This window comes from Sinohyriopsis cumingii, chromosome 3 (genome assembly GCF_028554795.1).
Source record: "Sinohyriopsis cumingii isolate HCF-2022 chromosome 3, ASM2855479v2, whole genome shotgun sequence".
Classification (NCBI taxonomy): Eukaryota; Metazoa; Mollusca; class Bivalvia; order Unionida; family Unionidae; genus Sinohyriopsis; species Sinohyriopsis cumingii.
The window spans coordinates 123,745,668-123,990,642 of NC_142963.1; the positions used below are offsets into that span (position 1 = coordinate 123,745,668).

Consider the following 244,975-nt stretch of genomic DNA (forward strand, 5'->3'; position numbering starts at 1 on the left):
AAAGCAAATAGCTAATGCAAATGAGAAAGACTTAATGTGTATCTATATATATAGCATGCTAATTTTAAATTTATCACTATTTTGTTGAACTGTTTATATCACAACATCATTTCACTGTCTTTATCCTTAGAAGTAAAAGAGACAAACTTTGGCTTTGACAACATTGTTACCATGGTCCTGGCAAGCAAGCTATGGTGCTTGACTGACAACCATATTACCACTAAGATTCCTCTGCTTCTTTAATCCTGTAGGATTTGTGAGAGCAATTTTTTTTTAAGTCTGTTTCCAATGTATTGACTTGTGCTAGCCCTAGTTTGTATATCATATGAGACTCAAAGCCTATTTGCACATGTTAGGAGACCAAAGCCAGGGTTAGGCAGTGTAACCCTTTCCATGTCTTGCCTGTTCTCCTAATGTAGTATGATCAGGTAATGTATTTAAAGAAGCCAATATTTGGATTAAAATCTGTTTCGTTGAGAGCACATACCTGATCAAGATACAGGCAAACTCTCCCAATCCCTTACCATTAGCATCCTTGGAAGAAAATGCACAGCCACTCCAGTAGTAACTGATGATTGATGGGATTTTCCACCAACCCCATTATCAGAGGGAAGATCACTTTTGTCTGACTTGGATTTTGGCAAACAGATGACTATCCAGCACCTTTTTGCATAAAGAAACCTAAAGAAATGGTTCACTTGCTAGAAGGACTGGATCTACAAAGAAGTGGGTATATATTATGGAAGAAAATATTTGTTCTCTAAATATTGTTTTTTTTTCTTTCTTCTCTATATGATGATAATATAATCTCATAAAAATTTTCTTTCATTGTTCACCTGTAGATAAATCAGCAAAATTAAAATTGACAGTAATACCATTTTCTTGTTCCACTTCAGCTGCAGGTCAAGTTCCACAGACAATACCCATGCCAAACACAACCCTGACCCATACTACAGTCCCCTTCGCTGGCAGTACAATCAGTAGACAGGCACGTCGTCTTTATGTTGGAAACATACCATTTGGTGTCACAGAGGTGCGTCTTTCTGGGCAAAGTTTTGTTGTTCAGCCATTGGTTGTTTGAAATTACGATGCTTATACAGGTAATTAAAAGCCGCTGCTTGTACAGAGATGTCAAGTAATCATTGATTTGAAAAGTAGTAGCTACGACTAAATCTCTGGAACTTAATTGGATTTGAACTCCCTGCCTACTTCCCCCCACCCCATCAGGCAAATGTCTTAAAGCAGCCTATATAACTTTGAGAAAGTTTATTAAAAAAATATCTACAAAAGGATATTATGATGACTTCATAGTATTACATTAAACCTTTTATTTTATTTTCAGGAGGCTATGATGGAATTTTTCAATCAGCAGATGAGAATGACAGGCCTGGCTCAAGCAGAGGGCAGTCCTGTAATTGCTGTGCAGATAAATCTTGACAAAAACTTTGCTTTCTTAGAGGTAGGTCACAAATTGGTTAGATTATGTTTTTATACTTGTACCTTTTTACAGATAAAGTATAGGTATTTATTTCAAAATAAATGTTCCTTGCTTTGGAATGTCTTATTCTGCTGTTGTTTTAGAATTTGTAGACTGTTCATTTGTAAGTTTGACTATATACTACAATGTGAGATGTTGAAATGAACACTTCTGTACGGTCAAACCTGTCAATAGCTGTCTTGCATAGGAAAAGGCGGAATTTTTTTGCACATGTGACCACAGTTCACAGGTTCACCTGTTAAAATTGATTTTTGAACAAATAGCATTCACCAAATATTGTGGTGGTTGTTATTGTTTTGATGATGATTATAATTTTTATTATTATTATTATTGTTTTATATGCACTGTACATAAAATATACTCCAAACTGAGTTTGCTATGAAAATATTATATGATTGGTCAGGTGCTGAACTCCTCAAATTCAAAAGACAGCTGGCTTATGAGATACCTGTGATGAACAGAAAATCAAAAAAAGCCATAAATATATGGCTTTTTGTTGTGACCCATGAAACAAACATCATCTGCCTTCACAGACATGTTTTGAATATTAAATGACCCATGACCCAAATGAAAAAGGGTGTAACTCGTATCTCTTCTCATCAGAGATAGCTTTAATTCACTGGCAAATAGATGAAGATATTTAACTATGCCTGTCATGCAGACGAATTGCTTCATTCCTCTCCAGTAAGGATAAAAAGCACATTGCTTTAGAAATCAACATGTTGACACTTTTGAAGTTGACTGACACTGTAACTGGAGTACAGTAAGTACAGTTGAGATATGAAATGCTTAAACATAGTTTATATGATATGCATTTATCGAAAAAATGCCTTGCTCGTCAAACAAAAGTGTTTAATTTGCATGCTTGGTGTGGTCACTGCTGATAAGTTTCAGTGACCACTTTGGGCAGGGTGAAAGTATTGTTTGGTTAGGAAACACCTGAACACACACCTTGGAAGGCAAGTGACCATTAAAGATGGGGCTTTGATGTAGGACATTTGCTGGTTGGGATTAGAATGGCCATTGTGACCAGGTGACAGCTAAACACAGGTGACCATTAGGACAGGTTTGACTGTACATGCTAGATATAAGAATTTTTATCACATCATTTGTCAAGAATTGAGTATTAGAAAAAAAATATTTGAAAAAAAAAACATGCTTATGACTGCTTCTACACTCATTCCATATATCCTGTTTGTTTTACTGAAATACATTAAAAAGTGCTTACCTTTAGGTTTGTACTTTTTTTAACATAAGCTGTGCAATTCATTCTTTCATTGTTGTTTTTATTACGTTACCAGTATTTAAATGATAGATTACAGTGTGGAAGATGTGTAGAAGCAAAGTTAAGGGATATCAAATCAGATTCAAATATGTAACTTTTTATCAGCAGCAGTGTAATTCATACATCTTTTTACATGGCAAAAAATGCTTTTGGAAAAGGCATAACAGAAATATGTGTAAATTGAGTAATAATATGTCAGAGTTGGGTTAATTGTAGACCTAAACACTACTTCCCAAAGTCAAGTCAAGCAGTGGGAGGGAGCAGTCAATAAATTTGTCCTCCTCCTCCTGAACGACTGAAGCCGATCACTATTCATCTAGTAAGTTTACTCAGATTACTTATGAAATTTTAAACTTCATATTCATTTCCTCAGTTTTGTGCAACAGCAAAATGTTCTTAATGTATTATGAATTCATGTATTTTTTGTGGATTTGCAAAAACTGGCATGTGTCAGTTCTTACTTTCAAGGATGGATTAAGTTCAAATTTTTTCTTCAAATACATTTTCCAATCTTGTTAATATTAGGAATATAAGCTTTACTATTCTCAAAATCCAAATTTCATAAATCACATCTATATGCTATATAGACAAATGGAAGAAACTCTTACTACGCCACCCCCTTCACCACTGCTTTCTGGCACCAGTTAAGTTTTTAGCTTGATACAAAGAACATCATGCGTTACTTTGTCGAATCCTTTAAGAATCGTCTTGATTTTTAACCATCTAGTCATAAATATGGTTAAATTTTGTGTGTTCAAGAGTCTTTAGAGGATATGAAATGGGGTGCAGGTTAACTGAGTGGTCTAAGGCTCTCATCTTTATTGATCATTTACACATCTTGCCTGTGTCGATGTGAGTTCAAGTTTTAACTCGATCAATGTATTAATATGAGAAAGCTTGCCAGTAGCCTTAAATAAGTTGGTTGTTTTTTCTGGGTTTTTCCTCCACCAAATATACTGGTTGTATGTCATGTGCTGACAAACGGCATTAAATCACACAAAATCAAACCAAAGGATTGTAGCTTTGTTGGAATCTTTTGTTTATATATTTTCATATTTTGTTCGAATTTTGTGGTCTTTGTTTTATTTTTATTTTTCTTCAAGCCTTGTATGTTTTTTTTCTTCTTTCAAACTTGTAATTTATACTCTTTTTAATTCCAAACATAGTTGAAAATTAGATTTTTTAAATACTACAGGTGATGTTGAATTTTCATGTTTCAGGTTGTTATTTTGGTCCTTTTTTCTTCATTGTTCATGTCTTTTAAGAAGCAGTGGCAATGAAATGTACTAAGTGCCAGAGGTACAAGGCCAATAAGGATAATCATGAATCTTTATGAAATGTACTTTTACCAAACCATGTAGCATTTGGTTGGAGAGGATGGCATCTTCCTTCCTCAGAAGAGCATCAAGGTGAGAGAAGGCAGATGAAAGTGAAGCATGATTTGATTTTTCTGGAGTCTGATATGTTAGGTCTTCATCAAAACTTGCCTTCCCACATCAGTGAAGTGAGTGGATGCTTTGTTCTTCCCCTGTCCACCAATGATACACAGGAAAGGGTCATCAGCTACAGTCAAGTCCGCTAAAGGTGAATAATGTAGCATCTTTGGATGACATCAGACCAAATAGTAATGGAGGTGATGATGTTGAAACTGATCAAGGAGACAACAGTGCATTTTTATTGGGCAAATTGTTTTCCCTTACCTCCTCCCAGTTGGTATATATTGCTGAAGTGTTTTCTCCATGTGGGCAGATCTCCAGCAGTGGTTTTGGGAGATTGTTCTCCATTTTTTAAGCAGCTGCTCATTGGACAAAAAAGGCCACCACCCCTACTCTGACAGAGCATGGCCTTATTTTTCAGATTGAGGCAGGACACATGGAGTTTGATTCTGATTAAGGTGATGTACATGTGCAATCATTGTTGCTGCATGAAAACATACCAGTTGTTAACCATCCATCAGTTTTCTGGAAGGAACATGCTACATGCCAGCCATCCATTCTGTTATATGAAGAGTCTTCTGGAGATCCAAAGTTCTTTCCAGTTGATCACCAAGCCTTTTTTCTATCCTGTCATTCAGCAGTCCTTCAGGCTTTCCATGCATCATTCCTTCCTGCCTTCCAACTAGGTGAAATATGCATTTTCTGTTGACAACTTTCATTACTGATGGCAGACCCAACATTTTTGGCTGACCTGATAGGGAAATACCTTCAAACTGATAAGGACTATATGTTTATTGCTTCACCTGTTGTATGTTGATATGAAAACATTGCCAGACAAGGATAACCCCACCAGCACAGCATTGGTAAGAAAAACTATTTTGATGATTCCTGCCAATCTCACAATGGAAAGGATGGAATTTAGTTTTAAGGCTGCTGATAAGAAATATATACAATATCTTAATTTGGTCGGGTTGCCCCCCCCCCCCCCCCCATGTATACATGATATATACAGTGTATGAAACTCACCAACAAATCTTACAAACCCACAGGTACAGTAATATTACTGGTCCTGTCCATAACCATTTGATCCTACATTTCATCATCAGACCTGCCAACTCGTATGATTTTGCCGTGAGTCTTACAAAAATTAGCTTTAAAGTATGAACTTACCGCATACAAGCAAAAACTACGGAAAAATGATAGTTGCCATAAAAATCTGGATAATTGGTTCATCCGTTTTTTATATGGATCCGGGTTTCATATTAGGATTAGTGAAATAAGTCAGGGAACCAGACTTATTTTACAGCAGCACCCCAGACGCTTTAAACTGCACCTGTTTGTTCATGCAAAGTGTCTGCATGATCAAACTGTTGATTATTATTTTAAAAAATTAAATGGTGTGCAGAAAGTAATGCATGTTTAAAACAAAAGGGGGGAAAATGTGTTAAAAATTAACACAGAAGAATATAAAAGGATTATTCAGATTCTTGTGAATAAAAGCTGGAAAAGACACAATTATGTTTATTGGACATCATGTGCCAATTAAAGTATGTCTCATGGCGTACTATACAAACTTTTCAGTTGAACGTAAAGAATATTGTCACTGCATTTAACTTTTAATTACGTTTTTCAGGTTTACAGTAGTAGTTCTTGATATTTTGTTACACATTACTGAAAACTGGTCAATCTTATGGGGAAAAAAATCAACTGCCTTACTGAAACGGACTCGTCAGGGTTGGCATGTCTGCATCATAGATGACAAGTGTAATCAGTGACACAGATGGAGCTAGACATGAACATCAGCCTTTAGCTTGATGACTTAGATAATGAAATATGAAAAAAAAAACAGAAAAACACAAAATAAGATATTTACATCACAAAACCAAATTTATTAAGTTATGCTTAACACTGCCCTGTTTACTGACATTGTTGATAATACTTAATGTTCAGCTGATCCAGATCCAAACATAACTCATCTAGAGACTGGGCATCAGAAGCTGTTGCTGCCATTGATGACCTGACTGAACCAGAGTCAGAATAAGAATCGGGATCCTCATTTTCAGGAAAGTGGTTGTTTTCTGTTTGAATTTTACAACTGCTTTGGTGGCCTAAGTGGTTCGAGCATCCGCTTCAGATGTGGGAGGTTGTGGGTTCAAACCCTGACCATGTCATACCAGAGACTTATAAAATTGGCACTAGCAGCTGCCTCGCTTGGCACCCATCATTGGTTAGTGTTAGGACTAGACAGCCTGGTGTCAAGATAATGTGACAGGGTTGGGACATGATGCTAAGTGTCTGCAGCATGATGTCCCAGTGTTAGACATCACTATAAACTGCGACACTGCAGACATAGCAGTGTGCCTGAAAATATTTTAAAGCTGTATTAAAATTACAAATCACACACAGAGTTATTTCTTATGTCAACCAAATATTGTTGAGTGTGTTTAATGTTTACTGGCCCTATCTGATAAATATTGTACCCAGATGTTTGCATCCCACTCAGTTTTCCTGCCCGTTATATCAGTAGTATAGCATTGTCAGCACTTTTTATAAGTAAGCACTCTAATTTCATCAGTGTCTGTGATAGGATGTCAGCTATAGTGTAAGCTGCATATCCCAATTTAATTAGTTTTTAGATTACAACTTGTACAACAATTAACATACTATGCCCATTAAATTGTGGAGGGGTCTGCAAAAATCTTTTGAACCAAGAAATTTTATTTTTCTCAAATAATATAATGGATACAGTGTGGTGTTATTTTCCTGCAAATCAGTGCATGATACTTTTCAAGCTATTATTAACAGACATTTTCAAAAGGTCCCAGGCCTATAAATTGTTGGTCCCTAATATAAATTATGGTATACTGTGGTATGTATCATGGTATGTTCAGAAATACTGCAGTTTACCATGGTTCAGAATTTGTTGTGGTATCCAGCTCTAATTATCACTGAAGCATGAAAATTAAATCTGGTGGATCCAGTTGCTATGTCCCAGACATCCACCAAACCTTTTGAGATCACTACAATCTCCTCATGTCAGCTGTAGTGTAAGCTGGATGTTACGCTTTGCTAAAGTTGCCTGAATTTTCTTTTTGTTCAGCATGGGAAAGTCATCCATTTACCTTGTCTTAGTGCGTCTTAGTGTGGTCGTTATGGATTATGTAACCATCTGTTAAGTCCTATTTGAAAGATCAGTTTATACTTCAAATAGGAAATTCAGACATTCTTCCCTTTAAGGTGTTCAAAGTTAGGTTGTATACTTATGCCTTTTCCCCTCCTCTTGCCTATTCACCTAATGTTAATGTAATTGTTAATGTAATTGGGGAATGTATCTGAAGGAGAAAGCAAATTTTTGTATTAAACGGTGTTTCTCTGAGAATACCTACCTGTTCACATTATAGCAAACCTTCATACATTGCACCACAAGTACTCATTCATTGCTTAGCTTAAGTTAGTGCCATCTTAGTGGAGGTGAAGGCAAGATAATTGGTATGAATATTTTCCTTTTTATCTAAATTTGATATAGACATGACATTTTTATGGAATTGCTTGATTCAAGACATATCAAAGCTTATATTCATAGTGTTAATGTGATTGGGTATTTTTGGAGAAACATAATTTGCTGAAGAAAAAAAATTCATTCAACAAAGGAACATTGTTTTGTTGTTTCTTTTCTTCATGGTTAGTAGCAACCATTAAATTTGATTTTCATGGAGAATTTTTTTTAATTCACATACATTTGAATATGTGCATAAATATTACAGATCACTCAGAAAATGATATAATACATTATAATTGCTCACCTGAATTTATAAGATACTTTATAGCATATGTTTTTGGCAGATGTTGAATTTGGAGATATTTTTTAAAAAACAAGGAATTTGATTTTCGTTTGTTTCATTTAACGATTATGGATCTTGACAGATTATAATTTTAAAAGGTAAATTCTGATAGAATTTGTTTTCATAAGCTCATTTTAAGACTGTTAAATCGTTCAGTTTTCTCCACCACTAAAAATGTCTAATGTACAGTATTTAGAAAAAAAAATGTTTGGTGGGGTTTTGCTTGAACAAATTTTTTAAATATATTTTTTATAATTTAGAATGTACCATATCAAATTCTAAAAATAAAGGATGCAAGTCAGATTTGTAGTATTGTCAGAATACTTTTACTGTTAACTGTAAATGTTTTAGAATAGCTTCACTTTTTTAAGGTTTTTAGAAAATGTAATATAAAGGTGAAATAGACACGAAAACTGCACATTAATTTAACATGAATGCAGAATGCTAGAGTGCATATGAATATCATCTCATCAATATGGGCAGAAAGAAAAACATACTCATCTCTAGATTCATTTTCTACATTCACATCCTGATAATATCGTGTAGGTTCAAGTGAGAAATATTTATAATGGCTTGCAGAGGAAATGATGTAAATTACTGATAATATTATTTAGTTTTCACATGTGTGTTTATTAGAAGAAATTAATTTCAAAGTTTGGCTGTACACAAAAGGTAACATTTATGTTCATATGAAAATGTAGATGAAACTTGAACATTTGTATCTGTTGTATTTTAAATGTTTAATTCCTTTTCAGTGTTCACATACCCAAATGAGTGCAATATTATTGAAATAGATGAACTTCTCTAAGCAAATATACTATTTATCTAAGTGTAAAGTTAAAAGTCTGATTAGTTTATGATGATTCACCAAATTGATCGTGTACCCATTATCTGTTGTAGGTATACTTTCAAGAATGTTACCAAGTAGCTTCCAATGGGGTTTTTGCCAAACTACATTTCAAATGTGCTTTTCAGCACACTCTTTACAACGGAAGGTGGTAAACATCAGTTTTCAATGCACAGGAGAGTTTTTTGTGCTTTAATTCCACCTGCTCAGGAAAGATTTATTGATAAGCAAATTGAATCTGAATGTTCTTTGCCAGCTTTACAAGTATTTATGTGTTGAGAAATGTAAGGTATGAGGCAACTCTGTTGTCATAATTTGGAAATGTTATAAAAATTTAAACCATTATCAACCAATCCCTAATATTAATATTTCTCCCCATGCTTTTTAGTTCTACTTGTCCTAGAACTAAAATGACTATGCAGTTGCCTGTCATCCATCCATCTGCCATCCATGTTAGCACAAGTGTTTTTGTTATCACTTTGCGGATTGCCATGAAACTTTGTACACACATTCATCCTAAGGCCTAATTGGTCCTCAATCCTACTCATCCTGAATGGATTGTCACATGAACATTGAATTTTTGCTAAAAGACTTCTTATGATCTCTTGTTGGTCCTAAATTAAAATTGTACTGATCTTATCTCCAACATTGCTGCCATGGCAGCCATCTTGTTAACTTTGTTATTGTGCCTTCACTTGTTTGGATTGTACTATCATATGAGGTTTCCACCGAAAGACTTATTATATTTAGTTAATCCTGAATAACAATGGTACAGATCCTGACATAGCCACCATGTCAACATTCTTTTAAGTCATGTTATCACTGCTTTTTCTGAAAAATCTTATTGACATGATGTTTTCACTTAAAGGCTACTTATAGATATGGTCCTAAATGAAATCGGTAGCAGTTAGATCTTCAGTCTGGACACCATGTCAGTCATCTTGAAAATCTTGTTATACTTCCTTTCTCTGAACGACAGTCATAGTGATACAGTGATTTCACCAGAAGACATATTATTATATGCATGTTATAGTTTGGTATTTTACAGCACTGCTACACAGTTAGGTCATGTGTTGGTCCCAAATAAAAATGGGGCCAATTAGACCTCCAGTCTGGCGATCATGGTAACCATCTTGAAATTTTTTTATAGTTAGTTCTTTTGAAGAGATGGTGATATAGACATAGGGTTTTCACTAAATGATCTTTAACTGCTCCGGTGGCCTAGTGGTTCCAGTGGCCTAGAATAGATGATGGAGGTTGCAGGTTCAAATCCTGGCTGAATCATACCAAAGACTTGTAAATATGGTACTTGCAGCAACCTCGCTTAGCAATCAGCATTAAGAGATTAGTGTTAGGACCATTCAGCCTGGTGTCAGGATAATGTGACAGGGTGGAACATGATGTTACATATCTGTGGCATGATGCCCCAGTGCTAGATGTCATTATAAGCTGCCACACTGCAGACATGGTATTGATATAACTTAAAAAATTGTTAAAGCTATGTTAAAACCCCAAATTATAAACAAAATCTAAATTGCACACACACACACAGAGTCATATGATTTCTTGTGATATTTAATATGTCCTTAATTAAAATGGTGCTGATCAGATCACCAGCATAATGTTCATCTTGAAAATCATCACATTAAGGTCATATTGACATGATGTATTCACTTGGACACTTATCATGATATATGTAGCTGGTCCCAAGTGAAAATGTTGCTGCTGTCACCTCCCAAAATGTGAAAAATCCCATTGCAGCAATGTCTCCACAATGGATGGTCATATTGAGATGAGTTTTAAACATTTATTAATGGAGCTCTAGATAAGGATATAACAAATTGGTCTTTTATGTCCTGGTTTGGAACTATGTTCTTTAAACTTTATGGCATATTTTGAAAAACTGCATACACAAGAAAACTGGCACTACTTGTTATTAATCATTGGTATGTTAATCATGTCTTTTATGCATCAGATGTTGAAGGCACCAAAACTAGTTTAGGATGCAATTGGCTATATGGCTTTGCTTGATATTTGTTTGTAGTGTTCTAACAGTCATTTCAAATGTGCATGGAACATAAAGTACTTGAAACGATACTGTAGTTTATATTTATTGAATGAGCCATCATGCAACAGATAATGTACTTATTTCAGGAGCAATACCCTGGCAACCTTGGACTAAATTATTCTATGTAATATGAATGCATTAAAAAATTATTTTAACTGTTAGTCAAAATATCTCCTTAAAAATATGCTGCTTATCTGGATCTCTGTATAGGAGAAAGAAAAACAGCTCTTCTTTCTTGCAATATATAGTTGTTCCTTTATTAAAATGATGTAACAGCTCCATTGGCCTAAGTGATCAGAGCGTCCACCTTAGATGTGGAAGGTCATGGGTTAGAACCCGGGCCAAGTCATACCAAAGACTTGTCATAATGGTAATAGAAGCTGCCTCGCTTAGTGCTCAGCATTAAAAGTTAGTGTTATGTTTATTTGGTCTGGTGTCAGGGTAATGTGACTGGATGGGACATGATGCTACATGTGTGCAGCATGATGCCCCAGTGCTAGACATCACTATAAACTACCACACATAAGATTCATCATTTCCCTCTGATCCCAAATTCTTTGGGATGCACACAATTTCCATGGAACAAAGAAAAATGCTGAGAGATTTTCAATTTCGAATTGTTTACTATAATTGGCAGAACAGATTTGCAAGGCATATATACTTATGTAGCATTCAAATTTGGTGGTAATCAGGATAATGTGACTAGGTGGGACATCATGTTACATGTCTGCAGCATGATGCCTCAGTGCTAGATACCACTATACATTGCCTCACTGCAGACATCGTAGTAATATGACAAATTGGTAAAGCTATTTTGAAAATCTAAATCACATAAACACACATTAAAATGATGCTGATCCAACTTCCAAAAATGTCCGTCTTGACGGTCATCCTGAAAATATTTATGTAATGATATTTTTTTTAAACAAATTTGTTTTCTTGGAGTTCCTGAAGAATATCTTATATGATTTCAATTCTCTGAAGTAAATAAGTAAAGTGAAATAAAAGAACAAAAGAAAGAAACTGACAGACTCGTTGATTTCTCTTCAGGCAGGAGTGTGTCCTCCCCTTTGGTGTACTTTTGTTTAAAAGCATATTCCCATAACCATCTTTCATCCATTATCTCATTACCTTAACCTGCAAGGTGAAAATGCACAAAACTTAGAACTTTGTTGTCCATGATGGTAAAATTTGTAGATTTTGTACAATTGTGGCAACAAAAGTAAAAGATTTGCAACTGTCTTACATCACATTTATGATGGGTTTGCTTAATTTCGTGATAACAATAACCTTGCTAAAATTGGTTAAAATTGTTGGCAGTGAAATTTCACTTCAGTAAAATATGAAAGTGATGTTAACGTGGTATTGTGATAAGTTGGAGACAGCCCACACCTAGTAATTCTGTCGATTGGTATTCTACACAAAATTGTATATCTGTTATGGTTTTCTTTTCTCGTAAAAATATGTTCCTCAATCACATTGCCATTAGGGATATAACCTAACTACCTTCCAAATCCAAATAGTAAGACCCCCCCCCCCAACATCTCTTCAGTCTATACTATATATATATATATATATATATATATATATATATATATATATATATATATACACACACACACACACACACACAAAGGGCTATAACCATTATACATTACTTCCCCTTGATGCACCCAGGTGTTGCTAGTTTTAAGCTTTCTCTTTTGATCCATCAACTTTGTGCAGAAACATCATGAGAATCAATTCAGTATACTCCTGAATTTCAGCCATCCATAAGAATTTGGAAATGTGCAACTTTACTGTTTCAGAGAGAGTATTGTTGTTGCATGTTGTATTTCACATTAATCATGCTCTCTGTGTGTTCTCACACACTCTGCTGATAACAGAACAGGTGTTCCTTTGGTGTCAGACCATTCAAATAATTCATTTTTAAATGCAGGTCACTATGACTTCTTCGTTAAACTTGCCTTGGTGGGATTTTGACATATTGATTGCATGTCTTTACACCTGTACATCCATCCAAACCCTAGGTACAGATCGATGTAAGTTTTTATTTTAAGTCTGATATTAAACGTTTTTGCTTTCTTACTTAATAATAGGTAGATTTTTCAAAATGGGAACCTTTTGTTGTTTGTGTTTCATATTTTGAAGAAAAAATAAATATTAATGTTGGTGTTTATTTATTGATTCAGATTTGTTTGCCTAAAGCCAAATTTTACCTAAAAGATTTTACATTAAAGTAAAATTGGGCAGAACTTTTGATCATTATGACTTTGACAAGGGAAGCATTATGTATACAGATGAAACAGTTCTTTAGAAGTCCTTTGAGCAGCATTTATTACTGGTTGAAAGAAACCAACAATATGGTTCTCTTGAAATTTGTCAGTATTCTTTTATTGATGAAGATCATTACTTTAAGGTCTAGACATAAGGTTTCGTTATGTACACTTTTGATTTTGCATGAAGCAAACTGTTTTAGATCAAATCAAAATTTACTAGTATTTAACTTTATTGTTCCTTCCAAACTGGGACTAAATATTTAAACCTTTCTTACTGCTATACACTGATGCTAAAGTATGAAAATTGTCTAATTTCAGTTTCGCTCAGTGGATGAAACTACCCAAGCCATGGCTTTTGATGGAATAAATTTCCAAGGCCAGTCACTAAAGATACGAAGGCCACGTGATTATCAGGCACTTCCAGGAATGTCAGAAAACCCATCCATCAATGTTCCAGGTTCGTAAAAACAAAGAGAGAAAAGCAAATACAAAACTTCCTGAAGTGCTGAAAAATGCCAAGGAAGTCTTAGGAGTTTTTTCCCATCCAACCGAAGATGCAGGGTGGTGTATAATGATTATGTTGTCATTTTGTCCACGCATCCATAGATGAGTACATTTCCACAACATAACTCTTTCTCTGGTCATTTCTCTTTTTTAAACTTCCTATGTAGCTTCCCCATTGGTGGAGGCAGAAGCATATTAATTTGGGGGCTACTAGGTTCATGGTCAGGGTCACTGGAGCTGAAAATATCATTTTCCTTTCAGTTATTTCATTTTCATGAATCTTCATTTTCGACCTAAACTTGGGCAACGGTCGTTCCTTATTAATAGGTCAATCTGTCTAGTTCTAACATTGTAATTGGGGTTCGGATGTAAAATTTGTAAGTCTAGTTTCCTTAATCAGATTTTGATCAAATGTCGTAGGTAGTCTATACTTGGGCAGAGGCACATCGACATTGATGCTCAAGGCCTAAAGATCATGTTAATCAAAATTGTATGTTTGGTTCTCTTTCCAAATCTAAGTCCACTTTCCTAAAGTTTTCATTGTCCAATTTTTTAAAACGTATAGTTGCATTACATTTGATTAAGGGCAGCTCCTTGTTAATTATGTGGTCAGTAGATGAAAGGTCAGGGTCACAGGGCATACAATTGCATAATTATGTTGATTTTACTTTTGTAATAGTTACAGTCCATCTGAGGTGTTGATCCTTGCTTCTGGTGACTTGCTTTTTTTTAACCTTTAAGTGCACAACTGGCATAAAGCCTTGCTTTGGATTTAGAGTTCCCAGGATCCCAGATGGGTGAACAATCACTTAACGATTTAGCAATGCAGATTGTAAAGTCTAATTATGGGTAACTTGTATTAATTTATTAAAATGTACAGTGGTAATTGTTTTTATTTTTAGTACTAATTGCTGAAATATAATGTAGGAACTGACTGCAAATGTTACTGTTACATCGGCATCATTTGTTGTAATGATGGGACCTTGATTAAGTTGGACCCAGCATTCCAGGATTTAGAGAAATAGTAGCCCCAGGATAACTATCTCATTATGATAGGCAAATAAAAGCAGGTTTCCCTAAAAACTGCAGTAGAGGTAGAATATTTTTTTTTATAGTTTACTAAAGAAAATTCCTGAGATTTTGTAAAGGAAATACCCCTAAAAATGTTGTGGAGGAACATGGGGCAAAAATTGAAAATGAGCACATCACAGAAGCAGCATGTTATAAAATATTAATAACTTGCGTCATATTCGAACAATCTGCACAGTATAGAGCCATCCATCATGAATCCTGCTGACAGACACCCCTGGAAGTCGTCTAATGTATGGCTTATGTACGCAATAGGGCAGCTCAACACTTGCTCTCTAGTGCCATGTCTGCATCTTTTAATCACCAGTTCATGGAAATGCATTCCTATCCATGCTATAAGACCATCAAAAGGCCATCCACAGACCACAACAATTGCCCTTTTCTAACCTCTTATTCCACAGCCACATGAAAGTGGTCAGGAAACACGACACCACTTTGCAGGCCCAACAACCCAGATTTAAGCCCTCATTTCCAAAGAGAGACCAGAGTAATAGGAAGGACCCTTCTAAGGCACATCAAACTGGGAAACCCTACTCCAAACCCTTTTTCTGGCAAGAGTGGATGTTTTTATTTCAAGAGTCACCAATGTCAGAGATGGAGAGTGGTTTTAACCATTATCTCCCTCCATGAGCCTTTCCACAGAAATTATACTTTGCTCTTGCTGCCCTTTTTTGAAATCCTACTGTGTGTGGTGGGGGTGGATAGGGGCTTCAAGACTTTATCTCAGAATGTGAGACACTCTGCCCCATCAATCAGTGAGACAGTCTGCAACAAGAAATAGATGCTTTCCATATGCAGTGTATTGGAAATTGCTTACAACAGGAGGCTTTTACTCTGAACTTTTTCTAATCCCCAAGGCCAGTGGCAAGCTCTGACCATTTATGGATCTAAGTTGTCTTAACCAAGGTTCAGAATGTTGCAGGAATATTAACATTTCTGATTTGAGCAGAGTTTCTCCAATTTGTTTACTGAAAATCAGCTTTCAGAATTGTGATCTCTTTTTTTCACGTTTAGTGCCATGCCATCTTCATAGTAAAATGACATTTCAAATTCTAAAAATTTTACAAGGTAAAAATATGTTGTCACCAGTAACTTCTTTTTGGGTTTGCAATAATTTTTGCTTCACACTTCCATATACAGTATATGCAAAATGAGTACCAGTCTTTATTCTTTAGTCTTATGGGAAATAGCAACTAGTTAAGAAAGAAAACAAGGATTTTGAGTCACAATCATCCTTATTTGGAAGCGTGTTCCATTATGTTTCCTATGATTTCTAGTCATGAAATTGAGAACTTTGTGCATTTTGCAAGCAGAATGCAAATTATATAAATGAAATCTAGTACATGGATCAATTGAGCATATAGAGGCTTGTAAAGAGATGCCCACAAATATAAGCTTCTTAATGGTTAAAGCAGAAAATGATTCTTGTTGAAAATAATCTTACTTTGTCATTGATAAGAAGATAATCTATATTTGTAGGGAATATGCTTTGGGGCACATTTTGCAATTCCAACATAGCCAACAACTGTGAATACTTCTAGAATTATACAGATCTTCTTGCTAAAGAATTTATTTGCTTTGCTGATTAAAACTTTTATATCTCATTGATATCACCTGACAACATCAGTCAGAAAGTTCATTTACATCACATCCTTTTTCTGTTGAGGGGATACAAGATGAAAAAATATCATTTTCTGATGTGGGGGAAGGGGAATGGAATTTACCTCCACACCCTCTGCCACCCACAGACATCATTCACCCCTTGAACAAATTTAATTTCCAGTCATGATTTAGAGGAGTACATATCTTTTCATTATGAATGGCAAATAATAGTATACTTTATTGTAGCTATGTGTGATAGGTTTTCCTTCAAAAGTTTTCCATTGTCTTTGAATTTATTTTTTAAAATTCTTGAAAATACTGGTAAAAATAAACCAAAGTTGGCTTCCAGTGTTGGCTTGCTTTGTAATAAAATAATCTTTGATAGTGTCAATTGAAACAATAGGTTATTACCCTCTTCCTGGTGTGTTTATTTACCACCCAAGTTATTTGTGAAATATTGTTAAAATGGATATAATACACTCATGGTTATTTTGCACCATAGCACCATAACACCATCTCTTCTGTTTTTTGCTGGTTGCATCAAGTAATCTAATTTTATTTCTCTCTGTCTCCGTTGTTTGTGATTTTCTTTGATCCATTTTTCAGTTTGATAACATATTCAAACCTTTGAGAACATCCAAACATAATTTATTCATATTCACATCATTGATCAACAAGTCCATGTAGTTATCTGACATGAGCAATAGACACTATGCTACATGACAGGACCATGCAGAGTTTGGATAGTGGATACAGTTGTCTTTTATACATAACTTGCTTATGAAAAGCAAACAAAAGTGGAATAAATGACAGCTGTACAAGGTTAGTTTCTCTCAGTTTGTAATCATAATAAGCATTTTATTTACCTGCTTTATTGTATCAAAATGTTTCTGCTTAATGCATATGATTTTAATTTGGCAGAAACTGTAGCATTTGGCCTCCACTGGTTCCTGATAGGTTCAGTTGGAAAGAGCTTACTTTGAAGTAATGGCTGATGGTTATTGGTCAAAGAGAATGAAGTTAAAACGGAAATATATTAAATTTCTATTTGAAGTCTTTATAAATAGATTTTGATGTTGCATATACTTTACAGGAGTGGTGTCTACCGTTGTGCAGGATTCACCAAACAAGATCTTTATTGGTGGGGTGCCTAACTATCTGAATGAAGACCAGGTAAGCTGAGTTACTATTGTGTTGTTATGTTGTGTTGTGTGGTTTAACGCCATTTTTCAGCACACGATAGGCTATACATGACGGCCAGTAATAATGGTGGAGGAAGAACCCAGGAAAACCCCGGAAAGAGTTATGTGTATTGACTGACTGTTCATACCACACAGAGGTATAAAGTCATCTCAGTGAAATGATTAGTATTTGGAGTATTATTTGTTGATTGTTTATGGAGAAACCAAAGATAATGGGGAGAAAAGTAATTAAGTCCACTCAGAGTATTAAGCTGACAAATAGACCATTTACCAGTTTATAACTGTCCATTCAGTTTTAAAAGAGATAGGGAACTACAGTCACAGAAATGCAAACTGACCTCTGTAGGAGCCTTGTTATCATGGATAGCTTGAAATCCTGTTGAAGATTATGGCTACTTTAGATTTCTTAAATCCGTAAAGCTTAATGGGTTGGCAGTGCATCAGTAGTTTAAAATAATAAGTTTGTCTATAGTTAGTGGGGAGATTATAGTCCTGCTTGTTTAATCAGCCTTTTATTAGCTTGAAAGGGTGCATGTCTCCTTGCTTGAATCTATTATAATTCTAATTAAGTGTTGTATGATTGAAGAGTTAGCCAGTTGTTGTGGGGTTTAACGCCATGTTTCAGCACACGATAGGCTATACATGGCAGCCAGTATGAGTGGTGGAGGAAGAAGCTGGGAAAACCCTGGAAAGAACCACAGACCCCATGAGAAGCTACTGGCAAGCTTTCTCTCAAACCCACATTGGCCGAATCTGAGACTCAAACCCATGCAGACAGAGGTGAGATTGCAGTGATCCGTAACATAGAGCGCTATAGACCACTCAGCCACTTGGGCCCCCTGTTAGATATGACTAAAGAATTTGCCAGTATCCCTATTGGAGGCAACCAAGATCAAATTCTCTTAAGTAGTTGCTGTGCAGCTGGAAATAGCAAATATTGATAAATGCATGGTCATACAATAAACTCATCTGGTCTTACTGACAGGCGAGTTAAAAAAAGAAATATATGGCTCAAGTAGACCTGTAATAGCCCACCTATCTACAAATAGTTAAATGTAAAATTTGATGACCAAAGAATCTAAGTGAACAGAATCCTTTCAGTAGAAATTTCTTCCAATGTTGTTGATTTATATTGTCTTGTTGGTTCTAGATAAAAATGGTGCCAATCTAAGATCAATTACAACCAATACAACTGGTAATTTGAAAATCTTGTTATTACTGAAGAATAGCAGATTGTTTCAGTATTCGGCAGTTAAAAGGAAGAAATGGTGTTATGTTGAATTTCAGTAAATTCTTTTCAGTTGATAGAATAACAGTCCCTTTGGAGGGCTCTGCTTACCATATTTGACAACATCCTGGCATAAAGACCTTTGAGTTTCAACCAGATGATGTCTGTCCTCCATCTGATATAGTCAGTTACCAAACATAGAAAAAAAACATTTGGATGACCTCTTTAAAAAAACACAAAAACACCCAGCTATATAGAAAACTGCTATGCAGACTTGACCAGATTTTACAGTAGGCATCTTGGCATGAAAGCTTTTATAGTGTTTACTGATTATGCCATTTTTCGAAAAAACTTCTGAACACATTGTGGCTGCTAATACAGAAAACAGAAAATCCTTTCAGTGACTTTTTCTTTTGACTGAAGTTGACATTAAGAATCTTATTTAAAGACCTTTTAATTTTATACAAATGATGCATGTCTGCCATTCAGTATAGCTGAAGAGTGTAAAAGTACAAAAGAAAACACCAGTTAACTAAACAACAGAATTTGGCCAACAAAATCTTGACAGTACATTCTACACAACATTAATACATATTTCTTGACCACCTACTCTTGCATTTCATGCATAGGTAAAGGTTAAACAGGTGAGTGATCTCAGGCCAGTTGTGCTTCTTTTGTTGATGTGTCATGTACAAAATTTCATTTTTTGATTGATATTTATCACTTTACAGATCAAGGAGCTTCTTGTTTCGTTTGGACCATTGAGGGCTTTCAATTTGGTGAAAGATAGTGCTACAGGCTTATCCAAAGGTTATGCCTTTTGTGAATATGTAGATGTCACCATTACAGATCAGGTAAAATTTACAGTATTTTTTAGTGCATCATAAAGTTTACATAATTCATGTGCAGTGACTTCTTCCAAATATTCCAACCTAGCATGAACCCAGTGTGTTTGAGCCATATTTGGACAGCTTTGGTGAAAGTTTTTCCAGCTTTTCTCTCTCGGTAACCCCATATTCAAATCACTTCATATTTAGAATATATTATCAAATAGTTCCTTCTTTGATTACCACTTCTGCCCCATTTCTTTGCCTTTGGGTCAGATATTGTAATGAGTATACATTTTGGTTAGTTTTCTTTGTTGCTTAGGTTTTCATTGCTCCATCACCAGTTCACTTAATGTTTGAAATGTAAATTCATCACTCCTGTTATCTCAGCTCCAATCTGTTCCTGAATTCTGTCCATGGGTTTGGTCACAGGGTTAAGAATTATATTGGACAAGTTTTGGTTGAAGTTTTTTCCATCACTTACATTTTGTAACTCCTTACCCAATTCACTTCACATTATGAATAAAATTTGATATACAATTGTCAGTACCACTTCTGAACCTTGGTCAGGAATTATAATGTAGACATTATATTTATGAACGTTTTTAATTTCAAGGTTTTGTTGCTTCACTTATATGTTCATAACCTAACCCCTCCACTCATTTTTTGTTTGAAATATAACATAATTATAAACTTTGCTTCTTTTGTTACCTCACCTGTTTCTGTGATTCTACCTTGTGGTATGACCATGGTTTCATGAATTGTACTGGGAACACATTTTGAGTACAGGTTGTGTTTGAAGTTATTCTCTTTTCTTTTTAACTAAATCACTTCATACATGGAATAAAACATCACCAGACAAGGACCTCATGAATTTTATTTTGTTGTTGGGTCAAGTGCATGGGGACAGTATAGCGACACATTTAGGTGACAGTTTTGATTGCATCTCTTACTTTCAAAAATTGTATGATCCCACCTTTTCCACATATACTGCTGTTGTCCCCTTGGTTACCTCCCTAGTTGCTGTCATTGAGTCAAGAAGTAAGGCACTTTTGGGTTAGTATTCAAATATTGAAAGAAAAAAAAAATCATTTCACTTTGTCATTTGGGTGATATATATGTATCATTCTTTCCATACCACTTTCCCCCAGGGTTGGACCATGGGTTCAAGCAGTATAAAAACCTTTTGATTTGCCATGATTATTATTATTATTATTATTATTATTGAAATGGAACCTTTTCTAGTTCAGTGAACATAACATCTTATATGGCATATACTATGATCACATTCTCAACTCTCACTTTCACCACTCCTGTTCCAGGGTGATATTATTAGTATTTTTGGTGGTGTCATTGTTGTTGTTGTTATTAATATTCAATGATATTTAATGAATATAACATGATCACATTCTTTCAACTTGTACAGTTTAAAAGTTATGTTACCTTTTCGTTATATTTATGGGTACCCTATTTGGAATATGTAACAAAATCACATGATTTCCATACTTCATATAGCATTCCTGTCCATTGGGTCATTCCTCAGGCTGAGGTCATGGATTTATGGTGCTATGCCCTTTGATATATATTGACTGCTTGTCTTGGTGCATATAATGTCTTTCTTAAAACAGTACTTAGTATCTCGCCACCTTTTAGAAGAAGTTTGTGCCAGTTTAAAAAAAAGTATTCATTTGCCACAAATAAACTGTAAACATATTTTATGATAACAAAATGTGAAAATAGCTTAAAGTTTATATGTAGTTATGTAAGTTATTAAGAATTGTTATGCGGTTTTCAATTTAAGGTGAATTTTGCTTTAGAAAAACTGGATAAACTTGGGTTCTCTTGCAGAACAGATAGGCTTAAAATAACAGACAAGAAAGGCTTATGGGATTGTCTGTGCCTTTACCTTATCATGAGTTTGTTAATACTACTTCTCCTAAATAATCTGGAGGATTGACATGAAAATGATTACACATATACATACTAGTTGGTCCAAAATGCAAATGGTGGTGCTCAGACACCTTGTGCTGATATCACCTCCGATTGTTCCTAATTGGATTGTCATATTAAATGGAATTATAGCATATATCACCCAAAATACTTGTTTTGCTGTGGTCAGTACAGTATGCAGCAACAGTTGTGATTAGTTTGATTATTTAAACTTGCTCCATTCCTTAAGCTCAAGATAGCCAATGCAGCATTGGTCACATGCTGTACAAAGAGTGCCTATTTCTTCAACACCAGTGAGGAAGCATAATACTCAGACATGAACTTTCTATATTTTAAAGCGGAATTCCACTTTTCTCCTGACTTGAATCAGATTTTTCTTGATATAGTCCCTTTTTTTTCTCCTCATCTCCGATCTGGTTTTTTAAAATATGTCTGTCCAGTTCCATTCAGCAACGACCCATGTAAATTATTTGTTCCATATATTAGTTAGCACATGACTCTTGTAAAGGGTATTCTGATTGGTCAATGGATTAAATTCATCCAATGAATCATCATGTATTGGAAACTGATTGCAATGGAAAGAAGAAGCATGCTTGCAAAACATGGCATCCCGAATTGTTGAGAGAGAGCATGACATGAAGTTTACATAAAGGTTTAAAAAAAGGTATGGGAATGGCTGGGGTGAAAAGTTAAGGGAAATTTAGTTGGTCAGTTTATAAGAAAACTGAACACTAGAGGAATGTGACCTCTGAAAGAAAGATCTGAATTATGGTAATTACGGTTGGAAGAGTTTGGAACAACACCAACAAAAGAAGCTGCATACGGAAAAATCAAAGCTCAGAAGGCATCTGGAAAAAGTGAAGTTACAATATAAGAAGACAGATTTCTTGCATGAGAGAACAGATGTAGCCCTCTGTCGGAATGTGCGCACTGCATGTCACTAATACAAGCACCAGCTTGAAAGGAAAAAGGCTCTCATTGAGAAGGAAAAGAAACGATGTTACACTGAGGCAAAAAAAGTCAGGTCAGTGGTGACCAAAAGGAAGGCTAAAGAAATCTTTTCCAAAACCACAAAAGAGCTCAACTGGCATATCAACAGGTTGTGTCCATTGGAGAAAAAGACAAGTGAATGTATGGGATTATTTGTATATAGTTGATATCCTTGTGTCTTTATTTTACAGATTTGTTATGAAAAGAGATAAGTATAATATATTTGCTGCAAAAATTGACAAATTATTGACTTAATTATGATGTGAACACTGACATGCACATGAAATAACTTCAGCATCAATAGTATTTGAGAACAAATTGAACATTTTTTGGTAAGTTTATTAATTTTTCTTATGATTTATTTTGGTTTATTTTATGATAATAAGTTGCACCAGGAGCAATTTTTTATGAGTGTAAAATGCATTTTTGGCTGGGGGCCATTTGCCCCCTGGTCCCCCGGATTGGGGTCGAGACCCCAATGGAGGAGGTGTGGAGAAATGGTCGCTTGGCATGAATTTTCAGTTGTTGCAGGCTCCTGGACAGTCGATTTAATTACCTGTTTAACCCGCTTATATGTAACTTTCTTATAATATGGACCACTTGTGAGGCTCCCATGAACAGCATTATGACGGATAAGCATTCTCAGGCACACACACACATGTACACACCATTTAACTGTTATTTTAAATATACATGTATATATATTTTACTCTACAGGCATGTGCTGGTCTCAATGGAATGCAGCTGGGAGACAAGAAACTTATAGTACAGAGAGCCAGTGTCGGTTCTAAAAGTGGTCAAGTCAGTATACCAAATTTTACAGACTTTTTATTTTTGAATTTTCTTTGCCTGTTAGCTGAAGTCAGGATGATCATGCTTTGATCATAATAGCTTTTGTTACTAAGGTTCCTACATTTATCAAACATGATGATTGAGTCTAAAATCTTGTAAAATCCTGTTTTAGTAACTTGTAATTGGTTCAGCCCCATTTGTTTTAATAGCTGGGTAGATTAAAAGGAGAAATGTTTCCCACCAAGCTTGCCCAGGAAAATACTGGTCATTTTATCAATGAATCCCTAATATATCAGACCTACCAACCCTTATGATTTTGCTGCGTGTCTAACGAAAATGCCCCATAAAATACAGACTTCTGGAATAAAAGGAAAAACTACAGAAATATGATTGTTGCAGTAAAATCCGGATAATTGACAGGTCCTTGTTTGATTTTGATCCAGGTTTCATATTAGCTTAGATGAATTAGTCCAGGAACCAGACAGTAGTACCTCAGATGCTTTAAACTGGAGATCTTTTTTTCATGCAATGTGGCTTCATGATCAAAATATTGATAATAGAATTTATTTATTTTTAAAAATGGCTTCCAGCTACTGATAGATGTTAAAGACGAGAGGAAACAATAAACCTCTTAAAAAGTCTTAATCAGAACAAAAGAATAAAAAAGAATATTCCGATTCTTCTGAATAAAAGCAGGAAGGGACACAGTTATGTTTATTGGACATCAAATGTCAGGTTTGAGAATGTCACATGGCAGGAGATGCATTTGCCATCATCAGGTTCAGTGAAGGAAAAATATCCAAGAATTATGTCAAGTTGAGAGATAGTAACAAGCCATTGAGCTGGATAGGGTTTGGAACTAGAGTATGTGCAGCTGTACTAGAGGTAAATAAGGTCAGTTTGTACTTTACAAACTACTCAGATGAACATAATGTTTACTGTCAATACAAAAACAATTTGGAGTACCTAACTTTTTAAATATGTGTTTTCCAACTTGACAATAGCAGTATTTGATATTTTGTTACACCTTACTGAAAACTAGTAAAACTTGCAGAAAAAAATCAACTGCCTTACTTAGATAATCTTGTTAGGGTTGGCAGGTCTGATATATTTGCACAAGTATATTGAATACAGTAACCAATCAGATCAACATTAGAAAAATAAACTCCATTTAGTCTTGAAACCAGTATTCAGTACTTCGGTACACCATTGCAGTTTGGCAGAAAAATTGAGAAAATATGTAAGCGGGCATCACAAGAACTGCTTCTTCAGCTCACCTTAGAAGAGGCAGAATGATACTCAAAGGCAACTATTTCATCCCCGGATCTATACATACTTGTTTGGGATTTTCTGTACTGGTGTGCCCAGATAAATGTAACTTCCCAGATCAGATGTATTTGGGCAGGCTCAGTGTCCTGGCTGATTCATTGTCGGGAATGGGTCAGTCCATTTACACAGAATCGTGCATCCATACAATGATAGTTTAAATGGATTTGTGCACCTTGGGACACCTAAGGATAGATCTGTTTGTGCTTGGGATCACAATATGCTCGCTGTAATCTCAAAAGTCGCAGATCCAGAAATGTGGGCTTTGAATGCACTTGCGATCAATGGGAAGAGTTTTTTTGGCCATGGCTGCCTACCAATGTTCATGGTACCAAAAGTAATTCAAAAGTGAGGAGTTAGCGCAGAATGATTCTGATAGCCCCTCTCAGGTGGAACAAGTGCTGAGTGAATGATCAAGTCAGTCTAACAATAGGCATTCCCAGGAAAATACCCCCAAGATCCACCCAAACAGCCAAATTTGCAGGTGTTTCATCCATGCCGAGACAGGCTACTCCTTCATGCCTGGCTCTTTTCAGGAGAGTCTTGCAAACAATAATTTCAGCCTTCTGTCACACTGGAATGCCCTCCACATTGAAAGTGTTTGAGGTGAAGTGGCTGGTTTTCAGGCCCTGGTGCAACATCAACAGCATTGTCCCATTGAGTGACTCAATCCCTGGATTGGCTGACTTTTTATTTTTCTTTCTCATCAGGGAGAGAAAGTTAGCACCTATTACAATCAAAGGTTACAGCTCCAAACACATTTAGGCATCATGGTGGAGCAGATATAGGTGACAATAAGGATTGTTCAAACCTGTTAGCCAATTTTGAATTTAAAAGACCAAAATCTATCACTCTATTTCCCAAGTCGCTTAGTTCAGATCAATTCAGGCCCTTAGACAACACCTCCTTGAATCTGCTCCCATACAAGACAAGTTTCTTGATAGCTCCAGTGAGTTGCACACCTTTTTAATGGACCCTGAACCAGTTCTAATTACACCTCTCCCTTGATAACTCCCACACATTGGGGTCCAAAAACACAGACTGCACTATATGCGAGGATACGAGTTACTAGGACCTAAACAAAATCTGCTAGACATCCAGAGAACTGGTGGTTGGTGGGGGGGGACTGGGCTGTTTAATGACTGAATCCTCGTTTTATAATCAAATCAAGAATAATTGTCAGTAAAGCGCTCTTTCTGATGAAGTTGTTCGTTATTTTCTATAAATTACATTTATTTTCAAAATGTCCAACATCTGATAGATCAATAACATGATTCCAACTGGTTTCAACAACGAACACAGTACGCAAAAACATTCATGTATTACATCAATTGTTTTTTGTTTTGTTGATTAGTCTGGTTTCCAGAGTGATGTGTAACAGTATTTTGTGAAACAAGGAGTCTGGGAATCAGGGAACCAGACTAACTGTTGATACTCTACCAAACAAGATTCCTTTTTATCAAAAACATGCAACATTTATTTCCCGAGACAATCATATACATCAAAACTCAAATTTTGTATTGCTTATTTTGTAAAATATTGATTGATTTGATTTTATTGCAAATAATAGTGAAACTAATTATCATCCTTGAGGATATCTCTACATGCAAATTCAGAAATTCTCTGAAACTCCTTTTCCCCACAGTGGTCTGTATCTGTGAAACAAAGCTCATTATTTTACGAATACACATTTGGCTTGTTTGCCTTGCTATCTTTAATTACAATTATGATTGAGTAGGGTAATTTTAGGTAGTTTTATTAGAGTAGGGTAATTTTAGGTAGTTTTATTAGAATACATACACAATAACATTTATAACAGTGAATGATTGATCAACTGAAATGAGTTACCCGACATAAACGAGGGCTGCTGGTTTAAGCATGTAGAACTTGTATGCCTTTTAACCTTTTTATTCCGCCTCCTTTATTTGATTCAAAAGACATAATTAACGTGATAATAGAAAAGGAGGCCCACTTTTTATTTTGTGCAATAATACAACAAATGCTTCCACGCATCTGATATCAAAACACGGTGGCCACTTAGGTTCTCAGAGAAATGGTCGTGGACATAGCTGTTAATGTAGATTGACACACTTTACATTTAATTACAAGAGGACACATTGCATGTATGATAACACTTAAAAGGAACTAAAAGAAAGAACTAGAACTTAAATTTCAATTGATAAAAAAATTATTGGTATTTATTTATTAAAGTATTGCCTCCACTGGGCATAAGCGACATTTTCATTGATCAAAATTTGCTTGAATATCATTAATTGCGGTATACTAAGAATGTAGTGTAGAAAGAAAATGTAACAAATTATATGACTTCTTATTAAAAATTGATATTTCATAATGTTGAATAAAGTTTCCAGGTCCTATCTACCGTTTTTGACGATAAAACAAGTGATATATCAAAGTTTCTACAGTAAAACCTGTCATGAGCGACCTCTGCTATGAGCGACCACCTGTCATTTCCGGCCACAATCATAATGCACGGATTGATTTTACTATATAAACGCTCTGTTATGAACGACCACCTGCTGAACGCGACCAGCGACCGCGATTTCTTGGCAAAATATGCATTTTGACACTGCTATGAATGACCGCATCGCCAAAAAATCAAAACAGATTGACACCACTGACCTTAACTTAATCCTTTGTAAACACTAGAGCTCGCGATAAATGTAGTATGCAAACAAACTGCACATTAAATAACACTATAGTTGAACAACCATATATCGGGATAAACACCTCTAACCATCATTTAATCCTTTGTAACAAAGACTGCATAAATAGCAAAGATTGCTCTGTTAAAGTATTTAAAAATAATTTGTTTTGCTACAGTACCAGTTTTGTGAAATTTACAACTCCAGCGTACGGTGTCATTTGTAAACCGCAGTAAACCAGACTAATGTACATGTCATTAACCGCCATTGTAGTGCTGAAGTCATGTGAATAGCCAGTAAGAGTAACATCAAAGGGAGTAATGATGGATATACGCAGTCAATTTAGAGGTTCGTATTTTTTGTTTATCTTTATGAAAACTCACAAAACGCCGGTAGTCCTTATGTCCAAGTGAGAAATCGTTTGAAAGGGCTTCAGTGTTGGTTTGAGTACGTCGTTTGCTTTCCAGTTAATCCATAATGCCTGGAGGGTGAATGAGCTTATTGTCTTTAATACTAGTAAGTGAGAAACATTTCCGGATTTTTTTAAAATTATTTTTTATTTCTTTTGTTAGTGTTTCACCGAGCCACAATCTGTTTACGTGGGTGCAGGTAGTCGGAACATTTGTTTATCGAGCTATAACGCTGTTGATTTAAACTTCGCCTCAGAATAAATGTATTGTTTCTTGATGAGTTAATTATGTCTTTTGGTTTCATTCATTGGTACATAATATATATTTATTTCACAATTCCCCAAAACCTGATCAAAACCAATAGTCTTTATAACGTCAACACTAATAACAACGGCAGAATCTCCGCTGAAAAAAAGAAAAATTTTAACACTGGAAGAAAGGATTTTTTAATGTCATTGAAAGAAATGAAAAAGGCGAGACCACTCGCAAAATAGCAGTCAGCTTAAGCGTCGGTAAAACGCAAGTTCAAAATGTAATCAAAGACAAGAAGTCCATTAGAAACGAATGGCAGAAAGATGCACAAGCACAGAGGAAATATGCCACGGCACGACGGACAGTTTACGGAGATCTGAACGAGCGAGTATGGGAGTGGTTTTGTGTTGCAAGGAGTAAAAACATACCAGTAAGTGGAAAGTTGATTCAGGAAAAGGCAATAATTGAGATACATGTTCAGACCAAGTAGCTGAGTAAAACATGTCAACATAGAAGTATAATGGATTTCTTTTAAAAAAACAAGTGAATAAGTGTATAAAAAAAGATATATACATCATATCTAACTGTTCATTTTTTGTACATATTAATGTGATGTTGAAATACAAATTTTATTCTCGTTGTTTGATAGATGTATATCTTTATTATATAAAGATATTTTGAGAGGAATGCATGCAATATTTAACAAGATTCATGAATAAAAGATATGATACATGTACAGTGAGTATGGGTATTATTTATTTTTCAACAATGCTAACTATTGACCCTGAAAACCAGTCCATTTTCACACACCTCTTATGAGAGACCACCTGTCTTGAGAGACCGCTTTTGGTTGGCAGAAGTGGCGGTCTCTCATAACAGGTTTTACTGTATTACCAATTTTGATCGTGATTTTCTTCAAGTTCAACAAATAGGGATCAATTTTTTGGTATTTAGTGGTTTAAAAAATTAAATCTGTGCCTGACCCCATGCTTAAAGCAGGTTCGTGAGTTATCAGGGCATGAGTTATTGAGGGAGTGGTGTACATGGCTTGGTGTTCCTGATAATGGAACCAGGCTTCGTAGCAAAAAGAACAGGCAGCTGTCAATGGGAAATCAAAGAATCATATGTTTGATCTCCTCATTCATTAAAGTAGCCAGTGATGCAAGACTTGATCTGAATTCTATAACACTATACACATGGAAAAATTAGACAGTTTGGGGGGTGGGGAGAGCAAGATGGGGAAAGAAGAAATAACTGCCAGACCATAAGCATCTTGGCCAAAATGGGTAATATTCGCAGCATACTAAGTCATCTCAAGAAATCAGCTATGCCACATGAAAATTTCAGCTTATGAATATGACATATCTCTGCAAGTCTGATCTCAAGATTATCTGCATGATCCAGCTTCACATGGACGAGAACTGAATCTGGTAGGTCTGGTGGCAGCAGCCCAGACTTTCCCCAGACTGGTCTAAAGTCAGCACAGTCTTATTGCAGATGTAGAATCATACATTCACTGGATTAGCCCGATGATTTACTTGGTAAGAAACAAAGCTAATGCTTCCCTCCGTCAGTTAACACGAGTTTCTGGCTTACAACTTAGGTGACCATCAGTGGTGCTACTTTCTTATTACAAGTGTGGTTTAACAATATACAGGGAAGAATACTTCTTCCCATCATAGTTACCATGGGGTAGGTAGAATACTCAGCATTGCATCCTATTAACTATTTACCTAATATTAATGTTATTTGGGGAAAGTATTTGAAGGAGAAGGCAGATTGTTTTGTAAATTATGTTTCTCCAAGAATACTTTCCAGATTACATTACTAATAAGCCCTCCCATACCTCCCTGCTAATGTAAGCATGCTCAATGAAGTACTGCTGAAGCAAATCTGGTAAACAATTGTAGCCACCTAGATGTGGTAAAGGATTGTAAGGGAAATAGAAAGAGTTTCTTCCCTTGTTCTGTACGGAATATAGATGGGAAAGAAGAATTTTCTTGTCTTTCTTTGATTGCTGGATTCAAGAGGTAATGGAACGTCTTCCTAACATTAATGTGATTGGGTAAGTATTCTTGGAGAAACATACTATGCTAAAAAATTTGCTTTTGATCACTATTGTCCCCTCTCACTTCCCTTGTTCACCAAATGACATGACTCAGACAAGTTCGAACCTTTGGCTAGAAACTCGCCAAAGCTGCTGTCTTAAAATACTTTTTTGATAGCCCCAGCTTGCAGGGTGAGTGAATTGCATGCCATTTCATTCTATCTGGACTATCACCAGTTCCAATTGGACAGTTTGTTGTCCTAATGACATAAATGGGCTTCGTAGCAAAGAACAGATTGCCATCAGTGGTCATTGTAAAGGTGGTCATTCACTTGCTTACTTCAATTAATGCATTGAGATTGGCAAATGTACAGGATCCAGTCCTTTGAAAACAGTCATATGTTCTTCCAGTAATGGTGGGGTAACATGACACAATACCTTAGGCTTTGGTGTCTTGGCTTAGTTACATTCACCCTGATTCAGTTCTTTGTTTATACAACTGCTTATGAGACTCTTTGCATATTGACTGCTCCGGTGGCCTATTGGTTAGAGCATCCGCCTCGGATGCAGGATGTCTTGGTTCGATATCCGGCCAAGTCATACCAAAGACTTACAAAAATGGTACTAACAGCTGTCTCGCTATGTTCTCAGAGTTAAGAGGTTGTGTTAGAACTGGTCAGCTTGGTGTCAGGATAATGTGACTGAGTGGGACATCATGCTACAAGTCTGCGGCATGATGGCCCAGTGCTAGACATCACTATAAACTGTTACACTGCTGACATTGTAGCGATATGACTGAAAAATTGTTAAAGCTACGTTAAAAATCCAAATCACACACACTTTTTTGCATATCTATATGCCTCCTTTCCTAGAGTCTTCATTATTGATTTTGTTTTTATGTTGTAAATGGTATGGGCAATTTAATTATCAGACTAGGGCATGCTTTTTGCTCATTGTTATACCACTTGTTTTGCAAAATTGCAGACGCCATCTACATTGGAGTATATTCTTAAATCAGTTGATACACTGTCTCAGTGTATTGTGATAATTCATACAGATAAATGGATACAGATTTTAAGTCAAAAGTCTGGTCTGGTTAAATTAGTTTATTATTGTTTGAAAAATCCTAAAATCCTTGTTACCCAGAGTAAAATTTTTATAGTAACTTAAACTTCTTTTTTGAATAATCTTTCATATTCTTATCATATTTGTGTCCTTTACAGCTGTCAGTCCAACTACAGATCCCAGGGCTGAATCTGAACCAGGGTACAGATCCTCCCACTGAGGTGCTAAGTCTGATGAACATGGTCAGTCCAGATGAACTGGAGGATGAGGAGGAATATGAAGGTACAGCAATATACAAATCAGCATATTCTAATAGACATTAAAATGCAGCATTTAAACATTGTTATCTTTCCCATTCTTAACCGCTCCAGTGGCCTACTTGTTAGAGCGTCCGCCTCAGATGCAGGAGGTCGTGCGTTCGATCCCTGGCCGAGTCATACCTAAGACTTACAGAAATAGTACTAACAGCTGCCTCGCTTGGCGCTCAGCATTAAGAGGTTAGTGCTAAGACTGGTTGGCCTGGTGTCAGGACATCACATCACATTAAAATGAAGCATTTAAACATTGTTATCTTTCCCATTATTTTAAATTACATTGAACAACTTAACTGTTTTAATTTCAAGACATCACTTAAAGTTATGTCTAACTTTTCTGAAGATACTTGCTTGTTTTACTACAGCCAAACTGTGTACGCTAAATGAATATGGGTCTATTTCAGTTCATAGTTAATACATGTTTTTGTTCTGTTTATGCTAAAAGAAATATCTTGGATGTAGCCATATTGGCCTGGTTCCTTGGGTGTGAAGTTGCTACTTTAACAATAAGTTTTAGCTGAACGAGAAGAGTTTCCGCTCTTTCATTTTGATGAGCCCCTTGACACTAAATATGTTCAACCTTGAGTATTGGTAAGGCTTTTTAGTTGTGCAGGAAAATTATGTATTATTGTTCTCCTTTTCTTGTTCAGTATCTATAAATGCAAGTCAGTGCATAAAATTGTGCTTTTTCACAACTGCTTCAGTTCAGGCTAACCTTTAATTTGGTTTTCATTACTAAAGCAGTGTTTTTCATATGAGCCAGTTTGATTTAATTTTTTAAACATTTTATACTTATGTTGCATCGGAACTCATCTTTTGACAGATATCCTTGAGGATGTGAAAGAGGAATGCTCTAAATATGGTATTGTCCGAAGTTTGGAGATTCCACGACCCATACCAGGAGTTGAGGTGCCTGGTGTAGGAAAGGTAAGATCATCAATCTCTGTAACATGTATAGGTTGACTTCCCCTTAATCAGCTAATATCAGAGATGCTCCCAGGGTGCATGATCGCTTGATTCTTGCAAATGTTTTATGAATTCACACACTTGGAAAGCAGTGTTGTGCATGAACTCCTGCAGATTAGTTTCAAGTCATGCATATGAAAATGTAATCTGTGCAGTATACAATTTTATTCATTGATTCACCCTTAAAGTGCTTGTTGCTACATAAGCCTCTAGAAATATTGTAGTACTTGTTGCAATATGTATATTTTCATTTTAGTTTCCACATCTGGTTTCTTCAGCTTTACATGAATGGTTGTTAAACTAAATTTGATTGGCACATTGGGCCTCGTAACAAGCGTTGTGTTATAGTTTGAGCCTTGTATCAAGGAAGTGTTACAAATACGCATTTATAATAGGTACTATCAAGAAGACCAAAATGGCTGATTCCCAGCATGATTCTCCTTTAGATGACGATCTTGTTCAGCAAGTACTGACTGGTGATAGTGATGATGGCAATTTATTTTTAAAGTTTGAAAATATATTAGATTACAGGGGCTGGGAAAGCGTTAATGGAGACAACAGTGAGTGATTTTGAACTCCAAAATGGTATTAAATACAAGACCAGTGTACATGCCGGATGGACAGAAACAGACTGCATGCTTCTCAACCTCTCATTTCAGCAGTATTTCAAAATTAAATGTAGAAACAGGAGACAAACAAAGCTGAATTAAAATACAATTTAAAAGTAGGGTGCAATTTTCATTTTTTTTTTTCTCGTTGCAATTTAGCCCTGGGGGGTCATGTGCTACAAAACCATATAGCCCTAGCATAAATGTTATGATAAATCTAATAAATCAAAATCTAAAAATGAAATTTAGAAGTAAAGATATTTATTTGATCAAAATACCTCTGTTTTAACAAGTAGACTATGGCATTAATGGACTTTAAATCCTTATACAGTATTTTGGAACAGTAAATCTGTCATGGTAGTCAGTAGAGTGCTAATTCAAGAAAGTTAAACTTTTGCAGAGCTTATGTTAGTGAAAAATCTTATTTTAGAGCAGATTTATCTAAAAAGAAAATGCATGTGAGCTGTGGATAATTGTAAATAACAACCATAAAGAACAGTTTTCAAAACATGTTCCAGCTTGCTAAGCTAGCTACATAGATGCCATATCAGATATCAGACATGGATAAGGAACAGATTAAGATCAGAAACAACCAAACGATTAATGCCTATGCAACTAGAGGCAACATCTTTTAAAGATTTAGATTTCAATAAGGGTCTTACAGTGGAGCAGGACTGACTGTGACTGAATTTGTTGATATTCTTTTTTTGAGGTTGCAGAACTATTTAGTTCTGATACAGTTGTTGTATGGATCACATGGGTGCTTGCAACTTCAGGGTCAGTAGCCATGATGAAGAGTTTTGCCCTGCACCTAAGATATCTAATGGGCATGTTAACTCTGACATTTCATAAAATATTTGCATTTCTAACTTAGGTATGCTGGAGTTTCTCATGAATAATATAGATGGTTTAAGTACTCAGCTGTTTAAGAGAATATAAGGACAGAAGAAATGTACTTGGATTTCTGGAAATTCTTTTAGGCCATTGTTGCTTAAGTCATTTGGAGTGATTCTTGTTAATTTTTGTACTGTCTGATGAAGAGTTGTGTTAAGTATCTAGATTAATTATTGTCCTGCATGAATGCATCATAAATCGTTTTCTTTTTTCGTTTCAGATTTTTGTTGAGTTCAATTCAGTAATTGACTGTCAAAAGGCACAACAAGCTTTAGCTGGCAGGAAGTTTTCAAATCGTGTTGTTGTAACACAGTATTATGATCCAGACAGATACCATCGCCGTGAATTTTAAACTCAGATCAGTCATGTTTTATAAAGAATTCTCATAGTTTCCAATTTATTAAGACTAGGAGGAAAACAGCTTTCAGTTGTCTTTTGTCATGAAATGCTTCACTAAATGGAAAATTCTTATTATGTACTTCGGTCTCAACATAAGTATCCATTGATGATAAGTATGGTTTGAAGCTGATAAAGGTTATCTAGGAGTTACATACCTTTGAATATTTTATTGGTTACCTTGGCATATTTCACATGATAAAAGATTTTTAAGCAAATGCTTCATCAAGTGCAACATTGAACCCTTCACATCATTGTCTTTCCTGTAAAATAATATGTAAAGATAATATCTTTTCTTAGAAAAACATCCAAAGTTTTGATTTTCCCTAAACTGAAATTTTTGTAATGAAAATTAATTTGTTTCATGTTATTGAAGATCAGTATAAGTTATATAACAGTTTTATTGTCATTTTATGCTAAGTGTGTTTCATCTACAAACAGTCATGCATACATTTTTTACTCCAATAAACTTTGGAATTAAGTTTTGAATTAGTGCTGTTTTTCTGGCCTTAAGACCAAGTGAGTTTATGGTTTGGCCCTGCATCTGTCATGCATTGTACTGCCATCAATATTTGCTATTGTGACCTTCTCAAAAACCTACCAAAACAGTTCTTGTTTAATAAATTCATCATGAAGGGCATTCAGGTTTTCAGAAATAATACCAGTAATTTCCACCATTACCAAAAATGGTAAAAACCATTTAAACAGCTTCTCAGTAACTGCTGGACTAAATTGACCCAAATCATCCTGACAGGAAGAGTTTTCAAATTTATGCAAAAGATGCTTTGAATTTGACCATTATTACTAAAATTAGAAAAGCCATCAAATATAGCTACGATTTCTACAAAAAGAGAAGCCTTGAAATTAATTTTTCTCCAAAATGCTGAATAGAATATGACTGGGTGTGTGAGATGATCTGCCACTGATACTAGAAATAGAAAAAGCTTTAAACAACATGTTCTTCCAGATAACTGAAAAGAATATAATTAAATTTGTTTGAAAGCATCCTGGCATGAAACCTTTCAAATTTATACAAAATATATCAATTCACCATGAAATAAGGCTTCTCTCAGGCATTGAGATTTATACAAATAATGCTGATTTGCCCTCAAATGTAGCCACCATTACTGGAAATAAATAAACATTTAAATGACAAGATATCCTGGCTTTGAGGGCTTTCGGTTTTTATGCCAATGATGCCAGTCCTCTCGTTCACTGAAATCTATAGTGACTTATTTCTGATATTTGTATCAAACTTATTAAAATAGTCTTATGTCACCAAGATCTTAGCATATTAATGAGATGATCTTGCATATGATTGTCTGAGCTTCTTATTACTTCAAAATCAGTATTTCTGACCCTGTTTTAAAAGAACCTTTAAATAGTCTAATATTGTCAAGGTGTTAGCCGATTTTTAGCTGTACCAGTCATAGGCCAGAAGAACTTGCAGATTGTCCATTGTCCATCTATTGGTACAAGTTAGCTACTTCTGCTAAAGTACTTGGAATATTGCCATGAAGCTATCCACACACATTCAGTGCATGGTTAAGTTGGTCCTAAATAATAGGGGCCACAGATAGCCCAGCTGTCTCATGTGCTCACCATTACAGATCTCTCACACATCTCAGCTCTGTATCAGCTTGATATATGTGAGAGCTTGACGGTAAGTGTCTGTACATCAATGGTTCTTCCGAGTTTCTTCCTCCATCCAATATATTGGTTGGCATGTATCACTATCATGTACTGAAAAATTAAATTATAACCAATAAAACTGAACCTAAATACTAATGGTGCTGCTCTGACAGGCAGTACGAGTGTTAGAGTGGTCATTTTGAAGATCTTATTGCTACTCCTCATGAACAGATATATTGATGTGGAGTTTTCACTCGAGATTTCTTATGATGTCTGGTTGGTCCTAAAGGAATGTGGTGCCAGTCTGACTTCCAATATGGCAGCCATCTTGGAAATCTTGCTGTCACTACTCTGATTGACATGGTATTTTCACCAGAATTCAGTTGATATGTCTGGTTGGTCCCAAATGAAAATTGTGTTGATCTGATATCCCATATGTCCTTCACAGCTACAATCTTGAAAATTTTGTTATCGTTACTCTTCCTGATTGGAAAGTCAGATTAGCATAGTGTTTGCATCATAAAATATTTTAGACGTCTAGTTGGTTATGTGGCACTAATTTGATGTCCAATATAGTCAGCACACCAGGCATCTTGAAAATCTTTTTATTGTTTATCCTTCTAAACTGAAACATTGACATAGGGTTTTTACCAAAAGACCAATGATGATGTTAGACCTGCCAACCCTTAAAATTTTGTCTTATTGAAATTACCCTTAAAATGCAGACTTATATAATAAAAGCACAAATTACTGAAATAAGATTGCAGTCAAATCTGGATACTGGCGTGTCTGTATTTGAATCTGATTCAGGTTTCGTATTAGAGTCAGTGGAGTTGTTCAGGGAGCCAGACTAACATTAAAGGAATAGCTCAGACACTATAAACTATGCGTATTTTGTGACACGAAACATTGGCATTTTCAGACTTGCTTATTTAGAATTTACTAAAAATGGCATCCAACAAGTGACACATTTTCAGGATGAAAGGGGCAATGAGCCTTCTAAATTGTTTATTAGTACAAAAGAAAAACAAATAGAATATTCAGATTCTTCTGGGGGAAAAAGGCAAGAAGGGCAACAATTATTGGACATTGTGTGTTCATTTGAGTATTTCTTGTGGCAAGAAAGATGATTGCCATTGCCATGTGTAATTTAATTTTTCTGAGGGTTACTTCAAGCTGAGAGATAGCAAGAAGCCATTGAGTTCCATAGGGTTTGGAACTGCAGTTGAAGAACTGTACTGGCAGTAATTAAAGTCTGTATACTTTGCGACTTTTTAGTTGAACCCAATGTTTACCGTCACTGCATCAGTCTTGAATCACACTTCTGGACTTTTAAATGCATATTTTCCTTATAAACAATAGCAAGACATATATTTTGTTCCACTTTACTGAAAACTTGTTAGGATTGGCAGGTCTGTGATGTTCATTAAGTCCTAAATGAAAATTGTGCATCTCAAGCATCCAATATGGCCAACACAGGATATTTTATGGGATGTTGATCAGACTGGGTAAGTAGGTATTTTATCAAGATGCTGAATGATTATGAACAAGTTCTGTGAATACTAATGAAGTAATTTTGTGCCTGATTGGATGAACTTGTTGCCACATTGGAGACTGAATTCCAGTTGGATTTTGTTCCACCTTCAGCTTATATTATCATTGTAGTAGACATATTCTACAAGAAATGAGATCAGTGCACATGAATTTGATATCTTGCATCTGATTGGCTGGGGTTGTTACCTGTCTAGATCCAGAGACTATATTTCTCATCTGATTTCTAGAAACTTAGTACACCTATTAATGTTATCAAGATCTTTAGATGACTTGGATTATGAGTAAGGGACTTTTCCTATTAATGATGACCTTATCTTTAAAATGATTTGTATCCAAATATAGTAAAATGGGCCAAATCAACATGATATAAAGAGTGGATTTGGATTCTTTTTTAAATAAATGTAGCTTTAACAATTATTAAGTCATATCACTATTAAGTCTGCAGTGTGGCAGTTTATAGTGATGTCTTGCACTGGGGCATCGTGTCACAGACATATAAGTCATTGGTATGACTTACCCGTGGTTCAAACCAGCGACCTCCCGCATCTGAGGTTGACACTCTAACCATTTAGGCCGCTGGAGCAGATATAAAAAGAGGGAGATAGTTAAAATCAGTTGTGTTCCTACAATACTACTTAAGCCAACTTAGTGAAATGGTCAGTTGTTAAAGCCATAAGGCTGCCATTATGTGGAAAATGTCATATATGCCAAATGAATTATGAAAGAAATTTGTCCTAATCATTGTTGGGGTTTCATTAAAATAAGATAATATCAACATTACATAACATTATCATATATGCCAATCATTACTCTTCTGGCATAATCATTAATCTTTTTTCACCAAAATTACATCTTATGCTTGCCAGTATATGGATTACACTTTTCCAGTAATTAAAAAAATAAATATGGAAAGCAATGAAAACTTGTGTTTGTCATTTATAATATCATCTCCGTTAATTCCACTCATCATAGACCGCTCCAGTGGCCTAGTGCATAAAGCGTCTGCCTGTGATGTGGGAGGTCATGGGTTCGATCCCCGGCCAAGTTATACCAAAGACTTGTAAAAATGGTACTAACAGCTGCCTCGCTTGGTGCTCAGCATTATGAGGTTAGTGTTAGGACTGGTCGGCCTAGTGTCAGGATAATGTGACTGGGTGGGACATCATGCTACATGTCTGCAGCATGATGTCCCACTGCTAGACATCACTACAAACTGCCACACTGCAGACATCGTAGTGATATGACTGAAAAATTGTTAAAGCTACATTTAAAAAAAATTTAAATCACACCCTCTCATAAAAAGAATTGTGAATATTATGAACAGAAAGACTGCCATGTAAGAATAGCATAAGAGTTAATTTGTTAATCTTAGATCTACATATACTTTCCTAATTTTCTATTTATAGCATCTATATGACCCATTTCCAAGAAAACAGATGGGTTTCTTTAATTTGAATCTTTTCCTGATAGATTCATTGTTTTTATAGTGAAGTTAGTTAGACGACCAGTCTGTACTTTTAAAGAAAATGGCACTGGATGTTAAGCAAAATGGGCATTTATGGTTCGACTTGTGGATAAAAATTCTTTGCTCAGATTGTTCTTTTTAAACTTAAAACATGTCGGATCAGAAAAAGGATAAATCAACCCTGCTTTTAAAATTTGTTATAAGGAATATTTGAGTGATACAAAACAGCACTCGGTGCACTTTGTTATGAACATTGCAGAATTGTGGAATTACAATCATTCGGCAATAGTTAGACATGTAGACTAGTTAAAGTGAGTGTTGAATACAAATAATTTTTCAGTATGTTGTTTGTATTCTGTTTCTAATCCACATGGATTTTGCCAATTTTTCCAAGCATTTTGATCTGCAGATCCAGTTTAGTAGCAAAAATAAATGTACATTTTTTTGTACAGTGTACTGTAATTATGGCATATTATATATTAGCTATGATGTTATAGCCTCATCAAAGTAGGGGTACAGATATTAGTATTAGTAATATATAGATTACACTTTTCCCCTCTCTGGGTTGGTACGTATGTTAATGAGTGATGTAGTTGATCTTTATGTGTTACGCTATTCTCATTTTATGTTTGATATGATGCAGTACTGTGCCTAACAAAAAATGTGTGAGTTCGCATACTACTGTTGGATCAACCAGGGTTGGCTGCTATGGTATATTTACACCAAATGCCTCATCACTGAATAACCTACATGTTTTGATGTGCCATAAAACACCAAACTAAATCAAAAATGCCTACCATTGCCTTGAAGGCCCTTCACAATCAATTACTAAATATAAAGAAGCCTTCAAATTACTTGTCCAGAATTGCAGAGCAGAATTTGATCATATTTGATAAAAAGCAACCTGGCATGAAGACTTTTCAGATTTTTACAAATGATGCCAATCTGCAATCATAAATGCACACAGTAAATACAACAAGAACTCTGAGCAACTTCTCCAAAACGGTCTGATAGAATTTTGCCAAAAATGACAACAGTATGGCTTGAAGACCTTTCAGCTATATACAAGTGATGCCAACCCACCTTCAAATATGGCCATCATTACTGAAAATAGGAAAACCATTGAACAGCTTCTAGAAAAAACAACTGATTTTACGTAATTAGACGGAAAGGATATTGGCATGATAAGTTTTTACATTTATACAGTCTGCCATAAAATTTGACTGCTGTTACTAAAAATTGAAAAACCACTGTAATGTTTGCAAAATTTAGATATATGAGATGATGCTAATTTGCCATTAAATATGATTGCCATTACGAGGAATAAAAATATGTTAACAGTTTTGTATATCAAGAAATGTTAAACAGAATTTGACCAACTTTGACAAAAGCCATCCATGATATAAAAGTCTTTCAATAAGTGACCAGTGAAGCTGATCTGCCATTAAATATGGATGAAGACAGAAACTTTAGAAAAACATATGCAGTCAACAGCAGGAAACAAATGAATGAATTTTGACCAAATTTACCAGAGAACATCAAGAAATGGAGGGCCTTCACATTTATACAAATTATGTCAATCAGCTATCAAATGTTGATGTTACTGATAACAAAAGAAAAAAACCCACATGAAACATCTTAGAACCACTAAAACATTTACGAATTTGACAGAAAGCATCCTGGCATAGAGGACTCCAGTTTATATAAGTGATGCTGATCTGCAATCAGTTGTGTAGAAAGGGTTATACTAGAACCCAATGAAAATTCCATTAGCCATTGACATGTAAAAAGTATCACTATGGAGAACTTTTGGAAATTTAATATTGGGATCCCTTGGAACTTTAACATTTTGGGACACTATAGGTAAATAGGAATTGAACATGAGCAGTTTATGGGACCCTTTGAAAACTGGACATGAGCAGTTTAGGGGGCCCTTATGAAATTTAACATTGTAGGATAATATGGGGCTCTATGGGATGGCATGTAGACCTATGGGAACTCCACGTTAAAATGGATTGAGGTTTTATGGCACCTCGATGGTTTATAGACACTGGTGCTTATGGAACCTTAACATTATACATGGATCACTCTGGTGGTCTAAGTGGTTAAAGTGTCTGCCTCAGATGCCGGATGATGCTGGTTTGAACCAATACCGAGTCATACCAAAGACTTCTGAAAATGGTAGTAACAGTTGCCTCACTTGGCACTCAGCATTAAGAGATTAGTGTAAGGACTGGTCAATCTGGTGTTAGGATTATGTGACTTGGGTGGGACATGATGCTACATGTCTGCATCATGATGCCCCAGTGCTAGATATCACTATAAGCTACCACACTGCAGACATTGTAGCGAGATGACTAAAAGTTAAAAAACAGCAAAAAAATCATTACACACAACACTATAGATCTTATGGGATTTAGCATGATGGAACATATAGCTACATTTATCATCACCAAACTCATTTTGACAGTTACCAGTATCAAAGGATTTGACAGATACTCCATTTGCAAACAGTACATCTACTTTTAACAGCAGATTCTATCAGAATTCATGGGCATCCACTGGACTTTTTTTTAGATGGGCATCTAAAATCAAAGAGACCAGGCTAATACAGCACAATGAATTTTTTCAAATAAGGGGGAGGGGTAATTGCTCATCTTACCCATTTCTCACCACTACAGATGCCCATGAGTGAAATTTGTGTGCAGAAACCAAATTGTGTTCTTTCAGCAGCAGTCTTCTTTTCACCAAGTCTAAGCCACCTACAGAGTTTGATCCCAGGTTTGTGCTGTAGAACTAATGTTATTGTAAAATAAAAAAATTTCTCTTTCATTCACAGCGACCTTGACCTTTGACTTTTCAAACCTGTAGTCAACAGGGTCCTTCCTTGTCCCTTGTGCATGCTATCCACAGTTGGGCAACCACAGATGATGAAAAATTCAAGTTATTATATGGAAACCATTTCTTATTTCAATCACAATGACTGTGAGCTTGAACCTTTTGACTTTGAAATTGATAGGCTTTCTCCTCACCTCAAGGGCAAAGATTGGTCACTGTACATGATGGAGAACACTACCATGCTCACACCATTTTTCATCCTTCAGTCACAATGTCCTTGACCTCTTCCCTCTGAAATCAATAGGGGTCTTTAAATTGCAAGCCAGTTATTTTCAGAAGCTTTTATGCACAAAACAATTCTGCATTCACCCACATTTTTGTAACGTCTACTCATACAGGAACATGGGTGAATGTGGAAATTTTTATGGACACCGGCTGTTAAGTGTTCAAAATATGGTGTTTCCATACTACAGAAGAGTACTGACATGATGGTTAGAGTCCAGAGAATTTTTCTGGAGTTTCAAAATATCATTCAAGAGGCAAGCAGCATAGTGTTACACTATATGAGACAAAAGATACTTTCAAGAGATTGTACCGGGGCCCCGAGTGGCCTAATGCGCTCTCCGTTACGGATCACTGCCTTCTCACCTCTGTCTGCGTGGGTTCGAAATCTCGGATTCAGCTAATGTGGATATGTGAGAAAGCTTGTCAGTAGCTTCTCGTGGGTCGGTGGTTCTTTCTGGGGTTTTCCCGGGTTCTTCCTCCACCATTAATACTGGCCGCCATGTATAGCCTATCGTGTACTGTAAAATGGCGTTAAACCTAACAACAACAACAGAGATTGTACCAATCGATTGAGGGAACTGAATTGGAACAAGCTTAACAAGAAAAGATGGTGTTTTTCTAAAGTCCTGTTCATTTGTTTGTTAGGAAAACTAGCCCAAGATGGAATACATGATGGATTGAAGTTTATATTTTCAGTTGATAGACGAGAAATGGGAACTCGTCAGACACTTTAAAATCATGAGAGATCATGCATGAAGATTTCATGTTAGCGAAGTAAGAAACCATTGAGTTTGCCAAATTTGTATTCGGGTTTGGCACTTTTAGAGAACCGCAAACTTAACTTTGACACAACAGTTGTAGGTCGAATGACCTGGCTGCATATGACCCACACATGAATGTTTAGGAGCATGGACCAAGAAAATATCCAGAAGATGCCACTCTCAGCTTTGCCAGTCACAAAACCAAGAATTACAGATACCAGTATTGAGATACGAAATACAACTTCATACATAATGGAAAATGAAAGGAACCACACTCAATTATCGTTCTTGTCAAGGTGCAAACTTTGCAGTGCTGAAACAATCCTTTAAGTCAAGAAAAGATAAAGACTATAACATCAAAAACCCGTGCATGATCCAGACAAGGTTACACATTTTTTTCAGATGACCAATCATTGATAAACCATTGCTGAATCTAACAGAAAGACAATGGTGACACAGCTCACAATCAGTTCTTGGAATGTGTGCACACTAATGAACAGTACATCAGCACAGTGACCAGAGAGAAGAACAGCTCTTGTTGGTAGAAAGCTGGCCAAAAATTCAATATCCAGAAAGCAGCCATAAGGGAACTTGTCCAGCTGAGGATGGACAACTTAGCAAAGTAGGAGCTTGCTACACTTTCTGATGAAGTTGTCGAATTAAAGAAGAATGACGTGAAGCAGGTACCATTAAATCAGTTAGCAAGCTTACAAATCTCCCAAAGACATGAAGCTATCATCAGTGGCAATACATCCACCATGACCAACCCAAGATGAGATAAAGGACACATTTTATGAAGACCTTGTATGTCTTATAGTAGAAGTACCAGAGGCAGACAAGCTCATCATCCTTGGTGACTTAAGTGCTAGAGTTAGCACAAATCACCAGACATGGCCAGTTGCCATTGGCAAAAATGGCTCAGAGAAGATATAACAAGAACAGACTCCTGCTGACGAAATGTTTTGAACGTGGCCTCACAATCACCAACACAGCCTTCCACCTGCTAAACTACAGCAGAACATATTGGATCCACCCACACTCCACGCAATAGCATATCATTACCTACGTCATCAGAAGAAGAGACAGGATGTCTGAGTGATGAAGCACATGAGAAGTGCAGAATGCTGGACTGACCACAGGCTTATAGTCTCCAAGCTCAATATTGCAGTTCAGGCTGGCAGATGATCATAAGGCAAAATAATTCCCAAAAAGGACTCTATCTTGAAATTGAAACAGGAGAATTTGAAACCATCTAGATACAAAACCTGATGCAAACTCTAAGCATATTGAGGAAAACAGGGTATCCTTCTGAGATTCAGTGTAATTAGCTGCACATCAGACCCTCAGTCCCACCATATATAAATATGAAGACTGGTTTGAGAACAATGCTGGTCTACAGAAATTACCGAGGGAGAACTGTCAGCTATAAAAAGCTTGTTTAGAAGACAACATTTTACCATATAAGAAGGCAACTTTCAACAACAGCAAGAGGACTGTCCAATGCAAACTCAGAGTTGCAAGACTCGTGGCTGAGCAATAAGGCTGATAACATTCAGTCATATGCAGACAGGAATGACATGAAGAACATGTATGATTCATTGAAGACTATCAGTCATATACATCTGCAGTACTGAGTGCTGACATCACGGCCTTGCTCACTGACAAGAAAAGCTACTACAAATATGGACAGAACACTACAACAACATCCACAATCAGAAATCATATTTAAGTGAGGAGGCAGTTGATAGACTGTCGCAAGTGGAAATTAATAGATCATTGCTGTTCCTCCAACTCTGACTGAAACAGAGAAAGCAAATGACACAGCACCTGGAACAAATCCTGTGCCATCAAAAGTCTACAAAACCTAAGGGTGCCACATGGTACGAAGATGGACTGAACTGTTTCAGTCAACGTGGACTGAAGGCATTATACCTCATAAATACAAGGATGTATCCATTGACTACTTGTACAAACAGAAAGGCAACATACAATCCTGCGACAACAACGGAGCATCTCCTGCAGTCAGTAGCTGAGAAAAATCCTCGCCAGCACTCTGACGATTCCGTTGTGCATCACACTGAGCAAAGGCTCCTGTCTGAGAGTCAATGTAGTTTCAGGAAATGAGGGGCTACATACAATGTGAAGCTCGCTAACTCTATGAGAAATGCCAAGAACAGAACTTTAGCCTGTTCATGACATTGATCGGCTTGACAAAAGTATTTGGCACTGTCAGCCCTAAGGGATTATGGAAAAGCATGGCAAAGTTTGTTTGTCCACACAGATTCATCCTAATAAATAAGCAATTCCATAATGTCATGCTCGCTCCACAGGTGCTCGACGCGAGCTTGATATTGAAGAAAGCAATATTATGAAGGAAAAATTCATACCGAGTGACAAAATTACCCGAGATTACACCCATGACCCATTCTGACATAGGACCCTGTCTATCATACTATGAAAGAGACAGTATGATAGACAGTGTCCTATGTTAGAACGGGTCATGGGGGTAATCTGAGGTAATTTTGTCACTTGCTATGAGTGTTTTCTTTAGATTACTGCTTTATTTCAACATCAAGCTCACGTCGAACACCTGTGGCTCGCTCGTGTCCTGAACGGCGGTGAGTAATATGAACTATTCGAAGTTACCAATGTAGTCAACGAAAGGATGTGTTGGCCACAACTCTAGCCAGCATGTTTTCTTCCATACCTGCAGTTGCCTTATGTGACTATGACACTGGGATTGATATCCGATACAGACTGACGGAAAGCTCTTAAATCTGAGCAGATTATGACCAAAGACAAAGTCACTGTATTTGCCGTCGACTGTTCGCCAAATTTTAAATCTGAGTCTAACAACAGAGTATGGATCATTTCTCTTCAGCTTGTGACAATGTCGTTCTCTCAAATAGGATCAAGAAAACGGGTGATACACCAACACGCACAAGGAAAGCCTTACATAGAGGCTGCCATCGCAATAAATGGTCAAACCCTGCTGGCAGTGGATACGTATAACTATCTCGGCAGTACGATGTCACGTGCAGTTTACATTGATGATGAAACCAACACAAGAATTCCTAAACCAAGTGTGACCATTGGTAGACTGCGTGCAGATGTGTGGAAACGCAGAGGCATCCGTCTGGAAACTAAACAGAAGGTCAACGAAGCGATTTTGTTGCCGACGCTGTCGTATGCATGCGGGACGCAGACGTCATGCCAAGAAGCATCGGCTGCCTGAGAAAACGTATATGTATAAGATGAGAGGACAGGGTTCCAGACACTGAGGTATTCACACTGACATGCATTCCAATAATCCATGCTGTGCTGATGAAATCAAAACGAGATGGACAGGCCACGTTACCAAATGTTACGAGAATGACTACTAAAGAAGATCTGCGGTGAGCTGAAGGATTAAGAGCTATACCAGGGTAGTCAGAAGATTCCCTCTGGTCATGTTTGAAACACTTAAACATTGATTCTAAGTTTTGTGAATCGCACAGAATCGCTCCACCTGGCGCAGTTTACTCCATTCTGGAGCGACAGACATTGACCAGAGGAGAATTGCGGAGGTAGTGCAGAAGCACTAGCAGCGTAAATCTTTGAACTGCAGCATATTTTCTATTGATGAAGCAACCCAAAGTTGCATCTCTTGTCCAGTGTTCCACAGAAAGTTCAGAGCACATGTTGGCCGGATCAGCCACCCGCGTACTCACTGAAACCAAATTAGTGATATCATGGTCATCTTCGAACTCGATGGACGAACGGCAATAGTAAACCTTTGAAAAAATATTTATACGAGAAATTAGTGCGAATTCCCTATCGCAACACCGTACCTTGCAGTTACAACCGAGTGCATAAAAGGAAGTCTCCAAGTGAATATATCGTTTTAACCACTAACCTGGAACAAAGAACCCCTTCCCTTTCCAAATATTTCTTCGAAACAGTGAATTCGGACAATATGAAATACCCTACGGAAAGTTCTATGAAGAGTGTAATAGCGTGCCTTACGACAAGTGTGTGATACTGTGCCATATCACAAATATGAATCACGATCTTGTCCATCATAGAAAGTCTTGCAACCATTCTGCCAAACTCTGCGTGTTATCATCAGCGTCATCTCTGTTACAATCCACTATTTACACCCTGGGCCGTTGCAGGTTTTCGCATGTTACGAAACGGTTGCCCCCACCTCAAAATAATGCATCAAATTCCGTACATTTGTGCACTCAGGCTTCGCTTTTTGGGTGGTCACCTGTATCTCCCGCCTTTTAAGAAGGCCATGTTTATACCACAAACTAAATTGAAACCGATTGTTCAGAACCACCCACACACCCCACCTAATCTTATTACGGAGAATAATGGATAAAAACCGAATACTTTTTCGTGTGGCTTTGAATATATATTGTATTTTTCCAGTCCAGTGAACACGTTTAAAGGGAAATTACCGAAACATCTCAAATAATACAGTCCTAGAGGTCAACTAAATTAGAGTTTGAGTACAAGCCAGAAGGGACAAAGGGCAGTGTTTCAGTTGTGACGTGCAAATTCTCGAACGGACACATTATGGTACCCCTTGCCATGAATACTCCCATAATTTCAGCCTTTCTCGACCTTCACTTGGTCTAGTGCCTTATTCTTGTAAGTATACATTCGACGTAACATGGGTAACCATTGCTATCTTCATGATATTAAAAAAGGATATTTAGGAGGAAAGTTGTTGTCTAGTGGTTCTCTACATTATTGCTTTAAAGTAAGACTTTATTGAGGTAATGATGGCTACTATCCCAATTTATAAATTAAGTGTAAGATTAACAACAAAACAATTACCAATTACATCTTAGCAAAATCAGCCACAATGACCGAATCTCTCTCTCTCTCCGAACCCAGTCTCCTCTTTCATATCGGTGTAATGCCCGAATTAAAGTACCCATACAATACATAATTCATATAAACATTTTAATAGTATAAGGTACTATTAAACCCATACCATCAAGCTCCGCCACACAATGTCGCAAAAATCGAATCTACATAACACCCGGAAAATACTAAACTGATCTAATCCCAAACATTTTGTTCAATAATATAAGGTGGTCCTAAGCCCAGACCACCAGACCCCGCCGCACAAGGTGACATATTAAAATAAAACGTATTGGAATTCACTGTAGGGTCCCATTAAACTGACCCCAAATCTAGTAGACGTATAAGATGGTATAAAAACCGTATTATCAGGACCCATATGTACCAAAATATAGTAAAGATCGCTGACTTAATTATATGATAAAAGGTGGTTACAATCGCTGTTATATTGTCAGATAAAACAATGTTGCTTGAAGGTGTTGGTGGACGATTGAGAGTCATTGATGTGCCCGTATAAAAACGTGTTTTCCGAACATGGAACTAGATCATTCATGCTGCTATAATGTCGTATAATCATGTCAATGTTACTCTAACACCTGGTCAGATTAAACAAACTTCAATCTGCATCGAAGAAGAATTCTGAGGCAATAATAATTCTGAAATCGGCGGCGTTGCAGGGTCCAAATCAATTATCGTTGACTGAACTCATACCTTAAAATGACGCCAAGAAATCAAGAACTGGAGTTCGACTTGATCTTTCTGAGAATGCGATCAGCGACACAACAAAAAACGGCGGTATATTTACGTTTCTCACCCATGCGACAGAGAAATCTAGCTGTTTTGCGAAACTTTTCTTTTCTCAGTCTAGTCATCTCAGACCAGTCGTCTCAGTCAACGTGTGCACGTGCTAATAACTACCTTTAAAAAAGAAACCCTTGTTGTCTTCTGCTGTGATTGACCTAGTTGTGTTAAAACCAAATAACAACAACATCAAATATATAACAAAAACATAGGACCTCACGGTCAATCCATCTTTGAGAACACACCATACAAAAACATTTCGAGAGAGACAAAGACACACACGCATACGATGTCGAGCTTTTTTGGTATTATGCTAGTTCGTTCCACACAACATTGTCACTTTTATCCTATATGCAGGCCTAGCTCAGTACATTTTCAGGTCAGCGTCATTTAATGTAGCTAAAGCTACCAAACTAGTTTTAAATACTTCGTGTGAAACAAATTATATACTGTTAGCTACATTTAATGACACTGACCTGAAAAATGACTGCTACAGATAGGATAAAATTCTCAGTGCTGTGTGAAATGAACTATGACAGAAAACACTGATCCATGCACATAGACCATTGACCTAAACACTTCATAGCCTCCTAACTCTCTAAACAACTAAGGAAAACTTAGTAACAGCCAGAAATATTGTATGTCAAACATGCTTTATTCTAATTTTGTAAACCAGCCCCCATTGTGACCCAGTTTAACCAAAAATATACCTACAATATTTAATGACAACTAATGCACTTAACCAGCCAGAAGGAATTATTTAACCGTCAACACATTAATCCATAAACAAATTATACTGTAGCACTTGCCATATTTCCCAGACAGAAAAATAAATTTTCAAAGTATCCGTGAACTTGAAAGTGTAGCACATGGTTATCCGCTAGTGTCCGTATTTGGAGGATCTTTTATACACGGGGGTAATTTTACAATCAATATTAAGGACAAAACAAGTATGTCACAAAGAGTTTCACCTCCTCCAAAGAAAAGGAGAACTATGTAGGACTCACAGTGCTAATTCAGTTCCCACAGTAAACCTATGCAAACACCATGATATTAAAAGTTCAATAACTTAAACTGTTTGAGTGCTCATGGTCAAACCTATATTTATCAGTATAAATGAAACCTGGATGTCAGCTTCTGTGTAGAGGAAAGGATATGAGCCGCGGCATTTTCTGGACCTGCATGTGTTTGAAACATGTACTTTCAATTCCGCACCAAAGAGTCAGGTGTTCCAAACTCAAGACTGTTAAAGGACTGAAATTCCATCAATAAAATAATGTCTCTATTTTTCCACTTACAACTAGGGATAAGCTCTCAAAAGATTCTTTTTCCTACAACATAACTTACATTATTAACAAATCCTGGTCAGCCTAACCCATATATACTCTATTGTATCTTGCTGGTTCCCATTTTTCCATACCATTAGTACCGTGTGTCCTATACGATGGTGACAAAGATCTCTAATTACTCATGAATAATCTAATGCAACATGTTACTCTTTGTTACAGCTTGTACTAAGTATAACTACAGTAGAGCTGAATACCCGGTATCGTTTCATTATTTATAATATAACTTTTCAAAATTGGAACTGATGAAAATGAAAGTTTCTTGTAATAAATATTAGTTATTTATTGTCAATTTTACATAACATCCATATATTAAACGTGATAATACCTCATTACTGTGTCACTTTTTATGTTGTTTTTTGTCTTCGCTCACGCGTATTAACTGTGTACTTCGGATGCAAGGGTCACACCACAGCCCTCATTAACAAATTTGTATTAATGAGCCGCATGTAAACATTTGCACGTGAACTATATTACACCGGTGAAAAGTTTGTTTTACTTTAAAGGAAATATTGTTGAGAAAAATAATCTATGTTGGGGTTTGGACCGAGACACGGAAATCCCAGTCAAGGGGTTACATTATATGTCTCCCCACTCGGAAAGCCTCGTGGGGAGACAAATAATGTAACCCCTTGACTGAGATTTCCTTGTCTCGGTCCAAACCCCAACATAGATTCTATATTTCTAGCACCGTTACCAGCTATTTTCAGCAGCTGATCCAGCTGTTGCAAAAGCAACTGATCTTGGTGCCATTAGAACAGCTGCCAGTATGGCTCTGAAAAGCAACTGGACAAGGTATGAAGACCTCCGAAGAAAGGGACACGGTATAAGATTACCAGTAACTCGGTATGGTCAAGGTCTGAGTCTGCCGGGGACGTTTCGCTAAAACTCCCCATGTCCAATTTTGATTTACTTGATGCTGCTCGGTAATTAAAGATAAAAAAACTTCAAAAGTTTTTTCATGCGTGATCAATTACCAGAAAAACCAAATCATGTTGAAACCAGTATCATTAATCTCGATTTAAGTTTCCGCTCTGGCACTCATTGGGTTGCATACGCAGCTGATCCACATGGAGTTGTTTTTCTCGATTCGTATGGATTGGCACCACGAAAAGAACTTTTACGGTATAGTGGCTCAGCTGGTGACATACCAATCTGATATTCAATATTACCAACACAGACAACAACGGTCCACCAATATGCGGTCCATAAATGCTTGTAGTACTTAACGCCGTGTCAAGGGCATCAGTGCCACCGCATAAAGTCGTGCATGAGTATACCGAACGTCGTTTTAAACAGGTTAAGGGTTTATAATGGTAGATATTTACGAAAGATCTGCTAAAGACAAGCCCTATGGTGATATTGATTAATCAAATATTTGCGACACGAGATGAACTTACTTATCTTTTACGTCTGGCCGATGTGGACACAAATGAGGTTGTTGTTTTTCAGGATTAACAAGGACGGTTAAAGACGAGACATATCCCGATGATAGATATTATTCTGCGAATACCATGCGCGACCGAAGATAACTTAGTGGTGTTTACTAAAATAGGTAAAGTTAATGAATCGAAGGAATCACTTCTAACAATCATGAAGAATTGGAGACATCCTGTATGGAGATCTCGACATGAGCAGAAATACAATTATCAATGCGAGAGAACCAAAATCAGACGATGACATAAAAATACGTGGACAACAACAACTTCACGATCAGAACTGAGATCAGTAAGTACGTTGCTAAAACGTCGATGCAATGACTGGCGAACTCAACATGAGCGGAAATAGCATTACCAGTTTGAGAGAACCAGAATCAAATGATGACGCCACAACGAGGAAATAGGTTGGCAACAGCAACATTCCGATGATGACCTCGCTAATGACAATCAATGACGGAATGACCACGTTCAGATCTGGATATGCTAATCATGTAACGGCGTTTACAAATGTTCGTAGAAACATAAATAGAACCCTAGATAAATAAAAAAATTGGAATCCAAAATTCATCAACACCAAGCTCGCTGAATTCACACACAACTTGTTGATCTAGTAAACGTTAAAACAACAATCGAAATTATTAACAATGAACTCACTAACATCAACTCAAGAATCATTTCGATAAACACTGAACTCGATAAAATCAAAAAGATTGCCGATGATGTAATTCACACAACTCCGTCCATCAAGATGGTACCAAGATGGCCGCTATCGCTTAACTGGCTTGAGATAGCTGTTTTGGATTTTTGTGCCGTTTTTCATGATATATGTGCTTGTTGTCTGTCTTCGTCTAAGTTATTGTGTTCATCATGCATTGGCTGTTCTGTTATAATGTATTATAATGTGTTTCTTCATCTTCTTGTTTTGGAAACGAGAACAATTAGATATTTTTAATGCTATTTTGGTCCACTGCTACAACTTCTTTGTTGTGGAACAAACCGCCATCACGTGATATTTGCCAGTCCACCTATTTATCATATGATGGACCCTCATTAATTGCTTTAAATGACCACTCCTTGGCTCTCCATACTACACAGTGCACTGGACTAAACGACCTGGGACTACATTCTTCATTGCTCAAATGTAAACTGAAGCAAGAAAAGAAACGTTGTTTCAAAGCTGGCCGACGTAGAAAAGGAAGAAGAATTTCAGTTATCGCCCTTTCCGCCACAGCAATTTAAAAACTCGACCGTTAATTTAGATAACCTAATTCAAATCCCTATTAAATCGTCAACCTTTGTGTCAACTATCCAAAAGATACCACTGCGTATCGCATTAGTCAATGCCCAACCAGTAGGACCACCGGAAAAGCGAACAGAAATACTTAATTTTATCAACGATCAGAATATAACCGTCTTTTTATGAAAGAAACATGTCTAAAAACATCAGGTGATGAGCCCAAGTGCACGGATATAACACCGACAGATTACTTCATCAAGTCGCTCCCCCGCCACTCTCGTGGTGGTGGAATTGCTGTCATCGCAAAGAACTCCATGATCATCCGTCTTAACTGCACTACAACCTTCAATTTCTATCACACATCGTTTGAACTAGTCCAAACCACACTCACACTGGAATAAAGGTCAGTCCATATTTTCTGCCTCTACCGCCCTCCTCCTAGCAGAAAAAACAAGCTGAATGCATCTCTGGTTTCGGAGCAGTTTTCGAATCTCCTGGAGTATGGAAATTCTATAGGTGGCAACCTGATTATTCTTGGAGATTTAAATTTTCGCTTTGACTGTACTGGAAACCCATACACATACAATAACTCCTAGATTCCATTCACGTTTTTAACTCAGTCAGTTAGCCAACCCAATCATAGACATGGTCACATTTTAGACTGGATTCTTTATATACCTGATGGTAATATTCTACAGTCCTCCCTGGTGTTCCAAGAACTTGCATCAGATCACCTCTGCACTGTATGCCATCTTGACGTATCAGTCCCTAACCCTCCACCTTTATTTGCTACTAAGAGAAACCTCCGTATGATAAATATAACCCAACCAATGCATGACATCCAAGCAAACCTAACAACTTGGTTACCTCCTACAGCAGAACAACTTGATAACTGCTTCGTTCATTGCTTGACAAACGTGCCCCAGCAATCAAGTGCAGAGTATCAATTAAAAAGTGTTCTCCGTGGTATAGCAGTGTTAGGCACTAGCTTCGCACTGCTAAAAGAGACCGCCGTAAAGCTGAGAGGCTTTAGCTTTCCACCAGACTCACTATTCATAAGCAAATATATTAAGCCGCTAAGAAAAATGTCACAAACATAGTCGATGCAGAGAAATCAGTAAAAAAAAAAAATCACGAAAAGTTGCAGCTGCAAAGAACTCTTCAAGATTACTAACAAGTTAATGTCAAGGAACAAATGTATACCGCTTCCAACTACCTTCTCTCCAGTCGACCTTCCGGACCTGTTTGCAAATTTCTTCCTTGACAAAGTATAAACCATTAGAGATAATCTTGACAATACAATTTCAACTGACTCGTCGTCACCATACAGTTGTGTTACAAAATTTCAGCGGCAAACGTTAGCAGCATTTGAACCTGTCTCTACAGATTTAGTACGTACAATCGTGATGAAGAGTGCACCAAAGTCACGTGAACTTGATCCTATTCAGACATCACTGCTGCTTGAGTACTTAGGTCCAATATGACCTTCACTAACTGATGTTATTAACACCTCTTTCTCAAATGGGGAATTCCCATCATTTTTCACAACTGCCATTGTAAAGCCTCTGCTGAAGAAACCAACACTAGACCATAGCGATTTAAAGAACTACCGCCCAGTTTCTAATCTCCTTTTCATGTAAAAAAAATCTTAGAAAAAGTTGTTTTATCCCAACTTTTTTGTCATCTGAATTCAAACAGTCTTTTTAGCAATGTACAGTCTGAATATCGCCCTTGCCACATTACTGAAATTACTCTCCTGAAAGTAGCTAATGACCTTCTCTCTGCTTTGGATAGCGGAAAAATTACAGTCCTCACCCTCCTTGAATTGTCTTCAACATTTGACACAATAGACCATGATATATTACTTCATCGTCTCCAGCATGTATTTGGCATTCACGATACAGCCTTATTGTGGTTAAAGTCCTACTTATTTCCAAAGATCTATTTCGTGTGGGAGAACTTACGTAGCCCTCCAGATATTCTCCGACATAATAACGAGCCAACAGGTGGTAGTCGTCCTATATCACATCGACGATTTCTGTAAATCTGGTCTGTGACGCAGTCGATGGTAGCTATACATCGTCTGGGCAAGCATTACAAGGGCATGCCCAGCAGGGATATGTTCTTTACAGCTTTTCTCCGGATGTCCCGCCGGATCGTTTGATTGTGTCGGTGGTCGCTAATCATGTTTATTTACGATGTCATAATCAATCACCTAGCGGTAATTTATTGGACACACGTGGTGAAGTATTAACCGTTAGTTTGTATGTGCGTGACAGGCCATGAAATGGCCAGACGTGAAACAACCCTCTCTCTACCAATAAAAAAAAAACTTTTTGTCATTATTTTTTTATCGTTAATTTCTTTGGTCATTGGATTATTCATCCTTGGCGGATTCTGCGGGAATTTTAATATATTCCGATACAAGTTGTCTCGCACGAGCCCTTACAGCCGCTCGAGTTTCATATTGTCGAGACAAATTTGATTGTATTTTCTCAACGGCGCCTGCCAATGGAATAAATTTAGCTATATCATATTGTTCGTGTAAATCAGCCAATGATCATTTCATTTCGCTTTGGAGTAATTTGATAAATCTACACTCAGTCGCTAGTGTTTATCTACCTTCTTCACATCGCTGCTGTATCATCTCAAAATCATCGACAATCCTGCTACAACTGTTCGATCGTAGAGATAATCTCGTTAATAGTTTCCTGTCTATTTATACAACACATGCATTTCTTTCATAATTGTTTTTTTAATCGAGACCAATTCGATAACGTGTTGCTGGACTGTGTAAACTTATCATGATGAATCCATACGGGGTTTTCTGACCATGTGTAAAGAAATCTTTAAACTTACCTATGTCCGTGTCGCCGGAGACCATGTCTGATGAATGTTTCGCAACGTATGTGTAACAACTCCGTTAAAAATAACCAAAAACTTAGTTTTACCTGATCACGTTGGGAATCTGAGTGTAAATGACATCTGTGTTTTAACGTCTGACCCGTGCAAATATTCTAGCTGGATTTGCTTGTTTGACAATATAACATCCCCGTTAAGATCCTCGACGGATGGGGCTTCATCGATATCTGTGATAAATTCAAAAACATCGTCCTCGGCCACTAAAGATTCATCAAATTCCTTAAGAACATTATTATATCGTTGGTCATCCATGGATGGATCTGCTAAATAATTATTTCCAATTTGAGCCACCTCATTATCAGATTGAGCAATAACTGGTTTTTACCCGACTCAGATGGACCAATTATAATATTTCGAATGGAACTTGGTAACACTGGATGGTGCTTTACCGGTGCTTGCTCACCTGTCGCTGAAAAGTCAGTCACATTCATATTGTACAGATATAATATTATTTATAATCATGAGTTTATATTGTGGTTGATGCAACAGTCACTAGTACAAAATTTCTGAGATCAGCCACGTTGAAAAATAACTCCCCGGCACTTACAGGTGAAAGTCTAAAATGCGGCAAACAAAAATATGTTTTGTGATATAATTGCTAAGACAGTCGGGAAAACAAATGGAACGCCATGGGCTAAGTATCCTGGTGAGAAGCATCTCCCAGGATATTATTATTGTTGTCCTGGAACTCGCCTTGATATTAAATTTGATGAAAAAAATCAACCAAGACCAGGCGAATTTCCGTTAAATGCGGTTGATCAAGCGTGCCATGTTCATGATGTCGCGTATAAAAATCCAGATCTACAACAACGACATATTGCGGATGTCAAACAGATTCACGCGCTGATTTCGAGTTTTTAAAAAAAACGTACGAGAATCACACGCGAATTGGTTGATAAGATCGGCGATGAAAGGGAAAATAGTGTTGGGAGCTGCCAGATAAACATCAACAATTACATAATGGAGTGGATTTGCTATAGTCCAAGAGGATATTGGAGAGGTAGAGCAGCAATTGTTGTTGTTGAGTTTAATTATAGTGGCGTGCGCACAATTGTGCATGTGCCACTTTTTTCTGACTGCACCGCAGCCTGCTAGTTGTTCCTGGGGAAGGGAATGGTGCCACCTCCCCCAGCCTTATGTAGCAATTAAAAAGCTCGCCGATGCAGCAATTGTCACATGAGCTGTAGTAGCAGATTGGTTGTCACGACAGGCTATATGGAAAATTTATCTTCCACGTCCCAGAACAATTCATCATGGACGGTTTGATGTCAGCATACACAACGAAATTCATCAGGCAGATATCTTGTTTCTACCGCATGACCGACATAAAAGGCGCACATACAAATACGCGTTGACTGTCGTAAATGTTGTAAATAGATAATAATAGGCAGAGCCGCTATCGTCTCAAACAGCAACTGATGTCAGCGTTTGAACAAATTTATCAGCTTGGACCCCGTCCACATGTCGGCTAGTCCGATAAATCAACCCAACACATCTGTGTTGATACTGATGGACGATGTTGTGGGTCTGATGTCACCTGTTCATTAAAATGTGCAATTTTGCTGCATGCAAATCATTCCGGAACAAATCCGTGTACACTTTAGACAAAGACCGGTAATTGGTAACAGCTATATCAAGCGCGAAATTCAAAATAGCCACAGGACAGATGGTTGTGGTATTCCAGGTAGATTTACAAGTCGCCAAACATATAATTTGCTCAGGAAATATAATCTACATGTCAACAAAAGAACCCTTCAGCCGACGGTAGCTATACCGCCATGAGAAATACCGGTAAGTGTATAACATGTACACCGATGTGTGCAGACAAATTTAGATGCAGATAATTTCAGCTTTTAATGAATAGGTGATATCAGCCCCTCACACGAAAATCAATATCATCATAGGTGAAGGGCTGATTTATCGGCCTATATGTCGGCCTGCGATGGCTACAACTGCTACAGGTTGTTCCTGGCAAAGAATTTCTCAGTTCAGTAACGACGCTGATGCAGCAAAACAACGTTTCAAATCAGACGTGGACACACCGCGAAACATCGCGATCAATAAATCATTGAACGATTTAATCAAACACTTGCACAACGACGTTTTGGACATCAATATGCCCAAAGATTACTGCACGTTCAGGACAGATCTCGTGAATTGGTTGCGAGACTACCTCGTGTAGCGGCCGTGTTAAACAACGAGGTCACGAGTAGAATTAACATTAAACCTGTCGATGCAATTGTGAAGAAGAAGAAGAAGAAAAAAAAAAAAAAAAACACATACTACGACGACAATCACCGGATCAGCTACAACAACCAGTGCTGAGTAGTAAAGTAACTGTGAGGCATTTATATGAACATGGTGAACTTGAGGGTGGTTCAGTAAGAGCAACTGATCCCGTGTGGAGTGTAACAACACATTAAATTTACAGCGTGGTAAGATCCACTACGCAGCAACCAATCTACAAAATAGATTCAACAGGTCATCAACGTGGATTTGTGCGTGAACAATTACAGGTAATTCCTGAAAACACCCAGTTACCACCAGATTGGATACAGCGTTACAGACGCTATCGCCCCCTCCCCGCGTCAATAAAAAACACTAATAAGAATCACATGTATTGAGGAACGAAGCTCCTCTACGCCTGTTACATTCAAGACATGTCAGTGTGAAATTTTCGCGTGTGTGACCGAGACATCAATTAATTCTGTCTACCGTAAATTGTCGTACGTCATTAGGAAAATAATGCCGCAACATTATTGTGTTATAGAAGGCACAGTGGTTATTTTGTCGTTGTTTCAGCATCATGACAAATTCCACATCCAGCTCAAACTGTAAAAAACATTGTCATCTTGCGAATAACCAGCTAATTTTTGTCCACTGCGTTGATAATTCCTTGTGACTTTGTTGTTGGTTGTGACGGCGGTAGAGCAGCTACTGCTGGCAACTCTAACAGGTTGACAACCCTGTGTAACTGGAATATTTTTGTTACTCTCAACACAGCCAGATAAACTAAATTTGACCATTCAATGCGATCATCGACAATCCAGATATTGGTATCTGATATTGTTAATCCCTGAGATGAATGAATTGTTATTGCATATCGCATAGTTCAGCATGATGTGTTTAACGACAACGCTTGTTGTACAGCCTCTACGGGAACCTCGACGATATCATTAAGAACGAGTTCTTGTCTCATGCCGGTTCCATGAATGTCAACGAATATATTTTGTCTGCGTGTATGTGTTGGTCGATAACATAATGGAACTAGGTGATCAGGAAATTTGTCCTTGTGATGCTCAAATAATTTACGCCGAAGTGAATCACAGACGTTTTACCTGGATACAATTATTAGATCATTAGGGCGCCATAAGTTCCAGACATCTGACATTGGATTCTCTGAAATTACGGTAATAATTATTTCACATTGAATTTAGGTCAGGTTGTCTGATTAACGATTTCAGTTGTCGTAGTTTTCATCCCGTGAACGATGGCCGTACAAAACTTCTTCATAGTGGCCAACATAGTTGATCAACCATTCGTGTGGTGATTCACCTGTAAACGCGGGGGCTGTCCATGATCGCCACACATGATAACTGCAGTAGATTTTGTTGATAACCAATCAAAAATGTCTGCAATATTTCTTTGGATACTGTACAAATCTCATCCCAGATAATTATTCTCGTAATAAATTTCTCACTCATTCGTTCGGGCGTCTATGTATAACCTCGCCAATTAACAAAACTGTGATTCACGTTGTCTCATCTTTCTGGCAAGCCGGTGAGTTGGCGTGAACACAATCATGTCAGAGTTTTTTTTAAATAATCCGATCGCGCGTGTTGTTTTACCAGAACTACCTGGACCATTCAGATAGACCGTTGATCGTTTACTGACGGTGAAGATGAAATCCGTGATAAATTATCGTTGCGGTAATAAATATCGTGTGTTTTAACGTCAACCGACTCTGAATGTTTACTTGTTTGTTCGTGTTTTATTTGCCACGACTTCCAGTTTACACCGATTGTGTATTCTTCGTTACATGGCCCAAGAAGGTCCATTTTACAACGACTAACATAAAAAGAAGCTTTGGCGACTTTAACAGCGTCATTATTAAATCTATTAATCATCGATAATAGGTTTATTGATCAATAGGTGAGTATTGATGATCTTGCATGAGTAAAGTGAGAACAATTGCCGTCGCGGTAGCTAATGATCGTGCCAATACATATACCATCGTGTGTTGTTGCATTTCTCTGTGACACCAGTACACCTCGCGCCGCTGTATCTTTCAATACAATATTTTATTCTGCTGGATTCATAATTAATATCGTACAACGACGTGATATCACTGGTGTGAATTTTCCAATAATTTTTCTGCATATTTCTTTGTCATGTTGTGGTAATCAAACATTTTTTTGTTGTTTGAACGAAATTATCGCGGATTTTATACTCAACAATGTGAGAATCTTTGCTTCGAGAATGTATTGTAAAAACACCATTGGAGCCCAACCCCGCTGATTTTTTGCTCAACATTCGTTGAGACTGACACTGGTATCAGGATTATTATTAAAGTGTCTACCAAACCAAATATGTATCACATGATGAATACTCGCTGAAAACTCGAATGATTCAATCTCGGCAAATCCAGTAAGATTGATATTTAGTAGCGGCCCTTTTTTCTAATTATTTGCAACTCGTGTCATTCAATGTGTTGGGTGCCCGAATCGTTCAAAATAACGATGACACTCGTCAAGTCCAAGTAAAGCCGCCGGATAACACAAGATTGTGATACATCATCGAGAAATTCTTTTGGTGTTTGACGCCATTTTTTTGTTGTGCGATGTGAGATGCAACGGATGAAAAAGTAAAACGGTTAACGAGTAAATCGTCGTTGTCGCCGTCATATTTAACCCCAGTCTGTTTCAATGCACGTTGGAGTGATTCCTTCCGATGAAGAACTCCAGATGGCGAAATAAACTGATCGAATGATTTGTCGTGGAAGCTATTTGTGCAAACGTCTTCGACGCCGCCACTGTAAATTAACGAGACCGATACAGGGTCGTTTCTACTTATGTTGTGAATTTCCTCAAGAATATATCCGTTGTAAAATCGTATTGTTCTTTCTTGTGGAAATTTTGTTATTGATTCTGTCCAAGGATGAAAATTATGGTCTATAATGGTTATTAGAACACCTTTGCTACGATAATTACCAGAGTCGTATAAAATCTCATTGGTTGTTGTTTTTACAATTATTGGAATCTTTAGTGTTTTTTCAAGCGTGGCAACGTCATTTATTTTAGCTCCGTTAATAAGAGTTTTCTCTTTATTGTTTTTTAAATTCTTGATTCTGTAAGTCCGTTTCCTCGTGTCGAGTTTGCAAAATGTTCTCTGACACGTTGAGCCACGCAATTTAGCGAGCCTGTTTTCAAAAGAGCAAGAGTAGCTACGTTTGGTTCATTCATGTGATAAATTGCGTGAACAACAGCTGTAGCAGGATAAGCGTTCTTGCAGTAGGTGTTGTCTATCCCGATAAATGTTCCTGGTTTGGTATTTTTGTCCAGTGTCCTGGATAACTATTGAAGCTGATCGTGATTATTTTCTTTTAACCTGATCCAGTTTATCACGTATGATCCATTGTGATCCATCTGGTGTTTATTGCTCAGCTATACATTTTATCCTGAAAAAAATATTCCTTGTTGTCTTGTAGATGCTGTATTATTTTATGAGCAACATTTTGATTCATTGTGGAATCTATAAAAACATGAGACTCACCATCATTGATAAATTCGTTCTTCGCTATTTTCATAAAATCATGCAATTGTAATTCGAACGGTGGATGTTTCTTATCTTTGGTTAAACTGCCAAAGTCGAACTTGGTGATGTAATCTGGTCCTATTACCGATAATCCTTTTTGTTCTCGTTCAAAAAATTTTTCTCTGCTATTCTTTGGTTCTTTTTGTTTTTTTCGTCTCTCAATTTCACTCACCGTTAATAACGATTTTATCTCATTCCGTAATTTTTCTTGTGCAATTTTCGACCTTGGGAAATCTGGTTTTATCCCGGTTAGACTAAAATATTGTTTTTGCATATGTTTTGAAACTTTGGAATTAGTTATTCTTATATATAAGAAAAATATTTTCTTCAATTGGACTTTATCCAATAATATAGTATGCATCAGGCAAAACATAGCTGCCGATGGCTCATGATCGGATCAGTAATTCCTTGTGGAAAGAATTGTCATGGAGAATACTGTAGATATCAAATGGCCAGTGTTCGTTGTAGCTGTACTGAACCAAAACCATGTCTGAAGTGTGAGGTGGGGGTCAAGAGGAAGACCCGGTTATGTGCTTCTTTCGGCGGATGAAAATATCGAGCCCTTAAGCGATATTGTGAGATACAAAACGCTTCTGATGACATCAACATAAAAGACGCAAAGGATTATCACAAGAAATATTCCTTTGCTGAAAAATAATGTTACATTAGAAGAAGAAAAAATTATACAAATGGAACAAATCGAGAAGGAGATTGATCTTGATGAATTTAAGAAACATCCACTATTCGTAAATTATGAGCGAGTAGAGCTTGGATCATCAGAAACTGTCGTTGCAAAAACCTCTTGGAAATATCGGTAACATGGGCTACAATGATGATAGGTATAAGAATTTCCGGCAGTGAAGAAAATGAAAAAAATATTATTCGTACAGATTTTTTTACGAATTATTCAGTGGTGTGATTGACGATGGTTTTGTTATCGACCATATCAACTCCGAAAGAAACGATAATCATCTTCGAAATCTTCAAGCATCACACGAAGTGAAAAATATAAACGTGGAAAAACTGGAAAACACAAATATACACACAAGCCAATTAGATGAATTAATACTGGAACCGGTGAAATAAAAGAATTTAAATCTATTACAGCCGCTGAAAATATTTTCATATGCATCCAAATTTAGTGTAGCTAGTCGCAATGTATGTGTAACTAACTTAGCTACATCAGAATTGTTTAATTAAAAAATAAAATTTCAGTATATCCAGTAACGTAACGTATTTTTTCAGCAACAGCGAATTGCCGGAATTACCTGATCTCATTTATACTGATAGTTTAAAAATTGCCGCGGTCACGTGACTGTACTAAAAATACATACGTACGTAATAACTCACTGTGATTCCCAAATGAGGTCCCGTGGTTCAATATGCTAAAAAATACCAATGCGATATAACTCACTTGAATTTACAGGTAAAATAGATTATTCTACGTTCGCGGGAGAAATCTACCAGTTACATTAATAAAATACTTAAGAAATAAAGTATACAGTCTAAATACGTGTGTATGTTTAATGTCTGTCAGTCTTTTCAGCAAGCGTATGCTCATATAATTTATTTCGTCGTATATTCTTAAGTGGGACAGTGGCTGAATTGGTAAAAGCGTTCAGACAAACTTTCGATCGGACTTCATGGGTTCAAGTCCAAAAACTAAAAACGCGATATAGACATGTAATGGGGGTTTGCGATAGATGCTATTTGGTGGGTGGGATATACTTAAATGGCTAATTGTAAACTTGTAAAAAAAATAAAAATAACCAAGTACAACTCGCCTGGCCCCTCTCTGATCCCCAAAGAGCGTTCACTTTAAAGCGCACGAGATTCACTTGAGGGTGGGTGGGTAGCGTGCTTGGTCGTAAATTAACAACAAAATTAAGCATGGACAGCCCTTTGAATTTCTTAAATTTCGTTTCGCACTTAGCGATTCACCAGAATGTGTGTTCACGCACAATGGAAAAAGAAAAATACTCTGAAACGATCCAAAATTTGCAATGGGGAAAAAGAAAAACATAACAGTCACCCAAGATTTAAAAGATATTCAACGTCATTCAGCCTGGTCGTGGGAACTGGTCTGGCCGCCATATTCCTCTGTAACCCCCCCCCCCCCCGCCCATGTTGTTCACATCAAATACAAATATTAAAATTTTATAGCATATATGCGTCATATATAGTTTAAGTTACTGTCCGTTGGTCATTCCAACGGTTCCATGTATTTCTTTTTTGCGTCATTTTTTCCACCTATGTCTGGCGCCCCTTAAGTCGGTTGACCCCCTGTGCTTCTGCAAGGAAAATTTTGGGTCAGTAACCCGATACTGAACTAACTCCATCTCTCTAACTAAAATTTATCTCGCCGAAATCACAGTCTATGTATTGTTAAGCAATTAATGCACATGAAACATCATTCGACACTACGATCCCTGAATAATAAGGAGCTGACCTGCGGAGATCAGACGCGGCCCTTGACAATCCCTTTCCTCCCTAACCTCGTCTGGACATGTAATTAGTATGGGTTGCATCCAGTAAAGTATTGGTGGGCGCTGAAAAGCTACTCAGCGGCGAGAAAGTGAGTAATACGGACATGCCCTTGTCAAACGTGGCCTCTAATGGACATTGTTTCATCGTTAAATAGTATGCATTTCATCATTTAACCCGCCGTGCGTGACAGAAGGGTACAACACGGAAGATCAGTTAGTAAGTCAGTCTTGCCAAACATCGCTAAATTGACAAAGATGAAAATGGATAGCCAGCTCTGCAAAGTAGGTAACATGATCTTTGTTATGTCACCCTTTGACAGTGTGCAACATCTTCCGGATCGGGTGGAAGAACTACAGGTCTTCTCTAACCTTCGGCACTCATAGACGAAGATGGTCTCCTTGAATTCGTCAAAGGGGCTCATCAGAGAAGTGATATATGAAGATGAAGCTGGTGAAGATCAAAGCAGCATGGGCCAGGAGAAGAGGGAATGGGAACAGCAGATGAGGGAGTGAGGTTTTCAACGCCTCAACCAAATCTGGAAGAGGGTACAGGAAAGGTTGGGAATAGGGACGAAGAGCAGCAGCAACAACAGTCGACATCAGAAGAGTGGAAGATGGAGACAAAGGAGCATATTTTTAATCTCATTGTCTCCACGAAAACAGCATGGAGTTGAGACGGTGGAAACAGTGATTTGCTAAATGGTGAGGTCTGACTGGGGAAAAAAAAGCCCTGATCATGGTGATCCAGATGTTATTGAAAAGAGAGTTACTACTCAAAAGCATTACCACTACAGGTATATTCTCTTTATATGTTAGTGTATGTGTATGTCCATGATTATATCTGGTCACAACCAATTAAATCTTATGAATCCCCTGTACCCCTTCTTGTGTGTGATAGTATGTTTGTGGGTATAGTGTGTATACAAACACCACAACCATTGCTTGTATGTTATATTGTGTGATTTCATTACCCAACTTTAACATCTTACCCCTTTGGTTGGATAGTAGATGTGAGATATTGGATTGTTGGATAGAAGATGGCAAAGTATTGGTCACTACACACAGAGTGATGGATAGTATATATACGTGGGTGTTTGATGGCAATAAATACTGATGATGGATTCTAATCTTAAGTGCGTGTGTGTTGGATATTAATAAAAATGTGATTGTTTTATATTAATATATGCATCGTAATGTTACTTCCCTAACGGACCAAAAACGGACCATAATGACTTAATGGCGGCGTGCTGTTAATTCCCGTAGATCCCCCAAAATCACTATGGTTGAAATCAACAACTTCCAACAATGTAACATATATAGCCTCAGTGTTAAATTCTTGTAGATGTCCATATTGCTTCCAATATACACATGTGGCGTAATGTTAATTCCCGTAGAGGATTCAGTCGCCACATATTATTAATTTCGTAGTCAAGGTATTGATTTCCTGCCATTGTTGTATGTTGTAGTTTACAGTCTTCTGTATACGCCCTATGGATGGGCCTCGTAGTTTCCAAAATTTCATATTTTCTTGATTATATTCTTTAACAGTATTAGTTTTATAAATTTTCACATCTATATTCAATTATTTTTGTTTATATTATTAACTGTTTGGATACTGTATTTTTACCGCTTGCACAATGCAAATGCGTATCACATATTAAATCATCAGGTATAACATGTTGTGCTAGAAGCTGACAGCGTAGTTAACTCTTGAGTAAGCATTGAAAGTATTCGTATTTCACAATGACAGGTTAAGTTCGAAGCTTTACGGTGAACTCCGTTAGTAAATTTACAGAATTTCGGAGCAATACCTGGAAATATGTAGAATCATTGCATCGATTTGTTTATTCCGGTGCAATGTGTTCAATCAACTCTTAATGCCTACCCATGGTTATGAAACTTCCGGTAATTCTGTAGGCGGAAGAAGATTTGTGAGTAATTTAACTCCTCTTCAACTTCTCAGCTTTTCTCTCTCGCTCTGATGACACGCAGTTTGAAAGATGGGGTCAACAAGGAATAAAGAAGTTCTGATTGATCTTTTGCAGCGGGAAGGAAATAATGTCTGTGCCGACTGTCGAGATGAAGGTAAATGGCAAATTACTGAACATGAGGCTTTCACGTTCTCGCGCGTACAGTCACTCAGATGATATAAGAATCCGAATCGACCCTCGTGGCTTGTTACTCAGAGTTATTGTATAAGTTGAATAATTTATTGTGGTATCATTACATGAATAATATGTCATGCAGAGTTTTTGGCTATATTTACTGTCTGGGACAGCCATGAATCCTACAATTTAAGAGTCTACCCAGATATTTATGTTGTTTATGTCGACTTCTTACTACCAAAATAAACAGTGTTGTTCGTTTGTTCCTCGGTCTACTGACTGGGGACCGGGAAGACAAATTTTTAGGAATATCTCACGCACTTGGCAGCCCATATGGACAATTTCAACAATGGGATCAAGTTCTGACTCAATTCTATTCTGACCCAGTTCCGTTTAGTCGTACATGTAAGACGTCGACGATGATATTTTTGTTTGGACGTCAGGGTCACACTGCCTAACTAACGGCGCTGTGTGGCATGTTTTCATATAGACTAACATAATAACAAAAGTCAAATTTTCAGGAATATCTCACACAGCTGGCAACTAAAATAACGATGCTTTTCTACAAGGTAATGTCATAATGTTTTAGTCAGACTTTACTTAATCTGATGTCTTTTCTATAATAAATTTAAATTCTCACAAAAGAAATGGACCAGTTTTCAAGTTTCATTGGTCTTGATTTCAGTTTGCTGGAAAGCGATGAAAGCCAGGAATGCCAAAATCGGGTTAAGTTGAAATATTATTCTTTAACGAAACAAATAAAATATATTATGCCTATTGGAACTGTAAGTATATCACCCACATGAACCTACCTCAGCTACCGTCACATTTCAACAAATTTAAATGTATGTCTACGGAACATGAAAATGTGTCTATTTGTTAGTCTCAGATTTTGATTCCACCAGAATAAAAACAGCACATTAAGTATATTAATACATATCAATTTGTGTAAGAGTGTTGATATGGTCTGCCAAGTGTGTGAGATATTCCTGAAACTTTGATTACTCGTTCCAATGATAACTGACATTGGAACACATTATCTAAGCCCAGACGTAGCACTAAAACAAAATGACCATGTACTATGTCTTACAATGTAGGACTAAGTGCCATTGAAATATATTTCAGCTGGTTGCAATGCGATGGTAGCCAAGAAATACCAAAGTTGGTGATGTTTGAGTATTTTTAATTATCAAAATGATGAGAAACATACTGATGTTGATGGAAGCAATTAGATTGCTTCATTTTGGTAAAGAAACTTATCTCTCATTTAACCTAATTCGGTATTCCTCAACTCCCATCATATTTCAGACAGCTGAAATATATTTCAGCAGAAATTTTAAAACATGTCCTCTTGTTTGTGACAGAATTTTGTTAGGAAAAAGACGTCTTGATATGTTTAGTCTGATGAAAGCAATGAGACTTCAGTTTGTGGAAAAGTTTCAATATGGACTGCCAAGTGCATGAGATATTACTAAAACATTTGTATCTAGTTGCCCCTGTCAGTCAACAGAGAAAATGTTACTCAGTGCCATTTATTCTGGAACATAGACATTGACCCAAACAACATAAATATCAGGGTATACATATTACATTGGAGGAATAGGCTGCCATGTCTTGTAATTGAGAAAGACAGTCTCTGCATACCAAATATTTTGAAAGCAATGTACCTGATCTTCAGTTTTTCAAGTTAGTGTAGGTAACATTGGTATATTCAAGGCTAGTTCTACAATGTAAGACATCCACCCTGATCTTTATATTGTTTGGGATGCCATCTTACTTCTTTCCAGGTCAACTGACAGGAAGCATTGGCCAAATTTTCAGGAATATCTAACACAATAGGCAGCCAGAATAGACCTTTTTCCTTATATTAAAGACAAATTATGTTGGTAGGAATATATTTACTCTGATGTCTTTATTTTTGAGAGAATACAATTTTGACACAAGCAAGTAAATGCATTTTCAAATTCTGTTTACATTACATACGTTTCAGTTGGTTGAAATGTGATGTTAGCTGAGGAGTGCCAAAGTTGGTTTAATGAGGGATAAACAACAATATTACATTTTTCTTCATTTTGTTAATGAAACATGTACTAACTGCAAACAACATAAATATAAGGGTGGATATCTAACACTGTAGGACTTAAATCAAGCTCTGATGAAAGGCAGAGCAAATGGAGCAGTTGCTTCAGGGTTCCTCACCTATTCCTACCCAGCTGCAGAGGGGATAGTCACTGCAGCACAGTGAAATGGTATTTAGGGACCTGCTCTTTTGTAATAGCTCCAGGGGGTCCTACCACCTTAATCTGGCCTGGGTGTTATGTACATTTATTTTGTGTGCTTGACTTTTGTCTATGCTTGAGGGTAGAGTGGTATGGCCTATCTGACTTTTATTATTTAAAAAAAAAAATCTTACTGATATATGTGTTCAAGGTCAGACCTTATTTGCAAACCTGAAATGTTCTGGGAGTGAACTTTTGACCCACATGCTGTTCATTTTATTGTGTCCATATTTTATAAAAGGTTGTAGTCAACAAAATTGTTCATTCCTCCTTTAACCCTTTACCCATTGCAAGCATGTTTGGGTACCTCTACTCCGTTTGCATGGAATCGCCCTTGGACGCCTCTACCCGATTCACATACAAGTACCTTTCGATGCCTCTACACTATTCTCATGGAACCGCCTTTTGACACCTTCTGTAAACATCATCAATTTAAGCGGGTTCTTGTGGCACCACTTTTGGGGGGAACCCCCTATTAGATACTACATTCATTGCTGACCATTATATCAGATCACGTAGTCGCTTTTTATGCTCTGGTCAAAATCTGCTTTTTAAAGAAAATGGGTCATATTCTCCACTCCAAAATGGAGGTTGCGGATTTCATTCATTACTGAGTTTTCACAATTAGAATCACAACTATGAAAGCTTCAGTAACTTAGGTAAAGGCTCTGATATTGATGTAGGCAGCAATTAGTTTTTATAAATTATCAAATTCAGATGACTTTGTGATGTAGATGCAGACATAGAACTTGTAAATTTCAAGTATAAGATATGGCAGCTACGGTGGGTCATGTGGCTCTACTGACTTGACAGTGAACGAGCTCACTCAAGATTTTAAAGCACATAAAAAAAAATTCTGTGAAAAATAATTACACAGTTATGTATGTGATTGAATATGTAAAACATTGAAAAATAGGAAACATTGTTATTGTTGCAGAAACATGGAAAAAGCGAGATTTATCATGTAGAGAGCACATGTCAGTTATAATGATCAGACTTTATTCTTAAATTTTTCCATACATAATAGTTGTGTACCAAAAATGTAAAATGGTTAAAATTACTGTTAAACGTAACATACACTACACTGCTTAACAGTTAACAGGCAGGCCTATGTGTATGGAGTCAGATAGGTAGCAGGTGTTCTATTTATAGTTCACTGCACTGGGTAACTTTACTACATGTATATCGAAGGGCTAAAAAGCCATACACTCTAAAGGTAAAGGGTTAAGTTTAGTCTTTGGAAATATTAGCTGTTGTGTTCAGATAAAATTTGAGATGAATCTTTATTTATACATGTACATTATTCATTGGAATTACAAAGTGCTCATTGATATTTTTGGACAAAAACATTACCTTGGGATTATTGTGAATTAATTCAAATGACATTCTGGATTATATCATTTTGATACATAAGAACTATTGGTACATGAACCTATTTAACACTTGGTACATCAGCACATTCAATATTATATGATTTAATTTGAGCATTTTATACTTTATGATCATTTAATTCACAATACTTTAAGTTACTTTTAGATTTTCAGTTTTTTAACTTTCAGAAATAAATTTATTTGTTGAATTTACAAACTTGTTGGTTTGCTTCTTTCAGTTACTTAGTTTTGGTGAAAACTTAACTGTGTGGTATTATTATTCATATATGACAATGTTTTAACTGTTCAATCACGTACACAAATAAAGCTAACCTGAAGATTTCATCCTCACACTATGGACTTCATCAGCAGGCCGATTTGATCGCTACTGACTGTTAACTTCACTCGATGGAATGGTGAGTGATATTAACAGATTGTCCCATATATATGACAGATTGTAACTGCCCCTGTCTCTGTTCAGAGTCAGTTTGTGCACATGTATATATATCAATTCTTTAAACCAACCCCCCCCCCCCCCACCACCACCACAAATTAATATCTGGGACAATCTGTTAACATTGCTCACCATTCGATCGAGTGATGTTAACAGTTTATGTATGTGATTGAATATGTAAAACATTGAAAAATAGGAAACATTGTTATTGTTGCAGAAACATGGAAAAAGTGAGATTTATCATGTAGAGAGCACATGTCAGTGTGATAGTTACATCATGTGATACTAACAAAATCTGCCTTGACATGTGCTCTCTTGCTTGATAAATCTGGCTTTCTCAGGATTGTTTGCTGTAACATGTTTCTGTTTGTTCTTCTCAGACTAAGAATACCAGGGTACATTTTATTACTGCTGTAGTTTCGTTGTGTATATCAATAAATTAAAAGAATGTTATACTGTACTCACAATTTCAGAGAAGATAAATGATGGCACTGCACTGAATTTGAGCCTGTCAAAAAGGCTGCTGTTCTCAAAACGTTTCTAACTAGTTTCAGTTGTCAGATAATTTAATTTCATTTATGTGGCTTATTACAGCAGATTAAAGCTAAAAATCGAATAGGAAATCTCTATTGCCATTTTATCAGTGGATTACATTCTGTAGAAGACAAAACCAAAGAATACACTAAATGATATTAATTGGTTACAGCATTCTTTTCTAAGGGTGCATCTAATAATGTACAATTAAACACGCAGATCCTGTCCTGTAGTAAATTAAATAGTTTATTCAAGAATATAAGGGTGTATGAAAGAAAAAGAAGAAATATAAAATATAAAATAAAGCTTAAAGAAAATTCTTAAATGTCACCTATAGTTTCTGTAAATAATGATTATTATTATTATTATTGGGAAGATTTTAGTTTTACCTGTACCTAACCATGCATTCAGTCTGCTTTCAAGCAATAACTGCCTAATGTTTATTTTGTTAAGGAAAGATGAAGAAAAGAAGAAAATCAGTACTGTGTAAGGTTAGCTTTCTGGGTGGAATACATGGTATTTTTTCAGTTTATCAGTCAACTACTGTCATATTTTCTTGCTTTTACTTTATTACTGGTAATGATAAATACAGTGTATTATGGGCACTTTAAATATGTATATCATTATTACAGGGACACTTTATTGTCATTTTGAATTATTGCGTCATTGTTATTAAAAATCATAAGTTTTATTTTTATTATTATTATTATTATTATTATTCACAAAATAATGTGATTCTGGTCGGCTGATTGTCCCTTTTTCTTGTTGCTGACCCTAGCAGTTTTGTTTCTCTCAGTACCCTACCCCCAATTCCAGAAATTGATTTGTGCATCTAATTGAGCCTGTTTAGTCCAGTACTTTATGCACATAGTACAATATATTTACTAATCATTATCATGTATATAACACTTCATCTGGAACTAGAAGAAGAAAAACAAAAGAAAGCAAAACAGACAAAAATATGTTTTTCATTAAAGAACAATCCATTATTTACTATACATGAACACTTGTGAGTTGTCTGCATTGTGTAATAAGAAATTAGGTTAAATTGTTTCCAGATCTTACTGTGATGTCAAGACCTTTAATGTAATGTATTTAGTTGGAGATGTTTCTGATTGAATTAGCTTGGGTCATTGGGTCCAAGCTCTATTTAGTTCTCAACAGTTGTTGAAGTAAAATCAGTTTGGCATCTAAGGAAGCTGTTGGTTAAGTTCTCAAAGAAATTCTATGAGGCTGGCATAACTGCTTAGGTTGGTTTGACACTTTTCACATTTGAATAGAAGACTCGAGAGGGCATGTCATATTAATGATTACACTCAGATTGAATTTGTATGCTTCATCATATATTGTGTTATTTAATCAGAAAAGAAATTGTTAAAGAAAATCTTACAATTTATAAAATCTTATTGAAATTTGCAAATTTCATGATCAGAATTCCATGTACTAATCAAAATATTCATTGATCTGTAATTTTCACACTTTGATCATGCTTTCTTTATGTTAAGAAAATAGGAACCTATTTATGGCATTCTCTGTATATAAAAATAGGCTGATCCATGCCAGCCATTGCATTATAGGTGGGTTTGCGAATAATCAGGGTGTGCTAAAATCGAGTTTACATGAAATGTTCACAATAAATTCATGGTTTAAATCAGGATCAAAAAAATGGAAACAGTGGCCTTGCCAAATCAATAATGAAAAGTGAAGAGTTTGAAAGGGCATTATGGGTAAAAAGAAGTATAGATATAATTTTCACAATATATATTGAATAATCTTTATCATGAAGAACGTTAGGTTCTATTTTTATATGATCTACCAAAGAAGGCTCTAAACAATTTAAAACAATAAAGACTAGAGTGTTGCAAATGATTTTAAAACTTATGCATACAATGGCAGTTTTGGGGAAATGTACATTCCATATACTAGTGAAAAACATAAATATTCCAAAGATAGTGTTTGCTTTTACTATCATTTATGCATCATAGACAACAACATTTTTACTTTTACCCCCACTTCTGATACCAAAGTTTGATTTATACTCATTATCTGACACCAAGGGAATTTTGACTCTAAATCTTGCATCGCTAGGGGAAACACTGGCATACATGTACATGTATATCACATCAAACAATTTTAAAGGTGGCATTTTCATACACGTTTTGCAAAATATTGTAAAGCTAAGTCACATTTGGTCATTTTGATACCTAACTCTTGTTGATATAAACAAGAAATTTTCAAATTTAGTCAGTGAAGTTTATTCATACTTTATTGACTTTTTAAATCTGGGAGCTCATTTCCATACTATATTCACTCATCAAGGCTGGCAGCTCATTTCCATACTATATTCACTCATCAGGGCTGGGAGCTCATATTCATACTATATTCACTCATCAAGGCTGGGAGCTCATTTTCATACTATATTCACTCATCAAGGCTGGGAGCTCATTTTCATACTATATTCACTCATCAAGGCTGGGAGCTCATTTCCATACTATATTCACTCATCCAGGCTGGGAGCTCATTTTCATACTATATTCACTCATCAAGGCTGGGAGCTCATTTTCATTTTCATTTAAAATGGTGGATGATGAGAATGTTATCCTGTTTTTTCATACTGAATCCAAGCATGTTTGAATCAGAAAGGTTTTATATATCAACAGTTTCTTAGATATGATAGATAAATTATTTTGGAGTAGATGGGTGAAATTTTGATTTTTTCTAGAATAAAAATTGTTTTTTTTTAAATGTGTGTATGCTTGTAATTAGCATAATATGTCTGCATTGCTTGGCTTCAGTTTAAAGCTACATGTTCTTTCTGATACCACACGCTTGTCTCTGTCAAGAACTATGATGATGTCACAGGGCCTGCAAGAATGGTACAGCCTCTTATACAGAATTATGTCTTTTGGCCATAATGAGTCAAACAACCCATGCAAAACTGTGTTTATTAAAGTACATGTAATGGGTTAAGATGGTAATAGAACCAGTCCCTCTGTTTTAAAACCTAGATTGCCAGTTGGTGCTTCAGAAATTGCATTCATCCAGATAACATTTCAGCTAGTCCTTAATAGCTGTTTCATTTACATTGAATCAAATCCTCATTTTCAATGATATAAGCGATCCCACAAATTGAGGTAATATTTTTTAAAAGGTATACATATTTAATTGTACAAGGCACATAACCATCATAATTTATATGTTCACAAAGAGTGGTAATAATAAAGGCTAAAATTCTCATATAGTTCAACTAAGATCAACAGCAATCAATTTTAGTTTTGTGTTTTAGCTGAACAAAAATCATAACTTTCCACACAATGGAAAACTTGATGTCTCAGCGTCTCCTATGTTGATAGTTGGTGAATTTCTTTCGTTTTGCGACAGAAGTACATGCCAGTTAATCATTAAAACCCTGAAACTGGCTAGTGATAAGAGGGAATTGGACCAGTAACTGTACAAGTACATTGATGTGTAATTACCTTTTATTCCTTAATATTAACACGATTACTTTAATTTTGTAAAACGTGTTCAAAGGCATACCTATGAACTTTTCAAAAGCCAAGTAAGGAGACTGAATTAAAAAAACAGAGGTTGGGACCAAAAATAGGGAGGTTTTTTTGTGGCATTTTTAAAGCCTTGTTTTCACTAAATATTGATTGATCTTCCTGGTCCAATATGAGTGAAATTCGCAAAAAGACTCACTGTTTCTCCCTGTGATGTGCCCTTTTTTCCCCCATGACGTGTCCTATTTTCATGATCTGGTCAGATGTGGTCAAACTGCACAATAGCTAAAGATTAGTCTTAAATAAACAAGCAAGAAAGTCACCGCGACTAATTAAAAGTTAATCCTTATCCATGCAACTATTTTGTGAAAATGCTGTAATTCAAAGAAACCACATTCTACACTTTTGTGTGTTATGCAAGCACCAGCAGTTGATTGGCAAATAAAGGATTCCCGAAACTAAATGTACCAAAATAGCCAGCCTCATGGTACCGTACATGTGGCAACTATTTTCCCCTCTTTGTATATCTGACTGTATTCCCTTATTGTCAACTCGTAAAGCATTTAATATCGTTTATTATAAAACATGTATTCTGAATTAGTTTTTTTTGAGGACACATATGCTGTGTGGTATGTATTTTCATTCCTTCTTTTAATTTAACAATGGTAATTATCGTTGGAATATATGGTATAAAAATGCCAGTTGTTCACTCATGTAAGTTTCTTTTGTGGGAATGGTGCTACAGCATTCGTAGTGATCATTCTTGGGGTTGAACTTAATTGTGGACGATTTTATTGTGGAGGTTTACTCTTTTGTTCTGGTTTATTTTTTTTTTGTATTGTAGCAGTTAAAAAATCATTAATTTGCGTGAATAATGTTTAAACTTTACATTTTATTTAGTAATTAATTCACCACAACAATAATTCACAGGTGATACAACAGAACATGTAGGACTTTTCTTGTTTAGAAGAAATGAAAATCAAAGACATAATGTAATAATTGGGAGAGCAGCAGGGAGGGCGTACAGACCAGGTGGCTCAGATAAATTTAACCCTCCTACCAAACATTTATCCGTAGAAGCCTCAGAAAGCAGAAATAACGCCTCCTACGTAAATTAATCCGCAAAATTTCAACCCAAAGTGCATTTTTAGGCATAAAAAAAAACAGCAATTTTTTGGGGGGGGTATTGTAAAATTTGTTTGTGCCATAATTGAATTTGGGTTGCGGATATTAATTTTATTTCACAATAAAACAATATCTTTGAAAATAAGATGAGCCGGAAAACTAGCACAGTTGGAGAACCTCATTCTGCCAGATTAGCGCGAGAGCAATTAGCGGCATTAAAGAAGTTTATTCCGACAAAACAATTATTTAAGAAAAATGTTCGTGGTTACGAAGATATGCAACATGGAATTTTAGAAACTTCGGCAAAATGGTTGAAGCCAGTTACTAAAACAATTGAACAAACTGTATATGGTGACGAAAAAGATAAGGAAGATGAGGAAGCCAGAAAACGTGGAATTTTTCGTGCGTTGAAAGGTATTGAGGAGCAATCACGAACATTACCCGATCGATTAGCAATAGCAGCAGCGGCAGCGCAACAGGGTGGACAACCTGCAATTGCCTTTAAAGTAGGTCGTAAAGGAAAAACTGAAGCAAGACCTAGAGGGAGAAAACCTGGAGTAAAAAAAAGGAAATTTGATATCGATGATTTAAGAGAAAATTTCACTGATGAGGGATGGAATATAATATCACAACCGCTATCTACGATATATAGTTTAGATCAATTTGGTCAACTTGCTGAAGATATGTTCAGTATTCGAAATGATTATTTGTCTGATATAGGAAGAGGAAGATATCCAACTCGTAAAAGTTGGTTTAGTATGTTATTTAGAATTTATGATGGAAAAACGCAAGCGAGTGAAAGGGATCCATCTTTTAGAAGATTTATGGCAGCAGCAGACGATAGATATGGTCATAATAAACAAATGGCGGAAGAAAGAAAACAGCAAGAGAAAGAAAGAAAACAGCAAGAGAAAGAAAGAAAACAACAAGAAAGAAAAGAAAAAACTAAAACACGAGGGAGAAAAGAAACATCACAGGAAGATATTCAACCACAGGAGCCAATAATTCAACCAGAGGAATTAGGAGCTAGACCAAAAGAAAGAACTCCACCTCAGAAAAAGGAGAGAAAATCGAAAAAGAAAAAAGATCAGAGTGATGAATCCAAATCACCCGCTGTTGATTTGTATGAATTCGATCCTAATTTATCCGCCGATAACTATTTGAGGAGTGGAATTTCGCATTTAATCAGTAACTATGATTCAACAGTTGGAATGGCTGCGGATGATTCTGAAGATAATAAAAGATTTTTTTTGAAGGGAGAAATTTTTGATAAAATCACTGAAGATGCTGAATGGCTGGCGGTAATGTATTTTGGTAGTTTGAAAAAACCAGTAGTTTATGGAGATAAAAGTTTTATGAAATTTATAAGGGATGTTGGTAACAAAAGAAGAGAAATAATAGATGAGAAGTATAAAATTCGTCAATCACCTGCAATGGCGAAAGAGGCATTTATCCCCCAGTTTCCTCCTCCTTCCTTCTATACCCCTTCAGGACAACCACCTGAGGGTTTGCCACCTAAAAGTAAAAGTTCACCACCTAAGGGTTCACCACCTAAGGGTTCGCCACCTAAAAGTGATAGTCCTGAATCATTCTCCTTTGATATTCGCCATCCTCCTCTCTCTCCTACATTATATCCAAGGGATCCTCCAGTACCTCTCTGGGGCCGCATACCTCCAGAACCAACATCGTCAAACTGGAAAGGTTTTACCGAACCATTATTTTACGACCCTAAGAGTAAAAAACTAGAAAGACACCCGGCTGGGACTCCCCCATCTCCACCAGAAATATATTCACCACTGACGTCGTCAGGGACATCACCAGGGTCATCACCAGGGTCAGCAGAGGAGAAGAAATCTTCAACGCCGTCAGACGATTTATTCTACGTAACGCCATTGGAATCTCCAAAACCGGATCCATTAGGAAAAGGATATGGAAGTGGATATTCAGTTTGCCCCGACAGTGTTGTCAATGATGTATCTCGCCTCGAAGTATTAATCGGAGGAAAGCGAGCCGGAAATAATTCCCGTGAGATAGTCAACGAAGCATCAGATATTTGTCAGCGATTATTCCGTGGTGGTATCATCGATTCTCACATTTATAAGGAGTTTGTCGATGAGCTTATCGATTAAAACAACATAATTGAAATAATATGATTATTCACAAAAATCAACGCAGACCAAGACAGGTCCGCATAGTAAACTCTCGATTGCCAGTATACAAATATATTCACGGTAATGGATTCGGCGATATCGTTGGAAGTCTTGTCACGCGAGTAATACCTAAAATTGGACCCGTGATTAAGCAATTTGGGTTGAAAGCGATAGGAAAGATCGGCGAGACTGCCATTTCTGGTATCGGTAATTTGGCCAGTAAAGGCTTCAACGCTATCAAAGATAAAATATTAAGTTTAGTACGTAAAAAGCAACCCGTCAAATTACCCATTACCAGAGAAATGCCACCTGAAGTCAGTAAGGCCATAAATGATGCGGCAAATAAAAAAATAAATGATCTAGCACAGGAAGCTGCTATAACAAATCTAGCGCAGGAAGTTGCTAATACAAATCTAGCGCAGAATGTTGCTAGGACAAATCTAGTAAATACAAGTTTCGTTTCAGGTGATGGTCTTCGTTTTAGACGATATTATTAATAATAAATGTTCTCACAAGTGTCAAATGAAGTATTTAACATGGATGAACCAGTAGGTATGGATACATCAATGCGAGATTTCCAGTATTTCTCGTACGAGGTAGTTGAGCCAGATTCAAGAAATCGAAAGGAAATTCAAGTCCACGATACAACAAGATATTTTCTTCCATCTGAGGCGTATATCGAATTTGTTGGAAGGCTTGTTAGAGCCAACGATACCAACTTTGGAGCAGATTTTAAAGTTGGATTTGTCAATAACGGCATTATGTCATTATTCAAGAGTGCCACTTACATGATCGATGGAAAAGAGATTGAGTCAATCACGAATAATGTTGATATAGCAACGACGATCATAGGATTAGCAAGATACTCGGATGATTTTACCAGATCAGCCGGTCCTAGTATGATGTTCGCGAAGGATAATTCTAATGAAGCGGAACATAATCGGTATAACATCGCTGTACCAAATGATCCAGGTGGTAATCCAGCCACCCAGATGGCTTTAATAACTGGCGTCAATGACAATTACAATCTCGGATTTGCCACGCGAAAACTTATGTTGGTTGGTCCGAGTTTAAGATTTTCCTGCGCAATTCCGTTATCTCATATTTTTGGATTTTGTAGACATTTCAGAAAAGTTATTTACGGAGCGAAGCATACGATATCTTTCGTTCGAGATGTCAATGATGACAGAGCCATCTGGCGAGGTGCAAGTGTAGATCCCCTTGATATCGGCAAAGTTGTCCTTGAAAGAATTACCTTGTGGATGCCAGCAATAACACCATCGATGATCATAGAAGAAAAATTATTATCATTTATGAATCAAGGTGGAAAATCCGTTATGTCCTGGCTGACAACTATGACTGACTCCTACGATATTGATATTAACGGAATATTTACCTGGCGAATTGCCTCACAACAAGGATCCTCCGCGCCAAGACATATCTTTGTTGCCCTTCAATCTGTAGATAGAAATGATCAACTGCATAGTCACATGATATTTGATCGATTTGGGGCAACAAACATATCATTAAGAATAAATGGCCAACAGGAGCCAACCGAGGAAATAGCCATCGATTATACCACCAATTCCACGGCACGCGCGTATCATCGATTACTAAGTTTTATGGGACGCGATCAAAATATTGATACCGGATTGCAAATATCACAACTAGATTTTAATACACTCTATCCTATCTATTATTTTTCCCTGGAACATCTCGATTTAGTAAAGCAGTCGGTTGTTGATATTCATTTCAAAGCCAGAATTAACACAGGAGGACCAGCAAGAGCAATCGCAGTAATTCTCAGTGATAGAACGATGATCCTGGAGGGTATCAGTGGTAGAATGAGAGTCATCGATGCACCCGTAGAGAACATGTAACAAATTCTAAATTTAGATTAAGTGATTATTAATATGCCATACGATCACGTCAGCGTAACTCTGACCCCCGGTCAGGTGAAAAAACTTCAATCAGCAACAGCAGCGCGACGAGGTTTAAGTTTAACTTTGAAAAGTAATCAACTTCACGGTGGACCTAACAAACTATCGTTAACTAAAAATCAACACGGACATTTCACCAAAGCCAGATCGGCAAATACTGGTATTCGTCTGAATATCTCAATAGGTGCAATCAGAGATATGATCAAAGTAGGTGGTTTTTTTCCATTGGCCGCGCTTATACCAGCGTTAATAGCAGGTGCGAAGGCAGTAGGATTAGGTGCACTTGGTGGGGCGGGTTCTGCAATAGCAGGAAAAGTTGTTGGAAAAATTATAGGAAAAGGATATCGTAAAAAAAAGGGCGGACTTCTCCTACCCCTTCTTCTCGCAAAAATGATGACGCAGCAACAACGACAAGGATCCGGCCTTTACCTAAGACGACCCCCGTACGGATCCGGGTTAAGTCGAGCTTACCAACCTCAAATTTAGATTTAATCAGTGAAGTAAAAAAAAAGAAAATAAAATTTTTTAGAGGCGTATTTATGCGAGATCAACTACCGGACAAACCAAATCCCACCGAGACAGGAATAATAAATCTCGATAAAAATTCTGGTCCTGGCACTCACTGGGTTGCGTATGCGATTAATCCTCGCGAAATCATTTACTTCGACTCATACGGATTAGCACCGCCGAATGAATTTATCAAATATGTGTCAAAATTAAAACTTCCGGTTTGGTATTCAACACTTCCAACACAAACACTAGTAGATCCACCAATATGCGGCCGGGAGACAATTAACGTCCTTGATGCAATTTCAAAATCATCTCGTCCTTTTCGCAAAATTTTATTTGAATATACCGTAGATAAATATCATGGTTGACATTTACGGTAGGTCTCTCTTTAGGAAAGAAAAAAAAGATGCAGTCGACATCGATACATCAAAGTTTGCAACCAAGAGTGATATTAATAATCTTTTATCGCTGTCAGAAGTTGATCCTGGTGAAGTTGCTGTATTTCAAAATACAGAAGGGCGATTACAAACTAGCAACGTCAAAATAACTGACATAATCAAGCGAGACGAATACCGCGATCACATTAGTCAATTTACTCGCCAATCGGAGATGGTATTAAAATCTATTGCTGATATCGCCGATATTATAGCAAAGTTACCCCTGAAGGCCGATAAAACATTACACGACGATCTTCAGGATAGAATGACAAAAAGACTTAATAGGCTAAATAACGACCTTAAAAAACTTGACGATGTTTTAGATAAATTTAGCAAAAAATTTGACGAGAATATAAAAACATCCAGTGATACTTCCTCCGCCGCAAACGAACTAGCAAATAAGAAAGCCGATGACGATCTTAGCGAGAAAATAAAAAAAATCAACGAGGAAATTACTAATATTCTTGCCGAAATTAACGAAGTAAATATCTCGATGAGTCAGAAAATCGATAAAACATCAATCGACGATCTCAACAAAAAAATAAAAAAAATCAACGAGGAAATTACTAATATTCTTGCCGAAATTAACGAAGTAAATATCTCGATGGGTCAGAAACCATCGATCGACGATCTCAACAAAAAAATCAACGAGGAAATTATTAAACTCGGTAATGTTGTTGTTCCTGAATTTACCAGAGGGATTAACGCGATGCAAGTACAAATAAAATCCATCAACGATGAAATTAACGTGGTACGTGAATTAGCGCGTCAAAAGGTCGATACATCAACGTACGACGAAAAAATTCAAGATTTAAACACGAAACTTCTTGCTGCAACAGCAAAAATTGATCAATCCGCCGATAAAACTGGTCACGCCACTGACGTAAAGCAATTAGGTAAGGAAATTATCGAAATAACCACAAAAATATCGTCAATGAACCTTGGAAGATTATCGCGAATTTCTATACCGGATTTGGTGGTAACAAATAATGTTATCTGTAGAGTACCGTTTGTGGTAAATACACATAAAGGTATATGGACACCTGGGGTTGATCCGTTTTTACTTCATGCGCCAATTATGGGTATATATCGAATATATATTATCTCCAGGATGAGATTTAGTATAAAAATACATACTAAATTTTACGATGAATATTATCCTGGTTTTACTATTGTATACTTAACAAATTATGAATCGATTTTAATCAATCTAGAACCACCAAATAGAACTATAACAAAACCAATTCATTTTTTTGCAATTTTAGAATATTTATGCGAACTACCCCCGAAATTTGAAGATTTAATATTTCCCATTTGATTTGGAATAATAAATAACTAATAATGACCGCATCGGATTACCGTTACAATCAGGCGAGATCATGGCAGGATTCGTTGCGAAAACAACTTGACGATTATCAAACAAAAATAAATAAATACCAGCGCAAATTAGTTATCATTGATGTTGCAGTGTACGCGGTATCTGCTGTGGTCGCTGGTGCAGGAATAATTCTATCCGCGGTAACAATGATAGCGCCAATCGTTGCAACAATAATAATCTCGTCAACAACAGCAATCGCGGGTGTTCTTAATATCATCGCAAAAAAGATATCCTCGTGCACAAGTGAAAAGTTATCTTCGTACAAAAGTAAACTAACTAAGGTAAGTGACGCGTACTCGAAGTTATCATTGTTACTTTCTGAAAGTCTCAACGACGGTATTATATCCGATCTAGAATTTTCTTCAATGATTAGTATTTACTCGGAGATTGAACAAATGAATATTAATAATGTCCGAGTTAGCCAAGATCGTGACAAACACGACACCGCCAACAACAACGTTAATATCGCTAAGTTCAACGAAACCCGAGTTTAGTATTAATTTTTCAACACCAATTAGCGTTAACGAAATTGCATTAACACAATTGCGCGTCTACAACAGCTGGCCTAATGTTAGATCGAAATCATTTGGTAATTTGATGCCAAATAATTCACTTGTTTTTGCAAATAAGAATAAACCCGATGGAACACCCGATTGGATCGTCGTTGGTATACCAACGGGTAGTTACGAAATTGATCAGCTGAATAATGAGTTTACTACCAGAATATCAAATTTAACCGGCGATGCTACTCCGGGAATAAAGATATCTTCACATGATCCAACACTATCGTCAATGATAGAAGTGAAATCACCGTACGTGGTAGATATTTACCAATCATCGATCAGGAATATATTAGGTTGGCCCGAGGTCGCACCTCTGATAAAACCAAAGAAATCGGATGTTATTATTCCAGGTTGGTATGATGAAACCCTTCCAGAACTACCGGAACCAAAAAAGGAAGATTTTACAACCGACGAAGGATGGTATGGAGATATCAAACACAAACCTTTGATCCACAGCGCCATCAATCTCATGAATAACCACAAATTTAACCTGGTAATGTTCGCTTTCACTTTTATTAACGAAAGAATTCTCTCATGGTTGCCTCTTCCTAAAATCCCCCCAGATGTGAAAATCTTCGACGCTACCCACATTAACAGGATAATAGCCCCCATAGACGGTATCTTGGTAAGAAGAACATTAGACGAGTTTATTCAAGAACACGAATTACAATTAAATTTATTGCGAGGATCATTTCATGAATGCATCCTAAATAAATCTGGTTCATGTAGCGAAATTATAAAACACGTGAAAATTTTAAATCAACTTGCAAATGATATTGAATATTATCATGATATGTTTATTCGGGCGATAGTCGACGATATATCAATTGCCGAATATGTTCTTCCTATCAGCAAATTCGAGTTGATCAAGAACTCGGGTGAGAAACAAAAATTCATGAGAGTATTTGAATTAACCGAGGAAACACTGCCAAATTTCAAATTTCCCAATTCTGATTTTGATGCGATGAGAAAATCCGTCACTGATACCATCGATGATTTATTTCCGAAATTACATGCCTCATGGACCAAAAAAATACATTCAGAATTAATTCTTAAACACAATAACGATCCTGACAAAGGTGGACGACATATATCGCCGTGTATCGTTAATATAACGGAAGTTATCGCGATTTATCTTCACGCGGATGTTGTCGAGGGTAGTTATAATGTTGATTCGTCAGTGTCGAATCAAGCGAATCAAGGATTTATTTTATATTCATTTTCACCTAGCGCATCTCCCGGTTATTTGATAATCAAGGAACCAATGAATCCGTTTTACCTGCGATGTCATAATCGATTTTTGTCAAGAATAAATTTCAAATTAACGGATCAGAAAGGAAATTTACTTGATATACGAGGAGAAACTGTAAGTATCAATCTTTTGGTGAAATCGTGAGAATCTCTGATTTTTAAATCGCAAGTGAGATTTTCCAAATCTGTATCCCAGAAATATTTCTGGGGGAAAAAAATAAATAAAATCCAGGGAAATTTTCAAAATTAATCTTTTTTTTTTGTTTTGCGGAGATATTCAATTATTCTTCGTCACTCTCCGAATCAAATATTATTCGAGTGTAGGAAAATTCGATCCACGAATCAGCATCATAAGAAAATGTTGCGTTATATTTTCCTTCCGCCACTCGTTGTACCGAATGTGAGTCAATAACGAAATGTTTTGCAGCTGCACTCATCGACTCGAAAGCAAGTTCTTCACCTGTTGCTTGATTCACTGATTTAACAGCCCTCGAATAATTAGGAAATCCACGGGCATTACCCCTTGAATTTTGACTCTGCGTCACAACTCGAAGGTTAGATAACTCGTTATTAAGTTTATTACCGTCAATGTGGTCGATAACAAGTCCAATTTCTATCGGTCCCTTGTAGCATTCGTATATGAATCTGTGATTGTAATAACATTCTGTTCTTTCCATTCTTTTATGGACTGTAAATTTGAGATATCCCGAATTACAAATACTACCAACACGATGTTTCGTTCTAGCATTTCTGACGTTACCATCTTCAGATGCCTCGTATCCCATGATCGTAGGATGTGATTTATACTCATGTGTGATTTTCATTGTGGGAATCGCTGATTTCATTTCCATATATGATATTCTCTTTGTTTAAATCGAAATTTGCTTTGAAACGATTAATATAATCTTCTTCGCATTTTATTACCGAGGAGGATCTTTTTTCATAATATCTTCGTAATTCACGATATTTTTTTCCTCCACAAGAGAAACATAATCTTGTTTTTCCTCGAATACCAACTTGGCAAACTAAACATCGTTGTGGTCCTTTGTTACCTCGTCGAATTTCGTATATGTGAGCGCCACAATATTCACCTCTACAGGATTTGTTACATGATTTTGTTGATCCGACTGTTATCCATGAACATTGCTTCATTATATTTAGATATTTGTCTAAAATATAATAATGGATTTATTTGATCTTGATGAGGCAGAATATATCATTCCTGAAGTTGATAGTGCGAAGAAGGAATTTTTTGATGATGGAGCGATTCATGTTTGGTCGACATGGAAAACTAACTTTGTTGATGCTACGATGAATTTGGAGCGAGCGAAAAAGATAATCGAACATATAAAAAACTCACACAAAGAAGAGAGATTTATTTTCGGAATAAAATTTATTGCACAAATGCCCGATGACATTTGGATTATTCGTGATAAACGAGATCCGGTACGTGGCGGTAAGAAAAATGTTGTTCTTGATAAAAATTCGAAACCGGGATTGCTGCTGGGGATTGATGGTCCTTATTATGCTAGGGCGTATCCTTCTAGTGCTGTTGTTTATGGAATTTATCGGCTGAATAATAATCCTGATGTGAAAAATCTACCTGCGATGAGGGAATCGCCGATGATAAATTGTGTAGCTGAGCGAGTTATCGAACATATGAGGAATGCCCGTCGCGGATCTGGTCTGACTCAATTGAGATTGGATAAAATTAATTCATGGGCAAAGACAGTTACTGATGGCGCATCAATCGATGATGTTGCTGCGTTAAGTAAGAAACTTAAATTTCCTATTACGGTTAAAACACTATCGGGTGAAATATTATATTCATCGCCGTATAATTCTCGAGGAACACCAATCGAAATTGTTGATCATAATTCACATGCGTGGAGTCAGTCGGTAATGATATTCCCGCGAGATCGTGTTGTTAAGTTTTATCCCGTGGAATCTGGGAAAGATAGTTCCGATGCAATGTTTAGGTTTATCAAACTATTAGCCAAGTCCGATCCAATATCGATTTGGTTATTTTCTAGCGAAGAAAGATACGATCAGTTTATCCTGCCACGAGGATATATTTACCGTGATGAAATATTACACGAAGCGATGAGAAATATCGCGAAGAAGTATTCATCAAATCCAGATCGATTACTGACAAATTGCTTTACTGTTCCGTCTGTTGCCGCTCACGCCGCGAGAGAAAGAAATTCGTGGAAACCTACAAGAAATGAATTTCTCAATGATATTCAACTTAGCTGTATCGAATACGGCCATGGAGGATTATGGAATACCAAATATTATTTCGAGGATATGATTTCCGTTGATATGAGCGCATGCTATCCTGGAAGTTTCCTTGGGTATGGCGATTGTGCAAATTACTTTGCTAAATTCGGTCATCCCACCAACGAGATGACTAGAGTTGCAATTAACGGACCGTTACCCGATTTTGTAATGACAGGATTCGCTCATGTTACTTCATTCGAACTTGCTGAAAATTTGCATAAAATTTGTTATATTTGGTTTGGTCGGCATTTATCTCAGCGAAGATGGGTCCCTACGGTATTGTTGAGATTTATGTTGGATTCGTCGATGTTGATATCATTGACGGTAAGTGAAGCAATTATATCGTATAGAAAGCAGACCGAGGTGTGGTTGCCGACAGATTGTGAGAACGCGAAAGATATTGGAAGAAAAATAATTGGTAAATTTACTCAAGGAGGATCAGTTGATCATAAACATCGCCACGCTAGGTTATTTATCAATGATGCGGAGATGGATTTTATTATTGCCGATACGGTATCGCGTGGAATATTTTGCAGTAGAGAAAATATTATTATTGATGGAGAAAAATTGGGTACCGTGATCACTTATCTCGATGGAGAGTCAGCGCAGTATACTCATTTAAGATCATCAATGCTCGCTTATGTAAGTATTAATTTGCTGTCGATGATAAATAAATTTTCTGATATCGCGGTAAGGGTTGCAACGGATTCATTTTATATCAATAAGAAATTTCAATGTAGATTGGAAAATTTAATCACCGATGGAGATTGGGGAACCTGGAGAATAAAAAATGAGGATATTCTAGATTATTGTGAGGACGCGGATGTAGAAGATTGCGATAAATTTCATAAAGATAAATGCGATGAAGTATCAACGGCTGCATCTGCGTTTGATCCGATTTCACGAAACAAATTTGTTTATCTTAATGGTCCTGGCGGCAGTGGTAAAACAACACGAGCAATAAACTTATTTTCAAATTCTGATATGATCGTGTTAACTCCAACTCACAGATTAGCGCGAGAAATAAAACAACGTGGCGTTAGTTCTTGTACGTATCATAGTTATTTCAAGTACAGCGGTGGATTGTGGGATTCAGCTCGAATGGGAAATAAATATATCAACAAGATTATAATATTTGATGAAATTTGCACAGTAAATTTAGTTATACTAAAATCATTCCTAAGTTGGTTGGAAGAAAAAAATACTGCAGTAATAATGTGCGGCGATCATGGTCAACCTGATCCTATTGATGGTGAATCTCCTCACAGGTGGCTTAGAAATTTTGTAGATTATTATGAAGAAATTGACGCTGATTATAGATCTAATGATATTTTACTAACCGAATTTAAAAAAATGATTCGGCTGCAACCTAATAAGTTTCAATGCGATGTAATGAGAAAAATAATTGACGAGACTCCGATGGATAATTTTCTAACTTTGTGGCGTCCTGATCATTTGATCGTTGCTAGCAGAAAAATTATTCGCGATGTTATTCAGGAAATATTATTCAAACTTCATTGTGATAAATTTCCAACATTGCAGGTACCATTATGCTATAGGCCCGCTGATACTAGAAAACAAAATATTAATGTTACTTTGCCGTGCGGAGAAGAAAAAATATTAGTTTTGAATGATATTATTTTCGTTGATATTAATCTTGTCAATGATGCAATAAACGCAGAAAGATCGCCGTGGAAACTCGGATACGCAACAACGATTCACTCGTCACAAGGATTAACAGTAGATAGCCAAGTTTGGATTGTCGATGATAGAATTTCCTGGTCAAATTTAGTTTATCTGGCAGTTTCTCGAGTAAGAAAATTATCTCAGTTGGGTAGGATTAAATTTCACATTAACGACGACGGCGGTAATTGAGTATCCCTCGGAATTACTTGTAGTTCCTCTTTGGTAAATCCGCGTTGTGGTGCCGATGAATCTAGAAAATAAATTGCTGGTCTTCCTGATGATCTTGTTACTGCCGATATTTTATGCGTTGTAACACTCCAATTTGGATCGGTTGCTCTTTTTCTGCCACCCTCGGCTTCTCCTTCTTTATACAAATATCTAACCGTGACGCTACCCAGCACCGATGGAATAGTAGAATCTCGCTTTAGTGGTATTTTTGCCTTTGTAATTGCAATTGCGGGTTTCATTGATATTGTTCGTGTTACTTCGTTATTTAGTGCGTTAATCACGTGAGGTAATCTTGTTACCCAATCGCGAGATCGTTTATCTTGAATAAATTCTCTCGCGTACTGATATCCGAATAATCGTTCTGCAAGAGTTTTATTGAATCTCTCAACGATAGCTTGATTGTGATGAACACCTACAATACCGCGACGGATTTTAACATTATTCTTTTTCATCAGTGAAGTAACCGCACCGAGGAATTCTCGTCCTGGATCAACCTGGAGAAGCTTCGGCCATGTTAATGGAGATCGTGAATAAATTTCGCTAAACGCCTTAGCAATATCTGTTGCTGTTTTATTCGATAACGGTTCCGCTTCCTTGTACCTACTTGCAATATCAACAACCGTCAGAACATATTTGTATGTAACTCCGTCAACGGTATCGTAAGGAAGAAACATAAGATCAGCCTGATGGACTTCATTAGGAACACTGACAGAGAAACTCGCATATGATATTTTCTTAGGCGGAGGAAGATATATTTGCCAGACTGCTTGCCTCGATAGCCACGATTCAGCGACAGATTGCTTTACTTTTGCTGCCTTAGCAAGTTTGGCTATTGCTGATTTTCCTCGCCAAAATCCTCGCGGAGAATAATATATTTGCTCCATTATAAATTACCAGCACCTAGTACTAATTTACCTTTCATTGCTCCTTTTATCAACCAAGTTGCCAATTTCTCTTTGAAATTTTTATCAGGAATAGCATCTATTGCGTGAATTAATTTAATATCAGCGAGATGTCTTTGTTGTAAATCTTCGCTGCGATATGCAAGATCGTGATAGTAGCATGCGTTATCGATAGCGTTTACTGGATCCTCGCCAGGATTTGGTTGATTATTATCGTTAAGTCTTATATCTAGCCTTGTACCAGGTCCGCAGTAATTATATCCTGGTAAATGTTTCTCTCCGGGATATTTCGCCCAGGGAGTTCCAGGTAGATTTGTTAAGGAGGTTGCGATGTCTCCTCCGGTTCTACTTTTTTTTTTACAAATCTAAACTTAATTGTCTTGCAAACCGCACATTCTCCCTTGATTGCATTCCTGTTGTTGCGCGTAACGACTTCGATTGGATTTAGCGTGGCAGTTCGAGTGCGACACTTAACACAATATGAATCCATAATATTCTAATAACATGAATGTAATTGATTTTTCAGCCACAAAAAAACGCGAGCAAGTAAAGCACACCGATGCATTACCAAATTCGATAAGAATGATAATCATTGGACCATCCGGTTCTGGAAAAACTCAGTTATTGCTAAATTTGATAATGAGATGGTTGAAATGGGATAAGTTGTATTTAGTTGCGCCGTCCGTAGATGATCAGCGATGTTATAAAGTACTAAAGGAATTTAGCGATAATACTGAGGATGGCACAATAGAATTTATCACGGACATCAATGAATCTCCATCAGTAGAAAATTTAGACGGCGATACTAATAATCTTGTTGTTTTCGATGATGTGATGCTGGATAAGCAAACTAACCCAGCTAGAATATTCTCGCGTGGCCGACACAAGAACACCGATGTGATTTACGTGACACAGCGATATACGCAAATTCCAAAGGTAATTAGAGATAATTGTAATATTTTATCAGTTTTCAATGGCGTTGATACTCACACGCTGAGGAATATTCATCAAACTTGGTGCAACGGCGACATGGATATAAATAAGTTTAAAAATTTCTTCAGTCACGCTCAAGCAACACCACACGGTTTTATCACGATTAATCTTCATGATCCACGTAGTAGGTATCGAGTTGGTCTTGATCAAATTTACTCATAAAATTGCAACCCAAATTCAATTATGGCACAAACAAATTTTACAATACCCCCCCCAAAAAATTGCTGTTTTTTTTTATGCCTAAAAATGCACTTTGGGTTGAAATTTTGCGGATTAATTTACGTAGGAGGCGTTATTTCTGCTTTCTGAGGCTTCTACGGATAAATGTTTGGTAGGAGGGTTAAATTTATCTGAGCCACCTGGTCTGTACGCCCTCCCTGCTGCTTTGGGAGTTCTCTGCAACAATCGGAAGATATATATTATGAAATCTTCTCTCTGCATGAAAGTTGACATGTATGGTGTAAAGTCGCTTACAACAAAGCAAACTATAACTCTGCTTTTTCGGTATTAGCATCGAACCATATTGTTTGTTCGTTGTTTTGTCATATTGGGATTACATTTTAATGAGTTAGGTATTTACAATTTCAAAGTAATGTAAAAACATAATTACTGGTGCACTGATATAAAATGTCCAATGCAATAATGCATAAACAGTAATTGAGTCAAAAGGGAGAGGTAATGTTACAGCAACTCGCAAATGCTAAATTCTTGTCATCATTTGATCAAATTATACACAAATCTAAATTAGGCAGAAACAATAAGAAACAAAATTAAATAAATTACTTTTCAAACAAGTATACTATTTCTTTTTTATACACAAATCTAAATTAGGCAGAAACAATAAGAAACAGGGATCGTCCTGGGCTTCGCCAATGTCGCAAATTGCGATTTTTTTTCCTTATTGGCGACAAAAATATCCCATCTGGCGATTTTTTTGGCGACAGACTTTTTGGTTATTTAATTTGTACATACAATCATAGATTTGGACTGGATAAATTAAAAGGGAGAACGAAAGGAAGCCACAAACTTGACTAAGCAATGCATTGGAATCAATCTGTTACACAAACAATCCTTTGTTCGTATTGACAACCCCATCTTTACAGTGCATTGTTACATCATAATCTGCTTATGCTGACATCTGGGCTGAGTACTGTATGCTGCGATACAGTCAATCATGCTACCGCACTATACCTACAACTGACCGACTTCTGAAGACGTGAATAGAACAGATACAATTAATTGAATGGCTAAATCTTCTGTTGTTTTTTTTTTTTTTTTTACATATACCAGTACAATAGTTTTGCTGAACCTTCATAGAAAACCGATAACCTTTGAAGTACCGACTACTGTGTATAAATACAAAGCAAATGGAAAAATCTCAATCACAATTATGTCTGTCGCCAGTGCAGCATTTTACTCATTGTTCTTTTCCTTTGGCCATCAATCAGTGTTACGGCTGCTGAGACTTAAACTCCGAAACAAGAAATAGCACAAAAAAAACAACCAGTTTTGCATAATTAATAATAATTATTTATTTCTCAAAATACAAGAGTGAAAGAATCTCTAAATTGGGTGTGAATTTATGCTTATATATACGGTCCAATATTGCCAGGTGTTGACTCGTGTAAGTTTCATTCGTGGGAATGGAGATCATATTTTGTTTGTCGAGAAAATTTATACAGCATTCAGTGATCATTCTTGGGATTTAGGAAGCAATTCACTACAAGCTTTGTGAAGCTAGCCATGGGTGGGGGGGGGGGGGGGCTGCTGATAGACTACTGGTGTCACCTGTCAGTGCTGTGGACTGTGAACGTAGATTCAGTAAGATGAACCTCATAAAAACTGACATCAGAAATAAACTCTGCATCTCGTCTCTAGAGAATTTCATGAGAATCAGCACGTACAGATGTGAAAAATTAGACTTTGAAACTGCATTCAACAAGTGGGCAGCCCTAAAATTGCGACGGATCTTCATGTAACACTTTGTAACATTTTGTTAATGCTTGTTGTAATTAAAGAATTAAGTAACCCATCTTTTGTAATTTTCATTGCCTGTTACATTAATAGACTAAATTAACCCTTGGAAAAATGTACACTACTTGTTCTGGCGACACTTTTTGAAAATTGGCGACAAAATATTGAGGTTGGCGATTTTTTTGGCGACAGCTTTTTAAAAGCCAGGACCATCCCTGCAGAAACAAAATTAAATAAATTACTTTTTAAACAAGTATACCATTTCTTTTTAATAATCGTGCATGCTAACCTCAAGATAAGTATATGTGCAATTTTTTCAAAATATAACTTTGCCTAAATAAATGCATTTAGAACTTACCTTGTGCATTTTGAGATGTCTCTGAGTTGTATGTCGGCTTATACGCTTGTCATGCACTTTTTAGTGTTTACACCTGTTCAGTTGGGGGGGGGGGCAGCTTATACGCGAACGGGCTTTAACGCAAGTGTATACGGTAAGAAAAGTATTTTAAAGAAATGTGAGCTCAGAGGATGTCTCTGAAAATATCAGCTGCCTATCCTGTGTTTATATACAAATAACTATAGGTTGCTGGTTGTAGGGACAGCTGTCAGTCATCTGCCATTGCTTATCTGATTATTATTTCACCACAATAGCTAGTGCACCATGGAAGTTATTGAGCCAGTCCCAATAGTAGGAAACATGTAAGTGATTATATTGTAGCTCTTCCTGCTAAATCCGTTAGCCTACACAAATGTACAGATATCAATTTCTTTAGTTGGATTGTCTGAGCCTGGATAGATTTATACCTATACCATAAATAGTCATGTACATATACTTGTATATGCTGAGATTTCTTTTCATTTCCTCACTCTTTCATCTATCATAGATGTTGGGTGATTTAACAGTTTGTAGCTCTACTGGTTAGAGCTTATGGAGTGGTATACATGTATTGTCCATAGGGGTGAAACAATTTATCAATATATTGATGCATCAGAACATTTATAACATTGATACATGAGGTGAATAAGCGATACAAAGATACAATATACAACTTATTTTAATCTTCAGCATTCATGAATAATTATTAGTTAGCCTTTTTATTCTTTGAATTGAGAATGCATCTGAGACAGATGTACCATTTCAGGCACTCATTTTTGTCAGTAAAAAAGAGAAAACTGTTCACAACACCCACTTACATACATGTGACAGAACCAGGATCTAAAAACAAATAGATTTACAAATTTTGACAAGTAAAATGACTTCTAAACCAGTAGGTTTTTTTTATTAGCATATATTTTACATTCTTCAAGATCAAAAACAAAACAAGCGCATTTTTTGCCATAATGCATCTATTCTCTTCGGAGTATAATAAAACAGCAAGTTTTGATTTAGATCCTGATGCTACAGTAATAATTAAAATGTGTCAGTGTATTGTCAGTGAATGAAAAAGTTTTTTTATTTTAAAATTCACTGTAAAGTCTTTAATAACATCCATTAATTTTTAGTTTCTTTCACAGTATCACTGTCTGATGAACACAGATGACATCCACTGTGATTATTAAGCCCCACATTTAACAGACTCTGAATAGTCTGTTCCAGATTTCCCACTGGATCGTTTTGTATTTTGAAAAGAATGGAGAATGTCAACTTTGTATCAGCAAATGCAGGACAACCATGTTCAGCCTAGCAGGAAGTTCAGTGAAAAGATACATAATGTATTTGTGCTTTTATGAATAATTTATCCCAACTATAAAATTAATTATCTTGTAATATATTGTTCACTGTTGGTGTTGTTGTAGGGGTTAAAGCCATTTTTCAGCACACGATAGGCTCTACATGGTGGCCGTTAATAATGGTGGAGGAAGAACCCGGGAAAACCCAGGAAAGAACCACCGACCCATGAGAAGCTACTGGCAAGCTTTCTCACATACCCACATTGGCTGAATCCAAGACTTGAACCCACACAGACAGAGGTGAGATGGCAGTGATCCGTAATGGAGAGCATTTTAGACCACTCGGCCACTCTGAGCCCCCTATTGTTAACTGATATATTTTATTTGGAGATTGAACATTATTTATATGCATGAAAACTTAAAATAGTTGATGAAATGCAAAATATGCATACTTTTGAAACACAGCACAAACTCAGGACTTCACTACTCACCTGCACATTCTTTAGACCACTTGTCCACTCAGGGGCCCCCTGCCCAAGCAGCCTAGGACAAGAGGAAACTATTGCTGAGCCAGAATTTTATATTGATTAAAGAAAGAAATATCCTCAGTTTTGCTAGTGTTTATGAAAATTTAAATTATTTTCATGACAGGTGGAAAATTTATGGATTTTTCCAGCACTGGAAAAAAATCATCCTTATGCATGTAGTTACAAAGAGGTTGGAAAGTTGTGGCTAGTCTTCTCAGGTACATTTAATTTTAAGGTAGATTCTAATTTCTACTCTGATACATTAGATTTTATGTTGGATTCAGTATTCATCCTTTAGTCTCCATGTGCAAACATTTTGTACTGCAGATGCCTACAGCTTTTGAACATTCATGTTGCACCAGGCTTTTTATCTGCACAAATATAGGGCCTGTGCAGTAATCTTGTTTAACTTTGTTGTACTATGACTATGTGTTAGCACATATCTCAGCTATAGACTGTTTAGTCCCTTAACCCCAACTGTCTGATGAGGTTTTATATAATCAATCTGAGACTAAGTTGGGTAGAGCTATGGATTGTCTCCATTCAGTCATAAGCCAGTACTGGCTGGTAGATTACAGGTAGAACTGCTTTTCACAGTTACTGTATGTACTCATTGACAAGTCACCTTCAGTCCTATAGCTCAGAAATCTGTACATATCCATAATTTTATCATCAGCATTATCCATGATATTATCCAATTGGGAGTCATAGTTTGTCCATTTCAAGGAGTGATTTACTTAATATTTATCCATATGGCTCCTTAACTCATTCAGCCCTAATCCTGCCTATAGGCGTGATACAGCAGTACCCTACTTTCGAGCTCAGTAGCATCAAGGTCATTTAAGGTACACCAAAGTGGGTGGTAATACAATAATGCAGACAGATGTAGCTCTACACAATGATACCAGATAATCAAGACTTCCTACTTGCATTACAAAATGCAGTGGCGAAAACATATCCTTTCAGACGATATTTTTTACACCAAAAATTCACCTGTTGTCGGAATCGGATTTATGTCTGGATTTGACACTTTTTTTGCCCTGTGATCTAAAATAGACTGCCTGAACTGCACACAGACACGGGGACCTATGCAGAAAGGATAAGTTGGGTGCTGGGAGTAGGAAGTAGCCAGGAGTCGAAAATGATGCGTCCAATAAGCAAAAAATACCTCCAAATATTTCCCTTCTGCACATGCTGAAGCCAAATAGCCAATGAAAAATCGTTTTTAGCACAACAAGGCATCAGTCTAAGTGAAAAACTCTTAGAAGCAGATGTGTTTGGATGTATTTAGAATTAACCTCCAAAATGCATTTCCTACCCCCATTTCAGGCAAAAATGATAAAAGTCTCTGAGGCCATATGAGTTAAAATTCAGTGGGAAAAAAACGGGGCAATGGTTGCAGATCATAGAGTTTGATGATTGGTACTGATCACATGCTTTCTGTCTCTGGCAGTCAGATACTGGGTAAGAGCCTTTGGACTGGGCACTTGTTTTTGACCACTGTTATACAGAGTCAGAGATTGAGTTTTTAAATTGATTATACAGAGATGACTTCATTGTGTAGTATTGTTTGAAGCCAAATAGTTACTTGAAAAGAGTAGTCTGTGTTTGCATTTAAATGACAAAATGTATGTTATGATCACTGTATTAGAAGTTACTGACAAATGAAGTGATCTTTTCTCCCCGGATATGATTTTACCAAATTATCACAAGGAAGGTCCTAAGGAAGATTCAGAGAAGGATTTGGGTTTTTTTTAAATGTAGCTTAAACAATTTGTTAGTCATATCGCTATGATGTCTGCAGTGTGGCAGTTTATAGTGATGTCTAGCCCATGGGCATCATGCCACAGATATGTAGCATGATGACCCACCCAGACACATTATCATGACACCAGGCCGACCAGTCCTAACACTAACCTCTTAATACCGAGCAGCTGTTAGTACCATTTTTATAAGTCTGTGGTATGACGTTGGGGGGGGATTGAATCCATGACCTCCCGCATCCGAGATGGACGCAACGTAATTGGCAACATTTGGATAGATTTTTATTACATGTTTCCCAGGTATATATTGTGGCTAGCTAGTGTTTTGCATAACATAAACAGTAGAGGTGTAATAATTATATACATGCAATATGTTCTGCCAAAAAATATACTGCATTGATATATAAACTACTGGCGGAATATCCTAAAGAGAGACATGAAATCACCAATTTTGCTGAAATTCCATAAAAGATTATGGCAGAAATGTGTTGATATTCAGAGAGGCATGAAAATAGGAATATATATAGTAGTTAATAGAAAGGTGGTGGCTGAGGCCAAAATAAGGCAATATCTAGTGTTTCAAGGAACCTTTGCTTCTTTTTTTTTGTCCCTTGTGAGGCTACAGAGCTAAGAGACGGTACAAACAATGATTATCCTAACTAGTTTTCATAGCTCTTGTAATAGTATTCATTCCTTGTACGTTTCAGTTAATCCTTGACTCGCAAGCTGCTGTACTAAAAGTGAGACTAAGGCCAAAATAAATAAATAAATAAATGTATTTCTGGTCAGCCAACCATCGTTTTTTTGTTGCTGACCCTTGCCCCCACCCCAGGTAGAATAAAAATAAAAATAAAATTCCATAATTGATTTGTGTATCAAATTGAGCTGGTTTCACCAGTACTTGAAGCACTTTGTACATTATATATACTAATTATTTTAATATGTAATGCTTAAATAAATAAAAATATTAAAAAAAGAATTTAATTTTGAAAAATCAAGAAATTGATTTGTGCATCTAATTGAGCCAGTTCAGCCCAGTAATTGAAGCACTTAGCACATTATATATACTAATTATGATAATATATATAACATTTAAAAGAAAACAGAAAAAAGGAAAAAACTACCCTAATTTTAAAACCAGTGTAATAGGAAACATATTTTGGTGGTGGTTGGGGCCTGATATAGATGACTGTCATTAGAAGAAGAGAGCATAGAATATATTTATTTTAATTTTGTGTCAGTTTTCAGCTTGATAAATTTAAATCAAAATTTTGTTAGAACTTTTTTTTTTTTTTTTTTTACATATATCCACCTGACTGCAGAATTGACTCTTGATGATTTTGGCATCTAATTGTGCACTGATGAAGGTGGGGGTTTGCTAAATGTTAGTTTGCCATCCCTACCAGAGGTTAATATAGCATGCAGTTTCACCCTATTGCACACAATGCTGCAAATATCACTATATTATACAACTTTTGATCAGTCTAGCTTATTGTATTTCTGTAATTTCATTTCTTTTTAAGGCTGGAACATACTATCAGAATAATTTATATGACTGGTAATCTTGGTTCTCAGAACATTTATATAAAATTAAGTAATGCTCAGCAATCCCTTGGGTTCTACACCTACTTCAGGCTACAAGAAGGAAGTGCATAGGCAATAATGCCAATAAAAGGTCTCAGATAAATTAGGAATATCTCTGAAACTGGCAAAATTTCAACATGGATTCACACTCACAGTTTTTTGAAATGCTAAACACATATGCTCTAAGGGATGTTCTAACATTATTTTTCTTGCCTGATTTTGTAGTTGTAATTGTTAGTCTGTCAAGGAGATACTGTTTTGTGGTATATTAAAGACGGATAAAGACAAATTTTTCTAATGCAAAATGCAGCTATGATGTTAGTGGGACAAGTTACTCTTGAAAACATATATTTGTGATGGCTTCCATTTTTAGTTCAAGTTATCACATCAAACATGTATGCACCAACCTGTGTTAAATAATCTTCCTCCATTTTTCTATCACCAGATATTAATGCTATTTCTTGTAGGAGCCATAGATAAAGCCAGTTTGTATAGTCTTGTTTACACTTCTTACTAATGTTTACAGTCCACACAATTTATGACAGATTGTCAGATATCATATTGTTTTTCTTTTTATTAACCGTTATCCAAATTTCTATGTTGTTATCAGGTAAAATCTTGATTAAAATGAATATAATTTAAGTTTCGTCATTTCTAACAGCAAAAATAAAGTGAAAAAAATGTTATTTTAAGATTTGTACTTAACCTAATACAGTAGTTTGTCAAATTTTATTTCTTTGCATGAATGTTTTACTAATTATAGAAAAGTTTTTAGAAGCTTTTATCAGTAATATAGTTTGAAATATGAATCAGATATTGTGATTAATTTTATCCTGGTTTGTAAGAGAATTATGAAGTATGCGTCAAAGAGAGAAGGAGAGAGAGTGAGTGAGTTGAAATGATCCCTGATCTAAAGACATGAATCTGCATCACATCCCACTGTATACAGTGTGACATTATTCCAAGGCTTGATGAGCTGATACACAGGGATAACATTATTCCAAAGCTTGATGAGCTGACACACAGGTATAACATTATTCCAAGGCTTGATGAGCTGATACACAGGGATAACATTATTCCAAGGCTTGATGAGCTGATACACAGGTATAACATTATTCCAAGGCTTGATGAGCTGATACACAGGGATAACATTATTCCAAGGCTTGATGTGCTGACACAGGGATAACATTATTCCAAGGCTTGATGAGCTGATACACAGGGATAACATTATTCCAAGGTGTGATGAGCTGATACACAGGGATAACATTATTCCAAGGCTTGATGTGCTGATACACAGGGATAACATTATTCCAAGGCTTGATGAGCTGATACACAGGGATACCATTATTCCAAGGTTTGATGAGCTGACACACAGGGATACCATTATTGCAAGGCTTGATGAGCTGATACACAGGGATAACATTATTCCAAGGCTTGATGTTCTGATACACAGAGATAACATTATTCCAAGGCTTGATGAGCTGATACACAGGGATAACATTATTCCAAGGCCTGATGAGCTGATACACAGGGAGAGGGAGTTTAAGAATGAATGACTGATGGATTTTCAAAAATACATTTGTCCTTCAGTGCAGATGAAACAAAATTGAAATTAAACCCCAGTTAAAACTTCACACTTGGTATTGCAATAAATATAAAATAAGTATGGAAGGTTTTATATTATGCAAAGGATTGTATAAATAACACATTGACCTTCTTGTTTATAATAGTGAATTCTGCTGGTTTCAAATGCAGGCATACACACACATTGTTCTTTGCCTGATATTTTTGGTCATTGTTTTGGCCTTTTTTTGGGTCATCGTGTTACTGTTTATCTCGTCATTATTATTGTCACCATCCTCTGTAGTATTAGTTTCTCTTAGACATAAAAAATTTGTGGTTATCTTTGTGCAATGCTTGTACAAAGTTGCAACAGATTTTCTTACTCTTAAATCTTGTGCAAAATTTGCATGTAAACTTAAGTCAACCATTGCATTTATTCATATAGGAATGACACTGCTCCAGTGGCGTAGTGGTTGGAGCATCCGCCTCAGATGTGGGAGGTTGTGGGTTCAAACCCCGGCCAAGTTGCGCCAAAGACTTATAAAAATGGTGCTAACAGCTGCCTCACTAGGCACTCAGCATTAAGAGGTTAGTGTTAGGACTGGTCGGCCTTGTGTCAGGATAATGTGATTGGGTGGGACATCATGCTACATGTCTGTGGCATGATACCCCAGTGCTAGACATCACTATAAACTGCCACACTGCAGACGTCATAGTGATATGACTGATCTTTTTTGAAGCTACTTCAAAAATCCAAATCTCTCACACACACACAGAGGAATGCTTGTAAGTGCTGTTCTTTTTGGGTACCTTTTCATATGGAGAAGTCATTGCCATGTGTAGGTGCAAAGAACAGGACAAATCCACCTCTCCATCATTACATAACATGCAAAACATTTTGCCATATAAAAGGACATTTTCAAGAAGTTTTCAGTCACCAAGTTGCAGCCTGAAGGGAACAACTGATACAAGTGCAGAGCTACTGTTGATTTTACTGCTTTTTAAACACTAGATAAATCACTAAGATGCTGGAACTAAGAACTGGAGAAATGTACCTCTTGCTCCACAGATACACAAGTGCAATTATTTGCGATATGATAGCACATTTGTGAGAGGGTCCAATTGCTTAGTTGCTGCCAAAAGGTAATCCTGACATGAGCGTAGAGCTGCTCGTTTTGGTTTCCTTTCTCCAGTGTTGAAATCTCTTCCGCATGCAGGAGCTGAGAATGGGAGGAACCAGCACCATTTTTGCATTTTACCTGTTTGGGAGCAGAGATACACACAACAATACAACTATCAGTGCACTTTCCCATTACACAAGTGCATCTGTTCTTCTAGGCAACCCTGACTACTCTAGAGGTCTATTGCTTGAAAGGAACACCAACTTTGGGGTCTACTCCATGTATAAATGGTGCCTAATTTCTGCTCCCATCTATTGTGTAGACTGCTTCGGTGGCCTAGTGGTTAGGGCAACTGCCTCAGATGTGGGAGATTGTTTGTTCGAACCCTGGCTGAGTCTTACCAAAGACTTATAATGATGACACTTACAGCCACCTTGCTATGCACTCCTCAGTATTAAGAGGTTATTGGTAGGACTGGTTGATCTGGTGTCAAGATAATGTGACTGAGTGGGACATGATGCTGCATGTCTGTGGCATGATTCCCCAGTGCTAGACACCACTATAAACTGCCACACTGCAAATTGTTACAGCTATATTAAAAATTCATATCATACACCCCCACCCCCCCCCAAACTATTACGATATTGTGTCCTTCCACTCAGCAGTACTTTGCCCCTTTTGTTATGCTCATTTATTTTTCCCTGTCTGGGAATATTTTCAGTTTCTGTTAAATCAATAAATTGCAAAGGAATTGTCATCAGTAACAAAATCAGATATGCAGAATCTTGTAAAACAGGCATGATATACATATATGCAGGAAATCCTAGTAACCTTACATCACACTTGCAGTGTCAACAAAGCTACATGTATACAGACAGATATGAGAATACTAATAGAGCATGTCATGTTACATAACTATATAACTTATATTGTATGTAATATACCCAGCCTGACTGTATGATATACATTGTGGTATTTATTTTATTGCCACCCAAGTATCCTGATATGTATCATAGTTTGACTAAGCCAGGCCCCAAAGTCATGTCATTGCAAGGGAAACGTTGATCGTATGATTTGCATCAATGTTTGTAATATAGCTTTTGAACCACTGATATTTTAATTTTAAAAAATGTTAAGCAGATTATTGTGTTATGACTCTATGCTCTTAAACTAAATAACAGAAAAGAGCAAAAACCAGCAAGGTTAGTAAAATTGAACAAATAAGTTATTTCCTTGCAAAGTGAAAATTTAAAAAGAACTTACAGTATTGTGAATTACATCCCAAATAGTAATAATAATACTATTAATAATAATAATGCTTTATTTATAGGGGGTGACTCATTAGTCAAGGACTATTCTCCCATGAGGCCTAAAAGTTCTATCACAAGTCCAAAAGTATGGAATATTCTGGATGAATTCCAGTGGTGTTCCAAATGAATTCTAGTGTTGAATTTGCTGATATACCAGTATCCAAGAATAGTGTTGATGTGCTAACAGTTTTGACAAATCACGTTGATATAATCCAAAATGTCTCTACCTAAATGAATTTCTAATAATGCCAAAATAGTGTTTTAGTATTAATAAGCACTTTGTAATTCCAATGATAACTTTGAATAAATAAATCTTCACAAATTAAAACTGAACACAACTTAAATACTGATTCAACCTCAGATGTTACAATATGAATGAGTAATTCTAATATAAACAACTTTAATATAAAAAACTAAGACACAAAAAGAAGACAATGATTAGAATCAGAAGTTTATTTGTTGAACATTCTAACCTGTCAACAAGATCAGGCATAAGGAGTTCCTGAGGGAAAAACCAGTGTCCTGAAATTGAGTACAAGTAAACATGCTTACTTACAAATAATATTATTCTTACAATTTAAGCTACAATCATAGACAAAAATTAGCTATATAACATGTTGTTTACAAGAAAAAGACAGATAGGCCCAACTCTTACCCTCAGTTATGAACAATGGTCAATCACATGATACAAAAATTAAATATAACAACTGGTATATGTGTATCAATTGTATGTCACATACCATTAATGTAACCCCTGCCTCAACATCACAGCAGAAGAAAATGTAATTCTGTTACTTTTATCCTTGTGTAAAGAATTTAACCACTGAAGATATTTGAATGAAATTCAGCCAGTTATTTAATGTAACGATAGTGTCACATACCATAGCTATCATTATGTCCCTTGCCTCCAAATAAATTTAAAATAAAGGGAATGTGTAACTCATGAATTGTGTCCTTATCAGAAGCAGAACTTTGAAACTGTTCAATATATTTTAATGAATCTTTGACCATTTATATATCATAATGAAACGGTACTTTACATGTCAGGGCCACACCCTACCTCAAACCAAGTCACTGCATGAGATAATTTTTTGTGTGACCTCTATCTGTGTATGTGTTTAATTAAATTTGAGCCTTTTATATATCTTGACAATGTTTTGCATATTCACACTCATACTTCTTCTCTCTTCAATGTCACAACAGCAGATAATTTAAATATGTGGCCTGTTTCCTTATGCAGGCTGCCATTTTTTAACACATAAAGATATTTTAGGGAAACTTTACTCAGGCCTACACATCATCATACTGTAGACAAGTCCATAGCTTAAAGGTCATGGTAATTAGGGAAAAGGCCATGATGTGACCATATAAAGTTTTGTTTATTGTACTTTTTTTCTCTTTATTCCATACATCTACTTTTCTTTTTCTTGTTTTACAGAGCCTGAATGGGCCTCATGTAACCTTGGTATCTTCTTGTGTCAGGTGTGTGCCGGCATCCACCGTGGTCTAGGCACTGACATCAGTCGTGTAAAGTCCACTAGACTGGATAACTGGGATGATGATCAAGTAAAGGTACATAAAATTAGAACATTTATGTCTATACCACCATGAAAACATTTTGCTCATTTAAGTTAAAAGTGTTGCATGTAAAATTTTGTTTTTTGCCTTTAGCAGTGCACTTTATTGTTGTTGTTGTTGTAAGGGTTTAACGCCATTATTCAGCACAAGATATGCTATACATGGCAGCCAGTATTAATGGTGGAGGAAGAACCCGGGAAGTCCCCAGAAAGAACCACCAACCCTTGAGAAGCAACAGGCCAGCTTTCTCACATACCCACATTGGCCAAATCTGAGACTCGAACCCACGCAGACAGAGGTGAGATGGCAGTGATCCATAACAGAGAGCGCTTTCAGCCACTTGGCCCCCCCCCCCTTTACTGCAATATTGCTTCAGCCGACTTGTCTACATTTAGATGTTAGATGTACATGCAATTAGATATTCACAGTGTTGTCCCATGTCCCCTGAAAAAAATCAGAGTGTGCCTTCAACTTTTTATTTGTGGCTCCCATGTCTCTGTAGTGCTAGCAGTGTCCAAAGTTACAAAATGTGATGTAAAATGACAATTAATATCTATTTTAAAACAATGTATCTGGCAATGAAAACATTCAAATTTTGTTATAATTGGAAAGGTTGCAATGTAAAGAGTTAAGTTGCTGTTTTGTGAAATATTTTCAAGGTTAAAATTAACCCTATGGCAAGAAAGATTTCATTTATTTTGAGGTTTAAAAAAAGAGAGTAAATTCATGCCAAAAAAAAGAGTAAATTGATGCAAATACACAACTAAATGATTTGTTACTTTGCAAAGGAAAATGGTGCCAGTCTGATATACAGTACATCCATCATGGCAGCCATTTTGAAAATCTCGTTGCTATTACGCCTAAGATGGCACTCTACAATTTCGTATTTTGCATAGTGTTAGATTTTTAAAGATAATTTCCCAGGTTTTCCTCACTGGTTATACTGGCTATTTAAAAAAGACTTGCTTAGGTATTATTAACATTATTATTTTATGTAAGGACAGCTTAGTCTTACTTATGATGTGCACCAGTCAAAAAACTGTTAGCTCTTTTTGGTCATTTTCACTTCCTGGACCTCAGAATTGTATTTTTAAAAAAGCCAATCATTTTGTTTCATATTTTGTATATTTGGTAATTCATGAATTGCTCTTTTAGAAGCTGGTATACTTTAAACTAATTACAGGCTGATCTTTGGAGCACACAGGAGTAGTCATTTTGGCTAGCTGTGTGCTTTGATCATGTAAAGATTCCACAAGTACAGTATCCTAAGAAATTTAATCACAGTACATCAAAAGTAACATAGTGGTATGCCTAAATTCTCTGGACTGAGAAATGTTGCAATTGCAAACAACTTCATCTTACACAATTCACTCTGTCAGAAGTTCATAATATCTGTAGAATGCCCCCTAAATGTAAAGTGAAATCAACATATGGTTGTCACCAGAAGAGTTCTCTTTATGGCATTTGGTTGGTCTCTAATGAAAATGATGCTGATCAGGATTGGTTTGCATCCATGACACATGATTGTAAAAATCAGATAAAATTGACATTTCTGTGCAAAAGATGTAATCTCTGCTAAAGTTAGGAATGCCTGGACTCTCATTTAAGCTGAGATGTTGATTCTTACCAGCTTTGGAGTATGTAGTTGGTGTATATAATATAGTTTTCTATCATTCCAATTAATGTTGCTACATGAGATTGAATGATGTATTATCAGAGACTGTACACAATTTATGCTGTGATCAGGTTTTTTCAAGTGTTTCAACTCTGGATTTTTCTTTCTATCATGGATATCCCTGATTTTTTTAAAAATTCTTACTTGAAATTCCCTTTTGGAAATAGATTGAGCGGTTTGGTAGTAGCAGATGCTTGACTTGTTGACATTCTGAAACCAGGTCATCCAGTTTTCTCTCCTTTGTTAGTATCTCTTCTAATCACCATAGGTGTAGAAGAACTTGATAGAAGTGCTCATACATGTTAAATAGATGCTCATGCTTTATTAGATGAGACACAGTCTGTTTGGGAACATGGAATGAATTTTGTTAACAATTATAGGATCACTTAATAACCTCCACAGTTAAGGCTGCAACATTGTAGCTAATCATAATCTATGCCTTATTATTCTGTTGATCAGTTTGAATGATTGACATCGACACTAATGATGCTTGTGTATCATATATGTTAAACTGTGTGTTGACTCCCATTTCCTTGTATTATTTACATAGAACAAGTCTACGGGATGTGTTGTTGGAGATTTTTCATTTTAGTTGTACTTTCATGTGACAGCCATGTTTGAACATTCAGTGCTGTTTTAAAACTTATGGATGGACATATGAGTGATTTGACTGTATAGTAGAAGTACAGCCTGGTCATTGTATTTTACTGGCAAGTATATTTTAAAAAAACTCGTTTTGAAATATGCGCTTATAGAGTATGGATTTTTATTTTCATGTTCTGCTTTCAGTTTTACTTTACTTTTTTATGACATATTGAGAGGCACCAGCTAAAAGCACATTATTCTGGCTCCCCACCTTTTTTTTCTAGATTGACCCTCCTTTTTTCAACTTTAAGGGGCACAGTACCCAAATTGACTAAATCCAATATGTAACCCTGTCTGATATCTAATATACATTGTGGTGGTCATCTTTAAAATCTTTTTATTGCCACTCATTTAGAATAAATTGCCATATCAGAATAGGGTTTTCATCTAAAGACTTCTTGTGATATGTACTTTGATCTTAAATGACAATAGTATCTTGCATCCAGTATGGCTGCGACTATGGCCAGCTTGAAAATCTTGTTGCTCCTTTTGAATGGATATTCATGAGACAATGGGTTTTCACCAAAAGACTTATAATTTTGTCTAGTTGATCCTAAATGAAATTGGTACTGACTTGAAACCAATGTGGCTGTTTATTTTACTTTCAGAGAATGGCAGAAATAGGAAATGAAGTAGCAAACAGTAAATATGAACGATTCTTACCAATGTTCTACAAAAGGCCAACAAAAGAAGATGTAGAGTAAGTACATTGTTCTAAATTAATTCATGTTTTCCTTCATTAACCATAGAGTTATATGAATACTATTGTTCAGTCCAGCTCTCTAGTATTTATAAACTACAATTTTAGTATGTGGTTTTCAGATGTCTCACCGCTCAGATTATTTTCTCTTATTTCACATTTTCTGTTCCTCTTTTTTCTGTCAATCCATATATATGTACTATATCTTAAACCAAAACCCATTTCTCTGTCAATCAGTATATATGTACTTAATCATAAATTCGGTGTTTCCTTTTAATGCACATTTGTGCATCAGGGACATGTACTGGAGAAAATTGATGCACACATTTTGTTGCTATGTGTTTTTTGATGTAAAGGATTCGCATGTATCCCTGCGTCATATGTTCCCTGCATTGCACTCTGCAATTTGTTTAGTGGAGTGCAACACAGGGGGCATACAAAACAGGGAACCAGACTAGCATAGATAATGTTATGATGGAGTAGCTTCCCCATATCTCTCGAGCTCTTGCACGATTTCCATTGAGCTCATCAAGATGTCATCCAGATGTTTAACATCAGTGCTTGTTTCACTAGAAAGTGATCACCAAATTAAAAAGTCTTGCACAAAAAATCATTAGCGAAGAAAGTGAAAGAAGCAAAAGAGTAATTGTGGATCAAACTTTAATGAAAAATGGAGAAAATAATTCCCTTGACTGAAATATGGCACATCCATTAGGATTACTGGTGTGACTTGTGATTGCAAGGTTGTAAAGACTGCAAAAGTGAATAATCCTTCGTGATAGGGTTTAAGAATTTTTTAAAAATCTGCCCTTGTTTGCCACAAGATATCTGGAGAACACATTGTCACCCAAGACCTTCTTTCACAGCAAAGAAATCAGTAAACTTGCTTAGACAAGTGTGTTATTTGCATTACAAAGTCAGGGAGTCATTGCAGATTTTACTTGCTGCAAAAAAAGGAGGATCTTAAAGTTCAAGTTTAACTTATTAGAAAGAAGATTGATCATTAGCCTTTTTGAATTTTGGATAAATGTGTTCTAGGATGAAGTACAATGAAACCAATGATAGTACACATTTATGACAGGCAGTAAATTAACTGCCATTTGATTAAAAAGATTTAATTTGCTTTTTGTATTGGTTTATATGTGATGTGTTGGTCTATAATATTACTACAAAAAGATTATAAGGAGACTGTTAAAAGTACAACTTTAAACTAAAAGAAAAATGAACTAATAAAATTATTCTTTGAATGGACAATACATTTGTTTGTTAATTGTGCATGTTGGTTTATTTGTATTTTTAGAGAGAGAGAGAGAAGAGAGTATGTTGTACAAGCTGCAATATCCTATTTCAAGCTGAAAAAGTATGAGAAGATAAAAATTTGTCAATACATTTATGACCCCCACATTTTGTATTTGACCCCCAGATCTGACACCAAGTGTTTTTTTCACCCTCAGTTTTACACCTGTGAGGGATAAACTGCATAAACCAACACCCATTTCTCTGTCAATCCATCTATATGTACTATATCATAAACTAACACCCATTTCCCTTACATCATATGATTGTCTAACAGTTTCCAAATGAAGGGGAGCACTGAGTGGCTGAGTGGTCTAAAACTCTCACCATTATGGATCACTGCCATCTCACCTGTCTGCGTGTGTTCAAGTCTCGGGCTTGGCCATTGTGGGTACATGAGAGAGCTTGCCAGTAGTTTCTCGTGGATTGGTGGTTCTTTCCAGGGTTTTTCCGGGTTCTTCCTCCACCATTTACACTGGTCACCATGTAAAGCTTGTGCTGAAAAATGGCATTAATCCCTACAACAACAACAACTAAATGAAGGATGGGCCCTACAGACCATCCAGTAACTAAATGATGCTGACTTAAAAGTTTAGAAGAATATGACCCTGTTCACAAAATTGTCCTTACCTTTATATATTTTCCGAATTCCTCCTCCCCAACTCAATGTAAATTTTAAACCTGATAATGGTAACTGTTGATTCTGTTTTTCCATTCATCCTGCCCAATCTAACCTTACACAACATCTTTATCTATTTATCACACTAAATTCTTTTTGGTCATAGTCATTTTCTGGTGCAAAGCACAAGAATTTATCTTCATTATCTGATAAAGTTCTGAAATCCTCCATCATCATTTAGTTATTGTGAAAACATGATGTGGTCATTGTAAATATCATGTAACTCTGATTCAATATCCCTATTGACATAAGTGGGTGCTTATGTGAAGACTGATCATGGGCTGAGTAACACTTTGATAATACAAATGTGGATATGTGAGAAAGCTCGCCGGTAGCTTCTCGTGGGTCAGTGGTTCTTTCCGGGGTTTTCCCGGTTCTTCTTCCACCATTAATACTGGCCGCCATGTATAGCCTATCTTGTGCTGAAAAATGGCGTTAAACCCTATAAAACAACAACAACAACTTTGATAATACAGTCTGTGAAATGTATTAAAGGAAGCAACTGAACAAGTGTCATTGTTGTTTTTGTTGTTGGGTTTAATGCCATTTTTCAGCACACGATATGCTATGCATGGTGGCCAGTATTAATGGTGGAGGAAGAACCCGGGAAGAACCACCGACCCACAAGAAGCTACCAGCAAGCTTTCTCACATACCTGCATTGGCCGAATCCTAGACTTGAACCCACGCAGACCGAGGTGAGATGGCAGTGATCCCTAACGGAGAGCGCTTTAGACCACTCGGCCACTTGGGGCCCCTGAAAAGTGTCAGTTGTGCAGCAAGGTCACAGAGTTCAAATAATCAAACCCTGTTAATTGCCACTGATCGAGCAATAAGCTTGCAGCTTGATCAAAGGGTTCTCACTTTTTAAAACAGTGATGGTGCTATCTTTGCAAAATAAGGAATGAAGTTCATACATGCACAGGACATTGTAGAACTCTCCTTGGCACAGAACAAGTGTTAACTTCATAGTCTCAGTTGAAATCCCCTGCTTCTTCCCACCAGTCTGGCTCTGTTTTAGAGAAGGAGGAAGCTAGGACATTTGATAAGGTGGTCAGTGAAGTCTAGTTCCTCGTTTTCCCCATACTTGTATCATAAGCATACATGCCAACCATTATGCTTTTGGTGTAATCATTAAAGTTTTTTCCACAAAATTACGCATTACGTGTAAACATATTTGGATTATGCATTTTTGGTATATCCCCCTCCCAAAAGAATTAATAATTTGTTTTCTTAATTTGTATTAACATCCCATTAATCCCACAGACCGTATTCTAGAAAAGACGGCTTCAACATAACTACAACATAAGAGTATGCTTGTCCGTATCCTTGCATGCACTTTCCTAACAGTATTATGTTCTATTTATAGCAGCTGCCATATTTCCAAGAAACATGCTGGTTTCTACTTTCAAACTTTTGACCTCGGTTTCTATTTATAGCAGCTATATGGCTTAGTTAGGAGAGAACAGACTAGTTTTCTAATTTTTTAATCTTTGCTTGCAGATTCTTTGTTCTAATTCATATCTGGTATAGAACCAGTCTGGAGGTATTTGGTGCTAAAAGTCATCAGATTAATATAGTCGATGCGTTTGTTAAAGCAGAAATGTTTTTCAAATAATTTCACAGGTGGATTAGAAAGAGAAAAAACCCAGTTCAAAGATGAATACATGAATTACATAATACAGCATTCCATTCTTGGGCAGCTTCACACCCATTGCAGGCTGTGTGGAAACAGTGCATAGAAAAACCAAAATACCGGAACGCATTGAAAACACAAAAATCATATATATCATAAGTGTAAGTTGCCTTGTATAATAATTATGAAACACATACACACACACACACACACACACACATATATATATATATATATATATAAACCAATGAAACAAATACATATTCAAATGTGTTCCAAAAATTGTCTTTGTGTATTAAACCCATTTCTGCAACTCTCTGGTATCCCAAACTCTTCATCCAAAAGCAGAATAGATTTAAAAAATGTGCTACAAAAGACTGTCATATGTTTGAAAGAATACATTAACCAACCAGCAGTGCACTATATACTATTAGCTAGTACATTTGTAGTATGCACCAGTAGCATAACTTGATATGAAAACTGTATCTACTCTGAATCATGCATACACATTTTTTGCTGCAATAAAAATACAGAAGTTTGTAAATTATTTGACACTCCATTCTCGCATGTTTCTTTGCATTTAGACCATTAAAATTATTGTCCGTGAATAAGTTATGATAGTTACACTTAAATTATACAGCTGGTTCGTGCAAATCTCAAATATCCCGAAACCTAAAATAAGAAAAATATAATTATTAATAACCACAAATATAATAATCAATTTAATAAATCATTATTAATATTGTTTTTTAATTATTAATAGCTTAAGCATTAAATTCTTGTATCCATTGCAATACGTGCTGTTAATATCAAATTTGTTTACTTTCAAAACTGTCGTCAAAATGAGCAATTTCCAGATTCTTTTGATGTTGTATCACTTGCAGTAAAGAAAGTAAATATTAATTTATGATATAACTAATATTAAATTTCAGAGTTATGAATTATATATATGCAACCAATATACATTATGCTATGTACGATATAAATGAAGTACATTTCGGTGTTTTCATTGCGTTCCGGTGTTTCGGTGCTTTTAGTGTTTCTATGCATTTGTGTGGAAAGGATTTTAATATTGGTCATGGCGGTAAAACAAAGAAACCTTGAATTTTCTCTTTTTACTTTTATTAACTCCAATACTAAGATAACTTCTTTTTTACAATAGAACTCAATTGTGGACACGAATTTTATAAAGGCAGAGGCATTATTTACCAAGTTCTTAATAGGAGACGGACTACCCCTAGTGCCATAGTGGTAGAAGACTACACTGGTCTTTTGTTCAAATGAATGTTTCTTGATTCCAAAATTGCAGAAAAAATGCATGTGCAAGAACAAAATCATCTAATATTGTTTGGTGTTTAGCAGAAGATACTTCACATAAAATTGCAGAAGCCATGAAAATTGGGTCGTTTAGTATTGCAACAGACAGGAGTAGTGATTATGATGACAAAAAGTTGTACTCAGTCTGTCTAAGAGACTCTGACAATGAAAAGGGCCAAGTCAAAGTGCTCTTCTTTCATTACCAGAATTAACAGTAGATTCCACTGGAGAAAACATTTTTGATTTGCTTGATAATGCTTTGAAAAACATAAGTTGGCAGAACTGTATGAGGTTTTCCACTGATAACGAATCAGTGATGACTGGAATTCATAAAGAAGTTGCATTCTATATTTTGAAAAATGTCTCCATCAGTGTACATATCGGGTTGTCCCTGTCATTTAATGCACCTTGCTGCAGGAAAGACTGCTAATAAATTAGAAGGAGAATTCCTGTAGTATCAAGTTGGCATTCTACCTGACAATGTACTTCATGCAGACAGAGTTGATGAGCAATAACACCTGATATGCCACCTTAAAAAAAAAAAAACAATAACTGGAAGATATAAATTTCTTCTTCTCTGTCAGGTTATGAAAGGAATATTAGTTCTTTACCATTCTAATGCTGACTGTGAGAGATTGTTCAGTATTGTTAAAAAAAATAAAACTGAATTCAGATCCAGGCTCAGTAACCCAGCATTTTGTTTTCTCCTGGTGTGCAAAATATTTGTAGTCTTAGCTGGTACAAAGTGTTTTGAGAGTCTGTTGCTTTTTAAAGCTAAAAGTGTTACATATGAAAACTTGATGTTAAAAGATCAGAGGGGTAAATAAATGATTTTGTGCATATGCTCATTGAATTTTATCATGTTATATGTGGAGTACTCTTTTTCTGCTCAGATTACTCTTTTTGTCCACTTGGATTACACTTTTTCCTTGCCAGGGGTAGGCTGTTTTAAAGAATCAAAAGTCAAGATGCAAGAGTCATTGGTTTATTGACATCAAAATGACATTATGTACAACAAGATAACATAATGAAAGAGAAATTTGAAGTGCGGGATTAGAGTTTTTGCTCATCTTTGGAAGGATGTTGTTTACTGGCTTTATACTTGAATACCTTGCTGACTGGATATTTTATTGTTGAGTAGTTTATACTTCTAACCCATGCAATTCGGCATGCCACTTTTGATAAGAACTATGATTAATCTTCATTTCTTTTCAGCATTATTAGGCAGCAGTTCATTAAAGCAAAGTACCAGCGTTTGGAATTCTGCAATATAGATAAGCAGGCATCATATAACAGCCCAACCAAGGAAGGGTTCCTTATGAAAAAGGGAAAATACAAGACCAGATTCCAAGCTCGAAAGTTCGTTCTTACTCGACATGACAATAAAATAAAATACTACAATCGAGAGAATGTAAGTACTGGTAATAATTAATTTGTGTGTTGTTAGTGATTTTATCATTATGTATTCCTTTTGCATGTTTTCTGTATGTATAGGTCATCTAATCAAGTAACGTCAGAGATGGCTAATGGAACAAGAGCAAGAATCAACACGAGAAAGCAGGTGCATGATGATTCATAATTATGACAATTGACTTTGACTTGTGAATTTTCTAAGTGGTTCAAAATTTTTGTCATAAAAAATACATATATCATTATCTAGTGTTCCAGCAAAGATCTGCTCTTTGAAATCTTGGATACAGATTAGATTTCTATTCAGCTTTAGTCATTATCCATTATGAACTTGAATTCTATTTTGAAAATTATTTGTTTTTCAGAAAATTTTATTTTTAAAGTAATGAAAGTTTTATTTCTTGCAAAATTGTACATTTCTGCACATTCCTTGATTAAGGAATGTAGTCCCATACATCCTTTAAACAATGTATTAAAACAAATGATGCAAGCAGACATCAGTTACTTAAAGGCAAAAAAATCTGCATACAACAGCATAAGCACATAAACATTCAGTTGCCAAATAAGTGGTAACATGAAAAACATAGTAACATAGAAGAAAAAAAACATACCTATGGTTTTGTTTTTAATCTCACCTGGCAGTAAGACCAAATGAGCTTATCATATTGCCTGGCATCTCTTGGTCCATCCTCCCACTTGCATCATCTGTCCATCAACAATTGCTTGATACTACTCTTGAGTTCATGTTTCTGACTGGATTTAAATCAAACTTTGAATATGGACTTATCAAAATCTTAGATGAGTTCAGTAATGAGCAAGATCCATGCATATTAATGAGGTGGTTTTAAATCTGATTGGCTGACCTTCTTATCACTCTGGAGACTACATTTTAGATTGGTAAGACACGGAATATATGCTTTTATTAACAAGATCTTGGACTGGTTTGGTAAAGACTTGAACATTTGATGAATGAGGTGAACTTTCATTTGATTGGCTGAACTTGTTACCAGTCTGAAAGTTGATTTTGTTCTGACTTGGTGTATGTGCTTTGTATTATCAGGATCTTGGTTGGGTTTGATAATGAGTGAGATCCACATGTGATTGGCTGACCATTTTTACCACTCTACAGGCATAGGATTTGCATTGATCCTCAGGGGTCATTGAAAGGAATTGAGAAATGAAACAAGGCTTTGAATGTCAATGACTTTTCAAATAGGTCATATGTCATTGAATTTTAGAGATTTTGTTTAAAAATAAAATACAGTGGAAAATTTTGCATGAAGTCTTTTTTTTCGTGTGCATTGTGCAAAGATTGGAAGTGTAGTTTCATTGTTCTGTCATCTGTTAGCCATTATCAGAATCCATGGGAAGTAACAGTCATCAAAACATGTACACTGGTTGACTTCACGATCTTCTGCAAAATGAGGAGGGTTCATTTGCAGTAAAATCTTTTAACAAGCAATCATCACAAAATGCCTAGAAAGTGGAAATTCAAAGACTTCATTAAGTGACTGAAGAAAGATATGACCTTGAAACACAGAGTGCTTGGCATAGTGTAGAAGAAAAAACATTGATATGACAGGAATGGTCATTGCTGCCCCACATAGCCATGCAAAAGGAAGGAAACTCTTGAAATAAGTGAAAAAATAAGAGACTGCTGTTTTGAGGGGGTCTGCACAAAAACACCATCTATTTCTATGTCACCACTCTCATCTACATAAAAAAGCAATTTTTTTTAATTTTTTTGTTCCTTGTATTTAAATTAGCAGTGGGAATAAATGTTTTGATAACAAGAGTAGGCCTTGAAAACTGAAAATGGGCCATTGAAAGTCATTGAAAAGTCATCAAATTTTAGTTCTCTTGACCTGTATGAGACTGGCAGCAGAATCTCTGGTCACATTCATCAGATTTGAAAGATATAGTTATATCAACAAGATTGTAGACAAAATTGTTAATTTTATATTATAATAACCTTTTTCACACATATATCAATGTGGGAACATTGTCTTTCATATACAGGACTTGGGGGAAAATTTGTTCCATTCATTTATCCCCCTTATGAGTGAGTTATAACGTTAACTTGTCCCTGTCCTCATTTTGCTTAAAAAGATATTCCTCCCCACTACATAGAGTCATACTATAAAACCATATGTACCCGATGAAAGCTTGTTATTTTAATGTATGACCCCCTTAAATGTATAACAAGAGACCAGGTTTCTAGCTAGAAAAATTGCAGTTGTACACCAAGCTCTTGATTTTTTAATGGTATTTGTGTTTACAGTGACACCATTCGATAATCTAGGTGTCATTTACATATCTTTATCAGTTAGACAGGTGAGAAGTGAGACGGAGAAAGTAAACATTTTGTGATTTTTCATCTGATCCACGTTACACTTAGCCCTGGTTATCAGAATTCTCATAACTATGCAGAAGAATTATGTTTCTTCAATTTCCACTGGCTTTTTGTACAAAGTACACCAGTGTAGTCCTACCTCAATTTCTAGAGAGCTACTCAAGGGTGCCTATCAAGGGGAAGATTGCTAATCATCTAAAAGAACTTAAACATTTATACATCAGTTAAATTTTGATTGCTTAGCTATTGTCTTGACATCTTGTCACTCTTTTATAGATAAATTATAGTGGTGTGCATCATTTAGAAGCATTAGGATTTATTTTTTTCATGTAGAAGATAGTTGGGATTAGTGGAGACACTTAAAATACTTATTTAGACTAAGTTAGCAACATTTTTCTTTTGAAAAGTAGTTAAGTAAATTCATTCTTATAGAAATACCTGCTGTCATCTTTGCTTTGGTATGGCATTATATCAGTACGGCTCTCGCTTTGAAAACACCAGTGATCTGAAGCAGGTGTAACACTCCAAATGCAGATCTGCATCAACTCATCCCACGGAGAAATAAGCAGTAAAGTTGTACATGACATTGCCAATTATTACCTGGTCAAGATGAGTGGTTTTCCAGAACCCTGGTAACCCCAGCACATGCATATCTGTGATGGGGGTAATTTTTTATATTAAAAAAAACACTAATTCAGAACTGAAAACATTTTAGACATAAAAAATCCATAGATTTATGTAAGTAAATAATTTGTAATAGAAACTAAATTATGATTGACAAAAACCAGGTGTAATGGGGACCATATCAAACAGTGACCATTGACCAGACTGAGCAAGTGGTTGTTATATACAGGCTAGTTCATGTAGCAATACATGATAGGACTAAGAAAATCTGTTATGAGCATGTGACCATTATACAGAGGAGATGGCTCTGCAGGTTTGACTATATTTATATCCATTTTTATTGCAGGCAAAGCTTCCAAAAGAGGACATAGAATTGGATGATCTCAATGCTGTGTTTGTGCCAGAAAAAATGGGTAACCCCAATGGTCTACAACTGACTTATCTCAAAGATGGTACAACTAGAAACCTTTTTATCTATCATGACAGTGCACAGGTATGTAAAATGTTTATTAATTGAAGGTATATTTGTTATATGATAAGGATATATTATCATGACCTCCTCAAAATGATTGAAATTAGTAGAATACCTTTAAATTTTCAGATATCTTAAAACATAAGAAATTTAGTGAAAATGTGACAAAGAAGCTGAAAGAGATTGGATCTGGAAAAGTTGTACATTGTCTTTGATGCCTTTCATTCTACTTGTAAGTAACGTAAGGAATAAACTGTAAACTGCTGCAATTTCGTGTCAGATTTTGCTCATGTTTCCTTAATTCCCAGAAACAAAATATGGTTCAGAGTATCAATAATAGTTTATGAAAAATTAATTATAACTAAGAAAAGCCTTGTGTACTGAAGGCAGATGCTTCTTCAGTTTGAGATTTAAGCTGGCTGTGCAACCCACATTCCTGTAACATCAGCCATCAAAATCACTGAGAGAGAAAGAGAGCTGTAACAATATATTATGTCAGTGTGTAAGATTATTGTGATGGTGTTTTATGTTGGCAATGGTGTGTGTGGGAGAGAGTGAGAGGTTACATGGCAGTTGTTATCTTCCTTGAATGGTTACACCATGTGATCATCCTCATATACAAAGGTACTACTGTTTTAGTGATGACTTGTATTCAGTTGATGGCATCTTTGAATTAACAGTTGATTCTTGTTTTAATTTTGGGAGCGTTTTGAAGGCTATTGTCACATCACACAAGAAAATACTTTGTTATGCTGAGTAACAGGCTAATAAAATATACATTTGATCTGGCTGAAACTATGTTTCTGTATCAAAGATTTGTCAGCAGATTTATTGTTCAGATAAATGTGGAACAGACTGGTCCCATTGAGTGCAAGAGGCCTACAGATTCTGCACACAATGTTGTTCAACCATACTGCTCAGTCTCTGAAATGCAAAGATATAAGACTTCATCTGATTGGCTGATAAAACGGTAATAACATCAGTCACCAGAACATGACCCTTAAGTGGTTGCTGTCAGATCTCCACATAGAACAGTGATTTTAATCAAATTGGTTTTTTTTGCTAAGCAACTTCTTATGATGTATAGTTGGTCCTGAATTAAATTGGTGCCATTCGAATATTCAGTATGCTTGCCACAGTGGCCATCTTGAAAGTCTTGCAATCACTATTTTCTCCAGAATGAATTGTCACATCATCATGGGGTTTTCAATGAAAGACTTCTTGTGATCTAGTTGATCATGAATGAAAATGATGCCAAAGGTCAGATTTCAAGGTCTTGGTAAGTCAAAGAAGGAAAAAAATGTTTTCTGCATATTAAATTTAATTCAAGGCTGCATACCTTGACCAGGTCGAGGTCATTGAGACCTAATGGTTTGTAATCTTGAATCCTCTATACTCTACAAGCGCCTGCATAGAGGATTATTACTGTATTTTCTGGCCTATAAGTCAATGTGGAGTATAAGTCAAATGAGACTGGCTGGCTGTTTCTAACCCATTGCATGTAAGATAAAAGTACTTTGTGGTGTCCAGATGCATAAAGGAGTGTTCTTGAGAAAACACTTACCTTCATGTACAGGATGTGTGAATGTAGTTGCACACTGAAATTACTTTGAAGTATAGGGGTCAGGCTGTGGAGAAAAGGTGAAAAATGCAAGAGATGATAAGTATTGTTGTTTGGATTATTGATTATAATCGATTATCGGTTGGATGAGCAAACCAATAAGATAATTGATTATGAAACTCATAATTGATTGTGTGGAAAGGGAGACATCTTTTTTTAGTTGCATGCAAAAACACAAAGGTTAGTAAAACTCTTGGGTAAATGGTAATCTGTATTGGACTTCCAATCCACTACAGTCGATCTGAATTATTTATTCCCTTGGCAACTTACAAATATAAAACCATACCATACTCCATAGGTGCAAACTTAATTAAGAACATATAGTCATGATTACATGAGTTTGCTATTAAATTGTAGAGTTAATAAATTTTTTAACAATATTAATGATTTATTTCAGTTTAAATGTAAAATCCTTTGTTGTATTTGAAAATAATGATAGGAAAACCTTGTCCTTCTTTTGTTTAAAAGATAGACACATCACATATGAATGAAAGGGTTTGGACGAATTGCAACAGTTTTTCAGTTACATAAAACTGATCAGCCATAAAAAGTTATTTTCATTTAATAAAAAGTTGCCAAACAAAAATAATATATTAGAAAAATATGTAACATTTTTTTATCAGATTTAAGTATATTTGTCATTAAAAGAGATTACATCCCGAACATATATTAGCATTTTGAACTCTTGAGCAAAGATATAACTGCATAACAAACAAGAAGTAGAATTGGCTCTTAGTAACTGATTATAATCAATGATCAGTTGGTTAAGTGGAACTGAATATCGATTGTGAAATTCTGACCGATTCCCATTGCTAATAACAAAGATTGATAATGAAGAGAGACTGATGATGCTAGTGATATTAGATCAGCAGACGGTAGGAAGGTGGTATCACCTTTCCTCAAGCAAAGATGGCATTTAAGGCAGTCATCATAGATAAGATTCAACATGAAAGTTTTGTGCCACATTTTTTTCATGTTACATGCATGATTCGTAAAGGACCCTAAAAACCTAGAAGTGATTGAATTTCAAGTTGTAAAATCATGGAAGATGCCAAAATCAAGGCCTTGATGAAAGTACTTCAAAATTAATATGTTTATCTAAAAGAAATGTTATGTGCCTGCCATAAGGTGGTAATTGTTGTATGCCTGCCATAAGTTGGTAATATTATATGCCTGCCATAAGGTGGTAATGTTATATGCCTGCCATAAGGTGGTAATGTTATGTGCTTGCCATAAGGTGGTAATGTTATATGCCTGCCATAAGGTGGTAATGTTATATGCCTGCCATAAGGTGGTAATGTTATATGCCTGCCATAAGGTGGTAATGTTATGTGCCTGCCATAAGGTGGTAATGTTATATGCCTGCCATAAGGTGGTAATGTTATATGCCTGCCATAAGGTGGTAATGTTTTATGCCTGCCATAAGGTGCAGTTTATGTTATGATGTCTGTCAGTCCATTGGTTCCTTGTTGTTTCTGCACAATAACTCCAATTCTCCACCTGTACTAATTATAAATATTGTCATTAACTTGCATTTGAAACAGAAAAAACACTTTGAGCTTGAAAGTCAAAGGTAGGTCATAGGGAAATAAATAAGGAAATCTGTCTCCACATAATAACTTGACTTGTTTACCAGATAACTTGACCCAAGTTTGCAATGTTCTTTATCATTTACTTTGACCAAATGTTGTTAATGGCTTGCATTTGAGACAAGAATGACACCTTCTTGTTTTGGGGTCAAGGGTCAGGCCTATGTTACATGAATTTGAAGAAGAAAAAAAATGATTTTCACAAAACTACTTAAGTTTGGTCTACATTTCTTGACTGAATTTTGTAGAGGGTTTGTATTTAGGACAATACACCTATTGATTTGGAGGTTAAACAGTCAAAGGTCAGGGTCATAAGGACTCTAGGGAGGAAAATTGTTTCCACAAGATAACTGAAATCCTATGTAACAGACAGCTGCCAAACTTTGTGGATGTCCTGTATCTGAGATAAGAAAGGCACCGATCAGTTTTGGGATCTGTAGGTCAAAGTCACAAAGAGTGATAGAAGAAAAGTGGTTTCTGCAAAACTAGTGAATTCAAGATCAAACATCACATTTGGGAAAATCCAGACCTTGCTAATACCATGACACCCATATGTTTAGCACATGCAATGATATAACTGTGAAAATGCCTGCTGATCTCATCAACCAGTGAAATATCTTGTTTCGTTTAGTATTCATTTTGCCTTTGAATTGTACACTTACAAAGCAGTGGAAGTACATGTATATCATATCATGCTTTGTCAGAGTCAGCTGTAGTAAATATTTCATGAAGATCAATTGTTTCCATTATAATATATTAAAAAATTCTCCCTTTTCCTCCTGACTTTTTAATGAATGAAGTCCTGACAGTAAAGTGCAACATGAATTGTTTCTGGTTTCTAGGACATAATCAGTTGGTACACAGCCATTAGAGCAGCAAAATTTGAGAGGAGAAAGGTGGCTTTCCCAGACAGAGAAGATTCAGAGGTACAATGGTTGGAGGATTTTATTTTTGTCAACACTTTACTGTTATATTAATGTCTTGTTTTGTTGTTGTTGTGGGGTTTAATGCCATTTTTCAGCACACGATAGGCTGTGCATGGCGGCCAGTATTAATGGTGGAGGAAGAACCCGAGAAAACCCCAGAAAGAACCACCGACCCACGAGAAGCTACTGGCAAGCTTTCTCACATACCCACATTAGCCGAATCCTAGACTCGAACCCACGCTGACAGAGGTGAGATGGCAGTGATCCGTAACGGAGAGAGCTTTAGACCACTCAGCCACTTGGGGCCCCTGTTGCTGTTTTAATATAATATTGGAACCTTGAATAAGTGTTTAAAAGGTTCTTTGCATTATAGTTGCTGAGTAGTCATTTTAGAATTTAACCAGAATCTGAAGGTTTTAAAAGTACAACCTGATAACTACAATGTCTAGAGAGACTGCTTCGGTGACCTAGCGATTAGAGTGTTCACCTTGGATGCAAGAGGTCAGTGGTTCTATCCCCAGCCAAGTCATACCAAAGACTTACAAAATTGGTACTAACATCTGCCTCACTTGGCGCTCAGCATTAAGAGGTTAGTGTTAGGACTGGTCTCCCTGGTGTCAGGATAATGTGACTGGGTGGGACATGATGCTACATGTCTGCAGCATGATGCCCCAGTGCTAGACATCACTATAAAGTGCCACACTGCAGACATTGTAGCGATATGACTGAAAAATTGTTAAAGCTACATTTAAAAAAATATTCAAATCCAAATCCTTCCCTGGTTAACATGTATGTTTAAATGGAACAGCCCTTATGAATGTATAATATTTTAATATACATTTATAAGATAATGAAGTATATAAGTGGGAGAACTATCACTTTGGAACTAATTTTCCCATTTAGGAAATATATTTGCCCTGATGTATGTTATTGAAAATATGTAATTCTGTATGTACTTTAGGCCTATTTAATTTTCTTCTTAACTCATTTCTCTCTCTCCATCATTGTGAGCAGATTTTAAAATGTATCAAGACTGTGGACCCTATATATAGTATACATTTATTTAGTCCTCAAGGAGGCACCATCAATAAATTAACTAAAAACAACAAAAAGTTGACCAAGAATAATCTTATTTTCAAATTAGTTTTCCACATAAACCCTTCAAGTTATTCGTGACTGAACTTACATGAACTATTACTGCCTTTTGAAATTCTGTCATCCATAAAGTATAGTATGTTTTTATATTCTGCGACAAATGGATAGGATTTTAGAATAATGCTTGGTTAAATATGGTAAGAAATTGTTCAAGTAGTTATTCTAATTCTCAGTATAAATGTAATCATGTTTGAAAACGAAAAATCCGGAACTGATGAGTGTTGATTGCATGCTGAAATCAAGTATAGATCAAAATTTGGGTGCAGTTTATGTTACTAAACTAGACTACAAGTTTGCAAAGGCTAAAATTTCATGTTTTAATGCAGAAATAAACAAAATAAAGAGCTAAAAGCCATACAAGTAAACTCACAATCATTCAGATCTATTGCTAAAAGATGTTTCTCAGAAATCTCTCGGATGTGACTGTTTTTTGTTGTTTCTCTTTAGTACTCTCAATTTTCACAGTCTCAGTCTGTGCAATCTTCATTTTTGTTTGAAAATAGTCATTCATTTGACAAATTGCACAATTTGAAGCATTAATTGTACTAGCTAAATTTGTAAAAGGTCACCATCTTCTGAAGTTCTTACTGATGTAGTAATGGAGCTGTTAATTTCTTTGGCACAGAATGGAGAAATAAAAATGGTGCAGCTTGATGGTTTTTGCCTTTAAGTATAAATTTGTTTGGGTTTTAACTCACTATTGTGACAGTACACTGGTTCCCACTTCAATCGTTAGATATTTCTTTATATCTACTCTAAAAAACATAGATATTCTTTATGTATGACTTGATTCAATTCTGTATTTTGAGTTACATACTGAAATTGATCTGTTTTGCTTATTGACCAACTTAAATCATGTTTCTCCATTTGATTGTTATCAGTCCTTGGGTCTCTCATTTTCGATTAAAACAAATCATAAGTCATCATTATTTTATGTTACAGCTTGCCAAAGATTTGACAACTAATTTCTACTGTGAGGGTTACTTATACAAGATGGGTCCTAATAATGAGCCCTACAAGAAACGCTGGTTCACATTAGACAGAAGAAAGATGTCATACTTAGAAGAACCTATGGTATAGTATCCGTTCTTGTGTCTTGAAAACGTGAATCACTTTAAATTCATGGATATCATATTTCATGGTTGGGTTAAAAATAGATATTCATGCGTTCTTAATATCTTAATTGTGGCTTTGTCATTTGAAATATAATAAAGTATTGAGCAAAGAAGTAACTGTATATATCTCCATAAAAATAATACCAACATTCACTTCCATCCATTTTTAAGCAAACAGGCTTAACCTCCTGCAGAAATTACCGTATTTACTACATATGTTGGGACACGAAAAAATAATAAATTTTTGTGTGTGTCCCAGAACTTATGTTGAATTTGTTTTTGTACCTACATCATGGAAATAATGAAATAGTGTTCAGTAGCCCACCCACTCCACAACCGGCCACACCACATGTTACAGTAAAATAAATAAATAAAATGCTTATTTGATAATATAATGAAAGAAACTAACCTTGTGCTGTTATCATTTATTCACTTTTTTGGTCGACATTAGCATTTTATTAAAGGAAAAATATAGCCACAAACTCCATTATAAGTAGCGCATGCATCCATAGTGTTATCGCTTTCATCAGACAACACAACACGTAGGTCATTGGCATGAATATTGAAAAATGAATCATGTTTGGTTGTCCTCAAATGTTTAAATGTTACGAGAATGAAAACTGAACAGCAAAATCACATAAGAATGAGAGAGAGTGAGAATTATCAACCCCATTACTCGAAAGCACCTGACAATCTTTTTGATTCCATGGGTTACAAAAAGAATTATTAAAGCAAGTTAATGCTGTGTACACTGAAGAACCCGAAAACCATTTGTGTCAATTATGACTACAGATGGCATATAAATGAAAGCCCATGTGTTGATTAAACACACCGTGTAACAGCCATAAACTCATTGTTTGAACTTACCGGTAGGATATCAAATACAAAGGTTAATTTATTAAAAAGCAAGCTGACCCTTGAAGCAGGCTTTGGATTTCTTTTAGCGTGTAGATTTTAAAAAAAAAATATACATATTTATACAAAGTCAGCTAATATGGGGAAGCCAACTTCGATTTTTTTCTACTGGTTTTCACTGGGATTTTGAAAATAAATAGAAATAATAGAACACTTTGAAAGGATAACTTCTCACACATTTACACAAAAAGTGATTCCTTGCAGTCAGAGCCCCGAGTTGCAGAGTGGTCTAAAGCTCTCTCCGTTACGGATCACTTCAATCTCACCTCTGTCTGCGTCGGTCCGAGTCTCGTATTCGGCCAGTGTGGGTATGTGAGAAAGCTTACCAGTAGCTTCTCGTGGGTTGGTGGTTCTTTCTGGAGTTTTCCTGGGTTCTTCTCCACCATTAATACTGGCCGCCATGTATAGCCTATCGTGTGCTGTAAAATGGCGTTAAACCCAACAACAACAACAATTCCTCGCAATAATTTTTGTTGCGTATGTAGCATATATAAATGGGAATAAAAATAAAACAAAATAACCACATTATAGATCTCCACTATTATGGATAAGTTTGTAGTGCGATACTCAAGTAGTGAAGAGGCCTTGCCTTGGGCATGGAAAGAAATTGCGTTTGTCTAAAGCTTCACCTAAGAGGCCCATAGGTTGACCAAAAAAGCATGTTAGAGAGGAGGTGTGTGATATAAAAGAAAATGAACCAGCTGCAAAAAAAACATGAAATTGGAGACCCCAGTCAGGAGAGAGATGATGCCTGTGAAAATGATGATGTCAGGTGAGGTCATTACAAGCATTTTACATAAAGCAAAAAGAGGAAGTTGTAAATTTCTCAAAATTGCATGGAATTTGAGTAACAGCAAGACATTTCAAAATCCCCAAGTCAACCACTGCACATTGGTGAAAAATAGATTTTTCTCAGCAGCTGAATAAATGGGGACATTTAACAAGGAGTGGGAGACCAGTATCATGTGGCAGTGAGTTAGATGGAAAACTTGCAAAGTGGGTTCTTGTCCAGCGGGATCTGCAGATCCCTGTTAGTGTGGACACTATATACACTTATGCCAAAGAATTGGTGTTAGGTGAAGGTCTAGAAATTGAGTTTGAAGCCAGTAGGAACTGGGCAACAGCTTTTTAAAGCAACACAATCTCGTGCTTCATTCACAGACAATGATGGCCCAGCATCTCCCAGAAGATTTGGAGGAGAAAATAAAATTATTCCATGAATTCGTAAGGGCAAGAAGAGAAGAAGACTATTTCAAATACAAGATGATAATTAACATGGATGAAACTGCTATGTACTTTAATCTCATTCCCGAACAAACTGTTGAAAAGAAAGATGTTAAAAGTGAGAATTTGCACGACTGGTGCAGATAAAAAGCATCAAACCTTAGTACTTGCAGTTTCCACAGCAGGAGATGTGTTGTATCCAAAGATAATTTTTCATTTTTTCATGGTGTGAGGGAGCTGAAAGATAATCAGGCACCAAAAGGATGGATCGTACATGTGCAGGAGAAGGGTTGGGTTGATAAGGAGGTGATGCTGCAGTGGATTAAAGAGATATATCTCAAGTATACAGGAAAGGAACGATCTCTTAGTGATGGATTCATTCAGAGTGCATATTACAGATGCTGTAAAACGGGCTTTGAGAAGGGTTAGCATGATACCTGCAGGTATTCTGGGTGGATGCACCTCCAAGCTACAGCCACTAGATGTCAGTGTAAATAAACCGATCAAGTCTGACATGAGGAAAAGCTGGACAAGTTTTATTCATAAAGCAGCAGTGGGCCTTTCTAAGGAAAATGACATCATGTCTCATATTAAGAGTGCAGATAAACAAACAGTTGTGGACTGGATTGTGAAAGCAGTCAAATTGCTTTGGGAAAAAGACAGATCTGATCTGAAAAATCATCTAAAGTTTGTGGTATTAACAATAATTTAAATGGATGTGAGGACAATATCATAGGAGATGCTGAATATGATGGCAGCAACAGTGAAGAGGACAAATTTGATGGATTTGAGCCTGAGGAGGTTGAGTGGGCAAACAAGACTGTGGACAGATTGAAGCATTAAATTAAATATATTAGCAGCATTCAAGTTTGTTCAGCAGTACTTGGATTATGTCAGATATCACTGCTGTGTAAATAAAAGATGTTCAGTTTCAGAACTAGTATGTTTATCAATCACACTACAATCTACTGGTATCTCTTTGTCTCTCTCTCTCTCTCTCAATATATTTTTACGTAATTCAGTGTATAGTTTCTACTGTGCTCATCAATAGTTATTTTGCCAAAATAAGTCGTGTAATGAGCCCGAACGGCAAGTAAACCTTGGTATGTAATAATAATAAAACAGAAAAAGTTGATCTCGTTCTCATATACACAAACACTTAATTCTTACCTGAGCTCTTGTTCTTAGCAAATTTGCATCTAGCAAGAAAAGTGTAAACAGACAACACTCACAGCATTTTCTTTTTTAAAGTTTTCTTTACTAAAATTTACATTTTAGTGTATTTTCCGACATGTAATTTTTTAATGATTTAAAAGGTGACCTACAACTTACAATTAAAAAAACCCAAGGTGTCCCAGAACATACAGTGTTCCAGAAAATTACTTTTAAAATTAATTTATGGTGTCCCAACAGATACGGTGTCCCAACATATACGGTAAATACAGTAGGTTGATTTAGTGATTTACTCATTGTTAACACTTATTATCAATGGAGAGAGATTAATCAGAGAAGATGTTGACGTATTTGCACATATACAAACTAACAGGCTTAGTTTGACTGCTGTATTTGAGATTACAGTTAGCTCATTCAGTGTTCTTAAAGACTGCCATTAAACATTGTTTACAGTTAATGATTATGTACTAAAACAAAGTGATGGCCAGGAAAGTAAGATTTTGCTAGAGATATGTATATCAACAATTGCCCATTTGAGTTTCACTCTTTGACTTTCCTAATGTCACTAACACCCTGCATAGAGAGTACTTGAAGTAAAATCTCTATTGACTGTTGCCAGATCCTATGCAGTCCTGTTTATTGACTGGATTCGGTATGTGACTAGTCACAGTGATCAGAAGTGATAGCACTGTTTGATGTTTTCAGAGTACATTGTGGATAGAAGTGGCTGTTTGTGCTAGCCACATATACCTGATTTATCTAACATCAGGTTCTAAAAGGAGTAAATCAAATGATGAGTGGCACTAAGCCCAGGTGATTGCTTAGTTAAATAAATTGAAAGACCACTGGAGATGCAAGTGTTGACTAACCTGAAAGATTAATCCTTAATCCAGTTTTCTAATAGTTGATTATCTCCACGTGTTCAAAGTGTCATATCACGTGGACATGACTAACATGGGCTTTGTGATAGCAAGACTGGTAAGTTAACTGTTTATTTAAGTTATGTGCATGAAATGTACTTAGTAATAATGTGTTGTTGTGTTGTTTTGTTCCATTTGCTCAGTGGAATAGTGGATTATAAGTGATTGGCAGAATTATTATAAACAACTAATGTTTGAACCAGTTATAGTAATTGCTGTTACATTCATATATCTTTTCTGTATGAAACCGTCTCTAACAACTGATAATATTGTACTTGTGTTGGACATTTTCATGGATAAAGACAGCAGCATTCTGTTAACTTTCACATTTTGGAAGTTAGAGTACGGCTATGCTCTACAACCTTCACCATTTACCTGATACAGTGGAAGCACAAATTCACATCAGCAAGGTCGGCAACACTTAATATCAGTGGGAGGAATAAAGATTGAAGTTATGGTATCAATTCAAATTGAAGATAAACTCATATTTCATGTAATCTTTTGTACCCTTAAATTTTTTTCATAGAGAGCCGAGTCATAAAAGTCGTAACTATTTGTTTTTGCTCTTTTTTTTGTGCATAGAAGTTGGTTTTAAAATTGAATATTTTAAATTTTTTTATAGAAATGATGCCTAAGGATCAGTGCTTTTGAGAATTAATGTATATATATATAAGAATATTTTTGAAAAGAAACTGCCAAAGTAAGGAAGATTTAGATTGGAAAGTTTGTAGAAAAGTTTATGAAATGGACTAGCTATTTACAATAAAATGAAAATTGGAATTTACAACATTAATGTTGGTCATTTTGTACATCTAAATTACCAGGATATAGATTTTTCCAGTCGTATTAAAATAGTAAATACCTGCATCCTTCAAGTGATGTAAATTTGGTTGAAGTATTGACAAATATTTACCATACCTATGTATTCGAGTTTGCAAAATTCTTATAAATGTTAATGAAATCATCAGTTAATATAAGCAAGTTATTGCCATTTTTCACAATGACATGATCATTCTGTACACATGGGCTTTGTGTTATAGAAATCAACTAACCTTGTACAGTGAGGGAAACAATCATGACCTAATAAACTAGCTTGATCCTTTTCCTAGAATAAGCACTTTTGGATGCCTCTACTGCATTTCAATGGAAGTGCCTTTTGATGCCTTGGTTTGATTTGCATACAAGTGTATTTGGATGCCTGTGCACCATCTGCATTAATGTACATTTTGATGTCTACAGTAAACGTTATTTTGATCTGGTTTTCGTTGGACCATCTTCAAGGAAAACTACTATAGGCATTGAGGAGAATGACGCTGGTATCACATCACAGGGTTTGTTATTTAAAACATAGTTGTAATCTGCTTTTTAAAGTTACTGGCCAGATTCTTCCTAATACAAAATAGAGGTTGTGGACTTCAACACTTTCATGGGTTGGAATGATTATGATTATGACTAATAGATACATATACATAATTGTGTGATGATTATGACTGATATATACATATATATAAATGTGTGTGTGATTATGACTAATATATACATATATATAAATGTGTGATTATGACTAATATATACATATATATAAATGTGTGTGTGATTATGATTAATATATACATATATATAAATGTGTGTGTGATTATAACTAATATGTACATATATATAAATGTGTGTGATTATGACTAATATATACATATATATAAATGTGTGTGTGATTATGATTAATATGTACATATATATAAATGTGTGTGTGATTATAACTAATATATACATATATATAAATGTGTGTGTGATTATGACTAATCTATACATATATATAAATGTGTGTGTGATTATAACTAATATGTACATATATATAAATGTGTGTGTATGATTATGACTAATATATAAATATATATAAATGTGTGTGTGATTATGATTAATATGTACATATATATAAATGTGTGTGTGATTATAACTAATATATACATATAAATGTGTGTGTGATTATGACTAATATATACATATATATAAATGTGTGATTATGACTAATATATACATATATATAAATGTGTGTGTGATTATGACTAATATATACATATATATAAATGTGTGTGTGATTATGACTAATATATACATATATATAAATGTGTGTGTATGATTATGACTAATATATACATATATATAAATGTGTGTGTGATTATAACTAATATGTACATATATATAAATGTGTGTGTGATTATGACTAATATATACATATAAATGTGTGTGTGATTATGACTAATATATACATATATATAAATGTGTGTGTGATTATGACTAATACATACATATATATAAATGTGTGTGTGATTATGACTAATATATACATATATATAAATGTGTGTGTATGATTATGACTAATATATAAATATATATAAATGTGTGTGTGCATGTGTGGGCCACAAACTTACAATTTTTGGTCCATTTGGCCCATGGTGTTAAAGATGTTGGACCACCCTCTTATAGAGTATCACTTCCTAAAGCTTGTGTGAGTTCATCTTGACAACAGGTGGTCTGAGAAATTTTTGCTACTGAACATGTTCCATGGTTAAATTATTTTCTCTATTTATATCCTACTTTTATTCCTAAGGTCCAGCTCTTAAGGCAGTTAACAGTGTTTAATAATTAGGATAGTTACTGTAATCAGTTTTTTTGGATATGTGCTGTTTGGTATATATTTTCAGTCTATCTTTGTTTCATGTAATGATGTTATTTATGTTAATATGTATACAGTGCAGTATAATGCCAGGTTTCACTCATGTAACTTAACCAGTGACACCTTTAAATTTGCAGACAAAAGTGTCAGATCTTTTGAATTTAAAGTTAGATGTACAACTGTGCTAAGCATGAACAAAGATATGACTAAATATCACCTAACTGTGGGAAGTGTATATGCATTAACAGATAAGGGTAATCTACTTTGGTGGCAATGGAGATGTTATTTTACTTGCAGAGCATTCAGAATTATCATTCTTGAGATTAAAATTAAATTAAGATTTTTAGGTCAATATAAATATTGTGAATATTAAAATATAAATTTTGTCTTTGAAACTGAAGGAATGTGGTATGTATTTTGTATTTGCTATTTTGTTGCTGTTATCTCTTTAACAAAAGTTTGAGCTAAATGGCAGCAGTAGTGCACATTAAACAAAATGGCATGAAAAAAGGCTGAAATATCTCCATCTCAGCATTATGTCAGAGCATGTTATTTCTATCACGAGGTTTAAAAATAAAAATGTGACAAAATATTTTTATCAGTATCATGAATATTTGTTTTCGAACTTGTCTATTGCAAAAATACATATAATCAAATTCAAACAATGCATTGTACTATTTTTATGCAGCATTAGTGCTGTTATGTCTGATGCAGATGAATTTAATATTGATGATCATGGAGATATTTTGGAACCTTCTTCAATATCAAATCCTTTTTTTTTCCTACATGATCTCTTCTCCAAAATGATATTTACTTTTTTACACGTTACACTTTATTTTTATTCTAAAAAAAATAGTTTTTTCATGTATGGAAAACACAAGAAAATCTGCTTTGGTCATTTTTCATACTTTTGCTATATTTTTGTAAACCATCAGCATCCTTTTAAAAATTGCAGTCAGCAAATTTATAAAGAATCAGTATGAACAATTGTATTGTATGGTCTAGTTTCATTATAGGAATATGTGGCATTTACTCTGAATCATCCACTTTGAAAACTTTATCTTATATTCAGCTACAAATAGTTAAACCACTCCGGTGGCCTAGTGGTTAGAGCGTCCACCTTGGATGCAGGAGGTCGTGGGTTAGATCCCTGGCCGAGTCATACCAAAGACTTATAAAAATGGTACTAACAGCTGCCTCATTTTGCTCTCAGCATTAAGAAGTTAGTGTTAGGACTGGTCGGCCTGGTGTCAGGATAATGTGTCTGGGTTGGACATCATGCTACATGTCTGCAACATGGTGCCCCAGTGCTAGACTCACTATAAACTGCCACACTGCATACATCGTAGTGATATGACTGAAAAATTGTTAAAGCTTTGTTAAAATCCAACACACACACACACACACAAATAGTTAAAATATTAAAAAGTTTCAGTACCTACATGTACTAGTAACAAGAAAATAACTTTAAAAATCTATAAATAATATTTCACAAATCAATTTCTAATTAAAATGAACACAGTTAAGAAACACACACCCTGAAAATTCTATTCATGAAAAGTATTGGTTGTCTTATCAGTGTTGCATACAAAATATGTGACAAACAAAGGTACAATGTTGGAAACTCTAGATATTTGAAATACATACGAATACTCTCTGTGCAATTATTTTTTCATTTTGATATCACTTTCCTCATCTAGAAAGGTATGGTATGCAATTTGTTTATTTCATGACAATATTCATTACACAATACTTGTATCTACAGTTATTTGGATTGGATCAATTTGAAAATATTACAGGTAAATTAAATATTACCCACCAATAAGTTAAGTGTCAGTATTGTTTACGTTGGGTGTTCACATGCAGGTATATTGCTTCCATTTTCTGCAAGTCAGAATACCCAGTATTTTGTATTTTATTTTGCGTTTTGCTGATTAAACACTGTTTGCAGTAAAAGTTTTGATTTAATTTATATTCTTCTTTTTGATATGTCAGATTTAATTCTCAAGAGATATTTCTCAAGTTATTTGCCTGTGCACATGAGCCAATAAACCTTTGGCTTGTTTTTTCAAGTTGACAATTCTGTTGATCAGGCTGCAGATTTAGATTTAATACTTGTTCAGTTGAGACCGCGCCGGTGGCCTAGTGGTTGGAGCATCCATCTCATATGTGGGAGGTCGCAGGTTCAAACCCTGGCTGAGTCATACCAAAGACTTACAAAAATGGTACTAACAGCTGCCTCGCTTGGTGCTCAGCATTAAGAGGTTAGTGTTAGGACTGGTCGGCCTGGTGTCAGGATAATGTGACTGGGTGGAACATCATGCTACATGTCTGCGGCATGATGCCCCAGTGCTAGACATCACTATAAACTGTAACACTGCAGACATCGTAGCAATATGACTGAAAAATTGTTAAAGCTGCGTTAAAAATTTTAATCGCTCACTCACTGTTCAGTTGAGTTCAGTGACTTCCTGTACATGTTTGACCTTAAACCTGTAGCTTTGAAAGGCAGCACCATTTATTTTTTCTACGTCACAACCTATCGATTATGCTGTTAGTTTGATACATGTTCAGTGCAAAGTTATAGAGGGTTGTTAATGATTTCCCTGTGATCTTGCTGCACAAGTGACACTTCGTCATTTACATCCTTTAATAGATTTAATAGACTGTAAGTTCAGTCTATGTATAAGCACTCATATATGACATTAAAGAGAATGAATCAGATATATTTATGATGAATAGATGATGATGGAGGATTTCTTAATTTTTTTGGTCACTCAGTCAGTGAGGATGATTATTTTAACTTTGTACAAGATGACATTATTGAAATCAATAGGATATGATGAATGACATATATGTGGACTTGTTTAATTGTAAGATGTATGGATTTGACATATTTTGTGATATTGTGAAATGTTCATTTTGAGCTACTCTGGTTTGTGACCTATAATAGAATTCATGAATTTATAATATAAATGGATTTTAAATTTCAAGCATTATGAATTTCTATGGATTTTAAGACAAGAATGTGGACAAAATGTAAGTTGTCAGTTTATTTCTGACATATTCCACTCTATTTTATAATTTTATTAAGATGGTTTTGTCTTAATGTTTTCTATTAATCAAGTTATACAGTTTGGCCTGTTTATTTTTCCAGAGGGCAACTCTGACTGATGAGAGGTCAATTTTTCAGATGGATCTCACTTGCAATTTCACCATGACTTGTATTAGGCAGGTCAAAGAGAAATGAGCCTTTTGCAGCCGTAAAATAAGGGTGGGGGGATCAACTTATAATCAAGTTTACTTATAATCAAGTATATACAGTATGAAAAGGAATACTGGTATTCAGATTCTTGGGATAAAAACAAGAAAGGCAGCATTACGTTTATTGACGTGGTGTTGATTTAGGTAGGTATCATGGTGGGAGAGATAATTGCGATTGTGACTTGAAATTTTAAAATAAGTAAGGATAGAGAAAAGAGAAAAAAGCATAAGGTATTCAGACAGTAGTAACACTGACAATGAAATAAAGAATAATAAATAATACTAGTATATGAATATTAAATTTAATACTTCAAATCAATACTTCGAGTGCAACTGTTCTTGAAAAATGCAAATCCTCTTGAAAGCACTTTTAATTTTATCCATATATTTTAATTGATAAGAACAACAAGCCTTAAAATACTATTGCTTGAAGCAGAATTATTAATGAAATACTATGTTTATACACTAAAGCTCACACTTCAATGGTTTTCAAACAAAGTCACTGTATCAGTGTCATGTCAGACAAGTCTCATGGTATCTTACAAATGCTTGTCAGGTAAATAATCCCCAAATTGCAGAATCAGACAAGTCCAGCTTTCTCAGAACCACTGCCTTTTAGGTCCGATATTTTGCTTATTGTCATGTAAGCTATGATTATCACTACAGCATGAAATGGCTGATTAATGAGAATGCAAGATTCACTAATCAACAGTAACAGTCTCCTTTTCCAAGATGGCTTCCTTGACCTGTTTAGCATACCAGTTGTGGAAGTGTGATTTTATTTCTTCTTTTTTACTTTTTGTTCATTTTCATGTCTGATACATAGTATGTACATGAGGCCTGCATAACCAAAGGAGTGTTTCCACCATCCTTCAGTTTAGTTAGTATCTTCACAATTTGGTGGTGTCAGCTTCCTTTGATGTCGAGCACTTAGATGAAAATGTGGTGCAAGTGATTGACCTTGATAGATGTTTTATTTGTAGTCTGTGTCAACTTAGCAAGGATACAAGCAGCATATTCCCCTGGATTTCTTTCAACCCCTGAGGACTTGGCTGTAATTAATAAACTCAGAAATTGCTTTTGTCCCTACATCAAAAGTATACACACTTGCTTGACATTATAAGGGGAGTTACTAGAATGGATTCCTTGGTCTTTCCTTACCCCAGATTTGGCCCTGACCCAGGAGTTATAACTTGGACCCCATCAGCAGCCAAGAGAGTTGCAGTGGCTTTGTGGTTAAGGCATTGGACACATCAGCAGCCAAGAGAGTTGCAGTGGCTTAGTGGTTAAGGCATTGGACACATCAGCAGCAAAGAGAGTTGCAGTGGCTTAGTGGTAAAGGCATTGGACACATCAGCAGCCAAGAGAATTGCAGTGGCTTTGTGGTTAAGGCATTGGACACATCAGCAGCCTAGAGAGTTGCAGTGGCTTAGTGGTTAAGGCATTAGACACATCAGCAGCCAAGAGAGTTGCAGTGGCTCTGTGGTTAAGGCATTGGACACATCAGTAGCCTAGAGAGTTGCAGTGGCTTAGTGGTTAAGGCATTGGACACATCAGCAGCCAAGAGAGTTGCATTGGCTTAGTGGTTAAGGCATTGGACACATCAGCAGCCAAGAGAGTTGCAGTGGCTTAGTGGTTAAGGCATTGGACACATCAGCAGCCAAGAGAGTTACAGTGGCTCTGTGCTTAAGGCATTGGACACATCAGCAGCCAAGAGAGTTGCAGTGGCTTAGTGGTTAAGGCATTGGACACATCAGTAGCCAAGAGAGTTGGATTGGCTTAGTGGTTAAGGCATTGGACACATCAGTAGCCAAGAGAGTTGCAGTGGTTTGGTGGTTAACGCATTGGACACATCAGCAGCCAAGAGAGTTGCAGTGGCTTAGTGGTTATGGCATTGGACACATCAGCAGCCAAGAGAGTTGCAGTGGCTCTGTGGTTAAGGCATTGGACACATCAGCAGAACATTGTAGGTTTAAAATGCACCATATTGTCAACCTGGATTGACATCCAAATTTCTCAGGATTTTTGTTTACTGTTATGGGTTTCTTTGCTGTTGGTAATTAAATTTGGAAGTGTTTTAGTATTTATATTTATTATTACAGGTTACAGTTACAAAATGTACATTTAAATTATTTGTGGGTAATGGAACTAATATATGGAATTAATATATAATTTTATTAATGCCATAAAATAATGTACAATAATATGATAACTTAATAAACAACGTTTATTTCAGGCATTTAAATATAGCATTACTAGCAACTGTCAGACTCCATTTAACCAAACACTTCCTTCAGAATATTAATGAATGTTAAATGTAGTAAAGTCTTTAGCAGTAATTCTCTGCAAATTTAATTTTGCAAGAAACTTGAAGCAAAATCACTTTCTTGCACATAAATGTTTACAGAAACCAAGATACATATATTTTTGTGCTTAAGAGACACTTTTACTTCTTCAGCCTTGAAGCTACATTGCTTTGTTAAAGAATTCCTGCAAAGCATTTTTCCTTTTTGAAAAAACCTGTTCATTCATGGATTGTAAAAATTTGTTGGCATTTTGCAAAAAGTTATTTTACAAATAAATATAATTACTTTATCAAGTTAATTTCAACTTTGTTATATCGCTGATGCTGTTCACGCAACCACTATGTACTTTAATTGGGAAAGACTGTTCACACAGTTGCCATGTATCTCATTTGTAAAGACTATTCACATGGCTGCTATGTGTATAATTTATGTAAAGCTATTTGTATGGCTGCCATGTACCTGATTTCCAAAATATACTCATTTTTGTAACTGATTAACTTTAATTCCATCGTTTCAAGTCACTGTTGTTCAAACTTTTACAGCACTATACTCCTTCACCTCCAGTAGAAAAAGAAATGTTTGAATAAATATTGTGTAATTCTGATGGGTGAAAAAATGTCAGTGTTGTCACCCAGTCAATGAACTTTTTCCATTATTTGCTCATAAATTTTTTTCTTTGTGTGCACCAATGAGCTGGCTAGCAAAAGTGTATTAAGAGTTTGAAAGTAACAGTTTTCTTAGATAATGTCAGCTGTTGATTGTTTATGTTCAGCAGTGTTTTGTGTAATTCACACAGTAGATCTGTGGACAACATTCTTTCTTAATTCAAGCTTAGAAAGCATACACTTGAAATTTACCTTTGCATAGCAAATATGAGTGACATAATTCTTTCTTAATTCAAGATAACAAAACATATTACGAATAAAAAATAAAGAAAAGCATAGAGTGGGATTTTATCCTGGATCCTTTGCATGACAGTTTGGCTTATTTCCACTCAACTACTCTGATTAATACCTTGAATAATGACATTTCTTTATTTATATTTTGCCATGTCTATTTAAAATAAAATTCTGGAATGTCGAAGTGAATTTTAATTACCCAATTTTTTTTTCTTTTTGGGGAATAACCACTAACTCACAGGCAAGCCTCTGATTGTTTGCACACCACATCATAGTTGTTATAATGCAAACTGTGAGACAGACACTGATCACAGTACAAATACTGAATGACAGCAGTGAAACAATTAGTACATAGTCGCCATACAAAATAGACACTATGGAACAATTTCCTTTCTTTTTAAAAAGTGTTTGTAGGCCAGTAAATCGGCCATCAAGCCTGTAATGGTAGTAATGGGTAATTTTATGTTTAGCAGAGTTTACAAAATTCTTAATATTTTGGATGCATCCCTAATGCATTGATTAGTCATCATGCAGATAATCTTTTCTATTGTGGACAAACAGTAGTCGTGTGAATATTCTTAACAAAAGTTGGTACATGTCAGATGTGTGAATATACACTTCATTGTTATGTTGCTATTTTATATTTTTCTTCAGTTCATATTGTAACTCATTCATTATAGTACATACTGTTTATTATATGGTTTTAATTTTATAACTTGTTTTATTTAAACTTGTGCATATTTATTGTTACATTATTTTATTTATGTTCAAGCTTTTTTCTGCAAGTATAAAAGTATTGCATAACCATAAACCTGTGATTCTAAAATAATTCTCATTATAGGTTCTTTCCCTTGCTTTCCTTTACAAGGAGTCAATAGGATCCTTGCTATTAAAATTTCTTCCACTACTGTTGATTGCTGTGACAACAGTTATTTCAAGGATTCACAAGTTTTTCCAACTTCATTCAGATTTGATGTCACATCAGAATAATTTATTCAATATTGAAAGGCCCCTATGCCAGGACATTTTGTGTGAAAGTTAATTAAATTCTTTTCAGCAGTTTTTAGAGTTTATTTAAGATGTGTAAACATTTGTCTACTTTTACTAACAGCAACCATATTTAATGGTGGAACAGCATATTTGTATACATCTGAAAGGCATTCAAGCTTCATCAAAGTCTATCACTTGGTGTTTTAGAAGTTGCTAAAGCCTTTTCTATTTTTTTTTTGTAACATTGGGCATGTTTGATGCCAGATTTCCATCACTTATATGAACTTAAAAGCCTTTATCACCAGAAAACTTTGTCAGATTAGGTCAAATGATGCTGGCCAGTTTCTGAGAATAACTTGTTTAATATTTTGTAGATTTTTATTAACAGTAGCAGTATTTGATATTGGAAGGCATCATGTGCTCTCTATGCCAGGATAAGGATATTTCAGATCTGGTCTGACTGTTGAGGATTTTAAAGAGGAAGTAATTCATAAGTTATCAGTTTTCAATAATGGTGGCCATATCTGAAGATGGATTGACATTGTTTGACAAAATTTGAAAGCACTTCATGCCATGATGCTTTCTGTCAAATTCTTTTTGAGTTTTTTTTTTTTGCACAAATTTTAGAGACATTCATGCCAGGATGCTTTCTGTCATGTTTGGTCAAATTCTGTTGAGCAGTTTTAAAGGGTTCTATATTTGTTTAATAATGGTAGACATATTTTATACTAGTTTGGCATCATTTAAATAAATTGCTGTCAGATTTGATCCAGTTGTTCATAGTAGTTTTTGGTAAGTGTTTTAAACTTTATTCACTTTTTAGTAATGGTTGCCATATTGTAAGGTGGATTGGCATAATTTTAAACACTTGAAAGAACTTCATGAAAGAATACTTTTTTTAAAGATTTATTCAGATTCTGTTTAACAAATTTTGAGAAAAAGTATTAAATAAATTCTATCTTTAGTAACAGAGGCCATATTTGTTGATGTATTATCATAATTTGAACAAATTCGCAAGAGCTTTATGCCAGGAAGCGTTCTTTAGAATTTTATCACATTCGGCCAAGTGATTGTGAGAAAATGTTGTAAATGGCAATGGTAAATGGACTGTGGATAACATAGGATGCACAACAACTGAGGATGAATCAAACCATAAGCTCACTAGGCCTTATTGATAAGTGAGCCAAAAACAACTTACAGCACAAAGTTCATGCATCCAGCCAGTAGAAGCTGGTCTAAGTATGCAAAATATTTGTTTCAGAGCCCCTTCCCCAAAGGTGAGGTGTTCATTGGACACCAAGATGGTGGATACAGTGTAGATATTGGTGGTCCAGATGTGAAGAGCAATCAGGGTTTCCCCTTTACACAGAAGACACCTGAACGACTGTACATTCTTTGCGCTGAAAGTCATGATGACAGGGAACGTTGGATCATGGCATTGAAGAAAATCATCGATACGCCACTGACACCTCAGGATACAAGATGTATGTTTATTCCCAAATTTCCACTCATTTAACCATCACCAAAAATTTTGAACTAAATAGTTGCAGATATCCAGTTTGGACTCTATTCCAAAATGGCTTATAATTGTAGACAGAATGGGCAAGAAACATTTATGATATAAACCATGTATGTTTTCTGTATTTTTAATTTCACTGAACATTTATTGAAAGTCGAAGTTGGTCACCGGAATACCAAATGAAAAAAATACAACAGCAAACCATCTTTATGCGCTGTTCACAAACTCTGCATTCCAGTTACAATAAACTAGTCTATAAAAAAAAAATCCAGAGGATCACAAAATCTCCCATATATACTAATATACTCACAAAATCTCCCATATATACTCATATACTCACAGAATCTACCATATATATACTCATATACTCACAGAATCTACCATATATACTCATATATAGCGCATTATGCTATGACAGATGAGGATCTTTGTTGTTTGCAGTTTGACGCGACTTAAAAGATTACCGACATTAGTCCTTTAGGTGTCATTGATAAAGAGGTGAAATACATAAGTATGGTTAAAAGGTAGGTTTGACTCTAGTCCTATATGAACAGATATTCTCTAAATGGAGGTGTCTTTGCAAAGCTGTTCAATTATTTAGGTATAAGTAACAGGAATTACTTATATATACTTGCTTATGAGTCCAGCTGCAAACTGCACAGACCCAGATCTGTTGATGCATAATGCACTGGCAGATCTGGGTCTGTGCTGTTTGTTTGGAGTAATTAGTAGAATGAACAAGATAGACCTGATCTGCAGGTGCATTATGCTTTGGCAGATCAGGATCTTTGTTTTCGTTTTGCAGTTTGACTTGTACGTCTTTTCAGATGAAAAGGAAATCAAATTTTCTAGGGAGCTGATTTTTGTTTGTAGGATTTTTGTTTGGGACCTCGAGTGGCAGAGTGGGTACAGATCATTGCCATCTCGCCTCTGTCTGCATGGGTACGAGTCTTGGGTTTGGCCAGTGTGGGTATGTGAGAAAGCTTGCCAGTAGCTTCTCGTGGGTCAGTGGTTCTTTCCAAAGTTTTTCGGGGTTCTTCCACCACCATTTATACTGGCCACCTTGTATAGTCTATCTGCTGAAAAAATGGCATTAAACCCTACAACAACAAAAGACTTTTTGTTTCTTGATTTGATCCTTTTAATATTGCATTTTTGCCTTTATTCTGAAAAATAATTGTAGAAACATTGATATTTGGACTATTATAAATGGTTTTCTTTTCTTAAATATGGCAACAAAATTATCACTGTGTCAAACCAAATACTGTCCATTTGTATATCTGTGATGAATATCACAAAGCTTGCAACTTTTTTCCCCTCATGTCTGGTAAACATTTCTATTAAACTGTCCTTTTATTTTTATTAATCTTTCAATCAATACAAAATATTTTTTATTTTCAACCTACTGTCCAAAATATCCTGCACACTAAAGTAAGCACACAATTAGCACAACAAATGCAAGTATTAAGGATTCTTTTGATTGACTAATAGTAGTACATAATTGCTTGCTTAACCAAAGAAACCACAGCTGTGTTTCCCAAACAATCTCATGAGTGTGCATGAAGAAGACACATGGATATCTTTACATGCAATAAAATCAATTGATAACCACATTAGCAAGCACTGTTTTCTTTTTAAAATACAAATTACTGTGAGGTAAATTAGCTGAATCATTGGACTTAAGTGGATGGTCAATCAGTCTAGACTGATAAGTAGATGGTCAGCTAGTGTTAAGTGATATGTAGATGGTCAGAGCTAAACTGAAAAGTGGATGGTCATCCAGTCTGAACTGAAAAGAGGACAGTCAGCTAGTCTCGACTGAACAGGGACATGGTCAGAAGAAAGTGCTTATTTCTACCCATGACATGTTATCATTCGGTTGCAAAGAACACTTCTATTTAAAATTTATATCTACACATATGGAAGACTTAGCTCAGATCCTTTGATGTGAGTAATCTTTTTTCTCCAGCAAACTTTTTCTTATGAAGACCTATTGCTGTAGACATATTATTGTCCTTTATTGTTGTAGAGGACTGGACTTGAATTAGAGTGTAGTGGTAAGAGAATCATAAAGAGGTATTAAGAATGTGTTTAAAATACATAAAATTAGCAGTAAGTTTGGCCAACATAAATTCATTCAAGTTATTGTCAACATTTGCATCGGTGTATATGGAGTGTGTCAACAGATAAATATTCTTACAAGATGTTGAGGTGACTGAGTTTTTTGTAGTTTAAATCTTTACAAACATTGATATCAACACCACCTTCCTATTTCGTTAAGCTCTTACAGGCGCAGGAATGAATAGGCTTGATGTGCACTCTTGCATGTCACAATAGGCGACTAATGGAGGGAGCCATGTTTAGCTAGGTGGTTAGCATGCCAGACTTGTCACCGAAAGTGTATGGATTCACATTCTACCATCAGCATATTTGCTTACCTGGATAAGTAAGATCACTGCAGAGTAAAGTTTCAGTAGAATACATCCAGGATATTTGATACATTAATATGCTGAGACACTCAATTTTGATGCTGTCCAAGAGAATGTTACAGAATCTTTAGCTTATGGTGTTTTATGTTTGGCTGACTGATCGATTGCTTGACTAAATACATTAACTACTCACCAACTTGATACTTAATATGCTTGTACTTAACACAATGGATTGCTCTGTTTTGCTTTGGTGCACAGTTCTGAATAAACAATACTTAAGTGAGGATAAAATTTAAACTAATGAAGTACAGTCTAGCTCCATCAAGTATTCATTTCTTACAACAGCACAAGTGGGAATGAGTTAATGAGTAAAACCATTTTGATTAAAATCCAACATTTTGATTTATCTCAGTTGTACAGCTTAAAACAAATTTAAAAACTAGACTGTGGTAAAGGTGCTGGAGTAGTGTGTTTTAATGGGACAAGATATTTAATAAATACCTCCATGTTTGCTCTTATATTATATGTACACCAAATTGCAAACAACTTACACCCAGTCTATCTGTCATTGCATAATGCAACAACAAATCTGGGTCACTCTGCATTGTTAATTCTGCTTGTGATTTTCTACAAACAACATAGACCTGGATTTGGGGGATTCATAATCTGGGTCCATACAGTTGTAGTTGAATGCAGGCTAGACCTTAGTGGGTATGATAATAAAGGTGAGATTGGGGAGGGGATTAACATGCTTTACTGCAAATTGCTTATTTAAATTTATCCTCTAATTTTCAGTGGCTACTTCCCTCTCTTCCAAAAGGAAAAGTTCCTTTAAATTAAAGATGAATTAAGCCTGGCATCCTCTTCACAGCTCTATTTCAAGTATGTAATATACAAAAGTCTTGTTCATATGGCACTGTTTGATTCTACATATTATAGTTCTTATGCCATTTTTCAATTTATCAATAAATATACAAGTAATGGCTCCATTGATTTTGTTTTTACACAATATCATTAAGTGCTTCTTAATGTATATCTAGGATTAAAAAGATATCTCTGTAGACTATGTCATTAGACTTCATTTATTTCCTGGTACATAGTAAGATGCATCCTTAGAATGATTGGCACAAAAGAATGATAAACGTTAGAATCTGTTTTGAAAGACCATCTCTTCTGCTCAGAAATAATGGTCTCTTAAGGCAGTTTTGGTCTCTCAACAAGTCAATGTGCTGTGCAGTTAATATATCCATGCATTGAGAATTGGATCTCAAGATAGGTGGTCTTTCAAGGCGTTTTTTACTGTAGTAAGTGTAGTTTTAGAATGATCATAGTGAACTTATGATAGTAAAGGTTCTGTTAAAATTACAAGTTCTTTACTTTCCCTTGTTTTCTAATAGGTGAAACTAGTTCTCAGTGCTTAAATTTATTGTGTAACAGTAAGGACTTTTCATCAGCTTACAGTATGTGAATCCCATAGAGAATCTTAATGCTATTTATATAAATCATTTTATAAAAATTTGAGTTCCAAACTAGTTTTCCCATGTTTCTGGGATTCTAAAACTTGTTGGGTCAAAGATAAACTCAGAAAGGTATCTGCATTTCCAATACTTAACCATTACTTAGCTAAAAGAAAACATTGTTTCACTTAATGTGCATGTTTTTGTTGCTGTTGGAATATATATGTGTACTTTTTCTAATTGGTGCTTTATTCTTTGGTCTCTTACCTTTTTCAATATGCATATGTACTTACCATATTTACCACTCTGGTGGCCTAGTGGTAAGAGTGTCCATCTCAGATGCGGGAGTCGTGGGTTTGATCCTTGGCTGAGTCATACCAAAGACTTATAACAAAATGGTACTTACAGCTGCCTCTCTTGCCACTCAGCATTAAGACGTTAGTGTTAGGACTGATTGGCCTGGTGTCAGGATAATGTGACTGGGTGGGACATGATGCCCCAGTGCTAGACATCACTATAAACTGCCTCACTGCAGACGTTGTAGTGATATGACTGAAAAATTGTTAAAACTACATTAAAAATCAAAATCACCTCACAACACTTACCATATTTTTTCTGTGATAACTCCGTGCTAAATGATAAGACCAACCCACCCTTTTTAATTTTTATTTATATTAACTTAGGACATTTTTGTCTGATAATAACCCCTCTCCATACTCCTATTGACATCTATATGGCATTAGGCTGGCCCGATCGGACTATGGGAGGAATACTGTACTATGCTTAATGGCGACACATATAGCAACTAATCAGAAGCACTAATATATTTGATCAGCTTCACAGGTTTAAAGGCCAAAGGAGCTAAAGGTATGTCTTTGCATTTATTCTCAGTTTTCCTTTATTTGTTTTCAATGCATTTCTTCCTTTTTTTGAGACTGAATTTCTGAAAGCATTTTTATTAAATTTGTTTTTCAGGTATGTACTGTCAAGATTAGTTGAACTTTGAATTTATTTCCAGTTTTGCATCAGTAGTTCATTTTGTGGTTATGTTTCTAATGAGGAAAAGGGGCCCTTTTGTCTTAAAGAACTTTAGTGAAGCTTATAACAACCATAAAATCCATAGAAATGGGTACGCTTCGAATAAATTCACAGTAAGCAACCAGGCCCATTAATAAAAAAAGAGTTCACACAACAAGAAAGCTTGATTGAAAATATTTTGACCAATCAAAAGACTGTATTTGTACCATATGATTTCCAAAAATTAGTTTAATACTGAGGAAATTCAAAATAGGCCATTTAATCTACTTTTTGTTCTGCTTGCATGTACAAGGAACCATTCCATAGGATCTCTTGGATTGGTTTTATTTTATAAGAATTGTCCCTTTTAATTTCAGTTGCAATGCAATTAAGCCTTAAAAAGTAATGAGTGGCCAGAGTGGCATCTACACTGACACAAGCCTTAAAAAGTAATGAGTGGCCAGAGTGGCATCTACACTGACACAAGCCTCAACAAGAGTGCCTGCTGATCCTTCAATTGTGTGTGAATAAATGGAGCCTAATCATTTGCTGATTGCTGTTTCATATGTAAATGCTCATACTGACTGTATTGTTAATAATTATTTTTTCAGGTGGTAAAAAAGTTACTGGTAAAATGATTCATTTGGTATAAAATCAGTTTCTTTATTCATAGTAAGATGAACAAATCCAAAACCAAAATAAAATTTGTACACGTAAGAAAGGAACAAGTATGTATGCTTTATTTTACACAAAATTGGTTATATCTATTAGCTCTACTGGCCATAGACACAAACTGTTTATGGGATGGCCTGTTGTACTTCATCCATCCATCTGTTAGCACAAATTTGTTATTGCAGCTTCTCCAGAACTGCTTGGAGGATTGCTTTAAAACTTGATGCACACATTCATTGCAAGATCTAGTTGGTTGTAAATAAAATGGTGTTGCATGGTCATATGATATCACTGCTACAGCGGACATCTTGAAATACCTTGTTGTCGTTACATCAAAATGAGGTCGTATCAAGGGATTTTCACTAGGTTTTTTATGATGTCAGGTTGGTCCTAAATGATGTCTGTTATAGCTGCTATAATCTTGAAATTCTATCTCTACTCCTCTTGAATGAAAAGTCATATCAGTATGTGTTTTAACCAGAAGTCTTTTTATGATGTCTAGTTGGTCTTGAATGAAAATGTTTCTATTTGAACATCCAGTATGGTAGCAAAAGTGGCCATCATAAAAAGCTTATTATTGCTGCTCCTGATCAATGGGAAATCATCGACATTAGGTTTTCACAAGAAAGCTTATGATGTCTTGTTTGTCCTAAAGTAAACTGATGCTGCCAAGGCAGTCATCATAACATTCTTGCTATCACAGCATGTCTTGAATGGATGGTTATAGTTGCATAAGTTTTCTTTTAAAGGCTTCTTATGATATCCAATTTGTCCTAGATGAAAATGGTGCCATTCTGACATCCAATATTGTCACCACAGCATCCATCTTTAAAATCGTATTATCACTACTCCTGAAGAATCACGATACCTATTTAGTCCTAAATGAAAATGGTGTCAATCTAACCTCAAAATTTGTGATCAAGGCAGCATCTTGAAAATCTTTTTGTCACTACTCTCCCAAAATCAAAAATCATATCAACTTGGGGTTTTCACTAGAAGACTTATGGTGTTTATTTTGTCCAAATAAAAATAAGCTGATTTGATGTCCAATATGACGAGTATCTTGAGTGCTGTGATTATTATTCCAGAAGAATTTTGTATCCTGTCAAAACGGGGTTTTCACCAAAAGAGTTCTTAACGATCCTAAATACAGATGGTGCCTACTTGTGTTACATATGGCTGCCACAGTGGCAATCTTGAAAAGCTTGTTATTGCTACTCTTAATTAGAGGATCATATTTGCATGCGAATTTCAACAAAAGTCGTTAATGATACCTAGTTTGTCCTAAGTGAAAATGGTGATGATCTTGTATCGGGTATGACTACCACAGATTTGAACATCTCATTGCTCAGGAATATCAGAGATGGTTTCAACAATAAGCAGTTAAAAGGAAGAAATTGTTTTATCTTGAATTCCTGGAAATTCTTTTTGAACATTAGATCACCAATACCTTTGAGGGACTCTTGTAAAGTGATGGAAATTTTACCTTGTTGAAATTTTGAAAGTCTGCATAGTATTAAGTTTGCTATCACAAATTCAGGTAACATTCCTATTGAGCATCTGTTAACATAGTTTTTTTTTTTTAATGGATCATGAGTCTTTTTTATGCTTACTATACACAGGAACAAGGGAATATTTTTTTACATTAAATATTGGTCACCATAGGGTTATTAGCTCTACTGGCCCTAGAAAAGAATAGCTTCTGTGATGGTCCTTTATCCATCATACCTCTGTCTGTTAGCACAAGTTTTGTTATCGCTGCTCCTCCTAAACTACCTGGAGGATTGCCATGAAACTTTAAATACACATCAGCCATACAACCCAGTTGGTCCTAAATGAAATTCTGCGGTGTGGATATCCAATATGGCAACCATAGTAACAATCTTGTTATCACTACTATTCCTGAATAGATGGTCATATCAATGTGTGATTTTCAGTAAAAGACTTTATATGATGTTAAGTTGATCCTAAATGAAAGTAGTGCTGATTTGTTATCCAATATGCTCCAAATCTTGTTACTGCAACTCCTTCTGAATAGAAAGTCAAACTGACATGGGCTTTTCACCAAAAGGCTTCTTATTACGTCAGTTGATTTTAAATTAAAATTGTGCCAATCTGACATCAAATATGGCCACACTCACTAGCCATCTTGAAATTATTATCGCTACTCTTCCTGAATGGATGGTCATATCAGCTTCAGGATTTCACTAAAAGACTTCTTAAGAGGTCTAGTTGGTCTAAAGTGAAAATGATACTCGAGTCTAATATGGCTGCCACATCAGCCACTTTGAATATCAGCATGATGTTTTCAGTTTAAAAAAGCCTTCTTGCAATGACAAGTTGGTCCTAAATAAATATGGTTCCAAGCTGACATCCATTATGGCCACCACAGCAGCCATGTTTAATGATAAATTAAAGTGGTGCTGATCTGATGTTCAGTATGTGGCCATATTGAAAATCTTGCTTGCTACTCTTAAATGGAAAGTCATTTTGACATTGTGATTTCATCTGTTGTCCCTGCCCCCCCCCCCCCAAAATGACACCTTAAATATGACCACAATGGTGGTTGTCTCAAAAATATTATCACTACTAGATGGCTATTATCAACATGGGGTTTTCACCAACAGTCTTCTTATGATACCTGGTCCAAAATAAAATTGGTGCTAGTTATACATCCAATATGGCTGCCACAATGGCATTATTGGGAATCTTGCTGTCGCCATTACCCCTGAATTGATGAAGGGGTTTTCACCAAACGACTTCTAATGATGCCTATTCTGGCCTAAATGAAAATAGTGCCAGCTGACTCCAAACTGTCCACCACAGTAGCTAATTTGAAAAAAAATGTATTGCTGAAGAATATCAGAGATGGTTTCAGCACTCTGCAGTTAAAAGGAACAAATTGTTTATCTTATATTCATGAATATTCTTTTCACCCAGTAAAGTGTTGGTCACTTTGATGACTCTTGTTGGTAGTGTAGGATGACCATCAGATGTAAAGTTCTTTAATTATATTCTTATGGTCTGAGCATTTCACACAGATTTAAGTAGCACAATTTAATCTTTTCATAAAGTGTTCTATGATTATTACATTCCATGTTTTGCTTTTGTATTATGTATAAAATTAAGTAAATTGTTGCAAATAAGCTAAAATTTATACATGATGCATTTTTTTATATATATGTTTAAATTAGTAGCTGCTTTTTCATATAAAATGAACAAAAGTGAGAATTTTAACAGAAAGAGGTTTTTGAGAGAGAAAGAGACAGCAGATCGGTATACATTCCAAATGTATCATCTGTAAGTCCTATTGTATTGACTGGCCTCAGTAACTGAGTTAAAGACTTGACTTCTTCTGCAAGACTGGTCTCAGTAACTGAGTTAAGGACTGATGTATTATTGACTGGCCTCAGTAACTGAGTTAAAGACTTGACTTCTTCTGCAAGACTGGCCTTGGTAACTGAGTTAAAGACTTGACTTCTTCTGCAAGACTGGTCTCAGAGTTAAGGGCTGACTGACTGCAGTAACTGAGCTAAAGACTTGAATTTGATTGCAAGACTGATCTCTGAGTTAAGGACTGGTTTGTGCTATGAAAGTACTTAATTTTGTCATCATAGTATAACACCCCTTTTCTGTTTATCTGAGACATACATGCTTCACTGAAGAATGTGATGTGCAGTCTTAGAATTATGGGACAGTCATTGGTCTGAAATGCTTAATATCAGCAAGCAGTTGATTTTGAATTTGATTTGTTCATATTCAAACTAAGGTATTTTGTGCTTTATTATGTCAACAAAGTCCTCCTAACTTGCTAAATATGATACCTTTTATTATGAAATACAGATAATATTCACAATTACTCAATATTATCCAAATCATGTTCCGAATCTGTAGATGTTCAAGATCAGACTTGAGGTTTACCAGTGCATTATAAGTATTAAAACAAACTAAAGTTACCGTTATAAGTATTTAAACAAGTACAATACAGAGAAGTATTGTATTCAGTTAGGAATTGAGTCTTGAATTACTAATTACAGTAAATTTAGTCATTTGTGATATCACTTGTACACAGTAGGGATCAGCTAGTATCACTACGGTCTGATTTATAACTTCTCTGTCAAATAATTTGGCTTTACATCTTCATCTTCATTTGTTCAGATCAATCAAAATACTGTATGAGATTAAAAATGAAAGTCCTGGGTGCCTGAGTGGTCTCAGGTGCATGCTTTTAGAGATCACTCACATCTCACCCGACTGCATGGGTTCAAGTCTTGGTTCAACCAATGATAGTAAGTGAGAAAACTAGCAAGTAGCTACCCCTTAGATTGGTGGCTCTTCCCAGGGTCTTCCTCCACCAAATATATATATATTGTACCTTGTCCTGTTTTTCTATTTGAAAGACCTATTCAGTGAATTATTTTCGTGCATCATCTCTGTGGACATTTTTAGTTTAAGACATGTGACATAGAAGGAAAATATGTATAATACTGTTTGCCACAATATATATTGTTTTTAACATATTGTGAGACCTAAACTTAAATACCTTCAAACATTCAAAACCTACATGAAGTTTTTTAAAACAGGATTCCCATACTTTATGAAACAAAAATTTCTGTATTACCCTTAACGGAATCAGAAACATTTTTGCTCTGAAAATGTGCATTTTTCAACATCAATAGCTGTTTCCATTTTGAGACTCTCCCAGAACATCAAAATTAGACATATAACCATGTACTTAACTAAGCCTCCGTATATTCTGGTAAAAATTTAATAAATTAAACTTATGATCAGTTCAGTTATGATTCAGTTATATTTTTATCTGATTGGTATTTGTAAAAATCTGTTCTTTTTTCCCCAACTCTTTCCTTATTTCTCAGAAATATAGGAACTTTGTTAAAAACTTTGCTTTCATGAAGATATCTATATTATGTAACCTAATAATCACATTTTAAGATTTTCCTTTACACATTGCTATTAAATTGATTAATAAGGCTTAATTTTACATTAGATATGTGTGTTTTTTTACATATATTTATAATTATAATTTACATTGAAAAATGTTCATACTGATCAGGGTCATTTCTGTTAGAGATATCTCAAACAGCTATGTACTATATAAACAGAAATTGTAATGGCATTATTATCACAGTGACTATATGAACAGATCTTAACAATTAATGCTTTTTTACTTTGTCCATGTTATTTCATGTAAAAGTCTGGAAGTTTATAACATTTTCCATTCATTTCCAAGTTATCTGTTAAGTAAGGCTGCAGCATTTACGTGTACATACAGTTTACTTGAGGCTACTTTCTGTAAATGTTTATAAAATTGTTAACCATGTAAATGAAAGTGGCTGTCGGTAATGCATATCGTATATGGTAAAAGAACCTGGAGTTTGCAACCCTCTAGATTCCTTGATCATTATTTGCTGTATCAGTATGCCACATTAAAAAAAACCCACAAGTTCAAGACATTCTGAAATTTATATACTTAGCTGTCTGCCGAGAGATTGTAGAGGTCCAGATATGAAAATAAGACTGAATTTCAACTAAACGCTAAACAGCATTCAGTTAATGTACAGATTTAGAGACTTTTTGTAAATGTTGCTGCCTTAGCTATGACTAAAGTACATGTTGTCCATTTTAAGATTCAACATGAAAAAAGTTAAATATACTTGATTTTTTTTTTTTCCAGTTTGTACATTTTTTATTGAAACTTTTGACATAGTGTCTACCAGCACATTGCTTTATGACAATATTACTGGTTCATAAATAAGAAGAGTATAATGATTCTTTAGAGGTATTGCATTATTATGAAAGGAAATGTTTAATTCTATTTTTCTTAAGACTTGTACAAATGTTTGTTATTCATTTACCATATGTAATAGTTTGAATAGAAGTCCTCAAGTAACACTAAATAAAACTTCCTTCCACCTCAAGCATTAATGACCAAAATCTCTCTATGGATGGGGGCATATAATCTGTCTCCTCCATTTATGTCACATTGCACACAAATATCATATACTCTCCATAACTTTTGAAAAGCTTCATGGATTAAAAACAAATTTTGTTTATTAGGCAAAGCTTGATTTTCAGTTTACAACAAAACTTCATGAAGCTATTGTCCTTGGTCGATTTAGAGTTTTCTCTTTAATTAGGACTTTTCTTCCACTTGATAACTTGTGAGTGACTGAATGGATTTATAGAAGATTTGATATTTGACTTTACCTTGGCAAGACCTAGATCATGTTTGAAATTTTCGAACAAAACTTGATGGAATTCTGGCCACTGTTTCACTCTTTGCCTTTAATTGCATCATACTGGTATGGCCATCCATGCACACAGGTCTTGATGAAAAAATCAAATATTATCAAATAAATTCAAAAGTTTAACTGTGCAGAATACCAGTATAGAACAAAATGTTACAGAATGGGAATGAATGTATTGCATATTGTATGTTCTTTGTATTAACTCTTCAGCCAAGCATGCATACATTCCAAAATTTTTAAGGAAAATTTTCATTATTTCTCTAAATTAGCAATTCTATTATGTATGTATTTATAGTTTTATTTTCAGTTTAATTGTATACACTTGTATCTACTACATTTATAAATCAAATTTACACAATAAAATGTACAAGAAATTAATAAAAATTCTACCAGAGTGAGCTCTTCAGTTGTTTTGATTTTTTTTTTGTTACAGTTGATTTATGTAACAAATACCTTCCCATTAGATATCTATAATTACAAGTATTTTCTACTAATTCCATCAGAATAAAAAAGTACTTAAATCAGTATTTCAAGCTCTTACAGGGCAATAGTTCTTTATTTTGTTGCTCAGTTGTGCAAGTAACAGCATGACTGTACATCAAACTTCGATTTTCTGCCAACCTTTTTTAGAATAGTGTGTGATTTTGATTGTGATTTTTAACTTAGCTTTAACAATTTTTCAGTCATATTACTATGATGTCTGCAGTGTGGCAGTTTATAGTGATGTCTAGCACTGGGGCATCATGCCGCAGACATGTAGCATGATGTCCCACCCAGTCACATTATTTTGACACCAGGCCAACAAGTCCTAACATTAACCTCTTAATGCTGATTGCCAAGCGAGGTAGCTGTTAGTACCATGTTTATAAGTCTTTGGTATGACTTGGCCGTGGTTCGAACCCACGACCTCCCACTTTATTAGAATAGAGAATAAAAAAGAAATAAGGCTATTTTAGTTTTAACAAGTACAGACAAATTGCAAAAATCAGAGAAAAGAAGGCCATTCACTTTCCAAATAAAAACAGTCATGAATAAAACTCCAGCGATTGTGTCCTTAGCACAATGTCTACAGTCTGCATTTTGAAACGTGACCATATTTACTTATGGCTAGGAGGCTTGAAGGTGGAGAAATTAGGTTTCTCACTGCCTCTGTATGACTGCCTCTGAAGTTGGTTACACTGTTGTCTCCTGGCATTGGTTTTGGATTGATATTGTTGTACATCTGACTTAAAAGATCCCTTGTCTAGAAAGGCTGCTTAATGTCACATGGGATTGGCTGTGGCTGAGTTTTTTCAGGGGCAGTTCCTGAGCTGTGTACCTTCAAACTTCTTTGATTATTTGTCCAAAAACAATGGTGACCCAAACAGGGTCGTCTGTAATGTTACGGTTTGATGAAGTTGGCCATGTCGAGTTGCTCTGTTAATGACCCTAGCAATTTTGGCCATTGTCTCCAAAGCACTGGCTATTGCTGTATTTCTCTGCAAGTCTGAAAATTGACAATGATGCCAAATTTAACACTGAAGAAGTAGCAACTATGTTCTGAACCATATTTGGCAGAACATGGAACATATGGAGCAGGCATATGAACTACTGCTATATTCTTATCAATGGCTGGGAGATCAGTATTGAAGGCATCTGAGTTTTATACCATCAAAATGAAAATGTTGCTGGAACTTGAGTTCCTGGGTCATTACCACCACCCAAAAGCCAGTTTTTGATCTCCTTAATTCTAGCCAGTTGGGGAAGCTCATTTTCCTAATCGAGAGCTACCAGTGCTTTTAGCTTTTAGTCTTGAGTATCTGTGGGTGTGGTGGGGTGGAGGTCATTCTGAAGTAGTCTACACCCTATAAATTTCCTTGATGGTGGCTTTAAAGCTAAATTCAATCCGTTCCATGGTAAAATCTGAGTATGTGTGCTGAGCCCTAATCTGGGTCTCATTGCAGCTCTGGAGAAGTCATACCATATGGCATTGAACTCTCAATCCCAGCCCCTTTGAAAATGTCACTGCCTCTATCTTGTAGATAAGAACTACCAGCTGGTTTGCCTGACAAATGGTCAACCTGGATGCTGGCGGTATAGAAGATGGTCTGGCTATCACTGGTACCAGCCACTCCAAGGGCCTGACTGGACAGATTTCTCACTGAAATCTCCATCAATGCAAGGGTATGTCACTGACGGTATGACTAGATAGATCTGTCACTAAATTATAGCTGGCTGGACTGTTTTAATGAAAAGTTCCCCATGCTGAGATGGCCAGTGATGGCTGGATGACCAGCGATGGTGTGGTTATATTATGCATTTGATCCAATGGGTCCAGTACCAACAGCATGCATCCTGACTTACAGGCCTGAAGACCATGCTCAGGCATGTGGGGAATTTATGCCCAGTGGGCTACCTGAAATTGGGGGACGCTCCCCCAGTGAGTCATAATTACAAGCGATGAACTAATTTGATGGACCATTGTCTCAAAAGGTCTCCCATGCTGGATGGTTGGTGATGGCTTGATGGCCAGTAACAGTGCAGCTGTATAATGAGTTGGATTCAGTACAAACCCCATGCATCCTGTCTTACTGGCCCAAAGGCCATACTCTTACATGCAGAGGGACTAACACCCACTGGGCTACTAAAAATTGGAGGACACACTCCCATTGAGTCAAAATTGCCAACAAAGAACTTTAGATTGTCTTCCTCGACTTATTCCATCTTTCCTTCCGTTCGATGCCTCATGGACTGCTGTTTTGAACTTTTATTTCATGCATTTAGTAAACATTTCTTCTGAAACAACACAAAAAAAGGAAAAGCATAAATCAGCAATTATGCATGTTACTAACTAGCTAATACTGCAGCCCAGACATCCATTGACAAAGTATTACACACACACCGCATGTCACAAATGATATACACTTACAATATACAAATCAAGAGTTGTGGCAGACTTCAATGCTCTGAAGCTGCATTTTATAGCATTACCATTTCTGCACACACAAGAAGAGAAAACAAAGCATAAATTAGTAAATTCATGATGTTACTAACTCGCTTATATATATATATATATATATATATATATATATATATATATATATATATATATATATATATTCATTCCCTGTAACTAATGGAGTAATCAAAAATAATGTCGCATTTGATGCTCATAGATTATGCTTTGAACTTGTGTATTTCATGTATTTAGTGACAATTCTAATGAAATGACACAAGAATGGAAAACAGCATAAATTAGGAATGCAGCATGGTAATAACTCCCTAAAACCAATTCTGTTACTAATGGAACAAGCAAAAATAGTCAGTCATTCTAACCATAAATGATAACATGAAGTCAATAATAGATTGGTGAAAAGTGGTTTCAAATAGACAAAGTCCAAAAAGATGAGAAAGTCAATTAAATTTGGTAAGAACGGTAAAAATATTGTATACAACCTGCAGGAGAATGATTGTCCCACACAATAAATCCATAATGAAAGTTGGATGGTCCAATGGCAAGGATTGTCAGAGGTATAATGTACAATGTTATTAGTACAGAAGCGAAGCTAAAAACTAGCAACATCATGCAGTGGCAAGGGGAGATAATGGGCAAGAGTTCTTGCCTTTTGTCTGTAAGATGGACTGGCAATGACGATTTGGGGCATTTAGTAGCACTGGATTCATGACATAACAGGCTAATATTCCTAATGTAATGTGACTGGGGAACGTATTTGACGGAGAAACATACAATAAAACTTATGAAGCTGAACCAACCATATGTTACTAGCATTTCTGCTCATCCAATCCATAAAATGTTTTTAAAGGTCAAAGATTTGGTTTCATTTAATGTTTTACATCACAGCAATTCAACTAGGTTGGAGTAAAGTGCCTTTTGTAAGGACACCAAGGTAGTTGACCCAGGCTAAGCCGATGGTGGAATTTTAACCTGCACCCTTTCAGTAACATCATGCTAGCTATTGTGCCTCCACAGCTCCTTAGAATCACAGAACTTTAAGGGTTTTCTGAAATGGAGTCCTTTGACATTAATTTCCCTGACCTAAATAAACTCCAAAGAACCTCTTGGAATTTGGAGTCTGAGCTTCAGTTTCATGCTCAAAAACGTTTTGAGAATATGGGGTCAGAATTTACGTATAACAGAAAAATTCTGTATTATTAATAATCAAAACTTAAGAGATTTTGTAAAATGAATTTGGTGAATATAATGAGTAATTTCTTGAAGCCTAAAGAAATCAACATTTTTCAGTCAACTATGATTGCAATTGGTTTAAAAAGTATAGTTTATTCTTGGGGTGTTATAAATGACATGACAAATGTATTAACAGACTATATCACACCAGGTAGGATAAAATGTGGGTATAAACTATTTTCTCCGACAACATACTTTGACCAACCCAGTCATGGAGACAAACTGAACTTGGGCAAAGATCCTAATGAGAACTTGGCGGAGTTACTTGCATTACAATCTATGACATTACATAAATGGCAATAACTCAAATGATGAATGATTCAAAGAATACTACATATGCATCATGAAATATTTTGACTAGGAAAAAACACGAATGTGCAACTTTCCATTGCAAGGCAATTTCCAAATTTCAACACTGGCTGAATGAGAAATTTCATGGGTTCTTTGGCCTCAGAACTGTCATCATTGTTCTTTTGAGTTTTATCTTCAAATCCGTCAAAACAGCTTACCCTAAAACATGTGTGCAAAGTTTGACCAATAAGTTCTTCATGGAGATTGTCTTCCTGATCACCAGTCATATGATAAATATTGTAGTAGTCCACTAGATTCTCCTCATCACAGCTCCAGTGAATAGTAAAGGAACCAGACTGGATATCTGCTTTTACTTTCTCTTGAGACACTTTCAAACTTGTTAGTACTGTATCAGTCTCCAGTTGTTGTTTATCAAAAGAGGCATTCACATCATTTATCTTTGGAATTCCTGAACCAAAAACATCACTTGGTAAAATCTGCAAAGTCATGAAAAAATAAAAATCATATCTGGTACACATGTAAAAATGAATCACCTGCTTTGCAGACAACTTAAATTTATAATAAGTATATCCACGTTCAACTATTAATGTTTGAGTACAATTATTGTAAAATCACCCAGGACTGAAACCCCTTGGTACTAAATTAACAGTTTTGAAGATTTTTTTTTGTTAGTTTAAATAATGGAGAGTAAATTTACAAACTTGCAATTGCAAATGGCATCCTAGAAAAAGATAAGAACTTGAGTGCCTGTGCCAGGGACTTTGGCTGCAGACTGGGTCTGAATTATAGGTCTGAATTATGAACTGAATTCTTTTGAGAACTTTCAATGGAGGTTCATCTGTGGGAGAATGAATTATTATTATTATTATTTAAGTTATTTATTTGGCAAACTTATTTTGCAAACTATGTACATTTAATTTTTTTTAAAAAGAGTCACTAAGAGGGACTGACACTCTACTGACCAAATAGAATTTCATAGAATTCAAAATAAGACCATTACTTCTTTATAATGGCTAAGTGTTTAAGAGCAATAACAAGATTGTAAAATTTGCTGCTATGGTAGTCATACTAATTTAAGACAAACTGACATCTTTGCTAGTCTTTGGGCAAAAACCCCATTTAAATATGGCCATGCAGGTGGTCATATTGGATATCAAATCTGCATCAGATTCATTTCCACGCAATTAAACTCCATAAGAATTCTGGTAAAAACCCCAGGTCGACAAGATTTTCCATTTAGGATGAGTTGTGATAACAAGATGAATGCCAGGGTATATTGTACATCAGATTGGCATCATTTTTACTTCAAACCAACAAAACATCATAAGAAATCTTCTCATGAAAACACATGTCAATATGATTTGCCATTTAGGAGTACCCATAACAAGATGATGGATGATGGACAACAGGTCATCATGTAATCTCTTCTGATCTATGACCAGTAGAGTTGAAAAACAAATTTTCAAAACTAACTGGTGACAAAATTTTCTCAATGCAGCTTTTTTTTTTGAGGGTATAAACTAGTTTTAATTATGTTATACTTACCTGCTATTGCACTAAATTTCCATTTCCAAGACACTAAGTCCCCACTCCAAGTTAAATGTTCCCTCAACCAATTAGTAACTGGAAGCCCAGAATTTAAAAGAACATTTTCCCAGCTTCCTCTTTTGAATGGGACCAAGACTACAGGACATCAGAGTGGGGAGGAAGGAGAAAATCAATGGAATAATAGCATGTACCTCACCCCAAACTACATTTTAGTAGTAGTAATACATTACTTACTACTAATGCATTGCTGAATTTACCCATTAAGAGAGGGGCAGATTGCCTCATTTGTATATGAAAAATGCACTTACCCTTATTGTAGGAGTGTTTCCTATTGAAGGCTGATCAATAACTTGGCCACATGTTGTGCTGTCACAATTGGACCCAACAAGTAAATGCCTTCACTCTGGTGTGCCAAAGATTGAAGCTTAAAAAATTAAATCACCTGAAGGCAGTTCACATGACATAGTCCAAATAGGAGTAATTCCAGTAGACCCAGCAATAGCCCTAATATCATTGGTTAAATTCTCATTAAAGGCCGATGTCTCTAGGTAAGTGACTGATAAGATGTTTTGATAGAGGACAATCCACCTGGAAATGGTGAAGGTAGCTGATTCTTAGTCAGAAGCTTGAGTTGGCAAAGAAGAGAAATGGAATCGTAGTTACCACTGAACCATAAACAACCCTTTTCCACTGACAGGGCATGGATTTCACTCCACCCTGCTTATACTAAGGAAAAGTGTTAAGAAGATATAGTTACTGAAGAAAGCTTCATTCAAAGGTTAAAAGGGAGTTTTGATAAGGACACACAAAAGGTTCTATCTTAAGTATTCATGAACTTTGAAGCTCAAAATACATAATGAGACTGATGAAGATTCAAACCAATGGTGAAACCCCTAAAGAATATGAGTCTTAGAAAGGGCTACCCTATGGCCTTTAATGGTTGACACAAATCATTCTCTTTCCTCCTATGTCCAAAAGGAAGAATAGAAAAGTTTGCAGCTAACAAGGGACAGCTAGGAACAATGCATTTCCTACTGCACCATCTACAGTAGATTCTCCAATCTGCATCATAAAATTTCAGAAGTAGACTGCCTCTTAGCCTGGCCTGGGTGATACAGTTAGCAACCTTACTTGAAAACTGGTCCTGGCAGATTGATCTTTTGAGATGAGGCAAGTGTAAAGGTGGAAAATCTGAGACTCTCTGTGCACTGACAGCATATCACTCCTCAGGGATAATCTCCTGGGCTCATCTAACAGCAGGTCAAGTAGATTACTGAACCACGACAATTGGGGGCCATGGGGATATCAAGATGAGCCAAGGCATTAGGATCCTGACAAATCTACAGAATTATTCTCAAGGGTGGAAAGTCATACAGAAAATCTCATTTTAAACTTAAAGCATCCACTCCACTCTGATTGGTCCTGGAAAGACATTAAGAGGCAGACTGTCGTTCAGTATTTTAGCAAACAGGGCCACTATTGGCCCCCACCACCACCCCCAGTTGGAAAATTGACTCTACTACTGACTGATGTAGTGACTATCCCAATGGGACCATATGGCTTTGTCTGGACAGGCTGTTTCCCAGGTTATTCCTATTACTATGAATACGGTGGACTCTGAGTGATTTAAGTACTGACAAAAGTGGGGGGGTGGGAATTACCCACTGTACATAGTGACTAACATACCCCTCTCCTATCTTCCATTATTATTTAAAATTTTCCCATCGAGACAGGGTTGGACCAGAAGTTTAGTTTTCTGACATACAGTGGAACCCCGCTATAACGCGATGATCGGGGTCCATAAAATCGGATCGCGTTAAAAGCGGGGTCGCGTTAATGCGGGGTTTTACAATATTTAACTTTTTTTCCGAGAACATATACGTGTATACATGTACAATGATCAAAAGTCGGCTTATCATCAGATGAATATTAACTGGAATGCATTAATTAAGATATATTCAAAATAATCGATGGCTAATATATTTATAGGTTATTACTGTGCATTAAAAACATTTACTAATTTTTATTTGTTTGAACGATAATACAGATTGACCGATAATACCAGACTATCGCTATATCATGAAAAGTGTATCAACACCGTATGCTACCGTGCCGTCGTGGCATGCAGTTCATCCATAATGGATGTAATTTCATTGAAAATCGTACAGATTTAAAATATTCAATAATTTTGTAATAGTCTGAATTCGTCGTGTAAAATATAGGATGAACAAAATATTGAAACCATTTACTTGCCGTCTGATATCGTACGGTCATTGCATGCAGCTATTCCCGGGTCTACATACGGTGTCTGTACAAATTTCATACCGCTAAAATTTTATCATATGCGACAACTGCAAGAATAATTAACAATCAACGCATGATTTCAGCGTGCAAATAACTTTTATTTCAGATTTTGTGAACATCAAAAGAAACATGTGAAAACTGCTAAATTAATCGTTGCGCAAAGTGCAAAGTCAGTGTGGTTCCAAATTTAAATTTCATCATTTCTTGAAAAATATATCCAATGACGTTTGCTTCTTTGCCACGAACTGTTGGGTTCTAGCAAAGTCAAGAATGTTTCTTAATTGAAGGACTTTGACGCTGTCAACATCTTGTGTTTCCAGCCACCTTAAACTTGCTTCTAAATGTGCTACTGCTTCAGACACTTTTGGTGGGGGAGTTGGGGTGCCATCGTCATCGTTATCATTATCGTCACTGGTTTCAGGTTCTGATTGTGCAGCTTCATTCTTCCTGCTGACATTTGTAACAATTTCGTCATCTGATATGTGTTCGTATATAAGGCAGATGTCATCTACTGAATACCAGTTAAGGATATCATGATGACTGTGCTCGTATTTTTTGAGTGCTTCTTCTGCTAAACGTACGTCGTCTTCAGTGAATCCTGTAAATTCAAGCTCATCGTCACTATCATTTTGTGTCGAGGGCGTAAAAGCTGGCCCAAGACCCTTTATCCAGCATCGTTCAATGCAGCGTGCAGTGATAGCATCCCAGGCTTTACCTCCAAGGTGACATACTTCTTTTAAGTTGAGTAATGCCAATGATGTGTCGACGGATGCGTTATTATCTGCTACCATTCCCTTTATCATTTCACGGCGATAATTTTGTTTAAATACGGAAATTATGCCTTGGTCAAGTGGCTGGATTTCTGACGTAGTGTTTTTCGGGAGGTACGAAACTTTGATCTTGCCATCACTGCTGACAAGATTTTCCGCTGGGGGGTGGGCAGGGCAATTATCCAGGAGGAGGAGAGCTTTTTCCTCCAGCTTGAGTTTTCGTAAATGAGCCCGAACATCTGGAACGAATGTTTTGTGAAACCAGTCGTCAAATATGGAGCTATTCATCCAAGCATTCTTGCTGTTAGTGTACTGAAATGGAAGTGCCTTCATATTTACATGATGAAAACATCTGGGAGCTTTCGATTTTCCAATCATCAGAGGTCTGACTTTGTGGCTGCCAGACTTGTTAACACAAAATAAGAGAGTCACTCTGTCCTTCCTCTTCTTGAAACCTTCTCGTTTGTGACTGTCAGTCTTGGTTGCAAGGGTGCGATCGGGTAACATTTTATAACATAAACCAGTCTCATCGCAGTTGTAAACTTGGTCGGCTGTGTAGCAACCGTCCTCCAGCAACTTTTTAAGCCCAATCGGGTAGGAATTGGCAGCCTCTTTGTCAGCGGAGCGGATTTCCCCAGACACAAGAACTTGGCTGATAGCGTGCCTTTTCTTGAATCTGTCTAGCCAGCCATTACTCGCCTTAAATTTGGAATCATCTCCATTGATACGGCGATCAAATTTCTCTGCTTGGGCTTTCAGAATTGGGCCAGAAATTGGAACACCTTCTGAGCAAGCTTGTGCAAACCATTGGTACAAAGCTGAATCTAGGACATTGTCATTAGCTAACTTAACCCTTTTACGCTGTAAACCAGTTTCCTCTTCAAGAATGTTGGGTAGACTATGGAGCTTTCCTTCATCTGTTTTCCACCCTCGCAAAGTGGACTCGCTGATTCCTAGATCTCTGGCAAGCTGAGTTTGTTGTTTGCCCTTCTTTAGTTGATCTAGGGCATACAGTTTCTCTTTAGCAGAAAACGACTTGCGTTTTTGAACTTGCTTTTCCATAACAGTAAAATATTTTTTTATATAAGCAAACAACGTACACAGATAAAGCTCGATAACTAAGTAATGAAGGCCTGCAATGGTTACGAATCACTTTTTATATAAAACAAAATTAAGCTGAACGGATGTACAATTTCATACCCTTTTAATTTACAGATAATAAAGTGGATATTATTTTCTTTCAACTGTTTGTTGTTTGATCACACCGCCAAGCACAGCATACATGTTGGTGGCTTTCGTCCTTTGATGTTTATTAAATTGTGCGACTCTTGTATCAACCACAGCTTTGTCTGCTGCTTGGCTGTGATTGCAGTTAAATAAGAAGCCCATGTCGGCTATTGTTTGAGCAACGGCTGTATACAGAATTCATGGAAGACAATCACAAAGACGATTTACTGGCTTTACTCATGGATCCGTAATAAGTAACACTTCCGATAATGTTTACTTCGGCTTAACAATTCAAAAACCTAATGAAACCAGTTTTCTCTTCTAGAGTAGAATACGGAGCTTCACCACAACCTGTTCAAATTGATAAATTTCAGAAGCCAAGCGTTGTACACACTATTTCTCGTACGTTATATATATCGTATTATTTTAGAATTCATACACGATCACTTCTCCAAAATCACTTAAAGAACCTGGATAAATTGTTAAGTTCCGATCGTTTATTATTAAAAGTCATACGCGAATTCTTCCACCAAATTATAATAAACGTTTTACACACTATTTCTCGTACGTTAAACAAATATTTTCACGGTCCGATAAAAATACACGTAAATGAATTTCAAATTTCAGGAACCATGCCATGATCATATTATTTTAAAAGTCACAACTAATCTCATGCCCAAAATGAAGTTAATTTCTTGTTTTGTTTTTTTTACTTTTCTCCAAATTTTTTTTCGCCATGTGTGAATGAATATACGAAATTTCGGGAGCCATGCTACGACCGCGTTATATCCGAATTCGCGTTATGGCGGGGCGCGTTATAGCGGGGTTCCACTGTATATAGTTATCATTGGTACTTACTGTTCCTATTATTGACAAGCATGTCTTGTATGGTGTTAAACCCGCATCAACATTTTCAATTATAGACATCTAGTGTCTAATTGGAGAAGGGAATATTTAGCTTAACCAGAGTACTCAGCATCCCAGAAATGAAAATAAATAGTAGCAGATGTTGTATTTCTGTTATTAAATTGAAAACTAAAACTTACCTGGATCTGACCTAACAACTTAGACACTGTCCTGTCACTACTTTTGTGTTCGTCTCCATTGATAGAGAATAATCCAACTCGGATTTCTTTAATACTGCATTCATTAAGTTCTTCCTCTGACAACCAAAAATATCTGCAATGAATAAATTGTTTTAAAAATATAAAAAAACTAACAATTATTCATTTAGGAAAAAGTAAAAAAGAAAACAGCTTTACAATCTTGAGGTGAATACAATTTACTTACCAATTTATGTTAAATTTATTATATTGCATACTGCAGAAGAGGACGCAATGCATATACATGTTGTGCCCATGTACTGCAGGCTAAGGTTCGAAGGCAATACAGGAAAACACATCAAAGTTAACTTAATAATAAACTAACAATAAAATTAAAGTTCTTTTTATTATCCTATGCAAGTAAGAAATACCAAGCGAATTGATAGAAAAGGACAGCTGCAGTTTTGGATTAGCCATATCTGATAAAGCCCACTACTTAAAAGAATGTTAGCCATAATGAACCTGAACCATTTACATAGAGTTACAATCACACAAACTTGTATAATGCGAAAGGCAAGGAAACACTTAAAATATAAATCCATCTGGGTTTTTTAATGCCATATAATACTGATTAGGTAAATATTCAGAGAAATATAAATGATAGATGATCAAACATTTGGATGATGCCAGTGAGAAACAAAACTATGGAAAAATAATTCAATTCTGAAGAAAGAAAAACTTTGAAATAATCTACTACACGTCCAAAATAATACTACAGTTTCCATGCATTTTACAACAAAATGACAGAAATCCAACCAAATTAAAATATTAACTAAAACAATGAACTGTACAACTGTTAAATGCATAATTTGCATTCTTATGTTTGCCATTATACACATCTTCTATTGTCCCCATCTGCATTTATCGTTGTCACTGTCAACATCGTGAAACTGCATCTCTATGAGACAAAGATAAAAACTTATGTATATGATTAAGGGTGCTTGTTAAATGCACAAAATTGTTGAAATTTTTTAATCCATACCATTGGGGTGAGTGAATTCTAGCAAGGTGGGATGGAGTGATAGATATTAATGATAATGCTGCTTCACCATGAGTTTCAAGTTTCGTTTGAATTAGTAGGTAATAAAACATAAACATTCATGCACAGTCATAAAGTGTGTGTGATTTGGATTTTGAACATAGCTTTAAAAAAAAATTTAGTCATACTGCTATGATGTCTGCAGCATGGTAGTTTATAGTGATGCCTGGCACTGGGGCATCATGCCACAGACATGTAGCATGATGTCCCACCCAGTCATATTATCCTGACACCAGACCAACCAGTCCTAAGAATGACCTCTTGATGCTGAGCACCTAGCGAGGCACCTATTAGTACCATTTTTATCAGTCTTTGGTATGACTTGGCTGGGGTTCAAACCCACAACCTCCCAGATGCTCAAACCACTTAGCCACCGGATTAGTCATGCACAGTGGTAAAAAAAAAATGCAATCAAATCATGATTTCATATAATAATGTAGCGTAAGAAATTTTTGTGTTCATGGTTGCCTCTAACCAAGAATTTAATGACCCAAAGAAATATTAGCCCCATGTAATAATGATCCCCCACCCACTCCACCCCCGTTTTCTGTGTTTCATTCCTAGATATTAATAAAGCTACTAGTATTTGATAAATCAATATCAATACTGTAACTTGGTAATAAAATATTAGCTTGTAATTGTGTTTATTTTAACCCTTTGGAAAAAGAATTATAAAACATTTTATTTTGTTCCAATGAATCCAATGCACACAGCGATAAGGTATCCAGTAGCTGTAATTTCTAATCAATGACTTAAATCAATATGTGAGATAAGTAGAGATAGAGAGAAAGAAGAAAAAGCATAAGGTATTCAAACACTAGTAATACTAAAAAAGGAAAGTATAACAAAAAATACTAGTATATAAAAATTACACTTGTTGCTTATTAAAATCTAAGAAGATATCTGGATCCACCTGAAAACACATATCATTTTATCCATGCATTTTTTTTATTCCAAAAGAGCAACAAGCCTGCAAAATACTATTGCTTGAATCTCTGTTGTTAATCAAACACTATGTATATATTATGCTAATTACAGGACTTAGGAAGCAATTTACTACAAGCAAAGCATGTAAAGCACAGCAAAAATAAATTTCTGAACTGGTTGATGGAGATGTATTTTGTGAAGCTTAAAAAGGGGGATGGGGGGCATTTAATTCCTGGATGCATGAAATCAATGGTCACATTATACATCACTTATCCTACATTGCAATGTATGATCAAAGGGTTTTAGTATTAAAATGTCATAAACTAAAGTTCCTTACAAAACTATTATTTGGAAAATAATATACATAATATAGATTTGCTTAATACCCGATGTTTCTATTAAAAATATTAGAGAGAGAGAGAGAGACTACAGATATCAGGAAAGTAGATATTTTACATTTGATAATGCATTTATTTCAGGCGACAACAGTCATATCTACGCACTAATGGTGATTCGGGACGCAAAGACCATGGATGTAGTGCAAAACAGTCACATGATTTATTTTGTAATATTATGGTTGTATTGCTTGTCGTCAATAAAGTAATAACTATCCCATCTATTTCAATTTTCATTGCCTATTACATTAATAAACTTGGAAAAGTATTCACTACTTGTTCTGGTTAGTTTTTGAAAATTGGCGACAAAATACTGAGGTTGGCAATTTTTTTGGCAACAACGTTTTAAAAGTCAAGACCATCCCTGTATATATGTATAAAACTTGTGTTCTAACCTGGTCATCCATCCATTCAAGATTCCAATTTTTGCATCATCCTGGATCAGTGTGAAATGCTTTGCTGCCTCTGCCATGGATATTGGGGATACCAGTATCTTCTTTTTCTCTTTCACTTGGTGCTTGGTTCCATCTTTCACTCTCACTACTTCCATCTGTCCATCATCAATGGTAGATGAGGCAAGCAAAAAGATTTGACACTGCCCTTTGATTTCTGTCTGTAACTCAATGTACAGGTCACAGTCTTCTGCCTCTGTATCTTTGTAAGTGTAAGTCACCAAGAGGGATGTCTGGCATGTTATGGCAGCATCACAGTCAAATAGACTGAAATAAAAAGACAAACAGCCAACCAAGTGTGTGTGTGTGTGTGTGTGTGTGTGTGTATATATATATATATAGAAAGAACATATGCATAGTATGTATGCTGTATCAATGATATACGATGAGATGTATACATTTTTAATTTAAAAGAAACGAGGCTTGCTGAGTTTCCTTTTAATGAAAAATTTATACAGAGAGTGGTATATCATTGATACAGCATACATGCTATACATATATTCTATTTATATCACATACAAATACATATATTTGCCATTTGAATGGAGTTAGATTTACGAGAGGCAACTGTGTATTGACTGGGTGAATGAACTCACATCCCTGCTGAATGTGTGCTACAAAATGTAATTGTCTTTTTATGCCTATTCACAATCGCCTTTTCTTATTGATAAGTTGATTGTTTTTATTTTTGAGTTTCTATTTTTATTCACATTGATTAAGTCAATGTAAGTTACACTTATGATTTATACATGAAAGATGGTTTTAATGAAGAAAGTAGAGCACTTGGCCTACAGGCACAAGGAAATTAGCGTGGAATAGAATCTAAGCGAAATGATGAACCAACAGGAGGTAATTAAAATATTTTAATATATTTAAAGTTGATCTAAGTCATCATTCTGCTTTAATTAACATTACTACGAACCAAAAATTTCTCTGTCTCTGTCTCTCTTTCTTTGGTCGGTTTGACTTAACATTTACCATCATTCTTCATAGGTCCAGAGACATTGTGGTATTACACAAGCAAAAATCTTCTATTCTCATCTTTTCATGGATTTTTGTCATTATCTTGATATGAAGCTCAACAGGGGGGGAGGCAGCCTTTGGATATTTTGATATTTAATTAATAATAATAGGTTTAAGAAACAGCAACGACACCAACAAAGCCTTAAACACATTACATATGTGTGCCCCGTAACCAAGACATTTGCCTTACTGTGTCAACTGGCAAATGTAACTTTGTATCACTGATTATATAAACACTTTAGGTAAGTCCCAAGGGAAGTGTAAGCATACCGTTATGAAGAATGATATTTTAGGTTACTTGGTGAAATTTCAGTTTCAATGTTTTTTATCCAACCAAATTTCTTTTTCTCTCTCACTCCAGATTTCTGCATATTTTGTCCCTTGTGCATGTGAGGGGAAGGGGAAATGGAAAAAAGAAAGGATTGTGATTAAATTGTGTACCATGTTAAATTCATTTAGAAAAAGGGAATTATTTTTACTTTTTATCATTATTTTCATATTTTCATACCTCACTCATGATTATTGAGTGGAAATTCATAACTGATCTATAAGAATAGACCCAACAGCACACAGTTCCAAGAGTGTTTATGTATGCATATTACTGTGCCATGGATGGGTCACGATTTGATATACCAATAGTATTGGTATATCAAATTGCTTTATACCAACACTTTAAAAGCCATGTTATTTTATATATATACCATTGCACAAATTATAATGGAATAATTGAATGGGTTACATAAATAGAGCCATCTGCAATTTCTCATTAGGACTTATATCACAGTGTGAAATGATGTTTAGTTATTAAATACTGAAATATTAATTAACAAGGTTCAATATTTAAGATTCAGCTGTTATTATCAACATGTATACATTTTAACTGTCTTATGAATGGAATAATGGAGTTGTGATATTTTTCTATGAAACGATTTTCTTTTCAAATGAACTTAATCAAATGATGGCAATGCACATATGATGATGCCAAAAATTATACTTCATTATCATGACAAGGTCACACTAAAACTTCTGCACTCCTTTGGGAGGTATTTGACATGTGATGTCATGACAGCAGGGCCTGACAAATCTTGTCATATTCTTAAACAAATACTTTTCATGATGTCTACTCTGCCCTGCACTCCACGTCCAGTCTGGACACTTATCAATCTCGATCATATGTCCCAGGACTTTCATAATCTTGATGGATATCCTACTGATCCTAGATTTTCTTCCCAAACACCATACCCTATGTGTCAGTAACTACTCAGAAACACCGGTTTCATCTGGAGACACACACACCAACATACACACATGCCAACACACAAAGAGACACACATGCAAAGAGTGCATGACTAGGTACTAATGCCACATTCTTATGTAGTTATTTTCTTCAACTGTTGAGAAAACTGAAAGCAATAAACTGAAAGCACAGGCAAAATAATGGAAACCATTATTTAATCCAAAAACATTTGCCCAAGAATAATTAAACAGATTCTATGATCCTCCATTGTGAATAATATCAGCATCTTTATCTTGGATGTAAGGCATTATGATACACTGTGTTCATGTACAAAGATTGCATAAAATTTGATAAATGGAGTACTGTATGCCTTGCAGGGGCTTCAAGAATTGATATCCACTCCAGTCTCTCCATTGTCAGACAAGATATCCACTCCATTCTCTCCATTGTCAGACAAGATATCCACTCCAGTCTCTCCACTGTCAGACAAGATATCCACTCCAGTCTCTCCATTGTCAGATAATATCTCAATCAGGTTGGCAATAGAGTACTGCTTCTCTGATCCTTTAGCATTCCCCTCATGTTAACATGTGGTCATAAATGGCATATTGGTTCTGACTTGAAAATACAATTTTCTCCATGACAGCAACCCTTTCTGATGAAATTGCTAACAACCCTTTACTAAAATTGTTCTATTTTTTCTAAATGACTATGATGTCAGATTATATTATTAATGACTTCCTCACTACTAAATTCTGCGTCATTAGGGTTTATGTTTTCCACATTATAAAGCAAGAACCCTACCAAAATCTTCTGCAAATATATTTTTTTCCAATACGTATCAAAATACTCAACACAATTTATACTTAATACACAAAAGGTTTCAACATAATATTTTATTTTTAAACCATTGGGCAATTAATGATTCTTTCATTTTATTCAAATATGAGGTCATGGACATTTCCCCCAAAAGTCTAGACAAATTTTTTCAATGTCAACAGCCACATAATATTTTTGACATTAGATTAAAAAAGATAATACAAACTGACATACTATAATTCACCTTCATGTGCCCACTAATAATACTCACTGAAACAACCCACAATAGTTTATAATCAAGGTTCCTGAAATATCTTGCACTTCATTACGAAGTTACTTCAGTTTCCTGTAGTTAAATATATTTTGAATTTACATCTTTTTGTTTCTTTTGCCTTTCCAAATTAAACCTACACATTTTTTTTCAATTCAATGTATTCTACAAACCTTCATTGCATAGAAAGCTTGATTTTAAAATCAAAAGTTAAACATGTTCACTTTATCATCTTCTATTCTTTTATAATTTCAATTTTTCTAAACATAAAATTTGGTCTAAGGAAAAAGGAAAAAAATAACAAGATTAAGGCAATAAATGGTAAAAAATTTAAATAATAAAGACCTATTTTTTTAGATAAATTGTGTTCTACAAAGCCTAAGACTGACTTAGCTGCAACATCATCATGGGATGCATCCCAGGGCAATAAGGCTGCCTCCATTAGTCACTTCCTACAACATGCTAGAGGGTGCAATGGACATACTCTACATCCTCAAGCCTACAACTGCAACAAATTACAATTTTTTAAAAATAATAACAAAGTTTGATTAAAAGAAAATTCCAGCAAAGTTTTTGTTACTTTATGATTGATAAATAATCATGTATTACTAACCCTGATGTGGCACTCTTCTTATTCCTTAAATCTGCCTTGAGTTTTAAACAGGTACCTCCAATATAAGCATCTTCTGTATAAACATATGTCTCAACTGCCCCTGCCATCTGCATTGTGGTTTTGCTAGACTCTGAAGATGTTTGAGTTGTACTATCATTCTTGATCTGAACATTGTCAGTCTGGTTCCCTTCTGAAATTGTCTGACCCTTTATTTGAATTTGGTCATCAGACTGTGACACAGTTGTTAAGATAGGCTGCATACTCTGTATGCTAAGGTTGCTCCATGGAGAATCTAACAAAGCCTGGAAATAAATGGAAGATAGCATGTAACACTGCATTCAACCCTCTTATGAGGCTCCTCTCATGCGAGGTGACCACTCACAACAGGCTATCTCAACCTGCAAAACAGAAGTAATCTCCATCATGTTGCCTTTCTGTTTCTTTTATAAAAAGCCACCACCCCTCAAGAAGAAAACAATTTAAATGCAGAAGGGATGACCTCTCTCTCTCTCTCTCTGCACATGTGTGTATGTGTGCTCAACAGATGATAAGTCTATAATTAATAGGACTATGCAAGGATCAAAAAAATTGTGTATTTACTTTGAACTGGGTCTAATTTGATGACATCATAGCCCAAGATAGATGAAGCATTGACAGACATTTTTAAAACTTTGCAAGTATTTTAGTGAATGACCTTAGAATAATAACTTGCAGTCAAGTGTATGACAATTACACAGATATAAGATATACGTAACTATGAAGATAACAGACCCTGGTTATGCAATGCTGTGGCAGAATTGTGTTTATGCAAACTGTCTGCAACAATCCTAAAACATCAGTAAACATATCTCCAAGCAACTTCAGAAACAATCTGTTAAAATAATGTTTACCACCCAACCCCCAGCTCTTGATCTAAAAAAGTTAAGTTCCAAATGCAATAAAAGATTAACCTGACATAAAATAAAGACAAACAAGAACTACTATTAAGAACTCTGTAAATACACCCCTCTGCATGAATATGACAACAATATGAGGATAGTACAATAAACTTTAACAACACTTTGTAAAAAAAAAAAACTGTATCTTTTAATTTGTGCAGAAATTAACTACACAAAATTTCACAATTTCTTGATGACTTTAACAACAGTATTACATTTCAAACTCTTTAATCAAACAAGAGTAAATCTACTGACAGTATCAAACTATGAAGAATTTAGGCAAATAAATTACAGAATTACCTTCCCCTGTAGGTAATATTTCTGCCCATAACCCTGACAAAAGGAGGTTACTAAAGGGAGGCTTTTAATTGGTCTGCAGTGACAATGTGGTCGCAGGTAACTCCAAAACCTACAAAATGTTGAATAAACAGGAATACAAGACAAAAAACATTTAAATCATTAAATTTTCTCTCTCTCTCTCTCTCTCTCTCTCTCTCTCTCTCTCTCTATATATATATATATATATATATATATATATATATATATATATATATATATATATATATATATCATCATTTCAGTCAAATTTACACCATCCACACCAAATATTAAATCCAGTGTTTGGAAAACTGCAGAGGAATAAATGTAAACAAACTTTACACAAACTTAATTCAAAATTAGTTACAACACTGAAAGTTAACTATGTGACAATAATGATAACTCTGAAAGTTTGCTTCAATTTGTACATCATAAGCAAGATTTCAAGTCAAAATGAAGAAATCTGCCACAGTATACAATTAGCGTTTCATGCTAAAACCTTCAATACTTACATATTTTCATTTTCTGTAAATTTTTCCATCCCCTGGGTTTCATAAACCCAACCCTGAGCAAATATAGCTGCTGATAAACTGAAATTTCTCACCAAAGTAAGTGCCTGTAAAGAATTAATGAAAATAAATCTTTTCCATGAATATTAAAAGATGTGTTCATTACATTCTTTCAAAGATACCTCAATTATTTAAGACACAAAAAATACTACTGATATAGTTTTATCTTTTATTCTGTGTACTTTATACAACAAGACCATGAATAGCACTTTATACAGATGTTCTGTATTTAACAGTCATCTATGTGGGCTCTATGTTTGATATGGCTGAATATGGAAATTAATCCCCAATGAGTGTCAATGACCTTGACTTTTATTAACATATGAGGTTGTGAACTTAAACTATGCATACTGAAACTATTACTTTCTTATTAGACTATCATGACTTCTCACCATTTGGCACCAGAATTGAAAGGTCTGACCCTAACTGCAAGTTATCAACAAAGTTTGGTCATGAAATGTACTTGAAAACAAAAGCTATTCTACAAAACCCATTTTTCTTTGAGCTACAATAACCCTGCCCATTGAGATTAGACCACAAAGACAACAGGACTCTACCATACCTTAAGTGCACATCCTCCACAAACTTTAGTCAGTGACCTTGAACTTTAACTTGTCAACTTAGAAATCAATAGGCTTCTATCTTAATGTAAACCACTAATACATTCTGGTGATGGCATATGGTTGATAACTTAAATGTGTGTTCAGAAACCAATTTCTTCTTTCAGGCACAGTAACCTTGACTTGTGACCTTTTGACCCCTAAATCGATAGGCTTCTCCCTTACTCCAAGTACAAACCAACCATAAAGTTTGGCTACTGTAAATGATGGATAACTCGAGTTTTTGTGCAGAAACAAAATTGGCAACAGACAGATGGATAGATGGAGAACATCATAAAATAATATATTATGCCTTGTTATAGGCATATAAAGAAATTCAATATGCAAAAATAATTTTGATTTTTATGAAAGAACTGTGATGGAAAAATTTACGAGTGCAAAACATTAAGACAATATGGCAACTTATAAAAATTCAAACTGTCTTAGTTGCAAGATTTTTTAAAATAAATTTTTATTAAATCTTTAAACACATATTTTCTGTTATCTTACTGGGTATAATTTTAAAAGGAAAACAAAATTCAGTTTTACAGATGATGGTACACTAATATGTAGAAATGATTATCTTAACTCTGCTCAATGACCAAGTATCCATAAACCAATGATCCAATGAGTTATTCACACCATCCATATATCAACAACATAAAGAATATCATTGAAATTTTGATTTAAGAGTTGCACCTCAATGGTGTTGTATCCCCCTCCACCAAGGCACCCACGGCCAAACACATCAATGCCAACATACACATCATAAGATCGACTGGCAGCCGAAGCAAATATTTTGGAGTTGAGAAGTTTCTCCTCATTCCAGCAGTAATTCAGGAAAATACCATCACAGGCATCAAAAAATAGTCTGGATGTAAAGACGAATTATTAATTTATAATCATGTTCATTTGTGATTGCTTCAAATAAAAAATTTCATGCAGCTGGCAGAAGAAAAAGATAAATATTGTAAGAATAATCTGAGACACAAAGAAATGCATGTACTTAACTTTCACAATAACAATGTTACTCATGTAGCATGGGATTCCATGATTTTTTAAAGGTTTAATAAAGTCATCAGTTTTTTTTTAATTCCTACATATCATCATGCCAACATAGCCATTTCATACTGGTATTATAGCATCATGCCATTTCATATTGGTATTATAGCATATAAGGATCATCCCTTCTTTATGTTTATCACAAAGTTACAGCTGATTGTAACTGATGTAATTCATACTGCATTCACTATGGTTTTCAAGACTTTGACATTGTTCAGAACATAAAACAAAATATAATTTTGTTACAGTCATAATGTATGATACTAAGCAAAACCCACTGCAAGTTATGCATTATAAATATCTGATGATGACAATAGGCCAACAGGATTGAGCTCTACAAATAAAATTCAACATTCATTTGATGATGCATATTACTAAGGTGAGTTTACTTGATGCAGAAATCACCTGAAATAATCTTTAAAAAATTTATGTATGTCTCTTCAAATTTTTTTTGTATAATAGAATTCATATAATATGTGCTCCTTGCTTCTCTTCTTAAAAATCCAAGATAAAGACAAGGTTTTTTTATTAAACAACACTAAGCTATTTTGATTAATATGTCATAAATGATCTGCTCTCCAACAAAAATTCTTTTACTGACATAATTTATCTGAGGATACCTGCCAAATTTCATATTACCTTAAATTAAAGTGACATTTTCAAATTTCTGACTGATTTGAACACACACTTTTCTTGATATGAAAACTTTTCAAGTGAAACATTAAAAGAAACAAATATATCATGCTATTTTACCTGTTTTTTTCATTCAGTTGATCTTGCCACTTAAGTTCCCCAGTGGTGATAACACTATCATACCAGATGACCAGAGACTCTGGTACAGCTTGGTGCATCTTTTGAGTTAGGTATTTGACAAAGCCAGCCAGATTCTCTATCAAATTCACCTGTGATAAAAATTATAATGACCATACTGCCTTTAAGAGCTAACAAACCTTAATGAGCTAATGTTCATTTAGCAGTGGGGACCAGAAAATCATAATCATGGGGTTAGATTATTTCTCTTCTGCAAGGTGTAACCCCTCAAGTGCAATTTTCTTGACCTGTCTCAACCACCAATTTTGGTTCTTTTAATCTCACCCATTTCTTCATAAAAGAGAAAAAAAATCTTATGTTTATTCTGTCACATTACAGATTTACCTGAGTTGTAACCATGTACATATCTATGTTGTTGCAATGTCATTAAAGTGCATTTCACTATACATGTACTAAGATGCCATCAAATTGTCAAGAATCAACTGGCCTAGGCAACCAACCAAGTAACAACTGGCCTGAGACAACCAAGTAATAAAACTGACCTGAGGAAACCAACCAACCAAACAACAACTGACCCAAGATAACCAACCAAATAACAACTCACCTGAGACATCTAGCCAAGTGACAACACACCTGAGACAATTGACCAAGTGAAAACTGACACGAGGCAACTGGCCAGAGACAAAAACAATAAAAGAAAAGTAAGAGACATTTTAGACGTTTTTTTTGTGCCACATAGTTGAGAAATATGGATCACAATAAATACTAATATCAATGCTGATACTGGAATCACATTGATCAAATTTTGCCTTCAAGATGAAATTATTTTACTGCTGCATGGGGATTTGCTTTTCCTTTCACTTAACACATTATTTTCAAAAAAATGATTAATTTCAATTTAGAGGTGAAACGGCATCAAGTATGTATGTATATATGTATTAGCATATAACAGCACATAAGCCCATTAATGGTTATATGGTGCCAATTAAAAGTAACTTTTAAAATGTAAAAATATAGAATGACACAAAAAACTTCAATAAAATAAACCCTTCCAAATAAACATCATGTACTACAAGCTTAAAGGCAAAGATGCTAAGATTCTTTAAATTTTTATGAAATTAAAAAACAGATATAAAATTTTTTGATTGAATTCAATTATTTTCATCTTTCATGTGTTGGGTATAGACTTTTAGTCAAATTGTAATTGATGTTGTGAATAGAGGTTACTATGATGACAACCAATGCATATCATTAAGCTACCAGTTTTAATACAAAGGGACAACAGCACTTAACAACATGCAGACTATCCTCAACAATACATCATTCCAATCATAACTCTAAAGTCAAGAAGTGTTTAATTTAGAGACATTATAATTTTAGTCTTTTCAAACTCAAAAAAAGCATTCTATTCAAGACTATTTGCAACTAAATTATGTAATCATTTATAAATATAACAGTAACATAGGTCTCGCTAGGATTTTAAAACTAGGAGTCCAGTACTCCCATTTTGGTAAAAATAGGAGTCCCACCATCAAAAGTTGCAGTCCCTTCTCTCCTAAAGAATCAACGCAGACGTGAGTGCATCTATTTTTACATGGAGAGGTTTTCGTAATGTAATCACTCACTATAATATAGCTTCATTACAACAGTCCATTTAAAGTTTCGTAAATTTATGGTTTATTTATTTGTATTTATTTGTATACATACTTGTAGTAATTTTAGGCAAATAAATAGCATCTGATTTGCTGTTTTTTCCCCCATTTTCGCAAATACGTGTCAAGTAAAAAAAAACAGTTTAGACCTTAAAGTGCATCTCGCGAATTCCACAACATAGCATTGTCCCATACGTTTCTGACCTATATAATTTGCATTTTAAAGTTAAATATTTAATAAAATAATACCTAGGCTTTGGTTTCAATGATCTGTACATTTTTTCTGAATATATTTGCCTGATGATTTAAGAAAACAGACAATCTAATAAAATGGTACATCCCAGACTTAGCGAAGTCCGCCATTATTTCCCGTTAGGCCTATTGGTTCACTTACAGTTTAAAACTAATTTTATGATGAAATATTGTATAACAGGCTGTTAATATATATCCAGAACACTGATTCTCATCTTAAAACACAAGTTTGTATGTTTTATCATCGAAGGATAGCATGCAGGAAATTGATAGATACCTAATTGGAAAAGGGTTAATGGTCAATCAGCTATCAAAACATAATGCTTGTGAATGGGCAAGAGTTTGTTTGTCAACGTAACTGATATAAAAACTAGGCCTATCTACTGATGCATTGATGAATACATTTCGCTACAACACTAGAACTAACCAGGCTAAGGCAAGGGGCATTTTAAAAAAAAATGGTATGGTCAGTCAATGTACCTCTTAAATAATCACAGGGCAAAGTCGTTTTCACTTTCCTAACAGAAGAAGGCGACGTTTACATTTTTAGGCGACTTGTCACCCATTTACGAATGGCATTTTGTCTAAGTCTCAACATGTCTTGATTCTGAGGTCACATGCACTGCTTATTCCGATACATTCGGAAATGAACACAACAACGAAAGCTAAAGTTGTTTATTTGATGTACTTTTATAAATGACCACATGTACATCTCTGGGACTCCTCTGAATTCAGTCACTGTAAATATCAGTACATTTTCCCACCTTGCCACCAGTCAAAGCCTTTGAACGTGCCGCCCAGCTATTACATCATGTTCTTTTTTATGTGTTCTTATAAAATGGCAACATGTACGTACATCAAGGGGTCTTTCAGTCACTGAATTCTGTCTTTGTAAATATCAGCACAGCTAACTGATCAACACATTTCCCACAAAGCAGGTGGCTGAAGCAGGACTGTCAAGTCTTTGAATTTTGCTGCACACCTGTTACATGCGTACGGAGGACTCCCGCCTCAGTGATTGTATGCGTCCCAGCTAAAAAATTGGTGTCCAAATACGCATAATTAAGCATTTCCGATATCTCTGAGTAAACATCATTTGAAATTAAATATTCATGACTGGATAAAGATAGTTTATTTGAAATACTGGAAATGCTAAACAAACAATGCATGTTATTGCTTGTTTGGTGATATTAGTAATCAAATTATCATTTCAACCTTGACCAACACACATATTTACATTTGAGATATGTTTTTTAGAAGCTTCCATTGAAATAGAAGCTTCCATTGAAAGAGAACTGATAAATAGGCATTAGACAGAAACAAAAATAATATGAAACTGCTGAATACAATACAATGTTTTTTATTTGCCTCCCCTGATATTAACAGAGCCAAATAGTGTTTGGATCATTTGTACATCTTTGTACAGTTTAAAACTAAATTCAGAATAGATAATTTGATTCTGCTCCATTCTTAGCAGGATGAGTGTCTTCATGTTTCCCATTTACTGAACCACTACCTGTCCAACACACTTTTCTATCCATCAACTGTCTTTTCTACTGTTTAATCTTTTTTTGACAAGGTACGTCTATTTCCTTAAACTTGAGACTTCCTTGTAGCTCTTTCAGTCATCAATTTTGCCATATTTACCCTTTAATATCTTCTTTTTCATCTGCTTTTATTAGCTTACTGTTTCACACTTTCAGTATTTCCTGTATGCTTAATAATTTTGACTTAACTTCTGAATATTTCCATAAGAATTCTTTTTAAAAAAAAGAGGAACTTTTTTTTCTGATTTCCTTTTCTTCATTTTTTATTCTCCTTTTTTCAAGCCATCTTTTTTCTTTTTTTCTCTTTGTATTTCTTTGTCAGCTTTTTCCTTCTCCAACCTTAGTTTGTAGTTGATGCATACCATTTTTGAACACCCTATATCTTCCCTGTTTAGTAAACTTTTCTCTTGCTGGCTGTACTCATGATCACACAACCTGACAGTACCCTTTACCATTCTGACTCTGTTCACTGTTTTTTCTCCTGATGATATTTCTGTCTTTGTAACCAGCAATGTCATGAGGCAGTACCAATGTTTTCTTATCTAGCAGAGAAGCATTTGGAAGACATTTGTATTTCAAATTATCATTGTCTTGGTTCTCTAAGAACACCTGCCTCCAGAAGTAATCAACTCATTCCTACTCGTGCATTTCATCTTCTGATTGATATACCTTCCATTCATCAATAATGATAGTATTAAGCAACATTCTAGTCCAGGTATAGGTGCTTTACTTAATTTTCTGAGTTTACTTCTGACCATTTCTCAAATCTTTTACTTGGAGATACAAAATCCAGTGTTTTAATTAACTTGTTTCCAAATCTTTTACTTGGAGATAAAGAATCCAGTGTTTTAATTAACTTGTTTCCAAATGGAAACTGGTTAATTGGGTACTTCAAAACTGATGATATGTTGAACTGATTCTCAGAATCTCTGCAATGCAAATCTGTTTTAAAATACAGAAGTTTCATCCTTGCTTTTCCAAGAGCAATATCTTCATCACTTAGCTGAAGTTTTATGCCATTTCATGGACTTTCTAATCATCTGAGGCAGTATTATTCACACTGTCAGCACTGACCAATTGCCTTAAATTGGTTTACACTAACTTTATTTTTTTACTTTTTACTGTACAGTAGGTGCACCACTAGAATACCAAACTGTGGTATAACTAAAGGCTAAAACAAAATTACTTCAAGTTTTTTCTCACTGATTTTCTTATTCTCTTAAATTTGATACTCCTTGCCAATGTCTTTAAATCCTTCTCCAATCTAGTCCCATATTCTTGAATCCCTGTCAAATGCACAACTATATGCTGTATTGCTGGTACAATACTCAGCCAGTGAACTTGTGTGTGCTTCATAAAGACTTCCTCTGCAACATCAAGATTTAGTTGGCATTGTGCATAGTGTGAAGATTACACTTCTTATCTATATCAAAAAAACCTTTCCATTCCGAGTTAGCATCTGATACAATTCAAGATTCCACAGGTAGAGGATCTTCCTGGAAGGACTGAACAAAAAATTTTGTGACTCGCTTCCATCTGCATGGCCAAAGAAGAATCACTTATAAAATCTGCACAAGATTTTATCACATGTGGGGGACCAATATCTGATCAAAAGATCCATTTGCATATTTTCCTGTGTTGGGGTTGTCCCATCACATTGTAATGAGAAGCAGTTATTTAAATTTTTGATATCAGACACAAAAGCAGAATAAAAGGCTTGGTGAGGACCAGGGAAATTTTATTCTGTACCATTCGTACTGGAACCCTCTCCCTACAGATTGCCTGACATGAGCGTAAAGAGAACCCCTGTACTGCAAAAAAGGTCACTCCTCAAAGGTAAGGTCTTGAGCTGGTCTACCAACAGGTCAAGATGAACCGTGACCACTTGGGTCACAGAGGGGTTATCAAAATGAGCTGAGTAGTAGAGATCCTGACTTTATGCACCTGCATAATCATCTTAATAGCAGGAAGATTTAAGCAAACAGATGAACCCACTTCAGGCTGAAGGCATCCACTGTCAAGACTCTCTGGTCTGGGACTGAGTAAACACAGAAGGGGAGCTTGTTGTTTAGCCTACAAGTCCACCAAGGGTATTCCCCATGTCTGAACAAGGAATCTGTTACAGATTGGTGCAGGGCTCATTCTATGAGGACTACCTTGTCTCTCCTGGACAGACTATCTGCCAATATATTCTTCTTCCTGGGAGTAATCCCTTCTGAGATTGCTGATAAAGAAGGTTCCAAACCTCCATGCAAAGAAAAGGGGCATGTGTGCCACCATCTCACCTGTGGTATACCACCTATCTATTGTCAGAGGAGACCATCCAATAGCAACTTCTTAATTGGTTAATGCACCCCCTTGGGGCTAAAAATACTACCCCATTTCAAAATTGTTACATGTTGGGCAGATTCTTCCTGGGACCACAAACCCTGAAGAACAACCCCTTCTTACTCAAAGTGAATGTCCACATGAATCTGACACATCCACAAACAGACAGGAGTGGGGTTTGGGGGGCATGCAGGGAACTGCTGTCAAAACCCGGTCCTGATTTTCCGACCAACCAAAGTAAGTCTCCAGTTTACCAAAAGGAGAATCTGGAGGGGGCACAAGTGAAGTCTTCCTAGGGAAACCAGGTCTGCTGCAGAGTTCAAGGTCCTGAGAAGAGACTGATGTATATATGAACTGACAACAAAAGTCATGGCTCTCAATGCTACCAAAAAGAACCAGGATTCAGTCTACTCTGTATAGTGGGATAAGGACTAATCTTCTATTCATGAGGAAATTCATCCCCACAAATACAAAATCCTGTGATGGAACTAGCTCCAATTTCTCTAGGTTTAGTATAATGCCCAACCAGGTCACCATGGGCCATCAGCTAGACATATGTTGTCTGAGAGGCTCTAAGAGGTCATTGTGAATCAACTAATCAGAATACTGGAGGATAGGGATTCCCAGGCACCTTAGGTGGGCAGTGACTACTCCCATTACTCTGAAAAATACTCCATCTTGAAAGATTCCTCTTGAAGAAACATGTTTAAGGTGCACAGGTCAAAAATCAGCCGACATATTCAACCTCTTTTGGACAGTAGAAATATCAGGAAGTAGAATGCTAAAGACACACCATTTAACACCCTCTCTGCTGTGTGGTTTTGAACACTTCTACCTTTAATCACAGACAGCATTTGTGCAACAGTACATATGGTCAAACACAAGCCAGCATCAACAATACTTAACCTTGGTACTATAGACAATGAATATAGTGAAACAAACAAAATTCATAATGTATAAAAATTAGTGTAGTGTGACTCTGACTCACTATAACTGAAATGAATGGTGTGCAACCACCTGAAAAAAACTATCAGAAGAACATGCTGATGTGTGACCCCATTCTTCAAGTCAAAACTAAATGACATAAAGCATTAGTCAATGATTTAGCAAACCAGATGCTCACTAAATAAATGTATACTGAAGCAGAAGCCACAAGCAAATCTGGTGATAAATGGGGAAACAATGCCTAACCAAGAGTCCACGAAAAAATCATAACTGAATTAAAACAATTGTGGATATCCATTGGCTGAAGGGCTTAGGATATGGGGAGCTGGTTCGGTCAGTGTTAATTCTAGTTCTGAACTTTCTAGAACTTTTCATCTAATAGGAGAATGTAATTTTTATTATATGGAGAAGAGTAATTTCATCCCAGAAATGTAAGCTGCACAATAGCATCAGGTAAAATCTTACTGATATTAAAGCTAGTTCTGCACTGTTCATTGTCAGTTTTTTTTCCATATATTTAAATGAATCCACAAACCTAAACATACTGTATGCCTTGCTTCATCCAGTCTATATTAAAGGATTATTTGCTATATGACTTTTGTTCTTTATATATATATATGCAGCTGTACATTAGGTTGAGACTGTTTTCCATTACAAACCAACATTTACCTGAATTATGTTTTCTATGTTGATAAGCCAGCCATCAAACTGATAGTAAACAGCGATCTGAACCAGCTTGTCAACAAAGGCTTTGTATGATTCCTCTGTCTGAAGGAAGATCTCACAGTTCTTCTTCCCATCATCCCATTCTGTTATCACAGTTCCTGCAGGGGAAAAAACAAGTCTTACTGTGACATTGTCATAGGTCACAATAGTATGATATGCCTTAACTTTGTTTTTGCTAAGTATTCAAATATAAACCAAGTGCATGTTACATCTCACAAAGTAAGAAAAGAAAATCTCAAAGAATTCTGAACTATCTCACTTCTCAGTTTCTCACAGAATTATACATTTCTGCAGCTAAATTTTTCTTGTCTTGCATATACAGTAGAACCTGTCAACATAAGAATCCATGAAAACTAAGAACAAAGAGAACTACTTTTCTGGCATAAATCTGAGCTTTCATATTTCTTAAAATCTGAATCTTCTAAATATGGGAACATTAGTTAAAAAACTGTGTATTCTAATTCTATCAGGTGAAAAAGCAGTGACATAAATATTAAATATAGGACAGCTCTTGTGTATCAAACTGGGCTTCCCAATCTGGGAAAGAGCTGACGTTAATTATAGGAATACAACATACTCTACAATGCAACAGTTGGATGATACTGACAAACTAATGAATATTTTATCATCATCATTTTTAAAAAAAAACATTTATCCACAAGAAAACCCAAGCAAGCCATAGTATGGTTTCTGATGTTCCCTGCTGAAGTCCACTAGTGAAACCATGTTGATATGACTGTCCATTAAGAATGAGTATTAAAAACAAGATTTTCAAGCTGGTTGCTGTTGTGGCCTATATTAGATCTCAGATCAGCATCATTTTTATTAAGACCACTAGACATTATAAGACGTTATTGAGTCAGAACCCCATGTTGATATGACCATCCATTCAGGATGAGTATTAAAAACAAGATTTTCAAGCTGGTTGCTGTGGTGGCCAATATTAGATCTCAGATCAGTATCATTTTTATTAAGACCACTAGACATTATAAGACGTTATTGAGTCAGAACCCCATGTTGATATGACCATCCATTCAGGATGAGTATTAAAAACAAGATTTTCAAGCTGGTTGCTGTGGTGGCCTATATTAGATCTCAGATCAGCATCATTTTTATTAAGACCACTAGACATTATAAGACGTTATTGAGTCAGAACCCCATGTTGATATGACCATCCATTCAGGATGAGTATTAAAAACAAGATTTTCAAGCTGGTTGCTGTGGTGACCTATATTAGATCTCAGATCAGCATCATTTTTATTAAGACCACTAGACATTATAAGACGTTATTGAGTCAGAACCCCATGTTGATATGACCATCCATTCACAAGGACTAGCAATAACAAAATTTTCAAGATTGCTGCTGTGTTGGTCTGAGCAATACCATTTTCATTTAGGACCAACTAGACCTTGTGATGAATGTGTATGTAAAACTTCATGGTAATCCTCCTAGCAATGACAAACTTGTGATAATGAATGTCGGACAACATGCCATCCCATAAGCTCTTCTGGTCTATGACTAGCAGAGCTAAAAACCAAAGTGAAATGACATTTACTTGAACCTGAAATGAGTAATTAACACAAATACTAAGATTTTAAAGGTTTGTGAAGTAGTTCAGATGGAAATAACTGCAAGAACCTCTCAAAGGGAATATTTTGTCATAAAGTCTTGATTGGTAAGAAAGTATGTCTCTTGGTTCCAGAGATATTGAACATTTTACACTGGCCAAAAGTTTTTTATAAATGAAACCTTCAGCAAACAAAAGAAATCTGACGAAAGATCAAAAACTCATGGCAAGTAAAATATTAAGTGACACACATACTAAACAGAGTTTCATAAGCTAGGTTAGAGATTGATTCAGAGGTACAGAAGGATATCTGACAGATGGATGGACAGATGTGCAGTCAGAAAAGTGATTACTGAAATTTTGTTTTAAATTAAGTCTAAGCACTGAGTCATCAGTTGGAATTATTCATATTTTTCAACAGCATAAATTTATGACGCTCAGATTTTTGTGGCAGTCTAAGATAACCAGGCTGATTTGTAACTCAAGTCCCACAATATCACCTCCATTTATGACATAAATGAACACAATGTAGGTGTTGCAGTGGATAAAAGTTTCCATGCAAAACATTTTTCACCTAAAGAGATGTCATTTGCATTTAAAGTAAAATATATCTGAGAGGTTAAATGAAGTTCATTTGATAAATACTGTGGAAACATGTTTTGTTAACATTACCTTCTATGAGAATATCGCAACTAACAATGTCATGCCTAATGATTACAAACTGACATGGTATTGAAAAATTAGGAATAACATAACCCACCACTGATGGTTCAACAAGGTCTAACAACTTATTCTAAGTGTTATTTATGGCACAGGTGATCATATGAATTGGTTCCTAGAGAAGAGGGAAGTAAACTCCTCAGAACAATTAACTATGGATATGCTGATGACATGGAAACAATAGGACTTTGCATGTAAAATGCATGTGTGTAGAAACTACCCAATCCCCATGTAAAATATTTACCCAAAACGCAAACTCCATGTTTGTGTGCAGCATTTGTCCATCCTGGTGGAGGAATAGTTACAAAATGATGACTGAAGTACACAAAGGTGTCAATGTATTGCCAGTGATAAAAACGATAGCAGTTGTCCTTGAAACATCCTTGGATAAATCTGGAAAAGTAAATATTTTTATCAGTTTTTAATGACTTTTCATTTAAAAATGTCTTATTCTAAGTCGATAACAAGATTACTATAAATGGTACATTATAGGCCTGAACTGTGTTTAAAACTCCCATATGCAGGCACACCATGCTTTGATGTGTCCTTACAGTTTCTCACTTGCAACCGGATTCATCTTTATAATTATTAAACTATTTTTTATTTTATTTAACAAAATTGCTATAAGGGCAAACAGATCTTATTAGGTCATTAATATCAGCAAACAAACATACCCACCAAATTTTATGTCATCCTCAGGTGGTTTTTGTTTAATTAAACTGTCATGGTGTTTGTCAAATGTCTAAACACACACAAGTTATAATAATGTGTTAAAAATTAACAAAAAGTGCTGTAATGGATTGAAAATCTAATCAGGTCATATACATATGAATACAAATATGCATACTAAATTTCATGTGTTTCATATGGTTTTTGCTTCATTCTGCAAATAAGGATTTTTGTACCCAGAAAGTCAAACTCTCAAAAGTTTTAAAAAACTGTTGTCATAGCCTAAAAATCTAACGATATTGTCTGTACATGAACATAAATATGAAATAAATTTCATTAGCGCTTTTATTCCTCAGTGATGATAACAAGGTACTGCAAAAAATGAAGTTCAACAAGTTTTTAATCTGTAAAGCAATGCAAGATTAGTGTAAATGACTGAAAATCGAATCAGGTCTATCATGTACATATAAATCAAAATTTACCTACCACACTTAATTTGCCAAAATGGTTTTTAACCGATTATGTTATCAAAGTTTTTACCCAAAAAAAATAGGTCCAAGTCTAAAAATTTTAAAATGTGTAAAACTTAAAAATGTAGTTTTCTGGGGTGGGTGAGACTGGGTGGGTGGGGGAAACTAATTTTAGTAATGCAATACTTACCTGTCACTACTGCCTTGATTACTTTCTGGGATAATAAGTCTCCACATCTGAGCTTATATTGTTATGTATATTTTATTTAATTGTTTGTTTGTTAGTTAAAAAAAAAATTCATTACATGTTATTGTAATGTAACATTGTTTGCTGGACTTGACCATGTCCAAAAACTGAGTTCATTTCTGCTTGACCTGATTCACATTTTTTTTTTACATATTTCATTTATGTAAACAACTAATAGTAGCTTTATTATTCTCTATGTGTATGAGCTTATTAACTGAATTATTATTCAGGTAAACATGTTGATTTGGGTCAGGGTTTTGGAGATTCCAAAGTGAATTTTATAGGTTATTGTGTTGTAAGTAAACAATGCTCATTAGATCATTCTAGAAGGTTATTTTCCATTTGTTAATGGTTGCTTTTAGAAAATGCTAATTTGTGACCTGGGGTCAAGTAGAAAACTGTATTATCTTGTGACTGTGAGGATTTACCAGTTGTGCTTTAACATCTAGCACCTTAAGTTTTATTATCTTGTGACCAGTTTGGGCTGAATTTTATTTTCTTCACATCACTGAAGTCAAGTTATTATTTTCTCTGGAAATACAAAAGTGCTCTGACAAAATTCATGGATAAAGACATTAATTGGAATTTATACTGAATTCAAACCTTAAATAATATTTCTGTGATTCAACAAGAGACTGTTGACACATCAGTACCTCACAGGTTATAACAGACACGTCATCGCCTTCAATTCTGGATCTCTTTGGGACTTGAACTGAGTTTTATTCAGGACTTTTTATTACTAGGACTTCTGTCTTTAATTCTTGGATTATTTTGGATTTAATTCGCGATACCATAAGTTCTTTTTTTCACATTTTTCACTTTGTATTCTAGGAAAATAAATTATTTGGTAAATTTTACAAAGCTTGTTGTCTTCACTCTTTTTTGTTACTTATTTTAAGAGCATAGACTCATAACAATATTCCATCTTCCCATTATGTGAAAATAGTACAGAGAGAACCCAGAATTGGTATGACTATCATGTCATCCACTCATATGCAATACTCTTCCTCTTTGACTTGGACCAGGATTACACTTCAAACATTATGGGGGGTGTTGGTGGTAGGAGGGAATCTTGCAATACTGACATGTAATTATTATATTTTTTAATTAGTTTTAGGCTTCAAACTGATAATTTTAATAGTAATATTACAATACCTGTCCTGTCACTACTGCCTTACTGAATTTGCCCATTCATAGGGAGGATGGCAGTCTTAAAAACTGATAAAAATTTAACATACTCTCCCTTACACAGGGGTGTCCAATACTGTAAAGTGGCAGCAGATTGGGTCACTTTGTGGGGAGACTATTTAGCCAAAGTCAAAAGAAGGAAACAAAGTAGTGTGAGACTGCCAAAACAAATCTCTTTTCAAAAACATAAAGACACCATTGCTGAATTATGCCAATCACAAATTGATTTCCAACCATCTTGTATTGTTTTTTCTACTTTGTCATTTTCTTTCACACAACTGTTACTGAGATAATTAAAACTGTATAAGAAATGTTTGTTCAACAAGAGAAAAAAACATAAATATGTCATACTATCATTTTTACATCAATTCACCCTGAGTTCATTAAACCTAGGTAAAGAGTGGCATCCTAGTGTTGATTCCATAGTGTAATGATCACAACATTTTGAACTGTGCAATATAAAAGTGGACTAATTTAAACTTTTGAGCAAACAATGCAGACCCTAAATGACCAGTGTATTATGGGATGGCAGACCTGGTTCTACAATGTTACCAGCTGGCTGTGTGTTATGCACAAGGAAATGGTAAAAGTGTACATAATACCTGTTATGCACAGGGAAAGGGAAAAAGTGCACATAATACCTGTCATCTAGGTAGCCTCCTGCCATATCATGGCATACCAATGTTCTTGGTCTTTGCTCTTGCTTGACCTTCTGTGACCTTGGTATCCTAGCAACACATACATCATCTTGGTCAGGTAACCATGTCTGGACCTCAGCCAGTGATTTTAATGGAAGGCAAACTGGCTTGCCACTTTTGTTATCAAAACCTGCAGAAAATAAAAAGATGAATTAGGCACTGAGATAAATAAATCTATGACAAGAGCAATATAAATCTAAACCACTGAAACTTATCTATCTGTGTTGATAAGTTCCCACAATGTATGCACCAGAGATTCATAAAATAATGTAAAATTATAAAGAAAGAAATTCAAAATAAAGTAAAATCAAAAAAGGAAAACAAAAGTACAATAAGACAAAAATAGAAAAAAAAGTAACAATGTTTCCTTTCGTCTGTGCTTACAGTTTGCACACACAAAACAACGTAACAATGTTTCCTTTAGTCTGTGCTTACAGTTAACACTGTAAATATGCAAGTTAACCATAATGCTTCTTAGAACTGGGAGGTAGCAAGTCTCTATTGAAACTAAGAAAATAAAAGTAAACAACAATGTTTAAACCAAAAGGCCAAAGTAGGCCAGATATCACTTGCCAGGCTTACATAACTTAACATTTGATTATTCCACTAAGCAAGCTTATGTAGTCCTGCAAAAATGTTCTTCATGGTAATATGGTTTTCACACAAAGTGAAATTAAATTCACATGATAGGGGAGTAGGGATTAAGACCATGGGTTTCCTTATAATTGGTAATTAACATTGAGTGTTTTAGGAGAAAAGCATATTTTTTTTATTAAAATCTTAAATTACAAAATATAAAGTTAAAAACAAATTTATGCAATGGCATCAAGTATATGAAATACCCCCAAAAAATTCACAATACATGTGATAACAATGGTAAATGTTTCAAAAACTTGAACAAGGCAATATTAGCAACTTTATGTCACAAATTATATCAAAATATTTCCAAATATTTAGGATTTTCAAATATGGGAACAAAATTTGAAATAATTCTCAATGAACAAATTTATAAGTTAAACAGTTTTCATAAGAAAAATTTCTTTTTGGAGCAAAATATATTGGAAAAGAAAACAATTATTTGCAAACAAATATCTATAATTTCTGAAAGTCTGGTCTTTAATTACAACACTGTGCATAGTTTACACTTGCTTGCAACTGTACGTATTTTCTAACAATATTTCTATCAACACCCATTTTTTAAAATTTAAATCACAATTTTTTAATCCCTAAAGTGTATTTTTCAAAAATTGTACATACTGTTCTATTACAATTTATACAACTTATATCTAAAAGAATTTTTTTATATCTGGTTTTCATAGCTTTTTGCAAAGGGAAGAACCAAACACCTGTGAACTCAATGGTCAATATTGTGGATTATTTTCCTTTAGAAAGACACATATTATAAAAGGAAAAAAAACCCTGTTTACATTACATATAATTTAAGAACTATTTCTAACTGATGAATTTTCTTAATATGTACTAAAAACTGATTGAACCTCTTAATAACTGAAGTCAATTTACAAAGTTTACTCAAAATCGGACAAAACAATTTCATTTGGAGGGAAGTGTTAAAACTAATTTTCATTATAAATTACTTACCTGCTGCTACTGCATAGCTTATTCTTATTCATGATGAAAACCTCATCTGTTTGATCTGAATACGTCATCCCATAGAGTGGAGAATTGTCAACCTTGCATACCCATGCACAGAACAGTCATCATTTTCATAGACAGTTATGCCAGGAGGGGTGGGAGGAAGGCAATTGACAATAGCAATGGGTAAGTTTTACATAATTAAAATCAGTTTTATTCCCTCAAAAAAAACTACATTTTAATAGTAGTAATACATGATCCATTGCTACTGCATAGCCGAATTTGTTGGTTAAAGTCTTAAAACTGATCAAAAACAAAGAAAAATGGAAAGTATTCACCAACTGGAGAAGACATCCACTTTACTGCATGTTGATGGCTCTCTGGACCACAAATATGGGTCTTGGAGAAGAAAATGAAGGAGAAGAAGGTAGTATGTGATCATCAAAATTCTGCCTTCATGATGTCCTCAAATGAAGAATTATTTAAGTAGCCCCATGATGAAGCATTAACAGCTCGAACCTCACAGACTTTTTGTTTTATAAAAGAAAGGTCTAAATCGGTAATGGTCTGATAAGCTCTTCTGATTGTAGTGAAGATTCACCGAGAAATGGTGGAAGCCGAAATATCAACAGACCCCTTTAATAGGAAGGAAAATACATTTCTGACCCTTCCTTTTCCCTTTACCGGTACTGAGATAGGAATGCAGTGTCCAGGTAGGGCATAAAAGCATATCTTGATCATCCCCAAGACTGGAGATCTTTATATGTAAGGTAATTGATTCTTAGCTAAAACATCTTGGTTAGCAAAGAAGAGAAACGGATCAAAAACTGCCATTAAAGCAGACACAACCAGTGTCTATAGACAACGCATGAAGCCAGTTCTGAATGCAAGTAACAAAATCTCACTCGATGGTTCATAAGGTACCAAAAAGCACAAGACAATTCCAACTGCGCATAAGTAAGTGGTCAAACCAAAGACAGAAATCTATCTAGATTCATCAACTAATGCAGGTGGTGATGAAAATCTGATCCTAATGGAAGCAGAGCTGAAAGTGAATCTCTGTGTGCTTTCCATCTTGCAAGAACACAGAAACTAGATGGCAAATATGGAGATGTCCTAAATGGACCAGATCTGGAGCAATGTTGAAGGTTCCCAGTAGAGAGAGGTAAAGGTGGGCAGAAAATGATGTCTTGATGCTAGAAGTGTCGGGATTCATCCTATATAGTCCCATGGGACAAGGACTATGTTCTGGTTTATGAGGACATTCATTCCATGTAAAGACAGTCCTGAAACAGAGTGAACTCTGACTTCTGAGGGTTGGGTAAATGACCAAACAGAGTTACTATAGACAAGCAATGAACAGATCATGACGGAGGAACTTTACCTGAACACTACAGATCAACCTAAGTCACTGAAGTACTGGAAAAACTGAATTCCCCTGTAATCGGAGATATGCTGCTATTGCTCCCCATTAACTCACATAAAAACTCAGTGCAGAAGTGATTCCAAATAGCAGAACCAAGAACTGAACTTCCTGATCCCAGCAAACCTGGAGGTATTCCTCCATTAAAAAAAACAGCAGCTCTGATAGTTTTTTTTCAGAAGGCAGACTCAAGCATCCAGTAAAATAGACACTAGAGAGGATCTGGTATCCAACCAAGTAGGCTAAATCGACCTCTTTGGGAAATGTACCAACTGCGCAAGGCAGAGACCATAAATCTCAAAGCAGAAGAAGGAGTGGACCACTCTCTACACTGATGAGCAATATCCAGGCCTTCAGAGAAGCTCTGAGAGATTTTCTCAATCTGGGACAAGTGAGGAGGGAGTAGAAGATCTGGTTGAGTTTGAGTCCCTGAGATCTCTTCTAGACTGGAATTTAGAATCTCCTTTTACTATGCACCTGATGTGCTCAGGTACAAGTCTACAGGTAAGAGGTGATATCATGGGACCAGACCTCCTCCTCTTCATCCAATTGACAAGATGGCATAATAGGAGGGATCAATGAGGCTACTTCCACATAGAATTCAATGAAGTTGACAAATACTGACAGAGCATCATCACTGTCTAGTACACTCTATACCATGGAATGGTTAGACCTCACTATGTTCAGAATATAGGTGACACAGAAGCACTTGGCACCATGGCCTGTAACTCCTTAAAGTAAGTAGGGGCTCTGTGTGTACTATAAGTTCCAGTGTGAAGACAAGACTGCTGGTCCTTCCTGCTTTATGCCAAGTGACAATGGGCTGAAATAAGCTCTACTTTTGGTCTAGGGACCATCTGCCCATGGAGGTATAAAGGACCCATTCCCTTGAGGTGGAGAAATCCAAATCTCATAAGGATTCATAGAAATGATTTGAAAGAAGGGTTGAGTACAGATCAAATCCCCTGACCTGACATGAACCCGGTGGAAAGACTCCCATTGCTGCATAGAATGTAATGCTAGAGTGGGGTGGGGGTGGGGGTGGAACTCAATCTGAACCCTATCCCATATACTGTGAGGTGTCTGTATGATGACCATTGAATAGTGATTGACATGAGATGACCAGTGGCCATTAACTGGTATGATATATTTGGTCACCAGGATGAAATGACTGGTGCCCAGTCAACAGACATTGACTGACAACTGGACCAGTTTACTGGTCAATGATCAGTCAGGTGACAAAGATGTTGAAATCTTCTTCATCCAATCAATCACAGGAGGGTGCAACATGCCACTCTGAGCATGAGATGTGCTCAACTGCTCTCCCTTGCAGTGGAGGCAATAAACTTTTCTCAAACATTCAGTCCCTCCTTCAAGAGTGGCCTCACCAATCTCTGAAGAGACTAGTCCCATAATCTCCAGGGACATTTGAGGTTATTTTCCAATCTACAGTTAATCATCTTTCAGTGATGCCCTTAGGGCTCTGCAAGAGAGAAACTTTGGAAATTTTGAAAAAATGATTGACTTTTCAAGGTCAAATGATAAAAACAAAATCCTTAAACCTGGCTTGTTTATTAAAAGGACCCCTAAAATAAGGAAATTCACATTTGGATCCATAATTTCCTTTAAAATATTATATGTAAATATGTCTATTAATTGAAAAGCCACCCCTTTGCTATTAATGGAACAAAAGCAAAACCTTGCATCATAACCCCATTCACTTTTCCAATATGGTTCTATATTTTTGTTAAGGGCAATCTGATTAAAATCAGATCTCCACTGTGCTATGTGAAGATCTGACAGCAACCACTTAGGGGTCATGTTCTGGTGACCTAAGTTATTATCATAACTGCTAATTTTATCAGCAAATTAGACAAGTCCTGTACCTTCGCATTCAGAAGATGAGCAGAGTGGCTAAGAGTATCAATGTGTACCAGTCGATTTGCTTCACTTTCAAATTTATGAAAGTTGCATTTCCCTTGGCTAATTCAAAGGTCACAAGAACATGACCCCTAAATGGTCGCTGTCAGATCATCACGTGGGACAGAGATCTAATTTTAATCAGGTTGTTAGCAGGGTGACTCTCTACTGTCTACCAAAAGAGTGATGTCATCTTTATTTCTACAAAAGATATCTCTTCTTATTACCTCATAAAACATCACTGGCAATTCAGACAAACAATTCTTATATTACTCATAAAACAAAAAGAGTACAGAGTTCATTCAAAGAATGATAAAGTAGTACATTGGATATTTGATTTAAAAAGCCGTCCACTGATGTATGATCAAAACTTGTTTCCCATTTAAACACACCTCAATTGTTACATAAAAAGATCTTTGATCGTTTGCTCCGATTTTATTGAGACAAGCAGTGATTTACATCAAGCGAGGTATTATTATTGGCAGTCACTCCTGAAAGCTTGTTGTATTTAAATTAAGAATTATCATTCATAACTGAGATATACAAATGTGAAACTTTTAACCAAATGGTAAGGAATATAGGTATTATATCAGCTTTTCATTCTCATTCGTGTTTTTTCAACAACAAAAGCATCTCCTATGCACAATCCTGTACTTCTTGTCTTCTGAAATGAGGGATCTTTCCTGAAGCAGTCTTTTCCTGCATTCCATGACCTTTAGAAGTAGATTTGGAACCACACAGTACCCAGACACTCTGAGTTGCAATACTAATAGGCTGATAAATCAGCCCCTCACCCGTGATGATGTTGATTTTCAGGTTGGGGCTGATATCACCTATTCATTGAAAGCTGCAACTTTTGTCTGCACACATCAGTTTACATTTTATACACTTACTTGTATTTCTTGTGGCTGTGGAGCTATCATTATCTGAAGGGTTCTTTTCATGACATGTACATTATTTTTCCAGAGCAAATTCTATGTTTCATGACTTGAAAATCCATGTGGAATGCACAACCATCTGTCCTGTGGCCATTTTAAATTTTGTGCTAGATATGGCTGTTACCAATTACCGGTACATGCCCTAAGTGTACACAGCATTGTTCCTGAATGATTTGCATGCAGCATAATTGTGCATTTTAATGAAAAGGTGACATCAGTCCCACATATTGTCCATCAGTATCAACACAGATTGGGGGGGGGGTGATTTACCAGACTACTTTATTAAGTACCAAATCACATTCCTCCAGTCTAAAGGACTGAACAATGATGGTAGATTTATTTCTATCATCTGACTTTAACCCATGAATGGCATGGGAATCTGAAGCTTCTAGACAATTTAATCTCTTTCTTATTTTCACATCTTTATTGGCACCTGTAACCCCCCGCACCAACAAACTCCACTTTCTGATCCACAATTCCAGTTCTTCCAACTCATCTGGCTAATGCAACAATTTGATTTCCAAAAAAGATAGGATAATGTCATGGAAGTTTGAGTGCTACCTTGACAGAAATTCTAGGCTTGACTAAATTTTTTCAATTCAACTCTTGACCAACTTCAACTGCTGAAACCACTGATATCAGCTGACAGAGTTATAAAGTTAGGCAAAACATTTATCAATGTCTGCAAAATTCTTGCATTCAAAAGCATCCTCACTAGAGCTCATTTGAATCAGAATACTTCTTGTAAAATATTCAAACAGAAACTCTGTATTTATATATTCATTTGTATATCTTGCAAGTTTGGCAGTATTTTGTAAAAGAAACAAACAAGGTGAAATGTAGACTAAGCAATACTGAATTATATTACAAGGGAATAACTTCAAACCTACTAATAATGTGAAATTCAACTCTGACTCAAAAATTCTGAATAGATGCATTCCAAACAACTGTCATTTCTATTCTGAGAGTCATTCAGGCACTCCTATAAAGACAGCATGCAAAAGATAATGTGCAATATGGCAAATGAATGAAAACCATGGTATAGAATATAGGTAATATCAAGTCAACAAATCCTTTATGTATCAGTCAACCATAAGTCATAAAAATTTGTAAACTGTTTTCAAACACTCATTCCATCATTTGTAATCAGTCCCACCTAACATAACCACCATCCCAAAATTTCATCCCAGAAGGTTCACTCCAGTATTTTTCACATTTTATTTCCATATTTGGTCTTTTATTCAAGTTCTGAAGTCATCACACAGATATGGAATTACCAATATGCTAAAAGTCTAGCGTTATTGTTTTCCCTACTTTCTTAAAAGTCAGTGATGTAGATACCAGCTTAAAATCTCAAACATGTACATGGGTCAATTGACACACCTTTGGAAGAGAACCATTTAAGTTATAGTGGTTGAGAAGTTTGCTGTTAAATAAAGCTCATCATTTTTTTGTGTTGTACATCATACAATGCTATAGTTATCAGCAAATATTTTGATCTATGCAGAGATTATTTTATATTTTCTTTCATATGACTATTTAAAATGATGTAGCTGTTTGTTGTGAATCCCTCTATACCCACAAAACCAAATAATCTACCCCAAAACTTGGCTGAGGTAGGAGACTAACCCAAGTACCTGGTTCAGTTGCAGACTGCTTAGCAGAAACTCCCAATGTCTTACTTGGGCATTTTATAGTTGGTCTAAAAGGCAGTCTCATCAGACATGTCCAGCGTATATGACAAATTTCTAACAACCTGTAATCAACATATCCAGATTTAATTAAATCATGCTGGCCACATGTCTATGCAATTTTGACTGATAATAAAATAATTTCCAAAATATCTTTTGTTTTATATGGTCCCAGAATTTAACTGAACAGGTAATAGAGTTCATGACCTTCTTTAAAGCCAATCTTCAGCACTAAAGCAACATTTATGGTCATTCTGAGTTTAATGATTAACAGGGAAAATAACTCTAACATTCATTTAATTCTGAGTCTCAATTCTTAAAACAAATACTCAAAAGCACCTAGGATCCCAAAAAGGGACAGCGTCCCCACGTCTACCAAGTGTGGGATCATGCAAAATTTCAAAGGGATAAAACAAATACTAGACAGTACTTACTGGACTAGTAGCAACAAAATAAAAACAAAAACAAGATAATCATATTTGCTTTGACATATTCTATCATCTTTACTTTGCCTTCTGCACTCATTATCATCTCTTCTTGCACTACGTAAATTTCACTTCCAGATTTTGCTTTCATTTTATGTTAGTGTTCACTCATTATCTACTTGCATTTATCATAGTAATTCCCCCTTTTTAAATTATTGTTTTCAAACTAATAATCCATTCATCGAATGCTATGCTGTGTATTTCTTAAAGTTTTTCATCTCAGAAATTTTCTCACTGAATCTATCATTAACTCAACCTCAAAAATACATTAGCTGCTGTCAATGACTTTTCACTGCAACTTGCAGCATACTACCCACACTGAATTTTGTGACTGTCAAATGCTTGCTTTAGAATATAAATGAATTGTCATCTGAAAGTTTTATCACCTTTGGGGACTTTGACTACTGCTTGTACTAATGACGACATGAAGAGGTGTGCATTAAAAAAAATTGGAGATGGATTTTTCAATTTATTTTCATGATGAAATGCATGCCAATGGGGTGTCTAGGAGTGAAGATTTTAGGAACACAGGACAAATGTTTCCAAAGCCCAAGTGCAAAACGGCTCAAGACTCCTAAAATGTAATTTAATTTAAATGACCAAGTTCATAGTGTGTTCAATGTGTCATTGTGCATTGGGAGGGAGGGGGAGCACAATAAATACCAAAGTGAATAAAGAAAAGAGCATAGATTTTGATACTTTCATAAACATTCAAATTTAATCCAAATACATTTAACGAATATTCTAACTGGATAACTTGGTTTTCATTTCTGCTCTTTTCCTCACTTGCCAAAAGCATGAGAAGAAATTGAGATATCCCATAACTTCACTGTCATTACAACACTTGACAGCAGCTGTAAAAACTGTATGCACCATCTTACTTGCTCAGCTCATGCACTACATGTACTTCATGTGCAACTCTGAATAAAATACTGGAAAATACAATACAAAAACAAGAATTAAGACAATGTAAGACATCAACCCTGATATTTATGTTTTGAGGGTCGATGTCTTACAATGTAGGACCAGCCGTCAACCCGGCGATATGCATGATGTTGATCCTCACTTACAGGCCTAGCTTACACTGCAGGCCTACAGGAAAGTTATTTGGCAGAGATATTTTGTTGTATCCTTAATCGGTGCCAAGACATTTTCCCTCGACAATGTACTGACAGACACAAGGACAGAGAATCTGGTAACAAATATTTCTATATTTTTTTCTGGTATAGAAGCAGGAATGTGTGTTAGACCAACAAGTAGGTCCCTGCTTTTTTTCTTCTGACAGCAGTTAGAAAAAAGAGTGGAGATCTACTTGTTGGTCTAGAAGGGGTGTCTATTGTGTATTGTTTTAGATGCTCCCCTCCTCTTCTGTCATTTTACACACAGGGGCTCGTTACAAAGAAAATTGGGCATATCCATCAATGAATTGGGGCTGGGGGGGTCTAGTCCTACATGTAAGATGCATCACATTTTATTTATGTTTTAGTGCCAACGCCCAAAACAAATATCAGCATCGCGGTCTTACATGTAGGACTGGGGCGTTTCTAACTTGTAACAATATATATTATGACAGGTTAGACTCCTCAGCCCTCGATTCATTGACGGATACTCCTAATTTTCTTTGTAATGAGCCTTTGTGGGCTTACAATTTACCTTTCATACATGTGCTATATAATAACTACAGGTATGACAGGTAACTTGTAAGCAACAATATGAGCCCCTGTGGTTTTACATTAGTCCTACAATGTAAGACAGAGCACGTTTTTGTATTAGTGTCATCACCCCCTAGAACAAAAATATCGGGTGATGTGTCTTACATTGTAGGACTAGGTTTTACATGTGCTGTAACAAGTATGATGTCAGCACTATTATTACCCCTACTCCAACCACAACAAATCAAGTTGAGGCTACGACATCATAGCTAGTATGCTGTTAGTCCTACATGTAAGACCTCGACACTGATATTTAAGTTTTGGGCGTCTAAAACAAAAATAACACATTGTAGGACTAGTATGTAGGGATAACAGGCCAAATTTGAAATTTCATCTCAGTTTAATAAATATGGTATTTTTCAGAAGGTCAAAGCATTAGAAATAACAAATTAACAAATAAAGTATACTCCTTTTCATGGTTTTTGCTCAAAGCAAGTGCAAACAACTTATTTTATTGCCTGCAAAAAAAAAAAATTCTCCAAAATGTGAGCATTTTTTTGTACAGTGTGTATATTGAAAACAAATCCAGTAATGGAAAGTTTTTGGGGTTAATTAATAAAGCAGTCACTGTGTGTGTATGTGATTTGCTTTTTAACGTCACTTTAACAATTTTTCAGTCATATTGCTACGATGTCTGCAGTGTGGCAGTTTATAGTGATGTCCAGCAGTGGGGCATCATGCCACAGACATGTAGCACGATGACCCACCCAGTCACATTATCCTGACACCAGGCCGACCAGTCCTAACACTAACCTCTTAATGCTGAGCATCCATTGAGGTAGCTGTTAGTACCATTTTGTTAGTCTTTGGTATGACTCGGCCGGGGATCACACCCACGACCTCCCGCATCCAAGGTGGATGCTCAAACTACTAGGTCACTGGAGCAGTATATAACCACTGTTTTTGAGGCATAATTTACAAATGTATGGGATATATAAAAGGAAATTTTGGGGAAATGTACCTCAGCCAATCCAGAATTTGCAACTTTAATTACTCAGAATATACAATTAGGAGTGCATGTCCAATCCAAAAGCTATATAATGTGTAAAGCTTGTTTTTATTCATGTTTTATTCATGTGAAAGTGAAAAACAAAAGGGATTGATAACATCTGCCTCCTTACTTTACAAAAGAAATCTATAGGACAATGTAACAAGACAATCCAGGTATTTATTCGTTTTAAATGCCTACCTGTATTAGAATTTGTTTCGACTAATTCATCTAAAAATATTGTTTTTATGACTGAAAGTTTACAAAAAATATTTATTTTTCTCTGATATTTCCTGTGAAAAGTTAAATACAGTACTGTGTAAACTTTTTATTTGTATTTATTTATTTTGCATTTGCTTTATTGCATAGTTGGATTGTGCTGGCATTTTTTGTCATAATAATATTAAATTATTTTTTAAACAGTGTAAAATAACAATAAAATCACAGAAAAATAAGATGTTTATGCTGGGGGTATGGATGCTACAACAGCCTGACATGTGAGTAACCTTAAAAACTTATTAGAGGGTGGGGGTATTATTCTTCAAACAGAAAACAATCACATCTCATCTGTGAAGATACAAGTATAAATTTGTATTAATCTTTTTTACTACTACATTAATTTTATATCCAAAGGTATCAAGCAGGTTTTATACTATTTTGTAGCAATAATAATAAAAACAAACTGCTGGTTACAGGTAGCGGTAGCAACAATATTTATATTCATGGAGTATACAGTTGCTACCGAAGGAGTCTGACGTATTGTCAGTAAAGTACCTTACAATAAATCACCTTAACGTCCTATAAATATATGTATATTTATTATACTGATAAGGTGATTTCGTGTTGTCACAGATTTCGTTGTACTTTATTGATAAAACGTCAGACTGGTTGCTACCGCTACCAGGTGCTCAAGGAAGAGAACTGACACATTTCCGGTTAAAGATGCGACGGATTGTGTATTTCATTGATGTTATAATAGAACCATATTCGCACGAAACGAAAATAAGTGCCATTATATTCTTGGCACATTCTATATTTAGATACATAAATAAAACCTCTCCCGTGTGAAGCCTTCCATTATCCACACGTTTTGTGGTTTTTCAGGAAAATATTCTCCGAGCCGTATCAAATTATTACCAATAACGTATATTTTAAAAGAAAAGCCAAATGGTTTCCTTTGCGCAGGTTATCACGTAAAATGTTCCCTTTATTCATGAAAGTATCCAATAAAAGTTAAAAGAATGGGAGCCCCGTAAAGAAAGGTACCCTCTCTCTACAAAAAATAGTAAGATGGTGGCTCTCGGCCCGACTGAAGTTACGTGGGCAAGTCAATGCGAATAGACTAAATAGGGAAGGCTACCAATGAAATACACAATCATTTTTGCAGTAATAACAGCTCGGCTAAGATATTTGTGACTGTCATGTTTAGTACTGATTTCCTCCTCACTTACATCTGCTGGTCATGTTTCAAACCGATTTCCTTTGGTCACCTTTCGATTAAAATATCAAGGTCGGTAACTCCGTAACCCTTACAAATTCAAAGACACTCGTGCTCTTCTCTTAGCAGCGGGTGGCATGATTTACCCAACTACACACAAATACTGCCCAAATACTCCCAAACATACCTAAATAGTGACCAAATACTCCCAAATACTACCCAAATACTGACCAAATATACCCAAATACTGTCCAGAAACAAGCACGTGATAAATTTACTACTAAATACATTATTTAATTCATTGCAAAGTTAAGTTCTGGGTCAAAATGAAATACGTTAAATTACTAAAGCAATTAGAAATTCTTTGTACGAAACGTAACGAACATCTCCAATTACCATTTGCGCGGAAATTATCGACAGAGTCCGAAACGACATATATGTCCCTAATTTGCATACTTAATTGCAGTTATCTATACTCTAGATTTGTGGGCACACCTTCGACATTTATATATAATTAGATATTGGCCTCGAGTGTGCCCCCCACCCTAGTCCGAGTTTCCTCAGACCTATGTCACCCCATTTTTGATATTTGGACATTTATGTTGGGGTGTAGGGTCAGAGTCCATTCCCTATCGAAAAGTTGGAATTCGCCAACACCATTTGGTGTCGGCACGGAGTAGCCGCTTACTAGCCGGCCCAGCAAACTTGATTGACCTTACGTAGAGATACACCTGCATGAAATCGATAGGAATATGATTTATTTTCTCAGAAACTGCGAGCGTAGCAGACGTTGATCCAGTCGCGGCTTACGTCGACAACATAACTGGAAACCCCCTAACGACAAGCGGTGGTGGAGACTGCCTCTTCAATGTCGTCTCTATCTTGCTTTGTGGTAACAAGTTAAGGAAAAAACAGGAAACATGTTCCTGGAACATGACGAACTATTTAGAACACTTTTAAGTGAAGATGTGCCAGCAGAAAGAGTACCTTTGGGACACAAAACCAATGTTCACGTTGTAGTGAGGCATCGACAGAGTGAAGGGGGAAAACACAACGACTTTCTCGACGACTGTGGGCCATGGGACTCAAACTCAGGCACCACTGTAAACCAGGTATAAGGACAACAAATTTAAAAAAAATAAATTTTTTTGGAAGAAAAATGGTCACTTTTGCCTGAAAAAGATTGTGCATCCAAGGATTAAAGCCAAAGGTAACGATGTATATATATATATATATATATATATATATATATATATATATATATATATATATGTATATATATATATATATAATAAAAACACAAAGGTCAGTCCCAGACACAGAAACTATAGAACAGACAAAACATAGCATATACATAGCAAACATGGAAGGTAGCAGCAGAGAGGGTGAAGAGTCTCTAATTGGGTCACTCTCCATTTCGCAAAATAAGCCTTCCTCGAAAATCGCAACAACAACAAAAAAAAAAATCGCGATTGTCTCAGTATCTGGTATAAGACAACCCTGTCAACGAACTTAATAAACTCTAATTGACTTGCCCAGCCTATCGCTGATAAGTTTTTCTGACCGCGAAAAATCGCAGGAAAAGTCAGCGATCGCGTCGGTGCCAAGTTGGAGACAGCACCGTCTCTGCTGCTATTATCCAAAAATTGTATCAAGACCGACTCGGTATCGTGCTCGAGGATCGTCTAAGTTTATTGTTATAAATCCATGTGGGGTTAACTGAGCCCGACTAAATAAAATTTTAAAAAGATTATAATCCATATCACCGCTGCACCAAGTCTGATGACTATTTTGTAACGTGTGAGTGTCAACTCCCTTAAACACAGCAAGAATATTACAATTATCCCTAATCACTTTAGGAATTTGTGTATACCGCTGGGTTACATAAATCACATCTGTGTTTCTATGTCTACCTCTGGAAAATATTCTATCTGGATTGGACTGTTTGTCCAGCATTACATCATCGTACACGACTAAATTGTTAATAAACCCATCAATATCGGCGCTTCATCGACATCAGTGATAAATTCAATAACATCGTCTCCGTTTTCATTTAACGATTTTGCATTTTCATTAAAATCCTTAAGTACATCATAGCACCGCTGGTCATCTACAGACGGAGCAATCAGGTATAACTTATCCCACCTGAACCATCTCATTATCAAATTAAGTAACAGTTACGTTTTACCACTTCCAGATGGACCTATGATAATCATACGGACAGAATTTGGCAGCGCTGCATGATGTCTGACCGGCTACCGCGCTCGTGTTGCAGAAAAATCAATTACATTCATGTTATATAAAAGATAAATAAATATGGATTTATATTGTGTGAAATGCAGGGCGCGTACCCCAACAGTAGTTAAGTGGGGCACCCTAGGGACAATGGGACTTAGCATTAAAAAGACCCCTGGGCAACTCTAGGGACAATGGAAATTTAACATGGAGAAAAATCGTGGGCAACTCTAGGGACAATGGGAATTTAACACAGAGTTTGGGTCTGTCTAGGGACAAGGGGAAATTAACATGGGAATAGAGTTTGGGCTTGTCTAGGAAAAAGGGGAATTGAATATGGGATTTTTTTTAAAAAAAAAAATTTTTTAAATTTAAATTTAAATTTAGGCAATGGAAAGGCTATCTCTTTTCGAGAAATATGGCTGGCCCTGAAAAGGGCCTTTGGGTTTATGTTAATGTATTCATTAACATAAAGGGTACCGCATTGGTCTTCTTCTTGTCCTTAGGCTACGTCTCACTGTTGGTCCGTAAATCAGCACTCTTTTCAGGCATCCTTGTCTTTCAACGTAGATCCTACGTATCCACAGGCTGGTGTTTGTCCTGTGGACAATGGTCCACTTGGATCGGACATACATGGGTATGTCCGTCCGGAACATCATGGAAGACACAAGCGTAGAAGATTGCACATCGGTCCACATCTTGAAGCGACGAGAACAAGTGAATCAATGCACTGAACTGTGCTTATTTATAGGTAGAGGTAGGATTGAAACGGATTGAGTTCATTCACCAATCCAAACACGCGTTACAAAATTCAGTCAGCCCGCATCCAATCCGAAGAGAGTAGTCTGTGACGTCAGTTGGTCTATATAGATTCGCTAGCGCTTGTGTGCAGTCAATCTATGCGACAGTGATTCAACATGACGGAAACTCAGAAAACGATCCATTGGGGTGCACCAGCAGGGGAGACTGCCCAAGGGAACCCGGACTTACTTTCAGAAGAGGTACATTGGGATTTTGTGGATTTTCTTACCTCGCAAGAATTTGTTCCGGAACCTTCGTTACCTTCTTCATTACCGCAAGTGGAGAATTTTAGACAGAGACAGAAAGAAGAATTGGAGAAATTTATGCAACGACAAAAGGAAGCGGAACAAGCTTTTCTCCTACAGCAACAGCAACAGCAACAAGAAGAGGTAAGAAAAAAACAACAGCAACAACAGCAAGAAGAAGTAGCAGCAAAGAAACAAGAGGGTGAAAATCAAACGGCTACGGTACTGTTGGACATTTTAGCGGAGTTAAGAAGTCTGAAACAAATGTATCAGACTTCTTTATCACGACCGAAGAGAATACGACCTTCCCGAGCTAAACACGCCAACCCTGTGACTAAGCCTGTCCTACCGCCCTTAGTGATTTCAACCCAATCATCAGAAGTAGGCCTTGGCCGTGGCAAAGGCTTAAGGCAGTTAAAGTTAATTGGTTAAACTCACCCCTACACCAAAATAAAAAGGCCCTTTTCAGGGCCACCCACATTTCTCGAAAAGAAATACAATTTCAATTTGCCAATAACTCAAAAATAAACCCCACCCATTTTACCCTTATAGTACGTGTCTGTGTATGAGTGCGTGAGTGTAGCTTCTTATTTTAAAATCAAAACTCAAAGACACTTACCTTATATCATTCATGTATTCTTTTATCCATTGTTACAATCCAATTCACAATTCACCACAGAACACTTTAATTAAAAGTTCATTGACTTCTTCTTTCTCCTTGTTTAGTCTCTCTGTTTTTTGAATTTCTTCACCGTTTTTTCCTCATTTTCTTCCCTTCTTCTTTTCTTCTCCTGTTTCTTTGCTTCTTTTAAATAGAATTGTCTTCTTTCTTCCTCTGAAGAATCCCTCTCTTCTTTCGAAGAATCCCTCTCTTCTTCTGAAGAATCCTTCTTTTCTTCTGACTCCTCTTGTTTCTTTTTTGGGCAATCTGGAGACCAATGTCCTTTTTCTTTACAATAATAACAGGTATCTTGACTTTTGTCTTTTTTAGCCCCTGTTTTTTTTTCTTTTTTGACGGTCTGGACACTCTGAAGACCAATGCCCTTTCTTCTGACAGATATAGCAAGTATCCTGACTCTTATCTCGAAAGGAAGGAGAGTAGTCCGTCGGCTGGTCTGAAGAGAATTTTCTAATGACCCCTCGCAAAGCTCTGACGAAACGTTCCATCTGGGTAGTCTCTTCCATCGTTCTCCTCGGTTTGAGAGTGAAATGAATAGTGAAAGGACAAGACACACCCTTTTTATATACGCTGGTTTGCCATGACTATAAATTAGTCTATGGTGTTTGAACTTGAGTCATTTGACGTTTTGCACTCAAGATGAAACGATCCTATTCATTCGAGAAGAAAGAAGAAGAAGAAAGTAAGAGGCAGAAACGTGATCTATCGCCTCGTACCAGGGATGAAATCTTGGCACAAATTCATGCCAGTGATTTTGAAGAGGACATGAGTGAACCAGAATCCGAACCCTCTAAACCAAGTTCGTCACCCTTAGTCAACCCTGAAAAATACTATTCCATTCGAGAGACGGAAAAGCGCTCCTCTAGAAAATTTAGAACCACGGCTTACACCTACACGGTGAAGTTTAAAGATTTCAAGGCCGACGTACCCTTAGAGAAAGCAGAAGGGTTTATCACCGAGATGTGGGATTCTTTGCTCACCTCACTCAAGCGACAATGTCAACCCAAAGAAGACGATCGCTTGACACTATCCATAGATCACGACGGTTTGAAATCCCCTGTTTGGATCGAGTTTAGCAGACCCGCAGAACTGACCCCTTCCAAAGTCATGGACAAGATTCAACACGTACAACAATCTAATGACCAGTTTTACATCACCGATGGTAAAGCCACACTGAAAATGGCTCACGTCTCCCTTCCTCAAGGGACAGGACGCAAAAAGATGTTATTGGTGGACGACCTTCGCAACACCAAAACAAGTCTCGTCCGAATTAACAACCCTCAAGACCAGATGTGTTTAGCTCGAGCCATCGTGGTGGGACGAACCTATGCCAACAAGAACGACACGGTAGAATGGAAAAGAACCTGGGAGAACGTTCGAAAATCGAACCGAACCAAACAACGAAACGAAACAGAACTCCTGTTGCAACAAGCTGGCCTGTCCAAAGACACACCCTGTGGCATTCCTGAGATGCAAAAATTGCAAGATGCCCTAGCTCCACGCTACACCTTGAAAGTGCACCCTCAAGAAATGCGCGGGTCTCTGTTGTTTCGAGGCCAGGATTTTAAGGACGGAAAATACATTCATGTCTATCATCACGATGACCATTTCGATACCATTACCAGTATCACCGGATTCCTGGGATACAGTTATTATTGTGAGAAATGTGATTATGGTTATAACAATCGAGAGCAACACAAGCATTGTGGATTGAAATGCACAGGATGTTTGGCCTCTCCACCCTGTCTGAGCGAAGAACCAGTGCCTTGTTCGACTTGTCTGCGCACGTTTGTCAGCCCTGCCTGTTACCAGCAACATTTTGAAAACACAAGGTTCACAGAAGAAATGTGCTTGTCAACTCCTGAGATTGTGCCCTACGTGTGGACAAGGCATACTTACCAACAATGCCAAGGCACACGTATGTCGAGGAAAGAAAAAATGTCACATTTGTCACCACATCGTGGATTTGGAACACGAATGCTACGTGCAAAAATACCAACCCCCACCAGAGAAAGAGGACGGTCACAAGAAGAAAGGCAATTTCATCTTTTTCGATTTCGAATGCATGCAAGAAACCGGCATTCACATTCCTAATTTCTGCGTGGCTCATCGAGCGTGCGAGAAGTGCATTCAAGAACCTATCTTCAGTGATTGCCCTCACTGCAGCAAGATTCCCGGAGGGCGTGAAAAAATCTTTCGGGGACCAAACACGTTAGCCGATTTTGCCCAATGGGTCTTAGACCCCATCGACAAGACGTGGAACCAAGAGGACATCGAACGTTACGGAGATTGTCATCGTCATGCCACAGTGATGGCTCACAATTTCTCCGGATACGATGGACAGTTTCTTTTGAGGTACTATACGGAACATGGCACCGAACGTCCTAAAGTGATTTTGAACGGAGCCAAAATCATTTTCATGCAAGTGGGACAAGTACAGTTTAAAGATTCGATGAGTTACTTGGCCATGCCTTTGAGCCGAATGCCTAAAACGTTTGGAATGACAGAAATGGCTAAAGGGTACTTTCCACACTTTTTCAATACGGAAGCCAATCAACATGCTGTTCTACCCCATTTACCTGAGGCTCACTATTACGACCCCGACAACATGCGTACCGAACAACGAGAAGCTTTCTACGCTTGGTACCAAGCTCACGCCTCGGACCCTTTCGACTTTCAGGAAGAAATGTTAAAGTATTGTCGTTCCGACGTGGACATTTTACGGCGTTGCTGTGGAAAATTTCGAGAACTGTTCATGGAACACGGAGGGGTCGATCCTTTGAAAGAAGCTTGCACCATTGCCAAAGCGTGTTCCTTAGTGTACCGCCAACGATTCATGCCTGAAAACACCGTGGCTGTCATCAGTCCTCAAACGACCCACTATGTCAAGCGTCAATACTCGGTCAAAGCCCTACGTTGGTTACATTACTTGTGCGACAAGGAAGACAAATGGATTCTGCATGCCCGCAACGGAGGAGGCGAAAAGACCATCGGAACGTATTCGGTCGATGGCTGGGACTTAGAAAACCCCAAGATCGTGTACGAGTTTAACGGTTGCTTATTTCACGGATGTCCCGTCTGCTACCCTGACCGTGACACTAAAAATCAGTTTTTACAACGGACCATGGAAGACCTGTACCAGGACACTTGTCAGCGACGCCTAAAGCTAGAACAGCAAGGATACCAAGTGGTGGAAATGTGGGAACACGAATACGATCACCGTATGAAAACCGATCCCGAGTTTAAACGCCTCGTGGAAAGTTACCAGTTCATGGACCCGCTGAACCCGAGGGATAGTTTGTACGGAGGAAGGACCAATGCCACCTGTTTGCTGTACCAAGCCGACGAAGAGAAAGGAGAAGAAATCAAATACTTGGACGTGTGTTCGCTGTATCCCTACGTGTGCAAATATTGTCGCTTTCCTGTAGGGCACCCGCAATTGCTGACGGAACACATCGACCCGAAAAACATTCGACAATACGAAGGCTTGATCAAGTGTAAAGTTTTGCCTCCCACGAACCTATACCATCCCGTCTTACCTCACCATTGTCAAGGCAAACTGATGTTTCCCTTGTGCCGTACTTGTGCCGAAACGTGCAACCAGGACCAACCTTGCCATCACAGCCAGGAAGAACGGGCCTTGACGGGAACCTGGGTCAGCGTAGAATTGTTCAAAGCTCTGGACATGGGATACCAACTGTTAGAAGTGTACGAAATTTGCCACTTTCCCAAGACACAACAGTACCACAAGGGTGACCCTACTCAGAAAGGCATTTTCGCCGACTACGTGGATGCCTTTTTGAAACTGAAACAAGAAGCCAGCGGCTATCCGTCCTGGTGTCACACTCCCGAAGACCAAATACAATTCAAAGAGAAATACTACGAACAAGAAGGCATCTCTTTAGACCACATCGAAAAAAACGAAGGCAGGCGATCGTTTGCCAAAGTGATGTTAAATTGCTTGTGGGGTAAAATGGCACAACGACCGTGTTTACCCAAGACGGAATATTTGACAGAACCTTCCCGCTACTTCCAGATGATTCACGACAAAACCAAATACATGAAACACGTGGACGTCGTTCGAGAGGATTTGATCTTGGTCAATTACGAAGAAGATCTGGACTTTGTACAAGACGACCCTTTTGGAAATGTCATCATTGCGGCTTACGTGACAGCTCATGCTCGCTTAAAATTGTACGAAGCTTTAGAACTGTTAGAAGAACGCGTCCTGTACTTTGACACGGACAGTTGCATTTACATCCATCACCCGAGTCAACAGCACCCTGACATCGAAGGAGACCGTTTAGGAGCCTGGACAGACGAGCATCCCGACGACAAGATTCTAAGTTTCGTCAGTGGTGGTCCCAAAAATTACGGCTACGAATACCGGGACAAGCAAGGAGAAGTGCACACGACGTGCAAAGTGAAAGGACTGACTCTGAATCATCGTACCAGTCGAGTGGTCAACTTTGGGGTATTGAAAGAAGCCTTGCAATCGGGAGAGGATGGAAACTTTAAAGTGACCACCTATCAACCGAACAAGATTGTACGTTTACCCACTCACCACATCGTCAGTCGACCCTTGGAAAAAGTCTATCAAATTGTATACCAGAAGCGAGTGCGACTTCCCAATCACTTCACCTTACCGTACGGTCACGTCGGTATTGGTCTGTATATGAAAAGGAACCCTAGGCAAGATCGATAGTTCATTGTTCATTGAAGTAACTTACCATGTCGTTGACGAAGAAGAAACCAGATTGGTTAGGAGTCAAATGTTGGACATCACCGAGACCAGGGTTTTGAGGCTTGGACACAAGAGGTGGCCTAGTATGCACGAGAGTTATTCAAGGAAAAAAGTTACTTTTCAACCTGTGTTAGTGACGGTGCCAGAAGAACTCGTCACCCAGGACAGGACTGTCGTGGACAGGCCTGAAAGACCCTTTCGGGAGGACACTTGTGTGACCATACCCCTACTATAGAACTGGTTAGAACTTTACCCAAAACACGTTGTACAGACACTTGTGTTTATTCCACGTTCATGGTTATCATGTTCCTTTTATTCTTGTACTTAAGCCTTTGGCTTTTATGTATTTTTTGTCTTTCGTATTCATGTTTGAAAAAAACATTCAATAAACGTGTTCTGAAAAAGTATATAAACTATTGTCTTGTTTGTTTTTCGTGTCACAAGTGACATTTCTCACACCATGGCTACCTCTGCTGTCTCTGCTCCCTCGTCCTCTACTGTCAAAGTCATCGACGAACACTTAGATCGTGCCAGTTGGGAGTCTTTGTATCTTCGCCATCCCTTTAACATGCTCATTGCTGGACCTAGCGGTTCAGGCAAAACCGAATTCGTCAAACGTTTGATCGAACATAAAGATCATTTGATCGATCGACCCCCTCAACGAATCGTGTGGTGTTACAAAGAGTGGCAATCGGCGTACAGCCTCTTGCGAGAAAGTCAAGGCGATTCCATCGTGTTTGTGGAAGGCATTCCTAAAGAAGACGATGGCATCGTCTCTGACTCCCGTCTAACCCATTTGGTCATTTTCGACGACATGTTAGGAGAAGACGAAGAAGAAATTAAACTGTGGTTCACGCGCAAAGGGCATCACCGTAATGCCAGTGTCGTTTACATCACCCAAAATTTGTTTCAACAAAGTAAAGCCCATCGCACCATCAGTCTCAATGCGCATTACGTGGTCTTGTTTAAAAGCCCTCGAGATAAATCGCAAGTGCAAGTCTTAGCCAAACAGTTAGGAACGCCTTGGTTGACTTAGGCGTACGACGATGCCACTCAAACTCCACACGCCTATTTACTCGTCGATTTGAAACCTACGACTCCCGAGGATTTGCGATTTCGTACCCACTTGTTTCACCACTGGTGCCAAGACGGAGGGCCTGTCCTGTACACGTCTCCGTCCTCGACTTCATTTCACTCCCCATAAAAAAATCTATAAAAACCTCAGACCCTTTTTCGTCTGTCTCACTCTCAGTGCGAACATGACGTCCCTTCAGTCGCATCTTCCCGTCAAATTGATTCGTGCCTTGTATGGCATCAGTCGAGAAAAAGATCCACAAACACGAGCTCGTGTCTTAGAAGCTAGTCTCAAAGAAGTCTTACGATGGTTCACAGTGACAGCACGTCAATTACTCCAAGGAATCATTCAGATTCCTCATCAAACCAAACGCTTTTTCGATCGAAACAAAGTCGCTTTGGTCCAACTGGCCGATCTCCGCATCGACACTCAAACCAAAAAACAAATCATTTTGAAACCTGGAGGGAGCGGTACTCTAGGAGGGGTCATCATTCGCTCACTCTTAAGATGGGATCCTAATGCCCCCAAAGTTATCCCCAAGACAAAAGTCCAACGAAGCCCCAAGAAGAAAAAGACCAGGTCCCCAAGGAGAACTTCTCCAGTGGCAGGACCCTCCTCTGACCAGACACCACCACCACCCCGGAAAAAGAAAAGAAGCGCCCAGAAAAAGAAAAGTCCACAGAAAACTAGTCGAAAGAGAGGCAGTTCGGCCAGGACGCAACCTTACACTCGCAAACCACGACCTGACACGGCGGTGACTGCGTCTCCGGCAGCTTCACGTTTGTCCACTTCTCCGTTAATGACACCCAGAACTGAAGAGTACTTGGAGACGTTGATCACACCAAGAACTTCTCCGTTGATGACCCCCAAAAGAACTTCCCCAGTGGCAGGACCTTCCAATTTAGTGGCAGTGGCTGCTGCTCACAAAGTACCTTCTCCCAAAATCAAAGTTCAAGAAAGATCGGGCATATTACAAAGTTTGCTGGATTTGTCCAAGCAAGAACTGGCTCGATTTAGTCCGTTACGTACCCCTGCACGACGTGTCATGCCTGTCCTCAAACTAATACGACGTAAAGACAATCAGTGGCGACGCGTTCCAGTATAAAAAAGGCCTGTGACCAAGTCGGGTATCAGTGTTTTTTTGGTGCTCCTGAAGACTCAAAGATGTCACCCTCCAGAAAACCCCAAGGAAAGAAAAGGAAAGGACTGCCACCACGTTTAGCCAAACATGGGGACATGTTATCTGTCCTGTCCAAAGCTTCTCCACCCCTACGAAAAAACTCATTCAAACAGCCTCCAAAGAGGTCATCGATACCGTGTGCGAATGTTGTTTGAACGTTTTGAAAGGCACGATCCCTTTGTCCAAACACCAGAAACAATGCTTAGGCAAACATCGTCACGTTCTTCGCCAAATGGTTCAAAAGAAAATTCCCATTCGTCAAAAAAAGAAGATGTTAGTGCAACGTGGAGGTATTTTACCTCTCTTGTTAGGCCCCATACTGAAAGGAGTCTTGGGAACCATGTTGGGAGGACTGGTGGGAGCAAGATAAAAAGGCCCTCGGAAGTTCCAAGATCTCAGAATCGACCCCTGACAACCCCATGGAAGGACGAAAACTAGCTTTAGTACCTTACAAACGATGGATGGAATACCATCGGTGGCAAGAACAACGCACCCCGCATTTACCTCCCAATCCCCATTTGAGCGAATGTCCCAGTTACAACACGAATTGCAGTCCTTGATGGATCGCCAAGATTTGTCCGAAACAGAAAAATCGCAAAAGTACGGTCAACTCTTGCAACGACTGCAACTCTTTCACCAGAAAGCTTTAGACGAAACAGCTCTACCCACTCTGAAAGATTTTAAGACCTTGATGAAAAGTCCAGCACCATCACCAGTACCAGTACCAGTACCAGTACCACCAGTACCCGTGACCAAGACAGAAAAAGGAGAAGAGGAGGAAGGGTTTCAAACTCCACCAGAAAAAGTACGCAAGTTAACAACACCACCTACCTCCAGAATTGGATGGATTAAAAAGATGATGGCCACCCCTTCTTCCTCACAAGAGAAAAAGAAAGTGAAGAGAGAAGTGAAGACAGAAGTGAAACAAGAACCGATATCCCCCGCTCAGACATCCTTCTCCTCTTCGACACCTATTGCTGGCCGCACACGCAAAGCATTGCAATCCAAGAAAATACCCCAAGAGAAAAAGAGTAGCATCCTCCAAGAGTGGGTGTCTTATTAACACACCAACCAACACAAAAAAATGGAAAAAGTCTTAGCCAGCATTTACTACGATCCCTCCCATCCTGCAGGTTACACAGGAGTTCAAAAATTGTATCGTGCTGCCAAAACGCGACTGAAAAGTCTCCGTTTACCTCAAGTGCAACGATGGTTACAAGAACAAGCTACCTACACTTTACACAAACCCATTCGACGCAAGTTTGCCAGAAGTCGCACCCGAGTGGAAGGCATCGATCATCAATGGCAAGCCGATTTAGTCGATGTCTCTCATTTGGCCAGCTACAATCGTGGCTACAAATATTTGTTTTGTGTCATCGACGTCTTTTCCAAATTTGCCTGGGTCGTGCCCTTGACTTCCAAATCGAGCAGCGAGTTAGTGCGAGCCCTGCAACGGGTGTTGAAACAAAGCGGTCGTCACCCTCTTCGATGGCAAACGGACAAAGGCACCGAATTTCTGAACCAAGCTTTCCAAAAAGAATTAAAGAAACGTGACATTCATTTTTTTACCACCGAGAATCCCGAAACCAAAGCCAGCATCGTGGAACGTTTTCAACGCACTTTGAAAGAACGCATGTGGAAATATTTTACGCATCACCACACTCTGAAGTACATCGACATCTTACCGCACCTGGTGCAAGCGTACAACCAATCTTACCATCGAAGCATCGGACGTGCCCCGCAAGACGTGACTCCCGACAACGAAGTGTTGGTGTTTGAGCGTCTGTTTGGTACGTCCCCGACGAGGACTGTCCCCGAGAAAAGTGGAATGTTGGCCGTAGGAGATTGGGTGCGCATTGGCAAAACCAAACGCACTTTCGACAAAGGTTACTTACCTAACTGGACGACCGAATTGTTTCGCGTCACTGGACGAGTGCATGGCCGTCATCCTGCCGTCTATAAATTGGAAGACATGAACGGAGAAGTGCTCAAAGGAACGTTTTATTTGCCCGAGTTACAACGTGTGACCAAAAAAGAAGACGACGTGTACGACATCGAAAGCATTCTCGAACGCAGAACCCGTAAAGGGGGCAAACGACGTGTCAAAGAAGTCAAAGTACGTTGGAAAGGATATCCACCCAGTTTCGATTCTTGGATCGACGCTTCGCAAGTCATCGACTATAAAAAGAAGTGACCATCATGCCCTTTCACACAGCAGACGCAGCTACATCGACCACTCCTCCTTCACCTAGTTCTTCTGTGCAATATTTACAAAAACAACCCTTGTGGTTGTGGTGTGGAGAACGTGTGCCTAAAACGCAAATCGTCTTTTTCTGCCAAATCTTCGTGGTGTATTGTGTCATCGAGGCAGCCATCGCCAATTTGAGTTTGCAACAAGGAGACAAACAATTGTGGACCATTTTATTGAGCAGTTGCATCGGTTACCTGCTTCCTAATCCGTCCCTGAAATTCACCTCGAACGGGAACCCCGGGAACCTTGTGTCCAGTGCCAGTGCCAGTCACCACTTCAATCACAACCAGAACCCCATTTTGGGCGGAGACACGCCTCTGACGTCCAGTAACCCCTCGGACAGCCACAGAACTCTGGAATTATGAGTCACCAAAACCAATTTTACTTAACTTTACCCAGTGACAGTTCCATGGAGGTGTTTCCCAACAACACGTTGTGCTGTTACACGGCCAAATTACCTCAGGCCATCCAGTTAGATCACGAAGCCCATTGGGAAGTGGCTTTAGTAGAAATGATTCACCCGACCCAAGTCCTCAATGTCCTTCCCAATCAAAATTTTTTTGATGTGGAAGTTCATGACGAGCAAATGCAACAGTGGATGGATAGCAATGTCAAATATGACAAGAAAACCCGTACACAAAAGTGCACCACCTATCACTTGTTCATTCCCCCAGGCTATTATTTTAGTGGTCAACATTTGGTCAGCACCATAACCTCCAGGTTTAATGTCGTGTTTCTGAAAGCTTTGGAGCATGTCAACAAAAATGTCACCATGGAGTACCACAAAGCAGCTCGTCGCTTCTTGATGAAATTTAAACGGAGTAAAATCCTGTCCATTTTATTTTGTCCTGAATTGTATGACATGTTGGGCGGAGACATGGACATGAGAAAGACCATGATCAAGAACAACGAATTACCCATCGTTTACGACAACGAGTCTTTTAGCAAGTTATTTCGTGCCCCGGTAGAACTGAACCAAGGACTGAATTTGATGTTCGTGTATTCCGATGTGGTGGAGTACAACGTGGTGGGACACACCTCCGTACCGTTATTGCGTGTCATTCCTTTCAAAGTGGATTCTGCCACGAACACTGACGAGGAAGGTGGAAACACTTACCACGTCCACCGCGAATTTGTCCATCCTCACTATTTGCCTGTCAGTAAGTCGTATTTGGACACGGTCAACATTGCTATAAAAGGAGATCTGGGACAAAATATTCCATTCACCAAAGGAAAAGTCACGGTGAAACTCCATTTTCGAAAACGGTTCTCTCACGACTCTTATGTCATGTATCCAGTGTACCGAGGGGTTGCTCGACAGCGAGGACACGGCTTAGGAGACATGTTAAAATCGGCCTTTCGTTCGGTGGCCCCGGTGTTGAAACCGATGGTGACACGCGGATTGCACGCCTTGAAAGATGCGGCACTGACGCAAGGCAAAGAATTTCTCCAAAATGTCATCATCGACAAACAAAACCCTAAAGAAGCCTTCATGAGGGCAGGCAAAAATGTCTTGCTGCAAACGGGCAAAGACATTTTAGGCCAACGGGAAACACCTATAAATGCCCTGCACGCTACCGAGTCAGGCATTCAGCAAGGACAAGGCAGAAAGAGACGACGAAGAAAACACCCTTTCACCAGACTTCAAGCGAGAAAGGCCAAGAAAAGAAGAACCGTTCGAGACTTAGACGTTTTCGATTATTGAGAAAAGAGACAAAAAAATGATGCACCGAGAATCTTGCGCTTGTTCCAAGACGGAACTGGATCTGTTTGCCATGCCCCCCACGATGATGACGATGCAAGAATCCCAGTGGGTGGAATTTCACCCCGTCTCCTCACTGACCGATTCCGCTCCCATCGAGTTTGAAATCAAAGGACAGCCCGAAGATTACATCGATCTGAATAGCAGTTACTTGTACCTGAAAGTCAAAATTCTAGATAAGACTGGAGGTGCTATAGACGATGAAGCAGTAGCTCCCGTCAACAATTTCATGCATTCCTTGTTCAGTGGAGTGGACTTGTACTTGAATAACAAACTGGTCAGTAGCAGCATGGATACTTACCCTTATCGTGCCTACCTGGAAAATCTCTTGACGTACGGAATAGATGCCAAGAACACTCATCTCAATGCCTGTGTGGTATGGGAAGCTGACGAACCTACCAAGTTTGAAATATTGGAAACTGATGAAAAGAAAGACAACAATGATGGATTTGTAGAACGAAGAAAGAGAATCACGGGAGCCGACACAAGTTTAGAACTGATGGATCGTTTGCATTTGGACATGTGGTTGCAAGAAAAGTATTTGCTGAACGGGGTGGATGTCCGCCTGAGACTGAATCGTAGCAGTGCCGCTTTCCATTTGATGGCTGATAGTGACGGTTACAAAACCAAAATCCTAGAAGCCAGACTCTACGTACGCCGTGTGGAAGTGTTACCTAAAGTGGGAAACGACATCAGTCAGACGTTGAGCAGAACGACCGCCAAGTATCCCATACGACGCGTGGAAGTGAAAACCTTCACCATTCCCAAGGGACAGCGATCCATGATCGAAGATCATCTGTTCCAAGGACAGTTACCCAAACGTTTGATCGTTGGTATCGTCGAGAATACAGCCTTCAACGGAGCTGCCGAAAAAAATCCTTTCTACTTTCAACACTTTGGCGTGTCCAAAATTGAAGTCAGTCGCGATGGCAAGACCTTGTGTACCCGACCTTTCGAACCTGACTTTACCAAGAAGAATTACTTGAGATCGTACTTGTCCCTGTACGAAGCCACCGGACAGTTAGGAACCAATACCAGTCACGGTATTACGTACGAGGATTATGCAGGAGGCTACGCTTTGTGGGCTTTCGATTTCACTCCAGACTAAGGCAGCGACGAGGGACATTTCCACCCTATAAAATCCGGTCAGATTCGTGTGGAAATTCAGTTTAAAGACCGAGACCCTGATGAAACGGTGAACGTCATCCTGTATGCAGAATTCGATAATACCATAGAAATCAACAGTTTGAGAGAAGTCATCCTAGATTACTAGAAACCATGGAAGACTGTTATCCCTCTTTACCTAGTGGAGAAACTTTAAAGATGGAATGTGATGAGACTGTGGAAAAAATGTTGTATTTTGAAAAAATTGTTTGATGTTATGATGTTGGATTATTGTTAAAAATGTTAGAGTTGTTGTTTAGTGTTAAGTGATTTTTGAATAAAAAATGTTGTGTTTTGAAAAAATGCCTTTGTCTTTTGTTTAGCTATAAGAATGTTGGATTGATGCTCTTTCATTTCTTACTATCCCTCTCATGACACTCACTAAACGTTGCGACTCAAAAACCGTGTGGGGGATGTTTTCCTTCACGTCCGCGCTTTGACTTTAAGAACCGGGTTGTTTCCAGTCTAACCATCCATTGTCGACTCATCCTCCTAAGAAGATGTGCTCCAAACTAGCTAAACTCAACGAAGCCTACGTGAATTTGCGTAGGGTCAGACACAGTCTGATACCGAAGCCAGAAGAAATAGAGAATGTGAGAATGTTAAAAGTCACTGAAGACCTGATAGAAGAGCTCTTCAGAGAAGAAATGAACAGGGAGAAAGAAGAATGGACAGAGAAGTACAGACTTCAGAGACAGCAGCAACAGCAGCAACAGCAGCAACAACAGCAGCAACCTGAAGCTGACAGAGGCTTTGTCGATTGCCGTATCGACACCAAAGAGTTCTTCTTCTCTTTCCGAAGAAGCAGACCTATCGCCAGAAAGTCTATCCTCAGAGGACATCGCATTCTTAGAAACTAAAAAAGAATGCCATAGCAAACAAAAAAAACAGCCCTTTTCAGGGCTACCCAAATACTCTAGAAAAGAAATAACGATCGATTTGCCAATGTGTGTAGGTAGAGTAGTGTGAATATAAACACTAACTCTTTATTCATAGTGAGAGTGTATGTGTTTGTGTGTTTGTAAGTGCTCACGTACATTGGTGTGGATAGTAGATTAAAATGATGTCTTTATTTGGTGTTTGAGGTGTAGATTTGAGGTTAGATTGGATTGCTTTGCTTATGTGGATAGTCTATTGAAGTGATTTATAAAAAATTTTAAAATAGTGATGGGTAGCATAAAAAAGTGAGTGAGTGTTTCTTTTAGGTCCGCGCGTTGTTGTTTTTGGTCATGATGCAGGTAACATCAATTTTATGTTTTTTAGGGGGATGTTTTCCTTCACGTCCGCGCTTTCACTATAAATTGAAACTCGCTGGGCAGTCTAGCTACCCTTGTTGATTGATCAACACCAAAAATGAACACGAGACTGTCTAAACTGTTGGAACTTCATGTGCATCTGGAATATGCCAGGCGCCTGTTGAATGAACTGGCCGCGGAAGCCATTGTGGAGGAGGGAAGGATAAGAGAGGAGGAGGAAAGAAGAAAAAAAGAAGAGGAGGAGAGAAGATATAAAGAAGAAGAAGAGGAAAGAAGATACAAAGAGGAGGAGAGAAGAAACAAAGAAGAGGAGGAGGAGAAGGAAAAGAAGAGAAGAAGAATAAATTTCAGAATCCCAGAGAGCGAAAATTGGGATTCTGAAGCGACATATCCTGCCTCTGCTCTCTCCCCCAAAAAAGTAAAAAGTAACTGGGGGATAAGATGTGTATGTGGCGCCAGGCCTGGAAGGTGCCACCATTAACCAGGTGTCCATGAAGTTCCAAAAAAAAAAAAAAAAAAAAAACCAGCCCTTTTCAGGGCTACCCAATACTCTAGAAAAGAAATAACCATCAATTTGCCAATGTGTAGGTAGAGTAGTGTGAATATAAACACTAACTCTTTTTTAAGATAGTGTGAGGGTATGTGTTTGTGTGTTTGTGTTTGTACCCGCTCACGTACGATTGTGTGAATAGTAGATTATGGATTTGTTTATTGTTCTTAGCGTATGTGAAGAGTATAGTTTGGGTTTTGTAAGCGCTCACGTACGATTGTGTGGATAGTAGATTATATATTTTGTTTATTGTTTCTTAGCGTATGTGTTTGTGTGTTTGTGTTTGTGTGTTTGTGTTTGTACCCGCTCACGTACGATTGTGTGGATAGTAGATTATGGATTTGTTTATTGTTTCTTACCGTATGTGGAGAGTATAGTTTGGGTTTTATTATATGAAATGAAAAAGTAGGGGATGTTTTCCTTCACGTCCGCGCGTTGTTTGGTCATGATCTAGGTAAGATCAATTTTACGTTTTAGGGGGATGTTTTCCTTCACGTACGCGCTTTAAGTATAAGAACCCACAGTATTCGTCGTTCAAACCATTCTGCAAAGAATAAAAAAAGAAGATGGCTTCTAACCAAATGGACAAAATACAAACATTACAAGACGTTTTAGACAACTTAGGAATGATGGAGCAGATGTTGATAAGACTGGTTGAAGACCATTATTCCTATAGTCCCCATCGTGTAAAGATGGAAATTAATAACTTAAAAAAGGTAAAGGACAAGATTAGTGGTGTCATGAAAGAGATAAAGGAGGAGAAGGAGGATGAAGAGGAAAGAATAAGAATAAGCAAATGGAACGAAAAGATTGAAAAAGAAGAAGAAAATGAGAAGAGGAAGAAAGAAGAGGAGGAAGAGAAGAAGAAAGAAGAGCAGGAGAAAAAAAAGAAAGAAAAGAAGAGAAAGAGTGTTGGAGATAAAATAAGAACTTGGTGGAGAAAAAGAAGAAACTAGAAGCAGAAGAAAACCCAAAGGCCCTTTTCAGGGCCAGCCATATTTCTCGAAAAGAGATAGCCTTTCCATTGCCTAAATTTAAATTTAAATTTAAAAAATTTTTTTTTTAAAAAAAAATCCCATATTCAATTCCCCTTTTCCCTAGACAAGCCCAAACTCTATTCCCATGTTAATTTCCCCTTGTCCCTAGACAGACCCAAACTCTGTGTTAAATTCCCATTGTCCCTAGAGTTGCCCACGATTTTTCTCCATGTTAAATTTCCATTGTCCCTAGAGTTGCCCAGGGGTCTTTTTAATGCTAAGTCCCATTGTCCCTAGGGTGCCCCACTTAACTACTCCCAACAAGTGATCTAACAACTATTACAACAAAAAATAACAGATCAGCAGTTACAGGTAAGTGTGAACGATGTGGTCCAAAGAAATTTAAATTTATTCCCGGTGACAAGTCAAAGCCAAAGCCAAAGCCAAAGTCAAGGCCAAAGCCAAATAATATTTTTTTTTAAACCGAGGAGGTGATATTGCAGCAAAATTAACAAAGTTACCAGGGACTCCGTGGGCTAAATACCCAGGAGAAAAACACCTCCCAGGATATAATTAGTGTGGCCCTGGAACCAGACTTGATATCAGACTTGATAATCAAGACCAGCCAAAACCAGGTGAGTATCCAATAAACGCTGTTGATAAAGGGTGTCATGCTCATGATGTAGCTTATAAAAGTAAAGATCTACAGCATAGGCATATCGCAGATGTGAAATTAATTCACGCGCTAAATTCCATTACAAATAAATCTTTCAAGGAATCACTAGCTAATTGTTTAGTAAGATCTGCGATGAAAGGTAAACTAGTGCTAGGCGCTGGTAATTAATCAACCGATTATTATTATAATGGAATCGATTTATTATTCTCCAAGAGGATATTGGAAAGGTAGAGCAGCGATTAGTAAACTCGCCGAAGCAGCAGGTGTCGAACGTTCTATGCTGAAACGTGGTTAGCACGACAGGCAATATGGCAAATTAACTACCACCGCCTAAACGAATTCACTTTGCACATTTTGATGTCAGCGTTCCTAATGAAGTTCATCAGGCTGATATTTTATTTTTACCACATGATACTATACGTCGTAAAACATACAAATACGCGTTAATTGTCGTTGATGTTGCAAGTAGATACAAAGAAGCAGAGCCGTTGTCAACAAAGACAGCAACTGAGTTAGCTTCTGCGTTTCAACGAATTTATCAACGAGGTGGTCTACGATGGCCACAGCTACTACAAGTTGATCCTGGCAAAGAATTTCAGGGTGCAGTATCATCGCTGATGAAGCAACATAATGTCAAAATACGACGAGGATATACTGCAATTCATCGTGATCAGGCAATTGTTGAACGATTTAATCTAACACTTGCTGAGCGGTTATTTGGATATCAATACGCAAAGGAATTAATTCAAGACAAGAGATCTCGTGAATGGGTTACAAGATTACCAAGTGTGATAGCTGCTCTAAATAATGAAATAACTCGAACAACTGCGTTGAAACCCGTTAATGCAATAAAAAAACGCGCGTATAACAATACAACGACGTGATTTTCAAAACAACCGGTGCTGGGCAATGTGACTGAAGGCGGTAAAAAAAAAAGAGCAACTGATCCTGTCTGGAGTATTACCGCACACAAAATTTCGAACGTGGTAAGATCCGCCGGTAGACCTGCAATCTACAGACTAGATTCAACTGCTCCTCTAACGTGGATTTACACGTGAACAATTACAAGTAATTCCCGAAGACACACAATTAGCACCGCGATCACTTAACTAGCACCTCGACGTCGATTACATTCAAGACAGGTCAGCATCACATTTTCTCGTGTATGACCGCGACTGTTATCTTTTCTATCCACGGTAAATTGTTTTGGATTATTACTCGAATACTGCCATAACAGTACACAATTACAGCTCGCACAATGATTATTCTGCTGTTGTTTCAGCGCGTTGATAAATTTACGTCAAGATCAAAATCGCGTTTAATTTTTTTATCACATTGTTTATAACCTGCTAATTTTTTTCTTACTATATCGTTGTCAATATCATCATTGATCACTGGCGCGTCCATGACAATCCTTCGCAGTTGAGATATTTTTCTAACTCTAGATACTGCCAAATAAACTAAGTTTGACCATTTGATACAATCATCAACGATCCAAACTCGAGTATCAGAGATAGTTAATCCTTGAGATGAATGTATCGTCATCGCGTATCCTAGAGCCCACCGAGATTTATCCAACGATAATGCATTCTCGACAATACTGGCAGGAACCAAAACAATATCATTCAACACCAGATTTTGTTTCACGGTTTGTCCCGGTATGTCAACGTCGATATTCCGTCGCCGTGTATCAGTTGGTCTATAACACAACGGTACACGTAACGCTGAGAATTTCTCCTTGTGTAACTGAAATAACTTCCGTTGAAGTGTGTCTCTGACTATTTTTCTACTTGCCATTATCAAATCATTGTGTCTCCACGTTTCCCAAAAGTCGTTCATAAAAGTTTCTGGAATCACCTCGCGCATTATTTCACATTGAATTTTATTCGGTTGTAGTCTGATTAATTTTTTAAATTATCTTAATTCTGCATCAAGAGATCTATGATCATCGGTTATATCTTCATAGTAATCTACAAAATCCTTTAACCAATGATGTGGAGATGGTCCAACAAACGGTGGTGGTTGACCGTGATCACCGCACATTATCACAGCTACATTTTTCAATAACGGCCAATCGAGAAATATTTTTAATATATCTAGCGAAATTGTGTATATCTCATCCCAAATGATGATACATGGAATGTATTTCTCTCCCATTCAATCAGGAGTCCATGCGTCACCCTTGTATCTGAAAAAGCTGTGATAAGTACAAGAATTGACTCCTCGTTGTTTCATTTCTCGTGCAAGTCTATGTGTTGGTGTTAGCACAATCATGTCATGGCAATTCTGTCGAAATAATTCAATAACTCGAGTTGTCTTACCAGAACTTCCCGGTCCGCTTAAATAAACGGTTTTGTATCTGGATGCTGGATCATATACGGACGCCGCCATCGACATTTGTCGAGGCGATAATTCCGATATCTCATTGCTGTATTAAATATCTGTAACCGCAACATCCGCGGATTCACAATAATTATGTAACATTTCTTGTTTTATTCTCCACGAACCCCATGATGCATTATGATCAGTAAACTAATTCAGTAATTCTGAATATTTTTTATCGATACAAAATGAATCCGTGGCAACTCTGACTGCGGTGCGAGGAAATCTGTTTATCATCGATAACAGGTTTATAGAAACATAAGCGAGCATTGAGGATCTTAAATGAATATACTGTGGATATTCTCCACTAATAAAACAAACAACAGTACCCAACCGTGTTTCGTCAGATAAGAAAACGTCTTCCCGATTACAATATATATCTTTCGCTGTTGTATTAGCGAAAACGAATTCATATTCGGTGGGATCCATAATCAATCTTGCACAATGCCGTTGATGATCATATGCACTACCCTGAGTAAATTTACCGATTATTCTTCTGTCGAGATCCTTTGCTGTTTTTTTCACTGTTACTAAGTTTAATCTTGAGAATATTAGGAGCATCATCAACGATGACATCAATAGGAGTATTTGGACATTCCTGCTTATATTCTTCGATGACCTCATCAAGACTGATACGTTGTGGCGTTGGTAACCAAACTTTAGTTTGTTTCCAATATGATGTAATTGCCTCGCTGACCGTCAGCGATATTAATATTTTACTGTCAAGCATATATCGTAATAAAACTATTGGCACCCAGCGCTTTTCTGAAAAATGTCTGCCAAACCAAACATAACAAACCGGATGAAGATCTTTAGCGAATTCAAACGACACAACACGAGAGAATCCAGTTAGATCAAAATCGGGTAACGGTCCATTTATAGCAACTCTTGCCATCTCGTGCTTGGGATGTCCAAATCGCTCAAAATTCTTATGGCATTCTCCGTAACAAACAAAAAACTCCCCGCGATCATGTCAACGGATATCATATCGTCACGATCATACTTGATATTCCACAAACCGCCATGCCCGTATTCGACACAACTAGCTTGAACATCCTCGAGAAATCGAGTTCGTGTTAGTTTCCACGAATTTTTCTCTCTGGCGAAATGAGCCGCGACTGACGGAACTGTAAAACAATTACTCAGTAATTGGTTAATGTTTTCTGTTGAAAGTCTTTCCGCGAGTTTTCTCATTGTTTCATGAAGAGATTCTCGACGATATAAATCACCGTTAGGTCGTACAAATTGGTCATATTCTTCATCAGAACTTAAATAACCATACTGACACAGGATCGTTTCTTCTTAACGTGTGAATAAAATCAAACATGTTTTTTTCCAGAATTCTCTGGGTAAAATTTTACAGTTCGATCTCATGGAAATATTTTGACTGCGTTGGTCCAGGCGTGCGCATTATGATCAATAATTTACAATAGGAGCTCCTCTCGATTTATTCGGTGATTCATATAAAATCTCTCCGGTTAACGTTTTTACCACCATTGGAAATGTTAATTTACTTGATAACTCTGCAATATCATTTACTGTAGCTCCGGTATCCTTGACCGATTCGGCCCATTTATTTATTTTTTCACGTCGTTGATTTGTTAACCTGTTTCCACGTATTGCATTTGTAAAATGTTCGATTACTCGCTCGGCTACACAATTCAACTTTGAAAATCTCATTGGTGCAAAATCATCGGGTTTATCCTTTAGCTGATAAATTCCATAAACAACTGCGGTCACAGGATACGCTCGAGCGTAATATGGTTTGTCAATACCAGTCAGCGTTCCTGAATTTCCAGAACGGGTTTTCCATTAGCAAGAACAGGGTCACGTTTGTCACGAATAATCCACGTAGCGGAATCTGCTAGCACAATAAACTTTATTCTGAAAAAAAAATATTTCTGATTGCCTTGATGAATATCAATGTAATCGATAATCATTTTCGCCCGCGTGTCGTTCATTGTAGCATCAATAACTTCGTCCCCACCTTTGTCGATAACTTTGTCCTTGACAGAGTCATCGCGTACAATTTTGAATGTAGACTATGTGTGAGATGCCCCATCATCATGAAATTCTTTTTTTAGCATCCTTATAATATTAATCAGATCAGTCAGAGCTCGCCTCCGCAAGTCAGGGGTTAGTCTCTCAAGATCGATTCTGGAGGTTTTCCAAGGCTGGATTGTAGATAATCTCTCAAACTCTACCATATTATATTTCAGACAAATATTTAAATAAAAAATATTATATATACGATGACTCAAATAAGAAATCAGTGCAAATGGTTGATGATAGGGTCTGCAACTCATTGTAACAAATCCTGCGTAAATGAATTCTGCAGTCAACATTTGCAAAGTGTACGACGAGGAAGTCTTGGCCCACAGCCGTGTTTAAGATGTAGTGTTAGAGTTAGAGGAAAAACAGCTGTGCGCGCGTTGTGGTGGTAAGAGATATAGAGAATTTAAGCGGTATTATGACAAGAAAAAATAACAACGTTGACTCTGTCAAGGTCATTGATAAGGTTATAAAACTCAGAATACTATATAGCAAGATTTGAAGATAAGTTATAATTTAAACAAATAATATTACATATAAATGGAGCAAAAAGAATTTGTCCCACATCCCAGCATCAAGAATAAAGAAGCATCTGGTGATGGTACAATTAGACATATCGGCTGAAGAAACCAGTTGGTGTTGTTAATAATATTGGTTATCTTAGATTTAATGTTGGAAAAAATGTATTATAATCATAGATTTGTATTCGAGGTTTTTTACGGGGAGATCAAAGACGATCTTGTGATCGATTATATTGACGGAAATAAACTTAATAAGTCTTTACAGAATTTTCAAGCTATCACACAGAATGAGAATTCTGCACGTGGGAATACTGGGAGATGTAAACAATTGCTAAGAAAGCAGTAAGATCTGTCAATATTTAAACCGGCGAAGAGATAATATTCAGTCAATGAACGCGTCTGGCAAGTATTTCGGTATTAACTCCAGATCGCTGCAACGTGTTGCAGATAAAATACAAAAATCGACCTTTTCATACTTGTATGAAAACTGGATTTCATTCTCTTATGGGGGCGCTCACCAGATAATATGTACTTTTGAGAGAGTGACGTATGTAAGGTGAAGTAGTTCGCATTTAAAACATGCACAATGGAGAGAATGTTGGCATATATGCTACATTAATGTAATGTGGATGATATTTCTTTTGGATATTGTACTTTTGGAAATTTTACATGATTTAAGCACACTGCTAACTAAAATGACTGCTCCCTTGTGTTAAAAAATCAGTCTGAATTAGTCTAAAGTACACTATACATAGCAGCTATTAAAATAGAGAAAATGAATTTTTCCAGACTAGACAATACCAGCTTCTGAAAGTGCAATGAATGAATTACCAAATATATAAAATGTAAAAAAAAAGTTATTGGCTCTTTTTTTTATACAATTTACCTCTGAAGTTCAGGAAGTGAAAATGACCAAGTAGAGCTAGCACTTTTTTGAAAGGTGCACATCTGAAGTAAGGCCAAGCTGTATACTCTATAACCCATAGTACACCCATCAATCATACACCAAAATAAAGGGAATTAAAGGTTCTTTGCATTATACCTAAGATATACAAGGTCTTTTTTAAATAGCCAGTATGACCAGTGAGAAGAGCCGCGGAAATTCTTTTTCTTTAAAATCCTATGCAAAATACGAAACTGTAGAGCGCCACCTTATGTCCCAATCGTGTTAGATATATATAACGAAGATAACTCTGCCGCGATTGTGTAACAAAAATTGATAGAATTCTCTCCCTTGACCTTCAGAAGATTGCACAATAATGTTGAGATACACGCTATTTCCTATTTTATAGGTATTATATCTTATCCAGAAAATAAATAAATCTGACTTGTTAAGTAGAACTAAATTCAAGTTGTATTATTTTTTTGTAATCCAAAAGTAACTGTATAATAATTTCTGAAACATATATCAATAACAAGGTTCCGTGGCGCATTGGTAAAACTCCGAATTCACGTTCTCGACGCTTCGAGTTCGAATCCAGTGACCGGCAGATTGTCGACATAGGCGATATTTCGCGATTTTATATATAATTGGGGGTTCACCCCAAGCTCGAATTTCAGTCGTCACTACGGCGTGGTGCTCTTTTGAACCCCGGGTTGATTTCGGAGGGGTGAGTGTGCTGAAATCTGTTGAATGTAGAGAAGACCTCCGTATGTTGTGCTGTCCTTACATTTAAGTTAAAAAGTGCATGTTGTGTTGTCCTTAAAATTAAGTTATAGTTAAAAAGTACATGTACTGTTCTTAAAATCAGGTTATATTTAAAAAGTACATGTTGTACTGTCCTTACAATTAAGATTATATGTTACCCGTCAAACCTACTAGAATGTCATAAGACAATCTAGGGGAGGCACGGTAAATAATGTAAATATATATGTTGTACTGTCTTTATGATAAGTTAAATATACTCGTTGAGCCCGCTAGAATGTCTTGAGGCAATCTAGGGGCTCATATGGGGAACGTTATATATCTACATGTTGTGCTGTCCTTATGTATTCATCTGAGCCTGCTAGCATATGATTTGGTAAGCTAGGGGTTCATATGGGGAATGTTTCGTCCTTGCAAACACGCCCTCCTGAACCTTCTAGACTGTTGTTTGACAGGTTAGGAGTTCACATGGGATTGTGTTTCCGTGCCTCTGAGCCTGCTAGCATATCATTTGATAAGCTAGGGGTAATATGGTGTTGTGTCTTTTTTGGTGTAAAATATTTCTCTTTTAAATATATAATATTCGGTACAATGAATTACGAAAATATCAATGATGTTATTTCTGCTATTAAAGAATTAGAGTGCGACGGCATAGATATATCTGATGAACTAAATCCTGAAAAAAATTTCTCTGATTTTGAGACATTGCAAGAAAAAATGAAGAGGGTGGATATGCTTTACCATCTCAGTATAGATTTATAAAGAAGATTCAGTTGGAGATGTCTCAATCACTAGCTACAATAAAAGAAAGTGATGTCAAGGAATTTCTCTCCTCTCTCTCTCTCTCTCTCTCTCTCGTGCAATCGAAAACAATTAGATCAGAATTATCTCGTGAATATGAAGCAAAGAATTAAATTAATACTCGTGTGAGGCAACTAAGAAAATTACGTCTAATGAGAATGATAGACTTCTTGAGAGTCAAGGATAATGAAATTAAAAAAATATCACGTTTGATTTCGTGGAGAATTATTGTTTTGTTGTTGTGCTGTTTTCTTGACAAAACACTACGAGAAATCATAGATTTGAAAATCGTAAGATTTTCACTATTGTAAATCTTACGATTTCACATACAAATTTATACTTAGCGTTTCATTCCTTAAATCCAGCAAATGCCCAGACTAATCAATTAGTTTGAAATTTATTCTTGATAACAGTGGATTATGACATCGTAGATAGACCGGATTGGTCGGTTCTTGTATAATCAGAAATCCTGATGGTTCTTTCGGTGTGAACGAATAAAAAACAAATCCCTGCTGTGCTTGATTTGATATTGTTGTGTTTGTGCTGTAACTTCCATCAATTACATCATACACAAGATTGACCGCGCCCGTTGGAGTTATATTTACTATTTCAGGAGATACATGACGGCCTTCTCCGTGTGGATTATTGTTGTGCCGGAGAATAGTTGGCGGCGGCAGTGTTTTTTTTCCACTGTTAAAGTATTTTAGGAAAGAATTCATCAATGATATCATTGACGGATCTTCTTAATTCAGGTGCGTTATACCCAGAAAATTTAAAATTTTGCAGTTCAGCTTCTGTTATCGAGTATGCATTTAAAAATTGTTGTTTATATCTTTTTATGTCGTCAGTGTAATCAATTGTTGCCTGGATTATTCTCTGGTGAAAATATTCCATGTCTGATACAAGCTGATTTAATATTTCTATTTGTTTAATGATGTTGCTACGTGAACTTGTTATATCAAAAAGATGTTCTTGGAAGTGCTGCCATAGTCGCTGTAGTTGTTCTCGTTGTCGTTTATGTTCTTGATTAATTTCTTCAAAGTGTTCAATAATATGATATAGGCGAATAGTCATGCTTGAAGTTCTCCCCCTGTTATCATGGTCATGAATAAAATACCAAGTTACACGGTCTTTATCAAAGAAGCTAAAATTACTACCTAACGTTGCATTTTTTATAGCAAGTAAATGATTTCTGTATGTTAGGGTAACATTGTGGTATGATTGCTTGTCCGTGGTATAATCAGACTTTTTGGGTTCTGGTAACGGTGGTGGTACTTCAGGTGGAATTTCAGGCCATCCTAACACTGTTCTGATCGATGACTGATATATATCCAAGACGTAATCGGGAGAGTTTATCTCGATCGCAGAAGACAATGTTGGTCTGTGGGTTGTTATTGCTATCTTGGATTCCTTTGTTGTGATATTTTTTATTCGACGTTGTAATTCCTCATTGATTTCATCGATTTGATAGCACCCGGTAGTTATTCTAACAACTTTTCAGTCGGGTGTACAATCTGGTTTATTTTTATTTGCAAACACAAACGAATTATTTGCTGGTAATCCACCAAATGATTTTGATCTGATATTTGGCGAACTGTGGTATACTCGCAACTGTGCTAACGCGATCTCGCTTACAGGAATCGCGGTTGGAAAATTAATACTGAATTCAGGATTGGTTGAGCTTACTGTTATCATTGTTGTTCTTGCCAGATTTGTATTTGCGGCAATCTGCTGAAGTAGTTCTGTCATTATTTATTTTTTCTTCTTTCAGATGGTGAACTTCATTGTATGTCTGAACCATTAGCGCGAATTCAGAATCTGATATCGTTGTATCGTCGAGGCTTGATGATATCAGCGATGATAATTTCGTGTAAGCGGCTGTGGCCGTGTTTAATTTTACAACTGCATCGTTGTGTTTTGTATTCATGCACGTGGATATCTTTTTCGCGATAATATTAAAAACACCAGCGATGGCAGCTGATGATGAAACGCATATTGTTACTGCTACTGCAGTTGTTACTGGCGTTAGCACTGATAATACTACCCCAGTGGATGCAACTAATGCAGGTACTGAATAAACTATAGCATCCAGAATGATTACACATCGCTTGTATATTTTTACTTTTAACGTATACTGGTCAATGATGGGTTTTTAAAACTCTGATTGCCATTCACGTACTTGATCGTATCTATATTGTTGAACATTTAATGTTGTTGTTGATGCTGTTGTTGACTCTGTCAATGCCATTATTATTTTACGCAGTAACCAATTGAGGTGTTTCAGCTACAAATTCTAGACACCACCAGTAAGATGTTGCAGTTAATTTCTTATCAGCTGCTTCCAGTATAAATGTTTCTTCATTTCCACTATTTAATACAATAGACACAACTCCAGAAAACCTATCAGTTGAATGACACCATAGATACGTTGCAAATATCTCAAATTTTGCAGCACTGAACACAGACAGCCTGTACACACTAGTGACTGTTGCAGTATGTTTGAGAATTTTATTTTGCTGTGACCATGTTGCGAATCCAGATGATACTGTGTATACTATGTTAGTAATATGCCCCTGAGTTACTCCGGGTGGGATTTTAATCAGACTAATTTTGTTAACAATCTCAGGAATTCCACTTATGACATCTTCGAGTGTTTTTTTAATCGTATCCAATGTTTTCTTTATATCAGAGAGTTTTGCATCAACAGTCAATGGGGTACCAAAGAGTTCCTCTTCGGTTTCATTAATTTTTTGTAAAGTTTCTGCGGAGATTTGTAAACATACTTACGTGAACATCATACTCAGCCTGCAACGTGAATAATTTACCATCAACAGTGCTGTAGTTAACGTCAACATATTTTTTCGTCACGGCATCTTCGTCAGATGTTGGATCTCTTAACACCACTAATTTATTTCCGTTCATGTTGAGTTCACTTGTCATTCTGTCACCAGTATTTTTTAAACGATTAGCAACACTTTTTGAGATTTCATCTCTGATGGTTGTAAATGATATACTTGAGTCTCTGATTTTTCCGCTGTCAGTAAACACAGGGATGTTATCCGTGACCGCACTGAGTACTCGTCAAATTATATCATTCCATCTGATATTGCTGGCTTTTAGCTTGCCATATCGATCCTGAAAAATAACAGCCTCATCTGGGTCTATCCCAGACAAGTTTAAAAGATTATCGATTTCATCTTTAGTCACATATTTTGATAAATCAATATCTTCTTTTTTGCCTTTACTTTCACTGAGAGATCTTCCGTAAATATGGGGGACAATTCTTGTTGTATGCATGACTTGACTGGTTTATGCAGAGAAAGTGATCTAATTAATATAAAGGAAAGAAAATAAATGACACTGACAGTGTTGCAACTATGTTGACATAGCTTTTCTTTCCTCACACTAGCTGTGATACATGAATGTATTTTCATTCACATGCTGACATATGCCAGTGATAAGTTTTCTAAAAACTTATCTTTTATCTATTTGAAAGGTTTGGAGTAAAGAAAAACTGCTTATTCAGTATTTTTGGGGGGGTGAAGTAAACATTGTAACTTTAGTTATGTAGTTTAGCCATGTATTTGATACAGTGTTATTAGTACTAGTTAACTGATTATGTGGTATTCTACAGTACTCTTCTTTCTTGTATATCAGCCATATATTTGATACAGTGTTATTGGTACTAGTTAACTGATTATGTGGTATTCTACAGTACTCTTCTTTCTTGTATATCAGCCATATATTTGATACAGTGTTATTAGTACTAGTTAACTGATTATGTGGTATTCTACAGTACTCTTCTTTCTTGTATATCAGCCATGTATTTGATACATATAGGTACATGTACATGGTAATTGATTATGTGGTATTCTACAATACTCTACTTTCTTATATTTCAGGATTAGAACATACAGGAAATAAGAAGCAGGATAAAAAAAGAGTCTAATTCATCTGTGAGTGGACTATAGTGGATGATTTAGCAAGTACAGGTATGATATGTACAGTATATCCTAACATTTGTTTGACAGTTGAGTTGTTTATTGTGGCCGAAAAGAAAATTTTACAGTAAGTCTGCATCATTTAATACGATGAAACACTGATGCTATATGCTTACTAATTTAGAAGGCAATCTCTGATGTTTTTTAAAGCTAACAGGACCATAAAGCCAAGCAAGTTTATGGTGTGGTTCTTCTTGTACAGTCTGTTGTGTTTTACCAGTTCATATTTGTCATTTACAACTTCTAAAAAGCTACTTGAGCAGTTTGCTTGATTTTACAGGGAGTATTCTGGCATCAAGTCCTTTCAGTTTTGTTCAGTGGATACCAATTCAGTATAGTCACCATTACTAAACCTAGCAGAAAAAAACCTTTAAATAACTGCTTCTCAGAAGCTACTAGCACAGAAGGCTTTTAAATGTAGACAAATGATACTGATATGCAGTCAAATATGGTTGCCATTACTAATAATATAAACAACTTGTAATAAACTGCTGAACATAAATCACACATCAGAATTTGACCAAATTTGACAGGAAGCATTCTGGCCTGAAGGCATTTAAGATTTATATTATGATGCTGAGCTGCTATTAAATATGGACACCATTAATAAAAATAGAAAACAAATTATGCCTTTTTGAAAACTGTTCAGGAGAATTTCACCATATTTGACATAAGCATTCTGGCATTCAAGGCTTTAAAATTTGTATAAATATGGCTGAATTCCCCCCAAAAACATGGCTACCAGTTTACCTCATATGGTCAATGTGCATCATCTGTAATTATGATTTTTCTCAAAAACCTCTTTACCAATTTGCACATAATTTTGTAGAAATAATTCGGGCTTGATATCAAGGCCTTTCATTTTATTTCAGTGCCTCAACCACTGAGCCACCACAATGCGGTTGAGTTGAGATCTCAATGATTGCCAGGTTATGACTCTGTGGTTTGTGCCTAAGGGGGTACTTAGATGAGAAACCCAGTAATCCACACTGACTGCACAGATTTACTCCCCTTATAATTCCAAGTAAGTTTATTTACTGTTTTAAGGGTGGTGCTATGAATAATTTCTCAGTTATGAATCAGGGTTTAGTCCTTGGGGGCAGGGAGAGATTCTCAGGAGAAAGATGATTACATAAATGACATGCTCTTTTTAATGCTAAGAAAGTGATATTATATATGTGATCTAGGACAAAAGATAATTGACATTAAAATTAACAGACATTGTAGCAACATTGTTCTCCAAGCTTTTCTTTACTCTCTACAGTTTCAGTACAAGTGTGAATTTGCATTCACAACCCAAGTAAGCAATATGAGTCCAACTAGGGCCTCTTGTTAGTTATCATACATGTCTTTCATGCACATTTATAATACATTTACAAGACTAGTCAATCAAAACAAAGTAGGGATGGCAGAAATGTGGAGACTATATCTGGTCAGGAGAGATTTTTGCTTGAATTTAGCAAAACATAATATTTTCCAGTTTTCTGATGGGTTGAACATTCTTCTTTGGTACTGTAATTTGATGAAAAATGTGCAAATTTTTGCCCCATTTTTGAAATTTGTAACTTTATTTTTGACTTCCCTTCACTGTTCCCATATGTTTTGCCAACAGGTGGTGTCATCTAGGTCAGTAACAAAAGCCTTAAGTGTTTGAACTGTTTTAGCTCTACTGGCCATAGACCAGAGGAGCCTATGGGATGGTCTTTTATTATTGGGTTAAATTTAGTTATTTAAGGTAGTATGGTATTTATCATGGTTTTAGAAGAGAAGTTAAATTTATATATATTTCCCTATATTCTTTTGTTAATTTTATTAATTGTATGTCTATTAAATTTTTGTTTATACATTAAAAAAATAAAAAATATTGCATATACTTCTGTGATAATTTATCTCCTGGACAATTTCCTTAGAGATTGAATATATCTGAATATATCTGTTAAAAATCAAATGCACTTAGTTATATGATATTGTTAACTTTCTAAGTTATCACGCTGGCATCATGTTCAAAACAAATGCCAACTTTTCAACCCCATCATGCCAATTACAGAAACCCATGTTTGCACCAAGAATTCATGTCTGTATGGGAAGAACCCATGTCTGCACTAAGAACCCGTGTCTGCACCAGAACCCATATATGCACCATAAGAACCCGTGTCTGCAAGAAAATCTGTGTTCACATGGAATCCATGTCCAAAGAGAATCTGTGTTGTTATTCTCTGTACATATAAAGACATGGGTTTTGAAAACCCATATGGACTAATTTAAATATTTGGGTCAATAACCCACCTCTTAGCCATGCAGATTTCTTATTTCCATGTGGATTTTTCAAAGGTTGTAATATAAGAGTGGGATTTCAAATACACAGCTTTTAATAACCAGAATCTGTGACAAATCCATGCCTTGGCCAGTTGGTTTATTTTGTATGGGTCCAGTACATCTTATTCACTGTTAAATTTAGTGACTGATTCCTGTTAAATATAGTGCTATCTTCAGCCACTCAGACCCAAGTGGGATCATTTTACAGACTGATATGCACTGAAACAAGGAAGTCATTATATTGGCAAGATTGTGTGCTTGTAGACTTACAAATACATCATTGATAGCAAGTTTCCTTAATAGTCAAACATTTAATTTAGTGACCATTTGTTGTGAAATTAGTACCTCTCTTAGTTGGTGTAAAGTGCTTCAAATAGAGTTAAGTAGTTACAGTTTAATTTGGAATTAGTTAGATCATAAGGATATATTTTACAATTACCCACTTAATACAATGTTTCTGGAATTGCTAATACACAGTAAATGTTGCAAAGGAGTGTCTGGAGAGTGGATATATGGCTATAATTTGGTTATAAAATTTAGGTTTTGTACATTTTGACATGTAGACTTAAGAGTTAGATAAAGGTCTGCAGTTAACACAACCAGACATAAATTTAGTTCTAGAAATAGTCTTATGGAATGCTTTCTTAAATATGAAGTCTGCTAGGATTGGTTATATGCTAGGGTCAAACATTATGTAGGGAGTCAGCATGCAGACCTAGCAGCATTAGAGTTTAGTTAAAAGCGGTAAAGAAAAACCCTCTCTTGTGACTAATTCCCTAAAGCACAGTTACATCAGATTAGGCATTACAACACTTTCATCCATCAGTCTATCTGTTAGCACAAGTTTGGTTTTGCTACTCCTCTTGAACTATGTTGTGGGCTGCCAAGAAACATTACACACACATTTTTTCCAAAGTCTAATTGGTCCTGAATAAAATGGTGCCACTCTGACATCAGTATGGATGCCACAGTGGCCATCTTTAAAATCTTGTTATGCTCTATAATAAATGGTCCTATCAACATGGGATTTTCACTTAAAGATGTCTTATGATGTCTAGTTAGTCCAAAATGAAAATGGTACCAATCTGACATCCAATATGTCCACCACAGCAGCTAATTTTACAATCTCTCTTTTTATTGATGAAGGAATATTAGAGATGGTTTCGACACTCAAAATTAAAATGGAAGAAATGGTCTTATCTTGAATTCCTGGTCAAGCATCAGTCTCTTTGGTGGATTCTAGTTGTTTATCTTTTTGTTTCTCTAGACTCTTTAATTCAGCACTATTAAAATTGAATGTTATTTAGCAATGCCTTTTTTGGTAGATAACATCTTGAAAGAATGTGTACATTTTCCTTGTAGCTAGGTTACATGATACTTTGCTGACAGTGCCGTTAGTGTATACATGCTTATTTTATCATTCAGCTCAACTTGCTGTCATTCTGCATGGCATAATGGATGAATATGCTGTTCAGTAAATGGTGATAATGAAGAACATGCATACATTTCAGTTTCTGTGTTATAGATTGACTGACTTGAGTAAAGTCAAACAAATGGAAAGGACTCTACAAAGCAAACCACAAAGCACACTCGAAATATTTAATTGCAAATGCTTCATTTACTTGTTTAATACATTTGAGTGATGACTTTAAGCAGTAAACAAAATCACTGTTTTGGTTAGGAACACCTTGCCACTGACTGCAGAAAGCAGGTGACCATTTATTACATGAATTTTACAGAGGAAATTTGACAGGGAAATAGGAATATCAACTGATAACAGGTGACTGCTAAATAAAGATGACCGCTAGGACACGTCTGTCTTCTTTTCTCTCTGTCTTCTGGATTTTTGTACTAATGAAAGTCTCTACTGTTCATAGATCAGATTTAGAGCTTATAGGATGGCCTGTTGCCCATCTGTACAATAGCCCAAGTTTGGTATCATTAAGTCCTGTTAAACTACTTGGAGGATTGCCATGAAACTTCACACACACACATTTATCACAAGATCTAGTTGGTCCTAAATGAAAATAGTGCTACTCATACATTTAATTTGTTATTACTACTTCTTCTGAAACCATGGTCATGTCAAAATGTGGTTTTCACTGAAAGATTTTTATGATGTCTAGCTGATCCTAAATGAAAATAGTGCCATTTTGATGTACAATATGGCTGTTCTCAGTTCTTTTCCAGAATGGAAATTGATGTAGACATCGGAGTTTCACCAGAAAATTTATTGTGAAGTGATTTGGTACCAAATGAAAATCATTCTGCATGAACATACAATATGGCAACCAATGGAAGCCATCTTAAAAATATTATCAATATTCCTCTGGATAGATGGTCATATCAGCATGGGATTTTACGGAAAGACAGCTTACAAAGTCTATTTGGTCTTAAATGAAAATGATGCTACCATCATGAAAATCTTCTTCTCCAGAATAGAAAATCATATAGACATGGGGTTTTACCAGTAGAAAATCATATAGACATGGGGTTTTTGCAGTAGAAAATCATATAGACATGGGGTTTTACCAGTAGACTTTTTATATAAAGTTCAGTTGGTTTTAACTGAAAATGGTTCTGCTGAGAGAAACATCTAATATGGCCACAGTGATGACCATCCTGTTATAGTACTTATCCTGAATGGATAGTGATATCAATATAGCGATTTCTCTGAAAGACTTCATATGATATCTTGTTGGTCCTAGTTGAAAATAGTGCTGATCTGACATCAAATATGGCTGCTACAGTGACCATCTTTAAAGCCTTTATATCACTACTCCCGAATGGATGGTCATGTCACTACCCCCGAATGGATGGTCATGTCAACACCAGGGACTATTCACTAAAAGTCTTTTTATGATATCTGGTTGGCCTCAGTGAAATTGGTGCTGATCTAATGTCCAATATGGCCACCATGTCAGACTTCTTGAAAATCTTGTTATTGCTACTTGTTCTGAATTGAAAGGCATATTGTCACTGTGGCAACCATTTTGAAAATATTGTTATTTCTATTCCTCCTGAATGGAAAGTCATATTAACATTGTGTTGACACCAGAGGACTAACTAATTAATCTAGTTGGTCCTGAATGAACATGGTGCCTATCTGACCTCAAATAAAGGTGCAGCAATGAACATACTGAAATTCTTGTTGCTAATTCTCCTGAATGGATGGTCATATCAGCATGGGGTATTCACCAAAAGTCTGGTGTCAAATTTGGCTTAAATGAAATGGGTGCCAATGTTTCAGCCAATATGGCTGCCACAATAGCTAATTTGGAAATATTTACTCAAGAATATCAGAGATGGTTCAACACTCAGCAGTTAAATAGAACAAATGGTCTTATCTTGACTTCCTGGAAATTCTCTTGGCACAGTTGAATGTCAGTCCCTTCAAGGAACTCATCTTTACAAATATTTTATATGGAAAAATAATATCTCTATTTTCATGATCATGTAGTTGATATGCTCAGCAAGTTCAGTGCTACATGACATTTTAATACCAGTAATACATTACCGGTTATTATTTTGTTGCTTTCAATTTTCCTGGAGCTTGTTCCCAGTTCAGGGTGAATACCTTCCAGTTAGTAATTAGAGGCCAGTAGAACAAAAATAACATAGCTCCAGTCTGATACCTTAGTCTTTTCTGTCATTCGGAATACTATTCTTTTCTGTCATTCGGAATACTAACTCAGGTGCTCAAAGATTTTCACAAATTCATGTACCTTTAGACATAATTTCCTTCAATATTACCCATTTTTGTGTTGCAGTTGATATTTGCTTCCAAGTCCTTGTAATTTTTACATTCCTCTATGGCCCTTTTGTCATTTTGTAGGGTTTTTCTGCATTTGCTAGATACTACCTTCTGCAGTTTTGTTCCAGTAATTTGTTTTTTGCATTTTTCATTCAGCCTTGCTGTATGCAGCAAATGCAACCATAAAAAGACTTCTTGGGACACTCACCCTACCTGGTTCATTTGTATTAAGTGTGCTCACATGGATGTCCTTTCTGTACCTTGTGATCAGATATGGTGTTGGATGTGGCAGGCAACAGCTGCTTCAATAGCAATGGGAAGAAGACAACCATTTCTTCTTCTTCTCTTGAGGACCCTGTCTGTTCTGGTTTAAGAAAGTCTCCAGCACTCAGATCCCAGAAATGATCAGTGGTACGTTCCAATACATAAAATCATTAACATGTCAGTCCTGGGTTCTACGGTAAGATAAGTGCAATCATCTTTAACTCATGGCTTCTAGCTTATCAAGTAAGTCAAGTTCCCAAGACAGGGACTCCTTGAGGCAATCTTTGTTGCCTGTCCAGTAATGAGCACTTGTCACCAGTTATCTAGTAGCAGTTACTAGGTCAAATCATTCTATAATTGGTGTAGTGGGTTCTACCTTAGGGTTGGATGGTCATCTTTCAGAATGGATCAGATACTTTGAACTGCAGAGACCAGTCTCTTGCTCACTGATACCTAGGTGGAACCTCTCATCTATGATTTGGTCATTATCTAAACTAACTTATGAACCTTTGAGTTATGCTTCCTTAAAGAATCTTACTGTACAGATGGACGTCCTCCTTCTCTTTTTACCATCAACAAGAAGCACGAGTGCAATTCATGCCTTATCAGCGGACGAGGGCTGCCAACATGTTAGCAACAACAAAGACTCAGTTTCTCCTTTTTTTGTCAACCTGACTTTCTGGAAAAGAATCAGCTACTTTTGTTAGCCCCTAAAGCAAAGAGAATTCCTAGTCTCAGTCACAGCTGTGCTAGGGATGATCAAGACATGTAGCCTTCTGGTTTTTTTGGGATAAATCAAATGAAAACTAAATAGTTTTAAATGGTTCTTTCTCCATCTCAGAAATACATCAGATATTTCAGAATCTTTTATCTCTAGGTGAAATATTCTGTCAAAAGAACTTATCAATCTCTCACTGATGAAAATCTTTCCTTCACGAAAATCAAAGCCTATGAGGTATACTACATTATTGACAGTATAAAATCTTTGTATATGCATGAATTTATCACTTTGTTTTAAGGTAGATTTGGGGGATTTTATGAACAAACTGTCAGGGAATGATGTTAATCCTGTAGTCCATAACAGCATAATTTGCAGATTTTACAACCTTTGGTGATTTAACACAAACTGTCAATGCCCGACACAGTCATAATATTACAACACTGACAGTTTCCCAGACTGGTACACAGTTCTTTCATTTACCAATCCTGCATTCAGCAGGTGGTGTGGCATTTATATCACTTTTCCAGCAATTGATATGACAATGTCCATGGTTTCAAAATTATCATTTAAGTTTGTGGTGAATATTTTGAAAGTCAAATAAATGGACATACATCATGACATGGTTTGCAGCAAAACATGGCATTCATGGTAAACATTTTGCTAAAACTGGCACAGTGTTTTTTATGCAGCTGCCATAAGGCAGAGTGTATTCTGTTATGATGTTGTCTGTCTGTTGCCAATTTCTTTTCTGCACAATACCTAGAGTTGTCCACCATCTACAGTTACTAAACATTGTGGATTGTTCAACTTGGGGTTATGGAAGAAGTCTGTCAGTTTTGGGGTCAAAATGTCAATAGTCAAGGGCACTGTAACTGTAAGGAATGAAATGGTTTCTGCACAAAAACTACAGTTAAGGTAAAGTGTAAATTTCAGGGTCAAAGGTCAAGGTCACTGTGACTGAAAAAAGACAATTGATTTCCACACAATATCATTAGGTCTATATCACATACCTGGACCAAACTTTATGGATGGTTTGCTCTTGGGGTAAGGAAGATTTGGATTATTTATAAACATAGCTTTAACAATTTTTTAATCATATTAATATAATATCTGCAATGTGGCAGTTTAAGGTGACATCTAGCACTGGGGCATCATGCTACAGACATGTAGCATGATGTCCCACCCAGTCACATTATCCTGGCTGACCATTCCTAACACTAACCTCTTAATGCTGAGCACATAGCAAGACAGCTGTTAGTACCATTTTTTTCAATAAGTCTTTGGTATGACTTGGCACAGGTTCGACCTCGCGACCTCCTGCATCTGAGGTGTACGCTAAAACCACTAGGCCACCAGAGTGGTGGATAAGGAAGAAACATATTGGTTTCAGGGTCAAAAAGTCAAAACCTATGTTCCCTGTAAGTGAAAGATAAGAAATGTATTTTGCACAATATCATTTATAGTTCTACATCAGAGATCTGGACTAAATGTTTTGGATTGCTTGCATTTGGGGTGAGCAAAAACCCTATCAGATTTGGGGGCATAGGTCAAGGTCACTGAATGAAAGAAGAATATTGTTTCCACATAAAAATGTCAGTTATTGATCATGTACCTTTACCAAGGTTTGTGGATAAAACTTTCACAATTTTTAAGAAAGAAGTATGTTAATTTTGGAGGTCAAACATTGAAGGTGAAGGTCATTTGAAATGGAAAAAAAGAAAAATGTTTTTGAATAATTACTTTAGTATCTGGATCAAAGTTTATGGAGGGCTTGCACTTATGACTTATGGCATGGAAGAGGCCTAATGATTTTGGGTTAAAAGGTCTAAGGTCAGGGTCAGTGTAGCTTTAAGAAAAATAACTTTTGTTTCTTGACCAAACATATTGGATGGCTTGCACTTAAGGTAGTAAAGAAGCTGGTGGATTATGGAGTTTAAAGGTCAGAGGTCAAGGTAGTGGTAAGTGTCAGAAGAAAACAATATATGTATATACACATATGTTATTGTAGAAGGCCTCATGGAAGATTCATCAGTTGATCAAATGAGCTTCTTTAAAAAAAAAGTAATTATTATTATTGTCATTATTATTATTATTCAGCAGACCAGGTCAAATTAGTACAGCTACAGTAGGGTATTGTGACTATGGTACAGTGTACTGCCATTAAATATTAGGTACTTACTCAACTAGTGACACCTTTTATACTTGTCATTAGAACTGTCAGAGCAATTTGAACGAAAGACAAGTATTAGCAAATATCAAACCCAAATGCTGCCTAAGTACAGGTTGTGTACTGTGCAGAATCTCACTTAAGGATAATCTTATTTGTTGGGAATGGAGAGTCATTGTACTTGGATATAACACTAATATTGGGATCCTTTAGGAATCATTATATTTGGATATAACACTAGTATTGTGCTCCTTTCAGTATCATTATATTTGAAGATAACACTGTAATATAGTTTCATTAAGTATCATTATATCTGGAGTTTAATGTAGCTCCAAAAAATTTGACACTGATAATTCCTATTTTGTAACATTTCCTTTCAGCCTGATAAAATCAGATGAGGTGGTAATATCATCAGACACATCAGATGAGGGTTCCTTTGACATCCCCAACTCCAGGAAGCAGCAGAGAAGAGCAGCCAGCATCTTTATGAGGAGCACAACCTCAATAAAACATGTGGTGTTTGACTCAAATGAGGAAATGCCAACAATCAAAAGAATGAGATAGGACATGTAAGATTAGTTAGTTCCTTAGGGCTATTCCATTTAAATATATCTGAGGAAGGAAGGAATTAATTTTATTGTCATGCCAACATTAGTGGGAATCCAGATATAGCAGTCACGTTTTGGTATCAGGTGCAGCCGTATCAATGGTTTGTTAATGCAGACCTGACAACTTTTACTATTTTACTGTAAAGACTTATGTAAACAATCCATGCATTATGAACTTGTGAAACAATAGCTAAATCATTATTTTGGGTTGTCCTGGATTAGTCTGGATCTAGATGTTCATATTAGAGTCAATAAAGTTAATCAAGGAAACAGACAGGGGTACCTCAAACACTTTTGCTTAACCATACTAACTTAACAGGGGCACCTCAAATGCTTTTGCTTAACCAGACTAACTTAACAGGGGCACCTCAAATGCTTTTCCTTAACCAGACCAACTTAGCAGGGGCACCTCAAATGTTTTTGCTTAACCAGACTAACTTAACAGGGGCACCTCAAATGCTTTTGCTTAACCAGACTAACTTAACAGGGGCACCTCAAATGCTTTTGCTTAACCAGACTAACTTAACAGGGGTACCTCAAATGCTTTTGCCTAACCAGACTAACTTAACAGGGGCGCCTCATATGCTTTTGCTTACCCAGACTATCTTAACAGGGGTACCTCAAATTATTTGCTTTGACATAATAGCATCATCAGGAAATGTGAAACAAAACACTGAAGGCAAGGGAAATATCAGCCTCTTAAAAACTTTAAAAAATAAGTGCTGATGTATAAATGAGATATTTGTGTACTTGGATATGCTTAAAAGAGGGCAGAAAATATCTTTGTATTGTTCATTGACAGGTCTGTTAATCTTTTGATTTACTCACGAACTGCATATGACCTTGAACTGAAGGTCACAAAATTTGGAAAACAATCTCTATGAGCACAAATAAAACACCTGTCAAGATTAATCGCTTTTGCCATGTTTTTGTTTGAGTGCTCAAGATCAAAGGAAACTGACACAACCAACAACATTAGGTCAGTTGGTTATTAAAGAAGAATTAAAGTCACACTTCCTTGAGTGGTATGCTAAACAGGTCATGGATGGCTTAAAAGAGGGCAGAAAAGGTCTTTGTGTCATTCATTGACAGGTCTGTTAATGTTTTGATAAACTTACTCACTGCTAATGACCTTGTACTGAAGGTCACCATCAAAGTTTGAAAAAGAATTTTCCATTATGGTTTTGGTTAAAGTTTTTTCATATACTTTTATTTCCTACACCCCCTGATTGAGTTTGTTCACACATGCAAAGAATCATGATGGAGCTAAGACAATTTATTCTGTGACATATGCTTTTGACACTTTCACCTGGAGGTCATGGCCAGTCATAAAACTTGTGTTAAGGTTTTTGATTTAAGGTTTTATTTATACATCCACTATAAGGCATACATTATTAGGTTGATCCATCTTTCCATTAGTTCATCTGTTACCAATTTATTTTCCACTCAGTAAATCGAGCTGTTTAATATCTGCAGTTGACAAAACTTTGTAGATGCCCTGCACTTGAGGTAAGGAAGAATACTATTCATTTTGAGGTCAAAAGGTCGAAATTTCAAGGATACTGGTTCCAAAAATATAAATGGTTTCCACACATTATCATTAGTTTTGCATCACAGTTATGTGCCAAATTTTGTGAATTGCTTGCACCAGACGTTTTGTTCATACTGACTGAAAAGGAAAAATACTTTCCATACAAGAGAATTAGTTCTGATTAACAGATTTGGACCAAACCTTATCCTTGGCTTTCACCTTTTGTAAGGATGAAACAATTGACATTTTTGAGTTAAAATGTCAACAGTCAAGGTCACTAAGAATTTTTGATATTTTTGCATAGTAATTTTATTTATAGACCATGTGCTTACCCAAAATTTTCTTGCACAGAAAGTACAGAAGAGGCTTTTTCATTTGCAGATATTTCCTTAACTGCATGCATAGGTCTTGCTAGGATTTTAAAACTAGGAGTCCAGGAGTCCTATTTTGGGAAAAATAGGAGTCCCACCAGCAAAAGTTGCAGTCCTCTCCCAGAAGCATATCGGGCATACCTGAAGTGGCTAAATTTTTAGATGAGAAGAACCAGTGGTTGTCACTGAGTTTATTTTTCTAAATTCTTTACTCCACTGACAGCTCTTGTTTGTCCATTAGAGTGACACTGAATTATGTCAGGCCATGGAAAGGTCTTATTCCATACACTAAGCAAGGCATCACACACTTTCTTACATCTGGCTACTGTTCCATGCAAACTATCAGTTCTGGTAACTTTACCACTCTTGTGAATCTCATTACAATCTTAATCAATTTTACCCTTAATCCAAAATACTTATCAAAATTTGTAACAGCATTTTTTCTCAGTCTCAATATATCTTGATTTTGAGGTCACATATACTACTTTTTCGGCTACACCTGGAAATGAACACAATAATGAGAGCTAAAGTTGTTCATTTGATGTACTATCATAATGACCACATGTATATCTCTGGGTCTTTGTGCCTCTGAATTCAGTCATTGAAAATATCAGTACATTTTCCCATCAATCGGCAGCTAGTCAAAGTCTTTGAACTTGCTGCAGCTATCGCATCATGTTCTTCTGATATACTCTTACAAGGACAACATGTACAGCTGGTGGTCTTTCAGCCACTGAAGTCTCTGACTGTAAATATGAGCACTACTAAAATGATCAATTGATCAACATAACTTCCCACTCAGCAGGTGGCTGAAGCAGGACTGGCAAACCTTTGAATTTGCCATCCAGCTATCATGTGCGTATGGATGACTAGTCTCCTGTGTAAGTGATTTTCTGCATCCCAGTTAAAACAAACTGCATCCAAATATGCTTTATTAAGTGTTTCTGAGACCTCTGTCCATGATCCTACTTTTGATTAATCATAACGATGCTTAGAAAAGTCATTCAGTGACATGCTTGCTCAACCTTTTGATCTCGGGGTTATGGGTACATGTTTTACAGCAATAATTTGACAGAGATGCTGCCAGGGCGCATGAGAACTCCCACAAATTTTTAAGTTGCTCATATGAAAATATACTCTGTGTAGTATACAACTTTATTCAGCTGTTCACTCTTAAAGTGGTAGAAATATTGTAATGCTTGTTTGCAACATGTATTTTTTCTTAACTGCTTACACATCTGGTTTCTTTGGCTTGACATGAATGGTTGTTAAACTAAATTTGATTGGCCCATTGGGCCCCATAACAAGCATTGTGTAGAATTTTGAATCTTGCTTCAAGGAAGTTTTAGAAATGCGCATTGATATTACAAGCTATCTAGAAGACCCAAAATGGCCGATTTCCAGAGTTGTTCATCTGGCTGATCATAGCATTGTATATGAAGGCAATTTATTTTTAAAGTTAGGAAGTATAGCGGATTATAGGAGCTGGGAAAGTGTTTATGGGAGATACCAATAAGTGGTTTTGAACCCAAAAAATGGTGTTAAATACAAATTTGATTTACATGCTGGATGAATAAAAACAGCATACTGGACAAACCATCATTTCAGCAATATTTTAAAATTTAATGTTGAAATGGCAGACAAACAAGCCAAATTAACATACAATTTAGAAGTAGAGTGCGCTTTTCATTTCTTTTCTCATCACAGTTTAGCCATGTGGGGTCATGTGCTACAAAACCATATAGCCCTAGCATCAAGGTTTACAATAAATTTAATAAGAATCTAAAAATGAAATTAAAAAGTAAAGATATTTCTTGGATCAAAATACCTCTGTTTGAGCAAGTAGACTCTGACATTAATGGACAGAATTCTAATACAGCGTTGTGGAATAGTAAATCTTGCATAGTAGTGAGCAAAGATCTGATTCAAGAAAGTTAAACTTTGGCAGAGCTTATGTTTGTGAAAAATTATATTTTGGAGCAGAGTTAATCTAAAGAAAATATCCATGAGCTGTGAAAGTGGATTGTCAGAACAGAACAATATTCATATGCAGATTAAAAAAAACAGATTAAGCTGAGAAACAATGAACAGATTAATGCTTATAGAACTAGAGGCAACATTTTTTTAAAAGATTTTCAGTTCAATATAGGTTTCACAGAGTGGATCAGGAAAAGAGATGGATATTGAAGTGTTATGTAAATATAAGTTATGGCTGTTTCCTCCTTCTCCTCATGTTCATTCTACCCCCCCCCCCCAACCACCACCAGTTTTGTGACAAGGGGGCATCTGCCCTTATGATAAAATACTGGGAACATCTCTGCTTTGATTTTCTGTTCAGTACATGTATTCACATTGTAGCTTTATTTTAGTTTAGCTGGCTATAGGGCCACATTCTTTTGGTTGTATTTTTGATCTGATTTTGATCAAAGTTGGACTGTGGCATTATATCATCAAGATCTTGGGCAAGTTTGGTAATAAACAATGTCTACACATGAAAATAGATTGTTGTTGTTGTTGTGGGGTTTAACACCATTTTTCAGCACACGATAGGCTATGCATGGCGGCCAGTATTAATGGTGGAGGAAGAACCCGGGAAGAACCACCGACCCACGAGAAGCTACTGGCGAGCTTTCTCACATACCCACGTTAGCCAAATCCTAGACTCGAACCCACGAAGAAAGAGGTGAGATGGCAGTGATCCGTAACGGAGAGCACTTTAGACCACTCGGCCACTCGGGGCCCCCATGAAATAGATGATCTTGAATCTGATTGGCTGAGTTGCTTGCCAATCTGGAGGCCATACTTCTCATTTAGTTTTCATCAAACTTGGAATACATACATGCCAGCCATGATGCTTTTGGCATAATCATTACACTTGTTACAACCAAATTACATTTTATGCTTGCCTTAGGATTGGTTACACTGTTTTGGTTCATTAAAAAAAAATTAAAAATTAAAATAATAAAAAGTTGTTTGTCTTATTTTTATTATCATCTCTTTAATTCCACTCATATAAATTTAAGAACATTCTTAACAAGATGACTGCTGCATAAAAATAATTTAAGAGTACTTTCTGTATTTGCTATTTATAAAACTGTATTTGACCCATTTCCAATAAAATAGACCAGTTTCTTCAAATATGAACTTTGCCTTACAGATTCATTATATTGATAAGCTTATTAGTTAGCATACCACTCTACACTTTTAAAGAAGATGCATCAGATTTTTAGCGCAACACTTTATGGTGTGAGTCATTGATCTTATATGATGGAAAATGTTAGAGCAGATGGATCTTTTCAAAACTTCAAAATGTCTCAGATAAAAAATATGACAAATCAACACTGCTTGACAAACTTTGAAAAAAGAATATGCAACTAATGTAATACAGCACATTGAGCATATGATCATGCTCATTGCAGAATTCCAGTTTGTGATCATTCAGTGAAAGTTACACATGTAGACTAGTTCAGGTGAGTGCTGAACAACAATAATTTTTCAGTATATTTTGTGTCTGTATTCTGGCTCCAATCCATATGGATTTTACCCTTCGTTACAAGAATGTTGACCAGCCGCAGAACAAGGTTAGTAGCAAAAGTAATTATCTTTTTCATACATGCTGTAATTCTGGCAGGAAGTATATAGGTTACACTTTTACACCCAGATTACATTTATTTGCTTCTTATAATAGCAATAATTATGCTTATACCTCTCATGGGGTTGACATGTATATGAATATATGCTTACATCATGAAGAACTCGGATGGGCTTGTTAACGAATGCGATCCAAGATGATACTAGGAGTCATATTTGCCCTATAAAACAGATTTTACTTTTTGTAATTTGTACGTTTCAGCAGTTTCAACTGGTGTCTGGTTTTATTTAAAATACATCTGTCACTCTGTCAGTAACAACATATACAATGTAAACTTTGTGAATAAAATGGGTTCTCTGACCATAAGTTAAATCAAGGTATTACCAGTTATCTGTAACAGCAAACTGGAATACAGTTTAGCCTGTGATAATGAACTGCATGGAATCATTTAATAAATAAATGCAAAATAGAATCAGTTCTTATATATTTTGTATAGTATAACTTATTCATTGTTGATACATGAAAATGATACTTTGAACCTTTTTCCCCCGACATTTTCATGTTGTTGAGATTTAAATAAGCAGGTGCTTGTAAATTTTAGGATTATAATTTTCTCATTTAATTTTAAAATACAAAGAAAGAAAATTGTTTTAACTGAAAGAATTGTAATTGTTGCATGTTAAGTTGATTATTTGTTGATTGTTAAAGCTGTTGGATTATATCTTTTGATCCTTGAATAAATTCTGTCACATTTTCAACCAATCAGAAGGTGACGATGTCTATAACTGCTGTATCTTCAGGTTGCTATACTTGTATTAAGGTATCACTAAATAGTTTTAGCTACAGCTGTATTGAAAGATGTACCCTCTCAAATTAAAAACCACATGCATTATCAAACTCATGAGAAAATGGAAAAACTGAATTAGTAACATGATTCGCATTGCACTCCTTTGATGATTACTATATAAAAGAATTTGGATTCAACCAAACATTTGGGAACTATACAAAGGAATTTGGATTTCAACCAAATTTGGCAACATACTATACAAAGGAATTTGGATTTTAACCAAACATTTGGCAACATAACTATACAAAGGAATTTGGATTTCAACCAAACATTTGTTAACATACTATACAAAGGAATTTGGATTTCAACCAAACATTTGGCAACTATACAAAGCAATTTGAATTTCAACCAAACATTTGGCAACTATACAAACGAATTTGGATTTCAACCGAACATATGGCAACATAACTAAACAAAGGAATTTGGATTTCAACCAAACATTTGGCAACATAACTATAGAAAGGAATTTGAATTTCAAACATTTAGCAACATACTATACAAAGGAATTTGGATTTCAGCCAAACATTTGACAACATAACTATTGAAAGGATTTGGGATTTCAACCAAACATTTGGCAACATACTATACAAAGG

The 244,975-nt window shown here is 36.3% G+C and overlaps 3 protein-coding genes across 10 annotated transcripts in view; 2 read left to right on the plus strand and 1 right to left on the minus strand.

Moving 5' to 3' along the window:
- The window catches only part of LOC149803763 (splicing factor U2AF 50 kDa subunit-like), a 55,949-nt gene extending 21,085 nt beyond the window's left edge, over positions 1–34,864 (plus strand). The window contains exons 4-12 of the mRNA XM_089953545.1: positions 897–1,033; positions 1,343–1,459; positions 13,574–13,712; positions 17,544–17,623; positions 19,612–19,734; positions 23,365–23,448; positions 31,364–31,487; positions 32,343–32,446; positions 34,208–34,864. Of these exons, the coding sequence (XP_089809671.1) occupies positions 897–1,033; positions 1,343–1,459; positions 13,574–13,712; positions 17,544–17,623; positions 19,612–19,734; positions 23,365–23,448; positions 31,364–31,487; positions 32,343–32,446; positions 34,208–34,339 (1,040 nt within the window). The 3' untranslated portion in view covers positions 34,340–34,864. The remainder of the gene's footprint in view (positions 1–896; positions 1,034–1,342; positions 1,460–13,573; positions 13,713–17,543; positions 17,624–19,611; positions 19,735–23,364; positions 23,449–31,363; positions 31,488–32,342; positions 32,447–34,207) is intronic.
- A 30,853-nt stretch (positions 34,865–65,717) lies between these two features.
- LOC149803764 (arf-GAP with dual PH domain-containing protein 1-like) lies at positions 65,718–163,616 on the plus strand. 8 transcript variants are annotated; one of them, XM_089953537.1, is made up of 10 exons: positions 65,718–65,902; positions 102,454–102,587; positions 105,522–105,613; positions 111,756–111,951; positions 115,274–115,420; positions 119,452–119,535; positions 121,633–121,764; positions 137,432–137,654; positions 140,914–141,000; positions 163,429–163,616. In XM_089953537.1, the coding sequence occupies exons 1-9, from the start codon at positions 65,818–65,820 to the stop codon at positions 140,967–140,969; spliced, it is 1,149 nt and encodes a 382-aa protein (XP_089809663.1). In that variant the 5' UTR covers positions 65,718–65,817; the 3' UTR covers positions 140,970–141,000; positions 163,429–163,616. The 8 variants fall into 8 exon arrangements, with proteins under 8 accessions (XP_089809663.1, XP_089809662.1, XP_089809670.1 ...); XM_089953536.1 differs by lacking the exon at positions 163,429–163,616 and adding an exon at positions 142,970–149,931; XM_089953542.1 differs by lacking the exons at positions 65,718–65,902; positions 163,429–163,616 and adding exons at positions 92,068–92,175; positions 142,970–149,931.
- On the minus strand, positions 153,787–197,299 carry LOC149803765 (cytosolic endo-beta-N-acetylglucosaminidase-like). Its single transcript, XM_089953535.1, has 12 exons — positions 197,228–197,299; positions 184,970–185,156; positions 181,999–182,147; positions 179,410–179,564; positions 171,999–172,147; positions 170,883–171,054; positions 169,528–169,631; positions 168,998–169,106; positions 167,760–168,061; positions 163,740–164,063; positions 160,927–161,059; positions 153,787–154,507 (listed from the first exon to the last, which is right to left on the minus strand). The coding sequence occupies exons 1-12, from the start codon at positions 197,238–197,240 to the stop codon at positions 154,061–154,063; spliced, it is 2,244 nt and encodes a 747-aa protein (XP_089809661.1). The 5' UTR covers positions 197,241–197,299; the 3' UTR covers positions 153,787–154,060.
- Positions 197,300–244,975: the final 47,676 nt, after the last annotated feature.

What these genes read in the sequence shown, in the direction of transcription:
- LOC149803764 (XM_089953537.1), top strand. Translation starts at nt 65,818, where the DNA reads ATGGGGTCAACAAGGAATAAAGAAGTTCTGATTGATCTTTTGCAGCGG. An exon ending in TGCCGACTGTCGAGATGAAG is followed by an intron (nt 65,903 to 102,453) that starts GTAAATGGCAAA and finishes CTTGTTTTACAG; the next exon opens with AGCCTGAATGGGCCTCATGT. An exon ending in TCTATCATGACAGTGCACAG is followed by an intron (nt 115,421 to 119,451) that starts GTATGTAAAATG and finishes TCTGGTTTCTAG; the next exon opens with GACATAATCAGTTGGTACAC.
- LOC149803765 (XM_089953535.1), bottom strand. An exon ending in GGGGATACAACACCATTGAG is followed by an intron (nt 169,632 to 170,882) that starts GTGCAACTCTTA and finishes AATTCTTTACAG; the next exon opens with GCACTTACTTTGGTGAGAAA. An exon ending in TTTACAGAAAATGAAAATAT is followed by an intron (nt 169,107 to 169,527) that starts GTAAGTATTGAA and finishes AACATTTTGTAG; the next exon opens with GTTTTGGAGTTACCTGCGAC.